The 288,358-nt window shown below is 42.4% G+C and overlaps 1 long non-coding RNA gene and 1 other non-coding gene across 2 annotated transcripts; both read left to right on the top strand.

The window, feature by feature from the left end:
- The first annotated feature begins 97,263 nt into the window (after positions 1-97,263).
- LOC126109380 (uncharacterized) lies at positions 97,264-221,484 on the top strand. The gene is made up of 2 exons (XR_007523682.1): positions 97,264-97,370; positions 219,872-221,484. It is a non-coding gene; the product is annotated as an uncharacterized LOC126109380 (long non-coding RNA).
- Trnat-ugu (transfer RNA threonine (anticodon UGU)) lies at positions 110,408-110,481 on the top strand. Its single transcript has one exon. It is a non-coding gene; the product is annotated as a tRNA-Thr (tRNA).
- Positions 221,485-288,358: the final 66,874 nt, after the last annotated feature.

Here is a 288,358-nt window from a genome sequence, read left to right as displayed (position 1 = left end):
ATATTTTTCACTCAAAAATAGAAATGTATGTCATTTGCCCCATTCTGCCCCGTGCACGCGGCAGAATGGGGTGGTAAGTACAAGTGATTACAAAAACGTATAAAATTATCGGAAATGCAGAAAATATTGGCTTTCTCGGTATTTATTTAGTTTAATGTGAATATTAATGTCAAACTACAGTTTTCATGTATTGTATCCCTTTCTTAAGGCTTTTTACAAAATTCACACACGAGGAGACACTCATAATCTTAGCTATCTATTCCTGCACAAGAATCGTGTGTCCATTTTTCGCATGTGGAACAAACGACCCAACCTTCAACTGATTTTGAATATAAACCACCACAATATAAACATTCACAGTCATAACTTTCCTCATAATCACTCTCGTTAGTATTGTGTTCTCTCTCCCTTTTCCATTTACTTTCAGGCACTTTCTTTCTTTTCTGAATTCTTAATTTTATTCTCTTTCGGAAATAGTTTTTTCTTTGCTCTTTCTTCTTTAGCAAAGTTCTTTTTCTATTTTTCCTAATAACGGCTTTTAACTCTTTTTTTGTACGGCGAATCAGTTAAAACAACGGTCTTCCCCGGCTTCAGTTTCGCTCTTTTCTTGCTTTCGTTAACTTTTCGCAAGGGCATCAGAATTTCAGGTGAAATATGAAATGAGGAGGTCGTGTTGTCAGTTGTCATCCAAGAGCACCCAAGATTAGAACAATTAGCTCCAATAACTTTGTCATTCTTAGGCTGCAGTTCATTGTTACAATTCGCTGAAAACTCGCCCGCTTGATTATCCAGCCCGTTGGCGTCGTCTTTTTTAGCTGGTGTGCTAGGCAAATCCAATAGTTCAGATATAATAACCTCTTTATCTGACGGCCTATCACGCCCGATGTCAGTTGTGTCTGCCGGGAGGAAATCTGCATCGGTGAATATGGATGGGTCTGTGGGCCATATTCCTGTAGCTTCGAAACCTTTAATACCGGTTTTCATTGTTGCACTTTAGACGAATGCTGAACCAAAAAGCGTTGACATTTGAAAGATAGTTACGACTTTCCCTGTGTGGCTTCGTAGCCATTTTCGAAGCTCATCACTATAATGAAGACATAAAGGCTTCATAAAACAAACATCAAGCGGCTGAAGTCTGTTAGAGCAATGTGGTGGTAAAGATAGCAACGAAACGCCACTCTCCCTCACGTAGTTCATAACGTCGGTGTTCGTGGTATGTACTGAGTGGCCATCTAAGGAGAACTGGGAAGTGCTTTGATGCCTTAGAAAATTCCACAAATTTTCGAAACCATGCAAAGAACGACTCTGTGGCCATCCATGCGGTGCTGCGGACCTCAGCGCAACCTCCTGCTGCCAGTCCTAACTCAAATTCTTTCTGCTTCTTCTTTCGTGGAAAAATAAGCGTAGGAGGCATGTAAGCTCCGCTTGCTGACGTACTAATGAGGCAGGTTGCAGTTTCGCCCCTTTCTGCAGATGTTAACGAACCTACTGGACATTTCCTCTTGCAAGCTGTGATCTTCGATTGGTTTTTACGATTAACCGAAACGCCTGTTTCATCACAGTTAGATATTTGAGAAGTTTGTCAGTTACATTTGTTAGCAACGAAAAAAACCTATCGACAGCTACCTTATTAAAACCCATGACTCTTGCACCAGATGTTGCTTCGGGTTTGCGAACAAACCCGCATTTGCTTCTTCATTGTTTCATTATGTAATAAACATTTCGTCTTGTTTTGCTCGAAATTTTCGAAAAAGTATCTGAGAAACGTGCAAAAATTGAAATTCAAAACTGTGCACCTGCCGAAATACGAGTGCGTATACTCATTTGAAACAATTTTCCTAAACCGCTTCTGATACGCTAGAGGTTACCGCACATTTAACAGCAATTGTAGTTGACCGTTTGCCTGTATCGTATAAAGTACGGCCAGTAAAATATTTTTGTAGGGAGGACACATCATCTCATCTTGAATGGAGGTTCATCTGTACGTGTAAAAGTAGCCACATGTGCCACAGGGAAGAGTGTTGGGAGCCTTACCTTTCATGTTGTATATAAACATTACAGATAATATAAGTAAGCTTACATATTTCGAATATGGTGCAGATATCGATATTGAGGTAAAAAAGTTCGTGGGAAGCGATATGCACATACAGGGGATAGGAAAAATAATGTGAACACCTATACTTACATCTACATGGATACTCTGCAAATCACATTTAAGTGCCTGGCAGATGGTTATTGAAACCACCTTCACAAGTCTCTATTATTTCAATCTCGTATAGCACCCGGAAAGAATGCTCACCTGTATCTTTCCGTACGAGCTCTGATTTCCCTTATTTTATCGTGGTGATCGTTCCTCCCCACGTAGGTCGGTGTCAACAAAATATTTTCGCATTCGGAGGAAAAAGTTGGTGATTGGAATTTCGTGAGAAGATTCCGTCGCAATGAAAAACGCTTTTCTTTTAATGATTTCCAGCCTAAATCCTGTATCATTTCTGTGACACTCTCTCCCATATTTCGCGATAATAGGAAACGTGGTGCCTTTCTTTGAACTTTTTCGATCTACTGCGTTAGTCCTATCTTTTAAGGGTCCCACATCTCCCAGCGGTATTCTAAAAGAGGACGGACAAGCGTAGTATAGACAGTCTCCTTTGTAGGTCTGTTATGTTTTCTAAGTGTCCTGCCAATAAAACGCAGTCTTTGGTTAGCCTTCCCCACAAAATTTTCTATGTGTTCCTTCCAATTAAGTTGTTAGTTATTGTAATACCTAGTTATTTAATTGAATTTACTGCAACTTCTCTGATAGTGATTCGTCTATTCTGCTTCATCAGGGATCTTGCGGGGTCAGTAACGACCCGATTTGCGGATATTGAGGTCGTACCTTAACTGGCTTCTGTCTTCATTGATTAGCGGCTACCTTTGAAATGGTTGTACCACTCCTTTAGCCGTGTAGTACCCATTACTTCGTCTACAAACACACGATGGTTTCAACTTGAGAATCGCCAAGCTTGAAGCCTAATGTGATGCAACGACGTCATTTTGCTCACATTAATCCAACGTGTACCACTTACAAGTGTTCCGAAGTAGTGGAGAAAATCAGGTATGCGTGCTATGTTTGCCTGAAAACATGAGCGCACGCACGCCCTTATAGCATTGTCGATTTCAACAATTAAAAAAGGTCGGATATTTTTTGAACAGCACTCGTATATAGGCCGTCGCTGGTGATGTCGAAAGAGCAAGATACCCCTAGCTACGCCAGTTGTATAGGTAGTTCTCAATGGAGCGGTCTATTGTCCGACGAATCTCCACAACAGCTCCGAACGGAATACCCCAAAGTTCGTCCTTCACGTTAGGAATCAAGCTGACCTCACGAGGGCACAAGTCCGGGGAGTGTGGTGAGTGGTGCAGCGCTTCCCATCCACATATACCGACCAAATCAGTCACGACTTGAACCAAGCGTGCCCGAGCACTGTCCTGCAAAATGAAGGGCGCGTCCTGCAGAAAGTGACGCCGCTTCTTTCTCTCAGTTGTTTTTCTTCTTTGTAACACAGTCTGTTTCGTTTTCGAGACTAAACCGCTTAACAGATATTGATCAAATTTGGCATGGAGATAGTTTGAACCCTAAGAAAGAACATAGCCCGCTGGAGAAAGCAAGAAATGTTTTTTTTTACATCAGTGAACGTAAACTGCATTAAAACTTACTTATTTTGGTGTATAACTTACGAATTCTATAATGTATAAGTACTTCAGTAGTCGCCGCGCGGGATAGTCTCCCAAACGAAATTACTCCCACGTCCGAGGTCTTTCAATATCACTTCTCCCATTCCGCTTGTAGTTCTGAATCTTTTGGGGAAGTCTGGGACTTAGCATTCTTACCAGTCTTCACGATATTTTTGAATTTTTTATTTTCTGTTGAAAATACTTAATTTTTCTCATTTTTGTCTAGTATCTTCATTCCTAATCATTTCTTGTTCTGCAGCCCATCGAATTTCTAAGGAACCTCGTCTCTGCTGTGTGTGTTTTTTTTTGTTTTAACCATGTTTTCGCTTTCATAGCATAACACAGGAACCGCGACCACTTTATAGAATATCGGGACAACCTCTTTTTGTACTTTATTATCCAATGTTCCGATAATGGTGCCACAGACAGCTTAGAATTTGTGTAATTTATTTTCAGTATGAGTAAAAATCTGATTTTACAGCGTACCCTAAATGAAGGATTAAGAAACCTGTTCTAAAGCAGGATTATCCAAAACTAGTTTTAATCTGACTGAATATTTTCCTCGAAGTGCACTTATTTTCGTTTTATTACTAGAAATTTTAAAGTTACATTTGTTGCATATTTCGTTCAGGTGGTATACAGATCTTTGGAGGTCATTTCATTCACTTGAATCATGTCATCTACAAACAGAAGCACAATCAGGTATTTCTCATTCGTTATCCCAATTCCTTTTGTCTTCTCGTAGTTCATGCTTTCATTTATGAAGAATGAAGTCAATGTAAATACTAAAAATGCTGTCATAATTTACTCATTTAAATGTATACCGAGCGAGCTGGCGCAGTGGTTAGTACACTGGATGATGATGATGATGATGATTGGTTTGTGTGGCGCTCAACTGCACGGTCATCAGCGCCTGTACAAAGCCCCAACCTTTACACAGTCCAGTTTTGCCACCTTCACGAATGATGATGAAATGATAAGGACAACACAGACACCTAGTTCCCGGGCGGAGAACGCAAACCAGCCGTGAATCAAACCCGGTATCCCATGATCCAGAGCAGCAACGCTAGCTTCTAGACGACGAGCTGTCAACTAGCACACTAGACTCGCATTCAGGAGGACGACGGTTTAAATCCGCGTCCGGCCATCCTGATATATGTTTTCCGTAATTTTTCTAAATCGCTCCAAGCAAATGCTGGAATGGTACCTTTGAAAGGGCACGGCGGACTACTTTTACCCTTCCTTGACGCAGTGCCAGCTCCTGCTCCGTCTCTAATGACCTCGACATCGGTGGCGCATTAAATACAATCCTCCATCCGTCCTTCATTTAAAGGCATAGGTTTAACGCAATAAGTCGGGCGTTAAAATTTAAAAACTGCCTACTCGTCTAAGGCAGCATAATTTCATGGCGCGCAAATTATCGAGACTATACTGACCGAGCATTTGTGAAAGTTTTGAAACTTTGCGAAACTTTTTTTCCCTCTGCCATCCCTGACAGAATGATGAAAGGAAAAAAGACTTTTATCACTTCTACATGTTCGCTCTTCATGCAGTAAGGTGTCAGCATCAGGCTTGATGTTTCACTTTATTATTTCTTTACTACTCACTCTATTCGCAACACATTTGTCAGACAGTATCCACATACATCGCCGAATGTACCTGAAAATTATAGCATTGTACAACACCTAGTTCAGTACATAAACATTGAGATGTTATCGAAAAACTAGCTTCTCTTAAAACAGAGCGTCTTCAACTGCAAAGGGCTATGCTTCTTCAGGTCAAGTATTTAACACGTTAACTGATACGGAATGTAAACGAACTTCTGAAAGTGGTTTACATATGGGACTTCCAGTCTTCAGATAGCAATTTGGAGGGGAGAAGGGGGTGGTGGCTACGCGGTCTATTTGGAACTTCAGTCTTTCCGCAAATGATGCAGTTGTCTGCAATGAAGTACTGCCTGAAAGAAGCCACGCCCTCATAAGATTTCAGTGTAATGCAAAGCATGACAACTCGGTTCAAATGTTCCCGAAATGTAAAATTGTTCGTTAACGAGTATAGCGTCAGCGAGTCAAATTCGCAATCGCTCAACCCACACGAATACCTGGGTGTAAAAATTTCCGGAGATTTGAAATGGAACCGTCACATAGTCGCAGTCTTAGGGAAAGACGGTGGCAGGCTGCTATTTATTGGTAGAATTCTAGGAAAATACAATCAGTGTACAAAAGAAATTGCTTAGAAATCACTCGTGCGACCCATCCCCCAATATTGCTCGAGATTCTTGGATCCTAATCAGGGGATACTGAATGTATACAGAGAAGGGCAGTACGAATGGACACAGGTTTTTCTTGACCCGTTGAAGAGTGTCACAGAGTTTCTGATCAAATTGAACTGGCAGGCACTTGGAAATTGACGTAAAATATCCCGAGAAAGTCTACTTACGTCAGTTTCCAAGCGGCTGCCAGTTCAATTTGATCAGAAACTCTGTAACACTCTCCAACGGTTCCAAAAAACCTGTGACCATTCGTACTGCCCTTCTCTGTATACATTCAGTATCCTCTGATTAGGATCCAAGAATCTCGAGCAATATTGGGGGATGGGTCGCACGAGTGATTTCTAAGCAATTTCTTTTGTTCACTGATTGTATTTTCCTAGAATTGTACCAATAAATTGCGGCCTGCCACCGTCTTCCCCTAAGACTGCGATTATGTGACGGTTCCATTTCAAATCTCCAGAAATTTCCGTAGGAATCCTTAACTGTTGAATATAGGCGAATGGTAGTCAATAGAGGGAATGACTGCGAATGCACGTTCGATTTGCGATGCAAACTAAGCCTAATAATATTCCCGGTGTGAGATGTAGTTGGCAGCTCTGTAAATGCTGACCGGTGAGTCGCTTAAAGCCCAGGCAAAGTTAATCTCGGAGGGACACATCACGCTCTCAACCGATTAAGCATATCCCCTAAGGGTGGTCTAGAGCCTGTGACTAGTGCATTGAATATAAATACGGAAAACTGCAACAACTCACATTTTGAAGTATTTTTAATTCCATTAACTAGTTTTGTAACCTTTTAAGACTCATTTTCAAATGTGGCACACAGAATTTCCGTCTTTATTTCGGTAGAGTGATGCCGGGTACTGGCTCTCTGACAGGGAGACAGAGAACTCTTTAATGTATCGCCATGAGCGACTGTTACATGGCGACATGTGTCGAAAAACCAATTCTTCCACTTACCGTGGCAATGTGGGCGGTATTGCAGTTAATATCCACCTGGCTACTGCCATTTTAATTGTGTATTGGCCACAGATAAATCGCCTTTCAAATTAAATATAAATACGAAATTTCTCGATCACCATAAGGTTTACTACTGATGTACATTACAAAGATGTTCAATTAAATGAATAGCATACTTTGCTCAGAAACAGTCTTTTGATTTTTGTGCATATAACACGAGGGCGTGCTGAGAAGTAGTGACTCCAAATGTTTTATTTGAAAACTCTTAAGCTTTCGAGTTAAAAAACGTTAGTAACATTCTACATTTTTATTCCACATATCTGTAGTCCTCTGCTGCTAGAGAGCTCCGATTTGTACCGTGTAACATAGCGGTGTGTGATGTAACTGTTGCGGTGCGTGAGAAACAGCTCAGGAAACTGAAAGCACGAACTGGAAGAGTTGGTCCGCACGTGGAACGCCCTCCTCTTCAGCATTACAACGCCGAACTACAGCCGAGCGCTGCGACGTCTGCAGCACTCCGATGCCGTTCGTTCACTGCCGTCGATTGACCTCCACACAGCCCCGACTTGGTCCCATCCGATTTTCATCTGTCTCCAAAACTTGAGGAACACATTCCAGGACTTTTATAGTTCGAAGCCGTGCAAGCAGAGGTGAGGTTGAGGCTCTGTTAGCATAGTCAAATATATTACTGTGACGGTATCGACAAAATCAACATTTTGGAAAATGAGACTACGTAATCCGATGACTACAGCTTCAGTGCGCTGCAGCTGGAATTTGTTAACTCAAGTAAATACTTGAGTGCATAAATTTGTAGTGGTATGAAATGGAACGATCACATAAGCACAGTTGTAGGTAAAGCGCGTGCGGTTCATTGGTACAATACTGCGGAATTGCAATCAGTACCAGACAGGACGAACAGGGGATATTGAACTTATACAGTGAAGGGCAGTAAATAATGCTCACAGGTTTGTTTGACCCATAGGGGAATGTCAGGAAGGTGTTCAAACAACTGAACTAACGGACAGCTGATGATAGACACGGAATATACCGTGGAAGAGCAAAATATCGCGAGGAGACCTACTTAGAAAACTTCTAGAACCGACGTTACATGATGAATGTAGGAGTATACTGAAACCGCCTACGTATCGTAACTGTAGGAAGCATGAAGACCAGATTAGACTAAGCACAGCACGCACAAATCTTCTAAGCAGTCACATTTCGCACGCTCCATACACCAGTGGAGTGGGAATAAGTTCTAATAACTGGTATAATGGCAAGTTACATCTGCCATGCAATTCACGGTCGTTTGTAGAGTACAAATTATAAGCTGCCTATTTTTTGTTTAAATTTGGATTACAAGAAAATGGGCGTCTTGCAAAATGTCCTAAATAAGTCTCCTCTTGTTCACCACCACCACCACCACCACCACCACCACCACCACCACAACGAGTTTTCTGCCCTAGGGCAGGTCTTCACATGTAGCTCTCGACGCAGTCCCATCATTTGATACCCTCTTGTTTTCTCACAACTATTTTCTGTCCTTACACTGTCAACCACTTCGTATGTTCTGCGTTTTCTTCTTCTTCCATTCACTATTCCCTCCATACCATTCATCAATAAACAATCTCTTCTCATTCAGTGTCCATGCCAATTGTGTTTCCTCATCCTGCTACCTTTAAAATTTCTCTCTGTTCTCCCACTCAACACCACCTAATTTCTCACTGTGTCTGCCTATTTTATCCCCTATCAACGCACCCACAATAAAGCCTCTTGTTATGAAACGTCTCGTTGGCAATTATACGTGATTTCACCTCCTTATTACTTCCAATGTCGTCCATAATAGCGCGTCGCAGTTATCTAAAAACACTAAATTGTTCTGTATCTTCCTGCCTAACATTATAGTTGTTCTTACTTTTCTTGCACTTACCACCGGACATTTTGCCTTTTTCTTATTATTTCTCATTCCAATTTACTCACGTCTCTTGTTTAATTCTTTTAACATTTCAGTCATACTTCTTTCGCCCTCTGCCAATAACACCACATGATCCGCGAGACTAATTCATTCTGTTCTCCTAACAAAAACCAGCTCCCCTCTATTTCGTTTCAAACGTTTTTGAATGACCTGTTACAAATATATTTACACACTAAAAAAAATAAACGTATCCCGGAGGAATTACCACAGTGCGATGGAAATAGATACATGTGATTTACCTGTACGGGCAAATGAATGATTACAATTGCAGAAAAACTGGATGATTAAATCAAGAGAAAGAGCTTCACAAATTGATAAGTCGATAACGTGTTGGTCCACCTCTGGCCTTTACGCGGGCAGTTATTCGGCTTGACATTGATTGATAAAGTTAGTGGATGACCTCCTGACGGATATCGTACCAAATTCAGATCAGTTGGTTCGTTACATCATCAAAATCGCTACCTGCTTTAAAGAACCCGCACATTGTGCTCCAAACGTTCAAAATTGGTGAGAGACATGGCAATCTTGCTGAGCAATGTATTGTCTGGCATGTTCAGAAACAAACACGTTGATACTATCTCCGTGTGTGGTGCGTAAATTGTCGGCAGGCACCTCACTCAGTGTCCCGCGCAGAGTTCAAGCCGCCATAGAGACAAAGGGTGGACACACTGCATATTGATGTGCACTAATAGGTGCCTGTACACTTACTGATAGGATAGTGTATTTCGAAATGTTAGCAGAGGCCAGAAGTTGGAGCATCTGGCTTTTCGCTTAAAGCTTACGTGGGGCGAGTCGTAGTATCTCTAGAAAGAGACACCTCTGGCAACACTAGTTGAAAGTGGCCTTCAAACTAGCCGTGCTGCGCTCTCTACCTCCGGTTATTCTCGTGGCCGTCAGAGCTGCCGTAGTCAAGACGACCCTGGGTAAACGCTGCGTACGTCTGCAGTGGGGCCCACGATCTGTCACGAATTATGGAATGTATTCGCAGATACCAATTGTAATACGACAACGGCTATACAATTTACTGGAAACGTATGCTACAACTATTTCAAACATGTAGGTAACGCTGTCACTTTGACAAGTGATTTGTTACACTGAAGAGCCAAGGAAATACCGTGTAGGGCGCCCGCGAGCACGCAGAAGTGCCTCAACACGCCGTGGCATGGACTCTACTAATGGCTGAAGTGGCGCAGGAGGGAACTGACATCATGAATCCTGCAGAGCTGCCCATAAATCCGTAAGAGTACGAGGGAGCAGAGATCTCTGATCATCACGTTGCAAGGCATCCCAGATATGCTCGATAAAGCTATACAATTTACTGGAAACGTACAGGATTTTTGGGGAGTTTGGTGGCCAGCGGAAGTGTTTAACCTCGGAAGAGTGTTCCTGCAGCCACTCTGTAGCAATTGTGGTTGTCTGGGGTGTCGCATTGTCCTGCTGGAATTTCCCACATCCGTCGGAATGCACAATGGACATGAGTGGATGCAGGTGATCAGACAGGATGCTTACACACGTGTCACCAGTCAGAGTTGTATCTAGACGTATCAGGGGACCCACATCACTCCAAATGCACACGCCATACAACGTCACAGAGCCTCCACCAGCTTCAACAGTCCCCAGCTGACATGCAGGGTCCATGGAGTCATGATGTTGTCTTCATACCCGTAAACGTCCATACTCACATTTTGAAGTGAGACTCGTCCAACCACGCAAATTGTTTCAAATCATCAACAGTCCAATATTCGTACCGATGGGCCCAAATGAGGCGTAAAGCTTCGTGCTGTGCTGTCAGCAAGGGTACATGAGTGGGCCTTCGGCTCTGAAAGCCCATATAGATGATGATTCGTTGAATGGTTCGCATGCTGACACTTGTTGATTGTCAAGCATTGAGATTTTCTGTAAATTGCGATGGGGTTGCACTTTCGCCACGCTGAACGATTCTCTTCAGTTCCCATTCTTGCAGGATCTTTTTCCGGCCGCAGCGATGTCGGAGATTTGTTGTTTTATTGGATTGCTGATATTCGCGGAGCCCTCGTGAAATGGTCGTACAGGAAAATCCCCACTTCATCGCTACCTCTGGGATCCTGTGTCCCATCGCTCTTGCGCCGAGTATAATACTACGTTCAAAATCTAACAACCGCGGCAGACACATGTCTTACACAGTCGTTGCTGGCGGCAGCACCATATTTTGCCTGTTTACATACCTCTGTGTTTCAATACGCATTATTATACTAGTTTATTTGGCATTTCAGTGTAGATGTGACCCCGTACATCTATTTTTCTGCAGTTTCAGTCGTTAATAACCAAACAACAAAAACAAATCGATCTTCAGAGACACTGTTTACACAGGAGGGCCTTTTCCAGTTCGAAATTAGAATGGTATTAATACCTTCAGCTGACGACGGGCGTTGAGATATATCAACGAAGACAGGTGAAAATGTCTGCCCCGACCAGAACTCGAACCAGGGATCTCCTGCTTACATGGCAGACGCTCTATCCATCTGAGCCACCGAGGGCACAGAGGATAGTGAGACTACAGGAACTATCTCGCGCACGCCTCCTGCGAGACACACATTCTCACCTTGTATGTCCACACACTACATTCGTAGTGTCCTTTCGGACATTTCCGAAGGAACAGACACCATATATATTTTCCAATTCGCGTGCGCTGCGTCTCCACGGGGCACCACAGTCGCACCTGCTGACGGTGAAGGCACCCTTTCTCGAAGACTTGCGCAATGGTAACGAAATGCGTGTGGGAAGGAGTCAGACGTTGTGGACAACGATCTTGATAAAGGCGACCAGCAGCTCTTCCAGCACTGTGAGCTTGGCCACACACAATACTCGTGTCGGTGTATTCGGCAAAAGTGTACTCAGCAATGTTGCTCTATCAGTCACAGACACAAGAACGAGACTCGAACCAGTTCAGAGAGGTAGGACAGCCGTCAAATGACATCATATGATACGACGTAAGTAACCCCCCTCCAGTGATGATTACCCTGTTGCATACCACAATAGCGAAGATATATTTATACGGCTGTAGCAGGGATATACGTTTCCATACATGGGTTCCAATTCAAAATATTGTCACTCATTTCCCTATAAGTTTTTAACGGGAATTTTGGAACATCCTGTATCTCTCCAGTAACTATACAGCTGTTTCCAGAATTAGTTCACTCTGCAGCTGAGTGTGCGCTGATATGAAACTTCTTGGCAGATTAAAACTGTGTGCGCGACCGAGACTCGAACTCGGGACCTTTGCCTTTCGGGGGCGAGTGCTCTACCATCTGAGGTACCTAAGAACGACTCACGACTCGTCCGCACAGCTTTACTTCTGCCAGTACCTCGTCTCCTACCTACAGCTGTTGTACCGCATTCGAAATATACGGATGTGTTTCAGGATTTCGGCGTTATGCAACTTCGCAGAAACATGGCTGAATTTTCCTGTATATTGTTATCATTAAAACGAAGCACCGTTTCTGTCTTCATATCAAAAAGTATTAGGTACTATTTTCAACATTTCAAGCACTATTAACGTTGTTAGGTGTAGGTAAAAATACTAGTATCATGCTGAAAATATCGGAGAGAAGCGATAGAATTCCTACAAACATCTACATCTACATGATTACTCTGCAATTCACATTTAAGCGCTTGGCAGAGGGTTCATCGAACCACAATCATACTATCTCTCTACCATGCCACTCCCGAACAGCGCGCGGGAAAAAAGAACACCTAAACCTTCCTGTTCGAGCTCTGATTTCTCTATTTTATTTTGATGATCATTCCTACCTATGTAGGTTGGGCTCAGCAAAATATTTTCGCATTCGGAAGAGAAAGTTGGTGACTGAAATTTCGTAAATAGATCTCGCCGCGACGAAAAACGTCTTTGCTTTAATGACTTCCATATCTGCCACACTCTCTCCCCTATTACGTGATAATACAAAACGAGCTGCCCTTTTTTGCACCCTTTCGATGTTCTCCGTCAATCCCACCTGGTAACGATCTCACACCGCGCAGGAATATTGGTGCGACATGCGCAATTTTCCAATCTGTAGGTACAGATCTATCGGTGAGTGAGCGGCTGTATATGATTGCTAAGTAGGGAGCTATTGTATCAGCGTAATCTGAAAGGAACCTAATCGGTATACAATCTGGACCTGCCCGTATCAAGCGATTCGAGTTGCTTCGCAACCCCTAAGGTATCTACTTCTAAGAGACTCATACTGGCAGCTGTTCGTGTTTCAAATTCTGGAATATTCCATTCGCCTTCCCTGGTGAAGGAATTTCGAAAAACTGCGTTCAATAACTCCACTTTAGCGGCACAGTCGTCTGTAACACTACCATCGGCACTGCGCAGCGAAGGTATTGACTGCGTCTTGCCGCTTGTGTGCTTTACAAACGACCAGAGTTTCTTCGGATTTTCTACCAAATTTCGAGACAATGTTTCGTTGTGGAACCCATTAAAGGCATCTCGCATTGAAGTCCGTGCAAAATTTCGCGCGTCTGTAAATTTTAGCCAATCTTCTGGATTTCGCGTTCTTCTGAACTTCGCATGCTTTTTCCGTTGCCTCTGCAACTGCGTTCGGACATGTTTTGTGTACCATGGGGGATCAGTTCCATCTCTTACCGATTTATGAGGTACGAATCTCACAATTGCTGTTACTACTATATCTTTGAATTTCAGCCACATCTCGTCTACATTTGCATAGTCAGTTCGGAAGGAATGGAGATTGTCTCTTAGGAAGGCTTCTAGTGACACTTTATCCGCTTTTTTAAATAAAATTATTTTGCGTTTGTTTCTGGCGGATTTGGAGGAAACGGTATTGAGCCTAGCTACAACGACCTTGTGGTCACTAATCCCTGTAACAGTCATGATGCTCTCTATTAGCTCTGGATTGTTTGTAGTTAAGAGGTAAAGTGTGTTTTCGAAACCATTTACAATTCGCGTGGGTTCGTGGACTAACTGCTCGAAATAATTTTCGGAGAAAGCATTTAGGACAATCTCGGAAGATGTTTTCTGCCTACCACCGGTTTTGAACAAGTATTTTTGCCAACATATCGAGGGATGGTTAAGTCCCCACTAACTATAACCGTATGAGTGGGGTATTTATTTGTTACGAGACTCAAATTTTCTCTGAACTGTTCAGAAACTATATCATCGGAGTCTGAGGGTCGGTAGAAGGAGCCAATTTTTAACTTAGTTCGGCTGTTAAGTATAACCTCCACCCATACCAATTCGCATGGAGTATCTACTTCGACTTCACTACAAGATAAAACCACTACTGACAGACACAAACACTCCATCACCAATTCTGCCTAATCTGCCTTTCCTGAACAGCGTCTGAGAATTCGTAAAAATTTCTGCAGAACTTATTTCAGGCTTTAGCCAGCTTTCTGTACCTATAACGATTTCAGCTTCTGTGCTTTCTATTATCGCTTGAAGAAAATCATTTTGGGTACTAGGCAATGTCATTATAAAACAGTGAAACAACTAAAATAACGACATTTCGACCATCGTTTGAACGATCCTCTTCAGAGCGAATATATGCCACGAAATTTCAAATCAGCAGCAGCAAAATGAAAGTTCAATTTGGAAACAATTTCTATTTCTTCTTTCTTATCTTCGATTAATTTCCCGAATTTCTCGTCCGTTTCGTATGTTGCTTTCTTTATACATTTCTAGAGCTTGCAATTTTACATAGTAACTCATGCCTGCCAACGTCATCTAACGAGGCTAAGGAGCATCAAAATACAGGCGCCAGCTCCGGCAAATGTATGTAAGTAGAGTGTGATGCCGTGATCTTGTATTAATTTGAGGTAAGGGCCCCGGTACCGGAAACGAATGAGTCGAAAGTTAAAAGGGAAAATCGTTATCATACCTCTGACAGTAGAATAGAAGTACTGATACTGTTGTTGCTAACTTTCAAAGGTGGTAGTATGGATCAAAGTAAGAAAAAATGTCCGGTAAACTTGGGCTACAAAATGCATACCTGAGGAGCTGTGAGCACTTGTTCAGTAGTGGAGATATGTTTTATGCTAGCGAAGATGAACAAGTCCTCACAGCTCTTAAGGTATGCATTTTACAGCCCATGTGTACTGGACATTGTTTTCTTCTTTCGGTCCATACTACAACCTCTGAAAGTTTCCTGCCCTACATCTTAGCTACAACACTACCGGTACATGTCGTCACACGTAACAGGAATGTCTTCTCTTCTAATTTTCCGTTATAGGGACATAACCTCAAATTGATACATTTGTCCATCTCCACCATCATAGAAAATTGCTAACATCTTCATTGGATCTCCCTGTATACACATACACTCCTGGAAATGGAAAAAAGAACACATTGACACCGGTGTGTCAGACCCACCATACTTGCTCCGGACACTGCGAGAGGGCTGTACGAGCAATGATCACACGCACGGCACAGCGGACACACCAGGAACCGCGGTGTTGGCCGTCGAATGGCGCTAGCTGCGCAGCATTTGTGCACCGCCGCCGTCAGTGTCAGCCAGTTTGCCGTGGCATACGGAGCTCCATCGCAGTCTTCAACACTGGTAGCATGCCGAGACAGCGTGGACGTGAACCGTATGTGCAGTTGACGGACTTTGAGCGAGGGCGTATAGTGGGCATGCGGGAGGCCGGGTGGACGTACCGCCGAATTGCTCAACACGTGGGGCGTGAGGTCTCCACAGTACATCGATGTTGTCGCCAGTGGTCGGCGGAAGGTGCACGTGCCCGTCGACCTGGGACCGGACCGCAGCGACGCACGGATGCACGCCAAGACCGTAGGATCCTACGCAGTGCCGTAGGGGACCGCACCGCCACTTCCCAGCAAATTAGGGACACTGTTGCTCCTGGGGTATCGGCGAGGACCATTCGCAACCGTCTCCATGAAGCTGGGCTACGGTCCCGCACACCGTTAGGCCGTCTTCCGCTCACGCCCCAACATCGTGCAGCCCGCCTCCAGTGGTGTCGCGACAGGCGTGAATGGAGGGACGAATGGAGACGTGTCGTCTTCAGCGATGAGAGTCGCTTCTGCCTTGGTGCCAAAAATGGTCGTATGCGTGTTTGGCGCCGTGCAGGTGAGCGCCACAATCAGGACTGCATACGACCGAGGCACACAGGGCCAACACCCGGCATCATGGTGTGGGGAGCGATCTCCTACACAGGCCGTACACCACTGGTGATCGTCGAGGGGACACTGAATAGTGCACGGTACATCCAAACCGTCATCGAACCCATCGTTCTACCATTCCTAGACCGGCAAGGGAACTTGCTGTTCCAACAGGACAATGCACGTCCGCATGTATCCCGTGCCACCCAACGTGCTCTAGAAGGTGTAAGTCAACTACCCTGGCCAGCAAGATCTCCGGATCTGTCCCCCATTGAGCATGTTTGGGACTGGATGAAGCGTCGTCTCACGCGGTCTGCGCGTCCAGCACGAACGCTGGTCCAACTGAGGCGCCAGGTGCAAAACGGCATGGCAAGCGGTTCCACAGGACTACATCCAGCATCTCTACGAGCGTCTCCATGGGAGAATAGCAGCCTGCACTGCTGCGAAAGGTGGATATACACTGTACTAGTGCCGACATTGTGCATGCTCTGTTGCCTGTGTCTATGTGCCTGTGGTTCTGTCAGTGTGATCATGTGATGTATCTGACCCCAGGAATGTGTCAATATAGTTTCCCCTTCCTGGGACAATGAATTCACGGTGTTCTTATTTCAATTTCCAGGAGTGTATTTTACAGACTCCAGCGCCTATAACTTTGATACTCTGTAGCGTCGATGGATGACGTTTCCAGACATCGATTCCTATGAAAAACTTCATCAGCTAGGTCCCCTTTACAGACACGATAAGTGTGTAGCATGATGTGTGAAACATTCTGTATGCAAAGTGAATAACATGGAAGAAGGGGCTAGAACACTTTCTCTCTCTCTCTCTCTCTCTCTCTCTCTCTCTCTCTCTTCTCAACTGTCAACTACCAGCTTCCTTTTATATCTTACAACTGCTGTCTGATTTCTGGCAGAACTCTAGTAACATGCCGCTCACTGTATTTTATCCCCGGCTGCATCTTAAATTCAAACTGTATATTCTGGTCAAAACTGTCAAAAGTTATTTTCTATATCTATCTATATTATAAATATAGGTTGAATTTCTTCAACTGATCTCTAGTGGCTAATGTGTTCTCTCAAAATGGATTTTCCTCTAGCTCGTCTTCTCTAGTGTATTCCATCCCTCTGTAGATATTTTGGATCAGTATTTTCAGCCAGGACGTATGAAAGTGATGGTTCGGTAGTATTCGCACTTATTACCATTTGCCTTATTTGGTATTGGTGTTATTTTTTTCGTTTAGTATGAAGATTTAGCAGTCACGTCAGCTAGCATAGATGTTGAGGAGTGAAGCAGCAAACGCCGACGGAGTTAGTCCTCACCGGTGCTGATAGAGCCCTCTGGTAGCGAAGCCCTGCACTACAGACAACTGAGTGTATGAGGGACTAGTAGTGACACCTAGCAGCGAAGTGATAACTGAGTGTGTGAGGGACTAGTAGCGACACCTAGCAGCAAAATGATGAACCGCAAAATGGCCGCGAAAATTGAGTGACTTAAATGTCTAGTTGCTGTTTATTTCTTCCTTTACACTATTATTACAAAACAGACTATGGCATCACTGCTCGGTTTGTATGTTACCGTATTTTTGTGTATTTCACACGTTACAAAATAATTCTGTTCTCGTAACATATAATGCAATCTACATCTCCAGCGACATTAATGTACGCAGCATGTTACATTCATCATTCCCTCTTTGTAATTTAGTATTACTAAAAGTTTTGTCCACACTTTTAAGCATTAAAAATGGATATGTGGCTCGGAATTTAATAGCAAAAGAAACAGCCATACTAGCAGACAGTGTATCTCTCTCTCATTACCAAAAATACGAAATTTAGGTTCAATTTCCTCTGCGCAATGAGGTGTCGGGGCTACTATTACATTAAATGGTACTAAAATAATCGCACGGTATTGTGGGTTAAAGAATTTTGAACAGCAAGGGGAACTGTAAGTAAGTTTCTTGCAATGCAACGTTAGACGTTGGTCATCCCTTTTTCTAATTTTACAGTTTCGCTCATTACTGATGGCAAAGGCCTTGCAGAGAAAGTAACATTCTTCATCTTCGGCTACGGCCTTTACAATCTCTTTCATTCAACTAGACTTAACCTGTAGAGGTAGTAATTAATTTTTTTTCTGATCCACAAGATACTTTTTGCAAAAGTAGAGGCAGAGAGGTTGTCATATAACTATTAATCGAAATATTATATGAAATATATGATTGTGTTAGTAAAATCGCCAAGAAATTCCTCTTATTAATGTTAAGTGTTATCTGTTCGATTCAGTATTCACCTCTAATAAAACCACGAGAAATATCGTTTTGCATACAAAAGAAAAGAGTTTATCTCAATGGTGAACTGTGTCGTATCAAACATCTCATTTTGATGCTAGAATAATCTGAGAAAAAAAGGCCTGTGTTCGTTTTTGAAAATGCAATTAGTGAAAACAATGTATTTTTAAAAGATAGTGTCAACTGTTACGAAACAATTTCTTATACAGAATTTATTTATCACATAGTCAATCATGATACTAAAAAGAACACATTGTTGGCTTGTGTGTTGCTATTGATATAATATTTTGCGTTTTCTTATGACTTTGAAATAATTACTGCTGTTTCAGCACTGATAATGTGTGAAATACAGAATGTAATATGTGAATCAGTATGATAAACTTTTTTTTAGAATATTGACTGTTAACTACAAGAAAATGGCAAATGTTTGGGTATTTACCTCAGCAGTATTCAGTACACGAAGGAAAACAAAATCTTTTATTTATTTTTTTTGTAAGGTTTTTATTTCATAGTTGCAATCCTACAAATATTAATGATACCATGCAGTTTCGTTTGATACTGAGATATAATAAGTACCTTAAAAAATTTCACTGTTAATTATTGGACAAATACTCCTATTAATTCTAAAATCAGCAGTAGCAATAATTCAAGCTTATGTTTTCTCAATTCTAAGAACTTTATATTCTAGAGAAGTATACTAAACCTATGTTAACAAGTCACTCAAATCACCCATTCCACTTAGTAGATTATAGACCTTGACCATTAACAGGAGCAATTGGAGCAATAGTTCTAGTTTCAGGATTAGCAAAATGATTCCACCTATTTAATATTAACTTATTTATATTCGGATTCGGAATTACCCTATTAACCATAATTCAATGATGACGAGATGTAGTACGAGAAGGGACATACCAAGGGCTACATACGGGATTTGTATCAATTGGATTACGATGAGGAATAATTTTATTTATTGCATCAGAAGTACTATACGATGTGACAAAGGAATAGAACAAAAGAAATTTCATTTAAACCAATAAACTGAGTAAAAATAGGCATCGAACTCATTTCGATAAAGATTTAACAATAAAAGAAATTATTGCACCTGACCAGGCATGGTTAAGCTTCTATCCTAACCATTATGACACGTAACCAGACTATGGAATAAGACTTCCTTAACGCTATGTAGCATCACGCAAAATTCCGAAATCTTTTCCGTCAGTTACTTGCAAACAGAGGCCCACCTGGATGCAGGGTCTGATAAGGGGAATCTTGAGATACACTACCACTTATTCGGTTTCAAAAAGTCGATCCCACCGCTGGGGACCTCTCCTTGTTAGTTTTACGAGTAACAAACGGCACATTATGAAAGAACAGTAATGTCGCAGTCCAATAGCGCCAACTAGCGGTGGCCCGTGCAAACTTGAAAGACGACTCTAGCAACGCAAAGAAAATTTTACTGTAGCAAGTAACCTGGCAACGCTACACACAAGTTTAGACAACTGAACAACAACGAAATAATAATAATAATAATAATAGGTTCGCAGGAGAGCTCCTGTAAAGTTTGGAAGGTAGGAGACGAGGTACTGGCAAAGCTGTGAGGACAGGGCGTGAGTCGTGCTTGGGTTGCTCAGATGGTAGGTCCCGAGTTCGAGTCTCGGTCCGGCACCCAGTTCTAATCTGCCAGGAAGTTTCAATAACAATAATAATAATAGGTCCAGTCACATTAATGTGACCAACTCCTATTTTTGAGGTCAACGTGTAATAACTCATAGACGCCAGGTGGTAGCATTAGTAGGTGATGAATGGGGGGGAGGTGAGAGGCTGGAAACAGTGGATTCGTTATCATAATGCGTAAATGGTGCGATTTATGTGACGTCCAACAGGGCATAAACGTTGGTTTTCTTCCCAAAGGTGGAAGCATTTCCACAACGGCAAAATCTGTAATCTTTCACATGCCACTGTATGTAAAGTAAACCGTGCGTGGCAAAATCTCGGTATTCTAATCCGGCTCCGAGGCAAGTGTGTTGGACTACGGGCAGTAGGGGACACAGGTGAGCGATAGCTGCAGATATGTGTGCTGGCGAATAGATGTGCAACTTTTGTGCAGCTGACTGCCCAGGCGAACCAAGGGCTGTCACCAATGATTCCTCAACAACGTATGGGCTTCCGCAGTAGGCACCTCGTTCCTGCACCCATGCTGACTGCTCTTCATTGGCGTTGAAAGCTTGCATTTGCACGCCGGTACCACAACTGAAAGTCCACTGAGTGCTACAGGTGGCCTCTCCATATTAATCACATTTTATGCTCCATCGGACAGATTTCCATTGGCGTGTAACGTCTGAAAGCAAACGCCCTGCAACCCTGAGGGAGCGTTATGGTGTGGGCAATGTTTTCGCGGCACTCCCTGGGCGATCTCGTTATTCTGAAAGGCACAATGGATCAACCCTAGAACGTACCTATCCTTGGAGACCATATCCACCCTTAGATGCACGTGTAACATAGCTCGCAGTGTATGTACGTGGTTCTGAAAGCTCTAGGATGACTGCCCTGACCGCCATATTTCCCGCCTTTAAACCCAATCCTCATATCATTGAGAGCTGAAGGCTGGATTAAACGCAGACTGAAAAATTTATTGGTTCAACTGGGATTCGATCCCGCGATTCTCGATTTGCAGCCACGCACTGTGCCGGTAGACAACCAGCTCCAAAAGTTACGATATGGTAATCGAACTGTATTGGCGGAGTACCTCGTCGTATTTTACGTCAAGTAAATGTGCTGTGGTGCAAGCCAAAGTAAATTCATGCTAAGGGCATCAATTTCTAATCCAGAAAATGTGCAGCCAGGGCAGTACTGTAAGTGGAAATCGGACATTAATGCTCTAAGTAAAAATCAAACTCTTCCATCTTTCGTAAGTTATACATCTAGAAAACAAACTAAAATTGTGAAAACATTTCATACAAGACTACTGACAAATTTTTATGACTAAAAATAAACGGGTTCGGTATTATACATGGGGTGGATGAAAAGAAGTGGCAGTTCGGTTGTAATTCATGCCAAACTTCATTGAGTAAAATTCACTTTATTACATTTCCGTCTCGCGTCTCGATCACTTTCCACACCCACATGAAAGATGTCATACACTGTCAGTGCATCCATCTGTGATGATGTCTCGCTAGGACCGCCATATGGTGTCTTATCATTTGCCGTAGCGCGTGCCACGAAATACTTCGTTCATTTGGGCGATCAGGTCATAATTGGGGGGACTCTACCGGATGAATACAGTGGATGTTCCAGTATGTTCCGCTGCCACATACGCAGAGCTCCTGCATAGGGCTCGTCGTTTGGCGTGGTGCATTGTCGTGAAAGTTGGTGGAATGCAGCGCCGGAAGGAAAGATTGTTGCGCGCTCGGACCACGTGCCCTTTCAGTCTTGACCCAAGCACAGTTTTCGTGTTTCCCAAACATACTATTAAGGCACTTGAGCTAGCCTCTCCAACTTTGAGATAGTACACACCGCAACTGACTCAAACACGAGCTATGCCGCTGACTTTACTACTTCAGCCCACCATCTATTAGCAACAGAAAGCGTGCGTACCAAATGACTCACATCCTTCATGTTACGGCATTGTGCTACTACTTTTTATCCATCACATGCAAAGATGCATGTGTGAGTACTTGTTATCTCCCATCTTGGTAGTGGCCTAATTATTGGGAGGTTTTGAAGTGTGTTATCTATACCAGGTGTATCAAAAACAATCATCCGATCTGGGCCGTCTATATTTCTGGAACTAAGAAACATATACAATGAATTTAGTTTTTTGAAGAACGGAAACTGAAAAAGATTTTCATTCTTTTCATTGGGGCTCAATATGCATCCTTGAGATGCACAGAATGTGTCAATGCGGTGTTCAAATTGTACCAACACTGCAGCAAGCATGTCTTGAGTTTCCACAGGTGCTGTTAAGCGATGTCTCAGTTCATTTATTGCTGTTGGTATCGTAGGTACATAAAGAGTCTGTTACAAAATCATACATATATAATCACATATAATCGGGTACGGTGACCTTGGAGGCCAGTAATCTACGGCTGAGTCATTTAGTCCAGTGTGACCAATCCATCGTTCAGTAATCGTTTGATTTAGAAATTCCCGCACTTCCAGATGCCACTGTCGCGGTGCCCCATCCCATTGGTAAATGAAGTCGTTGGAATCAAACTGTGGGAAAAGAAAGTTTTCAAGCATATCGAGATATATGCCTTTTCCCGTTAAACTGCACAAAACAAATTAAATTTAGGAGAATCTATTTTATGTTGTACAATTTCATGTGGTTGTGCCGTACCTCATATTGTCACATTATGACAGTTCACCTTTCCGTATAAATGGAATGTGGCCTCGCCACTAAACACTAACTGTAGGAGAAAACATATGAAACGTCCCCTTAGAACATTTATATAGGACTGTGCTTAAACTGCCACACAGTATTTTTAGCGCAACGCAATCTGACTATCAAAGATCCTTGCAAAAGAATGGCCCTGAGTAACATTAAACTATACCTTTCAGAAATCACTTACCTCACAAAAATGTTCATTACTCGAACTACTGCAATACAGCGAGCGCCACTACTGCCAGCTAAATAAAAGATTCAAACTACGGAAGGCACTAACTACTGATAGGGATAGTTAGCAAATGAAAGATATTAATAGAGAACAAACAATGTATTTACCTTAATAGTCATAATATATACAGCAGTTCATGACAAATTACAAAACTCCGCCATCCACCACTGCTGGCGGCTCACCTCCAACTGCGCAACGCTACGCGCTGTTCACATCCAGCTGCCGCTGCCAAACACTACAATGGCAGACAACAATGCAAACTAGCCACAGACTGCACACAGCACAGCCAGTGATTTTCATATAGAGCGCTACGTAACTTTGCCAATAAGAAAACATAAACAGCCTACTTACATAGCCCCCATGCTCCCCACAAAAATTTTTACAAATTGTTTTGGGCAGTGGCCAATACAGATTTGAAAATTTTTTTTCATAATTACAGTAAGAAAGATATAAAATGCACACACTTATTATTACAATATTGGTCAAAAGCTAAAATTTTCTCACAGTCCATAAAGACAGTCCCGATCATTCATCACAGTAAAACTGCCGTTTCTTTTCTCAAAGTCTGAGCAGTAAAAGACAATGCACACGGAAGTAGTGGATTTCCATGCAGTCTTGAAGAAGTAATGTTGTCCTTCCAACGGAAAGACAGTGCTGACTCTTGACATGCTGACAGGTAATGGGCCACAACAGAGCAAACCCACAGCAGAGTCAGTCGACGTTTTCAAGAATATTGGTAGGTAGGTCATCACAGAGCAGACCCACTATCGATTTATTTCGAGTTGTCGATTTATTTCGAGATGTTGATTTATTTCGAGATGTCGATTAATTTCGGGATGTCGATATATTTCGGGATGTCGATATATTTCGGGATGTCGATATATTTCGGATGTCGATATATTTCGGTATGTCGATATATTTCGGGATGTAGATATATTTCGAGATGTCGATTTATTTCGAATTGTCAATTTATTTCGAGATATCGATTTGTTTCGAGGTATTGTCGGAAACGATGCTGCTCCTTACAGATGACTGCACCCTGCAAGCTTGATAGCCAGAGGCAAAGCCACCACATCTCGGATGAGGCTCCCTGGCAGACATACCGAGTGCATATTGGCTATATTTCTGGCTCTGAACAATATTTCCCTACGGATCTCCCTAATGTGTCCAACACTAGTGGTCCCAATAACTAGTAAACCCCTCCCCCCATGTTCTCGCTCAGATGCCGTCGGAGGAGTGACTCACAGACGAATGGGAGAGGCCTGACAGCCAGCCTCCACACTGATGGTCCACATGCCTAACTAAGCAGTGTAGTTAGTCGTTCATGAGAAATGACGACTGTGCTACACATTGCCTGAATTTACACATCTTTCAACAGAACTTTGCCCACTTTGTCATAGCTCGATGTGAGGAATATCTTGGTCAAAATTTTGTTTTTGCTTTCCATAACAGTATGCTATTAATCACTTGACTTAAACCATATGCTAGTGCATTTGTGTGTCATCCTGATCCCAGGTTCTCACCATATATTTCATTCCCTTGAGAATCAGTTAGCAAATATGGCCAGCTGTCTGCCATCCTGAATGGACTCTTCCAAACTGTGACCAACAACCACCTACACTGACTCATGTGATGGAAGGGGGCATTTACACAACAATTTAAAATATTTCACTTTGCAAGCTTAAATTTCAATTGAAACAGGAACTTTCTGTGGCCATAAAATGATGTAGCCCTAAGTATGAGGCTATAATAGTTCGAAGCCGTGAAGCAGAGGTGAGGATGAGGCTCTGTTAGCATAGTCAAATATATTACTGTGACGGTATCGACAAAATCAACATTTTGCAAAATGAGAGTACGTAGTCCGATGACTACAGCTTCAGTGCGCTGCAGCTGGAATTTGTTAACTCAAGTAAATACTTGAGTGCATAAATTTGTAGTGGTATGAAATGGAACGATCAGATAAGCACATTTGTAGGTAAAGCACGTGCGGTTCATTGGTACAATACTGGGGAATTGCAATGAGTACCAGATAGGACGAACAGGGGTTATTGAACTTATACAGAGAAGGGCAGTAAAGAATGCTCACAGGTTTGTTTGGCCCATAGGAGAATGTCACGAAGGCGTTCAGAGACCTGAACTAACGGACAGTTGATGATAGACACAGACTATCCCGTGGAAGAGCAAAATATCGCGAGGAGACCTACTTAGAAAATTTCTAGAACCGACGTTACACGATGAATGTAGGAGTATACTGAAACCGCCTACGTATCGTAACTGTAGGAAGCGTGAAGACCAGATTAATCACATTTCGCACGCTCCATGCGTGTCAGTGGAGTGGGAATAAGTCCTGATAACTGGTATAATGGCAAGCTCCATCTGCCATGCTCTTCACGGTCGTTTGTAGAGTACAGATTATAAGCTGCCTATTTTTTTTTGTTTAAATTTGGATTACAAGAAAAAGGGCGTATTGCAAAATGTCTTAAATGAGTCTCCTTTTCGTCGTCGTCGTCGTCGTCATCGTCGCCACCACTACCACCACCACCACCACCACCACCACCACCACCACCATCACCACCACCATCATCATAATGAGTGTTCTGCCCTAGGGCAGGTCTTCACATGTACCTCTCCATGTAGTCCCATAATTTGTTACCCTCTTGTTTTCTCACAACTATTACACTGTCCACCACCTAGTATGTTCTGCGTGTTCTTCTTCTTTTTCTTCTTTTTCCATTCACTATTTCCTCCATACCATCAATAAACAATCTCTTCTCATTCAGTGTCCATGCCAATCGTGTTTCCTCATCCTGCTACCTTTAAAATTTCTCTCTGTTCTCCCACTCAACACCACCTTATTTCTCACTGTGCCTGCCTATTTTATCCCCTATCAACGCTTTCACATAAAAGCCTCCTGTTATGAAACGTCTCGTTGGCAATTGTTATACGTGTTTTCACCTCCTTATTACTTCCAATGTCGTCCATAATAGCGCGTCGCAGTTATCTAAAAACATTAAATTACTCTGTATCTTCCTGCCTAACATTATAGTTGTTCTTACATATCTTGCACTTACCACCGGACATTTTGCCTTTCTCTTATTGAAGTGTTTCTATAGGAAGCCGAAATGCACGCGTTTAATTACACGCTGACTGGCGTGAGGTCTGGAACAGTAAAGTAGTTGAGTCTAGTAAGAAAAGAACGTAGTTGATATAATAGTTAACTTTAATCCACAATTGTTGTACATCGATCTTGGCGGTACATGTTATAATCTCAACATCAAATGAGATGGCGCCTTGCTAGGTCGTAGCAAATGAAGTAGCTGAAGGCTATGCTAACTATCGTCTCGGCAAACGAGAGCGCAGTTGTCAGTGATCCACCTCTAGCTAAGTCGGTTGTACAACTGGGCGAGTGCTAGTACGTCTCTCTAGACCTGCCGTGTGGCGGCGCTCGGTCTGCAATTACTGACAGTGGCGACACACGGGTCCGACGTATACTACCGGACCGCAGCCGATTTAAAGGCTACCACCTAGCAAGTGTGGTGTCTGGCGGTGACACCACACTTATTATTTCTCATTCCAATTTACTCACGTCCCTTGTTTAATTCTTTTAACATTTCAGTCATACTTTTCTCGCTCTCTGCCAATAACACCATATGATCCACGAGTCTAATACATTCTGTTCTCCTAACAACAACCAGCTCCCTTCTATTTCGTTTCAAACGTTTTTGAATGACCTGCTACAAATATATTTACACACTAAGGAAAATAAACGTATCCCGGAGGAATTACCCCAGTGCGATGGAAATAGATACATGTGATGTACCTGTAGGGGCAAATGAATGATTACAGTTGCAGAAAAACTGGATGATTAATTCAAGAGAAAGAGCTTCACAAATTGATAAGTCGATAACGTGTTGGTCCACCTCTGGCCTTTACGCGGGCAGTTATTCGGCTTGACATTGATTGATAAAGTTAGTGGATGACCTCCTGACGGATATCGTACCAAATTCAGATCAGTTGGTTCGTTACATCATCAAAATCGCTACCTGCTTTAAAGAACCCGCACATTGTGCTCCAAACGTTCAAAATTTGTGAGAGATATGGCAATCTTGCTGAGCAATGTATTGCCTGGCATGTACAAAGACAAACACGTAGATACTACTTCCGTGTGTGGTGCGTAAATTGTCGGCAGGCACCTCACTCAGTGTCCCGCGCAGAGTTCAAGCCGCCATAGAGACAAAGGGTGGACACACTGCATATTGATGTGCACTAATAGGTGCCTGTACACTTACTGATAGGATAGTGTATTTCGAAATGTTAGCAGAGGCCAGAAGTTGGAGCATTTGGCTTTCCGCTTAAAGCTTACGTGGGGCTAGTCGTAGTATCTCTAGAAAGAGACACCTCTGGCAACACTAGTTGAAAGTGGCCTTCAAACTAGCCGTGCTGCGCTCTCTACCTCCGGTTATTCTCGTGGCCGTCAGAGCTGCCGTAGTCAAGACGACCCTGGGTAAACGCTGCAGACGTCTGCAGTGGGGCCCACGATCTGTCACGAATTATGGAATGTATTCGCAGATACCGATTGTAATACGACAACGACTATACAGTTTACTGGAAACGTGTGCTACAACTATTTCAAACATGTTGGTAACGCTGTCACTTTGACAAGTAATTTGTTACACTGAAGAGCCAAGGAAATACCGTGTAGGGCGCCCGCGAGCACGCAGAAGTGCCTCAACACGCCGTGGCATGGACTCTACTAATGGCTGAAGTCGCGCAGGAGGGAACTGACATCATGAATCCTGCAGAGCTGCCCATAAATCCGTAAGAGTACGAGGGAGCAGAGATCTCTGATCATCACGTTGCAAGGCATCCCAGATATGCTCGATAATGCTATACAATTTACTGGAAACGTACAGGATTTTTGGGGAGTTTGGTGGCCAGCGGAAGTGTTTAACCTCGGAAGAGTGTTCCTGCAGCCACTCTGTAGCAATTGTGGTTGTCTGGGGTGTCGCATTGTCCTGCTGGAATTACCCACATCCGTCGGAATGCACAATGGACATGAGTGGATGCAGGTGATCAGACAGGATGCTTACACACGTGTCACCAGTCAGAGTTGTATCTAGACGTATCAGGGGACCCACATCACTCCAAATGCACACGCCATACAACGTCACAGAGCCTCCACCAGCTTCAACAGTCCCCAGCTGACATGCAGGGTCCATGGAGTCATGATGTTGTCTTCATACCCGTACACGTCCATACTCTATATACATTTTGAAGTGAGACTCGTCCAACCAGGCAATATGTTTCCAGTCATCAACAGTCCAATGTTCGTACCGATGGGTCCACATGAGGCTTAAAGCTTCGTGCTGTGCTGTCAGCAAGGGTACATGAGTGGGCCTCCGCCTCTGAAAGCCCATATAGATGATGATTCGTTGAATGGTTCGCATGCTGACACTTGTTGATTGTCAAGCATTGAGATTTTCTGTAATTTGCGGAAGGGTTGCACTTTCGCCATGCTGAACGATTCTCTTAAGTTCCCATTCTTGCAGGATCTTTTTCCGGCCGCAGCGATGTCGGAGATTTGTTGTTTTATTGGATTGCTGATATTCGCGGAGCCCTCGTGAAATGGTCGTACAGGAAAATCCCCACTTCATCGCTACCTCTGGGATCCTGTGTCCCATCGCTCTTGCGCCGAGTATAATACTACGTTCAAAATCTAACAACCGCGGCAGACACATGTCTTACACAGTCGTTGCTGGCGGCAGCACCATATTTTGCCTGTTTACATACCTCTGTGTTTCAATACGCATTATTATACTAGTTTATTTGGCATTTCAGTGTAGATGTGACCCAGTACATCTATTGTTCTGCAGTTTCAGTCGTTAATAACCAAAAAACAAAAAAAATCGGTCTTCAGAGACACTGTTTATACAGGAGGGATTTTTCCAGTTCGAAATTAGAATGGTATTAATACCTTCAGCTGACGACGGGCGTTGAGATATATCAACGAAGACAGGTGAAAATGTCTGCCCCGACGGGGACTCGAACCCGGGATCTGCTTTCATGGCAGACGCTCTATCCATCTGAGCCACCGAGGGCACAGAGGATAGTGAGACTACAGGAACTATCTCGCGCACGCCTCCTGCGAGACACACATTCTCACCTTGTATGTCCACACACTACATTCGCAGTGTCCTTTCGGACATTTCCGAAGGAACAGACACCATATATATTTTCCAATTCGCGTGCGCTGCGTCTCCACGGGGCACCACAGTCGCACCTGCTGGCGGTGAAGGCACCCTTTCTCGAAGACGTTGCGCAATGGTAACGAAAAGCATGTGGGAAGGAGTCAGACGTTGTGGACAACGATCTTGATAAAGGCGACCAGCAGCTCTTCCAGCACTGTGAGCTTGGCCACACACAATACTCGTGTCGGTGTATTCGGCAAAAGTGTACTCAGCAATGTTGCTCTATCAGTCACAGACACAAGAACGAGACTCGAACCAGTTCAGAGAGGTAGGACAGCCGTCAAATGACATCATACGATACCACGTAAGTAACCCCCCTCCAGTGATGATTACCCTGTTGCATACCACAAAAGAGAAGATATATTTATACCCCTGTAGCAGGGATATACGTTTCCATATATGGGTTCCAATTCAAAATATCGTCACTCAATTCCCTATAAGTTTTTAACGGGAATTTTGGAACATCCTGTATCTCTCCAGTAACTATACAGCTGTTTCCAGAATTAGTTCACTCTGCAGCTGAGTGTGCGCTGATATGAAACTTCTTGGCAGATTAAAACTGTGTGCGCGACCGAGACTCGAACTCGGGACCTTTGCCTTTCGGGGGCGAGTGCTCTACCATCTGAGGTACCTAAGAACGACTCACGACTCGTCCGCACAGCTTTACTTCTGCCAGTACCTCGTCTCCTACCTACAGCTGTTGTACCGCATTCGAAATATACGGATGTGTTTCAGGATTTCGGCGTTATGCAACTTCGCAGAAACATGACTGAATTTTCCTGTATATTGTTATCATTAAAACGAAGCACCGTTTCTATCTTCACATCAAAAAGTATTAGGTACTATTTTCAACATTTCAAGCACTATTAACGTTGTTAGGTGTAGGAAAAAATACTAGTATCATGCTGAAAATATCGGAGAGAAGCGATAGAATTCCTACAAACATCTACATCTACATGATTACTCTGCAATTCACATTTAAGCGCTTGGCAGAGGGTTCATCGAACCACAATCATACTATCTCTCTACCATGCCACTCCCGAACAGCGCGCGGGAAAAACGTACACCTAAACCTTCCTGTTCGAGCTCTGATTTCTCTTATTTTATTTTGATGATCATTCCTACCTAAGTAGGTTGGGCTCAGCAAAATATTTTCGCATTCGGAAGAGAAAGTTGGTGACTGAAATTTCGTAAATAGATCTCACCGCGAAACGACTTTGCTTTAATGACTTTATAACACCCCTAACTGCTATACCATCACCTCGAAACTGGAGGCAATTTGCAAAACAATTATTTTGTTAGAGTAATAATGGTATAAAGCAACAGATCAGTGTTACCCTCTGAGAGGAATTTTGTTATGTTGACCGTGTTGTACCTAACGGAGGTGGCTTATCGGAAGTGAAAGTCAGAATTACGTAAATATTTGAACAGTAACAAACAAAATTTTGCCTAGCTATACTGTTTATAGAATAAGGAAAACTGTCGCCAGCCTAATTAGGCAAGAGAAAGATTAACGTTCTCGTTTAAGAAAGTAGGTATAAGTAACTATAACGGATCAACACAACCTATACTTTCTCACACGCGAGTGCAGTGAACTCTGACACATACATATGTTTACGATAAGATTGAAACTAACAGTTAGAGCAGCAGAAACTATTTGCAAAATTATAAGAGACACCGAAACACACTATTACTTTCAGGCTTTAAAGAAATTATGGTTTTTATAATTAGTGGTTTTCCCGTTACTTGTTACCTAGCATTAACATAATAGACAGACTGTGTATCTTGTTATACTATTAATATGCACTTCCAATATACAAGAGAGACAAACACTTAGCAATTATGAACATATAATTTTCTACTATTGCAGTTTCCCACTTTTACTACAGCGAAACACAATGTTGACAAAATTGCAAGAAACTGACTCACCTTTTAGAATTTACTGCAGACAGCAATGTGATCATTTACTTTATAAGCCTCAGTTTTAAGAACATTTAATTTTGAAGTTGGCAACAGCACTTTAATAAGCGGTTTTACTAGGAAAATAATTTTCAGCAATCAACATTAACTTTAACTCACTGTCTTGCCAAATTAACTTTAACTTCCTTTTTACTATATTCATGAGGCATTAACTAGCAAAATACTGGGCTTTAATGTTCTTTCAGTAGGGACACTCGGTGATCACTTTAGTTCAAATGGAGAGGAACCTGAGAGGTGTTATGATAAGGAAAAAATCAAGGTAGGTACATAAACTCAGATATAAATTACCTTATATTTGAGCACACTAACACTTCCATTAAGCTGATCCTTCACTGTACATCATTGTAGTATTCCGATGCAATGATTGCGCAATGTGGTGGCAACTGCATGTTGTTAGGTGGAATTGCAGGTAGAATTGCTGGACTCTGTCATTTCTTGGTGGCGATGATTGATACCAATCCCAGAATATTTCCAGCTATTTATCCATTCTTCCGAGGCATTTGAAAGCGGCAGGAAAAGCCACTCTCGGAACCAGCATAATATGCATCTTTTACATGGCAGTGCACCGACTCCTAGCTCGTCCCCGACTCGTAGCTTGTCCCCGACTGACTATCAGTTCCACCTTTTCTACACAGGCCAACCACAAGTTGCGCGCGCTACACAGTTCCGTTCCCGAGGGGAACCACTACACCTTTTACATACAAACTAACTAAGAACCCTAAGTGAGGATCAGCAGTTTACATAACAGCAACCAAATACATTAATTAAAACAGAACATTTTCACATATTGACATTTCTACCAAAAATTATTCACACAAAATTACAATCATATAGAGTAAGTTTTGTTCCCTCCAAAAGGGACAAAGCATTTAAACGGCAGGTATACTACATTGCATAGAATCAGACCATGACTCAAAGTTTTTACAAAGAAAGGAGTATACAATTTTTTGTTGTCGATTCAAACAAACACATTTACAGAAGCTCAATGATATAATATTAAATAAAACAAAAGCAAAATAAATCAGTACAGCGTTAGAGCTATGGTGTTACAACTTCCATCCCCACTCGCGTATCATATCTGCCACACTCTCTCCCCTATGACGTGATAATACAAAACGAGCTGCCCTTTTTTGCACCCTTTCCATGTCCTCCGTCAATCCCACCTGGTAAGGATCCTACACCGCGCAGCAATATTCTAACAGAGGATGAACGAGTGTGTTGTAAGCTGTCTCTTTAGTGGACTTGTTGCCTCTTCGAAGTGTCCTGCCAATGAAACGCAACCTTTGGCTCGCTTTCCCCACAATATTATCTATGAGGTCTTTCCAGCTGAAGTTATTAGTAATTTTAACACCCAGGTACTTAGTTGAACTGACAGCCTCGAGAATTGTAGTATTTATCGAGTAATCGAATTCTAACAGATTTCTTTTGGAACTCATGTGGATCACCTCACACTTTTCGTTATTTAGCGTCAACTGCCACCTGGCGCACCATACAGTAATCTTTTCTAAATCGTTTTGCAACTGATACTGGTCTTCGGATGACCATACTAGACGGTAAATTACAGCATCATCTGCGAACAACCTAAGAGAACTGCTCAGATTGTCACCCAGGTCATTTATATAGATCAGGAACACCAGAGGTCCCAGGACGCTTCCCTGGGGAACACCTGATATCACTTCAGTTTTACTCGATGATTTGCCGTCTATTACTACGAACTGCGACCTTCCTGACGGGAAATCACGAATCCAGTCGCACAACTTTGACGATACCCCATAGGCCCGCAGCTTGATTAGAAGTCACTTGTGAGGAACGGTGTCAAAAACTTTCCGGAAATCTAGAAATACGGAATCAACTTAAGATCCCTTGTCGATAGCGAATAAAGAGCTAGCGGCGTTGCACAAGAACGATGTTTTCTGAAACCATGCTGATTACGTATCAATAGATCGTTCCCTTCGAGGTGATTCATAATGTTTGAATACAGTATATGCTCCAAACCCTACTGCAAACCGACTTCAATGATATAGGTCTGTAGTTCGATGGATTACTCCTACTACCCTTCTTAAACACTGGTGCGACCTGCGCAATTTTCCAATCTGTAGGTACAGATCTATCGGTCAGTGAGCGGCAGTATATGATTGCTAAGTAGGGAGCTATTGTATCAGCGTAATCTGAAAGGAACCTAATCGGTATACAATCTGGACCTGCCCGTATCAAGCGATTCAAGTTGCTTCGCAACCTCTAAGGTATCTACTTCTAAGAAACTCATACTAGCAGCTGTTCATGTTTCAAATTCTGGAATATTCCATTCGCCTTCCCTGGTGAAGGAATTTCGGAAAACTGCGTTCAATAACTCCACTTTAGCGGCACAGTCGTCTGTAACACTACCATCGGCACTGCGCAGCGAAGGTATTGACTGCGTCTTGCCGCTTGTGTGCTTTACAAACGACCAGAGTTTCTTCGGATTTTCTACCAAATTTCGAGACAATGTTTCGTTGTGGAACCCATTAAAGGCATCTCGCATTGAAGTCCGTGCAAAATTTCGCGCGTCTGTAAATTTTAGCCAATCTTCTGGATTTCGCGTTCTTCTGAACTTCGCATGCTTTTTCCGTTGCCTCTGCAACAGCGTTCGGACATGTTTTGTGTACCATGGGGGATCAGTTCCATCTCTTACCAATTTATGAGGTATGAATCTCACAATTGCTGTTGCTACTACACTCCTGGAAATTGAAATAAGAACACCGTGAATTCATTGTCCCAGGAAGGGGAAACTTTATTGACACATTCCTGGGGTCAGATACATCACATGATCACACTGACAGAACCACAGGCACATAGACACAGGCAACAGAGCATGCACAATGTCGGCACTAGTACAGTGTATATCCACCTTTCGCAGCAATGCAGGCTGCTATTCTCCCATGGAGACGATCGTAGAGATGCTGGATGTAGTCCTGTGGAACGGCTTGCCATGCCATTTCCACCTGGCGCCTCAGTTGGACCAGCGTTCGTGCTGGACGTGCAGACCGCGTGAGACGACGCTTCATCCAGTCCCAAACATGCTCAATGGGGGACACATCCGGAGATCTTGCTGGCTAGGGTAGTTGACTTACACCTTCTAGAGCACGTTGGGTGGCACGGGATACATGCGGACGTGCATTGTCCTGTTGGAACAGCAAGTTCCCTTGCCGGTCTAGGAATGGTAGAACGATGGGTTCGATGACGGTTTGGATGTACCGTGCACTATTCAGTGTCCCCTCGACGATCACCAGTGGTGTACGGCCAGTGAAGGAGATCGCTCCCCACACCATGATGCCGGGTGTTGGCCCTGTGTGCCTCGGTCGTATGCAGTCCTGATTGTGGCGCTCACCTGCACGGCGCCAAACACGCATACGACCATCATTGGCACCAAGGCAGAAGCGACTCTCATCGCTGAAGACGACACGTCTCCATTCGTCCCTCCGTTCACGCCTGTCGCGACACCACTGGAGGCGGGCTGCACGATGTTGGGGCGTGAGCGGAAGACGGCCTAACGGTGTGCGGGACCGTAGCCCAGCTTCATGGAGACGGTTGCGAATGGTCCTCGCCGATACCCCAGGAGCAACAGTGTCCCTAATTTGCTGGGAAGTGGCGGTGCGGTCCCCTACGGCTCTGCGTAGGATCCTACGGTCTTGGCGCGCATCCGTGCGTCGCTGCGGTCCGGTCCCAGGTCGACGGGCACGTGCACCTTCCGCCGACCACTGGCGACAACATCGATGTACTGTGGAGACCTCACGCCCCACGTGTTGAGAAATTCGGCGGTAAGTCCACCCGGCCTCCCGCATGCCCACTATACGCCCTCGCTCAAAGTCCGTCAACTGCACATACGGTTCACGTCCACGCTGTCGCGGCATGCTACCAGTGTTAAAGACTGCGATGGAGCTCCGTATGCCACGGCAAACTGGCTGACACTGACGGCGGCGGTGCACAAATGCTGCGCAGCTAGCGCCATTCGACGGCCAACACCGCGGTTCCTGGTGTGTCCGCTGTGCCGTGCGTGTGATCATTGCTTGTACAGCCCTCTCGCAGTGTCCGGAGCAAGTATGGTGGGTCTGACACACCGGTGTCAATGTGTTCTTTTTTCCATTTCCAGGAGTGTATATCTTTGAATTTCAGCCACATCTCGTCTACATTTGCATAGTCAGTTCGGAAGGAATGGAGATTGTCTCTTAGGAAGGCTTCTAGTGACACTTTATCCGCTTTTTTAAATAAAATTATTTTGCGTTTGTTTCTGGCGGATTTGGAAGAAACGGTATTGAGCCTAGCTACAACGTCCTTGTGGTCACTAATCCCTGTATCAGTGATGATTCTATTAGCTCTGGATTGTTTGTAGTTAAGAGGTAAAGTGTGTTTTCGAAACCATTTACAATTCGCGTGGGTTCGTGGACTAACTGCTCGAAATAATTTTCGGAGAAAGCATTTAGGACAATCTCGGAAGATGTTTTCTGCCTACCACCGGTTTTGAACAAGTATTTTCGCCAACATATCGAGGGATGGTTGAAGTCCCCACCAACTATAACCGTATGAGTGGGGTATTTATTTGTTACGAGACTCAAATTTTCTCTGAACTGTTCAGAAACTATATCATCGGAGTCTGGGGGTCGGTAGAAGGAGCCAATTTTTAACTTAGTTCGGCTGTTAAGTATAACCTCCACCCATACCAATTCGCATGGAGTATCTACTTCGACTTCACTACAAGATAAACCACTACTGACAGACACAAACACTCCATCACCAATTCTGCCTAATCTGCCTTTCCTGAACAGCGTCTGAGAATTCGTAAAAATTTCTGCAGAACTTATTTCAGGCTTTAGCCAGCTTTCTGTACCTATAACGATTTCAGCTTCTGTGCTTTCTATTATCGCTTGAAGAAAATCATTTTGGGTACTAGGCAATGTCATTATAAAACAGTGAAACAACTAAAATAACGACATTTCGACCATCGTTTGAACGATCCTCTTCAGAGCGAATAAATGCCACGAAATTTCAAATCAGCAGCAGCAAAACGAAAGTTCGATTTGGAAACAATTTCTATTTCTTCTTTCTTATCTTCGATTAATTTCCCGAATTTCTCGTTCGTTTCGTATGTTGCTTTCTTCATACAAGGTGTTTCACATTTCTAGAGCTTGCAATTTTATCTAGTAACTCATGCCTGCCAACGTCTTCTAACGGGGCTAAGGAGCATCAAAATACAGGCGCCAGCTCCGGCTAATGTATGTAAGTAGAGTGTGATGCCGTGATCTTGTATTAATTTGAGGTAAGGGCCCCGGTACCGGAAACGAATGAGTCGAAAGTTAAAAGGGAAAATCGTTATCATACCTCTGACAGTAGAATAGAAGTACTGATACTGTTGTTGCTAACTTTCAAAGGTGGTAGTATGGGTCAAAGTAAGAAAAAATGTCCGGTAAACATGAGCTACAAAATGCATACCTGACGAGCTATGAGCACTTGTTCAATAGTGCAGATATATTTTAAGCTAGCGAAGATGAACAAGTCCTCACAGCTCTTAAGGTATGCATTTTACAGCACATGTGTACTGGACATTGTTTTCTTCTTTCGGTCCATACTACCACCTCTGAAAGTTTCCTGCCCTACATCTGGATGACGTTTCCAGACATCGATTCCTATGTAGAACTTCATCAGCTAGGTTCCCTCTACAGACTCGATAGTGTGTAGCACGAAGTATTCAAAGTGAATAACATGGGAGAATTGGCTAGAGCCCCCCCCCCCCCCCGCTCTCTCGCTCTCTCTCTCTCTCTCTCTCTCTCTCTCTCTCTCTCTCTCTCTCTCTCTCACTCTTTTTCTCTTTTTCTCTCTCTCTCTCTCTCTTTTTCTCTCTCTCTCTCTCTTTTTCTCTCTCTCTCTCTCTTTTTCTCTCTCTCTCTCCCTGTCCCTCCCCCCCCCCCCACACACACACACTCTTCTCAACTATCAGCTTTCCTTTATGTCTTTTAAGTCTTACAACTGCTGTCTGATTTCTGGCAGAACTCTAGGTAACATGCCGCTCACTGTATTTTATCCCTGGCTGCATCTTAAATTCAAACTGTATATTCTGGTCAAAACTGTCAAAAGTTATTTTCTACATCTATTGATGTTATAAATATAGGCTGAATTTCTACCACCGATCTCTAGCGGCTAGTGTGTTCTCTCAAAATCGATTTTCCTCTAGCTCGTCTTCTCTAATGTGTTCCATTCCTCTGTAGATATTTTGGATCAGTATTTGCAGTCAGGACGTATGAAAGTGATGGTTCGGTAGTATTCGCACTTATTACCATTTGCCTTATTTGGTATTGGTGTTATTTTTTTCGTTTAGTATGAAGATTTAGCAGTCACGTCAGCTAGCATAGATGTTGAGGAGTGAAGCAGCAAACGCCGACAGAGTTAGTCCTCACCGGTGCTGATAGAGCCCTCTGGTAGCGAAGCCCTGCACTACAGACAACTGAGTGTATGAGGAACTAGTAGTGACACCTAGCAGCGAAGTGATAACTGAATGTGTGAAGGACTAGTAGCGACACCTAGCAGCAAAATGATGAACCGCAAAATGGCCGCGAAAATTGAGTGACTTAAATGTCTAGTTGCTGTTTATTTCTTCCTTTACACTATTATTACAAAACAGACTATGGCATCACTGCTCGGTTTGTCTGTTACCGTATTTTTGTGTATTTCACACGTTACAATATAATTCTGTTCTCGTAACATATAATGCAACCTACATCTCCAGCGACATTAATCTACGCAGCATGATACATTCATCATTCCCTTTTTGTAATTTAGTATTATTAAAAGTTTTGTCCACACTTTTAAGCATTAAAAATGGATATGCGGCTCGGAATTTAATATCAAAAGAAACAGCCATACTAGCAGACAGTCTCTCTCTCTCTCTCTCTCTCTCTCTCTCTCTCTCTCTCTCTCTCTCTCTCTCATTACCAAATATACGACATTAGGTTCAATTTCCTCTGCGCAATGAGGTGTCGGGGCTACTGTTACATTAAATGGCACTAAAATAATCGCACGGTATTGTGGGTTAAGGAATTTTGAATAGCAAGGGGAACTGTAAGTAAGTTTCTTGCAATGCAACGTTAGTGATATAATAGTACAGCAATAATAGACGATTGTCATCCCTTTTTCTTATTTTACAGTTTCGCCCATTACTGATGGCAAAGTCCTTGCAGAGAACGTAACATTCTGCATCTTCGGCTACGGCCTTTACAATCTCTTTCATTCAACTAGACTTAACCTGTAGAGGTAGTAATTAATTTTTTTTTCTGATCCACATGATACTTTTTGCAAAAGTAGAGGCAGAGAGGTTGTCATATAACTATTAATCGAAATATTATATGAAATATAAGATCGTGTTAGTAAAATCGCCAAGAAATTCCTCTTATTAATGTTAAGTGTTATCTGTTCGATTCAACATTCACCTCTAATAAAACCACGAGAAATATCGTTTTTCATACAAAAGAAAAGAGTTTATCTCATTAGTGACCTGTGTCATATCAAACATCTCATTTTGATGCTAGAATAATTAGAGAAGAAAAGAAGACCTGGGTTCGTTTTTGAAAATTCATTTAGTGAAAACAATGTATTTTTAAAAGGTATTGTCAACTGTTACGAAACAATTTCTTATACAGAATTTATTTATCGCATAGTCAATCATGATACTAAAAAGGACACATTGTTGGCTTGTGTGTTGCTATTGATATAATATTTTGCATTTTCTTGTGACTTTGAAATAATTACTGCTGTTTCAGCACTGATAATGTGTGAAATAAAGTATGTAATATATGAATCAGTATGATAAACTGTTTTTTTGAATATTGACTGTTAACTGCAAGAAAATGGCAGATGTTTGGGTATTTACCTCAGCAGTATTCAGTACACGAAGGAAAACAAAATCTTTTATTTATTTTTTTTGTAAGATTTTTATTTCATAGTAGTAATCCTACAAATATTAATGATACCATGCAGTTTCGTTTGATACTGAGATATAATAAGTACCTTAAAATATATGTAGATGAAGTCTGGTGAAGAAAGTGTGTGAATTAAAATGTTTGCAGCAGCATAATCAGGTTTAGTTTGTAGTGTGGGAGTGAGCTCCACGTGGGATCGGAAGCACGGACCCCACGGGGGTACCCGGCATGCGCCACATGCCAGGGCAGAGGTGGAGGCTAGTGTTCGGAAATCTGAAAATTCCAGCGCCGGCCGGGGATAGAACCCCGGCCCGGCTGGGGCGAATAGCCCCAGCCGTGGCGCTGAAACGTTCCAGACCCCTTACCACTAGACCACCGAGGACCCCGACTGTTTCCTGCTCTGGAGTCCAGCTATTGGTTGTAGAGCACTTCCTGCTGTCCTCCGTGTTTACACCGAGGCAACAGTGGCATGGTATAACAGGAAGTGTTTACCTGCGTCCGCTGGATGTCCACTTAGTGTACGACTTATTTACCCGGCTGATGTTCGTGTCGCTATAATGTCCTTAGTTGCGTTACAATTATTTGCAGGGACCATGAATCTGCCTATGCTAGGCGGGTTTAGTTTGTAGTGTGGGAGTGAGCTCCACGTGGGATCCGAAGCTCTGTGATTCGATCGTGTTGTCAAGACCCATGTAAGAACTTCTATTTATCGAAGAAACCTCATGTGTTCGGTACATTCCATAAACGGAAGCGACTGTCATAACAGACAACCCTGTAAACATTTTGTAACGAAGTGTCAGGCGGTACGTAATATTCGATATCTGGAATTGTTTTATCGGTTATTAAGATAATTGTTTCACCCCTATACACTTCGAAAAATTCCCGTGTTTTCTCAATAAAGCATTAGCATACTACATAAATCCGTCGCGAAAATGACATCGAAGAAGTACAAGTGTTCGAGTGCCACAGAAAAGAAGTGGGTCCTTGAAGGTGTGAAACGGATAGCACAACAAAAATAAGATGTAACGTTTCGGGATTCCCTCATAGTCGCTGTAGAGACACTGCAGAAGCAGGAAGATCAGGTTGATGACGTCTCATGAGGAGCGAGGAATAAATTCACTCTCAAATAACAACTGTACGAGATGCCTCGCCGCCTCTTGAAGGATGTCATGGGCTTCTGCGGCCGTGGACTTGGCGACCCGTGAGTCACTGCGGTGTTTCTGACCACACACATTTTAGCTGCGGGTTCTCCGACCTTCATAGGAAGCCGCGACAGTGGGAAGGCTCTGCCTGTCGTTTTGTAATAAGAACGCCCCTCCACATTTTATCTAGGCTTAAGACTGTTTATGCACATAGAGCATAGCCGTGTTTTAAAAAGTATTTTTTTTTTTACCTTTTACATTCTGCAACACTACTTCCTGTCTTATTTTACGAACTTTTCGTAGGAATGTCGCAAATTTTAAACGTCTTAAATCCACCAAGTCATTATGTATTCTTAAAATATCTTTTAACTCTTTTTCAACACATGTGTATCTTTTACCTCTTTCACTGAAGAGGCTGACCAATGGATTTTTTTTTTTTTTTAATTTCAGGTATTGATTTTATTGCATTCTCCTTCAGCGTATTGATCAGAATTTGTAGGTTCAGATACCTTTGCTATGCCAAACTTCGACTGCATTCATGGTCCTGTGCATCGAATTGATGACGGTAGATAGCTGACCGAAATCACTTGGAAATAAATTCTCTGAACGCAGATAACTTTGATACAGTTGTGTTAGGTATCGAGGTATTACCTAACGCAACTGAAGCCAAGTTAAGAGTGAATTTATTTCGAAATAATTTCGGTCGACTCTCTGTCTTCACCAATTCCACATTTCAGATGGGGTACTGTGATTTTCCATCTACTGATTGACTATATAGTCTACGAATTCATGACCTTTTCGCCACTGGGCATTTGATACGCTGTTACCATCCATGCATCATCCAGGCAGTCCGGTGGAGGATGTGCTCTACAGCATACATGCGGCAAGACAATCGAACTACTTCCTCATCCTTGTATTTCTCCACTAATCCCAGTTCCTGTAAGTCTTCCAGAGGCATTGCTTGAACTGAAAATTACAACTGGAAATAGATGTCTCGGAAAACACTGTTTCCATAGCTTAATTTGCAGCCATTTGGAAGCGTAGCAATGCAGTTTTAAATGACAACCCAGTTATGACATTTCTCGATCCAGAAAAAAAATATTTCACAATTATTTCGACTTTCCTCTGGTAAAACAGCTATACTTCCGTGCTTCCGATATCAATATGCAATGGTGTACAGTTGCTTCAGTTGTTTAGAACAACTCTGAAATGTCCCTCCATAAGAAGAGATTTATTTTCATACATTTTCTCCCCTTCTTCGTAACTGATCACCAGGATTCATTAATTGACGGGAACAGATTTATTATCTGATTCTTGAGTTTCTCCCGGCGTATTTGATAATCAAAATATCCACGGGTGTGCTGCCGGTCTATAGTGTCCAACGGGCACAATATTTCGGCGATCATACATGTCGCCATCATCAGGTGAACTGACGGACTGAGCTCCTGTGAAGGTGCCGGCACGGTGATCCGTACGCTATGGCTGCTCGGAGGAAACTGGGTTCGGTCGCGGCGGCGGCTCGTGCACTGGTGGGGAGCGCCAAAGATGATCTCGGTTTGAGGAAGGCCGGCGTGTACCAGATTCCGTGTCAATGTGACAAGTCGTATATTGGTCAGACGATGCGTACCGTCGAGGATCGATGCCGTGAACACCAGAGGCACACTCGACTGATGTATCCTAGCAAGTCGGCGGTCGCTGAACATTGTTTGTCGGAAAATCACGCCATGGAGTATGACCGCACGAGGATTCTGGGACAGCGTTGTTAGAGAGGCCATCGAAATTCGCACCAATGACGACCTCATAAACCGTGACTGTGGCTATAACCTTAGCAAGGCTTGGGAACCAGCGATCGGGTTAATCAAGAGTAAATCGAGCAAACGTATAGTTGTGACGACCACGGCGGACAGAGCCATCACAACGACGTCATCTCAGACGCCGTCGCAATCTGTTCCACCGCGCGACCGTGGCGGAGGGAGCGCGCCGCCGGCGGAGGGTACTTAAATCGGCCGCCGCCGCGACCGAACCCAGTTCCCTCCGAGCAGCCATGGCGTACGGATCTCCGTGCCGGCACGTTCACAGGAGCTCAGTACGTCAGTTCACCTGATGATGGCGACATGTATGATCGCCGAAATATTGTGCCCGTTGGACACTATAGACCGGCAGCACACCCGTGGATATTTTAATTAGATTTATTATCAATTTTCAAAAAAACTTGGGTCACTTTCAAAATCTCTTCGCGCAGCTGAATCCCTGAACTAGTGCCACGCTTATGGGACATCCCAGTAGCTTCCCTTACACAGTGCAGTCTTTCTCATAATTCGGCATATTTGCGACGTAATCTAAACCTTTATCTCGCAAATCTTGAAATTGCTCTTTAAACCTTCGGAAAACAGGTACTGTCTCCTCTCCGTAGACTCTTTTCCAGCAGTTATGCATTCGTTTCTCAATCTCCACATCTGTTTCGTCAGGTTGGGCGAGAAACTTACTGTTCAGCAGTGATTCTACCATTTACAATTTCTAAACTGCCGCTGCTCCTATTTCGTTCGGACTTCATGCACAGGTTGTTCGTGTACTTACCACATTTTCGGTGCTCCTGGCACCTATTAGCACCCTTTCCCCTTTCTGTTTCCTTTTCCTTTCCTTTTTCCAACTACACGGACCAGTGACATTATCATCATCTCTGCCTGTGTCCGACGTCAATGTGCAATAACCACTCACAGACAGCAGGTGGCAGCACTAGCATTGTAGGATATGCGTAACGCGGAAACTCAACGATTTATGTGACATCCAAAAGGACGTGATCATTGCCTTTCGGGCCACGGGTGGATGCATTTTCGAAACGGCGAAGTTCGTAAAATGTTGGCTCGTTGCCATATTTAAAGCATTCCGCGCAAGGCACTGTCGAGAACCGACGCTGTGGCCGTTGTGGTGCCCCACGGGCCACAGACGACAGGAGTTAAAGAAGGTCGCAGGTGAATAACGTGCAACTGATGAGCAACTGACCACGCACGTGAACCGAGGGGCTACCGACAGTGTCTCCTCAAAGACCACTCAGCGAAAAATGCTGTGTATGGGTCACCACAGCAGACGCCTCGTCCATACACCTACGCTGACTGGTGTTCATCGGCGACGAAGGCTGGAATTTCCACGCCAGTTCTGCGACTGGGCGTCCACTGCACGGTGACAAGCGGGCTTTTCAAGTGACACACGTTGGCGTGTAGGGCGTGATTCACCTGAAAGTGAACACCCTGCAGCAGTCGACGGCAGGGTTAAGACAGGAGGAAGGATCGTTATGGTCTCAGAAACGTTATCGTGACACTCCCGACGTGATCTCGTCGTTCTGGAAGGCACAGTGGATGAGCAGAAATATCTGTCGGAACCGTTGCCACACCTACATCGAGTTTGTTTTCCCTCGGAATCTACCAGCAGAACAACTGAATGTGTGACACAGCTTGCAGTGTACGTGCGTGGTGCGAAAAGCACCAGGATGAGTTTGCTGTACTCCACCGACCACCAGGCTTAACGGAATCGAGAATATGTGGGACCACCTGGCTCAGGCTGTTCGTGTCCTGGGTCCTCAACCGACAAACGTAGCGCAGTTGACTGAGGGACCGGCGTCGGCATGGCTCAGTACCTCACTGCCTCCTGCACGTTTCTCAGTTGTCCGCGCTTCGCGTTAATTGTATCCTCCTACAGTGACTCAATGACGACACTCTCCCGTACACGACAGCATCATCAACAGCCGCAGATTGCTGTTCACTCTGCCTGTCACATCATTTATGTCTATACAGAATGACAGCTGTCTGTTACACTCCTGACGATACCCTTGTCTCTGATCAACGCTCGCCATCGAGAACGTACTGGTATCTGTTGTAGTCTTTGAGCCACTCACATATCTGGGAAACTACTCCGTATGCTCATACGAGGCCCTTCGTTAACAGTGTGCAGTGGAACACCGTGTCAAAGGCTTTTCTCAAATCTAGGAGGGTGCAATCTGCCTGGCACCCTTCATCCGTGGTTCGCAGTATATAATGTGCGAAAAGGGCAAGCTGGGTTTCACACCAGCTTTCTAAAACCGTGCTGATTTATGGACATAAGCTTTTCGGTATCTAGGAAATTTATTATAATGAGATTCAGAATACGTTCTAGAATTCTGCAGAAAATCGATGTCCAGGACACTGGTGTGTAATTATGCACATCCTTTCTTTTCCTCTTCTAGTACACGAGCGTCACCTGCGATTTTTTAACTGCCTTAAGTAGGACCCGTTACAAGTGTAATATTCAGAAGGCTAATATATATTGATCTCGTTATATACAGGTGCCACTTGCTCTTTTCCCAGTCGTTTGCGAAATACTGCTGGGCAAGAGATAGGCGATAAATGCGAATGAAGTAAATAAAACCGAAATTGTTTTAACCTCCTCGCTGTCGCTGAATCCTTTCAACGCGATGCGTCCTTGAGGGGTTCAGACAGGTAGCAATAAATGCTCTACAAATGAGGTTGACTTTGGAAGTTTTTCTTATGAGTTAATTACACTGCAGACAGCTTCCATTCTGCATAATATCAGCAATATGAAAATGAAAATTCACGGAAGTCAAATCTGGACTGTAGGGACGATGAAGTAGCGTCTCCCAATCCATTATGGTTTCGTTTTCCTTCCAGTGGTTTCTTGGATCAGCTGCGCTGTGTGTGGGCGAGCATTCTTGTGCAATAATATCACGTCTTTTCTTTGACATTGGCGACCCTTTCCTCTCATCACTGGCTGTACTTTGCTCATCAGTATGTGTGAGTGGTCAGCGCTGCATCCTGTACGCTGATCTTCCAAATAATCACCAAAATACGACAACTGTGGCATCCAAATGATGGTCATTATCACTTTCCTCGCTGATGCTCGAGTTTAGAATTTCTTTCGGACAGGTGAGCTGGTGTGCTTCCATTTCACGCTTTGTCTTTTCGAGTCGTGTTCGCCATTTTCAACGAAAGTTTCATCACACGTTAAAATCTCGGTCAGAAAAGGTTGACCTTCACATTAATAGCACTCTTTGTTTCCTTCTGTTGTTGTGTGAATTCTTTCGGGACCCACGTTGGACTTGTTTTGCTGTACTTGAGCATGTCACAGACAACGTTACGAACTGTGCCACTACCTATTGCAGCTATTTTGCTATTCAGTTCTACTGCATCACGTCGGCCATCAGGAGTAATGTCGTCAGGGCCGGCTTTAACCGAAGGAGGAGACACTTCAATTGACCGGCCACTGGGTTTTTCATTCGTCACTCAAGTTCGATTGTTTTTCAACTGTCCTACGTATTTATCGAAAATTTCCGTCGGTCGCACAGCTTCGACCATACTGAAAAATCGTTAGGGAAAATATTTTGGCCGTTTTCCACCTTCTGGAAAGGAAAACGCATCGCTGAACGTTGCTCAATTAATGTGGAAACTTTAACCGCACATGTCATTGTCACTTGCAACATTAAGGTTATAAATAAAACAGTTTTTTGTTTGTCAGCCGCTCTCAGCTCATCTCAGTCATGCCAACCTAAAGTCATGAAACTACAAAAATTCTCCTACAAACTATTCGACTTCATCAATTTGCCTTTGCAGGGGAAAGTAAGGAAGGAGTATGCACTTAGTATTTTATCGGTCATTTCTAGTTGATGAGAAAGTTAAAATAAACAAATGGCAAACCATTGCTCATTTATTTGAGAACAACATTTATCAGATACAGCTGAGTAACTTTTAACCCAAACCTTAAATGTCATTATATATATGACACTGCTCGTTCGTACTCGTAGCCGCATCGTCTTGTAAGAGTACGCACTAACACCAATAACAAGAAAATGCACCATGATCTTCATAAACTGTGCCACTGTTGGGAGCAGTTATCACACTTAATACAGTCTTCCGTGACATACTCCTTTTAGTCTTCATCACACCTTGGGCATGAAGTTGGAATAATAGAAAATTGTGAAGGTGATTCGATAAACCCTATGCCAGACACTTAGATGTGATTTGCATAATATCCATGTGGGTGTAGATCCCTCCTTGGATTGTGCCCTGGTTGTTGCTGAAGATGATGGCGCAGTTTAATCCAGATTAGCCGTAGAGATTCTACGTTGTTCGTTACTGATATTTTGTCCCTTGTTGGTTTAGTTTGTTTTTCTAACAATGCATTTTTGTACGTAGACTCAAACAGAATTTTGGATGTTTTTGCAGCTTGCTTTAGATGTTCGCAAACCTAAAATTGTGCACTTCACAAAACGAAAGAACATAGTATCCTACGACTACAACATCAATAACTCTCATTTTCGATCGGTCAACTTACACAAATACCTCGGTTTAACACATTGTAAAGATACAAAATGGAAGCAGGACTGGATAAAACTCAAGACGCGTTCATAGGATTTGTAGACCTGGAAAAGCGTTCGACAATGTAAAATGGTGCAAGATCGAAGACGGGTTATATATTCGTACAAGACCCAAGAGGAAATAAGAGTGGAAGACCAAGAACGAAGTGCACGGATTAAAAAGGGAGTAAGACTTTGTTATATTCATTAACCTATACTGTTCAATGTGTGCTTCAAAGAAGCAATCAAGAAAATAAGAGAGAGGTTCAAGATTCAGACTGAAATACGGGGTGAAAGGATATCAGTGACAAGGTTTGCTGATAATATTATCGTCCTCAGTGAAAGTGAATTACTACAGGATCTGATGAATGAAATATACGATATAATGAGTGTAGAATTTGGGGTGAGAGTATATCAAAGACAAAAGTGATGAGATGAAGCATAAACGGGAGCAGCGAGTATCTTAACATTGGTGATAACGAATTATGAAATGGAACCATCACATTGCCTCAGTCAAAGGTAAAGATGGTGGCTGATTGTTCTAGGCGCGCAGTCCGGAACCGCGCGACTGCTACGGTTGCAGGTTTGAATCCTGCCTCGGGCATGGATGTGTGTGATGTCCTTAGGTTAGTTAGGTTTAAGTAGTTCTAAGTTCTAGGGGACTGATGTCCACAGCTGCTAAGTCCCATAGTGCTCAGAGCCATTTGAACCATTTTTGGTGGCGGACTGTAATTCATTGTTAGAATTAAAGGGAAATATAATCAGTGCACAAATATTATATTTTTCGAACTATTGGTGTGACCCATACTCTAATATTGCTCCAGTGTGTGGGACCTGTCCCATATACGACTAGCAAGGGATGATGAACTGTTCATAAGAAAGTCAGCACGAATGGTTACAGGTTTGTTTGGCCCACAGGAGAATGTAACAGAGATGCTGAAGAAATTGACGGGTGCCTGAAGATACACGTAAGCTATCCCGAGAAAGCCTACTTGCAAAATGTCTGGAACATACCCTAAATTTTGAATATCCGAGATGTGTTCAAAAAAATTTCGGAACATTCGTAATTTCGCCCCAATGGCGTGTTAGGGCGAAATGCAGTTGACATCCCTGCACACGCGTGTGCCTAATGTGTAACTACGGAAAGTTTCATTGTTGTATGCCTGTTAGCTTATTGTTCAGTGCTGTATTGAGTAGAACGTTGTGTCGCACAGTTGGCGAACTTCGAGAGGGGATAGTTAGAGGAGCAATGCGCCTGAAATAAATTTTGCGTGAAACTCAAGAAATCCGCCGCTCGGGGTAGCCACGCAGTCTGAGGGGCCTTGCCACGGTTCGTGCGGCTGCCCCCCGCCCGAGGCTAGAGTCCTCCCTCGGGCATGGGTGTGTGTAAGTGGTGCAAGCCTAGGGACTGATGATGACCTCAGCAGTTTGGCTCCATAGGAACTTAAAAGCTAAACCAAGATCACTTTTACAGAGACACACCAAATGATGCAGGAAGCCTATGGTGATGAGTGCTTAAGCCGTACTCGGTGCTACGGATGGTTCACAGGGTTTAAAAAAGGGCGGACGGAAGTTAAAGACGACCCTCGTTCAGGACGTCCTTCGACTTCTGCCAACAACGCTTGTGTCAGGAACGTCAATGAAACTGTGCGTGCTGAACTAAGACTGACTGTCCGAGAGATTGCAGAAGAATGTAACATTGCAGTTGGATCGTGAAATCCTAATACAGCATCTTGGAATGTATCGTGTTGCCGCCAAGTTCGTGCCACGGCTCATGAGTCAAGAGCAGAAAGACCTCCGCCTCGCAATCTGAGAAGAGCTCTAGGATCACCAAAATGAGAACGAGATGCTCCTTAAGAAAATTACAACTGGTGATGAGACGTGGGTCTGCAGTTATGACGTTGAGAACAAGGTTCAGTCTTCACAATGGGTAGGGAAATGTTCTCAATGATCAAAAAATAAAAAGCTTGTCAGGTCAGCTTGGCCCTTGCAGACTTTTTTTATTTCCAAAGTTGAAAACCAAGTTGAGAGGACGAAGATTTGTAACGATAGACGCGCGGTCCAGCGAAAGGCGAACCAAGTCTGCTCCCGGAAGTGGAAACTGTGTTGGGAGCGGTGATTCAGTCGTGGGGCAGATCATATACAAATAAGTGAAGGTAAGCTTACAAAAGTTCATGAATTTTTTGAACAGACCTCGTAGACGAAAGGTAGTGAATACTGGCAAGCGGTCTGCAAATGTTCGTACGGTTGCGTTCGCTTTCATTCGCTGCTGTGGAAACTGGGCTTAATAATAATATTCCCGTTGTGAGATGTAATTGGCAACTCTGTAAACGCTGAGCTGTGCGCCGCTTACAGCCCAGGCAAAATTATTCTCGGAGGGACACATCATTATCTCCTTCGTGCCTGAAGTTGCTTCGGCCAAACTCCAACTCAATTGCCAGGCCGATAGTTCGTTATCCTACTCCTCTGCAAGTAACACTTCGTCTGAAACCATATGTACGGTAATGTAGGTTAAGACACTGCAGCCACTCATAATGGTGGGTCCACGTTTGCGAGTAACTGACGAGAAAATAAATTCTGAATTTTGTGTGACACTCGGTAGCATTAAGAAAGCTGAGTGACATTAGTTGGTTGTGAGGTGTAATGTAAAGGATAATAGCTTCACATGTTGTGTTCGGATACCAAGATTTAAAAGCCTGAAGTCTTCTATTGCAGAAGTAAGGAGCGCAACAATCAAGTGATTTATGAACAGTAAGTTCACACATTTTTGCTCGGTTGATTTTAAATGAGGTTGCAATGTGCAGGTCAAGCAAGTGCCGTACTGTGGAGAGGTCGAGCAAGAGGAGCGTTTTGTAACATGTGTTTATCCTTATTTTGGATAGTTTGCTTTCTTATCTGAGAAGTAGTTGTGGGTAGCACTTGAAATGCATCACGACTAACTAAATACCCTCCATCTCTCATGATTTTAAAAATAAAAGTGTTCCCAGAAAAGTTGTTCACTCTACAGTTTATTTATGTGCCAAAGTTAGTGATAATGTGGGGGAGGGGGAGGGAAGGCCACAGACGGCAGGGAGGGGGGGGGGGGGTAGGGCAGGGGCTACTGGCAAATGTCTGATTGCACTCAGGAGCAATGGTCTAAGAAAGGCTGGGAACCACTGTTCAAGTGCCTGTGAATGTGTACTGAACCCAAATGTGGAAAACTGCAACAATTCGCTTTTTGCATTTTTTTAATTCGAGTTAACTAGTTTTGGAGTCGTTTCAGGATCATCTTCAAATATGGCACACCGAATTCTCGTCTTTATTCCTTTAGAGTGAATCTGGGTACTGGCTCTCTGACAAGAAGACAGAGAACTCTTTATCTATCGCCATGAGTGGCAGTTACACGGCGACATGTATCGGGAAACAAAATCTCCTACTTACAGTGGCAGCGTGGGCGGTATTGCAGTTAATATCCATCTGGCAACTTGCGTTTTAGTTGTCTGTTGGCCACTGGTCAATCTCTTTTCATTTTAAATATAAATACGAATTGTCACTATACATCACCAGCATAACGTTTACTACAGATGTACATTACAAAGATCTTCACTTAAAAATACAGCATACTTTCCTCGGAAACAATTTCTTTGATTTTTGTGCGTATAACTCGACGGCGTGCTGAGAAGATAATGACTCGGTCTGTTTTATTTGATAAAGTCAGTAAAATTCTACATCTTTACTATGGATATCTGCTGCCCTCTGCTGCTAGAGGGCTCCGATTTTGGGTAACATAGCGGTGTGTGACGTGACTATGCTGGTGGGTGAGAAAGAGCTCACAAAACTAAAAGCACGAATTCGAGGACTTTTCCCGCACATGGAGAACACTCTCCTTAAGCACGATAGTGCCAAACTACACACGAGCGCTGCGGCGTCTGCAGCAATCCGACGTCCTTGGTTCACTGCCGTCGATCATCCTACACACAGTCTCGATTTTCGTCTTTGTGCAAAACTAAGAAAAACTTCGAGCACTACAATTGTTTCAAGAGGTGCAAGCAGAGGTAAGGTTGTGGCTCTGTTAACATAGTCAATATACTGTGACGGTATGAAGAAGATAGTATCTAGATGGGGAAATTGTGCTGGTTCCCAGGGTGAGTGAGTTGAGAAATAAATTTATAGACGTGAAGAATACAGATGTAAAATGTTAATGAAGTTTGTTTTATTTAAAAAGCGTTGCGAGTTTTCACATAAAACATCCGTCGACATTACTTTCCAGTACGTCCTCGTACAATGGATGTCTTAGAAAATACGTACATTGATCAAAATAAATGTTGACATGAATGTTGTTAACAGCACTAGGTTCAAAAAATTTTAACTGTATGGCAATTGCAGATTAATTTTATTTGCAGCTAGCGCGATTATACGAGTGGAGGAGTATTAGATTTAATGGTGAGCATTTATGTAATTTTTAAGCATTGCCTGTATTGTCATTCTTCCTCTCTAAGTGCCTCGTCCTCCAATAACACTGCCGATCGGTAGCATGATCTCTTGTCCGTCCATGGTTTTTCAGAACATTGATTCAGTGCTGAACCCAAACTGCTGGTTTGAGTTATTTAGCGAGGATAATCCTGTGCGTCGTGGACCACGTATGCCATTAATCTTTCAAAAAAAAAAAAAAATTGTTCAAATGGCTCTGAGCACTATGGGACTTAACATCTGAGGTCATCAGTTCCATAAAACTTAGAACTACTTAAACCTAACTAACCTAAGGACATCACACACACCCATGCCGAGGCAGGATTCAAACCTGTGACCGTAGCGGTCGCGTAGTTCCAGACTGAAGCGCATAGAACCACTCGTCCACACGGGCCGGCCATTAATGTTTCCTTGAATTATTAATTTCAACAGGTTTTATTTATTGTTGCGGAATTGCGCTACCAAAACAATCGAGTTTTGCTCTCTGAATGCTGTTGAGAACTTCAGCGTCTTCTTACCGCCATGTTTTTTACTATATCTGTCGATGGTATCCTTAATATTTTTCGATACGATCGCATTTCAAATGCCTAATACAGTCCATGACTCAGCTCCGTAGAGTAGGACACCGAACGTGTAACATCGAAGTAGTCGAGTGCGAATCCTAATGACTGGTCTGTAGGATCTCAGCAGTCGCCGCGGACTAAATGACTTGGTGCATTGGCTACAAGTTTCCTAGTAATTCTGGAGATTTTCCTTTGGACTAAGTACGAGGTCGTTCCTCGTTGCTTAGATCGTGCAGGTTTCTGTCCGTTTGTGTTACTATGGCTACACTACTAAATGTGTGTCCACCACCATATCAGTAGATATAACGAAACGGCGGCCCTCTTTCGTTATGTCTTACAAGAAGATTTCTCCAGCGGTAGAATCGACTTTTTGAAACCATGTATACGGTTATGTAAGCACCCAAGTATCACACACTGCAGCCATTCATCCTAGTGAGTCGACGTTTGCGAGGAACTGACGAGAAAAGAAATTCGAAATTTTGTGTGAGACTCGATAGCATGAAGAAAGCCGAATGACATAAGTTGGTTGTGAGGGTAATGGAAAGGATACTAGCTTCACATGCATGAGGTTGTGAGTTCGAATCTCACCAGAGAAAGAAATCTGTTTTAGATGTTTATCGAAGTGACATTGATAATCATTTTCATTCAGTTGATGTAAATATATTTTTTTTATTTTTCCTCCTCGGTCACGTGACTCAATAGTGATATGAACCTCTTAATTTGGTCTAATTTTTCTTCTTATCATCCCTTCTCCACTGGAAATATTTGTTGATGAACTTTTAATTATCTTCATGTATCAATTCCGATTTAATTTCTCCTATTTTTGTGACCCTTTATTTTCGTCTACGTTATTGTGTTCTTTGTATCGACTTCTCACTTTGCTTGAATTTTATTTTACTTATAAAACCTTCTCTCATTTAAATCTTCATCTACACTATTATTTCCATACTGCACAAGGAATTTAGGTTATGTTTTACATATTTGTATGTCGATTACCATGCAAGAAAAGGCACGTCTTGTAATGAAAAATACATTTTTCACACTAACGCACAGTCAATATAAATTGATTATTTCGTCTTTTGTTTTTTAATTAATATACCGGAGTTTTGAAATAATTGAATAGTCAGACAGACAGGTATAATAAAATACACATTCACAAAAATTCCGATTGGAAGAAGAATGATACAAAGAAAAATTGAACAAATGGAAAAGTTCATACGGTGCTTAAAACGATGTGACAAAGGAATAGAACGAAAGAAATTTCATTTAAACCAATAAATTGAGTAAAAATAGGCATCGAAGTCATTTCGATAAAGATTTAACAATAAAAGAAATTATTGCACCTGACCAGGCATGGTTAAGCTTCTATCCTAACCATTATGACACGTAACCAGACTATGGAATACGACTTCCTTAACGCTATGTAGCATCACGCAAATTTCCGAAATCTTTTGCGTCAGTTACTTGCAAACGGAGGCCCACCTGGATGCAGGGTCTGATACGGGGAATCTTGTGTTACACTACCGCTTATTTGGTTTCAAAAAGTCGATCCCACCGCTGAAGAGCTCTCTTTGTTAGTTTTAAGAATAACAAACGGCACTTCTTGAAAGAACAGTAATGTCGCAGTCCAATAGAAACAACTAGCGGTGGCCCGTGCAAACTTGAAAAACGAGTCTAGCAAAGGCAAAGAAAAGTTAACTGTAGCAAGTAACTTGGCAACGCTACACACACGTTTAGACAACTGAACAACAACGACATAATAATAATAATAATAAGTTCACAGGAGAGCTTCTGTAAAGTTTCGAAGGTAGGTGACGAGGTACTGGCAAAGCTGTGAGGACGGGGCGTGGGTCGTGCTTGGGTAGCTCAGATGGTAGGTCCCGAGTTCGAGTCTCGGTCCGGCACCTAGTTTTAATCTGCCAGGAAGTTTCAATAATAATAATAATAGGTCCAGTCATATTAATGTGACCAACTCCTGTTTCGTGTAAATACTCATAGACGCCAGGTGATAGCATTAGTATCTGATAGCATTAGTAGGTGATAGCATTAGAAGGTGATAGCATTAGTAGGGGGTGAATGAGAGGGGGGGGGAGGTGCGAGGCTGGAAACAGTGAAGTCGTTGTCATAAAGCCTAAAAGGGCCGATTTATGTGCCGTCCAACAGGGCATAATCGTTGGCTTTCTTCCCATGGGTAGAAGCATTTCCGAAACGGCAGAATCTGTAATCTTTTCAAATGCCACTGTATGTAAAGTAAACCGCGCGTGGCAAAATCTCGGTATTCAAGTCCGGCTCCGAGGCAAGTGTGTTGGACTACGGGCAGTAGGCGACACAGGTGAGCGATAGCTGCAGATATGTGTGCTGGCGAATAGACGTGCAACTTTTGTGCAGCTGACTGCCCAGGCGAACCAAGGGCTGTCACCAATGATTCCTGAACAACGTATGGGCTTCCGCAGTAGGCACCTGGTCCCTGCACCCATGCTGACTGCTCTTCATTGGCGTTGAAAGCTTGCATTTGCACGCCGGTACCACAACTGAAAGTCCACTGAGTGCTACAGGTGGCCTCTCCATATTAATCACATTTTATGCTCCATCGGACAGGTTTCCATTGGCGTGTAACGTCTGAAAGCAAACGCCCTGCAACCCTGAGGGAGCGTTATGGTGTGGGCAATGTTTTCGCGGCACTCCCTGGGCGATCTCGTTATTCTGAAAGGCACAATGGATCAACCCTAGAACGTACCTATCCTTGGAGACCAATCCACCCTTAGATGCACGTGTAACATAGCTCGCAGTGTATGTACGTGGTTCTGAAAGCTCTAGGATGAATGATACAAGACTACTGACAAATTTCTATGAGTAAAATTAAACGGGTATGGTAATATACATGGGGTGGATGAAAAGTACTGGCAGTTCGGTTATAATTCGTCCGAGACTTCATTGACTAAAATTCACTTTATTACATTTCCGTCTCGCGTCTCGATCACTTTCCACACCCACATGAAAGATGTCATACACTGTCAGTGCATCCATCTGTGATGATGTCTCGCTAGGACCGCCATAGGCTGTCTTATCATTTGCTGTAACGCGTGCCACGAAATACTTCGTTCATTTGGGCGATCAGGTCATATTTGGGGGGACTCTACAGGATGAATACGGTGATGTTGCAGTATGTCCCGCTGCCACATACGCGGAGCTCCTACACAGGGCTCGTCGTTTAGCGTCGTGCATTGTTGTGAAAGTTGGTGGAATGCAGCGCCGGAAGGAAAGATTGTTGCGCGCTCCGACCACGTGCCATTTCATTCTTGACCCGAGCACGTTTTTCGTGTTTCCCAAACATACTATTAAGGCACTTGAGCTAGCCTCTCCAACTTTGAGATAGTACACACCGCAAGTGACTCAGACACGACCTATGCCGCTGACTTTACTACTTCAGCCCACCATCTATCAGCAACAGAAAGCGTGCGTACGAAATGACTCACATCCTTCATGTTACGGCATTGTGTTGCTACTTTTTATCCAACACATGGAAAGACGCATGCGTGAGTACTTGTTATCTCCCATCTTGGTAGTGGCCTAATTATTGGGAGGTTTTGAAGTGCGTTATCTGTACCGGGTGTATCAAAAACAATCATCCGATCTGGGCCGTCTGTATTTCTGAAACTAAGAAACATATACATTGAATTTTGTTTTTAAATGAATTGAAACTGAAAAAGTTTTTTTTTCCATCGGTGTTCAATATGCATCCTTGAGATGCACAGAATGTGTCAATGCGGTGTTCAAATTGTAACTACACTGCAGCAAACATGTCTTGAGTTACAGTTTCCACAGGTGCTGTTATGCAATGTCCCAGTTCATTTATTGCTGTTGGTAACGTAGGTACATAAAGAGTCTGTTACAAAACCATACATATATAATCGCATATAGTCGGGTACGGTGACCTTGGAGTCCAGTAATCTAAGGCTGAGTCATTTAGTCCAGTGTGACCGATCCATCGTTCAGTAATCGTTTGATTTAGAAATTCCCGCGCTTCCAGATGCCACTGTCGCGGTGCCACATCCCATTGGTAAATGAAGTCGTTCGAATCAAACTGTGGGAAAAGAAAGTTTTCAAGCATATCGGGATATATGCTTCCTATAGCAGTGTTTCCGGCAAAGAATAATGAATCATACACCTTTTCCCGTTAAACTGCACAAAACACATTAAATTTAGGAGAATCTATTTTATGTTGTACAATTTCATGTGGTTGTGCCGTACCTCATATTGTCACATTATGACAGTTCACCTTTCCGTATAAATGGAATGTGGCCTCGCCACTAAACACTGACTGTGGGAGAAAACAGCCATCCTCCACCTTGCCGAGAGTGAAATTATGGAACTTCACACGATGTTATCAACCTCACGAAGAGCTCGCAGCAGCTGAATTTAATATTATTTGATGGTTAAACGTCGACGCAGAGACGCCAGACGGACATCGGGGGCGTGCTGAGCTGTCGAGCTGCACGGCGAACGGATTTCTGCGGACCCCTCGTGAAACTGTGGCGGATGCGTTCGACGCCTGTGTCAGGCACTCGGGGACGGCCCGGCGATTCGCCTTCCCGCAAACATTCTGTTTCTTTTAATCGTTGATGCCATCGTCTAATGCTCTGTGCTGTAGGAGGATTCGCACCGTACCTTGTACGAAAGTCACGCCGAACACTTGTTACTGCCCACACTGCGCAAAATGCAGAACACAAAACGCTCTCTGTCGTCACGACAGCAGTTTTACTAGGACTGAAATGGGCGGACAGTGATGCTGCCAAGCGGTGACCATGTAAAGCCCGAGGGTTTGCTCTTTCCAGCAGTACGCTATTCACGCACATATGTCGACTAACATAATAGTAACTTTTTTTTTTAATCGGTTGGTTCTTTTTGATACACCCCGTATATTTACACTCTAAACCGTACCACCAAGAAATTACCCCAGTATGAAGGAAATCGGTAGATGTGATGTACGTGTAGAGGCAAACAAATGATAACAATTGCAGGAAAATTGGGTGATTCATTCAGGAGAAAGTCATAACGCGTTGGTCCACCTCTGGCCCTTAAGCAACCAGCTATTCGGCTTGATCTTGATTGATAAAGTTGGTGGATGTCCTCCCGACGGATGTCGTACCATATTCAGTTCAGTTGATTCGTTACATCGTCAAAATCCCGACCTGGTTGCAAGATGCTGCCCATATTTCTCCAAAATTGGGGAGAGAGGCGGCGATCTTGCTCGACAGTGTATTGTCTGGTACGTACACACAGATGAAACTCTCACCATGTGTGGTGCGTAAAATATCGTCGACACTGAAAGCGTTCCCAGCAGGGTTTAACCCCTCGTAAAGACAAAAGTGGGCATACCGCATATTCAAGTCCACTACTAGGTGTCTGGATACTTTTGATCGGATAGTGTATTTCAGAATGTTAGCAGTGGCCAGAAGTTGGGATATTTGGCTTACCGCTTAAGGCTGGTGCGGGGCGCGTCAAGATACCTCTAAAAATAGACACATCGCAGCATTAGAGAAAAATGTCCAGCAAAGTAGCTGTGTTGCGCTCTCTACCTACAGTTGTTCTCGTGGGCGTCAGAACCGCCGTAGCCAAGACGCCCCCTGGGTTTTATACTGCGGACACCGTAGTCGCGCCTGATGAGCTCTCAGAAATTATGAAATGTATTCGCAAATTTCAATTATGGTGGGACAACAACTGTACAATATACCGTAAACATGCAGGATGTTCCGAAATCCCCGTTACAGACTTTTAGTGTAGAGGGGGACTGAGTACATAATAATCCTATTCTGAATTGGAACCCATCTCCTGTAGCGAACCGTTTCCTCGCCACAGCCATTTGAAAACATGTTGGCAGCGCGACCACTTGTACAAGTAAGTTGTTAGGTGTGACCCAGTACATCAATAGTTCCACAATTCCACTCATTAAAAGGAAACTTAATAAGTTTTCAGAAACACTGTTCTTTAGAATACGGCCTTTTCCAAATCGGGTGCGCTGCGTCTCTTTGAAGCACTACAGTCACCCCTGCTGACGGTGAACGCACCATTTTCTCAAAGTCGTTGCGCAGTTGTGGAGAAAAGCGTATGCCATGAAGTCGGACGCTGCGGAGAACGAGCTTCGCCATACAGAAGGATCATGTCGGTGTATTCGGCAGACGTGCACTCCGCAATGTTGCTCTAATACTGACAGACACGTGAGTGACGCACGAGCCATGTCAGAGTGGTGGGACAGACGGTAAATGACATCCGACGTAAGCACCTCCCCCCAACCCCTGCACCACCCACAATGGCTACCCTGTTGCATACCCACCTAGCAAGCATGTATTCAAACGGCTGTAGCACGGAAAGTATACGTTTCCGTACGTGGGTTCCAATTTAAAATATTGTCGCTTAGTTCCCTCTAAAACTGCTAGAATTTAGGAAAGTTCTGTATCTGTCCAGTAAACTGTACAGCTGGTATCGTACCACACTCGAAATATCCACATATGTTTCAGGATTTCGGTGTTATGGCTCTTTGCAGAAACATTACTGAGTTTTCCTGTATATTGTTATCATAAAAGCCAAGTACCGTTTCTGTCTCCATACCATAAAGCATAAGTACCATTTATATCATTTCAAGCACTATTTCAGTTGCTAAGTTTTAGGAAAAAATATTTGTATCATTCTCAAAATATCGGAGAGAAGCGATATAGTTCCTACAAAGAACTTGAAGAAAATCATTTTGGGTACTAGGCCATGTCGTTATAAAACACCGAAAAACGAAAATACCGACATTTCGACCATCTTGTCAGCGATCCTCTTCAGGGCGAATAAATGCCAGGAAATTTCAAATCAGTGCACACTCCACTGCAAAGTGAGAGTCCAATTAGGGATCAACTTTTATTTCTTCTTCTTCACCTTTGATTAATTTCCCGAATTCCTCGTCCTTTTTATATGTTGCTGTCTTTATACAAGGTGTTTCACAATTCATGTTACACATTTCTAGAGCTTGCAGTTTTACTTGGAAACTGATGCCTGAAACGTCACCCAAGGACGCCGTGGAGCATCAAAGGTACAGGCGCTACCTCCGGTAAATGTATGTATATACAGGATGATCCGTGATTGTGTTACAAACTTTCTAGGATTATGTAAACAGACAAATGTATCGATTTGAGGTAAGGGCCCCTGTACCAGTAACAAACGTGTCGAAAGTTGTAAGTGAAAATCGTTATCCTACCTCTGACAGTGGAGTACAAGTACTGGTACTGTTGTTGCTAGGACTGTAGGGTAGGCAACTTTCAGAGACGGCAGTATAGACCAAAACAAGAAAAAATGTGCAGTAAACATGGACTCTAAACTGCATGCTTCTGGAGCTATAAGCACTTGTTCAATAGTGGAGATGGGTTTCACGCTATCGAAGATGAACAAGTGCTCATGGTTCATGATGTATGCATTTTAGAGCCTATGTGTACTGCACATTGTTTTCTTCTTTCGTTCCATACCACCGCCTCTGAAAGTTTCCTGTCCTACATCTTATCCACAACGATACCGGTACATACTGTCAGAGATAACAGAAAGGTTTTCTGTTATAGTTTTCCGGTACAAGGACATAATCTCAAATTTATACCTTTATCCATCTGCATCATCTTAGAAAGTTTGTAACATCTTCGTGGGATCCCTCTATTTTTGTAGGCGCCGGTGCCTATAACTTGTAGCGTCGCTACATGACGTTTTCAAAAGTAGATTCCTATGTAAAACTTGATCAGTTAAGTCCCCTGTACAGCCCCGATTAGTGTGGAGCGTGACTTGTGAAACACCCTGTATATAGAATGAATAACATCAGGGAATGGACTAGAACGCTGTCTCACTCACTTCTCACGTATTTCCTTTCTTTTATGTCCTTCAACTCGTACAGCTGCTGTCTCATTTCTGGTGGAGTTCTAAGTAATGTTTCGCTCGCTGTATTTTTTTCCTGGTAGCATCTTAAATTCAAACTGAATATTCTTGTCAACATTGTCAAAAGATTTTTCTGTATATAAAGATGTTATAAATATGGGTTCGCCGGCCGAAGTGGCCGTGCGGTTAAAGGCGCTGCAGTCTGGAACCGCAAGACCGCTACGGTCGCAGGTTCGAATCCTGCCTCGGGCATGGCTGTTTGTGATGTCCTTAGGTTAGTTAGGTTTAACTAGTTCTAAGTTCTAGGGGACTAATGACCTCAGCAGTTGAGTCCCATAGTGCTCAGAGCCATTTGAGCCAATATGGGTTCTGTTCCCTCCAAATTGATTTTCCTCTAGATCAGCTTCTGTAAGGTGCTCCATTCCTCTGTAAATAGTTTGTATCAGTATTTTCAGCTAGGAGTTATCATAGTGGTGGTTTGGCAGTATTCGCGCTGACCACGATTTGCCTTATTTGGTTTTGGTGCTATTACGTCTCTCGTTTAGTGTGAGGATTTAGCGGTTATTTCAGCTGGCGTAGACCTTCAGGAGTGAAGCAGCAAATCCCGGCAGAGTGAGTCGCCGCGAGTTCCGGTACAGCCCTCTGGTAGCGAAGCCCTGCGCTATAGACGACTGACTGTGTGAGGGACTAGTAGCGACACCTAGCAGCGATGTGATGAATAGGAAAATAGTATTGCTAAAAGTTTTATCCACGCCTTCTAGCATTTGGAATGGAGATATGGCACGGAATTTATTAGCAAAAGAAAACAGCCATAGTAGCAGTCTCTCTCTTGCAATTCAACGTCAATGATACAATAGTACGACAATAATAGACCAACTGAATCTGTAGAGGTAGTAATATAATTTCTTTTCTGACCTGCAAGAAACTTTCATATAAAGCTGAGCCTGAGTGGTTGTCATGTAACTACCACCAGAAATATTATATGAAACATGTAGACCTGTCAGTAAAGTCGTCCAGAAATTCGTTTTTTAAATGTTAAATGTCATCGGTTTATTTTAGCATTCAGCTCACATAAAACCAGGAGAATTATCCTCTTTCATGCAAAGAAAGAGTTTATCTCATTAGTGACCTGTGTCCTATCATAATCTCACTTTGACACTTGAATAATTTGAAGAAAAAAAGTCTGTGTTTGTTTTGAAAATACAATTAGTGACAATATACATTTATATAAGGCACTGAGTGTGAACTGCTTCGAAACGATTTCTGTTACAGAATTTATTTATTATCATATAATCAATCAGGATACTAAAAAGAAAAGGCAGAGTGAGACACCTGAATTTTTTTTTCCGCTGTTCGATTGTGCGATGGTCTTGATATAATGTTTTGCATTTCTTTTGACATAGAAATAATTGATCCTGTTTTAGCACTGAGAATGTGCTAAGTAAATATGTTATAAATGTATCAGTATTGAAGTCAAACTTATTTTTCTAATTACTGATTGTTAACTACAAGAAAAACAGAAGCTGTTTTGGTATTTATCTTAGCAGCATTTAGCACAAAAACGAAAATAAAACGTATTAGTTTTTTTAGTAAGGATTTTATTTCATTGTTGTAATCCTACAAATGTTTATGATACTATGCAGTTTCTTTTGACAGTGAGATATATTATGTAGAATGTACCCTGAAAATATATGTAGATCTGGTCTGGTGAAGAAAGTGTGCGTATTAAAATTTAAAATAAGTGTTTGCAGCAGCATAATCAGGTTTAGTTTGTAGTGTGGGAGTGAGCTCCACGTGGGATCCGAAGCACGGACCCCACGGGGGTGCCCGGCATGCGCCACATGCCAGGGCAGAGGTGGAGGCTAGTGTTCGATAGTCTGAAAATTCCAGCGCCGGCCGGGGATAGAACCCCGGCCCGGCTGGGGCGAATAGCCCCAGCCGAGGCGCTGGAACGTTCCAGACCCCTTACCACTAGACCACCGGGGACCCCGGCCGTTTCTTGCTCTGAACTCGATCTGGTAGTCGTGTCACAGTACAGCACTGCCTGTTGTCGGCTGTGTTTACATCGGACGCTGAGTGGCGGACTCTGGCCGGCGACATTTGAACGCCGTGAGGGGGGAAGTGTTTACCTCCGATTGCTAGCTGTCCCGTTTTATTGCGTGGCTGTAGTTGCTTTACAGTTATCAGACATTTGAAATCAGCCTTTGCGAATGTATGCAGTCGACACTTGTTAATCGTTTGTTTCAACCTGTTCCCAAATGCCTCGAGAAAACCGAAGAAACTTCTTCACTAATCGAGGCGACTGTCATAGCAGAACGATCCGCAGACATTCTATAATTACAAGTCAACGCCTAGCTTACACCGGATAATTCTATTTGTTTCATCAGTTGTTCAGGTAATTATACCGTCATTGAGCACCTTGTGACAGGCATCTGTTTTTAACAATGCACGAAATACCACAGCATATTAATCAGTTGCAAATAAATGCCTGTGTGTGCAGTTCAGGTCTGCGCCGTAGATTTTTTGTGAAAACGTTGGGATAAAATCGTAAGATGTGTTTCATATTAATATGTAATTTAATTATCAATATCTTTAATACAGTGGTCACACGGTTACTCACAATTTTGGACCTTCAGTGGCCGGTGTACGATATAGCCTTTGACTACGTTATCGCGTCGCGCCGTTTCCTCCTTTTTTTTCCGACTCTGCGGGAGCTGTCGCATTCGCTCAGCGTTGCACTTTTTAGGCTTCTGGGAGGGCTTTTCTCGCGTTTTCTGTAATTTAGAGCATATTTACAAGTCCCATGAGACGAACTCCTCCTTTGTGTCATAGGTTTAAACTCAATATAGATTTTCGCTTATATTCCGGCGAATATTTTTATTTTCTATTCCGGCGCTCCCGAAGCTGTTCATCGCAATGACACCCAAATCAGTATCCTAGATTACAGCTACACCAGTTCATAACTTTACACAAAGATGATTTGTAAAAATGACGCGCATATGCCTACACTGGTAGGATGACAACACAGGCAATAAGCGACAACCACGTACAGACGGCGTGGACTTAACCTTTGTTTGCGCACTGTCGGTCTCGTAGTTATTAGTGATTCAAATCTGACGCCACTTTGTCACACAAGAAACTTCGAGCAAGAAGAAAGTAGACGTTTTCACGTTAGAATAACTTCCGGGAAGTTTTCTACTTTCGTAAAACAGAAACGAGTTTCCACGCTGTGGAATGCAACGAGAAGTAGCAGGTAACGAATTGTTTCGGGATTCCACCATCCATGCTGCAAACGATCATCGAGCGGAAAGATAATGTTGCTGATAAGTATCAAAAGGCGGGAGCAAGCAGACCGGGCGAGGCGAGTCCCCGCCTCTTGCTGAAAGCTTATGGAATTGCCTTACTCAATACAGGGTACAAAGGGTATTTGTCGGAGGTTATAGCTTAACGGAACGCTAAATCATTAACGGTTAGTCTGGGAACCGAAGTCTCAGATACAAATAAGGAGTGACACGCTAACTCCAAAGACATAAGGTAGTTTATAAGAAATTTAGTTCACAAAATGCATCCATTCGTAACAGTTTGTTCAGCATTGAAAAATGAATGAAGGTGAATTTATGTATTTCCGAACATTTGTGTGTGCCTTCCGTTTCAAATACAAAAGCAAATAACATGTAAGAAAACTGCTAATGCAATAGTAAAACAAAATCAAAATTTTATTTCGATTTTTGCTGATTTCATCTAGAATAAAGTCGAGTTAAATAGAATTAATTATTCGAACTTTTTCTTAGATCCTTTGAACTTCGAATTGTGCAAACTCGATTGTAACGGTCCCCTGACCTTCGAATTTTCTAGAGTCTGCAGTAATGTCTAAAAAGTAGAAACAAATCTTCTCGTGCTACTATCCACGTTGCAGTGGATGCTGATTTGGTTGTCCTTTTTAGTATATCAGTATGATTATAGAGTCCTAATCAACGTAAGCAACGCTGTTACGGTATAAACGTACGTTTATTTTTACGAAAGTTGCGTTAGAATGCGCTTCTGTCATGCATCCCCACTCCCTAAATCCGCCATCAGGCAAAAGAAAGTGAATACTCTTTCCTTTGTTTTTCACCCTTCATCGATGACAAGTGATGATGACTTGGCAGCAGAGACCTGTATAGCTTTAGTGAGTGCTCTCTGGCCGGCCTCCAACAACTGAATGCGATGTTCATTTTCATTATCTAGTAACTCGTATGTTTGAGCGATGATGTTTCGAATTCTGTCGGCAAACTGCTCGACAGATTCGTCTCGTCGCATTCGGAAACTGTGAAGCTGCTCTCTGTAAAATCTTATCGCGTTTTTACGTTTAAATCTCTGAACAACAACCGTTCTAAACTCATTGTAATCTTCTGTTTTCTCGCAAGTACACTCCGCGCTAAATAAATCTTGTGCTGCTCCTCGAATTCTTAATTTGACAACCACTAGCTTATCGGAATCTGACCACGATCCTAACAGGGCGGCACCTTCAAGTTTACGAAGAAATACCTTCACATCATTTTCGGGTTCCCCACTAAACACTGGTACTAACGGCAATAATGAAAAATTCTTTACTGTAGTTGTACCTGTACTGCACGAACTATCATTTGACAAGTCTTTCGCAATGTTACACTCGCTTCTTTCTGCTTTTAACTGCCGAATCTCTTCTTGCAGTTCATTAATAACAGGTTGTAGATCGACAACGTTACTCTGACTGGATTGCGACATTTCGTGTAATTTAACGCCAGTGAGTCAATCAAATGTAAAATAAAAATCCGTCACTGCCTTTGGTATTCTAGCCAAACTGGAATAGAGCAACCTGAATTCCAGCGTTGGGTGTCCCCGCGTAGTCGGAAAATGTTCGTGCTGCTGCTCTAAGTTCACGTTGTGCTGCACCTCTTCAGGACTGTGGATTTTTCCATAATTATCCCACTTCTGACTCCACTTCTATAAGGGTGTTGTTGCCCCGGATAATAATTAGACGAAATATTTGTAAGCTGTGGGTCCTCGAGGTACGGCAAAGACATGAACACGAGAAGTAAGTTTAAACAAAGGCTGATAATAAAACACGCTCGCTACGCGCACCCATTATCACTGTGTCTGACATCCTAATTATGGTCGTATCGAAAGGCTCCACTGTGAGCTAATGAAAGAGACACATTCGCGCCCGAGCTGGCGCTAGTTAGTTCGGCGCGCTGCGGCCAGAGGCTGACTTCCTGCGTCGCACTGCAGCTGGACACACGTGTACTGACCGAGCAAACTGTCAGCTGGCGAGCGCGTGTTAAGTACCGCACAGCAGCGTGCAACCCGTACACACTTACAATGTCGTGTTTGCAAAGATGGGCGTCGGGAGTGAAGTGGCGCATCGTGCAGCCTATTGCGCACAATTTGAGTCGTAACACGACGTCCTGAGGCTGCACGAAAAGCATTATTGAACACGGTGGCGTTGCTGTCAGAGTATTGACCGTCTAGGCACGGTTGAACTACAGACAACTCTACCCGTGTACCTCCTTCCTGGTGGAATGACTGGAACTGATCGGCTGTCGGACCCCATCCTTCTACTAGACGCTGCTCATGCGTGGCTGTTTACATCTTTGGGCGGGTTTAGTGACATCTCTGAACAATCAGAGAGACTGTGTCTCTGATACAATATCCGCAGTCAACGTCTATCTTCAGGAGTTCTGGTACATGAGGTGATGCAAAACTTTTTTTGATGTGTGTATGAACTTTAGCAGGAACGCGACCTACGGCGCCCCAAATCGTCACTGAACCCCTCCATGTTTCACTCTTTGGATGTAAAGTAGGCCGGAGGTTGGGAACAGTGTAAACGAGATTCATTCGACCCGAGGACTTTTTCCCCGTTACTTCATAGTTCAGCTTTTATGACCTATGTGCCTAGCCGGTCAGAGTGTCCCATCGGTTCTAGGCGCTACAGTCTGGAACCGCGCGACCGCTATGGTCGCAGATTCGAATCCTGCCTCGGGCATGGATGTGTGTGATGTCCTTAGGTTAGTTAGCTTCTGAGGTCATCAGTCCCCTAGAACGTAAACCTAAGTCCCATAGCGCTCAGAGCCATTTGAAACTATGTGCCACGATTTCCTTTTGCGCTTCATGGGTAAGTGGTTTTGGAATTCCATCCCGCCCTGTTATTCATTGTTTCTGGACCGCCCTTCGTGTTGTTTTGATGCTGATGGTGTTCGCAAGTGCGACATTCAGTTCTACAGTGGCTTTCGTGGCTATAGTCCTCTTATTTATCGTCATTATGCGAGATGCTTACAATAGTTCCCATAATGAAACTTCGTCTCGAAACCTCTCAGAAAAGCCAAAGAGATTCTCCTCGTATGTAAAGTATGCTAGCTGTAAGACAGAATCAGTGCCTTCTCTGCGCACTATCAATGGAAATACAATCGATGACAGTGCTGTTAAAGTAGGGTTACTAAACACATCCTTCCCAAATTCGTTCACCAAAGAAGACGAAGTAAATACTCCAGTATTCGAATCGAGAACAGCTGCCTATGTAAGTAACTTAACATCAGATATCCTCGGTTTAGCGAAGCAAATTGTGTTCCACTCACGTTCCTTTCAGAGTATGCTAATATAATAGTTCCATACTTACCAATCACATACAACCACTCTCTCGATGTAATGTCTGTACTCAAAGACTGGAAAGTTGCACAGGTCAGATCAATACTAAAGAAAGGCAGTAGGAGTAGTGCACTAAATTACAGGTCCTTGTATTAACGTCGATATGCAGCAGCATTTTCGAATGTGTATTGTGTTCGAACAACATGAATTACCTCCCAGAAAAGGGTCGATTGGCACATTGTCAACACGGATTTAGACATTTTTCTTATGAAACACAACCAGCTCTTCAACCACACCAAGTGCTGAGCACTATTGTAAAGGATTTCAAACTGATTCCGTAGTTCTAGATTTCCAAGTAGGCTTTTGACGCCGTACGTCACAAGCGGCTTGTAGTGAAATTGCGTGTTTATGGAATATCGTTTGTTATGCAACTGGATTCGCGATCTACTGTCAGAGACGTCACAGCTCATAGTAACTGACGGAAAATCATCGATCAAACAGAAGTGATTTCTGGCGTTCCCCAAGGTAAGTGTTATGGGCCCCCGGCTGTACCTTTTCCACATAAACGATTTAGGAGACAATCTGAGCAGCCGTCTTAGCTTGTTTGCACTCATGCTGTCGTTTATTACCTAGCAAAATCTTCAGAAAAACAAAAAAATTGGAGAACGATATAGAAAAATTATCTATGTGGTGCGAAAATTGGCAAATAATGAAAATTGCGAGGTCATGCACATGAGTGCTAAAAGGAATCCGTTAAACTTCGGTTATGCGATAAATCAATCAAATCTAAAGGCCTAAAATTCAACAAAATACCTAGGAAACACAATTTCGAACCAATTAAATTGGAAAGAACACATAGAAAATGTTGTGGGGAAGGCAAACCAAAGACTGCGTTTTATTGGCACAAAACTTAGAAGATGCAACAGGTGTAGTAGAGAGACTGCCTACAGTATGCTTGTCCGCCCTCTTTTGGAATACTGCTGCGCGGTTTGGAATCCTTACCGGACAGGATTAATGGAGTACGGGACTTAGGGCGGACGTCATTACAATAATGGCGTTCCTGGTTGCGGCGGGATGTTCTCACGAAATTTCATTCACCAACTTTCTTCTCCGAATGCGAAAATATTTTGTTGACGCCGACCTACGCAGGGAGAAACGATCAACATAATAGAATGAGGGAAATCAGAGCTCGCACGGACAGATACGGGTGTTCGTTCCTTCCGCGCGCTGTTTAGGACTGGAATTATAGACAATTATTGCGAAGGTAATTCGATGAACCCTCTGCCAGGCATTTCCGCTGGCATGGTTACAAAAGCACGCACCAACAGTTTGCCATCGTTCGAATTCAGTCAGCTACGTCATAATGCACTGTTGTGACCACGGCTAACACTTGCAACGAATTGGGGACATCGACCACGTACGGCACCTGTGCAAATACAACAGCGCAATCGGCATGCTTGGCTGGCATCCTTATTTATGTCCAAGCATGTATTTCTCATTGTCATATATAATTATAAACGAAAAAATAATTAACAATATTAGGTTCGCAGACGGCGCTTGTCGCCGCAAATGATCTACCTCCGCATCAACACATAATAGAAAATTCGTGGGGGTGATTTTGTTCCGTCATTGGAACTACATAAATGCGTGATTTTTTTCACCCGACGCGTTTCGCTTTATTGAGGTAAAGCATCAACAATGGTGGTGATTTTCGCTTACATCGGAAAATGCCGTATACTAGCACATCGTCCTTATTCTAAGTTAGATACTGATAATTTTGGTCTAATATTTAGTTGTTCTGCACCACTATGCATTTCTTATGTTTTCACAACAAACTTTTATGCATACCATTGTATTCTGTTTGTTTCTGTACTTCACAGTACAAAAACAAACAGAATACAGTGGGTGGTGTGCATAAAAATGTGTTGTGAAAACATAAAAAAATTCGTAGTGCTGCACAACAACTAAATATTAGACCAAAACTATCACTTTCTAACGCAGAAAAACGACAATTTGCTAGCAGATGGCATTTCGCGATGTAAGCGAGAAATCAAACGAAAATCATCAACAGTGATGAAGCTTTACCTCAATAAAGCGAAACGCGTCTGAAAGAAAATCACACATTTCTGTAGTTGCAACGACAGATGAAAAATATCCTCAAGAATTGTAAAGCAACTACGGACACTATGGCTATACAAATGAAGTACGTAATAGACAATGTCCACTGCAGGGACCAGTTTGACCTGTTTAACAACACTTTCAAGTTGTACCCTACGGACTATAAGACACACCTTAATATTTAAGCAATTTTAAGAAAAGAACATTTTTACAATTTTTATTATTAGATTGCAAATCTGGACAAAAAAAGGTTTGGTTTATGAAACCGAACTGACCTTTAAAATCCCTGAAAATAGTCATCTGAACTTACTTCTTCATCGTCATCGTTGTCGTCCTGACCATATATGAAATCGTTTTCAACTGCCATCGAGAGCATAACTTACGCCGCACTTCTAAAAGATTTAACAGTGATGCCTCCTGTCACTCTAGACCACGACTGTTTTATGCACCGACACACTTTATTTAATGTAGGCCGTTTTAAAGCTACCTTCGGCCTGAATTCATGTTAAGTTTCATCCATCATCCATTTGTCTCATCCTTCTCTCCTACCCTCTTTCAATGGTATAGTTATCGCGACATCAAGAGATAGCAATTGTGAAGTAAGTCCTCCCGCAATAACAGCAAACACTGTGTTTCTCTGTCTCAAAGTTTTTCAAATGACTGCTAAAGTGATCTAGCACAAGAAGACCACTCTTCTCTCACACACTCAGTCAGTCCACAATTTCATACCAGCCTCGTCCATCCAACCATTGTCATGTACGTGAACAGCATCAACACCTGGCAGTATTTCAGAAAGTTTTGGCATTGTTTTGGGCTCGAAAGTGGTCATTGGATTAAGTTTAGTACCGCATGGACAGCAGTGTAGTTCATTTTTTTCATGTCCACTTGTTTTAATACCTTTCATGGCAAAATTTCTGTTACTCGACACATCTAATGTCACAGGAGTTTTGTCTAATGTTGCCAGGTTTCCCGCGGCATCGAATATGTGGCCATTTTTAAGACTAGTGGGAATTTTAAATCAAACACTGGACATTTTTATATTCATTTCGAGTATAAGACGCACCTGAATTTTGGAGGCAGTTTTTCGAATAAAAATATGCGTCTTATAGTCCGTAAAATACGGTAGTCCTCTCTCAGAGAAGAATACAGGTGATCTCGTCAACAAATGTAAATTAGTTGTTCGGTGTTTCCTCCTAGAAGAATTTGGGCACTATGATGTATGAGCAATGTGCCTGTAAGAAAGGGATCAGATCTAGAATAAAGCAAGATAGATTGTTCGTTAGTATGAAAAAACTATTCGTAAGGTCGGATCTTGGTTAACAACTGAGAATGAAAACGATTCGCTGCCACGTGTTCTCCACATCTCTCTATGGATGCGAAACTTGGACCCTTGGCCAATGTCTAGAGAAAAAATTTAACGCTTTTGAAATGTATCTGTATCACTGCCCCTTACCTTGGCTGTTGAAAACCTGAGTCGAAGCAGAACCTATACTTTCGAATAAGTGATCGTTTATTTCCTCGCAAGGAATCAGCGATGTATTTTTATCGATGTAGCGCTCCAACAACGGGCTGTACTTCGACATTCCAGAGGCATTGTTTGCACAATTTTTGGATCTTCGTAATATGTACAGTACTGAGAAACAAAAACAGCATCCACTTTGAACGTGTTCAAAAATTTTGGAAAATCAAACCAGTTATATAAATCTTATTTCGTCTTAAAACAAGGCATATAAACTTTCATTCATAAAATTTAAGACGAGAGCCGAGGAGTATGATGAGAATTCGGCAGTGGATAGCATAGAGGTGTATCCATGGGCGTGATTAAGGATAAATATAGCGATTTACAGAATCCACGCACTCGGTGTAGTTCCTTAAGATAAGAGGTGTAAGAAAGTGGGAAAAGGATATAAGAGGCAATAAGTATAATGAGACGAAACAAGGTAGATTTACATACCCGTGACACATTGCTGATTACATGCGATGTCCCAAGCGAAAAAATTACGTCTGTTAGATGGATAGGTATGCAAGAGTTTTGAGGAGTCAAACTGGACCATAATTACTACCTGGATATTCATACTTTTTACTTTTCTTACAGTTCAGAACATTAGAGTCTGTATATTGAGCAATCTGTAACGGAAACAAAGGAGAATGAGGATCAGAAATCGGGGAGAAAACTTGAAGGTCTGATGTTGAGGTTACAATTCTGGCAGGCGGCAAAGGACTGGGAACAGCAGCTGAAAATCAAAAAAAGTAAAAGGAGGTCTATGGACGACGATAGTTTCCATTGGAGAAACCCTGCCGTAATGGCGTCAAAGGCGCATTGGCGGTATGTACACTCACATCACTGTACGTGAAATAACCATACGTCATTTCCCAAGTTGTTAGTTCCCTGACAAAAATTCGTGTTGCACTACACATTCTTATTTTTTACTCCATGCCGAGGATCTTCAGAACTCCAAGATTGATTGGTCTGTGAATTCATATACCAGAAACACGCAGGCATGCTTCACCTACCTAATAGCCGGTATGTGCACCTTTGGCACGGATAAAGGCGGCGACGCATCGTGTGCTGGAAGCAGTGAGGCCTTCGCAGGTCGCTGGAGGGAGCTGGCACCACACCTGACGCCCAAGTCACCAAATTCCAGGGAAGGACGCGATGAGCTCTGACGCCACGTTCAACCACATGTCAGATGTTTTCCATTGGGTTCAGATCTGGTTGGGTGTCAACACATCAAATGGAACTCGACACTGTTTTCCTCGAACTACTCCGCCATATTTCTGGCCTGTGACGTGGAGTGTTATCTTGTTGAAAAATGCCACTGCTGTTGGGAATCATGACCGTCACGAAGGGGTGTACGATGCTTCTTGGCCGTCATGGTGCCCTGCACGAGCTCTACTGGATCCGTGGATGCCCACGTGAATGTTCCCCAGAGCATAATGGAGCTTGTCTTCGTACAACAGTATGGGTGTCAAAGAGCTGTCCCCCTGGATGAGGAAGGATTCGTGCACTTCCATGGGCACGAAGAAAACGCTGTCGGGACTAATCAGACCGTGCAACGCTATGCCAATGCGTCCAGTGCCGATGGTCACGTGGGCATTTCAGTCGTAGTTGCCTATGTCATGGCGTTAACACTGGCAAATGCACGGGTCGTCGGCTGCGGAGGCCCATAGTTCGGTGTACTCTTTGTACCACATGTCACATGTTTTCGATTGGGTTCAGATCTGGTGGGGGGTCAACACATCAAATGGAACTCGACACTGTTTTCCTCGAATTACTCCGCCATATTTCTGGCCTGTGCCGTGGAGTGTTATCTTGTTGAAAAATGCCACTGCTGTTGGGGATCATGACCGTCACGAAGGGGTGTACGATGCTTCTTGGCCGTCATGGTGCCCTGCACGAGATCTACTGGATCCGTGGATGACCACGTGAATGTTCCCCAGAGCATAATGGAGCTTGTCTTCGTACCACAGTATGGGTGTCAAAGAGATGTCCCCCTGGATGAGGAAGGATTCGTGCACTTCCATTGGCACGAAGGAAACGCTATCGGGACTAATCAGACCGTGCAACGCTATGCCAATGCGTCCAGTGCCGATGGTCACGTGGGCAATTCAGTCGTAGTTGCCTATGTCATGGTGTTAACACTGGCAAATGCACGGGTCGTCGGCTGCGGAGGCCCATAGTTCGGTGTACTCTTTGTTCAGACGCACTTGTACCCTGACCAACATCAAAGTTTTAAAATGTTCCTTTTCAGAGGAAAATCCAGGAGAATTGCTCCAGCTTAATCCTCGTACCACTGAAAAGATGGATGAAGTAGTTATTAGCGCCTGCGGTGTTGAGAAACAGCTGAAGACGTTAAAATTGAACAAAACTGCATGGTCCGATGGAATGAGTGTCAGATTATATACTGAATGTACAGTGGTGTTAGAAGAAGGAGGTAACTGAAATCTATCGTAGATCCCTCGAACAAAAAACCACGCCCCGTTCTTGGAAAAAGGCACAGGTCACACCCCTCTACGAGAAGGATAGTAGAACTGATCCACAATGACGAATCTAGTCACATGACTGAGACGATATTCCATAAGCGCGCAATCTCACTGCAAGCCGCTTGTGAGGTACAGCGTCAAAAGCCTTCTGGAAACCTAGACATACGGAATTAGACAAAAGTCCCTTGCAGCAGTGCTCAGCACTTGTTGTGGTTGAACAGCTAGTTGTGTTTCACCGTGTTGACTGTGCCAATAGACCGTTTTCTTGGAAAAACAAAGTACGTTCCAAAATCGTGATGCATCTCAGTGCAAACCAGCATGGATTTCGAAAACATCGATCATGTGAAATCCAACTGCTCACATGACATACAGAAAGCTTTGGATCGATGCAATCAGGTAGATGCAGCATTTCTTGTTTTCCGAAAAGCATTTGACTCAGCACCACACCTAAACTTATTGTCAAAAGTTTGATCATATTTAGGGGGTGGGGGGATCGAGTGAAATTTGTGACTTGGCTTAGGATTTTTTGGTAGTGAGGACAGCATGTTATCTTGGATGTCATAGTCAGTCGTTGAAGTAAGTTAGGGTGTGTCCTAGGGAAATGTGTTGGGACCCTTGCTGTTCATTTTGTATGTTAATGACGTTGCAGACAATATCAATAGTAAAATCAGGCTTTTTGCACAAGATGCAGTTATCTATAATGAAGTAGTATCTGAGAGCAGGTGCATAAATATTCAGTCAGATGTTGAAAAGATTTCAAAGTGGTGCAAAGATTGTCAACTTGCTTTAAAGCTTCAGAAATCAAAGCTGCGCTCTCCACAAAACGAAAAAAGCGTAGTAACCTGTGACTATAACAACAGTGAGACACTGATGGAATCTGCCAATTCATACAAATGCCTGGGTGTAACACTTTGGGGCGATATGAAATTGAACGATCACAGAGACCCAGTCGTGGGCAGGGCAGGTATCCTACTGCGGAAGTGCAGTCTGTCTACAAAGGAGGTTGCTTATAAATTAGTACTACGACCTATTCTAGAATATTGCTTAAGTGTGTGGGACCTGTAACAGATGATACTGAACATACACAGAGAAGGACAGCACGAATGGTCACAGGTTTCTTCGATTCGTGGGAAAGCGTCATAGAGGTGTTGAAGAAATTGAACTGGCTGACTCTTCCAGGTAGGCATAAACTTGAAAGTTATCTGAATGAATAAAAATATAGCAACTGACGTTCTTTTTCTGATTGTAAGCTCTGAGCTGTAATAATAAATCAACTGTCGCAATGAGAAGGCAAAGCTGCATTGTAATAATAATTAATTGTCCTAATGAAAAAGGAGTCTTTCATATTGTAAACGTTAGTAATCTGACTGCAAGAATTTTAAACAGTATAAACTGTCTGAATAACTTTGACATGAAACCTAGAGTAATTGGGTTTGCAAAATGAATCACGAAAACTGTCTCTGAATAACATAAGTTGGCCCTGATTGAATAAATAAAAAAACCATAATTTTTCTCCTTACCTCTATTCTGCGCAAATCTGGATAACATATTGCAATACTGCTCTGTCTTGCGCGCCACTGTGCTAAAGCTGCAGATTACTGTTCCCACACAGAGACACTCGAAAGGTACAATGAGTTCTCCGTTAACTGAAGATGGAACTGTTTATCGAATATACCTGGTTGTATGATCCATTAAAAAGAATTGTAAGACAAAGATTGGTAAGAAAATGAAATATGCGCATAAATGACCACACTCAATTTTTTTTTTGTATCCTGTGAAACAGTGCTAAGGACATATTTTTGATTTAATGAACTTCTTAACATACAAACAATATTCCTTCCTATCTCGCAAATCTTGCAACTTTCAGTACAATAACTAACTTTGTTCGATGACGCAATTATAGTAAAAGAAAAAGTAACATCATTATTATCTCTACCTTGGACATACCATTACACTTGCTGCTTCACGTGTTGATTGAACAAATTGAAACATATTGTTGCCATTGCTTCCTCTTTGTAACACAACAATGTCTGCATCCTTAGTCAAACACTGCTTGACTGTGACTGCCTGACTCTACCAGAGCTTAACGCTGTCTGCTCCACTGCGCCCCCCGCAGCTCAGACTTCTGCGATACAGATACCAAAATTATACGTGACACCTATCAAACTATCCCGAGAAATCTTACTTACAGAGTTTTAAGAACTTGCTTTAAGTGCTGACTCCAGGAATATATTACTACCGCCCATGTTCCCCTCCCACAGAGATGGTGAAGACAGTACCTAAGGCACACACAGAGGCATTTAAACAGTCACTGTACAACTGCTCCTTCCGCAGAGAGAGTGGGAAATATCCCTAATAACTAGTACAATGGGTGTATCCTCTGCCATTCATCTCAGGGTGTTTGCTGAGTATAGATGTACTTGTGCTCGTACCTTCGTCATTACAACATGTGCTAGTTCGCATACCATGTTCGATAATTGTATCCGTCTTGAAATGTAAAAATAAAAATTTTATCAAATGTAAAAGTGTTTCATTTTCGATGTTCCACCCGCAAAGGCAGCAAGTAGTGTCTTTTGAGGCGGCCTAATAGCACTTTTGCCTTGTAAAAATATGCTCTCTAGCAGTGTTTGCTTACGTCCACTGCATACAGCGTACTGATGCTATTTACTTGTGCTCCTGTGTTGCAGTTCGCAAAGAGAACGAGGAGTACTTGAGCGCCATAGGCAGGGACGACTCAGGGATGTCCAGTGCGGGCCAAAACGCCACGTCTGGCCCCCCGCCGTTGCTGTTGGACAACCCGTGAGGTGAGTCACAGCAGTTGATACCGACATCTTTATTTATTCGTTCTCCATTTACAAAGGCATTCATCACACACTTTATTAACTAAAATATTCTGTGAAATCTATACTGAAATACAATATTCTTTATATATAATACTGTACAAAATCACAAATATTCTTGAGACAGGGGAGTCTATGTATGTCCTTCGTGAGACCATCGCAGCCATACCTTTCACACAAAACTCACACTCAGGACTGTCGCACAGGCCCAATTTGTTTTTCAGTTGCTTATACCTTGCCAACACACGTCGTGACACGGTCAAAGTTCGCCACAATTTCCTCAGGAGGTTGACTTCATCGATTTTTTTTTTTTAGTCCTCTACCAAGTATTTGTTCGTATGTCCACTTACAGTCCATAGTTCATAGAGTCGAAGCATTGCAGTTCTTCGTCGATCTTCCAAAGGTGACGAAGTTTGTTTGTGGATGCTAGGTCGGTGTATAAGGAGTTGTGGGTTGTCTAGGATTTTCTGTAAAATCTTGTGGCTGACTGTGATCACCTAATTTCATGGGTTCTATGTTTCTAGAACGGGGAGCCAGGCCAGATGGGGTGATCCTGACCGTTCCAGAGTCTATCGTACATTTGCACTTTTATGTGTGTACATCTCGACCACATTTGCGAACATTGAAACAAGATTGCCTTAAGAACTCAGGTCAAGGAAATTGGATCAGTGGTTCCACTGACTGCTTGTGTTTAGTCTGAGTTCATCATAACCTTCTACAAGAGCGTCCTCTCGTCTATGGCTGAAACACAAGCTTTCTTCTTCTTCTTCTTCTTCTTTTTTTTTGATCGGATTTTGAAATGTTGTTTCTCTCTTCTTTGTGACATTAGTCTCTTCCCTTTGTTCCACTCAATCATCCCCTCTCTCATGTCCCTGTTCTTTACTCCTCTTCCTATGTCCACTCTGTTTTATTGCTCTCACTCCCTTCTGTTTTTCCTCTTTCACTTATCAACGTTCTTCTCTCCTACCTCCAGTAACCTTTCTCTACAACTACCTCGTTTGTGCCAAACTCAGACGAGTCATGGGCCTCCACATAAATTTATCCAAGAGGGAGTAAAATTCCAAATTGACAATTTTGATAAGGCTAGTTCTTTTGAGTTTGCAAATGCGTCGTGCCCTCGTGCTCCCAAACACAAATTTTGACAGCAAAAATACAAAACTAGTTGTATCTTCCACAATTCATAATTATTCACTTAAAGGTACTAAGGTCGATCACTTTGATGCCTAAAAGATATGGATAGTTCAATAACATATACAGTTTTTTGACACATGAATATGAAAACTTCCTTTCATGTTCAGAACTCTGAAATAGTATCATCTTCACTTTATACACAGAGTACGCAAAAAGCTATAATTTTTTTTTACACTTGCTTAATGTTAGGCTAATTCAAAATAAAAATCTCAAATACAAAAATTCAGAACGACAAAAAAAGTCCTGTTGGTTAGTGGTTAGTAACGAACAAAAAAAAATGCTATTTTTAACTTCCACGAAGAGGATAAACAGAGAATAAATTTAAAAAAAAAAACACTTATTCAACCTTGATGACTTCTATGACAATTTGCTCGCTTACGAAACTTCACCTCTGACCACTTCAATGAATTTATTGCATTACTTCTATTTTTGATGTAGGATGACGTAACTACAGTTGAATAAAACATAGATTTCAAAATATGTTATTCGGGTTGGTTGGAAATTGGACTCCAGGGGCATCATTCAATGTGAGAAATCTCTCAAAACCTCCATCAAGTTGGCTGATGGAACCGACTATTACTGAAACCAAAGCAGCCCTCGTCCCATTATGGTGCAGTCACACCAACTGGGTGGTAGAACTCGCAGCTCTGTATTGCGTCCGAGCAAGTTTGAAAAGATTCCAAACCCTGGAGAGGACGTCTTTTCGATTTCACAATTTTCCCTCTCTCTTCTGCAGCAGAAAACGATATTGCCTCTTTTCAAATGTCTATCTGGCCCCTAAGATTAAGCATAAATGTACACACCTGCAATATAGCAAGGGTGTGTTCCGCCAAGAGCACAGTAGTAGGTCCGCTATGTGAAGATGAATGTATATCCAGCAAGCCATCATGGGTCTTTTTCGTTTACAGAAAAGCGGTAAGATACTATAGTGATTTCGTTGTGCAGAAAAAAATGGTCAAATGGCTCATAGCACTATGGGACTTGAGCTCAGATGTTATTAGTCCCCTAAACTTAGATCTACTTAAACGTAACTAACCTACGGACATCACACACATCCATGACCGAGGCAGGATTTAAACCTGCTATCGTAGCAGCCACGTGGTTCCGGACTGAAGCGCCTAGAACCTGTCGGCCACCGCGGCTGGCTCGTTGCGCAGCAGGGGGAGAAGGCATCCTTACGAGGATGCCTTTGGGTTTGGCAACAGGCACTTACACTGCTGCCATGATCATGTCGTCCTGGGAACTGGTCCTGGAATCACGGCGACAGTTAATCAGCAGTTCGCTAAGAGCTGTATCAGGAAGTGACAGGCAAGGATTGAGGATATGTTTCACTTAAGAACAGCGCTGAATTCGCCACTGTTAGGATGTAGACGAAGAACTCTGCATAACTTGTAAAATACCACCTTCCGCATAACCATTTCAAATTTTGGGAAACTCATTCACTAGTAGCCAATACAATGCCAGACACACACACACACACACACACACACACACACACACACACACACACTCACGAAACCCTATGGATTGAGAGGATATGTGGTTTTATTTCTGTGGTGGCAATGTAGATTCAAATTTATAAAGAATTTGGCATTATGAGCTATCTTATCAGTATGCCTTCCTCTGTCCTCGATGCACGATCTGATTCCACTAGAAAAGGTGTCACCATCGTGTTTTATCATCCCCCGAGGGATCCCAGGGATTAAAAGATTTTCGAGAATATTTTCATTTTAATAGTATAAATGTGACAAAGTCATGCAGGAAGCAGGCGACCAGTATTATTATTTTTATTTTAATAATGAACAGCCTCAGTTGCACCGCTTACCTAGACTTTACCCAGGTTTCAGACGGGATAACCCAACCTTCTGCAGAATAACAGTGTCTATTGTTTGTCCATAGTGGAGCTCCAGTACAGCACTCGTGGCTGCCGCATCGCGTGGGGCCGAGGCAGTGCCAGGTACCGTAAGTTTTACAGTCTGACGATAATTTATGAATTTGTAGTTTTAACTTGACGATGTCCACTATGGACAAACAGTAGATACTGTTATTCTGAAGAAGGTTGGGTTATCCCGACTGAAACATAGGTAAATTCTAGATAAACGGTGCAACTGAGGCCGTTCATTGTTAAAACTGATATTTATACAGTTGCTGACAGGGCCGCGAAATGTTGAAGGTATTTAAGTATTATTTATTATTAGAGTAATTAGTAGTTCTGCATTGAGGTGGACTGCGTCTATTCTGCGAATTTTTGCTTTACATGCAACTTTGAACCACATATGCACATGCAGTAATCGCAATACAGCCATTCTTTGCACGATATTTGACGTTTAGTATTGCGGCCCATTCAACATGAACGCAGAACTACTGATTATTGTAATTTCAAGTTCGATGTTGGATAACAATTTCCGTGTGATATAATTACAAATTATCAGTTTTCGGACTTTTCCTTTACGTGTACTATAAAACCTTGCTTCTTGCCAATTTTCATTAGTGTAGGTCAACAGAAAGTGCCCTCTAGGTCTGTATATTTTACACCGTGAAGGGAACACAACCTCAGTATGTGAAAAAAATTTCAACTTGATACATCTCCCCGTTCCTGAAGCAAAGGATCTGCAACATACAGACGAAAAACAAGGGTTCCCTTTTTTCCGATTGAGGAACGGAATAAAAAAAAGAGAAAGTATTATTAGTCTGAGAGCATATGCTAGCTCCAGTTATAAAAGCTTAAGTGGTATATTTAGACAAAAACATGGCACACTACACTTAAAATACAAAAAAGAAAGGCACCGAGATTCGAACTCGCGACTTCTACTATTCCTGCACGCTCATTATCGCTAGACTACTAAGCCCGACATTTGCTTTTTTATGCTTATGGGGGGTGGGGGGGGGGGGGAAGGAGGGAGGAGGATTTATTTTAATTGGTGTTGCTAATTACAGGGCAGTAAAACGCCCAACTCGCATCAGAAACTCAGTATATTGCTTTATTTGTATCACATATTCGAGCACAATTTCCATCTGTACTTGTGTAAACTTTTAACGCGCTAATCGCCATAGCTACGCTTACGTCTTTGGTCACGAGATATTTTTTTGTACGCCTACTGTCAAACTCTGTTTTACCTTTTGCGTCGGTAATCACATGCTGATTATCCAAGTAGCAGCCGACAGTTGATAAATGTTCTACTTTTTATCAGTGCGCCTTGTATTCACACAGACGACTGTGTACAGTTCTCAGAGATTATAGCATTAACTTCCAAGCCATCCACAAGGAATCAAGAGTGGCATTAGAGCCGCCCTGAAGTCTAGGCTGGTCTTCACGGTGGCACGAAATCTTGGTGCAAGCAGAAAATTTATAATTCTGAACTCAGGCGTAACGAGGTATCTCAGACTGAATGACCTCCCCCCTGCTAAGCAGCACGGATTCCGGAAACATCGATTACGTGCAACCCGACTCGAACGACAGTCTGAAAGCCACGGATCAAGGCAGACAGGGGAAAACGGTGTTTACTGATTTCCGAAACGCATTTCACTCACTAGCACAACTGTGCTTATTAAGTGAATTGGGTTTTGCATGATCTGTATTCTCGAAATACATGCTGGCTGGCGTTGAGGTCATTCTGTTCAAGACACCTCATTATGTTCGACATCAGAATATGTTCTAAGGTACTACAACAAATCGATAGCGAAAAATAAAACTGCACATAAACAAGCGAAAAAATGCCGTACGGTTTTACCGTGATGCCAAAGAGTCGCAGTTGTAACAGCTGAAATCATACAAATACATTGTTGCAACACTTAGTAGGTATAAGAAATGTCACGACCACAATAGGCTGAGTTGTAGGTAAAGCAGCAAAACAGTGCAGCTGATGATCGCCGTGAATTTCCGCCAGCAAGTGGGCAACCCCCTTGTAACTCAGGGCAGGCTGCCGTTTCTTGTGGTCGAACAGCCAACCCCTTACTGCATTCCACGATTACGCCCATGGCGAAGGCTGTGATACTGAGACGAGAAGAATTTAGTGCACGAAGGCTGAGGGCTTACACATCCACACTATGTCCGTTTAGGACTTAAGCTCACGTACTCTAAACACTTCCATAGTGGCAAATGATGAAAGGTTTTTGTTCCAGTTGTGTGCTGCAGCGTTGGCTCTTGCTATACCATGCCCAGTTGCATCTGCTTCGCAATGCCAGTTGACTGTGTTTTGCTTTGCAATGCATAACACACTCATCCAATCGCAGCTGCAACTTTTATTTATCATCATACCCATGAACCATGAACCACGGACCTTGCCGTTGGTCGGGAGGCTTGCATGCGTCAGCGATACAGATAGCCGTACCGTAGGTGCAACCACAATGTAGGGGTATCTGTTGAGAGGCCAGACAAACGTGTGGTTCCTGAAGAGGGGCAACAGCCTTTTCAGTCGTTGCAGGGGCCTTATAACACTAACCAAAACGGCCTTGCTGTGCTGGTACTGCGAACGGCTGAAAGCAAGGGGAAACTACGGCCGTAATTTTTACCGAGGGCATGCAGCTTTACTGTATGGTTAAATGATGATGGCGTCCTCTTGGGTAAAATAGTCCCCCATCCGATCTCCGAGCGGGGACTACTCAGGAGGACGTCGTTATCAGGAGAAAGAAAACTGACGTTCTACGGATCGGAGCGAGGAATGTCAGATCCCTTAATCGGGCACGTAGGTTAGAAAATTAAAAAAGGGAAATGGATAGGTTAAAGTTAGATATAGTGGGAATTAGCGAAGTTCGGTGGCAGGAGGAACAAGACTTTTGGTCAGGCGAATATAGGGTTATAAATACAAAATCAAATAGGGGTAATGCTGGATTAGGTTTAATAATGAATAAAAAAATAGGAGTGCGGTTAAGCTACTGCGAACAGCATAGTGAATGCATTATTGTAGCCAAGATAGACACGAAGCCCACGCCTACCACAGTAGTAAAAGTCTATATGCCAAGTAGCTCTGCAGATGACGAGGAAATTGAAGAAATGCATGATGAAATACAAGAAATTATTCATATAGTGAAGGGAGACGAAAATTTAATAGTCATGGGTGACTGGAATGCTGTAGTAGGAAAAGGGAGAGAAGGAAACGTAGTAGGTGAATATGGATTGGGGGGAAGAAATGAAAGAGGAAGCCGTCTGGTAGAATTTTGTGCAGAGCATAACTTAATCATAGCTAACACTTGGTTCAAGAATCATAAAAGAAGGTTGTATACATGGAGATACTGACAGGTTTCAGATAGATTATATAATGATAAGACAGAGATTTAGGAACAAGGTTTTAAATTGTACATTTCCAGGGGCAGATGTGGACTCTGACCACAATCTATTGGTTATGAACTGTAGATTAAAACTGAAGAAACTTTAAAAAGGTGGGAATTCAAGGGGATGGGATCTGGATAAACTGAAAGAACCAGAGGTTGTACAGAGTTTCAGGGAGAGCATAAGGGAACAATTGACAGGAATGGGGGAAAGTAATACAGTAGCAGAAGAATGGGTAGCTTTGAGGAATGAAATAGTGAAGGCAGCAGAGGATAAAGTAGGTAAAAAGATGAGGCCTGCTAGAAATCCTTGGGTAACAGAAGAAATATTGAACCTAATTGATGAAAAGAGAAAATATAAAAATACAGTAAATGAAGCAGGCACAAAGGTATACAAATGTCTCAAAAATGAGATCGACAGGAAGTGCAAAATGACTAAGCAGGGGTGGCTAGAGGACAAATGTAAGGATGTAGAGGCTTGTCTCACCAGGGGTAAGATAGATACTGCCTACAGGAAAATTAAAGAAATGGTTTAACAACTGAAAATGCTATATTCTCTTTTCTCTGTGAGGTTTTGGACGGATTAAATAAAAGGTTGCGAACGCTAGGTGTTTTCTTTGATTTAACGAAGGCTTTTGACTGTGTTGACCACAAAATATTACTGCAGAAGTTGGACCATTATGGAGTAAGGGGAGTAGCTTCCAATTGGTTCGCCTCCTACTTTAAGAACAGAAAGCAGAAGGTAATTCTCCGCAATATTGAGAGTGGTAGTGATGTTCAGCCCCATTGGGGCACTGTTACGTGGGGCGTTCCCCATGGGTCGGTGCTGGGGCCACTGCTGTTTCTTATTTATATAAATGATATGCCTTCTAGTATTACAGATGATTCAAAAATATTTCTGTTTGCTAATGACACCAGCTTGGTAGTGATGGATCTTGTGTGTAATATTGAAACAGAATCAAATAATGTAGTTCATGAAATAAGTTCGTGGCTTGTGGAAAATAATTTTATGCTAAATCACAGTAAGACTCAGTTTTTACAGTTTCTAACTCACAATTCAACACGTACCGATATTTTGATCAGACAGAATGGGCATACTGTAAGCGAGACGGAACAGTTCAAGTTCATAAGCGTTCGGATAGATAGTAAGTTGCTGTGGAAAGGCCATGTCCAGGATCTTGTTCAGAAACTAAATGCTGCTTTATTTACCATTAGAACAGTATCTGAAATAAGTGACACTTCAACACGAAAAGTAGTCTACTTCGCCTATTTTCATACGCTTATGTCGTATGGTATTATCTTTTTGGGTAATTCTTCTGATTCGAAAAGGGTATTTTTGGCTCAAAAACGGGCTGTTCGAGCTATATGTGGTGTAAGTTCGAGAACCTCTTGTTGACCCCTATCCAATAGTCTGGGAATTCTGACATTTCCCTCACAGTATATATTTTCTTTAATGTCGTTTGTTGTTAGCAATATTAGCCTATTCCCAAGAGTTAGCAGCTTTCACTCAGTTAATACTAGGCAGAAATCAAATCTGCATGTGGAATGCACTTTCTTGACTCTTGTGCAGAAAGGAGTGCAGCATTCTGCTGCATCCATTTTCAATAAGCTACCAGAAGAACTCAAAAATCTTAGCAGTAGCCCAAAATCTTTTAAGTCTGAACTGAAGAGTTCCCTCATGGCTCACTCCTTCTATTCTGTCGAGGAACTCCTGGAAGAGCTAAAAAATTAAGCAAAATCCAGTGTTACAGTGTTGATTTTCTTTATTTAAACTTACGACTTGTCGCCTGAATATGTTTTTTTTATATTTCATTTTATCTGTTTCTGCTATCGTGTTATAATTTCATGTATTGACTCGTTCCATGACCATGGACACTTCTCCTTAATTTGGTCCCACGGAACAATACATAAATAAAAGAGAACCACTTTTATGAGTATCAAGAGCTCAGATGGAAACCCAGTTCTAAGCAAAGAAGGGAAAGCTGGAAGGTGGAGGGAGTATATAGAGGGTCTATACAAGGGCGATGTACTTGAGGACAATATTGTGGAAATGGAAGAGGATGTAGATGAAGATGAAATGGGAGATATGATACTGCGTGAAGAGTTTGACAGAGCAGTGAAAGACCTGAGTCGAAACAAGGCCCCCAAAGTAGACAAAATTCCATTAGAACTACTGACAGCCTTGGGAGAGCCAGTCCTGACAAATCTCTACCATCTGGTGAGCAAGATATATGAGACAGGCGAAGTACCCTCAGACTTCAAGAAGAATATAATAATTCCAATTCCAAAGAAAGCAGGTGTTGACAGATGTGAAAATTACCGAACTATCAGTTTAATAAGTCACGGCTGCAAAATACTAACGCGAATTCTTTACAGACGAATCGAAAAACTAGTAGAAGCCGACCTAGGGGAAGATCAGTTTGGATTCCGTAGAAATATTGGAACACGTGAGGCAATACGGACCCTACGACTTATCTTAGAAGAAAGATTAAGGAAAGGCAAACGTACGTTTCTAGCATTTGTAGACTTAGAGAAAGCTTTTGACAGTGTTGACTGGAATACTGTCTTTCAAATTCTGAAGGTGGCAGGGTTAAAATACAGGGAGCGAAAGGCTATTTACAATTTGTACAGAAACCCGATGGCAGTTGTAAGAGTCGAGGGGTATGAAAGGGAAGCAGTGATTGGGAAGGGAGTGAGACAGGGTTGTTGCCTATCCCCGATGTTATTCAATCTGTATATTTAGCAAGCAGTAAAGAAAACAAAAGAAAAGTTCGGAGTAGGTATTAAAATCCATGGAGAAGAAATAAGAACTTTGAGGATCGCCAATGACATTGTAATTCTGTCAGAAACAGCAAAGGTCCTGGAAGAGCAGTTGAACGGAATGGATAGTGTCTCGAAAGGAGGATAAGAGATGAACATCAACAAAAGCAAAACGAGGATAATGGAATGTAGTCGAATTAAGTCGGTTGATGCTGAGGGAATTAGATTATTAAATGAGACAGTTAAAGTAGTAAAGGAGTTTTGCTACGAGGGCTATCCCCAAAGTTCATTAGGTTTTGGAATTAAAAAATAATAAAGTATTGGAAATTTTTTTATTATATAGAGATGAAAGCCACACTTAAATATTACTTTTCTACATAGTTGCCATTTAAATTAAGGCACTTACCGTAGCGATGGACGAGCTTGGAAATTCCTTCGTCGTAAAATTCGGCCGCCTGCGCCTTCAACCACGTGGTTACCTCTTCTTGAAGCTGTGCATCGTCATCAAAACGCTGCATAGCCAACCACTTCTTCATTGCTGGGAATAAGTGAAGCCGCTCGGTGCCACGTCGGGACTGTACGGCGGATGAGGAAACAACTCCCACTTAAAAGATTCGAGAACTTCACGAGTGGCATTTGCCATGTGGTCCCGGGCGTTGTCGTGAATCAGCAAGATCTTTGAGCCCAACTTTCCCATGCACTTGTTTTGTATTGCTCTTCTGAGGTTGTGCAGAGTTTGGCAATACCTTTGAGAGTTTATTGTAGTGCCTCTTTCTAGGAAATCCAAAAAAATCACATCTTTTCTGTCCCAAAAGAGATAACCACGTGGTTGAAGGCGCAGGCGGCCGAATTTTACGACGAATGAATTTCGAAGCTCGTCCATCGCTACGATAAGTGCCTTAATTTAAATGGCAACTTTGTAGAAAAGTAGTATTTAAGTGTGGCTTCCATCTGTATATAACTAAAAAAAATTTCCAATACTTTATTTATTTTTAATTCCAAAACGTAATGTACTTTGTGGATAGCCCTCGTATTTGGGGAGCAAAATAACTGATTATGTTCGAAGTAAAGAGGATATAAAATGTAGACTGGCAATGGCAAGGAAAGAATTTCTGAAGAAGAGAAATTTGTTAACATAGAGTATAGATTTAAGTGTCAGGAAGTCGTTTCTGAAAGTATTTGTACGGAGTGTAGCCTTGCATGGAAGTGAAACATGGACGATACATAGTTCGGACAAGAAGAGAATAAAAGCTTTTGAAATGTGGTGCTACAGAAGAATGCTGAAGATTAGATGGGTAGATCACATAACTAATGAGGAGGTATTGAATAGGATTGGGATGAAGAGAAATTTGTGGCACAACTTGTCTAGAAGAAGGGATTGGTTGGTAGGACATGTTATGAGGTATCAAGGGATCATCAATGTAGTATTGGAGGGCAGCATGGATGGTAAAAATCGTAGAGGGAGACCAAGAGATGAATACACTAAGCAGATTCAGAAGGATGTAGATTGCGGTAGTTACTGGGAGATGAAGAAGCTTGCACAGGATAGAGTAGCATGGAGAGCTGCATCAAACCAGTCTCCAGACTGAAGACCACAACAACATCCCAATGATCACATTTGTGCTGTATTCATATGAATCTATCTTATGTTTAATACAATATACAACAAATAACTGTTTTTATAACACAAGAAATTATGTGCTGGACAGACCTATTCCTTATGTTGTGGTTTCATTTGTCACATCATATATTTTTGTACAGCTGAGCAGAGCTATTCACTTATACTGTAGTGACATTTGTTAAGCATGTGGTTATTGAACTTCTTATGTGCTTGCCAGACATATTCATTGATGAAATTTCATTTGTCACATGAAATTAAATCCTTGTTTTGTTCTTGCCATCAACAAGCAAGTCTCCAAAGCAGCATAAAATGAAAAGAATTGCAGTAGGCAACTGATCAAGCCCAGATGGGGTCTGCCAGTCATTAATGCCATATGATCATTTCATTGAATCTCTTCCTGTATGTCTTACAATGGTGTGCACCGCACATTAACGTGTGTGAACAGTGTATTTTCAGAAGAAATGAATGTAGCAAACTAAATAAATCATAATTACATTATTACTCTGCAGTGAGCCACAGGAGACCAAGGGATCATTGTACCAAAATACTCATAAAACATCCTTGAACCACCACCTCAATTGCGTCAGTGGAGTTCATTTCACCCTCTATGTAGGAGAAAATGAAAAACCTCCATTAACAATCTCAGAGGAGCCTCATATCTGATAGTACACTGATAAGATATCATTCCAGTTGCTACTTTGGACTTCTGATCACTGTATGTTTCTGAGCAAAGGTCATAATGTTCAATCTGGACAAAAGCTTTTAAATTTTGAAAAAATATCCTTGTTTGTTTATAGCCCATCACATTTAGCATACTTGGCTATTGCTCCCTCTTTGGTACGTTTCCCTTTCTACTGCTCCAGGTGTAATGAAGTGATCATATGGACATTGATACCTAGGAGTCACTTGCTGGGTAAGTTGCAGGTCTTTCCTGTTGACCCCATGGTGGGTTACTTTCATGCTGGCGATGATGAATCAATGATAAGGACAACATATCACCCACTCCCTGAGCAGAGAGAGTGTCTGACATGGCTGGGAAATGAACCCAGGCTCGACTGCATGGCAGTCAGATGTGCTGACCACTCAGTGAAGTGGGTCGATAGATGCTACTCGAGGTTATTTGCCTCCTCTCCTCACATATCTTATAATGTGCCTTTTGCATGCTCTTTCGTCAATCCTCCTCAAATGGGATTATTCTCTCCCAACTAATATGCCAATACCGGCAGACAACAATGCCTGTTACCTCAATGCTAACCCATATTTAACCTGTTCTACATGCCTGTCCAGTTCTCAGCAACACACTCTTTGGACAAAATGTGACCTATCTTCATACACATGTTACGTGATGGTATATGTAAGAGAATAATGTGTCTATTGCGTCTTGTACAAGGTTTATCTGGAAAGTTTGGTGAATGGTCTCAGAAAATGTAGGGAACAAAAGTTACAAAGTAATCACCATTAGCTACAAAACACTTCTGACATTTGTTGTAAAGCTATTGGAAACTGTCTGCAAACAATTCCTGTGGAGTCACTGAACACACAGTTGTTATGTATTGTTGGAATACTGCACCATTATAGATGAGAGGTGGAGCCACCAGTACAATCCACAGATCAAACAACAGTGTTCATCATCTTCCCTGCCTCCCAAAAGAAGTTTGATAAGAAAACTCTGAGATTAGGACATATCAATCACAATTTTTGATGGAAAGGGCTTGATGCATGATGAATTTCTACCTGTGGGATGTTGGGAAGACAATGAACACCATATCACTTACTGCTGCATGCTCTCTGGATGGTACTGACAACATCTCCGGCAATGATGCAGACATCCAGCATTGTGTGCCCATGGTGCTTTAAGTGATTCCATAAGAAGTGTTGGCTGACCATTTCCTACAGCTTGACAACTGAAGTCAGACGTCTGTTGTAGGTAATGGTGATTACTCTGAAGGCCGGTAAAAGCATTTTGTTTATAACTCTTGTTTCTTACCGAGACAATTCACCAAATGTTCAGATGCATTTTGTACACTCTAAGACATAAGAAAGGCTCTACAAAGGAATTTTCTGAATGGGATGGAAACCAGTAGGAGTGATGTACAAGTACCAACAATCAAATCATTACGTTCTCAGAAAAGCTGGATTATTTATTCCACAGAAAGAGTTTCCAAATTGAGCAAGTCAATAACACATTGATCCACCTCCAGCTTTTATGCAAGCAATTATTCAGCTTGGTATTGATTGACAGAGTTCTCCTGAGGGATATTGTGGCAAATTCTGTCCAGTTGGTGTAGTATATTGTGAAAATCCCAAGCTAGTTGGAGGCTCCAGCCCATAATGCTCCAAGCATTCTCAGTTGGAGAGAAATTCGGTGACCTTGCTGGCCAAGGTAGAGTTTGGAAAGCATGAAAGAAGCACTAGAAATTCTCACCATGCACAGGCAGGCATTATATTGCTGAAATGTAAGCCAAGTCTGGTGGCGCAGTTCCTTTTTACCAGCACCTAACTGTCAACTGGTTGCAGCAGTTCGCCGGCAGGAAATCCGAGCTGAGACCTAACGGACTGCTACTCGCACTAGGCTGCACACAATTTAACTATTTTAAGAATCAGCAAAAGATCTTAATTTTGAATGAAATGTGGAAATAGTGGAAAACTTTAGTAAATTCTGAACATTGATAATGTAAACGTTCACTGCCAAGCCCGTGCTAATGTTAACATTGTCATGCACAAATCCTTTCATTTACGTTAGCAAGTAACATATTTCCTGAAATCTGAAGAGCTACTAAGCATGGATTGTTTTTAATAGTATGGCAAGCATTTCCATTTAAGATTATCAGTGTGCGCTGCACTCATGATTTTAGTCACCAATCTGCCACGTGGAATTACTGTGTTTTCTCATACACAAAGTTACTTAGAAAACTGAACTTTCTACAAAACACACCAGAATATATATGCCTACACTTTTGAAATGTGTAGCACAACTAAAACTGCCAAATTATAACTTCCTTTGCAGCTCATACTACATGTGACCATACCATTGAAAGGCAGGGCTCTGAATCCTTACACTGCTGTATGCATTCTATATATCCAAGAGAAAAGATACATGAAGAATACTATGGTACTTTCTGATTGGTCAGTTTTCTTTAAGGCTACTAGAAAAACATTATTCCCCCACGTTAGTCTGCACTTTTCATGACTAACAAATAACACACTTTCAAACTGTACTTTCCCAAAATAAATATGAAACATTCAGATACTTTCTTAATAATGTAAAGTATAAACTATTTTCATTTGCACTCGAATTGGCTTTCCTTTCACCATAAACTTACTTAACGTATTATGATACTAAACTCCCCACTGTACAGTGTACATCAGTAGAACAATGATCTACATATTTACTATAGACCTCATTCACATTGCTATAAGCTTATACAAAACTGTACCAACATAAACAAACAAAAGAGCCATCAAGAAATAAACAGAATAATTCCCTAAAACATTCTCTTGACCTGTTTCTTGAAAGTCAGTGTACTACTGGACTCTGGTGGATGAAAATTAGAACTACGTACTCGACTGAACTGTTTGACACCGTCTGTCACTGTACAGGTGTGAGTCACTCTCCCGATACACCGGGCCAGTATAAGGTGCCACTCCTCACAAGGATGGCTTGCTATGAAAGGCAACATAATGGTACTTAGAACATTGTTGTATGCTGTAAGAAAGCCACAGAAGAAAACCAAAAAGAGGTCCTTCTACAAAATACAAATGGAATCCCAGTCAGTCACTCCTGGTTATCAGGCAATAGTCAGATTGGTATCATGTCTTTGCTGGCCATTGGTCTCAGTTCAATCCACTCCCGTCACTGAAATTTCAGTCCAAAGAAGTTCCTGGAGATGACCCGATAATCAAGTGCAATCGTCTGCGGTGCCATTAGTTTTGTAGCAAGATCCCTTCAGTTTTCATCCACAGTGCTATGTCAACAATGTGCTACACCCCGTTTTATTGCCCTTCATTGCAGACGACATTGAGTTAACATTTCAGTCAGATATGCCTACCTGCATATGAGAAGAGCTTCTACTGCTTGTCTTTATGCTTTCCGAGACCTGCCATGCCCAATTGAGAATGTAGTGCTATGGGCAGGGCCCTCCAAACATATTGGGATTTCAATGCTCCAGTCCACAATTTAGACAGAATTTGGCATGATATCCCCCTGGAGCACATCCAACAACTGTATCAAACTGAATTACTGCTTGCATATGGGCTACAGGGTGTCAATGCATTAACGACCCCCTCAGTTTGTGATGCTCTTCCTGTTGAATAACTCATCCAAGTGTTCTGAAATTGTAATCATTTGTTTCTCTGCACATGAACAACACATCTACTCATTTCAACCCTTTGGATAATTCCTGTGTGATGCAACTTTCTTCTTTCCTTAGAGTGTACTTAAAAAATTGTGTAAACAGCCTTATAAGTTCACCATCTTAAAAGAGCACATGGCCCCTTTGAAATGCTGTAGATGGGGTGGAACTGATACCTGCCAGTTATCTGAGCCTTCACTGCTGACATAAGCCACATCATTGAAGAGGTGTGTATGTGCCAGTCGATTATAAGGAATCAGTGTAGTACAATGGATTGAAACCACAGATTAGAGCTGTTGTCTTTGGATGTGCCAATGAATTAAGTTGCCCAATTTGTTGGTGTGTCAGTGAAGACTATCCAGCTTGTCTACAAGGAATGTTGTGCCATAATAATAAAAGTGGCCACATTAAGATCCTAACTTGTAGTTAGTCATAGGGATGAACGTCTTAAGTTTCCATTGACAGTCAGTCTCAAACACAACAGGGATCACTGCAGACCCATGTCTACTAGTTTTCAGCCAAATACTGTGATGGCAAGTTGCATGCAATGGGTCCCTTGCAGAAGACTACTGAGGCATAAAAATGTACATGTTGTCAGTGGAGCAAATACCACATAAACTGGACAGTAGGTGACTTGAGATGTGTGGTGGTTTTGCCTCTTTCTGAGAACATATCAAGGGCTCTGACAGCACAATAAGGTTTTTAACCTGCGATGGGCAGAGGATATACAGAGTGTCTCAAAAGTTACAGCATCCAAACTAATTAGACCTAAGGTATTCACACCACGTTTGGCTTATGTGGCATAGTGTCTCAAAGATTTTATGCAGGTTAATCAATTTCAACATTGTGCCCACCACCACTGGTGCACACATTTCCAGTCTGTTATCAGGATCTATCCACATTCAGCACATTATGTCTGCATCACCTGTGGCAAGGGCAGAAATGATTTTGTTCATTAAATTTTTGATGTGGTTGACAGCTGCTTGGTAGACTCTGTCCTTGGTATATGCTGATAGAAACAAGCCCATCTTTCTAATGCCTGGTGGCCTAGAACACCAGGAAATAGGACCACCCCTGCCAATTCAGCATACCTCGTAACACCTGGTCCGCAACAGTTTGAGCCCAATGTGGCAGTGCACCATGTTACTGGAAAAAGACTGTGTCTGAGGAGTCAGCCAGTCATAGTAACAGCCTGAGCATATCAAAGTAACAGTTTTTTTTTGAGGAAAAAATGGTCCCAGAATACCATCAACCGCCCAACAACACAACATATTCACTATCATGTACCTCCTCCATCACAGTATGTGGAGTGGTAATTATCATTATCTTCTCACAAGATATGTATATACTGTGAATTGCCAACAAAACTGGCACAATCATGCATATTCAAATACAGGGATATGTGAACATACCGAATATGACACTGCAGTCGGCAATGCCTATATAAGACAACAAGTGTCTGGCACAGATGTTAGATTGGTTAGTGCTGCTACAATGGCATCTTATCAAGATTTACGTGAATTTGAATGTGGTGTTATAGTGGGCGTACGACCAATGGGACAAAGCATCTCCAAGGTAACAATGAAGTGGTTATTTTCCCGTATGAGCATACAGTGAATATCAGGAATCTGGTAAAACATCAGATCTCCGACATTGTTGCAGCCGAAAAAAGATCCTGCAAAAACAGGATCAACAACTGAAGAGAATCGTTCAAAGTGACAGAAGTGCAACCCTTCTGCAAATCTTTAAATGTTGGGCCATCAACAAGTGTCAGAGTGTGAACCATCATCGATATGAACTTTTGTAGCTGAAGGTCCACTTGTGTACCCTTGATGACTGCAGGACACAAAGCTTAATGATTCACCTGGGGCCATCAACACCGATATTGGACTGTTGATGACTGGAAACACATTGCGTGGACGAGTCTCATTTCAAACTGTGTCGCGCAGATGGACATGTACAGGCATGGAGACATCCTCTTGAATCCATGGACACTGCATGTCAGTAGCGGACAGTTGAAGCTGGTGGAGGCTCTGTAATGGCGTAAGAGGCGTGCAGTTGGAGTGATATGGCTAGGTATGACCCTGAAAGGTGACACATACATAAGCATCCTGTCCATTGGAGATTCCGATGGACTTGGGCAATTCCAGCAGGACAAAGATACACTTGGCATTTCCAGAATTGCTACAAAGTGGCTCCTGGAACACTCTTCTAAATTTAAACACTTCCACTGGCCACCAAACTCCCCAGATTTGAACATTGAGCATATCTGGGATGATTTGCAATGTGCTGCTCAGAAAAGATCCTCACATAGCCCTGCATCCAGCATTCACAGTGTCAATTCCTTCCATCACTACTTCAGACAATAGTCAAGCCCATGAGACACAATCGATTACTAAGCCAGTATCCAGCATGCACTGTACAACTGATGCGTGTTATGAATATCTTACATACTTTGCTCAGAGACAATTTTATTGTGTTTGTTTGCATATAATAAAAGTAATGTGTGGGTAAAAACTTTAATCAAAACTGAACATGAATGCCCAAAAATAGAGTGAAGTTCCAATATTTGCAGCTCTTGATATGTACATGAACTTTACTTTTAAAAACATGAGTAGAAGGCTTAGATATATCATGCAAGATTTATTTTCTGGTTGATTTTTTATCATGATATCAATGTAGGTAAGATGTAAAGAGAGATAGAGAGGGGGCAGGTTTTTTTTTTTAATAGTAAGCCTTCATAACTGTGAAGGCAAGATTTGTCATTGAGTAGGTAGACTGGTGCCGTATCTGTGTTGAAAGATATTTCAGTTCCTTCAGGAAAGTCAAATTTCTTGCCAGGTTCTTTTCTATACTGTTTGCCACAATTCTTGCCAAGTAACTCATTCTGCGAAGTTGGATTTGTTCTGTATGTTAATACAGAGTGCATCCCTGTGCTTCTACTAGTCTGTTAATTTCAGAAGTTTGGACGTATCTGACTTTTCATATTCTTGCTTAGTGCTTTCAGTATTGTGGATGATATTATTCTGTATTTTGTTGCTCGTGAAGAAGCTTATTTTTATGTCATACAACTTGAAGAGGTTGGCAATTTGGTATGAAATCTTCCTTAAGAATGGTCAGCTTATTACAAAGATGGTCTTCCTGTTTGTGGGTGGTTGTCCAGAAATTGGTTGGTTTAATTTATGTATTACAGCAGGGTTGTATTCATTACTGATTTTACAATTTTTGTTCCTTTATATATTTTACTTGTATCCATTGGGTTTTTAAGCATGTGATTAAACATTCTTCTCAAGAACACTTTTTTATATTGATCTGGATAGCAAGAAGAGTTATGGATGTTAACACTGGTAATTGTTGGCTTCCTGGAAATTTCAGCATTTTTATATAAAGTTTTGTTAATGTCATCAGGTGTTTCATGTCTACAGTGAAGTGCATTGAATTTTTGGTGTCATTTATTAATTTCTTCAACTAGATTTTCTATTTCCTTTGGTTGTTCTGTTGAAAAGAATGAGAGTGTTGCAATTTTCTGTATTTACACTGAATAAACAGTCGTAAACATCCACAGTGAATAAACTTAATCTAGGTCCCTACAGCTGTTGTGCTATAATCTAGTGTAAATTCCTGCAGATAAGAAAGGGATTTTGAACTTGTGTTCATATAGTTTCCATAAGCTGCACTCATATGCAGTACTTGTAGAAATGCTTCTGGTTGTTATTCATTACAGTGGTTCTACCTGACAGCAGTTTCTAGTGACTTATTAATGCATTATTGTCGTAATAGTAACTTTTGCCATACTTTGTGTGTTTCAGGACCTGCACAACCTGCCAAGCAGAACACTGCCGCCTCCCGACAGTTCTCTCAAAACCCGGTGATGTAAGCACGGGGATTAGAATGCTTTTGAGTCTCGCAGCCAGACCACTAACAAGGTTTTGCCTCCTGCTGAACACCAAACACACAGACAGTCTGGTTTTCTTTTTGTGAAAGTGAAAATTGAACCATTGCGGGTGCTACGATTGTCAGTTTCTATTAACATGACACAGACAGAGTGGCAGGTATTATAAAAAAAGAAAAGGAAAAGAGCTCCCATATCTTGGCTAACTGTTGTTTACTTCTTTGATTTGTTAAGCAATGCACTAATCACAGCAGAATGCCAAAGTTATAAATTGTACGAGGTGAAGTGAGATATTACACTTGAAATCATTACAGCCCACTATAAAGTAGTGATTGCTTCTCCCAAGTGATCAAAATGCGGTCCATAAAGAAACCTTCATTATTCCAGTAGGCAGTGGGTCATTGATGTTTAGTATGCTTGAGAGCTGTTCTTTGTTCACACAGTTAGTGATCAACACAGTGTTGCTCATGAAAAATGACATCTTAGGCGTGTATTGACCTAACGAAAACTCCTAGTTAGAGAGCAAAATATGTCTTTAAAGATAATTAATTCCAAATGCAGTCATTTGAACTTTTTACTCACTGAGGCAAGAATTCCTCTAAAGTTTGAGATGGATGTAGACACTCCTGTTAATTTTGTAATCAATGACAACTGGCTTTGGCCAAACTTATTACTACTCACTACCTGTTACGTGTTCTGATAATGAATTTACACATTTGTCTATCTGGCATGGCAGTTCACAATATTTTTCCCTTTCTTCTGTGGTGGTGGTGGTGGGGGGGGGGGGGAGGGGGGGTTGTTCTTTCGTGCCCCTAGTCAAGAAGACCAACTGTCATGGTCTTAAATAGTCCTTGATTGGCATACGTAATCCTTACTTTGTGCTATCAGTGTCACTAGATCTTTCAAAGGAACATAAACAATTCACTTCATTTTTCTGCCTCTTCTCAGCCTTGAGAACCCAGTTCCATGCACCACTAAGATTATATAGCCACTGGCCTGATTGAAGTGATTCTCACACATTCTAATTTCTCGTGCTTCTTTCGCAACAGAAACCCAGCATGTAGAACTACAGGGGTCAAGATTTTAATTTCTTAAATTTTGTTCTACCTTTGATGTTCCACACAGCAGTCGAAAAAGGTTTGGCTGGATTCACCAGTGTAGTAACATGGTGTACTACACATCACAGAGACCCTGAGGCAACCTGTCCATAATATTTTGTTTATCATTTTGGGCCCTAGGACAATGCCTATTTTGCTATTTGGAGAACCATGCAGAGGAAGGAGCACCATACGTAGTTTATCCCGATTGTTCAGTATCATTTCTCGATGTCCCAGCTTTATATCATTTGTTTTGGAATCCAAGTGGTTCTCATCACAAACAATTGCAGCTCTTTCTATCATTGTATTTAAAACACCTACCTTCTGAACTGGATGGTCCGAAACCCTGCACCCAGAGACAAACACGAGAGTGTGGTGGCTTGTGGTACACACCCTGGCCCATCTGATTTTCATTTTACCAAAACATCTAAGATTGGCAACCTTCCTTCTCTCACAGTTGACATGAAGTTGATCATGGCAAATGTTGAAACCTTGAGGCTTTGCTCAAATCTGAAGATATTGTCATGAGAAACTTTGTTCTCACTCAAAAGATTTCTTCACATCACACTATTTAAAAATATTGTTCAGCATATAAAAAGGAAACTTTGTTGCCATTGTGAAGGAACTATCCTGACACTAGTTCCAGGCTACCTGATGTGTGTCACACAAAAAGAAGTAACTATTAAAGTGTAGCGTACATACTCACCATGTGTCATAACATGAGAGAGAGCAAATTATAATATATATTTCCATAAACCTTCAAGATATTTTCATTCTGTAACAATATGTTGTCTTCTCAAGTAGAAATATTTAATTACCAGCTAAACACATATTGCTTACATGCCTGTAACAATATTCATACTAAAAAAACTTTAATCTAATTTCTTCCGCACATGTAAAGCCACTGGCTCAATGCTGCAGTGATTATAATTTATATGGCTCAGTAAAGCAGTTGCTGGTTAGTTCCCCATCTAAAAATTATTTAGTTCACACAACCTCCCAAATGTGCACACAGTATTCAAAGTTGAAATACATACTGAATTGCATGTTATTTATGTTCACTACCTGGCCTGTCTTTTATGTGAACTGTACATCAAAATAGAAACATTATACATTGGGCCTGCCATAACCTTGTAACACACATTTCTCCAGCCTCCCCCCGCTCCCCCCCCCCCCCCCCCCCCCGAACATGTTGTGCCTCTTTAATTTCACCTCTTATGGAAAATTGCTCCCTGACTTGTGTTTCCCCTTTGAAAACAACCAGTGGACAGTGCAAATACATAAGGCAGCTGGTAGGAGCCACACTTTCCCATGTAATAAATGAGTGTAAGAAACATTCTTCTGAAGCAGAAATGAGGTATTGGTTCTTGCTAACTTGTCACTACTCAAACAACATTTTCTTATAGTTGCTTTGGATAACAGCTCACATTTTTATAAGTTGTAATCTTACTTTCTTTCATAAATGTGTATTGAGGATTCCTGGTGTGACTGGGTGAAATAAAATAAAAGTCTCATTTCATTTACTTTCAGTTTTTTCTTTGCTTTCTACTAAACAACATGTTCTAAAAAACTTGTCTATTAAGCACTGCTTCATAAAATTCAGTCAGACATATGCTTCCAACATAAAGGAACTTGCAGACCATACAGAAGATCTGACAATTTAGTTTCATTTTGGAGTAGAACAACTGGTGTTGGCAGTAAAAATTTTTATAATTTTGATGTGGAGCAACCTAACTTACCTTCTATTGTTGTGACAGAAATACTAATAAAGAGTTAACATCTGTTATACTGTACTTGGTCCAAGCAAGTTTATTTCTACAGTGTCTGCTAGGATGCCATTGTTTATCAATGAACAATATAAACCACATAAAAGTAAATGAGAACAACAGGGTTTAGGAGCATACTTGGCACAACCATTGTAGTGGAAGTGCTTCTGCTGTGATTAACATTGTGTGAATGTTTCTAACTGGATGATAATAAGACCATGGTCAGTACTGGAACCTGCAAGATATTGGTAATTACTTGTACTTGGCGGTCGTTCCCTGAAAGTACCTTATCTTGCTCCTGCCCTTCTGCAATAATATAAAAACGAAATAGAGTGTCTTCCAGTGTAGAGCCTCTTGTAGAATGTTAACATTTTAAGGTAGTTACTAGAACATGTTTCAGTATTCATGTTGCAAAAGAAATTTTAGGAGCATCTGTCAATATTTTCAATTGTATAACTGTGTCGAAATGTACGTACGTGTCATTCAACAGTATTGAGTTTGTAAATATTTCAAGAGAGATGCTCTTTTCAATTTATTAAATGCCACGTCAGTAAAGGGGCAATCTATGGGATCAAATTGAGGCAAATGCTCTGAATACTTAAACGTTACTTCCAATTGGTCAGAGAAATGCCGTTCTGCATGGTACAGTTTTAATGTTGAAACTGATAAGGCCTACAGATGCACTATTGGTTATTTATACTAAACACAAGCCTTAGAACAAAATGAATAGCACTGAATCTAAACAAAATTTGAAAGAGGTTTTGTTTTAATGGCTAAGTGCTGGCACAGAATACATTGACTTGTTTACTAACAGAGTTTGTAACCTTCGAGTTTTGTATTGTCATCACAGATGATAAGAGCTAATAAAGTTATTGCCAATAACAATGAACATGAAGGAGTTAAAAGTCTGTCTTGTATCAATTGGCCAAAATTGAAAACTATAATTGGTTAATGTGAGAACAAGGGGACATAAATTGCTGTATCCACTGTGACAACATAATCTGGATCTTAGTGAAACAAACTCAAATGAATACAGATAATATTTAGTTATATTTATTAGCTATTCTAGTTCCCCTCAACAATGTAAAATTGCCTTTGGCTATGAGTTTTAGCATTATTGCAGCAAGAGAGAATGAATGTAAGGTATTTCAGTGTGTACAAATATGTTAATGAATTTTCATTTTCAACAAGCAGGACTTTCTGGTTGTAGTGTTGCTTGCTGTAGGCATACAATTTTAAATGTATTGGACCTAATTATTGTTTCTATTGTAAACATGACTAGTGTTAGTGTTCATATAAAAACAGTAGCACATATTATGTAGCTCTACTTGCTGAAGAGTTACTCAGGTCAGAATATTACAACCTATTTGTAGCCCACCTTATTGGTGAAATTACTGTAGATGTGAAGTTTCATTTGGAACAGAAGCGCACAATAAAGTTTTTTGAGACCAGCAGAACTGCTTTTCACCCATGTATGTATGTATGTATGTAGGTAGGTAGTTCTAACAATTTTTCGTCCAGTGAGTCTTCCACCTAGCCTATGGTTTCAACACTATGTAGCAATGACAGACTGCAGGTAGATAATAGACGACCGCCAAGTGACCATCGGAATACATCGATGTTTCTTAACCTATCTGTTTCTGTAAGTTGATCATAAAATTAACCTTTAAGTAATATTACGCATGTTGAGTAATAAAAATAATCAAGTATATAGCTGCACATTAAATAGTGTTCCATGGAACTGAAGTGCCAAATAATTAAAGAAGTAAAACAAAGACCACTGAATAAGACAGGACACAATGTTTCTTGTAACAGGTGTAGTGCATTGTTACTAAAGACATTTTCAGAGAAAATATATATAATGTATGGTCACAAATTATAATGCAGTGTTTGTTAATGTTGTAACGTGCCTACGAAACATTTATGGTTGAAATTTACTGTTTTTTTCTGTAAAAGATAGATGAATTAAAAAAAATGCTAATGTTCTTCTTAATTTTGTGGGTTCCTTTGTTCCCATTACCTATAAGAGAAATATTAACAGTGAGGCTGTTTTGTTTTTCTGTACAGCATGGAGTAATTACTTTGTAGCTTACCCCAGAAGTCTCATCACTAAATAATATCAGTTACATGAATATTATAATTGCACGGTTAAAAATGCTGTACTGCATGAAAGACATGGTAATTCTACAGAGGGGCAGTTCTACTACCTTTGAGCTGTGTACATTTTTAAGTTACAGGCGAGTATCGGCTTTATACTGTAAATGTCTTGGTAAGCTTTCCAGTGGAACAACCAGAAATCTGTGTGCAAATTAACACCATGTAAGCAGTGTAGTAATGGTGACAGCTCTTTTCATATACAGGGTGTATTAAAACAAAACAAAAAAACTACATACACACAATGTTTGAGTGTTTGGGAGAGAAAAATAATGTTTTTTATGTGATTTCCTCTAAATTTCTTTTTTATAGTGGGAGACGATGTTGGTGTATGAAGCACTGCAGAAGAACTTGTTACCAGTTCAGTTGAATGCACAGTCATTATTCACACTTGGTTGTTTTGAGCAAGCATATTCCAGTTGTGCCATAATGTAGACAGGCGATACTTTCAGAAATGCACATGTACTAATAGTCACACCATCTCTTGAGCATTACTAACATCAAAACTTTAACGGATCAATATCAGGAACATGGTGCACACCAGTCACATGTAATGAAGTGTATCTCTATCTCCTCTGACCCCACAAATTCTTAGTAAATGTAGTTTTTTTTACGCAATGTATACAATTTTTTTAGGAGCAGCTTCATTTCTAATGAACCAGCTTTAAGCCCAAGCAGGCCTGAGAGTAACAACCTCAGGATAAAAGCAAGTAGCTGTACAGGACAGAAGAGTTGGAGCTTGACTAAGGTAAGTCAGAAAGTACCTTTGTCCTTGAATCACATTACCTGTCATGACTAGAGAGAGATAAACAAACCAAAGATAGTTCAACTGTTAAATAACCCCCCTTGCTACCCACACAAACTGTTTAAACATAGTTTCCATCATAAGCAAAAATTTACATTAAAAGGTGATGGGCACTTCCATTGAAGTTCAAAGTATGAGGTGCATCCTGAAAGTAAGTACCAAATTATTCTACTGCCACTGCAGCACTTGTGTTGTAGGTTTACACATTTCTCTGGTTCGTTATCTTTCCACAGTTGACACTGGAGCTAAATTTTGTTGTATTTCTATTTGTTAGTGATCATTCAAAATGTTTAAGACAACCTCTGAGCACAGTGACTGTGAAGTGCACTCTGTTATGTTGTGTTTCAACACACAGAACATTAAGCCAGCTGAAATTCATCAACTTGTAGATACTTAAGGTGAGAAAGTGCATGAGACTGTTTGCTCAACTTTCATGGTGAACCATGTATTGGGCAGCCTTCTGTTGTCACTGAGGGTATGGGTGAGAAAATGAATTAGAAAGTTCATGAAAACAGATGGTTCACAATAAGAATGTATTTCAGAAACTGTTTTGCATGACTCAGTCATAAATTGCTTAAATTTTTGTGAATTGTGTTCCAAAAATGCCTACAAAATTATGTACCTTGGCAGGGTTTTGACATTTCAGCACTGAATACAGTGATGAGGAAGATCGTGACTGGTGATGAAACTTGGGTTTTCCATGACACTCCAAAATAAAAACAACACTCTATGGAGTGAAGGAACTCACAATCCGACAATACTCCTCCTCCCCCCCCCAAGCCCAAAAAAAAGAAAAAGAAAAAAAATCAGAATGAAGTTGTCAGTGCAAAAAAATCAGGTGAAATGGATTCTACGACCAACAAGGCATTCTGCTTGTTGAATTCCTTCTCAGAGGTGAAACCATGAAAGCGGTATAATACTGTAAAACACCGAGGGAACTCCATCACACTATTCAAAACAAAAGATGCGAAATTCTCATTTGGTGGCACTGAAAACCTTACTAAACAGTTCACTTGGGAACAGTTCGACCACCTGATCTCACATCTTCTGACTTCCACTTTTACTTCAACATCAAGAAGGATGAAGGTGCTTCAACACCAATGATGATGTAAGAAAGTGTGATCAGTATTGGACGTCTTCACTGGTGGTATCTTTCTATGAAGAGGGCATAGAAAAGGTGGCTTACTGCTATGACAAATGTCTTAACAATGCTGGCTGTTATGTAGGAAAAGAGTATTTCTTCAAAAAAACAAATTTTGGTCTGAAGAAATGTTTTCATTAGTCCTTTTCCCCACAATGGTACTTTCTTTTCTGGCATGCCTTGTATATTTTAATGTCTTTTGGCGTACCAATGTGGGTATAAAAGTTGACAGAGAACATCGCACATCCTCTTCTTTACTGCAGTCACATAATGGGGATACACAAAGCCAATATGAATCACCTGTTTTCTATCAGCAGCCATGTTTGACCATGAGTTGTGTTAAGAATGTTGTTGAATCTTCTGGATCATACACAGGGTTATTCAGCTGCCCCTACCATAAAGTTTTATGGAAGCTGCAACATCTTCAAGAACCACACCCATGATTTTAATCTTCTCTCCTCCCTACATGCACACTGTTAGTCCTACAAAAATAATGAACAGGACCTTTTTGTATGAAAATTAACTACATTAAATTTTGTACTGGAATAAGTTTTTGTTGGTAACCACAGTTATTGTGTTATTCAAGAAAAATGCATTTGGGCCTCTAGCAAAAATGTACGCCCCCCCCCCCCAAAAAAAAATGGCTTCATTAAAGTTCCCACAAAAAAGTTCCTGTTCATTTTATGATGAATCTACATTGGAGATTTAGTAATGCAAAACATTTCGATCTGAGAATACTTTACGAGATAGAACGGCATTGACCTTGCATGTCATTAGGGTAAAGTTAATTTGCCGCCATTAACATAATATTTATCCGCCATTAACGTAAAATTGATTTTTCAGCACACTGTAATAAAAGACTCACTTCAGATGAATGGACAATCAAAGAGAACTCAAACAGTTATTTTAATAGTATTTGTAGCTCCAATGCAGCATTTACCGTGGACAGTCCCTGAGTCTAGACTCAGTTTTTTGTAGGGTGTACTACTTTAAAAAAGCACTCCGTCTTCAGGCCACACGTGGCCAATCAGGACAATTCGACCGCCATGTCATCCTCAGCTGAGGGTGAGGAGGAGCTGGCTCTCCCACTCGTTGTGATAGTTTTCTTTGACCAGAGCCGCTACTGTTCGGTCGAGTTGTTCCTCAATTGGCATCACAAGGCTGAGTGCACCCCGAAAAATGGCAACAGCGCATGGCAGCCCAGATGGCCACCCATCCAAGTGCCGGCCACGCCGACAGTGCTAAACTTAAGTTACCTGACTGGAACCGGTGTATCCACTGCGGCAAGGCCGTTGCCCCTACTACTTTTACATGATATTTTTGATTGTAGATTAGCTCCAATGGCTCGAAAGAATGGTCGTTTACCATGTTATGCACATTTATATTTTCACTACAACGACACAGCTGGTCCAATTTCGACTACAGGTGATGGTAGCCATAATGACGGTGCCAAGCGTCAATTGTACATTAGTTGCACCCAAGTGTGTAGGCATCACAGCATTCATGATATTTAAATTTGTTACTTCTTTGCTACTATATTCGCAATAAATTTCGCAGACAGTATCTGCATATGACGCTGAATGTACCTACAAAACTATATCATTGTACGACACATGTTCCAGGTGATACGTCATAAAAACTCAGGAATAGGTCAGACGCTGCATAGTACGGACGTGGACGCACGGCTGTAAATAAATGCCTGGGCAACGCCAAGTTTTTCCGCTAGTCATCTATACAGATAAAAAATCACCAATATTGTCCACCAGCGTATTTTTTAAAAACCTTTATTTTGTCATCCATTTTTTCCTGTAAAAATCGTAAATACCGTGCACCAATGTGTTTTTAAAAATCGTCTCTTATTGTCATATCTTTTTATATATTTATGTATGTATTTATGATTGAATTTGTGTAACCTGTGGCTGCAAGTCCCCTCCCTTTATGGGGGATCGAAATAATGAACAACGGAAAAAAAGTGTGGGTCAATTTCTTCCTCATTTTTCGGAACTTCTGATAATAGTAAATGGTTGGCTTTTTGAGGGCGTGGTAGGTAGATACAAGAGATTAGTGTAGCGTTAGAATTTGGGTCAGATACAGTGCCAGGAGGTTCTGTTTTTATCTGCCTAGCTTCACAGTACTTCACCATCTGCTAAGTGATGCGTTTCAATGTAAATGGTTTGTTCTGTGCTAGGTCTACTCTTTACTGCACAATGCTGTTCCTTCGATGCTATTAAAACCAGGATGTTAACAAAATATATGCTCAGTGGCAGACGGGAGTCTGCAGAAGTATTTCCAGAGGAGGGGTGGGGGGAGGCGCGTCGAGGTTGGAGTGCATGATTCTGAAACTGGCACTTTGTGTACAAATCAGCTGGTCAGTTACGAGGTGCATCAAGCTACAAGACCCTAACTCTATAAGCGCTAGCCCGCACCTCGTGGTCGTGCGGTAGCGCTCTTGCTTCCCACGCCCGGGTTCCCGGGTTCGATTCCCGGCGGGGTTAGGGATTTTCTCTGCCTCGTGATGGCTGGGTGTTGTGTGCTGTCCTTAGTTTAGTTAGGTTTAAGTAGTTCTAAGTTCTAGGGGACTGATGACCATAGATGTTAAGTCCCATAGTGCTCAGAGCCTCTATAAGCGCTACAACTGGTCAAAGCTAAGGTTTAGCAGTATTGTGAAGAATTCTTATCAGGAAGAGTATGAGTATACTGTGACGAATAAAAACTCTTCACTCCAAATTCCAGGGAGGGTTGGGGGCGATGGATGAAAGTGCCCCTTTGCCTCTCCTCCCCTCCCCACCTCCTGCCCTCCCCCTCCCCCACCCCCTACTCGACCCTGTGGCTGGCCCGTTCATTTTGAGAACCTTAGAGCTGCAGTAACCGTTCTGAGAAACTGTTCTAGATGTCCTTGCGCGTCGCTCTTACAACTCCAAACACCAGTGGGAATGGCGGTTATCGCTGAAACAACTGGTTTTCGGCTCTTATCAGTTTCTCCAGCTTCACTTTAACCTAATTGTTAAAGCCTGTCACAAAACCAATTCTTGTAAAAACCTATTTTCAGTCTTTAATTTACATTATTTCCCCTAATAAACGTAGAAAACGAACAAAGATTAAAAAATTTTGACTTTCTCAGTTTCTTCATTAATGGAATCAAAACGTTAAATTAAATACTTTATGGACATGGTGTCTGTTCTTTCGGACATGTCCGAAAGAACAGACACCATTGATGGCCTGCAGCCGTCTAGAACGAAATTAGAATTATATTAATACCGTCAGCTGCTCACGGGCGTCGATATATATCAACGAGGACATGTGAAAATGTGTGCCCCGTCGGGGACTCGAAACCGGAATCTCCTGCTTACATGGCAGACGCTCTGTCCATATGAACCACCGAGGGCACAGACGATAGTGTGACTGCAGGGACTATCTGGCTCACGCCTCCCGCGAGAATGACATTCTCACCTTGTATGTCCAAACACTACATTCGTAGTGTCCCACCCCAACACACTCATTACTTGTGGAAGACATTCTTACCAAGTACCGTAAGAGTTCGGGGAATATGTGTGCATCTGCACAGAAGAAGAAGGTCATGACCGGTATTGCCAGAACTATATACTTATATGGATCGGTGTCTGTTCTTTCCGACATGTCTTCCACGAGTAATGAGTATGTTGGAGTGGGACACTACGAATGTAGTGTGTGGACATACAAGGTGAGAATGTGAGTCTCACGGGAGGCGTGCGCGAGATGGTCCCTGCAGACGAAGTATCCGCTGTGTCCTCGGTGGCTCAGATGGATAGAGCGTCTGTCATTTTAGCAGGAGATCCCGGGTTCGAGTCCCGGTTGGGGCACACATTTTCACCTGTCCACGTTGATATTTATCAACGTTCGTGAGCAACTGGTGGTATTAATATAATTCTAATTTCTTTAAATTAAATAGTCAAATAAAACTTTGTCCGTTGTTCGCTGCTTCTCTCGAAATATGGCGAGTGCTTCTATACTACAGAAAACTACCAGTATTCTCCTATTGATTTTAGTTTTTAGTAGCTCTGCTCAAAAATTATATTGTAAGCGATTATCACAGCACTATGTGCGCATTACGCATAGTCCAGCGATAAACGGTGAAAACTGCGGCTGGAGAACTCTCTTTTTCGTTTTAATTTCTCTGTTTTCAAGGGCTACAAGCAGATAACGGCATACTACGTAGACACAGGCAGCAGATCAGGCACTTTCTATTTTTATCCCGAACTATGAATGATTTGTTAAATTTTAACTTTTTTCCTTGTATGATGTCGCAAGTCGACCAAATCGACCATTGTGCTTCACTCATACCGCATATCGTAAAATACACCCAGACTTCCAGATGGTGCCATTCTGTATTACAATTGACGTTCGACAACAGCGAGAAACTGTGTCAAGTCTCGCGCACTGCTTGTATAACAGGCACAATATTGTCTCAGCAATGCTGGACCAATCCATTTGTCGCTCGTTTCTGTCAGCAGTGTTATTAAAGTGGCATAGATCACTTTTCCCATTTTTCTGTAATAACGCAGTATTTCAAAGCTATGGAAATCTTAGGAATAAAAATTACTCGTTTTTTTAAAAAAAGGTTTATTTGAAAACTAAAAATTTTACGACTGCTGTGGCTAATTGATATATCTGTTTTTTACGTGGTTATCAGGAAAAAATAAAAAGATACTTGTTATAACCGAGAGCAAACAAATACCGAAAGACACCGGTTATTCAGAACTAAAATACCGATATCGTTTTAACTGATCGGTTTTTCTATCTCTAAACTGCAGTGTCGCCATAGAAATGTGTGTCGTTACATCATTGTCGATAGCAACTTCGAGACATGTGAGTGTTTATGCGCAATATTTGCAAATGGAAACACGAAGAGGTAATAAGCACCTGAGCGATAGAATTTATTTCACGGTCAGAAAAGTCGAGTGACAGACAATACTTAATCACTCTAATAGAAATTATATGGAAATCTGTGTAAAGGAAAATTTCCAGTACTTTCGTGGATTCCAAAACTGAAGCAAATTCCGGGACATCAAGGTAACATAGTCTTATACGGATAGTATTCCACGACTAACGTAATTGACCCACATACTGTACTAGTATACGGATAATATTACACAACTAACGTAATTCACCTGAAACTAGGTACCAAGATGTAGTCGTAAACGGTTAGTATTACACGACTTACGTAATTCAGCTGAAGTTAATTACAAGCATGTTACTGCAGTATTCACTACTGTACATTTCCCCTTTCACCTGAAATTATTTACAAACATGCAGTCGTAAGTAGATGTGTTCACGACTAACGTAATTCACCTCAAATAATTTACAAACATGTTACTATAACATTCGCTACTACTCATTACGCTAATTCACCTTCAGCCACTAAGTGCAAGCGCAGATCACAGTTATGATACGTGCACCATCCAAAAATTTATCAAGGTAGTAACTCAACACAAATTACAAACGTCATTGTGTGCAAAATAAATAGCATACCTCATCAGAAGAACATGACGGGTTTGAATCATTCCCACCGCAAACGATTAAAAATTCAGGCTCGCACACAAGACCACTTGAAAACTAACCAGAAAATCAGCTTAGTTGTAGCTTCGGTGGCTATCGCCTTTTCTACATTTTCCCCCTAAACTAGATAATTATGAAACGTAAGCAACTACTCTAAAATATCTGCGGCAACGGCCTTGCCGCGGTGGTTACACCGGTTCCCGTGAGATCACCTAAGTTAAGCGGGCGTGGTCGGCACTTGGAAGGGTGACCATCCAGGTCGCCATGCGCTGTTGTCATTTTTCGGGGTGCTCTCAGCCTCGTGATGACAATTGAGGAGCTACTCGACAGAATAGTAGCGGCTTCGGTCAAAAATACCATCATTACGACCGGGAGAGCAGTGTGCTGACCCCACGCCCCTCCTGTTCGCATCCTCCACGGATGATGACACGGCGGTCGGATAGTCCCGTCCCAGTAGGCCACTCGTGGCCTGAAGACGGAGTGCTTACAAAGCAACTACTCTCTAGTGCATGGCCATACTACTGAGACCTTGATGATTGGTATCAACAGCAGTTGGCAGTACACAAGGTTGGCTTACGCCTACTGGCGAATTTTGTGATCTGTCGTAAGCCTGCGTAAACACGTAGGGCCTTCCGTCTTAAGTGCAAGGATATCCATTTTGTTTTCTGCCGCGCGACTTAAGTGGAATATTTCGTTATTTCTGAAATTTTATAGAAATATATATCGTTGTATGTCCTCTCCATCGGTACTGAATTTACTGTAAAATTATTTGCTCACTTTTCGAAACTTCCGTTCATGGTAAATCGATACTATTTGAAGCTGTGGTAGACACGAGTCTAGTGTGCTTCACCTTCAGCACCTTCTGCTTCAGTCTCGGTTCCTATGTCGCTGATTTCACAACGAACAGTTCGTTGTCTACTGAGTATACTGTCTATTGCACGACACTATCCCTCCCACGCTGCTAAATTTAGGTCGTCGGCAAAATATGAGTACAGTGGAACAACGGCGTCAGCTGAAATTTCCCCAGGAGGTGGTGGGGGCACTGGTTGGGGTGGGGGTGTGTGTGGAGGTCTATTACTATGAAATTCACCCAGTCCAGACCGCCAAGGAAAAGAAACCTTGAGATTTGGAAAGGGTGTTGATCTTATACAGCTTATACTGCATATTTCGAAATTCCATCTCTAAGGGGGAGAAACAGGAAATGAAAGGATTTGTGAAACATGTAGCTATTAAGGTAATTTTGAAGCTAGACATACGAAAATTTGTATCTGGTTTCTAGGTCAGAGATAAAGAAATATGTGTTCCAGTATTATTGGAAATTTAACCTCTGTGAGGTGAAATAGTGGGTGAACGTTTTATTTTGAGATCAATAATTATGGAAGAACTATGAAAGTATTTTTAAGGCTACACCTACGAAAACTGGTATTTGACTTCAAGGTTACTAATAAGAATATACGTGTTTCATTGTTTTTGGAAGTTCAACCCTTAAGGGGATGAAATAGAGTGAGCTGGTGCGTTTCTGGCGCCAGTTTCCATCGATCGTCATTTTGATCTTCGAGTCGCGGTGCAAAGGACACTGATCCCTAACCGACTGTAGTAGTTCTCTGCGCGGCCCCACACCGCGCTTACACTGGACACAGTTACCAACAAATCGCCTGACATAGCGATATAGGTTGGGCCAAAACATGTGTTCCCGAACTCGGTTCAAGGTCTTGTGGAATCCCAAATGACCCCCGACCGCCGAATCATGAGTACCATGTTAACTCGTTCCTGTGGAATACAGACCTTCACTTCACCACGGTTGTCTCCCCCTTTACACAAGAGGCCCCGACAAAGGTAACAGCCAGTAACGACATCGCCATCCGCCAACTGCTGCCGAATCGGTCCCCACCTAGGATCCTCAGCCTGTTTGCCAGCTAAGTCGCAGAAGAAACCGGGTGTCTCGGAGAGACGTAAATTCACCCCAAGATCCGGCTCCACGTGGCCCTTGCCTTCCCCAGACTCTGCCGCGAACATACGGCTGAGAGCGTCGGCCACTGATATGTCGAACCCGGAGATAAATCTTCTCATCTTAACTTCGGCATGATTTTTAGCGAACTTATTAATCAAAGTTTAAGGGCTGTCACTGGCCCAGTAACTCACGGAGGCTCATTTGTTCAGTTCAGTTGTATTGCTCATCTGTTCTCCAGATAAGGTTGTGTAGTTTATGTCTCAGAATATTGTCTGCCGTTGATGTGTGTTGTGTTAGAGATAACTGGCAGCGGTCAACGCTAGCATGCTAGGAGCAGAGCACCACGGGGGCAGAGAGATATTTAAGGCCATGTCCTCTCCTTTACATCTCGGGTTGTGTTGTCACTTTTGCGTGATTCCATCTTTCCGGTGGAGGATTATAGCATCCGAAATTCAGTTGCATTCCAAAGTTGAGTATATTTCTATGTCATTCCCTGCCTCGTGGATCTCTCGTATTGATTTGAATCTTTGGTCCGCTCGCGTCTATCGCTAATTCACACGAAATATTGAAGCAACCTCATTTTAGGGGTATTGTCATATGGTCATGTTCTAGTTGTAACCATTCTAAGAATATTGTTGATTAATCAACTGAGTAAGCAAATTTGAAGATCGGTTTGGTCAAAATTAAAGCACCTCCTTAATTGTTTTAGTCATTTGTATATAGTTTTGTTTAGGAAAGTTGGCTAGCCAGACGTTAAAAAATCTGTGTTCTTAGGCTTAGTCTGTTTCTCGGCTGATTGGAAGTAATGAGAGTTCTGCTGCGAATTCTATGGGCATTTGCACTATTTAAGTAAAGCTTTACCTAAGTATATTTACCCAGTCATATTCAAATTTCAAGTTTTACGGGTCTTGTTCCGCTTAAAGAAATTTATTTATTATTTGTCCAACTGATCTGGCCTTGTAAGGTAGTCTCCTGTATTATTGTGATTGTGATTTTATAATGCTTTTGATTGTAATAAAATGTGTGACAATTACAACGGATTACTATTGTGATTTTGGTGTGTCACTACCATAACCCATTTCATAGAGGATGAAATGTTTCATGTAGTAATCAATTATGAAAGCATTTTTAAAGCTAAATATATGAAACCTGAATTTGGCTTTTCGGTTGAAGTAAAAAAAATACATGTCTCACTGTTTTTGATACATTCAACCAGTAAGGGGGTGGAATATAGGATGAAAAGTTTTATGAAAGTAGTTCAGTGTGAAAGAATTTTTAAAGCTAAATCTTTGAAAATTGTGTTATTGAAGAATACGTGTTTCACTGTTTTTGGAACTACAACCCCCAAGGAGGTGCAATGGGGGCACACGTATTCACTGACTCATCGCCTTGCAGCCCAACCTGCAATGTATACGAACTTGAAATTTGATGAAGGTGTAAATCTTACGCTGTAAGCATCATTTAAGAATAGATTGTTCGAGAGTGCTCAGAGCCATTTGACCCAACACCTGTCGGCAGCCGAGGGTTTCAATTAACTATCATTTATTCTAGAGAAGCTGCAAGGTCGTCAGTGGCGCCTGTTCTTTCGAGAACAGTTACTATCTTCATATATATAGTTAAAGGCTACCCAGCCACTGACCGTCTGTGCGAATGGGCACAGGTTGCCCGAACTCATACGGGAATCGCCACCTCAGTGTGCGCTAGAAATGAGTGGGTGGGCAAATACCTATTAGGTACATTACGTATGTAGATTGTGGACAGTTGGAAATGTGGGTCTCACGGGAAGCGCGCAAGGGATAAGTCCCTGCAGTCGTGCTATTCATTTGTGTCCTCGGTGGCTTAGATGGATAGAGCGTCTGCCGTGTGAGCAGGAGATCCCGGGTTCGAGTCCCGGTCGGGGCACACATTTTCAGCTGTCCCCATCCAGGTATATCAACAACACCTGTCGGCAGCTGAGAGTTTCAATTAATTACCAATTGTGAAGGTGATTCGATGAACCCTTTGCCAGGCACTTAAATGTGATTTCCAGGGTATACATATCGATGTAGATGAAAACTCGTCCCGTGGCGCACGTGCACAAAATAATTCATACTGCAGAATGCATGCAAACATACTCGCCGAAAATACTGACGAATGACGAGTGCAGGCTGCCGAGTGCTGCATATCCAGATTATTAGACAGATCGGCTTTTCCTGCCAAGAAGAACAGGGAATTGCTATCTAGGAACAATTCGAGCTAGAAGAAGGGTTGGTAAGTACTCCCTGAATTGCAGACTAAACGTAAATAACGAAAATACATTTTAGGTGAAAAAATTGGTCAAAACATAACCCTTGGTCCTCCATATTGGATTAGCCGTTTTGAATATTGAAAATCTAACTTCAGATTCGTGTTGATCGACGTTCAGAATACACTCCTGGAAACTGAAATAATCACACCGTGAATTCATTGTCCCAGGAAGGGGAAACTTTATTGACACATTCCTGGGGTCAGATACATCACATGATCACACTGACAGAACCACAGGCACATAGACACAGGCAACAGAGCATGCACAATGTCGGCACTAGTACAGTGTATATCCACCTTTCGCAGCAATGCAGGCTGCTATTCTCCCATGGAGACGATCGTAGAGATGCTGGATGTAGTCCTGTGGAACGGCTTGCCATGCCATTTCCACCTGGCGCCTCAGTTGGACCAGCGTTCGTGCTGGACGTGCAGACCGCGTGAGACGACGCTTCATCCAGTCCCAAACATGCTCAATGGGGGACAGATCCGGAGATCTTGCTGGCCAGGGTAGTTGACTTACACCTTCTAGAGCACGTTGGGTGGCACGGGATACATGCGGACGTGCATTGTCCTGTTGGAACAGCAAGTTGCCTTGCCGGTCTAGGAATGGTAGAACGATGGGTTCGATGACGGTTTGGATGTACCGTGCACTATTCAGTGTCCCCTCGACGATCACCAGTGGTGTACGGCCAGTGTAGGAGATCGCTCCCCACACCATGATGCCGGGTGTTGGCCCTGTGTGCCTCGGTCGTATGCAGTCCTGATTGTGGCGCTCACCTGCACGGCGCCAAACACGCATACGACCATCATTGGCACCAAGGCAGAAGCGACTCTCATCGCTGAAGACGACACGTCTCCATTCGTCCCTCCATTCACGCCTGTCGCGACACCACTGGAGGCGGGCTGCACGATGTTGGGGCGTGAGCGGAAGACGGCCTAACGGTGTGCGGGACCGTAGCCCAGCTTCATGGAGACGGTTGCGAATGGTCCTCGCCGATACCCCAGGAGCAACAGTGTCCCTAATTTGCTGGGAAGTGGCGGTGCGGTCCCCTACGGCACTGCGTAGGATCCTACGGTCTTGGCGTGCATCCGTGCGTCGCTGCGGTCCGGTCCCAGGTCGACGGGCACGTGCACCTTCCGCCGACCACTGGCGACAACATCGATGTACTGTGGAGACCTCACGCCCCACGTGTTGAGCAATTCGGCGGTACGTCCACCCGGCCTCCCGCATGCCCACTATACGCCCTCGCTCAAAGTCCGTCAACTGCACATACGGTTCACGTCCAAGCTGTCGCGGCATGCTACCAGTGTTAAAGACTGCGATGGAGCTCCGTATGCCACGGCAAACTGGCTGACACTGACGGCGGCGGTGCACAAATGCTGCGCAGCTAGCGCCATTCGACGGCCAACACCGCGGTTCCTGGTGTGTCCGTTGTGCCGTGCGTGTGATCATTGCTTGTACAGCCCTCTCGCAGTGTCCGGAGCAAGTATGGTGGGTCTGACACACCGGTGTCAATGTGTTCTTTTTTCCATTTCCAGGAGTGTATATATATAACACTTAGTTCATGCAAATTGAAGTAATAATACAACTAAAAGTTTTCCCTAAACCTTAAACTTTTTTTTTCGAGAAACGATTTTCTCTGAACGGCATGCAGCATAAACTAAAAATGGTTCAATCGCTTAACTTCTACATATCACCCCGAAAAGTACACACTTTTCTTAGGAGCTTATACCTATAATATATCACATTTGTTAATATTAACCAATTTTTGTTAAGGCATAAGGAGTGAAACAAACCCCCAAAGTTCGAATTAGGACCGTATCGTTAAATTTAAGGTTGTTTCATTGTGGTTAGTTATGAGCTCCCATAAATTTTATGTAATATCGACTGATGTTACCCATTTTTAATTTCAGAGAAGTATGAGCTCCCATTAATTTAATGTGGTATCAACTGATGTTATCCATTTTAGATTTCAGGTAACATCTGAGAGGCCACACTGCACGCAGTCTGCGTACTATAGACTTGTAGGGCCTTGATCAAATCATGATTACCGCACCATTTTTTTTTACTGAAACTCTAAAATAAATCTCATAGTATGATCACTCGTAATTCCCAAACAGATCCTTCGAATGTATTTTCATTGCCTCAAATAAATTTCCAAATGTACCATTTTTTGCTCATTTGAATGAGAGCCTGGCCGTAACGACGGAATATAGTCACGAGATTTTTTTTTCGGAGACGATGTACGTTCGCGAGAAGAATTTCGTTCTGCGGGTGTCGATGTACATTCGACAGATATTACTGTGTGTGTGCTACTCAGTCGAGCCATTTGAGTGTACATCTTTGCATAGTTTTCCTTTTACGATGTAAATAGTGCCCAGTTCAGTTGGTAACTGACCAGTGAGTGGTTCTGAAGATGTGGGTTGTGCGGTGCGTTGGGTCTGCTATGACAACAACAGACTGGCGTGGTGCGATGGCAGAAGCACACACTAAGGGAGCTAGCTGTTGGGACGCCAGCGAACAATTTATGCCAAGTAAGACGAAGAGGACTATTCTAAAATTATGAGCCGTCTCAAAAGTGTTTATCATTAGTAAATCTTGTAGTTGAGGCTGACAATCAATCTATAATAACTGACAGTTTTGCCTAGAGAGAGATACAGGAAATCCGCCCCCCCCCCCTTCCTCAATGAATTTTGATTGTGATGACAGGCCGATGGGTAGTGTAGCACGAGATCTAAGTTAGGTTGGAAGGAGGTAATTTGATTGAGAGTTGTTTATGCCAACGATTATGAATGCCGAGTAAACGTTGTGCTTGCAGATTGCCCTGTAGCGTAGCCTAGTGTTTCCGTCCGCGCCATATTTAAAACACTTTCTCTAGCTGTGTACAGAAGTTGCACAACAGCCACGAAAACTACGTGTCTGCTGGGGGGGGAGGGGGTAGAGTCTACTATGTAACTTTCATTACAAATTTTAGTAACCGCCGAAACTAGGCGAAATAGAAGCGTAATTTTAACTATATTTCCGTTTGTGGGAAAGTAGTGGTTCTCCTCTTTCGGCAGCAACTCTAATATGTAGGCGACTTATTAATTTTTTTTGTTACTCGGAATCATGATCTCAATAGACGCAAAGCTTTTTTTTTACGTTACTTGATTCGTGGTCTATAGTAAACAATGCAACGTATTGGTCAATTCTTTGAAGTGTGACGTGTGTCTGCAATGTTCGTAAGGCCAAGTTTGTATATATTCGGTGTCTGTTCTTTTGGGCATATACTGTATAATTAAGGCGAGGAGGATAATGTACAAGGAGCACGACATTAGCAGTCTGTGGAGAAATTGAGAATTTGGATCTGACGAACGGCATGCTCGGGCAGTTCGTACAATTAGGTTGCCCACTGCGTAATTCGGACACAGTGATCATGGCCTCTCCCTAGTAACCAGGGGACTCGGGTGCTAATCCTAGTGTGGCACAAATTTTCAACAGTGCCCATTGACTATTAAGTCAGTGCCCATTGTCAGCTAATGTCATTGTTTCGGTCTTAAATCGTTTTTGGTTCACGAAACGTCGTTTAGCTCTTTTCATGGATAACAGCTTTGGAAAGCGTACAGGCTGTACAGGTTATATTGATAATCGCTCGTCGTTAGTCCAAGGCAACTATAGCGATTTTGGAAATACGGAAGCGTCCGATCCAACCCGTCGGCTTTGACCCATGACGTCACAAATATGGCGGAAACGACCATAAACGACAATTCCAATATGGCGGATATAAAAACGTTGCATACGTATCACAAAGACGAAAACACATAGAAAAACAACACACACAAAGGTTTCACAAGAACAATCTGCTAACATTGATAGCAAACAAAGATAATAATAAACAAGTGGTACTCAAGGCCAGGCAGGGGGGGGGGCTGCGGCCCCCCCTGACCCCCCCCCCCCGCCAAAAAAAAACTCCCAACCTAACCTCGTATTCAGGGCTACGCTACAGATCAATGTGTAGATCAATCGAAAGATAAAAAAAGAAACAAATAAAAAAAAGAAAAAAACAATATTGATTCATTAGACATAACGAGTAGCGACAAAACATATAGATCATAAAGATTGAACAATCTAATGGCAAACTGATAAAAGTCTGATAGACGACGTTAAAACAAAAAGTACAGTAAAAAGGTAAACTATATATTACAGGCCCTAAAACTCCTACTAAGGTAACGTCAACGAGGCAACATCTACAAACACGCCACACTCACAAACCAAACTCCGCGCCGTAATGACGTCACCCACCACAACACCCTTACGTCACGGGTCAAAGCCGACGCGTGAGATCGGATGTTTCTGTTGACCCGCGATTTTTAAACACAGTTGTAGTGTGTATTTAGCCTACATACGTATTTGGGTCCTGTTTTTCTTTACCAAGAACTTCTTCGTAGGTAATTTCCCTATAGTGATTTTTTGTTTATTTATAGACTGAAGACTTGGATGAAATACTACACACATATCCGAAGTTTCTTCTGATGCTGCAGATACTGTTTTACCCGTACTAGGTGCACAAACTCATTTAATACTGAAGAACACAATTTGTCTCCACATTTAGCAATTTTTCATAACATAGCTTCGATATATTTTTCTGTAATACTTGTTTATATTTAATCTTAAAACACACTAACTCTTCCACCAATTATTCGATATGTGGTTTCATCCCTTTCGTAGCCTAGAGTTCCTAAACGGTCGATAATAATAATAATTTCCATTCTCACTTTTAATTTCTGTTGAATCTGCAGTTTATGGTTTTTGCAAACCTGTCTCACGTTCTCAATTTTATTATTTTTATTTTTCTAGTTTTGTGAGTGGTAGCCAAATTTTCTTTGAATTCAGTTTTTAATTCTGAAATAGTAACAGTTAAAGGTCAAGTGAAGATTGCGATCTATTTGAGGAGAGTGGTTGGGAGATTTTTCATATTAGACGTACACAGGTCATGGAGATCCTTATCTTTATAAAATTACTTCGAGTGCGATGTAGCCCATTCTCTTCTCATGATCTCGGCCGTATCGTAGCGCATTGTCTCGGTTAGGTTGGAGATTTTGGTGGAGAGTTGCCGAAGTCAACGAAAGCGATTACGAAGTAAAGACTGTGCTAACAGAACGATCTGTAGCGTATTCCAAAACGTTCTTTGGGCCCTTTTAAAATCTCTTTTAATTAAAAAAATTTAAAGCTGCAAGATACAAACACAAAAACTATTACGTAATAGAGGAATCCCAGACTACTGTGGTGTACTTTGTGTACGTATACTAATTTACTGTATGTGAATATATATATGTTTTACTCATTTGCCGGATTTCAGTTTTCCGCGTTTTGCGGCGAAAAACCTTTTCCTGTGAAGGGCCCATTAGCTTGTCGGTTATATTCGTGACCATCTCGAAGGTCAGTAATTTTATGTTAGTCAGTCCACCGGCGTCATTGTTAACATCTAATATAGTTTTAAGTATTAGGAAGTCTATTATTAAGGTAATTCACGAGTAGGTCTAATGATGAATAAAAAAATAGGAATGCCGGTAAGCTACTACAAACAGCATAGTGAACGCATTATTGTGGCCAAGAAAGACACGAAGCCCACGCCTACCACAGTAGTACAAGTTTATATGCCAACTAGCTCCGCAGATGACGAAGATATTGATGAAATGTGTGATGAGATAAAAGAAATTATTCAGATAGTGAAGGGAGACAATTTAATAGTCATAGGTGACTGGAATTCGATAATAGGAAAAGGAAGAGAAGGAAATGTAGTAGGTGAATATGGAATGGGGTTAAGAAATGAAAGAGCCGCCTGGTAGAATTTTGTACAGAGCATAACTTCATCATAGCTAACACTTGGTTCAAGAGTCATGAAAGGAGGTTGTATACGTGGAAGAGACCTGGAGATACTGCAATATTTCAGATAGATTATATAATGGTAGGACAGACATTTAGGAACCAGGTTTTAAATTGTAAGACATTTCCAATGGCAGATATGGACTCTGACCACAATCTATTGGTTATGAACTGTAGATTAAAACTGAAGAAATGCAAAACGGTGGGAATTTAAAGATAGGGCACATGGATTAACTGACAGAACTAGAGGTTTTAGAGAGTTTCAGGGAGAGCATTAGGAAACGATTGACAGGAATGGGGGAAAGAAATACAGTAGTATACGAATGGGTAGCTTTGAAGCACGAAATAGTGAAGGCAGTAGAGGATCAAGTAGGTAAAAAGACGTGGGCTAGTAGAAATCCTTGGGTAACAGAAGATATATTGAATTTAATTGATGAAAGGAGAAAATACAAAAATGCATTACATGAAGCAGGCAGAAAGAAATACAAACGTCTCAAAAATGAGATCGACAGGAAGTGCAAAATGGCTAAGCAGGGACGGCTAGAGGACAAATGTAAGGATGTAGAGGCGCATATCACTAGGGGTAAGATAGATACTGCCTAAAGGAAAATTAAAGAGACCTTTGGAGAAAAGAGAACCACTTGTATGCATATCAAGAGCTCAGATGGAAAGCCAGTTCTAAGCAAAGAAGGGAAAGCAGAAAGGTGGAAGGAGTATATAGAGGGTCTATACAAGGGCGATGTACTTAGGGACAATATTACGGAAATGGAAGAGGATGTAGATGTTGAAATGGGAGATACGATAATGCGTGAAGTGTCTGACAGAGCCCTGGAAGACCTAAGACGAAACAAGGCCCCGGGAGTAGACAACATTCCATGATAACTACTGACAGCCTTGGGAGAGTCAGCGTGGCAAAACTCTGCCAACTGGTGAGCAAGATGTATGAGACAGGCGAAATACCGTCAGACTTCAAGAAGAATATAATAATTCCAATCTCAAAGAAAGCAGGTGTTGACAGATGTGAAAATTACCAGTTTAATAAGCCACGGCAGCAATATACTAACACGAATTCTGTACAAACGAATGGAAAAACTGGTAGAAGCCAACTTCGGGGAAGACCAGTTTGGATTCCATAGAAATACTGGAACGCGTGAGGCAATGCTGACCCTACGACTTATCGTAGAAGATAGATTAAGGAAGTTCAAACCTACGTTTCGAGCATTTGTTGACTTACAGAAAGCTTTTGACAATGTTGACTGGAATACTGGAATACTGGAATACTGTTTCAAATCCTGAAGGTGGCAGGGGTAAAATACAGGGAGCGAAAGGCTATTCACAATTTGTACAGAAACCAGATGGCAGTTATAAGAGCCGAGGGGCATGAAAGGGTAGCAGTGGTTGGGAAGGGAGTGAGACAGGGTTGTAGCCTGTCCCAGATGTTATTCAATCCTTATATTGAGCAAACAGTAAAGGAAACAAAAGAAAAATTCGGAGTAGGTATTAAAATCCAAGGAGAAGAAATTAAAACCATGAGTTTCGGCGATGACGTTGTAATTCTGTCACAGACAGCAAAGGACTTGGAAGAGCAGTTGAACGGAATGGACAGTGTCTTGAAAGGGGGGTATAAGATGAACATCAACAAAAGCAAAACTAGGTTAAAGGAATGTAGTGGAATTAAGTCGGGTGATGCTGAAGGAATTAGATTAGGAAATGAGACACTTAAAGTAGTAAAGGAGTTTTGCTATTTGGGGAGCGAAATAACTGATGATGGTCGGGTATGGACGTGAATCATGGACGATAAACAGTTTGGACAAGAAGAGAATAGAAGCTTTAGAAATGTGGTGCTACAAAAGAATGCTGAAGATTAGATGGGTAGATCACATAACTAACTAATGACGAGGTATTGAATAGAATTGGGGAGAAGAGAAATTTGTGGCACAACTCTACTACAAGAAGTGTTCAGTTGGTAGGACACGTTCTGAGGCATCAAGGGATCACCAATGTAGTATTGGAGGGCAATGTGGAGGGTAAAAATCGAAGAGGGAAACCAAGAGATGAATACGGTAAGCAGATTCAGAAGGATGTACATTGCAGTGTGTATTGGGAGATAAAACTTGCACATGATTTAGTAGCATGGAGAGCTGCATCAAACCAGTCTCTATACTGAAGACCACACCAACAACAATATGAAGGTATTTGTCTGATGTGTAACCTTCAACAGAAGTTGGACAGACAAGAGGGTTAGGTTGGATTATATGTACTTTCCGTTACAATTGATCCATAATGAGGAGATACTCAATGGGAAACTAATATGCTAATTTACCTTCCACAGTTTGCAAGTGGACTGATCATAAACGTGGAATGCGGAATGAAAATTTAGACATACTTTTGATTGTACTCGCATTATTTGACCCCCCGCCCCTTCTATCTCTCTCACTCACACTCAATCGCGCGCGGTAGTTCTACTAAAAAATTCAGTTCACAAATGGTGTCGGAGGAGATGGTTAGCACTAAATCCTTTAGGCTCCTCTTAAACTGAAATTTGTCAGTAGTAAAGCTTTTTACGGCTGCTGGCAAGTTATTGAAAAATTCGTTTTCCTGAATGATGGACACTTTCGTGCACCAAAGTAATTAACTTCCTAATTTTTATGGAGATTATTCACGTTTCTAGTAATGACTTCATGAAATGAACTGTTGATTTGAAAATATTCATTTGTTTTTAAAGACAGATTTCACGGGGAGAACGTATCTTCTATCTCCACCATGTTAAATTGATCTATTTCCACGTCCATTTTCTCAAGCTGTGTTATATTAACGGTAAAACACAAAACAATTCTTACATGCATTTCCACTATTTTCCAACAAGCTGACTATTTTTCTGGAATAATATATTAATAGTGTAATTTTGGAAAAAATTAGAAAGACACGTTTTGGGGGCAAATTTCAGAAATAAAAAGACCACAGTGTTCTTTATAATACAGCTAGGAAGCATTAAAAAATATTACTTCATGCCCTCGAGTAAGACAACTGATCGTTAGAATTCCATGGTTCTGGGATAAGTGGTTTGAGAGGAAAGGTATATTTAGTTAGAAAAGTTGCGGAAAATTTAAAGTTGTATTGCACTTAACGGCATACATGCACTCATTTAAATTCATAGTTTCTTTCACTGCATGTGTCATAGATTTCTCTGCCGTTTATTTGCAAGCAGCGCATTGTAAAAGTTTTTTTTTAATTTTTTAGATGGATCGTAAAGCTTTTTGTTCCTTTCCAATAGTACATATGCCGTACAAAAACATAACATTTGTTTAATGATATTTACTATTTTATTTCTTACAAGTCGTCTAGAACTTCTCTCGAAAACTTTGTGGGTAGATCTTGGCATTTGTTTTGTTCAGAAACGAAAAACAACCATGATACGTTATTACTGCAGCAAACAACTGACTACGAGACAAGAAAAAATGTATTCAATAGGTGAAAGCTCAAAGCAGCGGGAAAAAAGGTCCCTTGGCTTATCAGATCAAAGAAGAGCTGTCACAGAGAAACAAGTAAGCATGTCTTACATAGCAAGCTGCCATTTAAACCGACATTTAGGACCTTCAAATAAGGATTTGGACTAAAATGCTTTTATATTCGCACTAAGTGTAAATCTAACTGGTACAATCACCAATAAAAAAAAATTATTTTCATTGTTTTCGAGGTACCTTCTGCCCTTCGGAATAAATATATTGCGAATCAGTAGTTAATATGCCTAGTTCTCCAAACAAGAGACGACTATAAACTTTCGAAATGTGGTGGTGTAGAAGAATGCTAAAAAAGTTTATATCGAATAGCTGATAGGGAGATACGAAAACAGATTAGGGAGCAGAGAGATTGATGGCACAACTTGACAGAAAGTAGCGATCGTGGGCAAAGGGCGTATATCGATTCCACCCGTCCGCTTTGATCCATGACGTTTAGCATGACGGTCATTAGTTTGCGTTTCGAAGGATACCATTGGCCTTATTAAATGTTAACTGTGATTGCCTTCGTTTCTAGAGCAATTTATAATGATTTTTTTCGTAATATATCGTGATGAACGATGGGAGGAACCCGAGAGCACAGTTTAAATTGTCGTTAAAGAAACGAGTAGAAATTGTATTTTTATCTTTCTTATCCGACACGTTGGGGAACCCAGGGTAGAATGGGGTACAAAGTTGAAAACTTTAGTTAAATGTAAAAAATTGATAAATAAGAGAGTTACCACTTTTTATATGTACACCTTATGATGTATTAATCACAAAAATACAAGAACATTGCTATAAAATAAAACAACAATATTTTTCACTCAAAAACAGAAATGTATGTCATTTGCCCCATTCTGCCCTGTGCGCGTGGCAGAATGGGGTGGTAAGTACAAGTGATTACAAAACCGTATAAAATTATCGGAAATGCAGAAAATATTGGCTTGCTCGGTATTTATTTAGTTTAAAGTGCATATTAATGTCAAACTACAGTTTTCATGTATTGTATCCTTTTCTTAAGGCTGTTTACAAATTTCACACACGAGGAGACACTCATCATCTTCACTATCTATTCCTGCACAAGAATCGTGTGTCCATTTTTTGCACGTGGAACAAGCGACCAAAGCTTCAACTGATTTTGGATAAAACCCACCACAATATAAACATTCACAGTCAGAACTTTCCTCATAATCACTCTTGTTAGTATTGTATTCTCTCTCCTTTTTTCCATTTATCTTCAGGCCCTTTCTTTCTTTTTTGAATTCTTAATTATATTCTCTTTCGGAAATAGTTTTTTCTTTGCTCTTTCTTCTTTAGCAGAGTTATTTTTCTATTTTTCCTAATAACGGCTTTTAACTCTTTTTTTGTACGGCGACTCAGTTAAAACAACGGTCTTCCCCATCTTCAGTTTCGCTCTTTTCTTGCTTTCGTTAACTTTTCGCAAGGGCATCAGAATTTCAGGTGAAATATGAAATGAGGAGGTCGTGTTGTCAGTTGTCATCCAAGAGCACCCAAGATTAGAACAATTAGCCCCAATAACTTTGTCATTCTTAGGCGGCAGTTCATTGTTACAATTCGCTGAAACCTCGCCCGCTTGATTATCGAGCCCGTTGGCGTCGTCTTTTTAGCTGGTGTGCTAGGTGGAGGCAATTACAATTGTTCAGATATAATAACCTCTTTATCTGACGGCCTATCACGTCCGATGTCAGTTGTGTCTGCCGGGAGGAAATCTGCATCGGTGAATATGGATGGGTCCGTGGGCCATATTCTAGTAGCTTCGAAACCTTTAATAGCGGTTTTCATAGTTGCACTTTAGACGAAAGCTGAAGCAAAAAGCGTTGAAATTTGAAAGATAGTTACGAATTTCCCTGCGTGGCTTCGTAGCCATTTTCGAAGCTGATCACTATAACGAAGGCTTAAAGGCTTCATAAAACAAACATCAAGCGGCTGAAGTCTGTTAAAGCAATGTGGTGGTAAAGCTAGCAACGAAACGCCACTCTCCCTCGCCTAGTCCATAACGTCAGTGTTCGTGGTATATACTGAGTGGCCATCTAAGGAGAACTGGGAAGTGCTTTGATGCCTTAGAAAATTCTACAAATTTTCGAAACCATACAAAGAACGACTCTGTGGCCATCCATGCGGTGCTGTGGACCTCAGCGCAACCTCCTGCTGCCAGTCCTAACTCGAATTCTTTCTGCTTCTTCTTTCGTGGAAAAATAAGCGTAGGAGGCATGTAAGCTCCGCTTGCTGATGTACTAATGAGGCAGGTTGCAGTTTCGCCCCTTTCTGCAGATGTTAACGAACCTACTTGACATTTCCTCTTGCAAGCTGTGATCTTCGATTGTTTTTTACGATTAACCGAAACGCCTGTTTCATCACAGTTAGATTTTTGAGAAGTCATTAGTTTGTGTTTGTCAGTTACATTTGTTAGCAACGAAAAAAACCTATCGATAGCTACCTTATTAAAACCCATGACTCTTGCACCAGATGTTGCTTCGGGTTTGCGAACAAACCCGCATTTGCTTCTTCATTGTTTCATGATGTAATAAACATTTCGTCTTGTATTGCTCGAAATTTTCGAAAAAGTATCTGGGAAACGTGCAAAATTTGAAATGCAAAACTGTGCACCTGCCGAAATACGAGTGCGTATACTCATTTCAAACAATTTTCCTAAACCGCTTCTGATACGCTAGAGGTTACCGCACAGTTAACAGCAATTGTAGTTGACCGTTTGCCTGTATCGTATAAAGTACGGCCAGTAAAATATTTTTGTAGGGAGGACACATCATCTCATCTTGAATGGAGGTTCATCTGTACGTGTAAAAGTAGCCACGTGTGCCACAGGGAAATGTGTTGGGAGCCTTACCTTTCATGTTGTATATTAACATTACAGATAATATAAGTACGCTTACATATTTCGAATATGGTGCAGATATCGATATTGAGGTAAAAAAGTTCGTGGGAAGCGATATGCACATACAGGGGATAGGAAAAATAATGTGAACACCTATACTTACATCTACATGGATACTCTGCAAATCACATTTAAGTGCCTGGCAGATGGTTATTGAAACCACCTTCACAAGTCTCTATTATTTCAATCTCGTATAGCACCCGGAAAGAATGCTCACCTGTATCTTTCCGTACGAGCTCTGATTTCCCTTATTTTATCGTGGTGATCGTTCCTCCCCACGTAGGTCGGTGTCAACAAAATATTTTCGCATTCGGAGGAAAAAGTTGGTGATTGGAATTTCGTGAGAAGATTACGTCGCAACGTAAAACGCTTTTCTTTTAATGATGTCCAGCCCAAATCCTGTATCATTTCTGTGACACTCTCTCCCATATTTCGCGATAATAGGAAACGTGGTGCCTTTCTTTGAACTTTTTCGATCTAATGCGTTAGTCCTATCTTGTAAGGGTCCCACATCTCCCAGCGGTATTCTAAAAGAGGACGGACAAGCGTAGTATAGACAGTCTCCTTTGTAGGTCTGTTATGTTTTCTAAGTGTCCTGCCAATAAAACGCAGTCTTTGGTTAGCCTTCCCCACAAAATTTTCTGTGTGTTCCTTCCAATTAAGTTGTTAGTTATTGTAATACCTAGTTATTTAGTTGAATTTACTGCAACTTCTCTGATAGTGATTCGTCTATTCTGCTTCATCAGGGATCTTGCGGGGTCAGTAACGACCCGATTTGCGGATATTGAAGTCGTACCTTAACTGGCTTCTGTCTTCATTGATTAGCGGCTACCTTTGAAATGGTTGTACCACTCCTTTAGCCGTGTAGTACCCATTACTTCGTCTACAAACACACGATGGTTTCAACTTGAGAATCGCCAAGCTTGAAGCCTAATGTGATGCCACGACGTAATTTTGCTCACATTACTAAATCCAACGTGTACCACTTACAAGTGTTCCGAAGTAGTGGAGAAAATCAGGTATGTGTGCTATGTATGCCTGAAAACATGAGCGCACGCACGCCCTGATAGCATTGTCGATTTCAACAATTAAAAAAGGTCGGATATTTTTTGAACAGCACTCGTATATAGGCCGTCGCTAGTGATGTCGAAAGAGCAAGATACCCCTAGCTACGCCAGTTGTATAGGTAGTTCTCAATGGAGCGGTCTATTGTCCGACGAATCTCCATAACAGCTCCGAACGGAATACCCCAAAGTCCGTCCTTCACGTTAGGAATCAAGCTGACCTCACGAGGGCACAAGTCCGGGGAGTGTGGTGAGTGGTGCAGCGCTTCCCATCCACATATACCGACCAAATCAGTCACGACTTGAACCAAGCGTGCCCGAGCACTGTCCTGCAAAATGAAGGGCGCGTCCTGCAGAAAGTGACGCCGCTTCTTTCTCTCAGTTGTTTTTCTTCTTTGTAACACAGTCTGTTTCGTTTTCGAGACTAAACCGCTTAACAGATATTGATCAAATTTGCCATGGAGATAGTTTGAACCCTAAGAAAGAACATAGCCGACTTTAGAAAGCAAGAAATGTTTTTTTTTACATCAGTGAACGTAAACTACATTAAAACTTACTTATTTTGGTGTATAACTTACGAATTCTATAATGTATAAGTACTTCAGTAGTCGCCGCGCGGGATAGTCTCCCAAACGAAATTACTCCCACGTCCGAGGTCTTTCAATATCACTTCTCCCATTCCGCTTGTAGTTCTGAATCTTTTGGGGAAGTCTGGGACTTAGCATTCTTACCAGTCTTCACGATATTTTTGAATTTTTTAGTTTCTGTTGAAAATACTTAATTTTTCTCATTTTTCTCTAGTATCTTCATTCCTAATCATTTCTTGTTCTGCAGCCCATCGAATTTCTAAGGAACCTCGTCTCTGCTGTGTGTGTTTTTTTGTTTTAACCATGTTTTCGCTTTCATAGCATAACACAGGAACATTCTTACCAGTCTTCACGATATTTTTGATTTTTTTAGTTTCTGTTGAAAATACTTAATTTTTCTCATTTTTCTCTAGTATCTTCATTCCTAATCATTTCTTGTTCTGCAGCCCATCGAATTTCTAAGGAACATCGTCTCTGTTGTGTGTGTGTTTTTTTTTTTTGTTTTAACCATGTTTTCGCTTTCATAGCATAACACAGGAACCGCGACCACTTTATAGAATATCGGGACAACCTCTTTTTGTACTTTATTACCCAATGTTCCGATAATGGTGCCACAGACAGCTTAGAATTTGTGTAATTTATTTTCAGTATGAGTAAAAATCTGATCTTACAGCGTACCCTAAATGAAGGATTAAGAGACCTGTTCTAAAGCAGGATTATCCAAAACTAGTTTTAATCTGACTGAATATTTTCCTCGAAGTGCACGTATTTTCGTTTTATTACTAGAAATTTTAAAGTTGTATTCGTTGCATATTTCGTTCAGGTGGTATATACATCTTTGGACGTCATTTCATTCACTTGAATCATGTCATCTACAAACAGAAGCCACAATGAGGTATTTCTCATTCGTTATCCCAATTCCTTTTGTCTTCTCGTAGTTCATGCTTTCATTTATGAAGAATGAAGTCAATGTAAATACTAAAAATGCTGTCTTAATTTACTCATTTAAATGTATAGCGAGCGAGCTGGCACAGTGGTTAGTGCACTGGATGATGATGATGATGGTGATTGGTTTGTGGGGCGCTCAACTGCACGTTTATCAGCGCCTGTACAAAGCCCCAACCTTTACACAGTCCAGTTTTGCCACCTTCACGAATGATGATGAAATGATAAGGACAACACAGACACCTAGTTCCCGGGCGGAGAACGCAAACCAGCCGTGAATCAAACCCGGAATACCATGATCGAGAGCAGCAACGCTAGCTTCTAGACGACGAGCTGTCAACTAGTACACTAGACTCGCATTCAGGTGGACGACGGTTTAAATCCGCGTCCGGCCATCCTGATATATGTTTTCCGTAATTTTTCTGAATCGCTCCAAGCAAATGCTGGAATGGTATCTTTGAAAGGGCACGGCGGACTACTTTTACCCTTCCTTGACGCAGTGCCAGCTCCTGCTCCGTCTCTAATGACCTCGACATCGGTGGCGCATTAAATACAATCCTCCATCCGTCCTTCATTTAAAGGCATAGGTTTAACGCAATAAGTCGGGCGTTAAAATTTAAAAACTGCCTACTCGTCTAAGGCAGCATAATTTCATGGCGCGCAAATTATCGAGACTATACTGACCGAGCATTTGTGAATGGCAGCACCTGGCGACTTACAACAAAATTCCCACTTAATTTTGAAACTTTGCGAAACTTTTTTTCCCTCTGCCATCCCTGACAGAATGATGAAAGGAAAAAAGACTTTTATCACTTCTACATGTTCGCTCTTCATGCAGTAAGGTGTCAGCATCAGGCTTGATGTTTCACTTTATTACTTCTTTACTACTCACTCTATTCGCAACACATTTGTCAGACAGTATCCACATACATCGCCGAATGTACCTGAAAATTATAGCATTGTAGAACACCTAGTTCAGGACATAAATATTGAGATGTTATCGAAAAACTAGCTTCTCTTAAAACAGAGCGTCTTCAACTGCAAAGGGTTATGCTTCTTCAGGTCAAGTTTTTAACACGTTAACTGGTACTGAAAGTAAAGGAAACTCTGAAGGTGGTTTACATATGGGACTTCCAGTCTTCAGATAGCAATTTGGAGGGGAGAAGGGGGTGGTGTTTACGCGGTCAATTTGAAACTTCAGACTTTCCGCAAATGATGCAGTTGTCTGCAATGAAGTACTGCCTGAAAGAAGCCACGCCCTCATAAGATTTCAGTGTAATGCAAAGCATGACAACTCGGTTCAAATGTTCCCGAAATGTAAAATTGTTCGTTAACGAGTATAGCGTCAGCGAGTCAAATTCGCAATCGCTCAACCCACACGAATACCTGGGTGTAAAAATTTCTGGAGATTTGAAATGGAACCGTCACATAGTCGCAGTCTTAGGGAAAGACCGTGGCAGGCTGCTATTTATTGGTAGAATTGTAGGAAAATAGAATCAGTGTACAAAAGAAATTGCTTAGAAATCACTCGTGCGACCCATCCCCCAATATTGCTCGATATTCTTGGATAATAATCAGATACGACTGCCAGGCGATACTGAATGTATACAGAGAAGGGCAGCACGAATGGTCACAGGTTTATTTGACCCGTTGGAGAGTGTCACAGAGTTTCTGATGAAATTGAACTGGCAGGCACTTGGAAACAAACGTATAATATCCAGAGAAAGTCTACTTGGAATATTTCCGGAGGAATCCTTAAATATTGAATATAGGCGAGTGGTGGTCAATAGAGGGAATGACTGCGAATGCTTGTTCGATTTGCGATGCAAACTAATCTTGATAATATTCCCGGTGTGAGATGTAGTTGGCAGCTCTGTAAATGCTGACCTGTGAGTCGCTTAAAGCCCAGGCAAAGTTAATCTCGGAGGGACACATCACGCTCTCAACCGATTAAGCATATCCCCTAAGGATCTTCTAGAGCCTGTGACTAGTGCATTGAATATAAATACGGAAAACTGCAACAACTCACTTTTTGAAATATTTTTAATTCCATTAAATAGTTTTGTAACCTTTTCAGACTCATCTTCAAATGTGGCACACAGAATTTCCGTCTTTACTTCGGTAGAGTTATGCCGGGTACTGGCTCTCTGACAGGGAGACAGAGAACTCTTTAATGTATCGCCATGAGCGACAGTTACATGGCGACATGTGTCGGAAAACCAATTATTCCACTTACCGTGGCAATGTGGGTGGTATTGCAGTTAATATCCACCTGGCAACTGCCGTTGTCATTGTGTATTGGCCACAGATTAATCGCCTTTCAATGTAAATATAAATACGATATTTCACCATCACCATAAGGTTTACTACTGATGTACATTACAAAGATGTTCAATTAAAAGAATAGCATACTTTGCTCGGAAACAGTGTTTTGATTTTTGTGCATATAACACGAGGGCGTGCTGAGAAGTAATGATTCCAAATGTTTTATTTGAAAACTCTAAGCTTTCCAGTTAAAAAACGTTAGTAACATTCTACATCTTTATTCCACATATCTGCAGTCCTCAGCTGCTAGAGGGCTCCGATTTGTACCGTGTAACATAGCGGTGTGTGATGTAACTGTGTCGGTGCTTGAGAAACAGCTCAGAAAACTGAAAGCCGAACTGGAAGAGTTGGTCCGCACGTGGAACGCCCTCCTCTTTAGCATTACAACGCCGAACAACAGCCGAGCGCTGCGACGTCTGCAGCACTCCGATGCCGTTCGTTCACTGCCGTCGATTCACCTCCACACAGCCCCGACTTGGTCCCATCCGATTTTCATCTGCTTACCGAAGCCGTGCAAGCAGATGTGAGGTTGAGGCTCTGTTAGCACAGTCAAATATTCTACTGTGACGGTATCAACAAAATCAACATTTCACAAAATGAGACTACGTAGTCTGATGACTACAGCTTCATTGCGCTGCAATTTGTTAACTCATGTAAATACTTGAGTGTATAAATTTGTAGGGGTATGAAATGGAACGATCACATAAGCACATTTGTAGGTAAAGCGCGTGCGGTTCATTGGTACAATACTGGGGAATTGCAATCAGTACCAGATAGGACGATCAGGGCATATTGAACTTAAACAGAAAAGGGCAGTAAAGAATGCTCACAGGTTTGTTTGACACATAGAATGTCACGAAGGTGTTCAGAGAACTGAACTAACGGACAGTTGATGATAGACACAGACCATCCCGTGGAAGAGCAAAGTATCGCGAGGAGACCAACTTAGAAAGTTTCTAGAACCGACGTTACATGATGAATGTAGGAATGTACTGAAACCGCCTACGTATCGTAACTGTAGGTAGCGTGGAGACCAGATTAGACTAAGCACAGCACGCACAGAGGCTTTTAAGCGTCACATTTCGCACGCTCCATACACCAGTGGAGTGGGAATAAGTCCTGATAACTGGTATAATGGCAAGTTCCATCTGCCATGCACTTCACGGTCGTTTGTAGAGTACAAATTATAAGCTGCCTATTTTTTGTTTAAATTTGGATTACAAGAAAATGGGCGTCTTTGAAAATGTCCTAAATAAGTCTCCTCTTCTTCACCACCACCACCACCACCACCACCACCATTATCATAATGAGTGTTGTGCCCTAGGACAGGTCTTCACATGTGCCTGTACATGCCGTCCCATCATTTGTTTCCCTCTTGTTTTCTCACAACTATTTTCTGTACTTACGCAGTCCACCACCTAGTATGTTCTGCGTCTTCTTCTTCTTTTTCTTCTTCTTCCATTCACTATTCCCTCCATACCATCCATCAATAAACAATCTCTTCTCATTCAGTGTCAATGCCAATTGTGTTTCCTCATCCTGCTACCTTTAAAATTTCTCTCTGTTCTCCCACTCAACACCACCTAATTTCTCACTGTGCCTGCCTATTTTATCCCCAATCAACGCACCCACATGAAAGCCTCCTGATATGAAATGTCTCGTTGGTAATTGCTATACGTGTTTTCACCTCCTTATTACTTCCAATGTCGTCCATAATAGCGCGTCGCAGTTATCTAATTGGTTCAAATGGCTCTGAGCACTGTGGGACGTAACATCTGTGGTCATCAGCCCCTAGAACCTAGAACTACCTAAACCTAACTAAACTAAGGACATCACACACATCCATGCCCGAGGCAGGATTCGAACCTGCGACCGTAGCGGTCACGCAGTTCCAGACTGAAGCGCCTAGAACTGCATGGCCACTAAGGCCGGCAGTTACCTAAAAACACTAAATTGTTCTCTATCTTCCTGCCTAACATTATAGTTGTTCTTAGTTTTCTTGCACTTACCACCGGACACTTTGCCTTTTTCTTATTGTTTCTCATTCCAATTTACTCATGTCTCTTGTTTAATTCTTTTAACATTTCAGTCATACTTCTTTCGCCCTCTGCCAATAACACCACATGATCCGCGAGACTAATTCATTCTGTTCTCCTAACAACAATCCGGTCCCCTCTATTTCGTTTCAAACGTTTTTGAATGACCTGCTCCAAATATATTTACACACTAAGGAAAATAAACGTATCCCGCAGGAATTACCCCAGTGCGATGGATTCCGATACACGTGATGTACGTGTAGGAGCAAATGAATGATTACAGTTGCAGAAAAACTGGATGATTAATTCAAGAGAAAGAGCTTCACCAGTTGATAAGTCGATAACGTGTTGGTCCATCTGGCCTTTACGCGGGCAGTTATTCGGTTTCACATTGACTGAAAAAGTTAGTGGATGACCTCCTGACTGATATCGTACCAAATGCAGATCAGTTGGTTCGTTACATCTTCAAAATCGCGACCTGGTTTAAAGAACCTGCCCATTGTGCTCCAAACGTTCAAAATTGGTGAGAGACATGGCAATCTTGCTGAGGACTGTATTGTCTGGCATGTTCAAAAACAAACACGTTGATACTATCTCCGTGTGTGGTGCGTAAATTGTTGGCAGGCACCTCACTTAGTGTCCCGAGCAGAGTTCAAGCCGCCATAGAGACAAAGGGTGGACACACTGCATATTAATGTCCACTAATAGGTGTCTGTACACTTACTGATAGGATAGTGTATTTCGAAATGTTAGCAGAGGCCAGAAGTTGGAGCATTTGGCTTTCCACGTAAAGCTTACGTGGGGCGAGTCGTCGTATCTCTAGAAAGAGACAACCCTGGCAACACTAGTTGAAAGTGTCCTTCAAACTAGCCGTGCTGCGCTCTCTACCTCCGGTTATTCTCGTGGCCGTCAGAGCTGCCGCAGCCAAGACGACCCTGGGTAAACGCTGCGGACGTCTGCAGTCGCGCCTCACGATCTGTCACGAATTATGGAATGTATTCGCAGATACCAATTGTCATACGACAACGGCTGTACAATTTACTGCAAACGTACAGGATGTTCCGAAATTCCCGTCACTAACCGCTAGAACTTGTAGAGGGGACTGAGTACATAATACTCGTATTTTAAATTGTAACCCGTCTCCGGAGACGTACCATACACTAGAACCATTTTAAAACATGTTGGTAACGGTGTCACTTTGACAAGTAATTTGTTACACTGAAGAGCCATAGAAATATCGTTTATGGCCACCACGAGCACGCAGAAGTGCATCAACACGCCGTGGCATGGACTCTACTAATGGCTGAAGTCGCGCAGGAGGAAACTGACATCATGAATCCTGCAGAGCTGCCCATAAATCCGTAAGAGTACGAGGGAGTAGAGATCTCCTCTGATCCACTCGTTGTAAGGCATCCCAGATATTCTCGATAATGCTATACAATTTATTGGAATCGTACAGGATGTTTGGGGAGTTTGGTGGCCAGCGGAAGTGTTTAACCTCGGAAGAGTGTTCCTGCAGCCACTCTGTAGCAATTGTGGTTGTCTGGGGTGTCGCATTGTCCTGCTGGAATTACCCACATCCGTCGGAATTCACAATGGACATGAGTGGATGCAGGTGATCAGACAGGATGCTTACGCCCGTGTCACCAGTCAGAGTTGTATCTAGACGTATCAGGGGTCCCACATCACTCCAAATGCACACGCCATACAACGTCACAGAGCCTCCACCAGCTTCAACAGTCCCCAGCTGACGTGCGGGGTCCATGGAGTCATGATGTTGTCTTCATACCCGTACATGTCCATACTCTATATACATTTTGAAGTGAGACTCGTCCAACCAGGCAATATGTTTCCAGTCATCAACAGTCCAATGTTCGTACCGATGGGCCCAAATGAGGCGTAAAGCATTTTACAGCTCATGTGTACTGGACATTGTTTTCTTCTTTCGGTCCATACTACCACCTCGGAAAGTTTCCTGCCCTACATCTTAGCTACTTCTTTCGGTCCATACTACCACCTCTGAAAGTTTCCTGCCCTACATCTTAGCTACAACACTACCGGTACATACTGTCAGATGTAACAGGAATGTCTTCTCTTCTAATTTTCCGTTATAGGGACATAACCTCAAATTGGTAATATCTTCATTGGATCTCCGTGTATACACACATTTTACAGACTCCAGCGCCTGTAACAAATACGAGGGCTATCCACAAAGTACATTACGTTTTGGAATTAAAAATAAATAAAATATTGAAAGTTTTTTTATTATATGCAGATGAAAGCCATACTTAAATACTACTTTTCTACATAGTTGCCATTTAAATTAAGGCACTTATCGTAGCGATGGACGAGCTTGGAAATTCCTTCGTCGTAAAATTCGGCCGCCTGCGCCTTCAACCACGGGGTTACCTCCTTTGGGACAGAAAAGGTGTGATTGTTGTGGATTTCCTGGAAAGAGGCACTACAATAAACTCTCAAAGGTATTGCCAAACTCTGCACTACCTCAGAAGAGCAATACAAAACAAGCGCAGGGGAAAGTTGGGCTCAAATATCTTGCAGATACACGACAACGCCCGGGCCCACACCGCAAATGCCACTCGTGAAGTTCTCGAATCTTTCAAGTGGGAGTTGTTTCCTCATCCGCCGTACAGTCCCGACCTGGCACCGAGCGACTTCCACTTACTCCCAGCAATGAAAAAGTGGTTGGCTATGCAGCGTTTTGATGACGACGCACAGCTTCAAGAAGAGGTAACCACGTGGTTGAAGGCGCAGGCGGCCGAATTTTACGACGAAGGAATTTCCAAGCTCGTCCATCGCTACGATAAGTGCCTTAATTTAAATGGCAACTATGTAGAAACGTAGTATTAAAGTATGGCTTTCATCTGTATATCATACAAAAAATTTCCAATACTTAATTTATTTTTAATTTCAATACGTAGTGTACTTTGTGGATAGCCCTCGTATACTCTGTTTCCAGACATCGAGTCCTATGTAAAACTTCATCACCTAGGTACCCTCTACAGACTCGATACGTGTGCAGCATGACGTGTGAATCATTTTGTATGCAGAGTGAATAACATGGGAGAATTGCCTAGAACCACCCCCCCACACACACTTTCTCTCTCTCTCTCTCTCTCTCACTCACTCTCTCTCACTCACTTCTCAACTATCAACTACCAGCTTGCTTTTAAGTCTTACACCTGCTGTCTGATTATTTTCCTCTAGCTCGTCTTCTCTAATGTGTTCCATTGCTCTGTAAATATTTTGGATCAGTATTTTCAGCCAGGACGTATGAAAGTGATGGTTCGCTAGTATTCTCACTTATCACTATTTGCCTTATTTGGTATTGGTGTTATTTTTTTCGTTTAGTATGAAGATTTAGCAGTCACGTCAGTTAGCATAGATGTTGAGGAGTGAAGCAGCGAACGCCGACAGAGTGAGTTCTCGCCGGTGTTGATAGAGCCTTCTGGTAGCGAAGCCCTGCACTATAGACAACTGAGGGACTAGTAGCGACACCTAGCAGCGACGTGATAACTGACTGTGTGAGGGAGTATTAGCGACACCTAGCAGCGAAGTGATAACTGAGTTTGTGAGGGACTAGTAGCGACGCCTAGCAGCGAACTGATAACTGAGTGTGTGAGGGACTAGTAGTAACACCTAGCAGTGAGGTGATGAACCGCAAAATGGCCGCGAAAATTGAGTGACTTAAATGTCTAGTTGCTGTTTATTTCTTCCTTCTGTTCTCGTAACATATAATGCAAACTACATCTCCAGCGACATTAATGTACACAGCATGTTACATTCATCATTCCCTCTTTGTAACTTAGTATTACTAAAAGTTTTGTCTACACTTTTAAGCATTAAAAATGGATATGTGGCTCGGAATTTAATAGCAAAAGAAACAGCCATACTAACAGACAGTCTCTCTCTCTCTCCCCCCTCTCTCTCTCTCTCTCTCTCTCATTACCAAAAATACGAAATTTAGGTTCAATTTCCTCTGCGCAATGAGGTGTCGGGGCTACTGTTACATTAAATGGTACCAAAATAATCGCACGGTATTGTGGGTTAAAGAATTTTGAACAGCAAGGGGAACTGTAAGTAAGTTTCTTGCAATGCAACGTTAGTGATATAATAGTACAGCAATAATAGACGGTTGTCATCCCTTTTTCTTATTTTACAATTTCACTCATCACTGATGGCAAACGCCTTGCAGAGAAGGTAACATTCTGCATCTGCGGCTACGGCCTTTACCATCTCTTTCATTCAACTAGACTTAACCTGTAGAGGTAGTAATTAATTTCTTTTCCGATCCACAAGATACTTTTACAAAAAGTAGAGGCAGAGAGGTTGTCATATAACTAATAATCGAAATATTATATGAAATATATGGACGTGTTAGTAAAATCGCCAAGAAATTCCTCTTATTAATGTTAAGTGTTATCTGTTTGATTCAGCATTCAGCTCACATAAAACCACGAGAAATATCGTTTTTCATACAAAAAAAAAAGAGTTTAGCTCATTAGTGACCTGTGTCATATCAAACATCCCATTTTGACACTAGAATAATTTGAGAAAAAAAGAAGACCTGGGTTCGTTTTTGAAAATTAATTTAGTGAAAACAATGTATTTTTGAAAGGTATTGTCAACTGTTACGAAACAATTTCTTATACAGAATTTATTTATCACATAGTCAATCATGATACTAAAAAGGACACATTGTTGGCTTGTGTGTTGCTATTGATATAATATTTTGCATTTTCTTGTGACTTTGAAATAATTACTGCTGTTTCAGCACTGATAATGTGTGAAATAAAGTATGTAATATATGAATCAGTATGATAAACTTTTTTTTTTGAATATTGACTGTTAACTGCAAGAAAATGGCAGATGTTTGGGTATTTACCTCCGCAGTATTCAGTACACGAATGAAAACAAAATCTTTTATTTATTTTTTATGTAAGGTTTTTATTTCATAGTTGTAATCCTACAAATATTAATGATACCATGCAGTTTCGTTTGATACTGAGATATAATAAGTACCTTAAAATATATGTAGATGAAGTCTGGTGAAGAAAGTGTGTGAATTAAAATGTTTGCAGCAGCATAATCAGGCTTAGTTTGTAGTGAGGGAGTGAGCACGTGGGATCCGAAGCACGGACCCCACGGGGGTACCCGGCATGCGCCACATGCCAGGGCAGAGGTGGAGGCTAGTGTTCGGAAATCTGAAAATTCCAGCGCCGGCCGGGGATAGAACCCCGGCCCGGCTGGGGCGAATAGCCCCAGCCGAGGCGCTAGAACGTTCCAGTCCCCTTACCACTAGACCACCGAGGACCCCGACTGTTTCCTGCTCTGGAGTCCAGCTAGTGGTCGTAGAGCACGTCCTGCTGTCCTCCGTGTTTACACCGAGGCAGCAGTAGCATGGTATAACAGGAAGTGTTTACCTGCGTCCGCTGGATGTCCACTTAGCGTACGACTTATTTACCTAGCTGAAGTTCGAGTCGCTATAATGTCCTTAGTTGCATTATAATTAAACTTCCTGGCAGATTAAAACTGTGTGCCCGACCGAGACTCGAACTCGGGACCTTTGCCTTTCGCGTGCAAGTGCTCTATCATATCAGCGCACACTCCGCTGCAGAGTGAAAATCTCATTCTGGAAACATCCTCCAGGCTGCGGCTAAGCCATGTCTCCGCTATATCCTTTCTTTCAGGAGTGCTAGTTCTGCAAGGTTCGCAGAAGAGCTTCTGTAAAGTTTGGAAGGTAGGAGACGAGATACTGGCAGAAGTGAAGCTGTGAGACCGGGCGTGAGTCGTGCTTCGGTAGCTCAGTTGGTAGAGCACTTGCCCGCGAAAGGCAAAGGTCCCGAGTTCGAGTCTCGGTCGGGCACACAGTTTTAATCTGCCAGGAAGTTTCATATCAGCGCACACTCCGCTGCAGAGTGAAAATCTCATTCTGCATTATAATTATTAGCGGGGACCGAAAATAGGCCTATGCAGTTACACGCAGTCGAGTCTCATTATTTGAACCTCTGTAATTCGGTCGTGTTGTCAAGAACCTTGTAAGAACTTCTATTTATCGAAGAAACCGCATGTGTTCGGTACATTCCATAAACGGAAGCGACTGTCGTAACAGACAGCCCCGTAAACATTTTGTAACGAAGTGTCAGCCGGTACGTAATACTTGATATCTGGAATTGTTTTATCGGTTATTAAGATAATCGTTTCACCGCTATACACTTCGAAAAATTCCCGTTTTTTCTCAATAAAGCATAAGCACAGTACATAAATCCGTCGCGAAAATGACATCGAAGAAGTACAAGTGTTCGAGTACCAGAGAAAACAAGTGGGTCCTTGAAGGTGTGGAACGGAGAGCAGAACAAAAATAAGATGTAACGTTTCGGGATTCCCTCATACTCGCAGTAGACAATCCAGAAGCAGGAAGATCAGTTTGATGACGTTTCATGAGGAGCGAGGAATATATTCACTCTCAAATAACTACTGTACGAGATGCCTCGCCGCCTCTTGAAGGGTGTCATGGGATTCTGCGGCTGTGTGACTTGGCGACCCGTGAGTCAACGCGTTGTTTCTGACCACATACATTTTAGCTGCGGGTTCTCCGACCTGCAAAGGAAGCCGCGACCATGGGGAGGCTCTGCCTGTGGTTTTTGTAATAAGAACGCCCCTTCACATTTTATCTAGGCTGAAGACTGTCTATAGTGCATAGCCGTGTTTTAAAAAATATTATTTTTTTTACCTTTTCCATTCTACAACATTACTTCCTGTCTTATTTTACGAACTTTTCGTAGGAATGTCGTAAATTTTAAACGTCTTAAATCCACCGAGTCATTATGTGTTCTAAAAATATCTTTTAACTCTTTTTCAACACATACGTATCTTTTACCTCTTTCAATGAAGAGGCTGACCAATGGATCTTTTTTTTTTTTAGTTTCAGGTATTGATTTTATTGCATTCTCCTTCAGCGTATTGATCAGAATTTGTAGGTTCAGATACCTTGGCTATGCCAAACTTGGACAGCATTCATGGTCCTGTGCATCGAATTGATGACGGTAGATAGCTGACCGAAATCACTTGGAAATAAATTCTCTGAACGCAGATAACTTTGATACAGTTGTTTTAGGTATCGAGGTATTACCTAACGCAACTGAAGCCAAGTTAAGAGTGAATTTATTTCGAAATAATTTCGGTCGACTGTCTGTCTTCACCAATTCCACATTTCAGATGGTGTACTAGGATTTTCCATCTATTGACTGACTATATAGTCTACGAATTCATGATATTTTCGCCACTGGGCATTTGCTACGTTGTTACCATCCATGCATCATCAAGGCAGTCCGGTGAAAGATGTGCTTTACAGCATACATGCGGCAAGACAATCGAACTACTTCCTCATCCCTGTATTTCTCCACTAATCCCAGTTCTTGTATGTCTTCCAGAGACATTGCTTGAAATGAAAATTACAACTGGAAATAGATGTCACGGAGAACACTGTTTCCATAGCTTAATTTGCAGCCATTTCGAAGTCTAGCACTGCAGTTTTAAATGACAACCCAGTTATGACATTTCTCGGTTCAGAAAAAAATATTTCACAATTATTTTGACTTTCCTCTGGTAAAAAAGCTAGTCTTCCGTGCTTCCGATATCAACATGCAATGGTGTACAGTTGCTGCAGTTTTTTATAACAACTCTGAAATATCCCTCATAAGAAGAGATTTATTTTCACACATTTTCTCCCCTTCTTCGTAACTGATCACCTGGATTGATTTGTCGGGAAAAGATTTATTATCTATTTTGAAAAAAAACTTCAGTCACCTTCAAAATCTCTTCGCGCAGCTGAATCCCTGAATTAGTGCCATGGTTATGGGAGATCCCAGTAGCTTGCCTTACACAGTGCAGTCTTTCTCATAATTCGTCATACTTGCGACGCAATCTAAACCTTTATCTCGCAAATCTTGAAATTGCTCTTTAAACCTTCGGAAAACAGGCACTGTCTCCTCTCCGCAGACTCTTTTCCAGCAGTTATGCATTCGTTTCTCAATCTCCACATCTGTTTAGTCAGGTTGGGCGAGGAACTTACTGTTCAGCCGTGATTCTACCATTTACAATTTTTAAACCGCCGCTGCTCCTATTTCGTTCGGAGCTAATGCACAGGCAATTCGTATACATTTTCGGTGCTCCTGGTACCGGTTACCTTCCTTTCCCCTTTCTGTTTCCTTTTCCTTTCCTTTTTCCAACTACACGGACCAGTGACATTATCATCATCACTGCCTGTGTCCGACGTCAATGTGCAATAACCACTCACAGACAGCAGGTGGCAGCACTAGCATTGTAGGATATGCGTAACGCGGAAACTCAACGATTTATGTGACATCCAAAAGGACGTGATCATTGCCTTTCGGGCCACGGGTGGATGCATTTTCGAAACGGCGAAGTTCGTAAAATGTTGGCTCGTTGCCATATTTAAAGCATTCCGCGCAAGGCACTGTCGAGAACCGACGCTGTGGCCGTTGTGGTGCCCCACGGGCCACAGACGACAGGAGTTAAAGAAGGTCGCAGGTGAATAACGTGCAACTGTTGGGCAACTGACCACGCACGTGAACCGAGGGGCTACCGACAGTGTCTCCTCAAAGACCACTCAGCGAAAAATGCTGTGTATGGGTCACCACAGCAGACGCCTCGTCCATACACCTATGCTGACTGGTGTTCATCGGCGACGAAGGCTGGAATTTCCACGCCAGTTCTGCGACTGGGCGTCCACTGCACGGTGACAAGCGGGCTTTTCAAGTGACAGTTAGACGTTGGCGTGTAGGGCGTGATTCACCTGAATGTGAACACCCTGCCGCAGTCGACGGCAGGGTTAAGACAGGAGGAAGGTTCGTTATGGTCTCAGAAACGTTATCGTGACACTCCCGACGTGATCTCGTCGTTCTGGAAGGCACAGTGGATGAGCAGAAATATCTGTCGGAACCGTTGCCACACCTACATCGAGTTTGTTTTCCCTCGGAATCCACCAGCAGAACAACTGAATGTGTGACACAGCTTGCAGTGTACGTGCGTGGTGTGAAAAGCACCAGGATGAGTTTGCTGTACTCCACCGACCACCAGGCTTAACGGAATCGAGAATATGTGGGACCACCTGGCTCAGGCTGTTCGTGTCCTGGGTCCTCAACCGACAACGTAGCGCAGCTGACTGAGGGACCGGCGTCGGCATGGCTCAGTACCTCACTGCCTCCTGCACGTTTCTCAGTTGTCCGCGCTTCGCGTTAATTGTATCCTCCTACAGTGACTCAATGACGACACTCTCCCGTACACGACAGCATCATCAACAGCCGCAGATTGCTGTTCACTCTGCCTGTCACATCATTTATGTCTATACAGAATGACAGCTGTCTGTTACACTCCTGACGATACCCTTGTCTCTGATCAACGCTCGCCATCGAGAACGTACTGGTATCTGTTGTAGTCTTTGAGCCACTCACATATCTGGGAAACTACTCCGTATGCTCATACGAGGCCCTTCGTTAACAGTGTGCAGTGGAACACCGTGTCAAAGGCTTTTCTCAAATCTAGGAGAGTGCAATCTGCCTGGCACCCTTCATCCGTGGTTCGCAGTATATAATGTGCGAAAAGGTCAAGCTGGGTTTCACACCAGCTTTCTAAAACCGTGCTGATTTATGGACATAAGCTTTTCGGTATCTAGGAAATTTATTTTAATGAGATTCAGAATACGTTCTAGAATTCTGAAGAAAATCGATGTCAAGGACACTGGTGTGTAATTATGCACATCCTTTCTTTTCCTCTTCTAGTACACGAGTGTCACCTGCGATTTTTTAACTGCCTTAAGTAGGACCCGTTACAGGTGTAATATTCAGAAGGCTAATATATATTGATCTCGTTATATACAGGTGCCACTTGCTCTTTTCCCAGTCGTTTGCGAAATACTGCTGGGCAAGAGATAGGCGATAAATGCGAATGAAGTAAATAAAACGGAAATTGTTTTAACCTCCTCGCTGTCGCTGAATCCTTTCAACGCGATGCGTCCTTGAGGGGTTCAGACAGGTAGCAATAAATGCTCTACAAATGAGGTTGACTTTGGAAGTTTTTCTTATGAGTTAATTACACTGCAGACAGCTTCCATTCTGCATAATATCAGCAATATGAAAATGAAAATTCACGGAAGTCAAATCTGGACTGTAGGGACGATGAAGTAGCGTCTCCCAATCCATTATGGTTTCGTTTTCCTTCCAGTGGTTTCTTGGATCAGCTGCGCTGTGTGTGGGCGAGCATTCTTGTGCAATAATATCACGTCTTTTCTTTGACATTGGCGACCCTTTCCTCTCATCACTGGCTTTACTTTGCTCATCAGTATGTGTGAGTGGTCAGCGCTGCATCCTGTACGCTGATCTTCCAAATAATCACCAAAATACGACAACTGTGGCATCCAAATGATGGTCATTATCACTTTCCTCGCTGATGCTCGAGTTTAGAATTTCTTTCGGACAGGTGAGCTGGTGTGCTTCCATTTCACGCTTTGTCTTTTCGAGTCGTGTTCGCCATTTTCAACGAAAGTTTAATCACACGTTAAAATCTCGGTCAGAAAAGGTTGACCTTCACATTAATAGCACTCTTTGTTTTCTTGTGTTGTTGTGTGAATTCTTGCGGGACCCACGTTGGACTTGTTTCGCTGTACTTGAGCATGTCACTGACAACGTTACGAACTGTGCCACTACCTATTGCAGCTATTTTGCTATTCAGTTCTGCTGCAACACGTCGGGCATCAGGAGTAATGTCGTCAGGGCCGGCTTTAACCGAAGGAGGAGACACTTCAATTGGCCGGCCACGGCGTTTTTCATTCGTCACTCAAGTTCGATTGTTTTTCAACTGTCCTACGTATTTATCGAAAATTTCCGTCGTTCGCACAGCTTCGACCATACTGAAAAATCGTTAGGGAAAATATTTTGGCCGTTTTCCACCTTCTGGATAGGAAAACGCATCGCTGAACGTTGCTCAATTAATGTGGAAACTTTAACCGGACACGTCATTGTCACTTGCAACATTAAGGTTATAAATAAAACAGTTTTTTGTTTGTGAGCCGCTCTCAGCTCATCTCAGTCATGCCAACCTAAAGTCATGAAACTACAAAAATTTTTCCTACAAACTATTCGACTTCATCAATTTGCCTTTGCAGGGGAAAGTAAGGAAGGAGTATGCACTTAGTATTTTATCGGTCATTTCTAGTTGATGAGAAAGTTAAAATAAACAAATGGCAAACCATTGCTCATTTATTTGAGAACAACATTTATCAGATACAGCTGAGTAACTTTTAACCGAAACCTTAAATGTCATTATATATATGACACTGCTCGTTCGTACTCGTAGCCGCATCGTCTTGTAAGAGTACGCACTAACACCAATAACAAGAAAATGCACCATGATCTTCATAAACTGTGCCATTGTTGGGAGCAGTTATCACACTTAATACAGTCTTCCGTGACATACTCCTTTTAGTCTTCATCACACCTTGGGCATGAAGTTGGAATAATAGAAAATTGTGAAGGTGATTCGATAAACCCTATGCCAGACACTTAGATGTGATTTGCAGAATATCCATGTGGGTGTAGATCCCTCCTTGGATTGTGCCCTGGTTGTTGCTGAAGATGATGGCGCAGTTTAATCCAGATTAGCCGCAGAGATTCTACGTTGTTCGTTACTGATATTTTGTCCCTTCTTGGTTTAGTTTGTTTTTCTAACAATGCATTTTTGTACGTAGACTCAAACTGAATTTCGGATGTTTTTGCAGCTTGCTTTAGATGTTCGCAATCCTAAAATTGTGCACTTCACAAAACGAAAGAACATAGTATCCTACGACTACAACATCAATAACTCTCATTTTCGATCGGTCAACTTACACAAATACCTCGCTTTAACACATTGTAAAGATACAAAATGGAAGCAGGACTGGATAAAACTCAAGACGCGTTCATAGGATTTGTAGACCTGGAAAAGCGTTCGACAATGTAAAATGGTGCAAGATCGAAGACGGGTAATATATTCGTACAAGACCCAAGAGGAAATAAGAGTGGAAGACCAAGAACGAAGTGCACGGATTAAAAAGGGAGTAAGACATTGTTATATTCATTAACCTATACTGTTCAATGTGTGCTTCAAAGAAGCAATGAAGAAAATAAGAGAGAGGTTCAAGATTCAGACTGAAATACGGGGTGAAAGGATATCAGTGACAAGGTTTGCTGATAATATTATCGTCCTCAGTGAAAGTGAATTACTACAGGATCTGATGAATGAAATATACGATATAATGAGTGTAGAATTTGCGGTGAGAGTAAATCAAAGACAAAAGTGATGAGATGAAGCATAAACGGGAGCAGCGAGTATCTTAACATTGGTGATAACGAATTATGAAATGGAACCATCACATTGCCTCAGTCAAAGGTAAAGATGGTGGCTGATTGTTCTAGGCGCGCAGTCCGGAACCGCGCGACTGCTACGGTCGCAGGTTCGAATCCTGCCTCCGGCATGGATGTGTGTGATGTCCTTAGGTTAGTTAGGTTTAAGTAGTTCTAAGTTCTAGGGGACTGATGTCCACAGCTGTTAAGTCCCATAGTGCTCAGAGCCATTTCAACCATTTTTGGTGGCGGACTGTAATTCATTGTTAGAATTAAAGGGAAATATAATCAGTGCACAAAGATTATATTTTTCGAACTATTGGTGTGACCCATACTCTAATATTGCTCCAGTGTGTGGGACCTGTCCCATATACGACTAGCAAGGGATGTTGAACTGTTCATAAGAAAGTCAGCACTAATGGTTACAGGTTTGTTTGGCCCACAGGAGAATGTAACAGAGATGCTGAAGAAATTGACGGGTGCCTGAAGATACACGTAAGCTATCCCGAGAAAGCCTACTTGCAAAATTTCTGGAACATACCCTAAATTTTGAATATCCGAGATGTGTTTAAAAAAATTTCGGAACATTCGTAATTTCGCCCCAATGGCGTGTTAGGGCGAAATGCAGTTGACATCCCTGCACACGCGTGTGCCTAATGTGTAACTGCGGAAAGTTTCATTGTTGTATGTCTGCTAGCTTATTGTTCAGTGCTGTATTGAGTAGAACGTAGTGTCGCACAGTTGGCGAACTTCGAGAGGGGATAGTTAGAGGAGCAATGCGCCTGAAATAAATTTTGCGTGAAACTCAAGAAATCCGCCGCTCGGGGTAGCCGCGCAGTCTGAGGGGCCTTGCCACGGTTCGTGCGGCTGCCCCCCGCCCGAGGCTAGAGTCCTCCCTCGGGCATGGGTGTGTGTAAGTGGTGCAAGCCTAGGGACTGATGATGACCTCAGCAGTTTGGCTCCATAGGAACTTAAAAGCTAAACCAAGATCACTTTTACAGAGACACACCAAATGATGCAAGTTGCTCATTTATGGCATGCGCATTGGTCGGCACTTCCCCGTAATAAATTGCGGGAAGTGAAAGCCCTTCCTTGCGCTTGGACCTCTTCCTCCCGAACGCGTCGTCGGGAGGAGGTAATTTTAGCTAGACTCCGGATAGGGCACTGTCGTTTTAGCCATCGACATCTTTTAAGCGGCGATCCTCCCCCACTCTGTCCCCACTGCTCTCAGCTGTGGACGGTAAGACACCTTTTAATTGAATGCCCCTATTTTAATCCGTTACGCTCCCGTCTACAGCTATCGCCTGATTTATCGTCGATTTTAGCAGATGACACGCGCTCAGCCGACCGCGTTCTCCAGTTTATTAGTGACAGTGAAATGACGTCAGTCATTTGAAGCTTTTTTTTGGGGACAACCACCCCCTTTCTGTAGCAGATTTTTAAGCATTCTTCTACTTTTAGTTTCTTCGATTTTCTGACTTTGTTCCCATTGCTGCTGGTTTTCAATTTCGGTTTTTTACTGTCTTAAGTCACGGGCTGGGCGCTAATGACCATAGAAGTTTTGCGTCCTAAAACCACAAACCAAAAAAAAAAAAACACCAAATGATGCAGGAAGCCTATGGTGATGAGTGCTTAAGCCGTACTCGGTGCTACGGATGGTTCACAGGGTTTAAAAAAGGGCGGACGAAAGTTAAAGACGACCCTCGTTCAGGACGTCCTTCGACTTCTGCCAACAACGCTTGTGTCAGGAACGTCAATGAAACTGTGCGTGCTGAACTAAGACTGACTGTCCGAGAGATTGCAGAAGAATGTAACATTGCAGTTGGATCGTGAAATCCTAATACAGCCTCTTGGAATGTATCGTGTTGCCGCCAAGTTCGTGCCACGGCTCATGAGTCAAGAGCAGAATGACCTCCGCCTCGCAATCTGAGAAGAGCTCTAGGATCACCAAAATGAGAACGAGATGCTCCTTAAGAAAATTACAACTGGTGATGAGACGTGGGTCTGCAGTTATGACGTTGAGAACAAGGTTCAGTCTTCACAATGGGTAGGGAAATGTTCTCAATGATCAAAAAATAAAAAGCTTGTCAGGTCAGCTTGGCCCTTGCAGACTTTTTTTATTTCCAAAGTTGAAAACCAAGTTGAGAGGACGAAGATTTGTAACGATAGACGCGCGGTCCAGCGAAAGGCGAACCAAGTCTGCTCCCGGAAGTGGAAACTGTGTTGGGAGCGGTGTTTCAGTCGTGGGGCAGATCATATACAAATAAGTGAAGGTAAGCTTAGAAAAGTTCATGAATTTTTTGAACAGACCTCGTAGACGAAAGGTAGTGAATACTGGCAAGCGGTCTGCAAATGTTCGTACGGTTGCGTTCGCTTTCATTCGCTGCTGTGGAAACTGGGCTTAATAATAATATTCCCGTTGTGAGATGTAATTGGCAACTCTGTAAACGCTGAGCTGTGCGCCGCTTACAGCCCAGGCAAAATTATTCTCGGAGGGACACATCATTATCTCCTTCGTGCCTGAAGTTGCTTCGGCCAAACTCCAACTCAATTGCCAGGCCGATAGTTCGTTATCCTACTCCTCTGCAAGTAACACTTCGTCTGAAACCATATGTACGGTAATGTAGGTTAAGACACTGCAGCCACTCATAATGGTGGGTCCACGTTTGCGAGTAACTGACGAGAAAATAAATTCTGAATTTTGTGTGACACTCGGTAGCATTAAGAAAGCTGAGTGACATTAGTTGGTTGTGAGGTGTAATGTAAAGGATAATAGCTTCACATGTTGTGTTCGGATACCAAGATTTAAAAGCCTGAAGTCTTCTATTGCAGAAGTAAGGAGCGCAACAATCAAGTGATTTATGAACAGTAAGTTCACACATTTTTGCTCGGTTGATTTTAAATGAGGTTGCAATGTGCAGGTCAAGCAAGTGCCGTACTGTAGAGAGGTCGAGCAAGAGGAGCGTTTTGTAACATGTGTTTATCCTTATTTTGGATAGTTTGCTTTCTTATCTGAGAAGTAGTTGTGGGTAGCACTTGAAATGCATCACGACTAACTAAATACCCTCCATCTCTCATGATTTTAAAAATAAAAGTGTTCCCAGAAAAGTTGTTCACTCTACAGTTTATTTATGTGCCAAAGTTAGTGATAATGTGGGGGAGGGGGAGGGAAGGCCACAGACGGCAGGGAGGGGGGGGGGGTAGGGCAGGGGCTACTGGCAAATGTCTGATTGCACTCAGGAGCAATGGTCTAAGAAAGGCTGGGAACCACTGTTCAAGTGCCTGTGAATGTGTACTGAACCCAAATGTGGAAAACTGCAACAATTCGCTTTTTGCATTTTTTTAATTCGAGTTAACTAGTTTTGGAGTCGTTTCAGGATCATCTTCAAATATGGCACACCGAATTCTCGTCTTTATTCCTTTAGAGTGAATCTGGGTACTGGCTCTCTGACAAGAAGACAGAGAACTCTTTATCTATCGCCATGAGTGGCAGTTACACGGCGACATGTATCGGGAAACAAAACCTCCTACTTAGTGGCAGCGTGGGCGGTATTGCAGTTAATATCCATCTGGCAACTTGCGTTTTAGTTGTCTGTTGGCCACTGGTCAATCTCTTTTCATTTTAAATATAAATACGAATTGTCACTATACATCACCAGCATAACGTTTACTACAGATGTACATTACAAAGATCTTCACTTAAAAATACAGCATACTTTCCTCGGAAACAATTTCTTTGATTTTTGTGCGTATAACTCGACGGCGTGCTGAGAAGATAATGACTCGGTCTGTTTTATTTGATAAAGTCAGTAAAATTCTACATCTTTACTATGGATATCTGCTGCCCCCTGCTGCTAGAGGGCTCCGATTTTGCGTAACATAGCGGTGTGTGACGTGACTATGCTGGTGGGTGAGAAAGAGCTCACAAAACTAAAAGCACGAATTCGAGGACTTTGCCCGCACATGGAGAACACTCTCCTTAAGCACGATAGTGCCAAACTACACACGAGCGCTGCGGCGTCTGCAGCAATCCGACGTCCTTGGTTCACTGCCGTCGATCATCCTACACACAGTCTCGATTTTCGTCTTTGTGCAAAACTAAGAAAAACTTCGAGCACTACAATTGTTTCAAGCGGTGCAAGCAGAGGTAAGGTTGTGGCTCTGTTAACATAGTCAATATACTGTGACGGTATGAAGAAGATAGTATCTAGATGGGGAAATTGTGCTGGTTCCCAGGGTGAGTAAGTTGAGAAATAAATTTATAGACGTGAAGAATACAGATGTAGAATGTTAATGAAGTTTGTTTTATTTAAAAAGCGTTGCGAGTTTTCACATAAAAGATCCGTCGACATTACTTTCCAGTACGTCCTCGTACAATGGATGTCTGAGAAAATACGTACATTGATCAAAATAAATGTTGACATGAATGCTGTTAACAGCACTAGGTTCAAAAAATTTTAACTGTATGGCAATTGCAGATTAATTTTATTTGCAGCTAGCGCGATTATACGAGTGGAGGAGTATTAGATTTAATGGTGAGCATTTATGTAATTTTTAAGCATTGCCTGTATTGTCATTCTTCCTCTCTAAGTGCCTCGTCCTCCAATAACACTGCCGATCGGTAGCATGATCTCTTGTCCGTCCATGGTTTTTCAGAACATTGATTCAGTGCTGAACCCAAACTGCTGGTTTGAGTTATTTAGCGAGGATAATCGTGTGCGTCGTGGATCACGTATGCCATTAATCTTTCAAAAAAAAAAAAATGGTTCAAATGGCTCTGAGCACTATGGGACTTAACATCTGAGGTCATCATTTCCATAAAACTTAGAACTACTTAAACCTAACTAACCTAAGGACATCACACACACCCATGCCGAGGCAGGATTCAAACCTGTGACCGTAGCGGTCGCGTAGTTCCAGACTGAAGCGCATAGAACCGCTCGTCCACACGGGCCGGCCATTAATGTTTCCTTGAATTATTAATTTCAACAGGTTTTATTTATTGTTGCGGAATTGCGCTACTGAATGCTGTTGAGAATTTCTGCGTCTTCTTACCGCCATATATTTTACTATATCTGTCGATGGTATCCTTAATATTTTTCGATACGATCGCATTTCAAATGCCTAATACAGTCCATGACTCAGCTCCGTAGAGTAGGACACCGAACGTGTAACATCGAAGTAGTCGAGTGCGAATCCTAATGACTGGTCTGTAGGTTCTCAGCAGTCGCCGCGGACTAAATGACTTGGTGCATTGACTACAAGTTTCCTAGTAATTCTGGAGATTTTCCTTTGGACTAAGTACGAGGTCGTTCCTCGTTGCTTAGATCGTGCAGGTTTCTGTCCGTTTGTGTTACTATGGCTACACTACTAAATGTGTGTCCACCACCATATCAGTAGATATAACGAAACGGCGGCCCTCTTTCGTTATGTCTTACAAGGAGATTTCTCCAGCGGTAGAATCGACTTTTTGAAACCATGTATACGGTTATGTAAGTTAAGCACCCAAGTATCACACACTGCAGCCATTCATCCTGGTGAGTCGACGTTTGCGAGGAACTGACGAGAAAAGAAATTCGAAATTTTGTGTGAGACTCGATAGCATGAAGAAAGCCGAATGACATAAGTTGGTTGTGAGGGTAATGGAAAGGATACTAGCTTCACATGCATGAGGTTGTGGGTTCGAATCTCACCAGAGAAAGAAATCTGTTTTAGATGTTTATCGAAGTGACATTGATAATCATTTTCATTCAGTTGATGTAAATATATTTTTTTTCATTTTTCCTCCTCGGTCACGTGACTCAATAGTGATATGAACCTCTTCATTTGGTCTAATTTTTCTTCTTATCATCCCTTCTCCACTGGAAATATTTGTTGATGAACTTTTAATTATCTTCATGTATCAATTCCGATTTAATTTCTCCTATTTTTGTGACCCTTTATTTTCGTCTACGTTATTGTGTTCTTTGTATCGACTTCTCACTTTGCTTGAATTTTATTTTACTTATAAAACCTTCTCTCATTTAAATCTTCATCTACACTATTATTTCCATACTGCACAAGGAATTTAGGTTATGTTTTACATATTTGTATGTCGATTACCATGCAAGAAAAGGCACGTCTTGTAATGAAAAATACATTTTTCACACTAATGCACAGTCAATATAAATAGATTATTTCGTCTTTTGTTTTTTAATTAATATACCGGAGTTTTGAAATAATTGAATAGTCAAACAGACAGGTATAATAAAATACACATTCACAAAAATTCCGATTGGAAGAAGAATGATACAAAGAAAAATTGAACAAATGGAAAAGTTCATACGGTGCTTAAAACGATGTGACAAAGGAATAGAACGAAAGAAATTTCATTTAAACCAATAAATTGAGTAAAAATAGGCATCGAAGTCATTTCGATAAAGATTTAACAATAAAAGAAATTATTGCAGCTGACCAGGCATGGTTAAGCTTCTATCCTAACCATTATGACACGTAACCAGACTATGGAATACGACTTCCTTAACGCTATGTAGCATCACGCAAATTTCCGAAATCTTTTGCGTCAGTTACTTGCAAACGGAGGCCCACCTGGATGCAGGGTCTGATACGGGGAATCTTGTGTTACACTACCGCTTATTTGGTTTCAAAAAGTCGATCCCACCGCTGAAGAGCTCTCTTTGTTAGTTTTAAGAATAACAAACGGGACTTCTTGAAAGAACAGTAATGTCGCAGTCCAATAGAAACAACTAGCGGTGGCCCGTGCAAACTTGAAAAACGAGTCTAGCAAAGGCAAAGAAAAGTTAACTGTAGCAAGTAACTTGGCAACGCTACACACACGTTTAGACAACTGAACAACAACGACATAATAATAATAATAAGTTCACAGGAGAGCTTCTGTAAAGTTTCGAAGGTAGGTGACGAGGTACTGGCAAAGCTGTGAGGACGGGGCGTGGGTCGTGCTTGGGTAGCTCAGATGGTAGGTCCCGAGTTCGAGTCTCGGTCCGGCACCTAGTTTTAATCTGCCAGGAAGTTTCAATAATAATAATAATAGGTCCAGTCATATTAATGTGACCAACTCCTGTTTCGTGTAAATACTCATAGACGCCAGGTGATAGCATTAGTATCTGATAGCATTAGTAGGTGATAGCATTAGAAGGTGATAGCATTAGTAGGGGGTGAATGGGAGGGGGGGGAGGTGCGAGGCTGGAAACAGTGAAGTCGTTGTCATAAAGCCTAAAAGGGCCGATTTATGTGCCGTCCAACAGGGCATAATCGTTGGCTTTCTTCCCATGGGTAGAAGCATTTCCGAAACGGCAGAATCTGTAATCTTTTCAAATGCCACTGTATGTAAAGTAAACCGTGCGTGGCAAAATCTCGGTGTTCAAGTCCGGCTCCGAGGCAAGTGTGTTGGACTACGGGCAGTAGGGGACACAGGTGAGCGATAGCTGCAGATATGTGTGCTGGCGAATAGATGTGCAACTTTTGTGCAGCTGACTGCCCAGGCGAACCAAGGGCTGTCACCAATGATTCCTCAACAACGTATGGGCTTCCGCAGTAGGCACCTGGTTCCTGCACCCATGCTGACTGCTCTTCATTGGCGTTGAAAGCTTGCATTTGCACGCCGGTACCACAACTGAAAGTCCACTGAGTGCTACAGGTGGCCTCTCCATATTAATCACATTTTATGCTCCATCGGACAGATTTCCATTGGCGTGTAACGTCTGAAAGCAAACGCCCTGCAACCCTGAGGGAGCGTTATGGTGTGAGCAATGTTTTCGCGGCACTCCCTGGGCGATCTCGTTATTCTGAAAGGCACAATGGATCAACCCTAGAACGTACCTATCCTTGGAGACCATATCCACCCTTAGATGCACGTGTAACATAGCTCGCAGTGTATGTACGTGGTTCTGAAAGCTCTAGGATGAATGATACAAGACTACTGACAAATTTTTATGAGTAAATTTAAACGGGTATGGTAATATACATGGGGTGAATGAAAAGTACTGGCAGTTCGGTTATAATTCGTGCGAGACTTCATTGACTAAAATTCACTTTATTACATTTCCGTCTCGCGTCTCGATCACTTTCCACACCCACATGAAAGATGTCATACACTGTCAGTGCATCCATCTGTGATGATGTCTCGCTAGGACCGCCATAGGCTGTCTTATCATTTGCTGTAACGCGTGCCACGAAATACTTCGTTCATTTGGGCGATCAGGTCATATTTGGGGGGACTCTACAGGATGAATACGGTGATGTTGCAGTATGTCCCGCTGCCACATACGCGGAGCTCCTACACAGGGCTCGTCGTTTAGCGTCGTGCATTGTTGTGAAAGTTGGTGGAATGCAGCGCCGGAAGGAAAGATTGTTGCGCGCTCCGACCACGTGCCATTTCATTCTTGACCCGAGCACGTTTTTCGTGTTTCCCAAACATACTATTAAGGCACTTGAGCTAGCCTCTCCAACTTTGAGATAGTACACACCGCAAGTGACTCAGACACGACCTATGCCGCTGACTTTACTACTTCAGCCCACCATCTATCAGCAACAGAAAGCGTGCGTACCAAATGACTCACATCCTTCATGTTACGGCATTGTGTTGCTACTTTTTATCCAACACATGGAAAGACGCATGCGTGAGTACTTGTTATCTCCCATCTTGGTAGTGGCCTAATTATTGGGAGGTTTTGAAGTGCGTTATCTGTACCGGGTGTATCAAAAACAATCATCCGATCTGGGCCGTCTGTATTTCTGAAACTAAGAAACATATACATTGAATTTTGTTTTTAAATGAATTGAAACTGAAAAAGTTTTTTTTTCCATCGGTGTTCAATATGCATCCTTGAGATGCACAGAATGTGTCAATGCGGTGTTCAAATTGTAACTACACTGCAGCAAACATGTCTTGAGTTACAGTTTCCACAGGTGCTGTTATGCAATGTCCCAGTTCATTTATTGCTGTTGGTAACGTAGGTACATAAAGAGTCTGTTACAAAACCATACATATATAATCGCATATAGTCGGGTACGGTGACCTTGGAGTCCAGTAATCTAAGGCTGAGTCATTTAGTCCAGTGTGACCGATCCATCGTTCAGTAATCGTTTGATTTAGAAATTCCCGCGCTTCCAGATGCCACTGTCGCGGTGCCACATCCCATTGGTAAATGAAGTCGTTCGAATCAAACTGTGGGAAAAGAAAGTTTTCAAGCATATCGGGATATATGCTTCCTATAGCAGTGTTTCCGGCAAAGAATAATGAATCATACACCTTTTCCCGTTAAACTGCACAAAACACATTAAATTTAGGAGAATCTATTTTATGTTGTACAATTTCATGTGGTTGTGCCGTACCTCATATTGTCACATTATGACAGTTCACCTTTCCGTATAAATGGAATGTGGCCTCGCCACTAAACACTGACTGTGGGAGAAAACAGCCATCCTCCACCTTGCCGAGAGTGAAATTATGGAACTTCACACGATGTTATCAACCTCACGAAGAGCTCGCAGCAGCTGAATTTAATATTATTTGATGGTTAAACGTCGACGCAGAGACGCCAGACGGACATCGGGGGCGTGCTGAGCTGTCGAGCTGCACGGCGAACGGATTTCTGCGGACCCCTCGTGAAACTGTGGCGGATGCGTTCGACGCCTGTGTCAGGCACTCGGGGACGGCCCGGCGATTCGCCTTCCCGCAAACATTCTGTTTCTTTTAATCGTTGATGCCATCGTCTAATGCTCTGTGCTGTAGGAGGATTCGCACCGTACCTTGTACGAAAGTCACGCCGAACACTTGTTACTGCCCACACTGCGCAAAATGCAGAACACAAAACGCTCTCTGTCGTCACGACAGCAGTTTTACTAGGACTGAAATGGGCGGACAGTGATGCTGCCAAGCGGTGACCATGTAAAGCCCGAGGGTTTGCTCTTTCCAGCAGTACGCTATTCACGCACATATGTCGACTAACATAATAGTAACTTTTTTTTTTTTTAATCGGTTGGTTCTTTTTGATACACCCCGTATATTTACACTCTAAACCGTACCACCAAGAAATTACCCCAGTATGAAGGAAATCGGTAGATGTGATGTACGTGTAGAGGCAAACAAATGATAACAATTGCAGGAAAATTGGGTGATTCATTCAGGAGAAAGTCATAACGCGTTGGTCCACCTCTGGCCCTTAAGCAACCAGCTATTCGGCTTGATCTTGATTGATAAAGTTGGTGGATGTCCTCCCGACGGATGTCGTACCATATTCAGTTCAGTTGATTCGTTACATCGTCAAAATCCCGACCTGGTTGCAAGATGCTGCCCATATTTCTCCAAAATTGGGGAGAGAGGCGGCGATCTTGCTCGCCAGTGTATTGTCTGGTACGTACACACAGATGAAACTCTCACCATGTGTGGTGCGTAAAATATCGTCGACACTGAAAGCGTTCCCAGCAGGGTTTAACCCCTCGTAAAGACAAAAGTGGGCATACCGCATATTCAAGTCCACTACTAGGTGTCTGGATACTTTTGATCGGATAGTGTATTTCAGAATGTTAGCAGTGGCCAGAAGTTGGGATATTTGGCTTACCGCTTAAGGCTGGTGCGGGGCGCGTCAAGATACCTCTAAAAATAGACACATCGCAGCATTAGAGAAAAATGTCCAGCAAAGTAGCTGTGTTGCGCTCTCTACCTACAGTTGTTCTCGTGGGCGTCAGAACCGCCGTAGCCAAGACGCCCCCTGGGTTTTATACTGCGGACACCGTAGTCGCGCCTGATGAGCTCTCAGAAATTATGAAATGTATTCGCAAATTTCAATTATGGTGGGACAACAACTGTACAATATACCGTAAACATGCAGGATGTTCCGAAATCCCCGTTACAGACTTTTAGTGTAGAGGGGGACTGATTACATAATAATCCTATTCTGAATTGGAACCCATCTCCTGTAGCGAACCGTTTCCTCGCCACAGCCATTTGAAAACATGTTGGCAGCGCGACCACTTGTACAAGTAAGTTGTTAGGTGTGACCCAGTACATCAATAGTTCCACAATTCCACTCATTAAAAGGAAACTTAATAAGTTTTCAGAAACACTGTTCTTTACAATACGGCCTTTTCCAAATCGGGTGCGCTGCGTCTCTTTGAAGCACTACAGTCACCCCTGCTGACGGTGAACGCACCATTTTTTCAAAGTCGTTGCGCAGTTGTGGAGAAAAGCGTATGCCATGAAGTCGGACGCTGCGGAGAACGAGCTTCGCCATACAGAAGGATCATGTCGGTGTATTCGGCAGACGTGCACTCCGCAATGTTGCTCTAATACTGACAGACACGTGAGTGACGCACGAGCCATTTCAGAGTGGTGGGACAGACGGTAAATGACATCCGACGTAAGCACCTCCCCCCAACCCCTGCACCACCCACAATGGCTACCCTGTTGCATACCCACCTAGCAAGCATGTATTCAAACGGCTGTAGCACGGAAAGTATACGTTTCCGTACGTGGGTTCCAATTTAAAATATTGTCGCTTAGTTCCCTCTAAAAGTGCTAGAATTTCGGAAAGTTCTGTATCTGTCCAGTAAACTGTACAGCTGGTATCGTACCACACTCGAAATATCCACATATGTTTCAGGATTTCGGTGTTATGGGTCTTTGCAGAAACATTACTGAGTTTTCCTGTATATTGTTATCATAAAAGCCAAGTACCGTTTCTGTCTCCATACCATAAAGCATAAGTACCATTTATATCATTTCAAGCACTATTTCAGTTGCTAAGTTTTAGGAAAAAATATTTGTATCATTCTCAAAATATCGGAGAGAAGCGATATAGTTCCTACAAAGAACTTGAAGAAAATCATTTTGGGTACTAGGCCATGTCGTTATAAAACACCGAAAAACGAAAATACCGACATTTCGACCATCTTGTCAGCGATCCTCTTCAGGGCGAATAAATGCCAGGAAATTTCAAATCAGTGCACACTCCACTGCAAAGTGAGAGTCCAATTAGGGATCAACTTTTATTTCTTCTTCTTCACCTTTGATTAATTTCCCGAATTCCTCGTCCTTTTTATATGTTGCTGTCTTTATACAAGGTGTTTCACAATTCATGTTACACATTTCTAGAGCTTGCAGTTTTACTTGGAAACTGATGCCTGAAACGTCACCCAAGGACGCCGTGGAGCATCAAAGGTACAGGCGCTACCTCCGGTAAATGTATGTATATACAGGATGATCCGTGATTGTGTTACAAACTTTCTAGGATTATGTAAACAGACAAATGTATCGATTTGAGGTAAGGGCCCCTGTACCAGTAACAAACGTGTCGAAAGTTGTAAGTGAAAATCGTTATCCTACCTCTGACAGTGGAGTACAAGTACTGGTACTGTTGTTGCTAGGATTGTAGGGTAGGCAACTTTCAGAGACGGCAGTATAGACCAAAATAAGAAAAAATGTGCAGTAAACATGGACTCTAAACTGCATGCTTCTGGAGCTATAAGCACTTGTTCAATAGTGGAGATGGGTTTCACGCTATCGAAGATGAACAAGTGCTCATGGTTCATGATGTATGCATTTTAGAGCCTATGTGTACTGCACATTGTTTTCTTCTTTCGTTCCATACCACCGCCTCTGAAAGTTTCCTGTCCTACATCTTATCCACAACGATACCGGTACATACTGTCAGAGATAACAGAAAGGTTTTCTGTTATAGTTTTCCGGTACAAGGACATAATCTCAAATTTATACCTTTATCCATCTGCATCATCTTAGAAAGTTTGTAACATCTTCGTGGGATCCCTCTATTTTTGTAGGCGCCGGTGCCTATAACTTGTAGCGTCGCTAGATGACGTTTTCAAAAGTAGATTCCTATGTAAAAGTTGATCAGTTAAGTCCCCTGTACAGCCCCGATTAGTGTGGAGCGTGACTTGTGAAACACCCTGTATATAGAATGAATAACATCAGGGAATGGACTAGAACGCTGTCTCACTCACTTCTCACGTATTTCCTTTCTTTTATGTCCTTCAACTCGTACAGCTGCTGTCTCATTTCTGGTGGAGTTCTAAGTAATGTTTCGCTCGCTGTATTTTTTTCCTGGTAGCATCTTAAATTCAAACTGAATATTCTTGTCAACATTGTCAAAAGATTTTTCTGTATATAAAGATGTTATAAATATGGGTTCGCCGGCCGAAGTGGCCGTGCGGTTAAAGGCGCTGCAGTCTGGAACCGCAAGACCGCTACGGTCGCAGGTTCGAATCCTGCCTCAGGCATGGATGTTTGTGATGTCCTTAGGTTAGTTAGGTTTAACTAGTTCTAAGTTCTAGGGGACTAATGACCTCAGCAGTTGAGTCCCATAATGCTCAGAGCCATTTGAGCCAATATGGGTTCTGTTCCCTCCAAATTGATTTTCCTCTAGATCAGCTTCTGTAAGGTGCTCCATTCCTCTGTAAATAGTTTGTATCAGTATTTTCAGCTAGGAGTTATCATAGTGGTGGTTTGGCAGTATTCGCACTGACCACGATTTGCCTTATTTGGTTTTGGTGCTATTACGTCTCTCGTTTAGTGTGAGGATTTAGCGGTTATTTCAGCTGGCGTAGACCTTCAGGAGTGAAGCAGCAAATCCCGGTAGAGTGAGTCGCCGCGAGTTCCGGTACAGCCCTCTGGTACCGAAGCCCTGCGCTATAGACGACTGACTGTGTGAGGGACTAGTAGCGACACCTAGCAGCGATGTGATGAATAGGAAAATAGTATTGCTAAAAGTTTTATCCACGCCTTCTAGCATTTGGAATGGAGATATGGCACGGAATTTATTAGCAAAAGAAAACAGCCATAGTAGCAGTCTCTCTCTTGCAATTCAACGTCAATGATACAATAGTACGACAATAATAGACCAACTGAATCTGTAGAGGTAGTAATATAATTTCTTTTCTGACCTGCAAGAAACTTTCATATAAAGCTGAGCCTGAGTGGTTGTCATGTAACTACCACCAGAAATATTATATGAAACATGTAGACCTGTCAGTAAAGTCGTCCAGAAATTCGTTTTTTAAATGTTAAATGTCATCGGTTTATTTTAGCATTCAGCTCACATAAAACCAGGAGAATTATCCTCTTTCATGCAAAGAAAGAGTTTATCTCATTAGTGACCTGTGTCCTATCATAATCTCACTTTGACACTTGAATAATTTGAAGAAAAAAAAGTCTGTGTTTGTTTTGAAAATACAATTAGTGACAATATACATTTATATAAGGCATTGAGTGTGAACTGCTACGAAACGATTTCTGTTACAGAATTTATTTATTATCATATAATCAATCAGGATACTAAAAAGAAAAGGCAGAGTGAGACACATGAATTTTTTTTTTTCCGCTGTTCGATTGTGCGATGGTCTTGATATAATGTTTTGCATTTCTTTTGACATAGAAATAATTGATCCTGTTTTAGCACTGAGAATGTGCTAAGTAAATATGTTATAAATGTATCAGTATTGAAGTCAAACTTATTTTTCTAATTACTGATTGTTAACTACAAGAAAAACAGAAGCTGTTTTGGTATTTATCTTAGCAGCATTTAGCACAAAAACGAAAATAAAACGTATTAGTTTTTTTAGTAAGGATTTTATTTCATTGTTGTAATCCTACAAATGTTCATGATACTATGCAGTTTCTTTTGACAGTGAGATATATTATGTAGAATGTACCCTGAAAATATATGTAGATCTGGTCTGGTGAAGAAAGTGTGCGTATTAAAATTTAAAATAAGTGTTTGCAGCAGCATAATCAGGTTTAGTTTGTAGTGTGGGAGTGAGCTCCACGTGGGATCCGAAGCACGGACCCCACGGGGGTGCCCGGCATGCGCCACATGCCAGGGCAGAGGTGGAGGCTAGTGTTCGATAGTCTGAAAATTCCAGCGCCGGCCGGGGATAGAACCCCGGCCCGGCTGGGGCGAATAGCCCCAGCCGAGGCGCTGGAACGTTCCAGACCCCTTACCACTAGACCACCGGGGACCCCGGCCGTTTCCTGCTCTGAACTCGATCTGGTAGTCGTGTCACAGTACAGCACTGCCTGTTGTCGGCTGTGTTTACATCGGACGCTGAGTGGCGGACTCTGGCCGGCGACATTTGAACGCCGTGAGGGGGGAAGTGTTTACCTCCGATTGCTAGCTGTCCCGTTTTATTGCGTGGCTGTAGTTGCTTTACAGTTATCAGACATTTGAAATCAGCCTTTGCGAATGTATGCAGTCGACACTTGTTAATCGTTTGTTTCAACCTGTTCCCAAATGCCTCGAGAAAACCGAAGAAACTTCTTCACTAATCGAGGCGACTGTCATAGCAGAACGATCCGCAGACATTCTATAATTACAAGTCAACGCCTAGCTTACACCGGATAATTCTATTTGTTTCATCAGTTGTTCAGGTAATTATACCGTCATTGAGCACCTTGTGACAGGCATCTGTTTTTAACAATGCACGAAATACCACAGCATATTAATCAGTTGCAAATAAATGCCTGTGTGTGCAGTTCAGGTCTGCGCCGTAGATTTTTTGTGAAAACGTTGGGATAAAATCGTAACATGTGTTTGATATTAATATGTAATTTAATTATCAATATCTTTAATACAGTGGTCACACGGTTACTCACAATTTTGGACCTTCAGTGGCCGGTGTACGATATAGCCTTTGACTACGTTATCGCGTCGCGCCGTTTCCTCCTTTTTTTCCGACTCTGCGGGAGCTGTCGCATTCGCTCAGCGTTGCACTTTTTAGGCTTCTGGGAGGGCTTTTCTCGCGTTTTCTGTAATTTAGAGCATATTTACAAGTCCCGTGAGAGGAACTACTCCTTTGTGTCATAGGTTTAAACTCAATATAGATTTTCGCTTATATTCCGGCGAATATTTTTATTTTCTATTCCGGCGCTCCCGAAGCTGTTCATCGCAATGACACCCAAATCAGTATCCTAGATTACAGCTACACAAAGATGATTTGTAACAATGACGCGCATATGCCTACACTGGTAGGATGACAACACGGGCAATAAGCGACAACCACGTACAGACGGCGCGGACTTAACCTTTGTTTGCGCACTGTCGGTCTCGTAGTTATTAATGATTCAAATCTGACGCCACTTTGTCACACAAGAAACTTCGACCAAGAAGAAAGTAGACGTTTTCACGTTAGAATAACTTCCGGGAAGTTTTCTACTTTCGTAAAACAGAAACGAGTTTCGACGCTGTGGAATGCAACGAGAAGTAGCAGGTAACGAATTGTTTCGGGATTCCACCATCCATGCTGCAAACGATCATCGAGCGGAAAGATAATGTCGCTGATAAGTATCAAAAGGCGGGAGCAAGCAGACCGGGCGAGGCGAGTCCCCGCCTCTTGCTGAAAGCTTATGGAATTGCCTTACTCAATACAGGGTACAAAGGGTATTTGTCGGAGGTTATAGCTTAACGGAACGCTAAATCATTAACGGTTAGTCTGGGAACAGAAGTCTCAGATACAAATAAGGAGTGACACGCTAACTCCAAAGACATAAGGTAGTTTATAAGAAATTTAGTTCACAAAATGCATCCATTCGTAACAGTTTGTTCAGCATTGAAAAATGAATGAAGGTGAATTTATGTATTTCCGAACATTTGTGTGTGCCTTCCGTTTCAAATACAAAAGCAAATAACATGTAAGAAAACTGGTAATGCAATAGTAAAACAAAATCAAAATTTTATTTCGATTTTTGCTGATTTCATCTAGAATAAAGTCGAGTTAAATAGAATTAATTATTCGAACTTTCTCTTAGATCCTTTGAACTTCGAATTGTGCAAACTCGATTGTAACGGTCCCCTGACCTTCGAATTTTCTAGAGTCTGCAGTAATGTCTAAACAGTAGAAACAAATCTTCTCGTGCTACTATCCACGTTGCAGTGGATGCTGATTTGGTTGTCCTTTTTAGTATATCAGTATGATTATAGAGTCCTAATCAACGTAAGCAACGCTGTTACGGTATAAACGTACGTTTATTTTTACCAAAGTTGCGTTAGAATGCGCTTCTGTCATGCATCCCCACTCCCTAAATCCGCCATCAGGCAAAAGAAAGTGAATACTCTTTCCTTTGTTTTTCACCCTTCATCGATGACAAGTGATGATGACTTGGCAGCAGAGACCTGTATAGCTTTAGTGAGTGCTCTCTGGCCGGCCTCCAACAACTGAATGCGATGTTCATTTTCATTATCTAGTAACTCGTATGTTTGAGCGATGATATTTCGAATTCTGTCGGCAAACTGCTCGACAGATTCGTCTCGTCGCATCCGGAAACTGTGAAGCTGCTCTCTGTAAACTCTTATCGCGTTTTTACGTTTAAATCTCTGAACAACAACCGTTCTAAACTCATTGTAATCTTCTGTTTTCTCGCAAGTACACTCCGCGCTAAATAAATCTTGTGCTGCTCCTCGAATTCTTAATTTGACAACCACTAGCTTATCGGAATCTGACCGCGATCCTAACAGGGCGGCACCTTCAAGTTTACGAAGAAATACCTTCACATCATTTTCGGGTTCCCCACTAAACACTGGTACTAACGGCAATAATGAAAAATTCTTTACTGTAGTTTTACCTGTACTGCACGAACTATCATTTGACAAGTCTTTCGCAATGTTACACTCGCTTCTTTCTGCTTTTAACTGCCGAATCTCTTCTTGCAGTTCATTAATAACAGGTTGTAGATCGACAACATTACTCTGACTGGATTGCGACATTTCGTGTAATTTAACTCCAGTGAGTCAATCAAATGTAAAATAAAAATCCGTTACTGCCTTTGGTATTCTAGCCAAACTGGAATAGAGCAACCTGAATTCCAGCGTTGGGTGTCCCCGCGTAGTCGGAAAATGTTCGTGCTGCTGCTCTAAGTTCACGTTGTGCTGCACCTCTTCAGGACTGTGGATTTTTCCATAATTATCCCACTTCTGACTCCACTTCTATAAGGGTGTTGTTGCCCCGGATAATAATTAGACGAAATATTTGTAAGCTGTGGGTCCTCGAGGTACGGCAAATACGCGAACACGAGAAGTAAGTTTAAACAAAGGCTGATAATAAAACACGCTAGCTACGCGCACCCATTATCACTGTGTCTGACATCCTAATTATGGTCGTATCGAAAGGCTCCACTGTGAGCTAATGAAAGAGACACATTCGCGCCCGAGCTGGCGCTAGTTAGTTCGGCGCGCTGCGGCCAGAGGCTGACTTCCTGCGTCGCACTGCAGCTGGACACACGCGTACTGACCGAGCAAACTGTCAGCTGGCGAGCGCGTGTTAAGTACCGCACAGCAGCGTGCAACCCGTACACACTTACAATGTCGTGTTTGCAAAGATGGGCGTCGGGAGTGAAGTGGCGCATCGTGCAGCCTATTGCGCACAATTTGAGTCGTAACACGACGTCCTGAGGCTGCACGAAAAGCATTATTCAACACGGTGGCGTTGCTGTCAGAGTAGTCACCGTCTAGGCACGGTTGAACTACAGACAACTCTACCCGTGTACCTCCTTCCTGGTGGAATGACTGAAACTGATCGGCCGTCGGACCCCATCCTTCTACTAGACGCTGCTCATGCGTGGCTGTTTACATCTTTGGGCGGGTTTAGTGACATCTCTGAACAATCAGAGAGACTGTGTCTCTGATACAATATCCGCAGTCAACGTCTATCTTCAGGAGTTCTGGTACATGAGGTGATGCAAAACTTTTTTTGATGTGTGTATGAACTTTAGCAGAAACGCGACCTACGGCGCCCCAAATCGTCACTGAAACCCTCCATGTTTCACTCTTTGGATGTAAAGTAGGCCGGAGGTTGGGAACAGTGTAAACGAGATTCATTCGACCCGAGGACTTTTTCCCCGTTACTTCATAGTTCAGCTTTTATGACCTATGTGCCTAGCCGGTCAGAGTGTCCCATCGGTTCTAGGCGCTACAGTCTGGAACCGCGCGACCGCTATGGTCGCAGGTTCGAATCCTGCCTCGGGCATGGATGTGTGTGATGTCCTTAGGTTAGTTAGCTTCTGAGGTCATCAGTCCCCTAGAACGTAAACCTAAGTCCCATAGCGCTCAGAGCCATTTGAAACTATGTGCCACGATTTCCTTTTGCGCTTCATGGGTAAGTGGTTTTGGAATTCCATCCCGCCCTGTTATTCATTGTTTCTGGACCGCCCTTCGTGTTGTTTTGATGCTGATGGTGTTCGCAAGTGCGACATTCAGTTCTACAGTGGCTTTCGTGGCTATAGTCCTCTTATTTATCGTCATTATGCGAGATGCTTACAATAGTTCCCATAATGAAACTTCGTCTCGAAACCTCTCAGAAAAGCCAAAGAGATTCTCCTCGTATGTAAAGTATGCTAGCTGTAAGACAGAATCAGTGCCTTCTCTGCGCACTATCAATGGAAATACAATCGATGACAGTGCTGTTAAAGTAGGGTTACTAAACACATCCTTCCCAAATTCGTTCACCAAAGAAGACGAAGTAAATACTCCAGTATTCGAATCGAGAACAGCTGCCTATGTAAGTTACTTAACATCAGATATCCTCGGTTTAGCGAAGCAAATTGTGTTCCACTCACGTTCCTTTCAGAGTATGCTAATATAATAGTTCCATACTTACCAATCACATACAACCACTCTCTCGATGTAATGTCTGTACTCAAAGACTGGAAAGTTGCACAGGTCAGATCAATACTAAAGAAAGGCAGTAGGAGTAGTGCACTAAATTACAGGTCCTTGTATTAACGTCGATATGCAGCAGCATTTTCGAATGTGTATTGTGTTCGAACAACATGAATTACCTCCCAGAAAAGGGTCGATTGGCACATTGTCAACACGGATTTAGACATTTTTCTTATGAAACACAACCAGCTCTTCAACCACACGAAGTGCTGAGCACTATTGTAAAGGATTTCAAACTGATTCCGTAGTTCTAGATTTCCAAGTAGGCTTTTGACGCCGTACGTCACAAGCGGCTTGTAGTGAAATTGCGTGTTTATGGAATATCGTTTGTTATGCAACTGGATTCGCGATCTACTGTCAGAGACGTCACAGCTCATAGTAACTGACGGAAAATCATCGATCAAACAGAAGTGATTTCTGGCGTTCCCCAAGGTAAGTGTTATGGGCCCCCGGCTGTACCTTTTCCACATAAACGATTTAGGAGACAATCTGAGCAGCCGTCTTAGCTTGTTTGCACTCATGCTGTCGTTTATTACCTAGCAAAATCTTCAGAAAAACAAAAAAATTGGAGAACGATATAGAAAAATTATCTATGTGGTGCGAAAATTGGCAAATAATGAAAATTGCGAGGTCATGCACATGAGTGCTAAAAGGAATCCGTTAAACTTCGGTTATGCAATAAATCAATCAAATCTAAAGGCCTAAAATTCAACAAAATACCTAGGAAACACAATTTCGAACCAATTAAATTGGAAAGAACACATAGAAAATGTTGTGGGGAAGGCAAACCAAAGACTGCGTTTTATTGGCACAAAACTTAGAAGATGCAACAGGTGTAGTAGAGAGACTGCCTACAGTATGCTTGTCCGCCCTCTTTTGGAATACTGCTGCGCGGTTTGGAATCCTTACCGGACAGGATTAATGGAGTACGGGACTTAGGGCGGACGTCATTACAATAATGGCGTTCCTGGTTGCGGCGGGATGTTCTCACGAAATTTCATTCACCAACTTTCTTCTCCGAATGCGAAAATATTTTGTTGACGCCGACCTACGCAGGGAGAAACGATCAACATAATAGAATGAGGGAAATCAGAGCTCGCACGGACAGATACGAGTGTTCGTTCCTTCCGCGTTGTTTAGGACTGGAATTATAGACAATTATTGCGAAGGTAATTCGATGAACCCTCTGCCAGGCATTTCCGCTGGCATGGTTACAAAAGCACGCACCAACAGTTTGCCATCGTTCGAATTCAGTCAGCTACGTCATAATGCACTGTTGTGACCACGGCTAACACTTGCAACGAATTGGGGACATCGACCACGTACGGCACCTGTGCAAATACAACAGCGCAATCGGCATGCTTGGCTGGCATCCTTATTTATGTCCAAGCATGTATTTCTCATTGTCATATATAATTATAAACGAAAAAATAATTAACAATATTAGGTTCGCAGACGGCGCTTGTCGCCGCAAATGATCTACCTCCGCATCAACACATAATAGAAAATTCGTGGGGGTGATTTTGTTCCGTCATTGGAACTACATAAATGCGTGATTTTTTTCACCCGACGCGTTTCGCTTTATTGAGGTAAAGCATCAACAATGGTGGTGATTTTCGCTTACATCGGAAAATGCCGTATACTAGCACATCGTCCTTATTCTAAGTTAGATACTGATAATTTTGGTCTAATATTTAGTTGTTCTGCACCACTATGCATTTCTTATGTTTTCACAACAAACTTTTATGCATACCATTGTATTCTGTTTGTTTCTGTACTTCACAGTACAAAAACAAACAGAATACAGTGGGTGGTGTGCATAAAAATGTGTTGTGAAAACATAAAAAAATTCGTAGTGCTGCACAACAACTAAATATTAGACCAAAACTATCACTTTCTAACGCAGAAAAACGACAATTTGCTAGCAGATGGCATTTCGCGATGTAAGCGAGAAATCAAACGAAAATCATCAACAGTGATGAAGCTTTACCTCAATAAAGCGAAACGCGTCTGAAAGAAAATCACACATTTCTGTAGTTGCAATGACAGATGAAAAATATCCTCAAGAATTGTAAAGCAACTACGGACACTATGGCTATACAAATGAAGTACGTAATAGACAATGTCCACTGCAGGGACCAGTTTGACCTGTTTAACAACACTTTCAAGTTGTACCCTACGGACTATAAGACACACCTTAATATTTAAGCAATTTTAAGAAAAGAACATTTTTACAATTTTTATTATTAGATTGCAAATCTGGACAAAAAAAGGTTTGGTTTATGAAACCGAACTGACCTTTAAAATCCCTGAAAATAGTCATCTGAACTTACTTCTTCATCGTCATCGTTGTCGTCCTGACCATATATGAAATCGTTTTCAACTGCCATCGAGAGCATAACTTACGCCGCACTTCTAAAAGATTTAACAGTGATGCCTCCTGTCACTCTAGACCACGACTGTTTTATGCACCGACACACTTTATTTAATGTAGGCCGTTTTAAAGCTACCTTCGGCCTGAATTCATGTTAGGTTTCATCCATCATCCATTTGTCTCATCCTTCTCTCCTACCCTCTTTCAATGGTATAGTTATCGCGACATCAAGAGATAGCAATTGTGAAGTAAGTCCTCCCGCAATAACAGCAAACACTGTGTTTTTCTGTCTCAAAGTTTTTCAAATGACTGCTAAAGTGATCTAGCACAAGAAGACCACTCTTCTCTCACACACTCAGTCAGTCCACAATTTCATACCAGCCTCGTCCATCCAACCATTGTCATGTACGTGAACAGCATCAACACCTGGCAGTATTTCAGAAAGTTTTGGCATTGTTTTGGGCTCGAAAGTGGTCATTGGATTAAGTTTAGTACCGCATGGACAGCAGTGTAGTTCATTTTTTTCATGTCCACTTGTTTTAATACCTTTCATGGCAAAATTTCTGTTACTCGACACATCTAATGTCACAGGAGTTTTGTCTAATGTTGCCAGGTTTCCCGCGGCATCGAATATGTGGCCATTTTTAAGACTGGTGGGAATTTTAAATCAAACACTGGACATTTTTATATTCATTTCGAGTATAAGACGCACCTGAATTTTGGAGGCAGTTTTTCGAATAAAAATATGCGTCTTATAGTCCGTAAAATACGGTAGTCCTCTCTCAGAGAAGAATACAGGTGATCTCGTCAACAAATGTAAATTAGTTGTTCGGTGTTTCCTCCTAGAAGAATTTGGGCACTATGATGTATGAGCAATGTGCCTGTAAGAAAGGGATCAGATCTAGAATAAAGCAAGATAGATTGTTCGTTAGTATGAAAAAACTATTCGTAAGGTCGGATCTTGGTTAACAACTGAGAATGAAAACGATTCGCTGCCACGTGTTCTCCACATCTCTCTATGGATGCGAAACTTGGACCCTTGGCCAATGTCTAGAGAAAAAATTTAACGCTTTTGAAATGTATCTGTATCACTGCCCCTTACCTTGGCTGTTGAAAACCTGAGTCGAAGCAGAACCTATACTTTCGAATAAGTGATCGTTTATTTCCTCGCAAGGAATCAGCGATGTATTTTTATCGATGTAGCGCTCCAACAACGGGCTGTACTTCGACATTCCAGAGGCATTGTTTGCACAATTTTTGGATCTTCGTAATATGTACAGTACTGAGAAACAAAAACAGCATCCACTTTGAACGTGTTCAAAAATTTTGGAAAATCAAACCAGTTATATAAATCTTATTTCGTCTTAAAACAAGGCATATAAACTTTCATTCATAAAATTTAAGACGAGAGCCGAGGAGTATGATGAGAATTCGGCAGTGGATAGCATAGAGGTGTATCCATGGGCGTGATTAAGGATAAATATAGCGATTTACAGAATCCACGCACTCGGTGTAGTTCCTTAAGATAAGAGGTGTAAGAAAGTGGGAAAAGGATATAAGAGGCAATAAGTATAATGAGACGAAACAAGGTAGATTTACATACCCGTGACACATTGATGATTACATGCGATGTCCCAAGCGAAAAAATTACGTCTGTTAGATGGATAGGTATGCAAGAGTTTTGAGGAGTCAAACTGGACCATAATTACTACCTGGATATTCATACTTTTTACTTTTCTTACAGTTCAGAACATTAGAGTCTGTATATTGAGCAATCTGTAACGGAAACAAAGGAGAATGAGGATCAGAAATCGGGGAGAAAATTTGAAGGTCTGATGTTGAGGTTACAATTCTGGCAGGCGGCAAAGGACTGGGAACAGCAGCTGAAAATCAAAAAAAGTAAAAGGAGGTCTATGGACGACGATAGTTTCCATTGGAGAAACCCTGCCGTAATGGCGTCAAAGGCGCATTGGCGGTATGTACACTCACATCACTGTACGTGAAATAACCATACGTCATTTCCCAAGTTGTTAGTTCCCTGACAAAAATTCGTGTTGCACTACACATTCTTATTTTTTACTCCATGCCGAGGATCTTCAGAACTCCAAGATTGATTGGTCTGTGAATTCATATACCAGAAACACGCAGGCATGCTTCACCTACCTAATAGCCGGTATGTCCACCTTTGGCACGGATAAAGGCGGCGACGCATCGTGTGCTGGAAGCAGTGAGGCCTTCGCAGGTCGCTGCAGGGAGCTGGCACCACACCTGACGCCCAAGTCACCAAATTCCAGGGAAGGACGCGATGAGCTCTGACGCCACGTTCAACCACATGTCAGATGTTTTCGATTGGGTTCAGATCTGGTTGGGGGTCAACACATCAAATGGAACTCGACACTGTTTTCCTCGAACTACTCCGCCATATTTCTGGCCTGTGACGTGGAGTGTTATCTTGTTGGAAAATGCCACTGCTGTTGGGAATCATGACCGTCACGAAGGGGTGTACGATGCTTCTTGGCCGTCATGGTGCCCTGCACGAGCTCTACTGGATCCGTGGATGCCCACGTGAATGTTCCCCAGAGCATAATGGAGCTTGTCTTCGTACCACAGTATGGGTGTCAAAGAGCTGTCCCCCTGGATGAGGAAGGATTCGTGCACTTCCATTGGCACGAAGAAAACGCTATCGGGACTAATCAGACCGTGCAACGCTATGCCAATGCGTCCAGTGCCGATGGTCACGTGGGCATTTCAGTCGTAGTTGCCTATGTCATGGTGTTAACACTGGCAAATGCACGGGTCGTCGGCTGCGGAGGCCCATCAAAGTTTTAAAATGTTCCTTTTCAGAGGAAAATCCAGGAGAATTGCTCCAGCTTAATCCTCGTACCACTGAAAAGATGGATGAAGTAGTTATTAGCGCCTGCGGTGTTGAGAAACAGCTGAAATTGTTAAAATTGAACAAAGCTGCATGGCCCGATGGAATGACTGTCAGATTCTATACTGAATGTACAGTGGTGTTAGAAGAAGGAGGTAACTGCAATCTATCGTAGATCCCTCGAACAAAAAACCGTGCCCCGTTCTTGGAAAAAGGCACAGGTCACACCCCTCTACGAGAAGGGCAGTAGAAGTGATCCACAATGACGAATCTAGTCACATGACTGAGACGATATTCCATAAGCGCGCAATCTCACTGCAAGCCGCTTGTGAGGTACGGCGTCAAAAGTCTTCTGGAAATCTAGACATACGGAATTAGACAAAAGTCCCTTGCAGTAGTGCTCAGCACTTGTTGTGGTTGAACAGCTAGTTGTGTTTCACCGTGTGCCAATAGACCGTTTTCTTGGAGAAACAAAATACGTTCCAAAATCGTGATGCATCTCAGTGCAAACCAGCATGGATTTCGAAAAGATCGATCATGTGAAATCCAACTGCTCACATGACATACAGAAAGCTTTGGATCGATGCAATCAGGTAGATGCAGCATTTCTTGATTTCCGAAAAGCATTTGACTCAGCACCACACCTAAACTTATTGTCCAAAGTTTGATCATATTTAGGGGGTGGGGGGGATCGAGTGAAATTTGTGACTGGGCTTAGGATTTTTTGGTACTGAGGACAGCATGTTATCTTGGATGTCATAGTCAGTCGTTGAAGTAAGTTAGGGTGTGTCCTAGGGAAATGTGTTGGGACCCTTGCTGTTCATTTTGTATGTTAATGACGTTGCAGACAATATCAATAGTAAAATCAGGCTTTTTGCACAAGATGCAGTTATCTATAATGAAGTAGTATCTGAGAGCAGGTGCATAAATATTCAGTCAGATGTTGAAAAGATTTCAAAGTGGTGCAAAGATTGTCAACTTGCTTTAAGCTTCAGAAATCAAAGCTGCGTTCTCCACAAAACGAAAAAAGCGTAGTAACCTGTGACTATAACAACAGTGAGACACTGATGGAATCTGCCAATTCATACAAATGCCTGGGTGTAACACTTTGGGGCGATATGAAATTGAACGATCACAGAGACCCAGTCGTGGGCAGGGCAGGTATCCTACTGCGGAAGTGCAGTCTGTCTACAAAGGAGGTTGCTTATAAATTAGTACTACGACCTATTCTAGAATATTGCTTAAGTGTGTGGGACCTGTAACAGATGATACTGAACATACACAGAGAAGGACAGCACGAATGGTCACAGGTTTCTTCGATTCGTGGGAAAGCGTCATAGAGGTGTTGAAGAAATTGAAGTGGCTGACTCTTCCAGGTAGGCATAAACTTGAAAGTTATCTGAATGAATTAAAATATAGCAACTGACGTACTGTTTCTGATTGTAAGCTCTGAGCTGTAATAATAAATCAACTGTCGCAATGAGAAGGCAAAGCTGCATTGTAATAATAATTAATTGTCCTAATGAAAAGGGAGTCTTTCATATTGTAAACGTTAGTAATCTGACTGCAAGAATTTTTAACAGTATAAACTGTCTGAATAACTTTGACATGAAACCTAGAGTAATTGGGTTTGCAAAATGAATCACGAAAACTGTCTCTGAATAACATAAGTTGGCCCTGATTGAATAAATAAAAAAACCATAATTTTTCTCCTTACCTCTATTCTGCGCAAATCTGGATAACGTATTGCAATACTGCTCTGTCTTGCACGCCACTGTGCTAAAGCTGCAGATTACTGTTCCCACACAGACACTCGAAAGGTACAATGAGTTCTCCGTTAACTGAAGATGGAACTGTTTATCGAATATACCTGGTTGTATGATCCATTAAAAAGAATTGTAAGACAAAGTTTGGTAAGAAAATGAAATATGCGCATAAATGACCACACTCAAATTTTTTTTGTATCCTGTGAAACAGTGCTAAGGACATATTTTTGATTTAATGACCTTCTTAACATACAAACAATATTCCTTCCTATCTCGCAAATCTTGCAACTTTCAATACAATAACTAACTTTGTTCGATGACGCAATTATAGTAAAAGAAAAAGTGACATCATTATTATCTCTACCTTGGACATACCATTACACTTGCTGCTTCACGTGTTGATTGAACAAATTGAAACATATTGTTGCCATTGCTTCCTCTTTGTAACACAACAATGTCTGCATCCTTACTCAAACACTGCCTGACTGTGACTGCCTGACTCTACCAGAGCTTAACGCTGTCTGCTCCACTGCGCCCTCCCGCAGCTCAGACTTCTGCGATGCAGATACCAAAATTATACGTGACACCTATCAAACTCTCCCGAGAAATCTTACTTACAGAGTTTCAAGAACTTGCTTTAAGTGCTGACTCCAGGAATATATTACTACCACCCATGTGCCCCTGCCACAGAGATGGTGAAGACAGTACCTAAGGCACACACAGATGCATTTAAACAGTCACTGTACATCTGCTCCTTCCGCAGAGAGAGTGGGAAATATCCCTAATAACTAGTACAATGGGACGTATCCTCTGCCATGCACCTCAGGGTGTTTGCTGAGTATAGATGTACTTGTGCTCGTACCTTCGTCATTACAACATGTGCTAGTTCGCATACCATGTTCGATAATTGTATCCGTCTTGAAATGTAAAAATATAAATTTTATCAAATGTAAAAGTGTTTCATTTTCGATGTTCCACCCGCAAAGGCAGGGGGTAGTGTCTTTTGAGGCGGCCTAATAGCACTTTTGCCTTGTAAAAATATGCTCTCTAGCAGTGTTTGCTTACGTCCACTACATACAGCGTACTGATGCTATTTACTTGTGCTCCTGTGTTGCAGTTCGCAAAGAGAACGAGGAGTACTTGAGCGCCATAGGCAGGGACGACTCAGGGATGTCAAGTGCGGGCCAAAACGCCACGTCTGGCCCCCCGCCGTTGCTGTTGGACAACCCGTGAGGTGAGTCACAGCAGTTGATACCGACATCTTTATTTATTCGTTCTCCATTTACAAAGGCATTCATCACACACTTTATCAACTAAAATATTCTGTGAAATCTATACTGAGATACAATATTCTTTATATATAATACTGTACAAAATCACAAATATTCTTGAGACAGGGGAGTCTATGTATGTCCTTCGTGAGACCATCGCAGCCATACCTTTCACACAAAACTCACACTCAGGACTGTCGCACAGGCCCAATTTGTTTTTCAGTTGCTTATACCTTGCCAACACACGTCGTGACACGGTCAAAGTTCGCCACAATTTCCTCAGGAGGTTGACTTCATCGATTTTTTTTTTTTTTAGTCCTCTACCAGGTATTTGTTCGTATGTCCACTTACAGTCCATAGTTCATAGAGTCGAAGCATTGCAGTTCTTCGTCGATCTTCCAAAGGTGACGAAGTTTGTTTGTGGATGCTAGGTCGGTGTATAAGGAGTTGTGGGTTGTCTAGGATTTTCTGTAAAATCTTGTGGCTGACTGTGATCACCTAATTTCATGGGTTCTATGTTTCTAGAACGGGGAGCCAGGCCAGATGGGGTGGTCCTGACCGTTCCAGAGTCTATCGTACATTTGCACTTTTATGTGTGTACATCTCGACCACATTTGCGAACATTGAAACAAGATTGCCTTAAGAACTCAGGTCAAGGAAATCGGATCAGTGGTTCCACTGACTGCTTGTGTTTAGTCTGAGTTCATCATAACCTTCTACAAGAGCGTCCTCTCGTCTATGGCTGAAACACAAGCTTTCTTCTTCTTCTTTTTTGATCGGATTTTGAAATGTTGTTTCTCTCTTTTTTGTGACATTAGACTCTTCCCTTTGTTCCACTCAATCATCCCCTCTCTCATGTCCCTGTTCTTTACTCCTCTTCCTATGTCCACTCTGTTTTATTGCTCTCACTCCCTTCTGTTTTTCCTCTTTCACCTATCAACGTTCTTCTCTCCTACCTCCAGTAACCTTTCTCTACAACTACCTCGTTTGTGCCAAACTCAGACGAGTCATGGGCCTCCACATAAATTTATCCAAGAGGGAGTAAAATTCCAAATTGACAATTTTGATAAGGCTAGTTCTTTTGAGTTTGCAAATGCGTCGTGCCCTCGTGCCCCCAAACACAAATTTTGACAGCAAAAATACAAAACTAGTTGTATCTTCCACAATTCATAATTATTCACTTAAAGGTACTAAGGTCGATCACTTTGATACCTAAAAGATATGGATAGTTCAATAACATATACAGTTCTTTGACACATGAATATGAAAACTTCCTTTCATGTTCAGCAGTCTGAAATAGTATCATCTTGACTTTATACACAGAGTACGCAAAAAGCTATAATTTTTTTTTACACTTGCTTAATGTTAGGCTAATTCAAAATAAAAATCTCAAATACAAAAATTCAGAACGACAAAAAAAGTCCTGTTGGTTAGTGGTTAGTAACGAACAAAAAAAATGCTATTTTTAACTTCCACGAAGAGGATAAACAGAGAATAAATTAAAAAAAAAACACTTATTCAGCCTTGATGACTTCTATGACAATTTGCTCGCTTACTAAACTTCACCTCTGACAACTTCAATGAATGTATTGCATTACTTCTATTTTTAATGTAGGATGACGTAACTACAGTTGAATAAAACATGGATTTCAAAATATGTTATTCGGGTTGGTTGGAAATTGGACTCCAGGGGCATCATTCAATGTGAGAAATCTCTCAAAACCTCCATCAAGTTGGCTGATGGAACCGACTATTACTGAAACCAAAGCAGCCCTCGTCCCATTATGGTGCAGTCACACCAACTGGGTGGTAGAACTCGCAGCTCTGTATTGCGTCCGATAAAGTTTGAAAAGATTCCAAACCCTGGAGAGGACGTCTTTTCGATTTCACAATTTTCCCTCTCTCTTCTGCAGCAGAAAACGATATTGCCTCTTTTCAAATGTCTATCTGGCTCCTAAGATTAAGCATAAATGTACACACCTGCAATATAGCAAGGGTGTGTTCCGCCAAGAGCACAGTAGTAGGTCCGCTAAGTGAAGATGAATGTATATCCAGCAAGCCATCATGGGCCTTCTTCGTTCACAGAAAAGCGGTAAGATACTATAGTGATTTCGTTGTGCAGAAAAAAATGGTCAAATGGCTCATAGCACTATGGGACTTGAGCTCAGATGTTATTAGTCCCCTAAACTTAGAACTACTTAAACGTAACTAACCTACGGACATCACACACATCCATGACCGAGGCAGGATTCAAACCTGCTATCGTAGCAGCCACGTGGTTCCGGACTGAAGCGCCTAGAACCTCTCGGCCACCGCGGCTGGCTCGTTGCGCAGCAGGGGGAGAAGGCATCCTTACGAGGATCTGGGTTTGGCAACAGGCACTTACACTGCTGCCATGATCATGTCGTCCTGGGAACTGGTCCTGGAATCACGGCGACAGTTAATCAGCAGTTCGCTAAGAGCTGTATCAGGAAGTGACAGGCAAGGATTGAGGACATGTTTCACTTAAGAACAGCGCTGAAATCGCCACTGTTAGGATGTAGACGAAGAACTCTGCATAACTTGTAAAATACCACCTTCCGCATAACCATTTCAAATTTTGGGAAACTCATTCACTAATAGCTAATACATAGCCAGACACACACACACACACGAAACCCTATGGATTGAGAGGATATGCGGTTTTATTTCTGTGGTGACAATATAGAATCAAATTTACAAAGAATTTGGCATTATGAGCTATCTTATCAGTATGCCTTCCTCTGTCCTCGATGCACGATCTGATTCCACTAGAAAAGGTGTCACCATCGTGTTTTATCATCCCCCGAGGCAAGCTGGGTAACAATTGTTGTAGTTGGTACTCGATATTCTGTGTACTGGCACCGGGACGGTCTTGACGTCCGACTCACCAGGTGATCATTCAAAAAGATCTGTCACCTCTGCTGTGGTTAGTATTTTTATTAACCATTTCTAACTTTCAGAGAAGCGTCATGAATGGCGAATTTCGAGTAAACCCTACACATTTCTCATTTTGCCAAGTTAAAATTCTGTTCTTTTGCCAAAACGCAGCTCAGTTTGCACAGTCTCACCTCACTAAATGTAGAGGGAGTTGCAACAGGATTCTCCAACAGTTAAGTTTATTAAGTGAGGAACTGAGGAAAATATGGTCAGTAGCCTAGGGGTAGCGTCTTTGATTCATAATCAAAACGTCTTCGGTCCCGGGTTCGATCCCCGCCAATGCCTAAATTTTGATAAATAATCAGCATTGGCTCCCGAAGACTTCCGGCATAAGAAGTCAGCCTCATTCTGCCAACGGCCTTGTCAAAGAGGGCGAGGAGCGGATAGAGGTTCAGACCTCTTGTCCTATGGGTGGGAAATTGCCCCTAAAGGTGGAAGAATCAGCAATGATCAACGACATGAGGATGCAGAAGGCAATGGAAACTACTGCATTAAAGACACGTAACGTGTATCCACAGGACATGTGGCCTGTAATTGAAGAAGTGTCATGATGATATCTCCTTTGGCAAAAGATTCCGGAATAGTCCCCCATTCGGATCTCCGGGAGGGGACTGCCTAGGGGGAGGTTACCATGAGAAAAAGATTGAATAATCTACGAAAGGATAACGTTCTACGAGTCGGGGCGTGGAATGTCAGAAGCTTGAACGTGGTAGGGAAACTAGAAAATCTGAAAAGGGAAATGCAAAAGCTCAATCTAGATATAGTAGGGGTCAGTGAAGTGAAGTGGAAGGAAGACAAGGATTTCTGGTCAGATGAGTATCGGGTAACATCAACAGCAGCAGAAAATGGTATAACAGGTGTAGGATTCGTTATGAATAGGAAGGTAGGGCAGAGGGTGTGTTACTGTGAACAGTTCAGTGACCGGGTTGTTCTAATCAGAATCGACAGCAGACCAACACCGACAACGATAGTTCAGGTATACATGCCGACGTCGCAAGCTGAAGATGAACAGATAGAGAAAGCGTATGAGGATATTGAAAGGGTAATGCAGTATGTAAAGGGGGACGAAAATCTAATAGTCATGGGCGACTGGAATGCAGTTGTAGGGGAAGGAGTAGAAGAAAAGGTTACAGGAGAATATGGGCTTGGGACAAGGAATGAAAGAGGAGAAAGACTAATGGAGTTCTGTAACAAGTTTCAGCTAGTAATAGCGAATACCCTGTTCAAGAATCACAAGAGGAGGAGGTATACTTGGAAAAGGCCGGGAGATACGGGAAGATTTCAATTAGATTACATCATGGTCAGACAGAGATTCCGAAATCAGATACTGGATTGTAAGGCGTACCCAGGAGCAGATATAGACTCAGACCACAATATAGTAGTGATGAAGAGTTGACCGAAGTTAAAGACATTAGTCAGGAAGAATCAATACGCAAAGAAGTGGAATACGGAAGTACTAAGGAATGACGAGATACGTTTGAAGTTCTCTAACGCTATAGATGCTGCAATAAGGAATAGCGCAGTAGGCAGTACAGCTGAAGAGGAATGGACATCTCTAAAAAGGGCCATCACAGAAGTTGGGAAGGAAAACATAGGTACGAAGAAGATAGCTGCGAAGAAACCATGGGTAACAGAAGAAATACTTCAGTTGATTGATGAAAGGAGGAAGTACAAACATTGAAAGGTGGCTACACTGAGCCACAGCGCCAGAAATAGCGCCAGAGAGTATTGTTCCGTCGCCTCCACTGGCAGTGATTATTGAGACGTAGCGGCAAGCAGTTCTTGCCGAGAAGTTGTGGTGGACACTGCTTGTAGCTGAAGTCAGAGTGAGATGCGGTAGTGGAGAGCGTTGTTCCATGTTTATGCAGTTATTTGATGGGAGAGATAGCAGATGTTGTTCCAATGGAGATATTGTAATGATCTGAGTGCTTTTCGTCAATATAAATTAAGGTAACTAACTACTGTTCTTTATTTTCTTATTATTTGTGTGTCCTGAATAATGCTTCATTACAGGTTCAGTCAACAAAGCATCTGGCGTGTGTTCTTGTATTAGAGTGTAATTCTGGTTTTCTTGCGCAATTATAGTATTTCTAATTTTCTTTTATCACGTCAGTATAATTGGTATTTAAAAATTCTTGTCTTGTTGAAGAAGAACCGTGCCAGATGTGCGTTGAGTCATACTACCACATACAGAACAGCTACACTTGTGTTTGTTGTTTCGTAGGTTTTATAGTTGCTGGGGACTTAATTAATTAATTGTATTAACTGAAATTTTCTTTTCATTCTTTGTTGTTGTTTCATGCAGTCAGATTGCGTACTAAAACTAGTCAGGGCCAGCCGTTTACGAAACAGCGTAATCGGACATACAGCGACAGAAAATTAAAAAGTATTTGCATTGCATTCTTATATCTTTATTTTAATTAAGCCCCCATGCACGAGGCGACGACTATTCATCATTTTTGCCTTTTTCATCGATCGCGTAATCATTTACAAAACATACAAAACTCGTCACTATATGAAAATTACACACAATGACTCTTTATCTTCAACAATTTCATTCACACGAAATGTTTCCCTCAAACACGATAACGAACAATTGAAATAATTGCACTAGATTGTCAACGCGTATACAAGACAACAAAATTAAATTATGAAATACCATTAGAAGAATGACAATTACCAAATCTACACATGCAATCTAGACTACAATTACTAAACTACAAATTACTACAACAATACTACTGTCTACTATTTTTACAATCAGAAGAATTCCAAGGGACGATCCGAAGCAGCGGTCGCCACGTGCATTGAAAGCCTCCATGAGGGTGAAGATTTGTCCGATGTGATAGAAGAAGAAACAGGAGTCGAGTTAGAAGAGATAGGGGATACAGTATTAGAATCGGAATTTAAAAGGCATATAAGGCAGAAGGGATAGATAACATTCCATCAGAATTTCTAAAATCATTGGGGGAAGTGGCAACAAAACGACTATTCACGTTGGTGTGTAGAATATATGAGTCTGGCGATATACCATCTGACTTTCGGCAAAGCATCATCCACACAATTCCGAAGGCGGCAAAAGCTGACAAGTGCGAGAATTAACGCACAATCAGCTTAACAGCTCATGCATCGAAGCTGCTTACAAGAATAATATGCAGAAGAATGGAAAAGAAAATTGAGAATGCGCTAGGTGACGATCAGTTTGGCTTTAGGAAAAGTAAAGGGACGAGAGAGGCAATTCTGACGTTACGGCTAATAATGGAAGCAAGGCTAAAGAAAAATCAAGACACTTTCATAGGATTTGTCGACCTGGAAAAAGCGTTCGACAATATAAAATGGTGCAAGCAAGGGGTAAGCTATAGGGAGAGACGGGTCATATACAATATGTACAACAATCAAGAGGGAATAATAAGAGTGGACGATCAAGAACGAAGTGCTCGTATTAAGAAGGGTGTAAGACAAGGCTGTAGCCTTTCGCCCCTACTCTTCAATCTGTACATCGAGGAAGCAATGATGGAAATAAAAGAAAGGTTCAGGAGTGGAATTAAAATACAAGGTGAAAGGATATCAATGATACGATTCGACGATGACATTGCTATCCTGAGTGAAAGTGAAGAAGAATTAAATGATCTGCTGAAACGAATGAACAGTCTAATGAGTACACAGTATGGTTTGAGAGTAAATCGGAGAAAGGCGAAGGTAATGAGAAGTAGTAGAAATGAGAACAGCGAGAAACTTAACATCAGGATTGATGGTCACGAAGTCAATGAAGTTAAGGAATTGGAATACGTCAAGCGAATAATTGAGGCCGTAGGTTGCAAGTGATACTCTGAGATGAAGAGGTTAGCACAGGAAAGGAATTTGTGGCGGGCCGCATCAAACCAGTCAGTAGACTGATGACAAAAAAAAAGGCCTATGGAAAAGCACATCCACGGTACAAATGGCTTCACTTACGTTGTTCCAAAATCCATAGCATTTTTCCTTTCACCAGTTATCGATACACCCTTAAAAACTACGTTCTTTCATCGAAAAAGTCTGTAGTCAGTTGGATAACATAGTAGGTAATAAAGTTTTGCATAACAACCATACAGTAAAATACTTTCCCCATTACATGCTATCATTTGCCGATATCTCAAAAATATATGATAAATGTTGTGTATATCTCACTGCGGCCGCCTCGCGCGACATCGAGACCTCCAACCAAATATAAAGAAAAATTCAATACGTCAGCCAAATTTCATAAACAGTAACATATTGTGTAATATCCACCAGACGCAAAATCATACCGACCCCAATTTTTCACTGCATAATTTTTAGTTATAGAGTGTGATCTTCTTTTCTATGTGCTGAGCGATTATCCTTACGGTGAGTTTCTGACTACTCTCAGAGTATTTGCTCAAGTTATCTGTTGCATGGGTGATCACCGCGGTCTCATTTCATCGACGTGGTGTCTGTGACACGAGAATGGCTGGCCACACGAATGGACTTCCGTGACGGCCCAAAACTGCAGGCCATTTCTGTGGGTATCTCTAACGGATCGGGCTTGCCAATGCAAAACCCATAGTTTCCTACTAATGTGCGGGCTCTGTCCTCAGACTTGGTCTGTGCGTGTGGCGTACTACCATGGACCGAGGACTGTGGTGCACCTCCTCGGCCACAGGCGATGTATTTCTGGAATCGTGACTGTCTCACCGCAAGTGCATTGTACAGTGCGGCGTTTGATACAAATTTTATTTATTCTAGTATATTTCGGCACTTCGAAAGTACACTACTGGCCATTAAAACTGCTAAACCAAGAAGAAATGCAGATGATACACGGGTATTCATTGAACTGTATATTATACTAGAACTGACATGTGATTACACTTTCACGCAATTTGGGTGCATAGATCCTGAGAAATCAGTACCCAGAACAACCACTTCTGGCCATAAGAACGGCCTTGATACGCCTGGGCATTGAGTCAAACAGAGCTTGGATGGCGTGTACAGGTACAACTGCCCATGTAGCTTCAACACGATACCACAGTTCATCAAGACTAGTCACTGGCGTATTGTGACGAGCCAGTTGCTCGGCCACCATTGACCACAGGTTTTCAGTTGGTGAGAGATCTGGAGAAAGTGCTGGCCAGGGCAGCAGTCGAACATTTTCTGTATCCAGAATGGCCGTACAGGACCTGCAACATGCGGTCGTGCATTATCCTGCTGAAATGTAGGGTAGAGCCACGGGTCGTAACACAACTGAAATGTAACGTCCACTTTTCAAAGTGCCGTCAATGCGAACAAGAGGTGACCGAGACGTGTAACCAATGGCACCCCATACCATCACGCCGGGTGATATGCCAGTATGGCGATGACGAATACACGCTTCCAATGTGCGTTCACCGCGATGTCTCCAAACACGGATGCGACCATCATGCTGTAAACAGAACCTGGATTCATCCGAAAAAAAATGACGTTTTGCCATTCGTGCACCCAGGTTGGTCGTTGAGTACACCATCGCAGGCGCTACTGCCTGTGGTGCAGCGTCAAGGGTAACCGCAGCCATGGTCTCCGAGCCGATAGTCCATGCTGCTGCAAACGTCGTCGAACTGTTCGTCCTGATGGTTGTTGTCTTGCAAACGTCCCCATCTGTTGACTCAGCAATCGAGACGTGACTGCACGATCCGTTACAGCCATGCGGATTATATGCCTGTCATCTTGACTGCTAGTGATACGAGGCCGTTGGAATCCAGCACGGCTTTCCGTATTACCCTCCTGAACCCACCGATTCCATATTCTCCTAACAGTCATTGGATCTCGACCAACGCGAGCAGCAATGTCGCTATACGATAAACCGCAATCGCGATAGGCTACAATCCGACCTTTGCCAAAGTCTGAAACATGATGGTACGCATTTATCCTCCTTACAAGAGGCATCACAACAACGTTTTACCACTCAATGTCGATCAAATGCTGTTTGTGAATGAGATATCGGTTGGAAACTTCCCTGATGTCAGCACGTCGTAGGTGTCGCCACCGGCACCAGCCTTCTGTGAATGAATGCTCTGAAAAGCTAATCATTTGCATATCAAAGCATCTTCTTCCTGTCGGTTAAATTTCGCGTCTGTAGCACGCCATCTTCGTCGTGTAACAATTTTAATGGCGAGTAGTGTAGTTTATATATTTGAAAGTATGGGCGATAAGGAAACAAAATTGTGGCAATCGCTGGCAGTTTGTACACTTTGAAGTCATGTATTTCTCGAAAGAAAAAAAAATCTCACAATTCCTGTAGATAATAGGCATAACGCAGTGGGTAATAACCGACAATTACGAACATAGTAGAAGCAACATTTTATTTGCAGTCACCTACAGTGTTGGTTGACACACCTCTTCCCCACCTTCTACATTTCTTTCAAGAGGCCAACTTTTTTCTGAGGTTATTTTAAATACCTTCACTATTTTCAGGAATGTGTCTCGCAACTCCAAGAAAATGCATGTTTTTGTCACCAAATGGGTTTCGCTTTATGAAAATAAAATCAGTGATCTTAATGAAACATATCTACCATTGGGCATCCTTTCACCATCTACAAGCAGTTCATTACACAACATTTTGATGTTAGTACTTAAGATTTTTGATCACACGTTTAGAAATACAGAAGTCATTACATTTTTTTTTTTGTTTAGGTCTGCACTTAGTTTTGATACCTCAAAATTTGTCAGGGAAAAATGCTAAAACTTATCTGGAAAAAAGGGAATTTCAACTTGGTGGCAACCCTGTAATAGGTTTCAATTTTCAGTCTCATTGCAGCATTGTTATTTAAGATAAGGTACAAGAATTTAATGGGTTTGAATCATTGCATGTCAGTCATCCATGAACTGCCAAATCTTACACGTCATTAAGACACATTTTCGAAAGGAAAAAAGGTACATTCCATAACATAAAAGAAAACGAAAAAATGGACTCGCTCTGTGAGGATGTTATACAAACTTAATTATGTATGTAGACAGTTCATACGTTCCGGGAATAGAGAATCTCGACTATTTTCACCTGTTATCGACATTGATCCTGGCAAGATACCGATCCCAGGGATTAAAAGATTTTCGAGAATGTTTTCATTTTAATAGTATAAATGTGACAAAGTCATGCAGGAAGCAGGCGACCAGTATTATTATTTTTATTTTAATAATGAACAGCCTCAGTTGCACCGCTTACCTAGACTTTACGCAGGTTTCAGACGGGATAACCCAACCTTCTTCAGAATAACAGTGTCTACTGTTCGTCCATAGTGGAGTTCCAGTACAGCACTCGTGGCTGCCGCATCGCTGTCGCGAAGTGGGGCCGAGGCAGTGCCAGATAAGTTTTACAGTCTGACGATAATTTATGAATTTGTAGTTTTAACTTAACGATGTCCACTATGGACAAACAGTAGATAATGTTATTCTGAAGAAGGTTGGGTTATCCCGACTGAAACGTAGGTAAATTCTAGATAAACGGTGCAACTGAGGCCGTTCATTATTAAAACTGATATTTATACAGTTGCTAACAGGGCCGCGAAATGTTGAAGGTATTTAAGTATTATTTATTATTAGAGTAATTAGTAGTTCTGCATTGAGGTTGACTGCGTCTATTCTGCGAATTTTTGCTTTACATGCAACTTTGAACCACATATGCACATGCAGTAATCGCATCTGGATATCAGATGACGGCTAAATTCCGAAACGCAATACAGCCATTCTTTGCACGATATTTGACGTTTAGTATTGCGGCCCATTCAACATGAACGCAGAACTACTGATTATTGTAATTTCAAGTTCGATGTTGGATAACCATTTCCGTGTGATATAATTACAAATTATCAGTTTTCGGACTTTTCCTTTACGTGTACTATAAAACCTTGCTTCTTGCCAATTTTCATTAGTGTAGGTCAACAGAAAGTGCCCTCTAGGTCTGTATATTTTACACCGTGAAGGGAACACAACCTCAGTATGTGAAAAAAATTTCAACTTGATACATCTCCCCGTTCCTGAAGCATAGGATCTGCAACAGACAGACGAAAAACAAGGGTTCCCTTTTTTCCGATTGAGGAACGGAATCGAAGAAAGAGAAAGTATTATTAGTTTGAGAGCATATGGTAGCTCCAGTTATAAAAGCTTAAGTGGTATATTTAGAGAAAAACATGGCACACTACTCTTAAAAATACATAAAAGAAAGGCACCGAGATTCGAACACGCGACTTCTACTATTCCTGCACGCTCATTATCGCTAGACTACTAAGCCCGACATTTGCTTTTTTATGCTTATGGGGGGTGGGGGTGGGGGGGGAGGGAGGGAGGAGGATTTATTTTAATTGGTGTTGCTAATTACAGGGCAGTGAAACGCCCAACTCGCATCAGAAACTCAGTATATTGCTTTATTTGTATCACATATTCGAGCACAAATTTCCATCTGTACTTGTGTAAACTTTTAACGCGCTAATCGCCATAGCTACGCTTACGTCTTTGGTCACGAGATATTTTTTTGTACGCCTACTGTCAAACTCTGTTTTACCTTTTGCGTCGGTAATCACATGCTGATTATCCAAGTAGCAGCCGACAGTTAATAAATGTTGTACTTTTTATCAGTGCGCCTTGTATTCACACATACGACTGTGTACAGTTCTCAGAGATTATAGCATTAACTTCCAAGCCATCCACAAGGAATCAAGAGTGGCATTAGAGCCGCCCTGAAGTCTAGGCTGGTCTTCACGGTGGCACGAAATCTTGGTGCAAGCAGAAAATTTATAATTCTGAACTCAGGCGTAACGAGGTATCTCAGACTGAAGGACCTCCCCCCTGCTAAGCAGCACGGATTCCGAAAACATCGATTACGTGCAACCCGACTCGAACGACAGTCTGAAAGCCACGGATCAAGGCAGACAGGGGAAAACGGTGTTTACTGATTTCCGAAACGCATTTCACTCACTAGCACAACTGTGCTTATTAAGTGAATTGGGTTTTGCATGATCTGTATTCTCGAAATACATGCCGGCTGGCGTTGAGGTCATTCTGTTCAAGACACCTCATTATGTTTGGCATCAGAATATGTTCTAAGGTACTACAACAAATCGATAGCGAAAAATAAAACTGCACATAAACAAGCGAAAAATGCCGTACCGTTTTACCGTGATGCCAAAGAGTCGCAGTTGTAGCCGCTGAAATCATACAAATACATTGTTGCAACACTTAGTAGGTATAAGAAATGTCACGACCACAATAGGCTGAGTTGTAGGTAAAGCAGCAAAACAGTGCAGCTGATGATCGCCGTGAATTTCCGCCAGCAAGTGGGCAACCCCCTTGTAACTCAGGGCAGGCTGCCGTTTCTTGTGCTCGAACAGCCAACCCCTTACTGCATTCCACGATTACGCCCATGGCGAAGGCTGTGATACTGAGACGAGAAAAATTTAGTGCACGAAGGCTGAGGGCTTACACATCCACACTATGTTCGTTTAGGACTTAAGCTCACGTGCTCTAAACACTTCCATAATGGCAAATGATGAAAGGTTTTTGTTCCAGTTGTGTGCTGCAGCGTTGGCTCTTGCTATACCATGCCCAGTTGCATCTGCTTCGCAATGCCAGTTGACTGTGTTTTGCTTTGCAATGCATAACACACTCATCCAATCGCAGCTGCAACTTTTATTTATCATCATACCCATGAACCATGAACCACGGACCTTGCCGTTGGTCGGGAGGCTTGCATGCGTCAGCGATACAGATAGCCGTACCGTAGGTGCAACCACAATGTAGGGGTATCTGTTGAGAGGCCAGACAAACGTGTGGTTCCTGAAGAGGGGCAACAGCCTTTTCAGTCGTTGCAGGGGCCTTATAACACTAACCAAAACGGCCTTGCTGTGCTGGTACTGCGAACGGCTGAAAGCAAGGGGAAACTACGGCCGTAATTTTTACCGAGGGCGTGCAGCTTTACTGTATGGTTAAATGATGATGGCGTCCTCTTGGGTAAAATAGTCCCCCATCCGATCTCCGAGCGGGGACTACTCAGGAGGACGTCGTTATCAGGAGAAAGAAAACTGACGTTCTACGGATCGGAGCGAGGAATGTCAGTTCCCTTAATCGGGCAGGTAGGTTAGAAAATTAAAAAAGTGAAATGGATAGGTTAATGTTAGATATAGTGGGAATTAGCGAAGTTCGGTGGCAGGAGGAACAAGACTTTTGGTCAGGCGAATATAGGGTTATAAATACAAAATCAAATAGGGGTAATGCTGGATTAGGTTTAATAATGAATAAAAAAATAGGAGTGCGGGTAAGCTACTACAAACAGCATAGTGAATGCATTATTGTAGCCAAGATGGACACGAAGCCCACGCCTACCACAGTAGTAAAAGTCTATATGCCAACTAGCTCTGCAGATGACGAAGAAATTGAAGAAATGTATGATGAAATAAAAGAAATTATTCATATAGTGAAGGGAGACGAAAATTTAATAGTCATGGGTGACTGGAATTCTGTAGTAGGAAAAGGGAGAGAAGGAAACGTAGTAGGTGAATATGGATTGGGGGGAAGAAATGAAAGAGGAAGCCGTCTGGTAGAATTTTGTGCAGAGCATAACTTAATCATAGCTAACACTTGGTTCAAGAATCATAAAAGAAGGTTGTATACATGGAGATACTGACAGGTTTCAGATAGATTATATAATGATAAGACAGAGATTTAGGAACAAGGTTTTAAATTGTACGACATTTCCAGGGGCAGATGTGGACCACAATCTATTGGTTATGAACTGTAGATTAAAACTGAAGAAACTTCAAAAAGGTGGGAATTCAAGGGGATGGGATCTGGATAAACTGAAAGAACCAGAGGTTGTACAGAGTTTCAGGGAGAGCATAAGGGAACAAGTGACAGGAATGGGGGAAAGTAATACAGTAGCGGAAGAATGGGTAGCTTTGAGGAATGAAATAGTGAAGGCAGCAGAGGATAAAGTAGGTAAAAAGATGAGGCCTGCTAGAAATCCTTGGGTAACAGAAGAAATATTGAACCTAATTGATGAAAAGAGAAAATATAAAAATACAGTAAATGAAGCAGGCACAAAGGTATACAAATGTCTCAAAAATGAGATCGACAGGAAGTGCAAAATGACTAAGCAGGGGTGGCTAGAGAACAAATGTAAGGATGTAGAGGCTTGTCTCACCAGGGGTAAGATAGATACTGCCTACAGGAAAATTAAAGAAATGGTTTAACAACTGAAAATGCTATATTCTCTTTTCTCTGTGAGGTTTTGGACGGATTAAATAAAAGGTTGCGAACGCTAGGTGTTTTCTTTGATTTAACGAAGGCTTTTGACTGTGTTGACCACAAAATATTACTGCAGAAGTTGGACCATTATGGAGTAAGGGGAGTAGCTTCCAGTTGATTCGCCTCCTACTTTAAGAACAGAAAGCAGAAGGTAATTCTCCGCAATATTGAGAGTGGTAGTGATGTTCAGCCCCATTGGGGCAATGTTACGTGGGGCGTTCCCCATGGGTCGGTGCTGGGGCCACTGCTGTTTCTTATTTATATAAATGATATGCCTTCTAGTATTACAGATGATTCAAAAATATTTCTGTTTGCTAATGACACCAGCTTGGTAGTGATGGATCTTGTGTGTAATATTGAAACAGAATCAAATAATGTAGTTCATAAAATAAGTTCGTGGCTTGTGGAAAATAATTTGATGCTAAATCACAGTAAGACTCAGTTTTTACAGTTTCTAACTCACAATTCAACACGTACCGATATTTTGATCAGACAGAATGGGCATACTGTAAGCGAGACGGAACAGTTCAAGTTCGTAAGCGTTCGGATAGATAGTAAGCTGTTGTGGAAAGCCCATGTTCAGGATCTTGTTCAGAAACTAAATGCTGCTTTATTTACCATTAGAACAGTATCTGAAATAAGTGACACTTCAACACGAAAAGTAGTCTACTTCGCCTATTTTCATACGCATATGTCGTATGGTATTATTTTTTTGGGTAATTCTTCTGATTCGAAAAGCGTATTTTTGGCTCAAAAACGGGCTGTTCGAGCTATATGTGGTGTAAGTTCGAGAACCTCTTGTTGACCCCTATTCAATAGTCTGGGAATTCTGACATTTCCCTCACAGTATATATTTTCTTTAATGTCGTTTGTTGTTAGCAATATTAGCCTATTGCCAAGAGTTAGCAGCTTTCACTCAGTTAATACTAGGCAGAAATCAAATCTGCATGTGGAATGCACTTTCTTGACTCTTGTGCAGAAAGGAGTGCAGCATTCTGCTGCATCCATTTTCAATAAGCTACCAGAAGAACTCAAAAATCTTAGCAGTAGCCCAAAATCTTTTAAGTCTGAACTGAAGAGTTCCCTTATGGCTCACTCCTTCTATTCTGTCGAGGAACTCCTGGAAGTGCTAAAAAATTAAGCAAAATCCAGTGTTACAGTGTTGATTTTCTTTATTTAAACTTACGACTTGTCGCCTGAATATGTTTTTTTATATTTCATTTTATCTGTTTCTGCTGTCGTGTTATAATTTCATGTATTGACTCGTTCCATGACCATGGACACTTCTCCTTAATTTGGTCCCACGGAACAATACATAAATAAAAGAGAACCACTTTTATGAGTATCAAGAGCTCAGATGGAAATCCAGTTCTAAGCAAAGAAGGGAAAGCTGGAAGGTGGAGGGAGTATATAGAGGGTCTATACAAGGGCGATGTACTTGAGGACAATATTGTGGAAATGGAAGAGGATGTAGATGAAGATGAAATGGGAGATATGATACTGCGTGAAGAGTTTGACAGAGCAGTGAAAGACCTGAGTCGAAACAAGGCTCCCAAAGTAGACAAAATTCCATTAGTACTACTGACAGCCTTGGGAGAGCCAGTCCTGACAAATCTCTACCATCTGGTGAGCAAGATATATGAGACAGGCGAAGTACCCTCAGACTTCAAGAAGAATATAATAATTCCAATCCCAAAGAAAGCAGGTGTTGACAGATGTGAAAATTACCGAACTATCAGTTTAATAAGTCACAGCTGCAAGATACTAACGCGAATTCTTTACAGACGAATGGAAAAACTAGTAGAAGCCGAGCTCGGGGAAGATCAGTTTGGATTCCGTAGAAATATTGGAACACGTGAGGCAATACTGACCCTACGACTTATATTAGAATAAAGATTAAGGAAAGGCAAACCTACGTTTCTAGCATTTGTAGACTTAGAGAAAGCTTTTGACAGTGTTGACTGGAATACTGTCTTTCAAATTCTGAAGGTGGCAGGGTTAAAATACAGGGAGCGAAAGGCTATTTACAATTTGTACAGAAACCCGATGGCAGTTGTAAGAGTCGAGGGGTATGAAAGGGAAGCAGTGGTTGGGAAGGGAGTGAGACAGGGTTGTAGCCTATCCCCGATGTTATTCAATCTGTATATTTATCAAGCAGTAAAGGAAACAAAAGAAAAGTTCGGAGTAGGTATTAAAATCCATGGAGAAGAAATAAGAACTTTGAGGATCGCCAATGACATTGTAATTCTGTCAGAGACAGCAAAGGTCCTGGAAGAGCAGTTGAACGGAATGGATAGTGTCTCGAAAGGAGGATAAGAGATGAACATCAACAAAAGCAAAACGAGGATAATGGAATGTAGTCGATTTAAGTCGGGTGATGCTGAGGGAATTAGATTATTAAATGAGACAGTTAAAGTAGTAAAGGAGTTTTGCTACGAGGGCTATCCCCAAAGTTCATTAGGTTTTGGAATTAAAAAATAATAAAGTATTGGAAATTTTTTTATTATATAGAGATGAAAGCCACACTTAAATATTACTTTTCTACATAGTTGCCATTTAAATTAAGGCACTTATCGTAGCGATGGACGAGCTTGGAAATTCCTTCGTCGTAAAATTCGGCCGCCTGCGCCTTCAACCACGTGGTTACCTCTTCTTGAAGCTGTGCATCGTCATCAAAACGCTGCATAGCCAACCACTTCTTCATTGCTGGGAATAAGTGAAGCCGCTCGGTGCCAGGTCGGGACTGTACGGCGGATGAGGAAACAACTCCCACTTAAAAGATTCGAGAACTTCACGAGTGGCATTTGCCATGTGGTCCCGGGCGTTGTCGTGAATCAGCAAGATCTTTGAGCCCAACTTTCCCATGCACTTGTTTTGTATTGCTCTTCTGAGGTTGTGCAGAGTTTGGCAATACCTTTGAGAGTTTATTGTAGTGCCTCTTTCCAGGAAATCAAAAAAAATCACATCTTTTCTGTCCCAAAAGAGATAACCACGTGGTTGAAGACGCAGGCGGCCGAATTTTACGACGAATGAATTTCCAAGCTCGTCCATCGCTACGATAAGTGCCTTAATTTAAATGGCAACTTTGTAAAAAAGTAGTATTTAAGTGTGGCTTCCATCTGTATATAATAAAAAAAATTTCCAATACTTTATTTATTTTTAATTCCAAAACGTAATGTACTTTGTGGATAGCCCTCGTATTTGGGGAGCAAAATAACTGATTATGTTCGAAGTAAAGAGGATATAAAATGTAGACTGGCAATGGCAAGGAAAGAATTTCTGAAGAAGAGAAATTTGTTAACATAGAGTATAGATTTAAGTGTCAGGAAGTCGTTTCTGAAAGTATTTGTACGGAGTGTAGCCTTGTATGGAAGTGAAAAATGGACGATACATAATTTGGACAAGAAGAGAATAGAAGCTTTTCAAATGTGGTGCTACAGAAGAATGCTGAAGATTATATGGGTAGATCACATAACTAATGAGGAGGTATTGAATAGGATTGGGATGAAGAGAAATTTCTGGCGCAACTTGTCTAGAAGAAGGGATCGGTTGGTAGGACATGTTATGAGGTATCAAGGGATCATCAATGTAGTATTGGAGGGCAGCATGGATGGTAAAAATCGTAGAGGGAGACCAAGAGATGAATACACTAAGCAGATTCAGAAGGATGTAGATTGCGGTAGTTACTGGAAGATGAAGAAGCTTGCACAGGATAGAGTAGCATGGAGAGCTGCATCAAACCAGTCTCCAGACTGAAGACCACAACAACATCCCAATGATCACATTTGTGCTGTATTCATATGAATCTATCTTATGTTTAATACAATATACAACAAATAACTGTTTTTATAACACAAGAAATTATGTGCTGGACAGACCTATTCCTTATGTTGTGGTTTCATTTGTCACATCATATATTTTTGTACAGTTGAGCAGAGCTATTCACTTATACTGTAGTGACATTTGTTAAGCATGTGGTTATTGAACTTCTTATGTGCTTGCCAGACATATTCATTGATGAAATGTCATTTGTCACATGAAATTAAATCCTTGTTTTGTTCTTGCCATCAACAAGCAAGTCTCCAAAGCAGCATAAAATGAAAAGAATTGCAGTAGGCAACTGATCAAGCCCAGATGGGGTCTGCCAGTCATTAATGCCATATGATCATTTCATTGAATCTCTTCCTGTATGTCTTACAATGGTGTGCACCGCACATTAACGTGTGTGAACAGTGTATTTTCAGAAGAAATGAATGTAGCAAACTAAATACATCATAATTACATTATTACTCCGCAGTGAGCCACAGGAGACCAAGGGATCATTGTACCAAAATACTCATAAAACATCCTTGAACCACCACCTGAATTGCGTCAGTGGAGTTCATTTCACCCTCTATGTAGGAGAAAATGAAAAACCTCCATTAACAATCTCAGAGGAGCCTCATATCTGATAGTACACTGATAAGATATCATTCCAGTTGCTACTTTGGACTTCTGATCACTGTATGTTTCTGAGCAAAGCTCATAATGTTCAGACTTTGGTGACCAATCTGGACAAAAGCTTTTAAATTTTGAAAAAATATCCTTGTTTGTTTATAGCCCATCACATTTAGCATACTTGGCTATTGCTCCCTCTTTGGTACGTTTCCCTTTCTACTGCTCCAGGTGTAATGAAGTGATCATATGGACATTGATACCTAGGAGTCACTTGCTGGGTAAGTTGCAGGTCTTTTCTGTTGACCCCATGGTGGGTTACTTTCATGCTGGCGATGATGAATCAATGATAAGGACAACATATCACCCACTCCCTGAGCAGAGAGAGTGTCTGACATGGCTGGGAAATGAACCCAGGCTCGACTGCATGGCAGTCAGATGTGCTGACCACTCAGTGAAGTGGGTCGATAGATGCTACTCGAGGTTATTTGCCTCCCCTCCTCACATATCTTATAATGTGCCTTTTACATGCTCTTTCGTCAATCCTCCTCAAATGGGATTATTCTCTCCCAACTAATATGCCAATACCAGCAGACAACAATGCCTGTTACCTCAACGCTAACCCATATTTAACCTGTTCTACATGCCTGTCCAGTTCTCAGCAACACATTCTTTGGACAAAATGTGACCTATCTTCATACACATGTTACGTGATGGTATATGTAAGAGAATAATGTGTCTATTGCGTCTTGTACAAGGTTTATCTGGAAAGTTTGGTGAATGGTCTCAGAAAATGTAGGGAACATAAGTTACAAAGTAACCACCATTAGCTACAAAACACTTCTGACATTTGTTGTAAAGCTATTGGAAACTGTCTGCAAACAATTCCTGTGGAGTCACTGAACACACAGTTGTTATGTATTGTTGGAATACTGCACCATTATAGATGAGAGGTGGAGCCACCAGTACAATCCACAGATCAAGCAACAGTGTTCATCATCTTCCCTGCCTCCCAAAACAAGTTTGATAAGAAAACTCTGAGATTAGGACATATCAATCACAATTTTTGATGGAAAGGGCTTGATCCATGATGAATTTCTACCTGTGGGATGTTGGGAAAACAATGAACACCATATCACTTACTGCTGCATGCTCTCTGGATAGTACTGACAACATCAGTTATCGTCTCCGGCAATGATGCAGACATCCAGCATTGTGTGCCCATGGTGCTTTAAGTGATTCCACAAGAAGTGTTGGCTGACCATTTCCTACAGCTTGACAACTGAAGTCAGACGACTGTTGTAGGTAATGGTGATTACTCCGAAGGCCGGTAAAAGCATTTTGTTTATAACTCTTGTTTCTTACCGAGACAATTCACCAAATGTTCAGATGCATTTTGTACACTCTAAGACATAAGAAAGGCTCTACAAAGGAATTTTCTGAATGGGACGGAAACCAGTAGGAGTGATGTACAAGTACCAACAATCAAATCATTACGTTCTCAGAAAAACTGGATTATTTATTCCACAGAAAGAGTTTCACAAATTGAGCAAGTCAATAACACATTGATCCACCTCCAGCTTTTATGCAAGCAATTATTCAGCTTGGTATTGATTGACAGAGTTCTCCTGAGGGATATTGTGGCAAATTCTGTCCAGTTGGTGTAGTATATTGTGAAAATCCTAAGCTAGTTGGAGGCTCCAGCCCATAATGCTCCAAACATTCTCAGTTAGAGAGAAATTCGGTGACCTTGCTGGCCAAGGTAGAGTTTGGAAAGCATGAAAGAAGCACTAGAAATTCTCACCATGCACAGGCAGGCATTATATTGCTGAAATGTAAGCCAAGTTTGGTGGCGCAGTTCCTTTTTACCAGCACCTAACTGTCAACTGGTTGCAGCAGTTCGCCGGCAGGAAATCCGAGCTGAGACCTAACGTACTGCTACTCGCACTAGGCTGCACACAATTTAACTATTTTAAGAATCAGCAAAAGATCTTAATTTTGAATGAAATGTGGAAATACTGGAAAACTTTAGTGAATTCTGAGCACTGATAATGTAGACATTCACTGCCAAGCCCGTGCTAATGTTAACATTGTCATGCACAGATCCTTTCATTTACGTTAGCAAGTAACATATTTCCTGAAATCTGAAGAGCTACTAAGCATGGATTGTTCTTAATAGTATGGCAAGCATTTCCATTTAAGATTATCAGTGTGCGATGCACTCACGATTTTAGTCACCAATCTGCCACGTGGAATTACTGTGTTTTCTCATACACAGAGTTACTTAGAAAACTGAACTTTCTACAAAACACACCAGAATATATATGCCTACACTTTTGAAATGTGTAGCACAACTAAAACTGCCAAATTATAACTTCCTTTGCAGCTCATACTACATGTGACCATACCATTGAAAGGCAGGGCTCTGAATCCTTACACTGCTGTAAGCATTCTATATATCCAAGAGAAAAGATACATGAAGAATACTATGGTACTTTCTGATTGGTCAGTTTTCTTTAAGGCTACTAGAAAAACATTATTCCCCCACGTTAGTCTGCACTTTTCATGACTAACAAATAACACACTTTCAAACTGTACTTTCCCAAAATAAATATGAAACATTCAGATACTTTGTTAATAATGTAAAGTATAAACTATTTTCATTTGCACTCGAATTGGCTTTCCTTTCACCATAAACTTACTTAACGTATTATGATACTAAACTCCCCACTGTACAGTGTACATCAGTAGAACAATGATCTACATATTTACTATAGACCTCATTCACATTGCTATAAGCTTATACAAAACTGTACCAACATAAACAAACAAAAGAGCCATCAAGAAATAAACAGAATAATTCCCTAAAACATTCTCTTGACCTGTTTCTTGAAAGTCTGTGTACTACTGGACTCTGGTGGATGAAAATTAGAACTACGTACTCGACTGAACTGTTTGACACCGTCTGTCACTGTACAGGTGTGAGTCACTCTCCCGATACACCGGGGCAATATAAGGTGCCACTCCTCACAAGGATGGCTTGCTATGAAAGGCAACATAATGGTACTTAGAACATTGTTGTATGCTGTAAGAAAGCCACAGATGAAAACCAAAAAGAGGTCCTTCTACAAAATACAAATGGAATCCCAGTCAGTCACTCCTGGTTATCAGGCAATAGTCAGATTGGTATCATGTCTTTGCTGGCCATTGGTCTCAGTTCAATCCACTCCCGTCATTGAAATTTCAGTCCAAAGAAGTTCCTGGAGATGACCCGATAATCAAGTGCAATCGTCTGCGGTGCCATTAGTTTTGTAGCAAGATCCCTTCAGTTTTCATCCACAGTGCTATGTCAACAATGTGCTACACCCCGTTTTATTGCCCTTCATTGCAGACGACATTGAGTTAACATTTCAGTCAGATATGCCTACCTGCATATGAGAAGAGCTTCTACTGCTTGTCTTTATGCTTTCCGAGACCTGCCATGCCCAATTGAGAATGTAGTGCTACGGGCAGGGCCCTGCAAACATATTGGGATTTCAATGCTCCAGTCCACAATTTAGACAGAATTTGGCATGATATCCCCCTGGAGCACATCCAACAACTGTATCAAACTGAATTACTGCTTGCATATGGGCTACAGTGTGTCAATGCATTAATGACTCCCTCAGTTTGTGATGCTCTTCCTGTTGAATAACTCATCCAAGTGTTCTGAAATTGTAATCATTTGTTTCTCTGCACATGAACAGCACATCTACTCATTTCAACCCTTTGGATAATTCCTGTGTGATGCAACTTTCTTCTTTCCTTAGAGTGTACTTAAAAAATTGTGTAAACAGCCTTATAAGTTCACCATCTTAAAAGAGCACATGGCCCCTTTGAAATGCTGTAGATGGAGTGGAACTGATACCTGCCAGTTATCTGAGCCTTCACTGCTGACATATGCCACATCATTGAAGAGGTGTGTATGTGCCAGTCGATTATAAGGAATCAATGTAGTACAATGGATTGAAACCACAGATTAGAGCTATTGTCTTTGGATGTGCCAACGAAGTAAGTTGCCCAATTTGTTGGTGCATCAGTGAAGACTATCCAGCTTGTCTACAAGGAATGTTGTGCCATAATAATAAAAGTGGCCACATTAAGATCCTAACTTGTAGTTAGTCATAGAGATGAACGTCTTAAGTTTCCATTGACAGTCAGTCTCAAACACAACAGGGATCACTGCAGACCCATGTCTACTAGTTTTCAGCTAAATACTGTGATGGCAAGTTGCATGCAATGGGTCCCTTGCAGAAGACTACTGAGGCATAAAAATGTACATGTTGTCAGTGGAGCAAATACCACATAAACTGGACAGTAGGTGACTTGAGATGTGTGGTGGTTTTGCCTCTTTCTGAGAACATATCAAGGGCTCTGACAGCACAATAAGGTTTTTAACCTGCAATGGGCAGAGGATATACAGAGTGTCTCAAAAGTTACAGCATCCAAACTAATTAGACCTAACGTATTCACACCATGTTTGGCTTATGTGGCATAGTGTCTCAAAGATTTTATGCAGGTTAATCAATTTCAACATTGTGCCCACCACCACTGGTGCACACATTTCCAGTCTGTTATCAGGATCTATCCACATTCAGCACATTATGTCTGCATCACCTGTGGCAAGGGCAGAAATGATTTTGTTCATTAAATTTTTGATGTGGTTGACAGCTGCTTGGTAGACTCTGTCCTTGGTATATGCTGATAGAAACAAGCCCATCTTTCTAATGCCTGGTGGCCTAGAACACCAGGGAATAGGACCACCCCTGCCAATTCAGCATACCTCGTAACACCTGGTCCGCAACAGTTTGAGCCCAATGTGGCAGTGCACCATATTACTGGAAAAAGACTGTGTCTGAGGAGTCAGCCAGTCATAGTAACAGCCTGAGCATATCAAAGTAACGGTTTTTTTTTTTTTGAGGAAAAAATGGTCCCAGAATACCATCAACCGCCCAACAACACAACACATTCACTATCATGTACCTCTTCCATCACAGTATGTGGAGTGGTAATATATCATTATCTTCTCACAGGATATGTATATACTGTGAATTGCCAACAAAACTGGCACAATCATGCATATTCAAATACAGGGATATGTAAACGTACCGAATATGGCACTGCAGTCGGCAATGCCTATATAAGACAACAAGTGTCTGGCACAGATGTTAGATTGGTTAGTGCTGCTACAATGGCATCTTATCAAGATTTACGTGAATTTGAATGTGGTGTTATAGTGGGTGTACGAGCAATGGGACAAAGCATCTCCAAGGTAACAATGAAGTGGTTATTTTCCCGTATGAGCATACAGTGAATATCAGGAATCTGGTAAAACATCAGATCTCCGACATTGTTGCAGCCGAAAAAAGATCCTGCAAAAACAGGATCAACAACTGAAGAGAATTGTTCAAAGTGACAGAAGTGCAACCCTTCTGCAAATCTTTAAATGTTGGGCCATCAACAAGTGTCAGAGTGTGAACCATCATCGATATGAACTTTTGTAGCTGAAGGTCCACTTGTGTACCCTTGATGACTGCAGGACACAAAGCTAAATGATTCACCTGGGGCCATCAACACCGATATTGGACTGTTGATGACTGGAAACACATTGCCTGGACGAGTCCCATTTCAAACTGTGTCGCGCAGATGGACATGTACAGGCATGGAGACATCCTCTTGAATCCATGGACACTGCATGTCAGTAGGGGACAGTTGAAGCTGGTGGAGGCTCTGTAATGGCGTAAGAGGCGAGCAGTTGGAGTGATATGGCTAGGTATGACCCTGAAAGGTGACACATACATAAGCATCCTGTCCATTGGAGATTCCGATGGACTTGGGCAATTCCAGCAGGACAATGATACACTTGGCATTTCCAGAATTGCTACAAAGTGGCTCCTGGAACACTCTTATAAATTTAAACACTTCCACTGGCCACCAAACTCCCCAGATTTGAACATTGAGCATATCTGGGATGATTTGCAATGTGCTGCTCAGAAAAGATCCTCACATAGCCCTGCATCCAGCATTCACAGTGTCAATTCCTTCCATCACTACTTCAGACAATAGTCAAGCCCATGAGACACAATCGATTACTAAGCCAGTATCCAGCATGCACTGTACAACTGATGCGTGTTATGAATATCTTACATACTTTGCTCAGAGACAATTTTATTGTGTTTGTTTGCATATAATAAAAGTAATGTGTGGGTAAAAATTTTAATCAAAACTGAACATGAATGCCCAAAAATAGAGTGAAGTTCCAATATTTGCAGCTCTTGATATGTACACTCTTTGACATAAAACTCGACCGGCGGCCGGCCGCTTCAGAGGCTAAATCCGCGCCAATCGCGACATAGGACAAAAAAACTGGCCAACTCGCTAATTTTCTAAGTCCGGTTATCTGCACAATCTGGCAACACTGTAGACTGCGGCACTTCCTGGAGGAAAACTTGTCCCAAGATAGAGAGACTCTAGGCTGATTACGCCTGTGGTCTAGCGGTAGCGTGCGTTGTTTCTGTTCATAATGTCAGTGGATCGAGAGCAGCTGGCATAAAATATTTTTATAGCCTCTTCTGTCTGAATGCTGAAGACGTGAATGTAATGGTAGCGCAGATTCAATCTATTTCGCTTTGTGACACACCGATATCAAAATTTTATCTAGTAACGATTTTGCGGCAGATTTCCTGCAGACTGTCCTCCTCTGAACGCCGTATGGGGCAAAGCTCCGGGATCCATTTGCTGGCTACTGGCAGCGGCCGTGGCGACAGCAGCGGCGCTGCACTCCCCCGTTCTTTATCGAAAGCGCCTGCTACCGCTCATCGCTTTTGATGATTTAAAACGCTTTATTATTAAATGTTGCTCCACAGAAAATTTCTACAATTTCCATTCACGCTCAAAAGCAACGGAGACAGACGCCCTGATTAGTAGGCGGGTAATCGGCAAGAGCTGAGTATGGCCCGAAATTAATTTTATAGACTGGGACGAAATTAAACCACCTCACTACATTCGATGAATTTATAAATGCTTCATACCTCGTTTCTTTTCCTTTCAAACTTAATTATTTGTGCAACTTTTGGTCAATGTTTGGATGTTTTCGTCAAGCCAGAGTGAGCGTCTGTGGTGTAAAGTGTATTACAGTTCTTGTTTCATTCCTTATGGTAAGTCTATGCGATAAACTGTGTGAATACCTTGCAATGCATGCTCTGTAGCAGTGCAGGCACACTGCACATTTGGAGTTCCGTGTATGGGTTCATGAAGTATTTATTGTTGATCGGAAGTGATAGTTAAGGTCATCAGATTTAAACCAGAAAAATTTGTCGTTTTGAAGGTTTCAGAGAACGGAAAGGAATTGCTAACGCCGGTGTTAGAAAACGTCTACAGTTAAATGCTATGGCAAAAATTTAGAAGATGGGAACTGTATTAATGAACATGTGCACTTCATAAACAACCTTCCGACATGTTAGACCTATATGACGAACAAAGCTCAAATTTATATCGTTGACAGTCGGTTTGAATCTTTTCAGGACCTATTTTACAGTGAAGCACCTTGGAATTTGCAAAGCAGAAATCCATGATATTAACTTAATTTACTAAGTCGAAATCGGACGAAGATTGATGTTTAAAGGCATTCTTCAGATTTCGCATAAGAAATTTTTACTAGCAGTTTGCAACTCCATTAATTAAAACGGAAAATAAAAAGTTGTAGTCAGCGGCTTCTACCGTGATTCGAACTTATAGTACAAGCACTGCAACGCACAAGGGAACCTCTGAGCTAACGACACACTGGCGGCCAGAGGAGGACTATAGTCACTGCGATGTTGCCTGCGCCTCAAAACGCAACCTTAAACACACAAACAGAGGAGGTGGAGATTACTGTTTTAACGTCCCGTCGACAACGATGTCATTAGAGACGGAGCACAAGCTCGGATTAGGGAAGGATGGGGAAGGAAATCGGCCGTGCCCTTCCTAAGGAACCATCCCGGCATTTGCCTGAAGCGATTTAGGGAAATCATTGAAAACCTAAATCAGGATGGCCGGGCGCGGGATTGCACCGTCGTCCTCCCGAATGCACACACAAACAGGTGTTACTTATGTGAAGAACGCCGTTCTTGGAGTCCAGAAATTAAATATACTTTCTAATTGTGTCATCTTGCAGTGGATTATATCGTACGAGTCTTCGATGTCGAAAACGAATGTCAAGTGAATTTAGCGAGATAACGCCGACCTACACCCGGAAGTAAATGCACTATCAGAGTGTTGACAAATACTTGCTACGACGATGCCATTTCTCGGCTCTCTAACGAGGCAGCTCTTCAGCGAAATGTTTGCCGTGATTCTCCGATACGGTTCTTCAGAGTGGTGACGCGCGCTCACGTTTGGTTTTTATGCGGCGTTCTCCCCTGATGGTTTCTGACGTCGCCTTGTGGGCTATGTATACATATGAGACATTCAATTATCATTAATCCAGAATGATACAAGTTTCAGCTTCCGGCGTGGAAGAAGGCTGTTGACGCCGACATTATATCATTTCAACGTAGGGAAAGCAAAACGGATCATTCAATGTTTCTCATTCAACATAAAGCATGTGAGATAAATTTCCGTAACGTTCATAATCATCTAAAAATAGAAACGAAGTAAAAATACACCGGAAGCTTATTCGAATTGAATATAATGTAAGATACCAAACGCTTTGCACCTCGATGTCGAATTTGTCCACTTGCAATCGTTTGCAGCATGCACATAGAATGTCATGATTACCACGAGAATGAAGAAATATGTTGGTAAGGATGGAAGCAAGAAGAGACGCAGTCAACAAATATTCTATTCCTCATGGCATTCATTTCATTTGACACGTAAGAAGAGGTAAAGCGGGAATTTACTTTCGTTAACACGAAAGATATGCCGCACATATTGATAACGAGGAAGTCTGCGTCTTCATACGTTTCCTCCTTGAAATCTGTATGCTCTATTATATACTAAGTAGCCCGATCATTGTTTCAGTAATGTTACCCTCTTGTTTGACCCCGTAACGATGAACAGATTCCAAATGCATGTCTCTGCGTGAAAGTAGCTGTTCGAACCCTTCCTGGGTTGTTTTTTGTGTTTTATTGCTTGGAATTCCTGAAGCAGACCACTGTGCCTTCGCCCCTCGTGGGTTAGGTCTCAAAACTAAACCGCTTTGTATCCAATGGCATAATTTATTCATACAGCATCAGCATAAGGCTCTTGCGAGTGAGAGAATGACAATAACAATCGTAACAAGAACAAGCAAATAATGAATGATGTTTATTCCAACGCAGAACGAGAATGACTTTAAATATAAAAATCTATATCTATATCCATATCTATTGATCTTTGAGTTGGCACAATGCAAATATATTCTTAGCATTTAGTTCTGGATGTTTGCAGAGAAAAGGAAAAGTGGTTACTTCTCGCTAGTGTAATATAATGTGAACCAGCAACTACCCTTTCCTTAGAACACAACTCAAGCAGGTCCTCAAGTAGGCACTGCTGCATTCTGTTCCCTGACATTGCTCTGATGACGGTTAATGCTGATAGTTCCGATTATGAAATACAAAACGTATTGCAGGTTAGTTCCTAGGATAGTAACATTAAATTTGCGTTGTAGACGGCACATGAACGTGACGACTATCCATATTACTCATCAATATAAAAAGACAATATTTTGGGAATTTAGCAGGATTACTCAAAATGAATTCTGAAATTGGGTGACTGACCGCACAGGTGCTAAACGTCGTCAAGAGTATACGATGTCCTAATCGCATTAGGAATATGAAGATCGTCTTCGACAGCTCGCAACTTTCACATAGCTATCCCCACCCTACTCCAGACAGCTCTCGGTGGAGTTGCACTACGTTGCCGATGTTATGGAAGGCCTTCAAACCGACAACAGACCACATATTGAAAAATACAAGCGAATTCTCTTGCAGCGTAAGCTTATTGTAACTAATCTAAAAATTATTGGAGAGGAACATAGTCCTATTCAAAAAAAGTAAAATGTTACACACTGTTGACGTCAAACGGACATTATCTATGTCCTGTCTTGTGTCCTACTCATCTATAATATCAAGTGTACTATGAAAATGATTATATATAATGGATTATAAGGTAATGCAATGATACCAGATGGTGGGGGCCGGACGATGTGGCCGTGCGGTTCTAGGCGCTTCAGTCTGGAACCGCGTGACCGCTACGGTCGCAGGTTCGAATCCTGCCTCGGGCATGGATGTGTGTGATGTCCTTAGGTTAGTTAGGTTTAAGTAGTTCTAAGTTCTAGGGGACTGATGACCATAGAAGTTAAGTCCCATAGTGCTCAGAGCCATTTGAATCATTTGAACTATTTAACACAAAAAGACATTAAAAATTTAAGTTATTCACGAGCAGTTAGTTGAGAATATGTATGAACATTAAATGACACGACGAACCGTCTTGTTCTGCATATGGATTCAAACCCAGCTCATGCAGACTAAGCAAAGATTTCGTGACTGTCGGAAACTAACAGTCATTCCTGATTAGGCATACAGAGAGTGATATACCTCGATTTTAGACAGTATCAGTTAGCAAATATCAATTGCATAACGCAAACATTTTTAACAGACGCGAATTCCTACCCAGCATCTATTGTCCCTGTTAACGAACTACGAGAGATGTTAAATATTGCTTCTTCACAAGTAACTTACTTGAAATGCCGTGAGGTAAAGCTGTGTGTTGGACACGGATTCGAACCCGGAACCTAATCGGATTGCTATCGAAGCACAGTCACATGTGACATATCGGAATTTCGCGGCAGTAACTAGATGTTTTAACTGAAATGACGAGACGAAACATTAATTTTTTCCTTCCCAGGACTCCAACCCGGCACCTATCGCTGTTTTATTCTAGAGAAAACTAACGTTAAATATGGGTTTGTTGCACCAGCAGTGACATGTGAGCATGTTTGAACTGAAATATTATGACGAAGAGTTCAGCGCTCACTGGGAATAGAGCCCCACACATATCGTTGTTGACTACACACAAAGAGACGTCAGCTACCGAATTTTTCTCCGCCAGCTGCTCAGAATAGCATCTTGAACTTACAGTCATCTCGCAAATAGTTCTGTGTCTCACTGGGAGTTAAAAACGTCGGATATCGTTAGTGTTGACGGCGAATGAAAATACATTAAAAATCAAAATTATTATCCACCAGCAGATAGGTGTTCTCATGCTAGAGCTTGATAATACATAATTAAATCTTTAGAGCCGGGCCAGGATTCGATCCCATTCACGCATAATATGTGAAGGTGTTGAGGAATCTGCAGTTTTGAACAAACAACAAATTGTAGCCGAGCTGTATTGCCACGAAGGGATCAAATTCCGCGTTAAGGGCGGTCTGAGTTGCATTCCCAGTTCAGAAGCAATTTTATCGACATACAGAAGCTCAAATAAAAGATGGAATAAGTGTCCTGTGACCATACATAGCGTTTGTGTCGTCACTTGAAATAAATAACTAGTATAAGAAAGGTTACTGGTGATAGAGTTTCTACATGTCGCCACTCCAGACTTTATTGTGGTTCAACCTACCGTCTACTTGGTAAAGAAGGAATATCATCTTTAATGTGAATTTTCAGGCCACGCAGCCATTATATCTCCTTCACTTGGTGTAGCCAGGAGAGAATGGAATCTGTCTCTCCCTATCTAAAATCATTGACAGAAGTGGGAATCGAACCCAGAGCATAGGTATAACAACCTACCATCCGTCCAACAGACCACTAAATCCTCTTCTCTGCGAGTCATTTTTCTATCGTAACGCAGTTGCGCCACACTGTATGAGAATTCTGACACACAGGCTCCCTGTAGTAATTTGCAGCATGTTCAGTAAATTCATTTACTTGGTTGACCGAATCACCATGAACTAGCTGCCTCGGCTACCCAGTGCATACATTCGACTATTTTGTAATCACAGAAATAAAATCACGTTACTGCCACCTACACACAGCTGCCAACATTGTAGGATGCAGAAGTTTAAATAGGAAGTGTTCCTTTCCACTTGAGCTATTCTATTGCGCTATCTGTTACTAGAAAACGTCGTTCAGTCCAAAAGAAAAGCTGTAACTGTTTGTCTCTCAGAAGTCAAGACCTGGCCATATGCATAATCTCACAGTGCTGTGGAATCCAAAAGTTCTGGAGGAATAGTTGCCGAGCTCTGGAGCTGTTGTAGCTACGTGTCAGCTTGTAGTATAGATAAGATGTCGCGAGTTGGAATACATTCAGTGCTACATTTTTTAAAACGCAATTCTGCTCTCTGCTGAAGTTATCAATCTAATGGAACTTTGAACATAATTCCCTTCACTTCTCAACCCAAAGTAGTCGCATGTGGAAAAAGGACTAACTACTGTGACATTTTGTTCTATTCAGGTTTAATAGACAGCAGGCAGCAGAAATCATCTCGAAGATGTGCAGGGAGAGCGCATCGTGCCATAATATGTCAGAAAAGTATTTTCTACATTAGCCGTCGTGTGGTAGTGATATTTTATTCTTCTTCAAACTTTGATTGACAGCTTTAACTCAGAACAAATTTTCTACATGCATGTAATCAATAAACTGCATGTGCATTGTCAGACTGTCATAGGTAACATCAGAGAATTCGCATATATCGTTGATAGATAAGATTTCTCTCTCATGTTTACTATTGTTTTAACAACACTAAAGGAAACCTTACGAAAATTGTGCACTTATTATAAGAAATGAAATAAAACTAACCATGATAACCTTACGACGAAAGTATCTGTACACAAGCATGCCTCTATCGACACGAATTAGTAAAATACTACTCACTTAGATTTTGATTGGGTCTGTGTTTAATTGGTATACTGTGTCATACTCAAGAGGTATGCAAATGTGGCATTTCATAAATATAGTTACGTATTCCTAGAAACCCAAAATTCGCTTGTCAGCAGCGGAAAGAGGCGTTACCTGTTGTGCAGCATTGTGTTTTTCAACATTGCACTATGAGCTGAAAGCATTTTCTTGCGATTTCCTTATTGATGTTTGATCTGACTGCTTGTAGCTCTTTCACAGAAGGGATAAAAACGTTTCAGTCAGTGAGACTGGAACTGCGAATCATAACAGACGCTGTTTCACAGGTCTGCACGTTACCACAGAGCTGGCGAGGAGGTAGGGGTCTCAGCTTCCTATTACGACGGCAATAGTAACTAGAACTCGTAAACCGCTATTTAAAGGTCGAGATTAGTTGCGATTTCCACCTGCAACGACTTTCCTGGGCTGAAAACCGTAAATTTTCAATCTTTTGTTACCCTTCAAGCTATAATAACTCAGATTATTCAATGGAAATGACAGGTAAAATCAAGTGAACTTTGAGGCTTAATTCCGTGCACACCAGGAAGTAACTCGTCGATCACAGAGTTGCCAAACATACGTTGCCTTGTTGCCAAATCTCAGTTACAGTACCAGCAGGAAGAAGACGAACCGATGTGATCCTACAGCGGTCTGGGAAGTGACCATAGCTGGTGTCTCCAAGTCGCGGCTGCTACGGCCTGGAATACGTAATGCGTCTGATTCGCTTTCTGTAACTAGGTTTAGGGACTGGAGCGTAGTTACTAATAATACTCAGAACTGACTGCAAACTGAGCATCATAAGTCAGTAACTCTCATTGTTGTTTTTATATTTCTTTCGTAAGTGCACTCAAAACTAAGAAAGTCATTCACAGGCGTTTTCGTGCCTCGCCGATAGTCGAGCACAACATACAAATAAAAATAAAAAAGAATGTGTGTGTGTGTGTGTGTGTGTGTGTGTGTGTGTGAGAGAGAGAGAGAGAGAGAGAGAGACTGAGAGAAATAAAAAGCAATGAGAGAGAGTGTAAAAAATTGTTGTAAAGAAATTGAATCATGGTATTTAAAGAAATCTTTCATTAAAATGACACGTTCCATATCATTACGAAATGTCGTATTCATGATCTATGGAACAAGAGTTAATCTAATGTAATCTAATCTAATCTAATCACATCATATTGATGATTAGCCATGAAGAGTCATGAATTACCGAAAGTTTTGCCAATACCAGTAACCAAATCTAAACTTGAAAATAAAAGACGACAATTTTTGTAATAAACCGTGACTCCTATCAAGATCCTTTCATCCCTGTTATCTAAGCACGAAAGATGTCCAATATACCTCCATTCTGAAGTAACAAAGTGTGCATGCATTTAAAGATGAAGTGCATGATGTGAAGTTCTGTGACAGAGATACGAACCCAACACGTAATCCGATTGTTAACTAAGAAAAATCAAATGTTACGTATCGGTTTTTCTTACGAGCCGCTAGGTGTCTGAATCTAAAATAAGGATACAAACTTTTGTGCTTAAGCGACAATCGAACTGCACACCTACCGTGCATCCACGAATATAGCTTAAGTATCAGTTGCTTACTCACGAACAGTAAGATGTGTGCGTGTTTGACCAGAAATAACGACACCTGTTGCGATTGTTGGCAACACATGAACAGACATTGAAATTGTGCGTTAATTTTCACTAGCAGGTGGGTGTGCACTTGATAAAGCTAGAAATGAAATTATGAATATTTTTGTACTGGATCAGGTTTCAGACCCACATACTTACCTTTGGAGGAGACCTAGAGAAGATTGCAGTCTTGGGAAAAGGAACGAAATGACTGAACTCTACTGTTCCGAGAGATTCAGATCCTCGAAAGAGGAGATACGAATTCGAATCACAGTCCAGCACCAAATTTTTAAACGTCTCTAGTTCAATCAAGTACAAGTAAAATAAGAGCCCTGTCCCTTTAAATGGCTATCGGTTCATCAAATAAAATAACATTTTCTAATGTAAGTAAGCTTACTGGCGACTGTATTTCTTTTTACCATGACTTCCGCTGTGTCATTTCCCAATGTAAACCGGCTCCGCCCAGTTGGTAATGAAGGAGCGTGATGTTTAATGCGGATTCTGGATTATAACGTCTTTCTCTTGAGGTTACCAGAGGTAAAATAAATCTGTTTGTGCCTCTTAAAAGTAAATTCCTGAACCCACGCATTGCACCTGTGATAGCTCGTTCCACCAGACCATTGTGGCCACATTACCCAGCCCCAGGAGTGTGCTGTAACGGATGATGTGCTTAGCTTACAAAATTAGTCACGGTGGAAAGAATGCGAGTCTATTAAATGGTCAAATAGAAGCAAGCTTCTGACGCAGAGATTATGCTATTCTCATGTCAGCAGGATGTAAAGACTCTTCTAGGCATCACAGGCTGGATGTGAAGCCATTTTGAATTTTCACAAATTCAGCAAATTTCTTAGATCGAGAAAATCCACTGTGAAGTGTGAAGTTGCCGGATAATTCGATTATTACTGTTATTATTAATATCATTTTATTCATACCGCTGATGGAACACGAGCGTAGTCTTGAGGTAAAACGCGAGACCAGCTAATATGACGTCTGGCGACCGAAAGCACATATCGACAACATTTTTATCGCCCCTTTCCTCTCGGTGCTGAAGCTATGAGTGTAATTCAAGCGAATCTACAATATCATATTAGTTGGTCTTGCGTTTAACCTCAAGACTACGGTTGTAGTCAAGAGTAATGTACTAAGACTGGAGTCAAGACTTCCTCTGGGAAGTGCCGCAGTCTACATGTTGCTAGATCGAGCATGTTGCCAGACATAGAATTCTGAGAGGAGCATGACTGTATTGTCCACCTTACGTGAACGACTCGGCGGTCAATTTTTTGGTCTGAGACTGTATCTACACCACATATTGCACGCTTAAGACCCAGAAGAATTAAAAAAAAAGTAGTTTATGAGAGCAACGTTAACCATAGCGTTCGAAATATTCATAGTATTGTATACGTGTGTGTAAACGCCTTCCAATGACCACTCAAGAAAGACAAGGATACACAGTCTAGCTTCAATATTATAAATACGCCTCAGTTTGTGGATGAACTCAGAATTAGGTTGATAATAATTTTGAAAATATAGCAGCACTGTACCCATTGGTGTTAAACTCGTTTTCAACCAATGATTTCCACAGCTACAGGGATACTACTTGTGATACCTCTTAGACAAAATACTTAAGCAGTGTTATCAGACGAAAAGATCAACCTGACACAAACTGTGGAAAGTTTGTTTTACAACCTTCGTACCTGGATATTCAGCTTTTTCCTATTTGAGATATCTGTGAACGTTGCTGCTTAAGACGATTTAAGCAGAAACTAAATTCCCTCAGCTTCGACAATGTTCTTAAGAAATCGTCTTATCGGCACTAAAACGTGGTTTGTGAATTGTTTACCGGCCGTACTCTTCCGTATTTTGCCGGTTGGAAGGCGAAAGCTTACTGACAAATTTCACACAGAAATTACTGTTACAGTGTACTTATGGAGCCAAATGAGTCAATTGCGTATTTTCCGGTGAGAAAGAGCACTGGCAAACAGTCTTCGCTACATTAGGTTATTTAAAGTGGTGACTCTGAGCTAGAATTTATGGACAGCGACTAAGTGTAAGGTCAACGTTTCGGATGCGAGTTTTGCGACTGTGAAATACTTTTATACATTATACAAGCGAATATTAAATTTGCACTAATATTGCGAAAATTTTGTACTTGGACAGCTTAGAATGAAAATACTTCTGTTTATTGCAAAGGAAAACAATAGATTTTCTAAAACACTGTCTGTCATACACTACTTGAAACAGGTCATGTCGACCAAATCATGTGGAAGAACTAACAGCAACGTATATCGGAAGGCAGTAAGATCTCTTGCCTTTTGGTTTGTCAGTACTCGATAGCCATTTCTAGGCGAAAGTAAATGAAGAAAGGCAGTGCGTTTTTGTTACCAAGTAACGTCTTCGTCAATTACTTTAGATTTAATGTAATCTACGAGTAATTGCTGGTGTTTGATATTAACATGAAAAGGATTCCGTCGACAGGGAAAGATCCTGTTCTTGGGAAACTACTTCTATAGTGACAAAAAGGCACTAAATGATGTTCAAGCACTTGTGTGACAGCAGCAGTATGAATAAAATGATATTAATAATAACAGTAATAATCGAATTATCCGGCAACTTCACACTTCACAGTGGATTTTCTCGAACTAAGAAATTTGCTGAATTTGTGAAAAATCAAAACGGCTTCACATCCAGCCTATAATGCCTAGAAGAGTCTTTACATCCTGCTGACATGAGAATAGCATAATCTCTGCGTCAGAAGCTTGCTTCTACTTGACCATTTAATAGACTCGCATTCTTTCCACCGTGACTAATTTTGTAAGCTAAGCACATCATCCGTTACAGCACACTCCTGGGGCTGGGTAATGTGGCCACAATGGTCTGGTGGAACGAGCTATCACAGGTGCAATGCGTGGGTTCAGGAATTTACTTTTAAGAGGCACAAACAGATTTATTTTACCTCTGGTAACCTCAAGAGAAAGACGTTATAATCCAGAATCCGCATTAAACATCACGCTCCTTCATTACCAACTGGGCGGAGCCGGTTTACATTGGGAAATGACACAGCGGAAGTCATGGTAAAAAGAAATACAGTCGCCAGTAAGCTTACTTACATTAGAAAATGTTATTTTATTTGATGAACCGATAGCCATTTAAAGGGACAGGGCTCTTATTTTACTTGTACTTGATTGAACTAGAGACGTTTAAAAATTTGGTGCTGGACTGTGATTCGAATTCGTATCTCCTCTTTCGAGGATCTGAATCTCTCGGAACAGTAGAGTTCAGTCATTTCGTTCCTTTTCCCAAGACTGCAATCTTCTCTAGGTCTCCTCCAAAGGTAAGTATGTGGGTCTGAAACCTGATCCAGTACAAAAATATTCATAATTTCATTTCTAGCTTTATCAAGTGCACACCCACCTGCTAGTGAAAATTAACGCACAATTTCAATGTCTGTTCATGTGTTGCCAACAATCGCAACAGGTGTCGTTATTTCTGGTCAAACACGCACACATCTTACTGTTCGTGAGTAAGCAACTGATACTTAAGCTATATTCGTGGATGCACGGTAGGTGTGCAGTTCGATTGTCGCTTAAGCACAAAAGTTTGTATCCTTATTTTAGATTCAGACACCTAGCGGCTCGTAAGAAAAACCGATACGTAACATTTGATTTTTCTTAGTTAACAATCGGATTACGTGTTGGGTTCGTATCTCCGTCACAGAACTTCACATCATGCACTTCATCTTTAAATGCATGCACACTTTGTTACTTCAGAATGGAGGTATATCAGACATCTTTCGTGCTTAGATAACAGGGATGAAAGGATCTTGATAGGAGTCACGGTTTATTACAAAAATTGTCGTCTTTTATTTTCAAGTTTAGATTTGGTTACTGGTATTGGCAAAACTTTCGGTAATTCATGACTCTTCATGGCTAATCATCAATATGATGTGATTAGATTAGATTAGATTACATTAGATTAACTCTTGTTCCATAGATCATGAATACGACATTTCGTAATGATGTGGAACGTGTCATTTTAATGAAAGATTTCTTTAAATACCATGATTCAATTTCTTTACAACAATTTTTTACACTCTCTCTCATTGCTTTTTATTTCTCTCAGTCTCTCTCTCTCTCTCTCTCTCTCTCTCTCTCTCACACACACACACACACACACACACATTCTTTTTTATTTTTATTTGTATGTTGTGCTCGACTATCGGCGAGGCACGAAAACGCCTGTGAATGACTTTCTTAGTTTTGAGTGCACTTACGAAAGAAATATAAAAACAACAATGAGAGTTACTGACTTATGATGCTCAGTTTGCAGTCAGTTCTGAGTATTATTAGTAACTACGCTCCAGTCCCTAAACCTAGTTACAGAAAGCGAATCAGACGCATTACGTATTCCAGGCCGTAGCAGCCGCGACTTGGAGACACCAGCTATGGTCACTTCCCAGACCGCTGTAGGATCACATCGGTTCGTCTTCTTCCTGCTGGTACTGTAACTGAGATTTGGCAACAAGGCAACGTATGTTTGGCAACTCTGTGATCGACGAGTTACTTCCTGGTGTGCACGGAATTAAGCCTCAAAGTTCACTTGATTTTACCTGTCATTTCCATTGAATAATCTGAGTTATTATAGCTTGAAGGGTAACAAAAGATTGAAAATTTACGGTTTTCAGCCCAGGAAAGTCGTTGCAGGTGGAAATCGCAACTAATCTCGACCTTTAAATAGCGGTTTACGAGTTCTAGTTACTATTGCCGTCGTAATAGGAAGCTGAGACCCCTACCTCCTCGCCAGCTCTGTGGTAACGTGCAGACCTGTGAAACAGCGTCTGTTATGATTCGCAGTTCCAGTCTCACTGACTGAAACGTTTTTATCCCTTCTGTGAAAGAGCTACAAGCAGTCAGATCAAACATCAATAAGGAAATCGCAAGAAAATGCTTTCAGCTCATAGTGCAATGTTGAAAAACACAATGCTGCACAACAGGTAACGCCTCTTTCCGCTGCTGACAAGCGAATTTTGGGTTTCTAGGAATACGTAACTATATTTATGAAATGCCACATTTGCATACCTCTTGAGTATGACACAGTATACCAATTAAACACAGACCCAATCAAAATCTAAGTGAGTAGTATTTTACTAATTCGTGTCGATAGAGGCATGCTTGTGTACAGATACTTTCGTCGTAAGGTTATCATGGTTAGTTTTATTTCATTTCTTATAATAAGTGCACAATTTTCGTAAGGTTTCCTTTAGTGTTGTTAAAACAATAGTAAACATGAGAGAGAAATCTTATCTATCAACGATATATGCGAATTCTCTGATGTTACCTATGACAGTCTGACAATGCACATGCAGTTTATTGATTACATGCATGTAGAAAATTTGTTCTGAGTTAAAGCTGTCAATCAAAGTTTGAAGAAGAATAAAATATCACTACCACACGACGGCTAATGTAGAAAATACTTTTCTGACATATTATGGCACGATGCGCTCTCCCTGCACATCTTCGAGATGATTTCTGCTGCCTGCTGTCTATTAAACCTGAATAGAACAAAATGTCACAGTAGTTAGTCCTTTTTCCACATGCGACTACTTTGGGTTGAGAAGTGAAGGGAATTATGTTCAAAGTTCCATTAGATTGATAACTTCAGCAGAGAGCAGAATTGCGTTTTAAAAAATGTAGCACTGAATGTATTCCAACTCGCGACATCTTATCTATACTACAAGCTGACACGTAGCTACAACAGCTCCAGAGCTCGGCAACTATTCCTCCAGAACTTTTGGATTCCACAGCACTGTGAGATTATGCATATGGCCAGGTCTTGACTTCTGAGTGACAAACAGTTACAGCTTTTCTTTTGGACTGAACGACGTTTTCTAGTAACAGATAGCGCAATAGAATAGCTCAAGTGGAAAGGAACACTTCCTATTTAAACTTCTGCATCCTACAATGTTGGCAGCTGTGTGTAGGTGGCAGTAACGTGATTTTATTTCTGTGATTACAAAATAGTCGAATGTATGCACTGGGTAGCCGAGGCAGCTAGTTCATGGTGATTCGGTCAACCAAGTAAATGAATTTACTGAACATGCTGCAAATTACTACAGGGAGCCTGTGTGTCAGAATTCTCATACAGTGTGGCGCAACTGCGTTACGATAGAAAAATGACTCGCAGAGAAGAGGATTTAGTGGTCTGTTGGACGGATGGTAGGTTGTTATACCTATGCTCTGGGTTCGATTCCCACTTCTGTCAATGATTTTAGATAGGGAGAGACAGATTCCATTCTCTCCTGGCTACACCAAGTGAAGGAGATATAATGGCTGCGTGGCCTGAAAATTCACATTAAAGATGATATTCCTTCTTTACCAAGTAGACGGTAGGTTGAACCACAATAAAGTCTGGAGTGGCGACATGTAGAAACTCTATCACCAGTAACCTTTCTTATACTAGTTATTTATTTCAAGTGACGACACAAACGCTATGTATGGTCACAGGACACTTATTCCATCTTTTATTTGAGCTTCTGTATGTCGATAAAATTGCTTCTGAACTGGGAATGCAACTCAGACCGCCCTTAACGCGGAATTTGATCCCTTCGTGGCAATACAGCTCGGCTACAATTTGTTGTTTGTTCAAAACTGCAGATTCCTCAACACCTTCACATATTATGCGTGAATGGGATCGAATCCTGGCCCGGCTCTAAAGATTTAATTATGTATTATCAAGCTCTAGCATGAGAACACCTATCTGCTGGTGGATAATAATTTTGATTTTTAATGTATTTTCATTCGCCGTCAACACTAACGATATCCGACGTTTTTAACTCCCAGTGAGACACAGAACTATTTGCGAGATGACTGTAAGTTCAAGATGCTATTCTGAGCAGCTGGCGGAGAAAAATTCGGTAGCTGACGTCTCTTTGTGTGTAGTCAACAACGATATGTGTGGGGCTCTATTCCCAGTGAGCGCTGAACTCTTCGTCATAATATTTCAGTTCAAACATGCTCACATGTCACTGCTGGTGCAACAAACCCATATTTAACGTTAGTTTTCTCTAGAATAAAACAGCGATAGGTGCCGGGTTGGAGTCCTGGGAAGGAAAAAATTAATGTTTCGTCTCGTCATTTCAGTTAAAACATCTAGTTACTGCCGCGAAATTCCGATATGTCACATGTGACTGTGCTTCGATAGCAATCCGATTAGGTTCCGGGTTCGAATCCGTGTCCAACACACAGCTTTACCTCACGGCATTTCAAGTAAGTTACTTGTGAAGAAGCAATATTTAACATCTCTCGTAGTTCGTTAACAGGGACAATAGATGCTGGGTAGGAATTCGCGTCTGTTAAAAATGTTTGCGTTATGCAATTGATATTTGCTAACTGATACTGTCTAAAATCGAGGTATATCACTCTCTGTATGCCTAATCAGGAATGACTGTTAGTTTCCGACAGTCACGAAATCTTTGCTTAGTCTGCATGAGCTGGGTTTGAATCCATATGCAGAACAAGACGGTTCGTCGTGTCATTTAATGTTCATACATATTCTCAACTAACTGCTCGTGAATAACTTAAATTTTTAATGTCTTTTTGTGTTAAATAGTTCAAATGATTCAAATGGCTCTGAGCACTATGGGACTTAACTTCTATGGTCATCAGTCCCCTAGAACTTAGAACTACTTAAACCTAACTAACCTAAGGACATCACACACATCCATGCCCGAGGCAGGATTCGAACCTGCGACCGTAGCGGTCACGCGGTTCCAGACTGAAGCGCCTAGAACCGCACGGCCACATCGTCCGGCCCCCACCATCTGGTATCATTGCATTACCTTATAATCCATTATATATAATCATTTTCATAGTACACTTGATATTATAGATGAGTAGGACACAAGACAGGACATAGATAATGTCCGTTTGACGTCAACAGTGTGTAACATTTTACTTTTTTTGAATAGGACTATGTTCCTCTCCAATAATTTTTAGATTAGTTACAATAAGCTTACGCTGCAAGAGAATTCGCTTGTATTTTTCAATATGTGGTCTGTTGTCGGTTTGAAGGCCTTCCATAACATCGGCAACGTAGTGCAACTCCACCGAGAGCTGTCTGGAGTAGGGTGGGGATAGCTATGTGAAAGTTGCGAGCTGTCGAAGACGATCTTCATATTCCTAATGCGATTAGGACATCGTATACTCTTGACGACGTTTAGCACCTGTGCGGTCAGTCACCCAATTTCAGAATTCATTTTGAGTAATCCTGCTAAATTCCCAAAATATTGTCTTTTTATATTGATGAGTAATATGGATAGTCGTCACGTTCATGTGCCGTCTACAACGCAAATTTAATGTTACTATCCTAGGAACTAACCTGCAATACGTTTTGTATTTCATAATCGGAACTATCAGCATTAACCGTCATCAGAGCAATGTCAGGGAACAGAATGCAGCAGTGCCTACTTGAGGACCTGCTTGAGTTGTGTTCTAAGGAAAGGGTAGTTGCTGGTTCACATTATATTACACTAGCGAGAAGTAACCACTTTTCCTTTTCTCTGCAAACATCCAGAACTAAATGCTAAGAATATATTTGCATTGTGCCAACTCAAAGATCAATAGATATGGATATAGATATAGATTTTTATATTTAAAGTCATTCTCGTTCTGCGTTGGAATAAACATCATTCATTATTTGCTTGTTCTTGTTACGATTGTTATTGTCATTCTCTCACTCGCAAGAGCCTTATGCTGATGCTGTATGAATAAATTATGCCATTGGATACAAAGCGGTTTAGTTTTGAGACCTAACCCACGAGGGGCGAAGGCACAGTGGTCTGCTTCAGGAATTCCAAGCAATAAAACACAAAAAACAACCCAGGAAGGGTTCGAACAGCTACTTTCACGCAGAGACATGCATTTGGAATCTGTTCATCGTTACGGGGTCAAACAAGAGGGTAACATTACTGAAACAATGATCGGGCTACTTAGTATATAATAGAGCATACAGATTTCAAGGAGGAAACGTATGAAGACGCAGACTTCCTCGTTATCAATATGTGCGGCATATCTTTCGTGTTAACGAAAGTAAATTCCCGCTTTACCTCTTCTTACGTGTCAAATGAAATGAATGCCATGAGGAATAGAATATTTGTTGACTGCGTCTCTTCTTGCTTCCATCCTTACCAACATATTTCTTCATTCTCGTGGTAATCATGACATTCTATGTGCATGCTGCAAACGATTGCAAGTGGACAAATTCGACATCGAGGTGCAAAGCGTTTGGTATCTTACATTATATTCAATTCGAATAAGCTTCCGGTGTATTTTTACTTCGTTTCTATTTTTAGATGATTATGAACGTTACGGAAATTTATCTCACATGCTTTATGTTGAATGAGAAACATTGAATGATCCGTTTTGCTTTCCCTACGTTGAAATGATATAATGTCGGCGTCAACAGCCTTCTTCCACGCCGGAAGCTGAAACTTGTATCATTCTGGATTAATGATAATTGAATGTCTCATATGTATACATAGCCCACAAGGCGACGTCAGAAACCATCAGGGGAGAACGCCGCATAAAAACCAAACGTGAGCGCGCGTCACCACTCTGAAGAACCGTATCGGAGAATCACGGCAAACATTTCGCTGAAGAGCTGCCTCGTTAGAGAGCCGAGAAATGGCATCGTCGTAGCAAGTATTTGTCAACACTCTGATAGTGCATTTACTTCCGGGTGTAGGTCGGCGTTATCTCGCTAAATTCACTTGACATTCGTTTTCGACATCGAAGACTCGTACGATATAATCCACTGCAAGATGACACAATTAGAAAGTATATTTAATTTCTGGACTCCAAGAACGGCGTTCTTCACATAAGTAACACCTGTTTGTGTGTGCATTCGGGAGGACGACGGTGCAATCCCGCGCCCGGCCATCCTGATTTAGGTTTTCAATGATTTCCCTAAATCGCTTCAGGCAAATGCCGGGATGGTTCCTTAGGAAGGGCACGGCCGATTTCCTTCCCCATCCTTCCCTAATCCGAGCTTGTGCTCCGTCTCTAATGACATCGTTGTCGACGGGACGTTAAAACAGTAATCTCCACCTCCTCTGTTTGTGTGTTTAAGGTTGCGTTTTGAGGCGCAGGCAACATCGCAGTGACTATAGTCCTCCTCTGGCCGCCAGTGTGTCGTTAGCTCAGAGGTTCCCTTGTGCGTTGCAGTGCTTGTACTATAAGTTCGAATCACGGTAGAAGCCGCTGACTACAACTTTTTATTTTCCGTTTTAATTAATGGAGTTGCAAACTGCTAGTAAAAATTTCTTATGCGAAATCTGAAGAATGCCTTTAAACATCAATCTTCGTCCGATTTCGACTTAGTAAATTAAGTTAATATCATGGATTTCTGCTTTGCAAATTCCAAGGTGCTTCACTGTAAAATAGGTCCTGAAAAGATTCAAACCGACTGTCAACGATATAAATTTGAGCTTTGTTCGTCATATAGGTCTAACATGTCGGAAGGTTGTTTATGAAGTGCACATGTTCATTAATACAGTTCCCATCTTCTAAATTTTTGCCATAGCATTTAACTGTAGACGTTTTCTAACACCGGCGTTAGCAATTCCTTTCCGTTCTCTGAAACCTTCAAAACGACAAATTTTTCTGGTTTAAATCTGATGACCTTAACTATCACTTCCGATCAACAATAAATACTTCATGAACCCATACACGGAACTCCAAATGTGCAGTGTGCCTGCACTGCTACAGAGCATGCATTGCAAGGTATTCACACAGTTTATCGCATAGACTTACCATAAGGAATGAAACAAGAACTGTAATACACTTTACACCACAGACGCTCACTCTGGCTTGACGAAAACATCCAAACATTGACCAAAAGTTGCACAAATAATTAAGTTTGAAAGGAAAAGAAACGAGGTATGAAGCATTTATAAATTCATCGAATGTAGTGAGGTGGTTTAATTTCGTCCCAGTCTATAAAATTAATTTCGGGCCATACTCAGCTCTTGCCGATTACCCGCCTACTAATCAGGGCGTCTGTCTCCGTTGCTTTTGAGCGTGAATGGAAATTGTAGAAATTTTCTGTGGAGCAACATTTAATAATAAAGCGTTTTAAATCATCAAAAGCGATGAGCGGTAGCAGGCGCTTTCGATAAAGAACGGGGGAGTGCAGCGCCGCTGCTGTCGCCACGGCCGCTGCCAGTAGCCAGCAAATGGATCCCGGAGCTTTGCCCCATACGGCGTTCAGAGGAGGACAGTCTGCAGGAAATCTGCCGCAAAATCGTTACTAGATAAAATTTTGATATCGGTGTGTCACAAAGCGAAATAGATTGAATCTGCGCTACCATTACATTCACGTCTTCAGCATTCAGACAGAAGAGGCTATAAAAATATTTTATGCCAGCTGCTCTCGATCCACTGACATTATGAACAGAAACAACGCACGCTACCGCTAGACCACAGGCGTAATCAGCCTAGAGTCTCTCTATCTTGGGACAAGTTTTCCTCCAGGAAGTGCCGCAGTCTACAGTGTTGCCAGATTGTGCAGATAACCGGACTTAGAAAATTAGCGAGTTGGCCAGTTTTTTTGTCCTATGTCGCGATTGGCGCGGATTTAGCCTCTGAAGCGGCCGGCCGCCGGTCGAGTTTTATGTCAAAGAGTGTACATGAACTTTACTTTTAAAAACATGAGTAGAAGGCTTAGATATATCATGCAAGATTTATTTTCTGGTAGATTTTTTATCATGATATCAATGTAGGTAAGATGTAAAGAGAGATAGAGAGGGGGCAGGTTTTTTTTTCATAACTGTGAAGGCAAGATTTGTCATTGAGTAGGTAGACTGGTGCCGTATCTGTGTTGAAAGATATTTCAGTTCCTTCAGGAAAGTCAAATTTCTTGCCAGGTTCTTTTCTATACTGTTTGCCACAATTCTTGCCAAGTAACTCATTCTGCGAAGTTGGATTTGTTCTGTATGTTAATACAGAGTGCATCCCTGTGCTTCTACTAGTCTGTTAATTTCAGAAGTTTGGACGTATCTGACTTTTCATATTCTTACTTAGTGCTTTCAGTATTGTGGATGATATTATTCTGTATTTTGTTGCTCGTGAAGAAGCTTATTGTTATGTCGTACAACTTGAAGAGGTTGGCAATTTGGTATGAAATCTTCCTTAAGGATGGTCAGCTTATTACAAAGATGGTCTTCCTGTTTGTGGGTGGTTGTCCAGAAATTGGTTGGTTTAATTTATGTATTACAGCAGGGTTGTATTCATTACTGATTTTACAATTTTTGTTTCTTTATATCTTTTACTTGTATCCATTGGGTTTTTAAGCATGTGATTAAACATTCTCCTGAAGAACACTTTTTTTTATTGATCTGGATAGCAAGAAGAGTTATGGATGTTAACACTGGTAATTGTTGGCTTCCTGGAAATTTCAGCATTTTTATATAAAGTTTTGTTAATGTCATCAGGTGTTTCATTTCTACAGTGAAGTGCATTGAATTTTGTGGTGTCATTTATTAATTTCTTCAGCTAGATTTTCTATTTCCTTTGGTTGTTCTGTTGAAAAGAATGAAATGAGAGTGTTGCAATTTTCTGTATTTACACTGAATAAACAGTCGTAAACATCCACAGTGAATAAACTTAATCTAGGTCCCTACAGCTGTTGTGCTATAATCTAGTGTAAATTCCTGCAGATAAGAAAGGGATTTTGAACTTGTGTTCATATAGTTTCCATAAGCTGCACTCATATGCAGTACTTGTAGAAATGCTTCTGGTTGTTATTCATTACAGTGGTTCTACCTGACAGCAGTTTCTAGTGACTTATTAATGCATTATTGTCCCAATAGTAATTTTTGCCATACTTTGTGTGTTTCAGGACCTGCACAACCTGCCAAGCAGAACACTGCCGCCTCCTGACAGTTCTCTCAAAACCCGGTGATGTAAGCACGGGGATTAGAATGCTTTTGAGTCTCGCAGCCAGACCACTAACAAGGTTTTGCCTCCTGCTGAACACCAAACACACAGACAGTCTGGTTTTCTTTTTGTGAAAGTGAAAATTGAACCATTGCGGGTGCTACGATTGTCAGTTTCTATTAACATGACATAGACAGAGTGGCAGGTATTATAAAAAAAGAAAAGGAAAAGAGCTCCCATATCTTGGCTAACTGTTGTTTACTTCTTTGATTTGTTAAGCAATGCACTAATCACAGCAGAATGCCAAAGTTATAAATTGTACGAGGTGAAGTGAGATATTACACTTGAAATCATTACAGCCCACTATAAAGTAGTGATTGCTTCTCCCAAGTGATCAAAATGCGGTCCATAAAGAAACCTTCATTATTCCAGTAGGCAGTGGGTCATTGATGTTTAGTATGCTTGAGAGCTGTTCTTTGTTCACACAGTTAGTGATCAACACAGTGTTGCTCATGAAAAATAACATCTTAGGCGTGTATTGACCTAACGAAAACTCCTAGTTAGAGAGCAAAATGTGTCTTTAAAGATAATTAATTCCAAATGCAGTCATTTGAACTTTTTACTCACTGAGGCAAGAATTCCTCTAAAGTTTGAGATGGATGTAGACACTCCTGTTAATTTTGTAATCAATGACAACTGGCTTTGGCCAAACTTATTACTACTCACTACCTGTTACGTGTTCTGATAATGAATTTACACATTTGTCTATCTGGCATGGCAGTTCACAATATTTTTCCCTTTCTTCTGTGGTGGTGGTGGTGGTGGTGGGGGAGGGGGGGGGGGTTTGTTCTTTCGTGCCCCTAGTCAAGAAGACCAACTGTCATGGTCTTAAATAGTCCTTGATTGGCATACGTAATCCTTACTTTGTGCTATCAGTGTCACTAGATCTTTCAAAGGAACATAAACAGTTCACTTCATTTTTCTGCCTCTTCTCAGCCTTGAGAACCCAGTTCCATGCACCACTAAGATTATATAGCCACTGGCCTGATTGAAGTGATTCTCACACATTCTAATTTCTCGTGCTTCTTTCGCAACAGAAACCCAGCATGTAGAAGTACAGGGGTCAAGATTTTAATTTCTTAAATTTTGTTCTACCTTTGGTGTTCCACATAGCAGTCGAAAAAGGTTTGGCTGGATTCACCAGTGTAGTAACATGGTGTACTACACATCACAGAGACCCTGAGGCAACCTGTCCATAATATTTTGTTTATCATTTTGGGCCCTAGGACAATGCCTATTTTGCTATTTGGAGAACCATGCAGAGGAAGGAGCACCATACGTAGTTTATCCCGATTGTTCAGTATCATTTCTCGATGTCCCAGCTTTATATCACTTGTTTTGGAATCCAAGTGGTTCTCATCACAAACAATTGCAGCTCTTTCTATCATTGTATTTAAAACACCTACCTTCTGAACTGGATGGTCCGAAACCCTGCACCCTGAGACAAACACGAGAGTGTGGTGGCTTGTGGTACACACCTTGGCCCATCTGATTTTCATTTTACCAAAACATCTAAGATTGGCAACCTTCCTTCTCTCACAGTTGACATGAAGTTGATCATGGCAAATGTTGAAACCTTGAGGCTTTGCTCAAATCTGAAGATATTGTCATGAGAAACTTTGTTCTCACTCAAAAGATTTCTTCACATCACACTATTTAAAAATATTGTTCAGCATATAAAAAGGAAACTTTGTTGCCATTGTGAAGGAACTATCCTGACACTAGTTCCAGGCTACCTGATGTGTGTCACACAAAAAGAAGTAACTATTAAAGTGTAGCGTACATACTCACCATGTGTCATAACATGAGAGAGAGCAAATTATAATATATATTTCCATAAACCTTCAAGATACTTTCATTCTGTAACAATATGTTGTCTTCTCAAGTAGAAATATTTAATTTCCAGCTAAATACATATTGCTTACATGCCTGTAACAATATTCATACTAAAAAAACTTTAATCTAATTTATTCCGCACATGTAAAGCCACTGGCTCAATGCTGCAGTGATTATAATTTATATGGCTCAGTAAAGCAGTTGCTGGTTAGTTCCCCATCTAAAAATTATTTAGTTCACACAACCTCCCAAATGTGCACACAGTATTCAAAGTTGAAATACATACTGAATTGCATGTTATTTATGTTCACTACCTGGCCTGTCTTTTATGTGAACTGTACATCAAAATAGAAACATTATACATTGGGCCTGCCATAACCTTGTAACACACATTTCTCCAGCCTCCCCCCGAACATGTTGTGCCTCTTTAATTTCACCTCTTATGGAAAATTGCTCCCTGACTTGTGTTTCCCCTTTGAAAACAACCAGTGGACAGTGCAAATACATAAGGCAGCTGGTAGGAGCCACACTTTCCCATGTAATAAATGAGTGTAAGAAACTTGGCTTCTTGTTAGATACATTCTTCTGAAGCAGAAATGGGGTATTGGTTCTTGCTAACTTGTCACTACTCAAACAACATTTTCTTATAGTTGCTTTGGATAACAGCTCACATTTTTATAAGTTGTAATCTTACTTTCTTTCATAAATGTGTATTGAGGATTCCTGGTGTGACTGGGTGAAATAAAATAAAAGTCTCATTTCATTTACTTTTAGTTTTTTCTTTGCTTTCTACTAAACAACATGTTCTAAAAAACTTGTCTATTAAGCACTGCTTCATAAAATTCAGTCAGACATATGCTTCCAACATAAAGGAACTTGCAGACCACACAGAAGATCTGACAATTTAGTTTCATTTTGGAGTAGAACAACTGGTGTTGGCAGTAAAAATTTTTATAATTTTGATGTGGAGCAACCTTACTTACCTTCTATTGTTGTGACAGAAATACTAATAAAGAGTTAACATCTGTTATACTGTACTTGGTCCAAGCAAGTTTATTTCTACAGTGTCTGCTAGGATGCCATTGTTTATCAATGAACAATATAAACCACATAAAAGTAAATGAGAACAACAGGGTTTAGGAGCATACTTGGCACAACCATTGTAGTGGAAGTGCTTCTGCTGTGATTAACATTGTGTGAATGTTTCTAACTGGATGATAATAAGACCACGGTGAGTACTGGAACCTGCAAGATATTGGTAATTACTTGTACTTGGCGGTCGTTCCCTGAAAGTACCTTATCTTGCTCCTGCCCTTCTGCAATAATATAAAAACGAAATAGTGTGTCTTCCAGTGTAGAGCCTCTTGTAGAATGTTAACATTTTAAGGTAGTTCCTAGAACATGTTTCAGTATTCAGGTTGCAAAAGAAATTTTAGGAGCATCTGTCAATATTTTCAATTGTATAACTGTGTCGAAATGTATGTACGTGTCATTCAACAGTATTGAGTTTGTAAATATTTCAAGAGAGATGCTCTTTTCAATTTATTAAATGCCACGTCAGTAAAGTGGCAATCTATGGGATCAAATTGAGGCAAATGCTCTGAATACTTAAACGTTACTTCCAATTGGTCAGAGAAATGCCGTTCTGCATGGTACAGTTTTAATGTTGAAACTGATAAGGCCTACAGATGCACTATTGGTTATTTATACTAAACACAAGCCTTAGAACAAAATGAATAGCACTGAATGTAAACAAAATTTGAAAGAGGTTTTGTTTTAATGACTAAGTGCTGGCACAGAATACATTGACTTGTTTACTAACAGAGTTTGTAACCTTCGAGTTTTGTATTGTCATCACAGATGATAAGAGCTAATAAAGTTATTGCCAATAACAATGAACATGAAGGAGTTAAAAGTCTGTCTTGTATCAATTGGCCAAAATTGAAAACTATAATTGGTTAATGTGAGAACAAGGGGACATAAGTTGCTGTATCCACTGTGACAACATAATCTGGATCTTAGTGAAACAAACTCAAATGAATACAGATAATATTTAGTTATATTTATTAGCTATTCTAGTTCCCCTCAACAATGTAAAATTGCCTTTGGCTATGAGTTTTAGCATTATTGCAGCAAGAGAGAATGAATGTAAGGTATTTCAGTGTGTACAAATATGTTGATGAATTTTCATTTTCAACAAGCAGGACTTTCTGGTTGTAGTGTTGCTTGCTGTAGGCATACAATTTTAAATGTATTGGACCTAATTATTGTTTCTATTGTAAACATGACTAGTGTTAGTGTTCATATAAAAACAGTAGCACATATTATGTAGCTCTACTTGCTGAAGAGTTACTCAGGTCAGAATATTACAACCTATTTGTAGCCCACCTTATTGGTGAAATTACTGTAGATGTGAAGTTTCATTTAAGTTGTCATTTGGAACAGAAGCGCACAATAAAGTTTTTTGAGACCAGCAGAACTGCTTTTCACCCATGTATGTATGTAGGTAGGTAGTTCTAACAATTTTTCGTCCAGTGAGTCTTCCACCTAGCCTATGGTTTCAACACTATGTAGCAGTGACAGACTGCAGGTAGATAATAGACGACCGCCAAGTGACCATCGGAATACATCGATGTTTCTTAACCTATCTGTTTCTGTAAGTTGATCATAAAATTAACCTTTAAGTAATATTACGCATGTTGAGTAATAAAAATAATCAAGTATATAGCTGCACATTAAATAGTGTTCCATGGAACTGAAGTGCCAAATAATTAAAGAAGTAAAACAAAGACCACTGAATAAGACAGGACACAATGTTTCTTGTAACAGGTGTAGTGCATTGTTACTAAAGACATTTTCAGAGAAAATATATATAATGTATGGTCACAAATTATAATGCAGTGTTTGTTAATGTTGTAACGTGCCTACGAAACGTTTATGGTTGAAATTTACTGTTTTTTTCTGTAAAAGATAGATGAATTAAAAAAAAATGCTAATCTTCTTAATTTTGTGGGTTCCTTTGTTCCCATTACCTATAAGAGAAATATTAACAGTGAGGCTGTTTTGTTTTTCTGTACAGCATGGAGTAATTACTTTGTAGCTTACCCCAGAAGTCTCATCACTAAATAATATCAGTTACATGAATATTATAATTGTACGGTTAAAAATGCTGTACTGCATGAAAGACATGGTAATTCTACAGAGTTGCAGTTCTACTACCTTTGAGCTGTGTACATTTTTAAGTTACAGGCGAGTATCGGCTTTATACTGTAAATGTCTTGGTAAACTTTCCAGTGGAACAACCAGAAATCTGTGTGCAAATTAACACCATGTAAGCAGTGTAGGTAATGGTGACAGCTCTTTTCATATACAGGGTGTATTAAAACAAAACAAAAAAAAACTACATACACACAATGTTTGAGTGTTTGGGAGAGAAAAATAATGTTTTTTATGTGATTTCCTCTAAATTTCTTTTTTATAGTGGGAGACGATGTTGGTGTATGAAGCACTGCAGAAGAACCTGTTACCAGTTCATTATTCACACTTGGTTGTTTTGAGCAAGCATATTCCAGTTGTGTCATAATGTAGACAGGCAATACTTTCAGAAATGCCCATGTACCAATAGTCACACCATCTCTTGAGCATTACTAACATCAAAACTTTAACGGATCGATATCAGGAACATGGTGCACACCAGTCACATGTAATGAAGTGTATCTCTATCTCCTCTGACCCCACAAATTCTTAGTAAATGTAGTTTTTTTTACGCAATGTATACAATTTTTTTAGGAGCAGCTTCATTTCTAATGAACCAGCTTTAAGCCCAAGCAGGCCTGAGAGTAACAACCTCAGGATAAAAGCAAGTAGCTGTACAGGACAGAAGAGTTGGAGCTTGACTAAGGTAAGTCAGAAAGTACCTTTGTCCTTGAATCACATTACCTGTCATGACTAGAGAGAGATAAACAAACCAAAGATAGTTCAACTGTTAAATAACCCCCCTTGCTACCCACACAAACTGTTTAAACATAGTTTCCATCATAAGCAAAAATTTACATTAAAAGGTGATGGGCACTTCCATTGAAGTTCAAAGTATGAGGTGCATCCTGAAAGTAAGTACCAAATTATTCTACTGCCACTGCAGCACTTGTGTTGTAGGTTTACACATTTCTCTGGTTCGTTATCTTTCCACAGTTGACACTGGAGCTAAATTTTGTTGTATTTCTATTTGTTAGTGATCATTCAAAATGTTTAAGACAACCTCTGAGCACAGTGACTGTGAAGTGCACTCTGTTATGTTGTGTTTCAACACACAGAACATTAAGCCAGCTGAAATTCATCAACTTGTAGATACTTAAGGTGAGAAAGTGCATGAGACTGTTTGCTCAACTTTCATGGTGAACCATGTATTGGGCAGCCTTCTGTTGTCACTGAGGGTATGGGTGAGAAAATGAATTAGAAAATTCATGAAAACAGATGGTTCACAATAAGAATGTATTTCAGAAACTGTTTTGCATGACTCAGTCATAAATTGCTTAAATTTTTGTGAATTGTGTTCCAAAAATGCCTACAAAATTATGTACCTTGGCAGGGTTTTGACATTTCAGCACTGAATACAGTGATGAGGAAGATCGTGACTGGTGATGAAACTTGGGTTTTCCATGACACTCCAAAATAAAAACAACACTCTATGGAGTGAAGGAACTCACAATCCAACAATACTCCTCCTCCCCCCCCCCCCCCCAAGCCCAAAAAAAAGAAAAAGAAAAAAAAATCAGAATGAAGTTGTCAGTGCAAAAAATCAGGTGAAATGGATTCTACGACCAACAAGGCATTCTGCTTGTTGAATTCCTTCTCAGAGGTGAAACCATGAAAGCGGTATAATACTGTAAAACACCGAGGGAACTCCATCACACTATTCAAAACAAAAGATGCGAAATTCTCATTTGGTGGCACTGAAAACCTTACTAAACAGTTCACTTGGGAACAGTTCGACCACCTGATCTCACATCTTCTGACTACCACTTTTACTTCATCATCAAGAAGGATGAAGGTGCTTCAACACCAATGATGATGTAATAAAGTGTGATCAGTATTGGACGTCTTCACTGGTGGTATCTTCCTATGAAGAGGGCATAGAAAAGGTGGCTTACTGCTATGACAAATGTCTTAACAATGGTGGCTGTTATGTAGGAAAAGAGTATTTCTTCAAAAAAACAAATTTTGGTCTGAAGAAATGTTTTCATTAGTCCTTTTCCCCACAATGGTACTTTCTTTTCTGGCATGCCTTGTATATTTTAATGTCTTTTGGCTTACCAATGTGGGTATAAAAGTTGACAGAGAACATCCCACATCCTCTTCTTTACTGCAGTCACATAATGGGGATACACAAAGCCAATATGAATCACCTGTTTTCTATCAGCAGCCATGTTTGACCATGAGTTGTGTTAAGAATGTTGTTGAATCTTCTGGATCATACACAGGGTTATTCAGCTGCCCCTACCATAAAGTTTTATGGAAGCTGCAACATCTTCAAGAACCACACCCATGATTTTAATCTTCTCTCTTCCCTACATGCACACTGTTAGTCCTACAAAAACAATGAACAGGACCTTTTTGTATGAAAATTAACTACATTAAATTTTGTACTGGAATAAGTTTTTGTTGGTGACCACAGTTATTGTGTTATTCAAGAAAAATGCATTTGGGCCTCTAGCAAAAATGTACGCCCCCCCCCCCCCCAAAATGGCTTCATTAAATTTCCCACAAAAAAGTTCCTGTTCATTTTATGATGAATCTACATTGGAGATTTAGTAATGCAAAACATTTCAATCTGAGAATACTTTACGTGATAGAATAGCAATGACCTTGCATGTCATTAGGGTAAAGTTAATTTGCCGCCATTAACATAATATTTATCCGCCATTAACGTAAAATTGATTTTTCAGCACACTGTAATAAAAGACTCACTTCAGATGAATGGACAATCAAAGAGAACTCAAACAGTTATTTTAATAGTATTTGTAGCTCCAATGCAGCATTTACTGTGGGCAGTCCCTGAGTCTAGACTGTCAGTTTTTTGTAGGGTGTACTACTTTAAAAAAGCACTCCGTCTTCAGGCCACACGTGGCCAATTAGGACAATTTGACCGCCATGTCATCCTCAGCTGAGGGTGAGGAGGAGCTGGCTCTCCCACTCGTTGTGATAGTTTTCTTTGACCAGAGCCGCTACTGTTCGGTCGAGTAGTTCCTCAATTGGCATCACAAGGCTGAGTGCACCCCGAAAAATGGCAACAGCGCATGGCAGCCCAGATGGCCACCCATCCAAGTGCCGGCCACGCCGACAGTGCTAAACTTAAGTTATCTGACTGGAACCGGTGTATCCACTGCGGCAAGGCCGTTGCCCCTACTACTTTTACATGATATTTTTGATTGTAGATTAGCTCCAATGGCTCGAAAGAATGGTCGTTTACCATGTTATGCACATTTATATTTTCACTACAACGACACAGCTGGTCCAATTTCGACTACAGGTGATGGTAGCCATAATGACGGTGCCAAGCGTCAATTGTACATTAGTTGCACCCAAGTGTGTAGGCATCACAGCATTCATGACATTTAAATTTGTTACTTCTTTGCTACTATATTCGCAATAAATTTCGCAGACAGTATCTGCATATGACGCTGAATGTACCTACAAAACTATATCATTATACGACACATGTTCCAGGAGATACGCCATAAAAACTCAGGAATAGGTCAGACACTGCATAGTACGGACGTGGACGCACGGCTGTAAATAAATGCCTGGGCAACGCCAAGTTTTTCCGCTAGTCATCTATACAGATAAAAAATCACCAATATTGTCCACCAGCGTATTTTTTAAAAACCTTTATTTTGTCATCCATTTTTTCCTGTAAAAATCGTAAATACCGTGCACCAATGTGTTTTTAAAAACCGTCTCTTATTGTCATCTCTTTTTATGTATTTATGTATGTATTTATGATTGAACTTGTGTAACCTGTGGCTGCAAGTCCCCTCCCTTTATGGGGGAATCGAAATAATGAACAACGGAAAAAAAGTGTGGGTCAATTTCTTCCTCATTTTTCGGAACTTCTGATAATAGTAAATGGTTGGCTTTTTGAGGGCGTGGTAGGTAGATACAAGAGATTAGTGTAGCGTTAGAATTTGGGTCAGATACAGTGCCAGGAGGTTGTGTTTCTATCTGCCTAGCTTCAGAGTACTTCACCATCTACTAAGTGATGCGTTTCAATGTAAATGGTTTGTTCTGTGCTAGGTCTACTCTTTACTGCACAATGCTGTTCCTTCGATGCTATTAAAACCAGGATGTTAACAAAATATATGCTCAGTGGCAGACGGGAGTCTGCAGAAGTATTTCCAGAGGAGGGGTGGGGGGAGGCGCGTCGAGATTGGAGTGCATGATTCTGAAACTGGCACTTTGTGTACAAATCAGCTGGTCAGTTACGAGGTGCATCAAGCTACAAGACCCTAACTCTATAAGCGCTACAACTGGTCAAAGCTAAGGTATAGCAGTATTGTGAAGAATTCTTATCTGGAAGAGTATGAGTATACTGTGACCAATAAAAACTCTTCACTCCAAATTCCAGGGAGGGTTGGGGGCGATGGATGAAAGTGCTCCTTTGCCTCTCCTCCCCTCCCCACCTCCTGCCCTCCCCCTCCCCCACCCCCTACTGGACCCTGTGGCTGGCCCGTTCATTTTGAGAACCTTAGAGCTGCAGTAACCGTTCTGAGAAACTGTTCTAGATGTCCTTGCGCGTCGCTCTTACAACTCCAAACACCAGTGGGAATGGCGGTTATCGCTGATACAACTGGTTTTCGCCTCTTATCAGTTTCTCCAGCTTCACTTTAACCTAATTGTTAAAGCCTGTCACAAAACCAATTCTTGTAAAAACCTATTTTCAGTCTTTAATTTACATTATTTCCCCTAATAAACGTAGAAATCGAACAAAGATTAAAAAATTTTGACTTTCAGTTTCTTCATTAATGGAATCAAAACGTTAAATTAAATGCTTTATGGGCATGGTGTCTGTTCTTTCGGACATGTCCGAAAGAACAGACACCATTGATGGCCTGCAGCCGTCTAGAACGAAATTAGAATTACACTCCTGGAAATGGAAAAAAGAACACATTGACACCAGTGTGTCAGACCCACCATACTTGCTCCGGACACTGCGAGAGGGCTGTACAAGCAATGATCACACGCACGGCACAGCGGACACACCAGGAACCGCGGTGTTGGCCGTCGAATGGCGCTAGCTGCGCAGCATTTGTGCACCGCCGCCGTCAGTGTCAGCCAGTTTGCCGTGGCATACGGAGCTCCATCGCAGTCTTTAACATACACGAAAATGGACTGAACGTCATCAACGAGGAAGGACACCATCCTACATTCACAGGGCATGACGGCTCCTCATCCAACATAGACATCACCCTTGCAAATAACGCCGCGACTACCTACATACTAGACTGGACGGTACACGACCACATTACCACGAGTGACCATAATGTTATCACGCTAACTCTACAGAAGACAGCAAACAACAACACTGCAACACAACCCAGAAGACTGCTCTTTCATAGGACAGATTGGGACACAGTAAGACACAAGATACAGGAACAATCACTGCAGAACATCAGAGGCAGTGTTGACTACAGAGCACACAAGTTAACAGAAATCATTACACACATACAAAACACCTGTATCCCCACATCACGCAAAACAAAACAGCAGACCAGCCCTTGGACAGCACACCTAACACAACTCAAGCAGGACACCAGACGTAGACGTAGACTCTACCAAAGGGCAATCTCAGACAGAGAAAGACAAGTAAGACTACATGAATACCGGCTTGCCAAGGACAGATACAAACAAGAACTAAATAAGACTAGAAAAGACCAATGGAATGACTACGTAGCAAGACAAACACAACTTAACATATGGGGGGAACCTTACAAGATCGTGACCGAAAAAATCAAGAGCCCACTGGTTCTGGGAACGCTACGACAGGATGACGGGGTGATGACTAAAGGATGGAGAGGCACAGCGGAGTACCTGCTAGGCAAACTCCTTCCTGACGACATCGCCACCACAGACACACCTGAACAAGCAGCACTGAGACGAGAACTCACCACAGCCTACACCACACCAACCGTCACCTGTCCGTTTGTGCAGGAAGAGGTGGCGATAGCGATCTCAGAACTTAAAAATAAGAAAGCGCCTGGACCAGATGGTATCCACTCTGAGGTACTAAAACAGATAGCACCGCAGATCACCCCATACCTCACAACGCTGCTGAACGACGCATTAAGGCTAGGCCGTGTGCCTGCAGTGTGGAAAGCCTCTAGGGCGGTCATCATCAAAAAAGCACCAGACAAAGACCCCTCAGAACCCAAATCATATAGACCCATATGCCTCATCAATACACTCGCTAAAACACAAGAAAAACTCCTTTGCAAAAGACTACAAACACATCGCACACTTCGGGGACTGACACCACACCAATATGGCTTTCGGGAAGGAAAGTCTATTGACGATGCAATCAACAGAGCACTTCAAATTGTACACAACACACCTACAAAGTACACACTAGCCATTATGATTGACATCTCGGGTGCATTTGATAATCTATGGTGGCCGGTCCTCTTCAAGAGGCTCAGACACCTGCAGGTACCGGAATCCCTGTACAACAGTCTTGTAGACTACTGCAGGGACAGAACAGTCGCTTGGCACATGGACGACAAGAAAGTAATCAAACGCATTACCAAAGGTTGTCCACAAGGATCGATCTGCGGCCCCATCTTCTGGGACATAATGTTAGAACCGCTCCTAGAATTACTTGAGGAGCACAATGCGACAGATGGAGTTGTCGCTTACGCTGACGACCTGCTTGTTGTAGTGTCAGCAAACAACCGTGCCAAGCTAGAAGACAGAGCCAATGATACACTCAAAACAATTACACAATGGTGCACAGACAACAAGCTCAAGGTAGCAGAAAATAAAACAACTTACACACTACTAAAGGGCATCCTGCACAGGAACCCAGCAGTCAAAATCGGGGACACAAACATTAAAAGATCAAAAGTAACACGCTACCTTGGAGTCTACATAGACGAACGGTTGAACTTCCACGAACACATACGAATATCCACGGACAAAGCAGAAAAAATACTGCACAAACTGGCAAGGCTAAACTCGGAACAATACAGACTACCACTGTCAGTCATACGAACATATCATTGCGCTCTCTTCGAGTCGGTACTATGTTTTGCTGCCAGCACGTGGGCCCATAGACTCAGCCTATCCACTAACAGAACCGCCATACGGCGGGGGCAAAGAAGCATTCTGCTTCGACTAACAGGGGCCTTCAACACAACCTCAGTCGACGCACTTTGCGTCGTGATGGGAATCTTCCCAATAGACGTAACCATAAGATACCGTGCGGCAAAGTACTGGCTAGTAAGATGGGGAAACTAGACCAGGTTCGGCAGATCACTGGTGTACCATATGCTACATCACGTCAACTCAAAGCATGGCGAGTGGATACCTGGCAGAGCGAGTGGGCTAACAGCGATAAGGGCCGACGAGTCTATAGCTTTTTCCCTGACATCAAAGAACGATTAAGACTGAAGCATATCGATCCTAGCCGCGGTATGGTACATTTTCTGACAGGCCACGGCCCTTATCCCAGACACCTGAGCCGCATGAGTCTGCAGCGGACTACCAGATGCACATGTGGGGAAGAAGGCTCCCCAGAACACACTGTCCTATTCTGTGGGCAACGCACAAACATTAGACACACACTACACATTACCCGGCAGAATACCCAAGATGAAATATACACCTTTCTACGAGACCCAGACCTATGTGACAAACTTAATACACTAACTGACGAAATATCCAGGTCCCTGTATACCGAATATCTAAACAGTAGACCATTCAGAAGGCAAGGCCGGGGACGCAGACCACAGAGTGCCCATGAGATGGATAGCAGTACAAACACCTTGGGCGAAGACACAGATGTTGAGATAAGCCATGTCGACGACCCATTGTGGCAACCTGCGTATGAGTAGTCTAGGTACCTGAACAACATCCAACACTAAAGAACACACATGCACACAAAATCACAAATGAGTAATAGTCAAAATCCAGGCACTTACCCCAGGGACCTACGCAACCTGGCGAGAGGCAACACCCAGCCTGGATGGAAGGATCTTAATTGTGGTTCCCCTTAGCTGTGCCCAACCCGACGGATACACAATGTAGATCGGGGAAAACCACCGTCCAGGCTGAGTTGCCATATAGCCGGGAGGTGCCAATCATTCATCAAGCGAGATCTTGTCTGACAAGCACACATACACACCCACAACCACACATAATGACACACACACAGACCTAAACAAATTCAATAAATCACTCCATCACATCTAGACTAGTTATTATTTAATTTTGCACTATGTAAGTAGTAAAAAGCTAATTAAGTTTACAAGTACATATGTGAACTGTGAGTGGCGGCCAGCGTCTTGAAGGTCATTCCAAGACCCTGACCGCAACCCACACATAGGTGGTGGTAATTTCTCTATCCTTTTCTTTCCTATCTTTCTGTTTACTCCTTCTTAAATTCAAAATGAAATTGTTTCCCATTTCCGTATTATTTATATTATTTGTAATGTATCTAAAAGCTGCACAACGAACAAAAAAGAACAAATAACGTAAAAGCCCGCCTCCACGTGGCAAGACTTGGGCAACAGTGTGAGTGGGATCGGGAACAGGGGAGGTAACTCACATAACCACTCCTGGGCCCGAGCCCAGTCACAGTGGCTAAGAGGCTTAATACGACCCACCATAAGCAATTAGAAGGTGGGTCAATAAATAAAGAGCAGCAAGTGTAAAAAAAAAAAATAAAAAAAAAAGTGCATCAGAGTCTCATACTGAGCCCCCAAGGAAGAGCCAAAAGACAGACTCCCCGAAACGTTACTCTCGTCAATATAAATCGGCATTGCGAATTTTGTATTGAAACCGGATGCGATTTCTGCGTTTCATCGTCAATGTGATGGTCGAAGTGTAACAGTAAATCTGCCGTGGTGCATCGGAGTCCAACACTGGGCCCCCAGGGAAGAGCCAAAGTAAATACTCTTCGAAACGGTACTCCTTTAGACAGAAATCGGCATTGTGAATTTTGTATTGATCCGGATGCAATTTCTGTGTTTCATCGGCAATGTCATGGTCGAAGGATAACAGTAAACCTGCTGTGGTGCATCGGAGTCTCACACTGATCCCCCAGGGAAGAGCCGAAAAACAGCTCCCCGAGACGTTACTCTCGTCAATATAAATCGGCATTGCGAATTTTGTATTGAAACCGGATGCTATTTCTTTGTTTCATCGTCAATGTGATGGTCGATGGGTAACAGTAAACCTGCCGTGTTGCATCGGAGTGTAACACTGAGCCCCCAGGGAAGAGCCAAAAAACGGACTCCCCGAAACGTTACTCTCGTCAATATAAATCGACATTGCGAATTTTGTATTGAAACCGGATGCTTTTTCTTTGTTTCATCGTCAATGTGATGGTCGAAGGGTAACAGTAAACATGCCGTGGTGCATCGGAGTCTAACACTGAGCCCCCAGGGAAGAGCCAAAAAAAGAATCCCCGAAACGTTAATCTCGTCAATATAAATCGACATTGCGAATTTTGTATAGAAACCGGATGCTATATCTGTATGTCATCGTCAATGTGATGGTCGATGGGTAACAGTAAAACTGTGGTGTTGCATCGGAGTGTAACACTGAGCCCCCAGGGAAGAGCCAAAAAACAGACTCTCCGAAACGTTACTCTCGTCAATATAAATCAGCATTGCAATTTTGTATTGAAACCGGATGCAATTTCTGTGTTTCATCGTCAATGCGATGGTCGAAGGGTAACAATAAACCTGCTGTGGAGCATCGGAGTCCAACACTGAGCCCCCAGGGAAGAACAAAAGAACAGAATCCCCGAAACGTTACTCAAGTCAATATAAATCGGAATTGCGAATTTTGTATTGTTCCGAATGCAATTTCTGTGTTTCATCGTCAATGTCATGGTCGAAGGGTAATAGTAAACCTGCTGTGGTGCATCGGAGTCTCACACTGAGCCCCCAGGGAAAAGCCAAAAAACAGACTCCCCGAAACGTTACTCAAGTCAATATAAATCGGAATTGCGAATTTTGTATTGATCCGAATGCAATTTCTGTGTTTCATCGTCAATGTCATGGTCGAAGGGTAATAGTAAACCTGTTGTGGTGCATCGGAGTATCACACTGAGCCGCCAGGGAATAGCCAAAGAAGAGACTCCCCGAAACGTTACTCTCGTCAATATAAATAGGCATTGCATATTTTGTTTTGAAACCGGATGCAATTTCTGTGTTTCATCGTCAATGTAATGGTCGAAGTGTAACAGTAAACCTGCTGTGGTGCATCGGAGTCTAATACTGGGCCCCCAGGGAAGAGCCAAAAAACAGACTCCCCGAAACGTTACTCTCGCCAATATAAATCGGCATTGCGAATTTTGTATTGAAACCAGATGCAATTTATGTGATTCATCGTCAATGTGATTGTCGAAGGGTAACAGTAAACCTATTGTGGTGCATCGGAGTCTAACACTGAGCCCCAGGGAAGAGCCAAAAAACAGACTCCCCGAAACTTTACTCTCGTCAATATTAATCGGCATTACGGATTTTGTATTGAAAGCGGATGCAATTTCTGTGTTTCATCGTCAATGTGATGGTCGGAGGGTAACAGTAAACCTGCTGATGTGCATCGGAGTCTCACACTGAGCCTCCAGGAAAGAGCCGAAGAACAGACTAGCTGAAACGTTACTCTCGTCAATATAAATCGACATTGCGAATTTTGTATTGAAACTGCATGCAATTTCTGTGTTTCATCGTCAATGTGATGGTCGAAAGGTAGCAATAAACCTGCTGTTGTGCATCGGAGTCTCACCCTGAGCCCCCAGGGAATAGCCGAAAAACAGACTCCCCGAAACGTTACTTTTGTCAATATAAATAGGCATTGCGAATTTTGTACTGAAACCGGAAGCAATTTCTGTGTTTCATCGTCAATGTGATGGTAGAAGGGTAACAGTAAACCTGCTGAGGTGCATCGGGGTCTCACACTGAGCCCCCAGTTAAAAGCCGAAGAACAAACTCCCCGAAACGATACTCTCGTCAATATAAATCGGCATTGCGAGTTTTGTATTGAAACAGGATGCAATTTCTGTGTTTCGTCGTCAATGTTATGGTCGAAGGGTAACAGTAAACCTGTTGTGGTGCATCGGAGTCTCACACTGAGCCCCCAGGGAAGAGCCAAATAACAGATTCCGAAAGACGTTACTCTCGTCAATATAAATCGGCATTGCGAATGTTGTATTGAAACCGGATGCAATTTCTGTGTTTCATCGTCAATGTCATGGTCGAAGGGTAACAGTAATCCCGCCGTGTTGCATCGGAATCTGGCACTGAGCCCCCAGGGAGAGCCAAAAAACAGACTCCCCGAAACGTTACTCTCGTCAATATAAATCGGCGTTACGAATTTTTTATTGAAACCGGATGCAATATCTGTGTTTCATCGTCAATGAGATGGTCGAAGGGTAACAGTAAACCTGCTGTGGTGCATCCGAGTCTAACACTGGGCCCCCAGGGAAGAGCCAAAGTACATACTCTTCGAAACCATACTCCTATGGACAGAAATCGGCATTGTGAATTTTGTATTGATCCGAATGCAATTTCTGTGTTTCATCGACAATGACATAGTCGAAGGGTAACAGTAATCTTGCCGTGTTGCATCGGAATCTGACACTGAGCCCCCAGGGAGGAGCCAAACAACAGACTCCCCGAATCGTTACTCTCGTCAATATAAATCGGCATTGCGCATTTTGTATTGAAACCGGATGCAATTTCTGTCTTTCATCGTCAATGTGATGGTCGAAGGGTAACAGTAAACCTGCTGTGGTGCATCGGAGTCTCACACTGAGCCCCCAGTTAAAAGCCGAAGAACAAACTCCCCAAAACGATACTCTCGTCAATATAAATCGGCATTGCGAGTTTTGTATTGAAACCGGATGCAATTTCTGTGTTTCTTCGTCAATGTGATGGTCGGAGGGTAACAGTAAACCTCCTGTGGTGCATCGGAGTCTCACATTGAGCCCCCAGGGATGAGCCAAAAAACAGTTTCCAAGAAACCTTACTCTCGTCAATATAAATCGGCATTGCGAATTTTGTATTGAAACCGGATGCAATTTCTGTCTTTCATCGTCAATGTGATGGTCGAAGGGTAACAGTAAACCTGCTGTGGTGCATCGGAGTCTCACACTGAGCCCACAGTTAAAAGCCGAAGAACAAACTCCCCAAAACGATACTCTCGTCAATATAAATCGGCATTGCGAGTTTTGTATTGAAACCGGATGCAAATTCTGTGTTTCTTCGTCAATGTTATGGTCGAAGGGTAACAGTAAACCTGTTGTGGTGCATCGGAGTCTCACACTGAGCCCCCAGGGAAGAGCCAAATAACAGACTCCCCGAGACGTTACTCTCGTCAATACAAATCGGCATTGCGAATGTTGTATTGAAACCGGATGCAATTTCTGTGTTTCATCGTCAATGTCATGGTCGAAGGGTAACAGTAAACCTGCCGTGGTGCATCGGAGTCTAACACTGAGCCCCAGGGAAGAGCCAAAAAACAGACTCCCCGAAACTTTACTCTCATCAATATTAATCGGCATTACGAATTTTGTATTGAAAGCGGATGCAATTTATGAGTATCATCGTCAATGTGATGGTCGAAGGGTAACAGTAAACCTACCGTGGTGCATCGGAGTCTAACACTGAGCCCCAGGGAAGAGCCGAAGAACAGAGTAGCTGAAACGTTACTCTCGTCAATATAAATCGACATTGCGAATTTTGTATTGAAACTGCATGCAATTTCTGTGTTTCATCGTCAATGTGATAGTCGAAAGGTAGCAGTAAACTTGCTGTGGCGCATCGGAGTCTCACACTGAGACCCCAGGGAATAGCCGAAAAACAGACTCCCCGAAACGTTACTTTCGTCAATATAAATCGGCATTGCGAATTTTGTTTTGAAACCGGATGCAATTTCTGTGTTTCCTCGTCAATGTGATGGTCGAAGAATAACTGTAAACCTGCTGTGGTGCATCGGAGTCTCACACTGAGCCCCCAGTTAAAAGCCGAAGAACAAACTCCCCGAAACGATACTCTCGTCAATATAAATCGGCATTGCGAGTTTTGTATTGAAACCGGATGCTATTTCTGTGTTTCTTCGTCAATTGTATGGTCGAAGGGTAACAGTAAACCTGTTGTGGTGCATCAGAGTCTCACACTGAGACCCAGGAAAGAGCCGAAGAACAGACTAGCTGAAACGTTACTCTCGTCAATATAAATCGACATTGCGAATGTTGTATTGAAACCGGATGGAATTTCTGTCTTTCATCGTCAATGTGATGGTCGAAGGGTAACAGTAAACCTGCTGATGTGCATCGGAGTCTCACACTGAGACCCAGGAAAGAGCCGAAGAGCAGACTAGCTGAAACGTTACTCTCGTCAATATAAATCGGCATTGCGAATTTTGTATTGAAACCGGATGCAATTTCTGTCTTTCATCGTCAATGTGATGGTCGAAGGGTGACAGTAAACCTGCTGATGTGGATCGGAGTCTCACACTGAGCCCCCAGGAAAGAGAACAGACTAGCTGAAACGTTACTCTCGTCGATATAAATCAGCATTGCGAATGTTGTATTGAAACCGGATGCAATTTCAGTGTTTCATCGTCAATGTCATGGTCGAAGGGTAACAGTAATCCCGCCGTGTTGCATCGGAATCTGACACTGAGCCCCCAGGGAAGAGCCAAAAAACAGACTCCCCGAAACGTTACTCTCGTCAATATAAATCGGCGTTACGAATTTTGTATTGAAAGCGGATGCAATATCTGTGTTTCATCGTCAATGTGATGGTCGAAGGGAAACAGTAAACCTGCTGTGGTGCATCGGAGTCTAACACTGGGCCCCCAGGGAAGAGCCAAAGTACATACTCTTCGAAACCGTACTCCTATGGACAGAAATCGGCATTGTGAATTTTGTATTGATCCGAATGCATTTTCTGTTTTTCATCGTCAATGACATGGTCGAAGGGTAACAGTAAACCTGCTGTGGTGTATCGGAGTCCCACACAGAGCCCCCAAGGAAGAGCCAAAAAACAGACTCCCCGAAACGTTACTCTCGTCAATATAAATCAGCACTGCGAATTTTGTATTGAAACCGGATGCAATTTCTGTGTTTCAACGTCAATGTGATGGTCGAAGGTAACAGTAAACCTGCTGTGGTGCATCGGATTCTCACACTGAGCCCCAGGGAAGAGTCGAAAAACAGTCGCCCCGAAACGTTACTCTCGTCAATATAAATCGGCATTGCGAATTCTGTATTACAACCGGATGCCATTTCTGTGTTTCATCGTCTATGTGATGGTCGAAGGGTAACTGTAAACCTGCTGTGGTGCATCGGAGTCTCCCACTGAGCCCCCAGGGAAGAGCCGAAAAATAGACTCCCCGAAACGTTACTCTCGTCAATATAACTCGGCATTGCGAATTTTGTATTGAAACCACATGCAATTTCTGTATTTCATCGTCAATGTGATGGTCGAACGGTATCAGAGAACCTGCTGTGGTGCATCGGAGTCTCACACTATGCCCCCAGGGTAGAGCCATAAAACAGTCTCCAAGAAACGTTACTCTCGTCAATATAAATCGGCATTGCGAATTTTGTATTGAAAACGGATGCAATTTCTGTCTTTCATCGTCAATGTGATGGTCGAAGGGTAACATTAATCCTGCCGTGGTGAATCGGAGTGTAACACTGAACCACCAGGGAAGAGCCAAAGAACAGGCACCCTGAAACGTTATTCTTGTCAATATAAATCGGCATTGCGAATTCTGTATTGTAACTGCATGCAATTTCTGTGTTTCATCGTCAATGTGATGGTCGAAGGGTAACAGTAAACCTGTTGTGGTGCATCGGAGTCTCACACTGAGCTCCCAGGGAAGAGCCAAATAACAGACTCCCCGAGACGTTACTCTCGTAAATATAAATCGGCATTGCGAATTTTGTATTACAACCGGATGCCATTTCTGTGTTTCATCGTCTATGTGATGGTCGAAGGGTAACTGTAAACCTGCTGTGGTGCATCGGAGTCTCCCACTGAGCCCCCAGGGAAGAGCCGGAAAATAGACTCCCCGAAGCGTTACTCTCGTCAATATAACTCGGCATTGCGAATTTTGTATTGAAACCACATGCAATTTCTGTATTTCATCGTCAATGTGATGGTCGAACGGTATCAGAGAACCTGCTGTGGTGCATCGGAGTCTCACACTATGCCCCCAGGGTAGAGCCATAAAACAGTCTCCAAGAAACGTTACTCTCGTCAATATGAATCGGCATTGCGAATTTTGTATTGAAAACGGATGCAATTTCTGTCTTTCATCGTCAATGTGATGGTCGAAGGGTAACATTAATCCTGCCGTGGTGAATCGGAGTGTAACACTGAACCACCAGGGAAGAGCCAAAGAACAGGCACCCTGAAACGTTATTCTCGTCAATATAAATCGGCATTGCGAATTTTGTATTGATACCGGATGCAATTTCTGTGTTTCATCGTCAATGTGATGGTCGAAGGGTAACAGTAAACCTGCCGTGTTGCATCGGAGTCTCACACTGAGCCCCCAGGGAAGAACCGAAAAACAGTCTCCCCGAAACTTTACTCTCGCCAACATAAGTCGGCATTGCGAATTTTGTATTGAAACTTTATGCATTTTTGTGTTTAATCGTCAATGAGATGGTCGAAGGGTAACAGTAAACCTGCTGTGGTGCATCGGAGCCTCACACTGAGCCCCCAGGGAAGAGCCGAAAAGAGACTCCCCGAAACGTTACTCTCGTCAATATAAATCGGCATAGCGAATTTTGTATTGGAAACGGATGCAATTTCTCTGTTTCATCGTCAATGTGATGGTCGAAGGGTAACAGTAAACCTGCTGTGGTGCATCGCAGTCTCACACTGAGCCCCAAGGGAAGAGCACAAACACAGTCTCCCCGAAACGTTACTCTCGTCAATATAAATCGGCATTGCGAATTTTGTATATAAACCGGATGCAATTTCTGTGTTTCGTCGTCAATGTAATGGTCGAAGGGTAACAGTAAACCTGCTGTGGTGCATCGGAGTCTCACACTGAGCCCCCAGGGAAGAGCCGAAAAACAGACTCCCCGAAACGTTACTCTCATCAATATAAATCGGCATTGCGAATTTTATATTGAATCCGGATGCAATTTCTGTGTTTCTTCGTCAATGTTATCGTCGGAGATTAACAGTAAACCTGCTGTGGTACATCGGATTCTCACACTTAGCCCCCAGGGAAGAACCAAAAAACAGACTCAACGAAACGTTACTCTCGTCAATATAAATCGGCATTTCGAATTTTGTATTGAAACCGGATGCAATTTCTGTGTTTCATCGTCAACGTGATGATCGAAGGGTAACAGTAAACCTGCTGTTGTGCATAGGAATCTCACACTGAGCCTCCAGGGAAGAGCCGAAGAACAGACTTAGCGAAACGTTACTATCGTCGATATAAATCGGCATTGCGAATTTTGTATTGAAACCCCATGCAATTTCTGTGTTTCATCGTCAATGTGATGGTCGAAGGGTAACAGTAAACCAGCCGTGGTGCATCGGAGTCTAACACTGAGCCCCAGGGAAGAGCCAAAAAACACACTCCCCGAAACTTTACTCTCGTCAATATTAATCGGCATTGCGAATTTTGTATTGAAAGCGGATGCAATTTATGTGTTTCATCGTCAATGTGATGGTCGAAGGGTAACAGTAAACCTGCTGATGTGCATCGGAGTCTCACACTGAGCCCCCAGGAAAGATCCGAAGAACAGACTAGCTGAAACGTTACTCTCGTCAATATAAATCGACATTGTGAATTTTGTATTGTAACTGCATGCAATTTCTGTGTTTCATCGTCAATGTGATGGTCGAAAGGTAGCAGTAAACCTGATGTGGTGCATCGGAGTCTCACACTGAGCCCCCAGGGAATAGCCGAAAAACAGACTCCCCGAAACGTTACTTTCGTCAATATAAATCGGCATTGCGAATTTTGTATTGAAACCGGATGCAATTTCTGTGTTTCATCGTCAATGTGATGGTCGAAGTGTAACAGTAAACCTGCTGTGGTGCATCGGAGACTCACACTGAGCCCCCAGTTAAAAGCCGAAGAACAAACTCCCCGAAACGATACTCTCGTCAATATAAATCGGCATTGCGAGTTTTGTATTGAAACCGGATGCAATTTCTGTGTTTCTTCGCCAATGTGATGGTCGAAGGGTAACAGTAAACCTGCTGTGGTGCATCGGAGTCTCACATTGAGCCCCCAGGGATGAGCCAAAAAACAGACTCCCCGAAACGTTACTCTCGTCAATATAAATCGGCGTTACGAATTTTGTATTGAAACCGGATGCAATTTCTGTGTTTCATCGTCAATGTCATGGCCGAAGGGTAACAGTAATCTTGCCGTGTTGCATCGGAATCTGACACTGAGCCCCCAGGGATGAGCCAAAAAACAGACTCCCCGAAACGTTACTCTCGTCAATATAAATCGGCGTTACGAATTTTGTATTGAAACCGGATGCAATATCTGTGTATCATCGTCAATGTGATGGTCGAAGGGTAACAGTAAACCTACCGTGGGGCATCGGAGTCTAACACTGAGCCCCAGGGAAGAGCCGAAGAACAGAGTAGCTGAAACGTTACTCTCGTCAATATAAATCGACATTGCGAATTTTGTATTGAAACTGCATGCAATTTCTGTGTTTCATCGTCAATGTGATAGTCGAAAGGTAGCAGTAAACTTGCTGTGGCGCATCGGAGTCTCACACTGAGACCCCAGGGAATAGCCGAAAAACAGACTCCCCGAAACGTTACTTTCGTCAATATAAATCGGCATTGCGAATTTTGTTTTGAAACCGGATGCAATTTCTGTGTTTCCTCGTCAATGTGATGGTCGAAGAATAACTGTAAACCTGCTGTGGTGCATCGGAGTCTCACACTGAGCCCCCAGTTAAAAGCCGAAGAACAAACTCCCCGAAACGATACTCTCGTCAATATAAATCGGCATTGCGAGTTTTGTATTGAAACCGGATGCTATTTCTGTGTTTCTTCGTCAATTGTATGGTCGAAGGGTAACAGTAAACCTGTTGTGGTGCATCAGAGTCTCACACTGAGACCCAGGAAAGAGCCGAAGAACAGACTAGCTGAAACGTTACTCTCGTCAATATAAATCGACATTGCGAATGTTGTATTGAAACCGGATGCAATTTCTGTCTTTCATCGTCAATGTGATGGTCGAAGGGTAACAGTAAACCTGCTGTGGTGCATCGGAGTCTCACACTGAGACCCAGGAAAGAGCCGAAGAACAGACTAGCTGAAACGTTACTCTCGTCAATATAAATCGACATTGCGAATTTTGTATTGAAACTGCATGCAATTTCTGTGTTTCATCGTCAATGTGATGGTCGAAGGGTAACAGTAAACCTGCTGATGTGCATCGGAGTCTCACACTGAGACCCAGGAAAGAGCCGAAGAGCAGACTAGCTGAAACGTTACTCTCGTCAATATAAATCGGCATTGCGAATTTTGTATTGAAACCGGATGCAATTTCTGTCTTTCATCGTCAATGTGATGGTCGAAGGGTGACAGTAAACCTGCTGATGTGGATCGGAGTCTCACACTGAGCCCCCAGGAAAGAGCCTAAGAACAGACTAGCTGAAACGTTACTCTCGTCGATATAAATCAGCATTGCGAATGTTGTATTGAAACCGGATGCAATTTCAGTGTTTCATCGTCAATGTCATGGTCGAAGGGTAACAGTAATCCCGCCGTGTTGCATCGGAATCTGACACTGGGCCCCCAGGGAAGAGCCAAAGTACATACTCTTCGAAACCGTACTCCTATGGACAGAAATCGGCATTGTGAATTTTGTATTGATCCGAATGCATTTTCTGTTTTTCATCGTCAATGACATGGTCGAAGGGTAACAGTAAACCTGCTGTGGTGTATCGGAGTCCCACACAGAGCCCCCAAGGAAGAGCCAAAAAACAGACTCCCTGAAACGTTACTCTCGTCAATATAAATCGGCATTGCGAATTTTGTATTGAAAACGGATGCAATTTCTGTGTTTCAACGTCAATGTGATGGTCGAAGGTAACAGTAAACCTGCTGTGGTGCATCGGATTCTCACACTGAGCCCCAGGGAAGAGTCGAAAAGCAGTCGCCCCGAAACGTTACTCTCGTCAATATAAATCGGCATTGCGAATTCTGTATTACAACCGGATGCCATTTCTGTGTTTCATCGTCTATGTGATGGTCGAAGGGTAACTGTAAACCTGCTGTGGTGCATCGGAGTCTCCCACTGAGCCCCCAGGGAAGAGCCGAAAAATAGACTCCCCGAAACGTTACTCTCGTCAATATAACTCGGCATTGCGAATTTTGTATTGAAACCACATGCAATTTCTGTATTTCATCGTCAATGTGATGGTCGAACGGTATCAGAGAACCTGCTGTGGTGCATCGGAGTCTCACACTATGCCCCCAGGGTAGAGCCATAAAACAGTCTCCAAGAAACGTTACTCTCGTCAATATAAATCGGCATTGCGAATTTTGTATTGAAAACGGATGCAATTTCTGTCTTTCATCGTCAATGTGATGGTCGAAGGGTAACATTAATCCTGCCGTGGTGAATCGGAGTGTAACACTAAACCACCAGGGAAGAGCCAAAGAACAGGCACCCTGAAACGTTATTCTTGTCAATATAAATCGGCATTGCGAATTTTGTATTGTAACTGCATGCAATTTCTGTGTTTCATCGTCAATGTGATGGTCGAAGGGTAACAGTAAACCTGTTGTGGTGCATCGGAGTCACACACTGAGCTCCCAGGGAAGAGCCAAATAACAGACTCCCCGAGACGTTACTCTCGTCAATATAAATCGGCATTGCGAATTTTGTATTACAACCGGATGCCATTTCTGTGTTTCATCGTCTATGTGATGGTCGAAGGGTAACTGTAAACCTGCTGTGGTGCACCGGAGTCTCCCACTGAGCCCCCAGGGAAGAGCCGAAAAATAGACTCCCCGAAGCGTTACTCTCGTCAATATAACTGGGCATTGCGAATTTTGTATTGAAACCACATGCAATTTCTGTATTTCATCGTCAATGTGATGGTCGAACGGTATCAGAGAACCTGCTGTGGTGCATCGGAGTCTCACACTATGCCCCCAGGGTAGAGCCATAAAACAGTCTCCAAGAAACGTTACTCTCGTCAATATAAATCGGCATTGCGAATTTTGTATTGAAAACGGATGCAATTTCTGTCTTTCATCGTCAATGTGATGGTCGAAGGGTAACATTAATCCTGCCGTGGTGAATCGGAGTGTAACACTGAACCACCAGGGAAGAGCCAAAGAACAGGCACCCTGAAACGTTATTCTCGTCAATATAAATCGGCATTGCGAATTTTGTATTGATACCGGATGCAATTTCTGTGTTTCATCGTCAATGTGATGGTCGAAGGGTAACAGTAAACCTGCCGTGTTGCATCGGAGTCTCACACTGAGCCCCCAGGGAAGAACCGAAAAACAGTCTCCCCGAAACTTTACTCTCGCCAACATAAGTCGGCATTGCGAATTTTGTATTGAAACTTTATGCATTTTTGTGTTTAATCGTCAATGAGATGGTCGAAGGGTAACAGTAAACCTGCTGTGGTGCATCGGAGTCTCACACTGAGCCCCCAGGGAAGAGCCGAAAAACAGACTCCCCGAAACGTTACTCTCATCAATATAAATCGGCATTGCGAATTTTATATTGAAACCGGATGCAATTTCTGTGTTTCTTCGTCAATGTTATGGTCGGAGATTAACAGTAAACCTGCTGTGGTACATCGGATTCTCACACTTAGCCCCCAGGGAAGAACCAAAAAACAGACTCAACGAAACGTTACTCTCGTCAATATAAATCGGCATTTCGAATTTTGTATTGAAACCGGATGCAATTTCTGTGTTTCATCGTCAACGTGATGATCGAAGGGTAACAGTAAACCTGCTGTTGTGCATAGGAATCTCACACTGAGCCTCCAGGGAAGAGCCGAAGAACAGACTTAGCGAAACGTTACTATCGTCGATATAAATCGGCATTGCGAATTTTGTATTGAAACCCCATGCAATTTCTGTGTTTCATCGTCAATGTGATGGTCGAAGGGTAACAGTAAACCAGCCGTGGTGCATCGGAGTCTAACACTGAGCCCCAGGGAAGAGCCAAAAAACACACTCCCCGAAACTTTACTCTCGTCAATATTAATCGGCATTGCGAATTTTGTATTGAAAGCGGATGCAATTTATGTGTTTCATCGTCAATGTGATGGTCGAAGGGTAACAGTAAACCTGCTGATGTGCATCGGAGTCTCACACTGAGCCCCCAGGAAAGATCCGAAGAACAGACTAGCTGAAACGTTACTCTCGTCAATATAAATAGACATTGTGAATTTTGTATTGTAACTGCATGCAATTTCTGTGTTTCATCGTCAATGTGATGGTCGAAAGGTAGCAGTAAACCTGATGTGGTGCATCGGAGTCTCACACTGAGCCCCCAGGGAATAGCCGAAAAACAGACTCCCCGAAACGTTACTTTCGTCAATATAAATCGGCATTGCGAATTTTGTATTGAAACCGGATGCAATTTCTGTGTTTCATCGTCAATGTGATGGTCGAAGTGTAACAGTAAACCTGCTGTGGTGCATCGGAGACTCACACTGAGCCCCCAGTTAAAAGCCGAAGAACAAACTCCCCGAAACGATACTCTCGTCAATATAAATCGGCATTGAGAGTTTTGTATTGAAACCGGATGCAATTTCTGTGTTTCTTCGTCAATGTTATGGTCGAAGGGTAACAGTAAACCTGTTGTGGTGCATCGGAGTCTCAAACTGAGCCCCCAGGGAAGAGCCAAATAACAGACTCCCCGAGACGTTACTCTCGTCAATATAAATCGGCATTGCGAATGTTGTATTGAAACCGGATGCAATTTCTGTGTTTCATCGTCAATGTGATGGTCGAAGGGTAACAGTAAACCTGCTGTGGTGCATCGGAGTCTCACATTGAGCCCCCAGGAAAGAGCCAAAAAACAGTCTCCCCGAAACGTTACTCTCGTCAATATAAATCGGCATTGCGAATTTTATATTGAAACCGGATGCAATTTCTGTCTTTCATCGTCAATGTGATGGTCGAAGGGTAACAGTAAACCTACTGTGGTGCATCGTAGTCTCACACTGAGCCTTCAGGGAATAGCCGACAAACAGACTCCCCGAAACGTTACTTACGTCAATATAAATCGGCATTGCGAATTTTGTATTGAAACCGGATGCAATTTCTGTGTTTCATCGTCAATGTGATGGTCGAAGGGTAACAATAAACCTGCTGTGGTCCAATGGAGTCTCACACTGAGCCCCCAGGTAAAAGCCGAAGAACAAACTCCTCGAAACGTTACTCTCGCCAATACAAATCGGCATTGCGAATTTTGTATTGAAACCGGATGCAATTTATGTCTTTCATCGTCAATGTGTTGGTCGAAGGGTAACAGTAAAACTGCTGATGTGCATCGGAGTCTCACACTGAGCCCCCAGGAAAGATCCGAAGAACAGACTAGCTGAAACGTTACTCTCGTCAATATAAATCGACATTGCGAATTTTGTATTGAAACTGAATGCAATTTCTGTGTTTCATCGTCACTGTGATGGTCGAGGGGTAACAGTAAACCTGCTGTGGTGCATCGGAGTCTCACACTGAGCCCCCAGTTAATAGCCGAAGAACAAACTCCACGAAACGATACTCTCGTCAATATAAATCGGCATTGCGAGTTTTGTATTGAAACCGGATGCAATTTCTGTGTTTCTTCGTCAATGCTATGGTCGAAGGGTAACAGTAAACCTGTTGTGGTGCATCGGAGTCTCACACTGAGCCCCCAGGGAAGAGCCAAATAACAGACTCCCCTAGACGTTACTCTCGTCAATATAATTCGGCATTGCGAATGTTGTACTGAAACCGGATGCAATTTCTGTGTTTCATCGTAAATGTCATGGTCGAGGGGTAACAGTAATCCCGCCGTGTTGCATCAGAATCTGACACTGAGCCCCCAGGGAGAGCCAAAAAACAGACTCCCCGAAACGTTACTCTCGTCAATATAAATCAGCACTGCGAATTTTGTATTGAAACCGGATGCAATTTCTGTGTTTCAACGTCAATGTGATGGTCGAAGGGTTACAGTAAACCTGCTGTGGTGCATCGGATTCTCGCACTGAGCCCCAGGAAAGAGTCGAAAAACAGTCCCCCCGAAACGTTACTCTCGTCAATATAAATCGGCATTGAGAATTTTGTATTACAACCGGATGTCATTTCTGTGTTTCAACGTCTATGTGATGGTCGAAGGGTAACTGTAAACCTGCTGTGGTGCATCGGAGTCTCCCACTGAGCCCCCAGGGAATAGCCGAAAAACAGGCTCCCCGAAACGTCACTTTCGTCAATATAAATCAGCATTGCGAATTTTGTATTGAAACCGGATGCAATTTCTGTGTTTCATCGTCAATGTGATGGTCGAAGGGTAACAGTAAACCTTCTGTGGTGCATCGGAGACTCACACTGACCCCCAGTTAAAAGCCGAAGAACAAACTCCCCGAAACGATACTCTCGTCAATATAAATCGGCATTGCGAATTTTGTATTGAAACCGGATGCAATTTCTGTGTTTCATCGTCAATGTGATGGTCGAAGGGTAACAGTAAACCTTCTGTGGTGCATCGGAGACTCACACTGACCCCCAGTTAAAAGCCGAAGAACAAACTCCCCAGCCGGCCGGAGTGGCCGAGCGGTTAAAGGCGCTACAATCTGGAACCGCACGACCGCTGCGGTCGCAGGTTCGAATCCTGCCTCGGGCATGGATGTGTGTGATGTCCTTAGGTTAGTTAGGTTTAAGTAGTTCTAAGTTGTAGGGGACTTATGACCACAGCAGTTGAGTCCCATAGTGCTCAGAGCCAGCCAACAAACTCCCCGAAACGATACTCTCGTCAATATAAATCGGCATTGCGAGTTTTGTATTGAAACCGGATGCAATTTCTGTGTTTCTTCGTCAATGTTATGGTCGAAGGGTAACAGTAAACCTGTTGTGGTGCATCGGAGTCTCACACTGCGCCCCCAGGGAAGTGCCAAATTACAGACTCCCCTAGACGTTACTCTCGTCAATATAAATCGGCATTGCGAATGTTGTATTGAAACCGGATGCAACTTCTGTGTTTCATCGTCAATGTCATGGTCGAAGGGTAACAGTAATCCCGCCGTGTTGCATCGGAATCTGACACTGAGCCCCCAGGGAGAGCCAAAAAACAGACTCCCCGAAAGGTTACTCTCGTCAATATAAATCAGCACTGCGAATTTTGTATTGAAACCGGATGCAATTTCTGTGTTTCAACGTCAATGTGATGGTCGAAGGGTTACAGTAAACCTGCTGTGGTGCATCGGATTCTCGCACTGAGCCCCAGGAAAGAGTCGAAATACAGTCCCCCCGAAACGTAACTCTCGTCAATATAAATCGGCATTGAGAATTTTGTATTACAACCGGATGTCATTTCTGGTTTCAACGTCTATGTGATGGTCGAAGGGTAACTGTAAACCTGCTGTGGTGCATCGGAGTCTCCCACTGAGCCCCCAGGGAATAGCCGAAAAACAGGCTCCCCGAAACGTTACTTTCGTCAATATAAATCAGCATTGCGAATTTTGTATTGAAACCGGATGCAATTTCTGTGTTTCATCGTCAATGTGATGGTCGAAGGGTAACAGTAAACCTTCTGTGGTGCATCGGAGACTCACACTGACCCCCAGTTAAAAGCCGAAGAACAAACTCCCCGAAACGATACTCTCGTCAATATAAATCGGCATTGCGAATTTTGTATTGAAACCGGATGCAATTTCTGTGTGTCATCGTCAATGTGATGGTCGAAGGGTAACAGTAAACCTGCTGTGGTGCATCGGAGTTTCACATTGAGCCCCCAGGAAAGAGCCAAAAAACAGACTCCCCGAAACGTTACTCTCGTCAAAATAAATCGGCATTGCGAATTTTGTATTGAAACCGGATGCAATTTCTGTCTTTCATCGTCAATGTGATGGTCGAAGGGTAACAGTAAACCTGCTGTGGTGCATCGTGGTCTCACACTGAGCCTTCAGGGAATAGCCGACAAACAGACTTCCCGAAACGTTACTTACGTCATTATAAATCGGCATTGCGAATTTTGTATTGAAACCGGATGCAATTTCTGTGTTTCATCGTCAATGTGATGGTCGAAGGGTAACAATAAACCTGCTGTGGTGCATCGGAGTCTCACACTGAGCCCCCAGGTAAAAGCCGAAGAACAAACTCCCCGAAACGATACTCTCGTCAATATAAATCGGCATTGCGAGTTTTGTATTGAATCCGGATGCAATTTCTGTGTTTCTTCGTCAATGTTATTGTCGAAGGGTAACAGTAAACCTGTTGTGGTGCATCGGAGTCTGACACTGAGCCCCCAGGGAAGAGCAAATAACAGACTCCCCTAGACGTTACTCTCGTCAATATAAATCGGCATTGCGAATGTTGTATTGAAACCGGATGCAATTTCTGTCTTTCATCGTCAATGTGATGGTCGAAGGGTAACAGTGAACCTGCTGTGGTGCATCGTAGTCTCACACTGAGCCTTCAGGGAATAGCCGACAAACAGTCTCCCCGAAACGTTACTTACGTCAATATAAATCGGCATTGCGAATTTTGTATTGAAACCGAATGCAATTTCTGTGTTTCATCGTCAATGTGATGGTCGAAGGGTAACAATAAACCTGCTGTGGTGCATCGGAGTCTCACACTGAGCCCCCAGGTAAAAGCCGAAGAACAAACTCCTCGAAACGTTACTCTCGCCAATACAAATCGGCATTGCGAATTTTGTATTGAAACCGGATGCAATTTATGTCTTTCATCGTCAATGTGTTGGTCGAAGGGTAACAGTAAAACTGCTGATGTGCATCGGAGTCTCACACTGAGCCCCCAGGAAAGATCCGAAGAACAGACTAGCTGAAACGTTACTCTCGTCAATATAAATCAACATTGCGAATTTTGTATTGAAACTGAATGAAATTTCTGTGTTTCATCGTCACTGTGATGGTCGAGGGGTAACAGTAAACCTGCTGTGGTGCATCGGAGTCTCACACTGAGCCCCCAGTTAATAGCCGAAGAACAAACTCCCCGAAACGATACTCTCGTCAATATAAATCGGCATTGCGAGTTTTGTATTGAAACCGGATGCATTTTCTGTGTTTCTTCGTCAATGCTATGGTCGAAGGGTAACAGTAAACCTGTTGTGGTGCATCGGAGTCTCACACTGAGCCCCCAGGGAAGAGCCAAATAACAGACTCCCCTAGACGTTACTCTCGTCAATATAAATCGGCATTGCGAATGTTGTATTGAAACCGGATGCAATTTCTGTGTTTCATCGTAAATGTCATGGTCGAGGGGTAACAGTAATCCCGCCGTGTTGCATCAGAATCTGACACTGAGCCCCCAGGGAGAGCCAAAAAACAGACTCCCCGAAACGTTACTCTCGTCAATATAAATCGACATTGCGAATTTTGTATTGTAACTGCATGCAATTTCTGTGTTTCATCGTCAATGTGATGGTCGAAAGGTAGCAGTAAACCTGCTGTGGTGCATCGGAGTCTCACACTGAGCCCCCAGGGAATAGCCGAAAAACAGGCTACCCGAAACGTTACTTTCGTCAATATAAATCGGCATTGCGAATTTTGTATTAAAACCGGATGCAATTTCTGTGTTTCATCGTCAATGTGATGGTCGAAGGGTAGCAGTAAACCTGCTGTGGTGCATCGGGGACTCACACTGACCCCCAGTTAAAAGCCGAAGGACAAACTCCCCGAAACGATACTCTCGTCAATATAAATGGGCATTGCGAGTTTTGTATTGAAACCGGATGCAATTTCTGTGTTTCTTCGTCAATGCTATGGTCGAAGGGTAACAGTAAACCTGTTGTGGTGCATCGGAGTCTCACACTGAGCCCCCAGGTAAAAGCCGAAGAACAAACTCCTCGAAACGTTACTCTCGCCAATACAAATCGGCATTGCGAATTTTGTATTGAAACCGGATGCAATTTATGTCTTTCATCGTCAATGTGTTGGTCGAAGGGTAACAGTAAAACTGCTGATGTGCATCGGAGTCTCACACTGAGCCCCCAGGAAAGATCCGAAGAACAGACTAGCTGAAACGTTACTCTCGTCAATATAAATCAACATTGCGAATTTTGTATTGAAACTGAATGAAATTTCTGTGTTTCATCGTCACTGTGATGGTCGAGGGGTAACAGTAAACCTGCTGTGGTGCATCGGAGTCTCACACTGAGCCTCCAGTTAATAGCCGAAGAACAAACTCCCCGAAACGATACTCTCGTCAATATAAATCGGCATTGCGAGTTTTGTATTGAAACCGGATGCATTTTCTGTGTTTCTTCGTCAATGCTATGGTCAAAGGGTAACAGTAAACCTGTTGTGGTGCATCGGAGTCTCACACTGAGCCCCCAGGGAAGAGCCAAATAACAGACTCCCCTAGACGTTACTCTCGTCAATATAAATCGGCATTGCGAATGTTGTATTGAAACCGGATGCAATTTCTGTGTTTCATCGTAAATGTCATGGTCGAGGGGTAACAGTAATCCCGCCGTGTTGCATCAGAATCTGACACTGAGCCCCCAGGGAGAGCAAAAAAACAGACTCCCCGAAACGTTACTCTCGTCAATATAAATCGACATTGCGAATTTTGTATTGTAACTGCATGCAATTTCTGTGTTTCATCGTCAATGTGATGGTCGAAAGGTAGCAGTAAACCTGCTGTGGTGCATCGGAGTCTCACACTGAGCCCCCAGGGAATAGCCGAAAAACAGGCTACCCGAAACGTTACTCTCGTCAATATAAATCGGCATTGCGAATTTTGTATTGTAACCGGATGCAATTTCTATGTGTCATCGTCAATGTGATGGTCGAAGGGTAACAGTAAACCTGCTGTGGTGCATCGGAGTCTCACATTGAGCCCCCAGGAAAGAGCCAAAAAACAGACTCCCCGAAACGTTACTCTCGTCAATATAAATCGACATTGCGAATTTTGTATTGAAACTGAATGCAATTTCTGTGTGTCATCGTCAATGTGATGGTCGAAGGGTTACAGTAAACCTGCTGTGGTGCATCGGATTCTCGCACTGAGCCCCAGGAAAGAGTCGAAATACAGTCCCCCCGAAACGTTACTCTCGTCAATATAAATCGGCATTGAGAATTTTGTATTACAACCGGATGTCATTTCTGTGTTTCAACGTCTATGTGATGGTCGAAGGGTAACTGTAAACCTGCTGTGGTGCATCGGAGTCTCCCACTGAGCCCCCAGGGAATAGCCGAAAAACAGGCTCCCCGAAACGTTACTTTCGTCAATATAAATCAGCATTGCGAATTTTGTATTGAAACCGGATGCAATTTCTGTGTTTCATCGTCAATGTGATGGTCGAAGGGTAACAGTAAACCTTCTGTGGTGCATCGGAGACTCACACTGACCCCCAGTTAAAAGCCGAAGAACAAACTCCCCAAAACGATACTCTCGTCAACATAAATCGGCATTGCGAGTTTTGTATTGAAACCGGATGCAATTTCTGTGTTTCTTCGTCAATGTTATGGTCGAAGGGTAACAGTAAACCTGTTGTGGTGCATCGTAGTCTCAAACTGAGCCCCCAGGGAAGAGCCAAATAACAGACTCCCCGAGACGTTACTCTCGTCAATATAAATCGGTATTGCGAATGTTGTATTGTAACCGGATGCAATTTCTGTGTGTCATCGTCAATGTGATGGTCGAAGGGTAACAGTAAACCTGCTGTGGTGCATCGGAGTTTCACATTGAGCCCCCAGGAAAGAGCCAAAAAACAGACTCCCCGAAACGTTACTCTCGTCAAAATAAATCGGCATTGCGAATTTTGTATTGAAACCGGATGCAATTTCTGTCTTTCATCGTCAATGTGATGGTCGAAGGGTAACAGTAAACCTGCTGTGGTGCATCGTAGTCTCACACTGAGCCTTCAGGGAATAGCCGACAAACAGACTTCCCGAAACGTTACTTACGTCATTATAAATCGGCATTGCGAATTTTGTATTGAAACCGGATGCAATTTCTGTGTTTCATCGTCAATCTGATGGTCGAAGGGTAACAATAAACCTGCTGTGGTGCATCGGAGTCTCACACTGAGCCCCCAGGTAAAAGCCGAAGAACAAACTCCCCGAAACGATACTCTCGTCAATACAAATCGGCATTGCGAGTTTTGTATTGAATCCGGATGCAATTTCTGTGTTTCTTCGTCAATGTTATGGTCGAAGGGTAACAGTAAACCTGTTGTGGTGCATCGGAGTCTCACACTGAGCCCCCAGGGAAGAGCCAAATAACAGACTCCCCTAGACGGTACTCTCGTCAATATAAATCGGCATTGCGAATGTTGTATTGAAACCGGATGCAACTTCTGTGTTTCATCGTCAATGTCATGGTCGAAGGGTAACAGTAATCCCGCCGTGTTGCATCGGAATCTGACACTGAGCCCCCAGGGAGAGCCAAAAAACAGACTCCCCGAAACGTTACTCTCGTCAATATAAATCAGCACTGCGAATTTTGTATTGAAACCGGATGCAATTTCTGTGTTTCAACGTCAATGTGATGGTCGAAGGGTTACAGTAAACCTGCTGTGGTGCTACGGATTCTCGCACTGAGCCCTAGGAAAGACTCGAAAACAGTCCCCCCGAAACGTTACTCTCGTCAATATAAATAGGCATTGAGAATTTTGTATTACAACCGGATGTCATTTCTGTGTTTCAACGTCTATGTGATGGTCGAAGGGTAACTGTAAACCTGCTGTGGTGCATCGGAGTCTCCCACTGAGCACCCAGGGAAGAGACGAAAAACAGACTCCCCGAAACGTTACTCTCGACAATATAAATCGGCATTGCTAATTTTGTATTGAAACCGGATGCAATTTCTGCCTTTCATCGTCAATGTGATGGTCGAAGGGTAACAGTAAACCTGCTGATGTGCATCGGAGTCTCACACTGAGCCCCCAGGAAAGATCCGAAGAACAGACTAGCTGAAACGTTACTCTCGTCAATATAAATCGACATTGCGAATTTTGTATTCTAACTGCATGCAATTTCTATGTTTCATCGTCAATGTGATCTTCGAAAGGTAGCAGTAAACCTGCTGTGGTGCATCGTAGTCTCACACTGAGCCTTCAGGGAATAGCCGACAAACAGACTTCCCGAAACGTTACTTACGTCATTATAAATCGGCATTGCGAATTTTGTATTGAAACCGGATGCAATTTCTGTGTTTCATCGTCAATGTGATGGTCGAAGGGTAACAATAAACCTGCTGTGGTGCATCGGAGTCTCACACTGAGCCCCCAGGTAAAAGCCGAAGAACAAACTCCCCGAAACGATACTCTCGTCAATATAAATCGGCATTGCGAGTTTTTTATTGAAACCGGATGCAATTTCTGTGTTTCTTCGTCAATGTGATGGTCGAAGGGTAACAGTAAACCTGCTGTGGTGCATCGGAGTCTCACATTGAGCCCCCAGGGAAGAGCCAAAGAAAAGACTAGCTGAAACGTTACTCTCGTCAATATATATCGACATTGCGAATTTTGTATTGAAACTGAATGCAATTTCTGTGTTTCATCGTCACTGTGATGGTCGAGGGGAAACAGTAAATCTGCTGTGGTGCATCGGAGTCTCACACTGAGCCTCCAGGGATTAGCCGAAAAACAGACTCCCGAAACGTTACTTTCGTCAATATAAATCGGCATTGCGAATTTTGTATTGAAACCGGATGCAATTTCTGTGTTTCATCGTCAATGTGATGGTCGAAGGGTAACAGTAAACCTGCTGTGGTGCATCGGAGTCTCACACTGAGCCCCCAGTTAAAAGCCGAAGAACAAACTCCCCGAAACGATACTCTCGTCAATATAAATCGGCATTGCGAGTTTTGTATTGAAACCGGATGCAATTTCTGTGTTTCTTCGTCAATGTTATAGTCGAAGGGTAACAGTAAACCTGTTGTGGTGCATCGTAGTCTCAAACTGAGCCCCCAGGGAAGAGCCAAATAACAGACTCCCCGAGACGTTACTCTCGTCAATATAAATCGGCATTGCGAATGTTGTATTGTAACCAGATGCAATTTCTGTGTGTCATCGTCAATGTGATGGTCGAAGGGTAACAGTAAACCTGCTGTGGTGCATCGTAGTCTCACACTGAGCCTTCAGGGAATAGCCGACAAACAGACTTCCCGAAACGTTACTTACGTCATTATAAATCGGCATTGCGAATTTTGTATTGAAACCGGATACAATTTCTGTGTTTCATCGTCAATGTGATGGTCGAAGGGTAACAATAAACCTGCTGTGGTGCATCGGAGTCTCACACTGAGCCCCCAGGTAAAAGCCGAAGAACAAACTCCCCGAAACGATACTCTCGTCAATATAAATCGGCATTGCGAGTTTTTTATTGAAACCGGATGCAATTTCTGTGTTTCTTCGTCAATGTGATGGTCGAAGGGTAACAGTAAAGCTGCTGTGGTGCATCGGAGTCTCACACTGAGACCCCAGGAAAGAGCCAAAGAACAGACTAGCTGAAACGTTACTCTCGTCAATATATATCGACATTGCGAATTTTGTATTGAAACTGAATGCAATTTCTGTGTTTCATCGTCACTGTGATGGTCGAGGGGTAACAGTAAATCTGCTGTGGTGCATCGGAGTCTCACACTGAGCCTCCAGGGAATAGCCGAAAAACAGACTCCCGAAACGTTACTTTCGTCAATATAAATCGGCATTGCGAATTTTGTATTGAAACCGGATGCAATTTCTGTGTTTCATCGTCAATGTGATGGTCGAAGGGTAACAGTAAACCTGCTGTGGTGCATCGGAGTCTCACACTGAGCCCCCAGTTAAAAGCCGAAGAACAAACTCCCCGAAACGATACTCTCGTCAATATAAATCGGCATTGCGAGTTTTGTATTGAAACCGGATGCAATTTCTGTGTTTCTTCGTCAATGTTATGGTCGAAGGGTAACAGTAAACCTGTTGTGGTGCATCGGAGTCTCACACTGAGCCCCCAGGGAAGAGCCAAATAACAAACTCCCCTAGACGTTACTCTCGTCAATATAAATCGGCATTGCGAATGTTGTATTGAAACCGGATGCAATTTCTGTGTTTCATCGTCAATGTCATGGTCGAAGGGTAACAGTAATCCCGCCGTGTTGCGTCGGAATCTGACACTGAGCCCCCAGGGAGAGTCAAAAAACAGTCCCCCCGAAACGTTACTCTCGTCAATATAAATCGGCATTGAGAATTTTGTATTATTACCGGATGCCATTTCTGTGTTTCAACGTCTATGTGATGGTCGAAGGGTAACTGTAAACCTGCTGTGGTGCATCGGAGTCTCCCACTGAGCACCCAGGGAAGAGACGAAAAACAGACTCCCCGAAACGTTACTCTCGAAGATATAAATCGGCATTGCTAATTTTGTATTGAAACCGGATGCAATTTCTGTCTTTCATCGTCAACGTGATGGTCGAAGGGTAACAGTAAACCTGCTGTGGTGCATCGGAATCTCACACTGAGCCTCCAGGGAAGAGCCGAAGATCAGACTTAGCGAAACGTTACTCTCGTCGATATAAATCGGCATTGCGAATTTTGTATTGAAACCGGATGCAATTTCTATGTTTCATCGTCAATGTTATGGTCGAAGGGTAACAGTAAACCTCCCGTGGTGCATCGGAGTCTAACACTGAGCACCAGGGAAGAGCCAAAAACAGACTCCGCGAAACTTTACTCTCGTCAATATTAATCGGCATTACGAATTTTGTATTGAAAGCGGATGCAATTTATGTGTTTCATCGTCAATGTGATGGTCGAAGGGTAACAGTAAACCTGCTGATGTGCATCGGAGTCTTACACTGAGCCCCCAGGAAAGAGCCGAAGAACAGACTAGCTGAAACGTTACTCTCGTCGATGTAAATCGACATTGCGAATTTTGAATTTAAGCTGGATGCAATTTCTGTGTCTCATCGTCAATGTGATGGTCGAAGGGTAACAGTAAACCTGCTGTGGTGCATCGGAGTCTCACACTGAGCCCCCAGTTAAAAGCCGAAGAACAAACTCCCCCAAAACGATACTCTCGTCAATATAAATCGGCATTGCGAGTTTTGTATTGAATCCGGATGCAAATTCTGTGTTTCTTCGTCAATGTTATGGTCGAAGGGTAACAGTAAACCTGTTGTGGTGCATCGGAGTCTCACACTGAGCCCCCAGGGAAGAGCCAAATAACAGACTCCCCGAGACGTTACTCTCGTCAATATAAATCGGCATTGCGAATGTTGTATTGAAACCGGATGCAATTTCTGTGTTTCATCGTCAATGTCATGGTCCATGGGTAACAGTAATCCCGCGGTGTTGCATCGGAATCTGACACTGAGCCCCCAGGGAAGAGCCAAAGAACAGACTCCCCGAACGTTACTCTCTTCATTATAAATCGGCGTTACGAATTTTGTATTGAAACCGGATGCAATATCTGTGTTTCATCGTCAATGTGATGGTCGAAGGGTAACAGTAAATCTGCTGTGGTGCATTTGAGTCTAACACTGGGCACCCAGGGAAGAGCCAAAGTACATACTCTTCGAAACCGTACTCCTATGGACAGAAATCGGCATTGTGAATTTTGTACTGATCCGAATGCAATTTCTGTTTTTCATCGTCAATGATATGGTCGAAGGGTAACAGTAAACCAGCTGTGGTTTATCGGAGTCTCACACTGAGCCCCCAGGGAAGAGCCAAAGAACAGTCACCCCGAAACGTTACTCTCGTCAATATAAATCAGCACTGCGAATTTTGTGTTGAAACCGGATGCAATTTCTGTGTTTCAACGTCAATGTGATGGTCGAAGGGTAACAGTAAACCTGCTGTGGTGGATCGGAGTCTCACACTTAGCCCCAAGGGAAGAGCCCAAAAACAGACTCCCCGAAACGTTACTCTCGTCAATATAAATCTGCATTGCGAATTTTGTATTGAAACCGGATGCAATTTCTGTGTTACTTCGTTAATGTGATGGTCTAAGGGTAACAGTAAACCTGCTGTGGTGCATCGGAGTCTCACACTGAGCCCCCAGGGAAGAGACGAAAAATACACTCCCCGAAACGTTACTCTCGTCAATATATATCGGCATTGCGAATTTTCTATTGAAACCGGATGCAATTTCTGTCTTTCATCGTCAATGTGATGGTCGAAGGGTAACAGTAAACCTGCTGTGGTGCATCGGAGTCTCACACTTAGCCCCAAAGGAAGAGCCCAAAAACAGACTCCACGAAACGTTACTCTCGTCAATATAAATCGGCATTGCGAATTTTGTATATAAACCGGATGCAATTTCTGCGTTTCGTCGTCAATGTGATGGTCTAAGGGTAACAGTAAACCTGCTGTGGTGCATCGGAGTCTCACACTGAGCCCCAAGGGAAGAGCCGAAAAAGAGACTCCCCAAAATGTTACTCTCGTCAATGTAAATCGGCATTGCGAATTTTGTATTGAAACCGGATGCAATTCCTGTGTTTCATTGTCAATGTGATGGTCGAAGGGTAACAGTAAACCTGCTGTGGTGCATCGGAGTCCCACACTGAGCCCTCATGGAAGAGCAGAAATACAGACTCCCCGAAACGTTACTCTCGTCAATATAAATCGGCATTGCAAATTTTGTATTGAAACCGGATGCAATTTCTGTGATTCATCGTTAATGTGATGGTCGAAGGGTAACAGTAAAGCTGCCGTGGTGCATCGGAGTCTAACACTGAGCCCCCAGGGAACAGCCAAAAAACAGACTCCCCGAAACGTTACACTCCTCAACTCAAATAGGCATTGCGAATTTTGTATTGAAACCAGATGCAATTTCTGTGTTTCATCGTCAATGCGATGGTCGAAGTGTAACAGTAAACCTGCTGTGGTGCATCGGAGTCTCACACTGAGCCCCCAGGGAAGAGCCGAAAAAGAGACTCCCCAAAACGTTACTCTCGTCAATGTAAATCGGCATTGCGAATTTTGTATTGAAACCGGATGCAATTTCTGTGTTTCATCGTCAATGTGATGGTCGAAGGGTAACAGTAAACCTGCTGTGGTGCATCGGAGTCCCACACTGAGCCCTCATGGAAGAGCAGAAGTACAGACTCCCCGAAACGTTACTCTCGTCAATATAAATCGGCATTGCGAATTTTGTATTGAAACCGGATGCAATTTCTGTGTTTCATCGTCAATGCGATGGTCGAAGGGTAACAGTAAACCTGCCGTGTTGCATCGGAGTCTAAAACTGAGCCCTTAGGGAAGAACAAAAGAACAGAAACCCTGAATCGTTACTCTCGTCAATATAAATCGGAATTGCGAATTTTGTATTGATCGGAATGCAATTTCTGTGTTTCATCGTCAATGTCATGGTCGACGGGTAATAGTAAACCTGCTGTGGTGCATCGGAGTCTCACACTGAGCCCCCAGGGAAAAGCCAAAAAACAGACTCCCCGAAACGTTGCTCTCGCCAATATAAATCGGCATTGCGAATTTTGTATTGAAACCGGATGCAATTTCTGTGTTTCATCGTCAATGTGATGGTCGGAGTGTAACAGTAAACCAGCTGTGTGCATCGCAGTCTCACACTGAACCCCAAGGGAAGAGCCGAAAAACAGACTCCCCGAAAGGCTACTCTCGTCAATATAAATCGGCATGCGAATTTTATATTGAAACCGGATGCAATTTCTGTGTTCCATCGTCATTGTGATGGTCGAAGGGTAACAGTAAACCCTTCTGTGGTGTATCGGAGTCCAACACTGGGCCCCCAGGGAAGAGCCAAAAAACAGACTCCCCGAAACGTTACTCTCGCCAATATAAATCGGCATTGCGAATTTTGTATTGAAACCGGATGCAATTTCTTTGTTTCATCGTCAATGTGATGGTCGAAGGGTAACAGTGAACCTGCTGTGGTACATCGGGGTCTCCCATAAGCCCCTAGGGATGAGCCAAAAAACAGACCCAACAAATCTTACTCTCGTCAATATAAATCGGCATTGCGAATTTTGTATTGAAACCGGATGCAATTTCTGTTTTTCATCGTCAATGTGATGGTCGATGGGTAACAGAAAAACCTGCTGTGGTGCATCGGAGTCTCACACTGAGCCCCCAGGGAAGAGCCGAAAAAGAGACTCCCCAAAACGTTACTCTCGTCAATGTAAATCGGCATTGCGAATTTTGATTTGAAAACGGATGCAATTAATGTGTTTCAACGTCAATGTGATGGTCGAAGGGTAACAGTAAACCTGCTGTGGTGCATCGGAGTCTAACACTGGGCTCCCACGGAAGAGCCAAAAGTACATATTCTTCGCAACGGAACTCCTGTGGACGTAAATCGACATTGTGAATTTTATATTGATCCGGGTGCAATTTCAGTGTTTCAACGTCAATGTGATGGTCGAAGGGTAACAGTAAAGCTGCTGTGGTGCATCGGAGTCTCACACTGAGCCCTCATGGAAGAGCAGAAGTACACACTCACCGAAACGTTACTCTCGTCAATATTAATCGGCATTGTGAATTTTGTATTGAAACCGGATGCAATTTCTGTGATTCATCGTTAATGTGATGGTCGAAGGGTAACAGTAAAGCTGACGTGGTGCATCGGAGTCTAACACTGAGCCCCCAGGGAACAGCCAAAAAACAGACTCCCCGAAACGTTACACTCCTCAATTCAAATAGGCATTGCGAATTTTGTATTGAAACCAGATGCAATTTCTGTGTTTCATCGTCAATGAGATGGTCGAAGTGTAACAGTAAACCTGCTGTGGTGCATCGGAGTCTCACACTGAGCCCCCAGGGAAAAGCCGAAAAAGAGACTCCCCAAAACGTTACTCTCGTCAATGTCAATCGGCATTGCGAATTTTGTATTGAAACCGGATGCAATTTCTGTGTTTCAACGTCAATGTGATGGTCGAAGGGTAACAGTAAACCAGCTGTGGTGGATCGGAGTCTCACACTTAGCCCTAAGGGAAGAGCCCAAAAACAGACTCCCCGAAACGTTACTCTCGTCAATATAAATCTGCATTGCGAATTTTGTATTGAAACCGGATGCAATTTCTGTGTTACTTCGTTAATGTGATGATCTAAGGGTAACAGTAAACCTGCTGTGGTGCATCGGAGTCTCACACTGAGCCCCCAGGGAAGAGACGAAAAATACACTCCCCGAAACGTTACTCTCGTCAATATATATCGGCATTGGGAATTTTCTATTGAAACCGGATGCAATTTCTGTCTTTCATCGTCAATGTGATGGTCGAAGGGTAATACTAAACCTGCTGTGGTGCATCGGAGTCCCACAGTTAGCCCCAAAGGAAGAGCCCAAAAACAGACTCCACGAAACGTTACTCTCGTCAATATAAATCGGCATTGCGAATTTTGTATATAAACCGGATGCAATTTCTGTGTTTCGTCGTCAATGTGATGGTCTAAGGGTAACAGTAAACCTGCTGTGGTGCATCGGGGTCTCACACTGAGCCCCCAGGGAAGAGCCGAAAAAGAGACTCCCCAAAACGTTACTCTCGTCAATGTAAATCGGCATTGCGAATTTTGTATTGAAACCGGATGCAATTTCTGTGATTCATCGTTAATGAGATGGTCGAAGGGTAACAGTAAACCTGCCGTGTTGCATCGGAGTCTAACACTGAGCCCCAAGGGAAGAACAAAAGAACAGAAACCCTGAAACGTTACTCTCGTCAATATAAACCGGAATTGCGAAATTTGTATTGATCCGAATGCAATTTCTGTGTTTCATCGTCAATGTCATGGTCGAAGGGTAATACTAAACCTGCTGTGGTGCATCGGAGTCTCACACTGAGCCCCCAGGGAAGAGCCAAAAAAACAGACTCCCCGAAACGTTACTCTCGCCAATATAAATCGGCATTGCGAATTTTGTATTGAAACCGGATGCAATTTCTGTGATTCATCGTCAATGTGATTGTCGAAGGGAAACAGTAAACCTGCTGTGGTGCATCGGAGCCTCACACTGAGCCCCCAGGGAAGAGCAGAAAACAGACTCCCCGAAACGTTACTCTCGTAAATATAAATCGGCATTGCGAATTTTGTATTGAAACCGGATGCAATTTCTGTGTTTCATCGTCAATGTGATGGTCGAAGGGTAACAGTAAACCTGCTGTGTTGCATCGGGGTCTCACACTGAGCCCCTAGGGAAGATCCAAAAAACAGACCCAACAAATCTTAATCAAGTCAATATAATTCGGCATTCCGAATTTTGTATTGAAACCGGATGCAATTTCTGTGTTTCATCGTCAATGTCATGGTCGAAGGGTAACAGGAAACCTGCCGTGGTGCATTGGAGTCTAACACTGAGCCCCCAGGGAAGAGCCAAAGACAGACTCTCCGAAACGTTACTCTCGTCAATATAAATCGGCATTGCGAATTTTGTATTGAAACCGGATACAATTTCTTTGTTTCATCGTCAATGTGATGGTCGAAGGGTAACAGTAAAGCTGCTGTGGTGCATCGGAGTCTCACGCTGAGCCCCCAGGGAAGAGCTGAAAAAGAGACTCCCCAAAACGTTACTCTCGTCAATGTAAATCGGCATTGCGAATTTAGTATTGAAACCGGATGGAATTTCTGTGTTTCATCGTCAATGTGATTGTCGAAGGGTAACAGTAAACCTGCTGTGGTGCATGGGTGTCTAACACTGGGCCCCCACGGAAGAGATAAAGTACATACTCTTCGAAACGGTACTCCTATGGACGTAATTCGGCATTGGTAATTTTGTATTGATCCGGATGCAATTTCTGTGTTTCATCGTCAATGTGATGGTCGAAGGGTAACAGTAAACCTGCTGTGGAGCATCGGAGTCTCACACTGAGCCCTCATGGAAGAGCAGAAGTACAGACTCCCCGAAACGTTACTCTCGTCAATATAAATCGGCATTGCGAATTTTGTATTGAAACCGGATGCAATTTCTGTGTTTCATCGTCAATGCGATGGTCGAAGGGTAACAGTAAACCTGCCGTGTTGCATCGGAGTCTAAAACTGAGCCCTTAGGGAAGAACAAAAGAACAGAAACACTGAATCGTTACTCTCGTCAATATAAATCGGAATTGCGAATTTTGTATTGATCGGAATGCAATTTCTGTGTTTCATTGTCAATGTCATGGTCGACGGGTAATAGTAAACCTGCTGTGGTGCATTGGAGTCTCACACTGAGCCCCCAGGGAAAAGCCTAAAAACAGACTCCCCGAAACGTTACTCTCGCCAATATAAATCGGCATTGCGAATTTTGTATTGAAACCGGATGCAATATCTGTGTTTCATCGTCAATGTGATGGTCGGAGTGTAACAGTAAACCAGCTGTGTGCATCGCAGTCTCACACTGAACCCCCAGGGAAGAGCCGAAAAACAGACTCCCCGAAAGGCTACTCTCGTCAATATAAATCGGCATGCGAATTTTATATTGAAACCGGATGCAATTTCTGTGTTCCATCGTCATTGTGATGGTCGAAGGGTAACAGTAAACCCTTCTGTGGTGTATCGGAGTCCAACACTGGGCCCCCAGGGAAGAGCCAAAAAACAGACTCCCCGAAACGTTACTCTCGCCAATATAAATCGGCATTGCGAATTTTGTATTGAAACCGGATGCAATTTCTTTGTTTCATCGTCAATGTGATGGTCGAAGGGTAACAGTGAACCTGCTGTGGTACATCGGGGTCTCACACTAAGCCCCTAGGGATGAGCCAAAAGACAGACCCAACAAATCTTACTCTCGTCAATATAAATCGGCAATGCGAATTTTGTATTGAAACCGGATGCAATTTCTGTGTTTCATCGTCAATGTGATGGTCGATGGGTAACAGAAAAACCTGCTGTGGTGCATCGGAGTCTCACACTGAACCCCAGTGGGGGGAGCACAAACAAAGTCTACCCGAAACATTACTCTCGTCAATATAAATCGGCATTGCGAATTTTGTATTGAAACCGGATGCAATTTCTTTGTTTCATCGTCAATGTGATGGTCGAAGGGTAACAGTAAACCTGCTGTGGTGGATCGGAGTCTCACACTTAGCCCCCAGGGAACAGCGGAAAAACAGACTCTCCGAAACGTTACTCTCGTCAATATAAATCGGCATTGCAAATTTTCTATTGAAACCGGATGCTATTTCTGTGTTTCATCGTTAATGTGATGGTAGAAGGGTAACAGTAAAGCTGCCGTGGTGCATCGGAGTCTAACACTGAGCCCCCAGGGAACAGCCAAAAAACAGGCTCTCCGAAACGTTACTCTCGTCAATATAAAGCGGCATTGCGAATTTTGTATTGAAACCGGATGCAATTTCTGCGTTTCGTCGTCAATGTGATGGTCAAAGGGTAATAGTAAACCTGCTGTGGTGCATCGGAGTCTCACACTGAGCCCCCAGGGAAGAGCCAAAAAACAGACTCCCCGACACGTTACACTCGTCAATATAAAGCGGAATTGCGAATTTTGTTTTGATCCGAATGCAATTTCTGTGTTTCATCGTCAATGTGATGGTCGAAGGGTAACAGTAAACCTGCTGTGGTGCATCGGAGTCTAACACTGGGCTCCCACGGAAGAGCCAAAGTACATACTCTTCGAAACGGAACTCCTGTGGACGTAAATCGGCATTGTGAATTTTATATTGATCCGGATGCAATTTCAGTGTTTCAACGTCAATGTGATGGTCGAAGGGTAACAGTAAAGCTGCTGTGGTGCATCGGAGTCTCACACTGAGCCCTCATGGAAGAGCAGAAGTACACACTCCCCGAAACGTTACTCTCGTCAATATTAATCGGCATTGCGAATTTTGTATTGAAACCGGATGCAATTTCTGTGTTTCATCGTCAATGCGATGGTCGAAGGGTAACAGTAAACCTGCTGTGGTGCATCGGAGTGTCACACTGAGCCCCCAGGGAAGAGCCGAAAAACAGTCTCCCCGAAACTTTACTCTCGCCAATATAAATCGGCGTTGCGAATGTTGTATTGAAACCTTGTGCATTTTTGTGTTTCACCGTCAATGAGATGGTCGAAGGGTAACAGTAAACCTGCCGTGTTGCATCGGAGTCTAACACTGAGCCCCCAGGGAAGAACAAAAGAACAGAAACCCTGAAACGTTACTCTCGTCATTATAAATCGGAATTGCGAATTTTGTATTGATCCGAATGCAATTTCTGTGTTTCATGGTAATGTCATGGTCTAAGGGTAATAGTAAACCTGCTGTGGTGCATCGGAGTCTCACACTGAGCCTCCAGGGAAATACCAAAGAACAGACTCCCCGAAACCTTACTCTCGCCAATATAAATCGGAATTGCGAATTTTGTATTGAAACCGGATGCAATTTCTGTGTTTCATCGTCAATGTGATGGTCGAAGGGTAACAGTAAACCTGCTGTGGTGCATCGGTGTCTAACACTGGGCCCCCACGGGAGAGGCAAAGTACATTCTTTTCAAACCGTTACTCCTATGGACGTAAATCGGCATTGGTAATTTTGTATAGATCTGGATGCAATTTCTGTGTTTCATCGTCAATGTGATGGTCGAAGGGTAACAGTAAACCTGCTGTGGTGCATCGGAGTCGCACGCTGAGCCCCAAGGGAAGAGCCGAAAAAGAGACTCCCCAAAACGTTACTCTCATCAATGTAAATCGGCATTGTGAATTTTGTATTGATCCAGATGCAATTTCTGTGTTTCAGCGTCAATGCGATGGTCGAAGGGTAACAGTAAACCTGCTGTGGTGCAACGATGTCTCACACTGAGCCCCAAGGGAAGAGCCCAAAAACAGACTCCACGAAACGTTACTCTCGTCAATATCAATCGGCATTGCGAGTTTTGTATATAAACCGGATGCAATTTCTGTGTTTCGTCGTCAATGTTATGGCCTAAGGGTAACAGTGAACCTGCTGTGGTGTATCGGAGTCTCACACTGAGCCCCCAGGGAACAGCCGAAAAAAAAACCCTCCGAAACGTTACTCTCGTCAATATAAATCGGCATTGCAAATTTTGTATTGAAACCGGATTCAATTTCTGTGTTTCATCGTCAATGTGATGGTCGAAGGGTAACAGTAAACCTGCTGTGGTGCATCGGAGTCTCACGCTGATCCCCCAGGGAAGAGCCAAAAAACAGACTCCCCGAAACGTTTCACTCCTCAATTCAAATAAGCATTGCGAATTTTGTATTGAAACCAGATGCAATTTCTGTGTTTCATCGTCAATGAGATGGTCGAAGTGTAGCAGTAAACCTGCTGTGGGGCATCAGAGTCTTACACTGAGCCCCCAGGGAAGAGCCGAAAAAGAGACTCCCCAAAATGTTACTCTCGTCAATGTAAATCGGCATTGCGAATTTTGTATTGAAACCGGATTCAATTTCTTTGTTTCATCGTCAATGTGATGGTCGAAGGGTAACAGTAAACCTGCTGTGGTGCATCGGAGTCTCACGCTGATCCCCCAGGGAAGAGCCGAAGAAGAGACTCCCCAAAACGTTACTCTCGTCAATGTAAATCGGCATTGCGAATTTTGTATTGAAACCGGATGGAATTTCTGTGTTTCATCGTCAATGTGATGGTCGAAGGGTAACAGGAAACCTGCCGTGGTGCATCGGAGTCTAACACTGAGCCCCCAGGGAACAGCCAAAGAACGGGCTCTCCGAAACGTTACTCTCGTCAATATAAATCGGCATTGCGAATTTTGTATTGAAACCGGATGCAATTTCTTTGTTTCATCGTCAATGTCATGGTCGAAGGGTTACAGTAAACCTGCTGTGGTGCATCGGAGTCTCACACTGAGCCCCCAGGGAAGAGCCGAAAAAGAGACTCCCCAAAACGTTACTCTCGTCAATGTAAATCGGCATTGCGAATTTTGTATTGAAACCGGATGGAATTTCTGTGTTTCATCGTCAATGTGATGGTCGAAGGATAACAGTAAACCTGCTGTGGTGCATCGGTGTCTAAAACTGGGCCTCCACGGAAGAGACAAAGTACATACTCTTCAAAACGGTACTCCTATGGACGTAAATCGCCATTGTGAATTTTGTATTGCCCCAGATGCAATTTCTGTGTTTCATCGTCAATGTGATGGTCGAAGGGTAACAGTAAACCTACTGTGGTACATCGGAGTCTCACACTGAGCCCTCATGGAATAGCCGAAGTACAGACTCCCCGAAACGTTACTCTCGTCAATATAAATCGGCATTGCGAATTTTGTATTGAAACCGGATGGAATTTCTGTGTTTCATCGTCAATGTGATGGTCGAAGGGTAACAGTAAACCTGCTGTGGTGCATCGGAGTGCTCACACTGAGCCCCCAGGGAATAGCCGAAATACACACTCTCCGAAACGTTACTCTCGTCAATATAAATCGGCATTGCAAATTTTCTATTGAAACCGGATGCAATTTCTGTGTTTCATCGTTAATGTGATGGTAGAAGGGTAACAGTAAAGCTGCCGTGGTGCATCGTAGTCTAACACTGAGCCCCCAGGGAACAGCCAAAGAACAGGCTCTCCGAAACGTTACTCTCGTCAATATAAATCGGCATTGCGAATTTTGTATTCAAACCGGATGCAATTTCTGTGTTTCATCGTCAATGTGATGGTCGAAGGGTAACAGTAAAGCTGCCGTGGTGCATCGGAGTCTCACACTGAGCCCCCAGGGAAGAGCCAAAAAACAGACTCCCCGAAAAGTTTCACTCCTCAATTCAAATAGGCATTGCGAATTTTGTATTGAAACCTGATGCAATTTCTGTGTTTCATCGTCAATGTCATGGTCGAAGGGTAACAGTAAACCTGCTGTGGTGCATCGGAGTCTAACACTGGGCTCCCACGGAAGAGCCAAAGTACATACTCTTCGAAACGGTACTCCTGTGGACGTAAATCGGCATTGTGAATTTTGTATTGATCCGGATGCAATTTCTGTGTTTCATCGTCAATGTGATGGTCGAAGGGTAACAGTAAACCTGCTGTGGTGCATCGGAGACTCACACTGAGCCCCCAGGGAAGAGCCGAAAAACAGACTCACCGAAACGTTACTCTCGGAAATATATATCGGCAGTGCGAATTTTTTATTGAAACCGGATGCAATTTCTGTGTTTCATCGTCAATGTGATGGTCGAAGGGTAACAGTAAACCTGCTGTGGTGCATCGGAGCCTCACACTAAGCCCCCAGGGAAGAGCCGAAAAACAGACTCCCAGAAACGTTACTCTCGTAAATAGAAATCGGCATTGCGAATTTTGTATTGAAACCGGAAGCAAATTCTGTGTTTCATCGTCAATGTGATGGTCGAAGGGTAACAGTAAATCCGCTGTGGTGCATCGGCGTCTCACACTGAGCCCCTAGGGAAGAGCAAAAAACAGACCCAACAAATCTTAATCTCGTCAATATATATCGGCATTGCGAATTTTTTATTGAAACCGGATGCAATTTCTGTGTTTCATCGTCAATGTGATGGTCGAAGGGTAACAGGAAACCTGCCGTCTTGCATCGGAGTCTAACACTGAGCCCCCAGGGAAGAACAAAAGAACAGAATCCCTGAAACGTTACTCTCGCCATTATAAATCGGAATTGCGAATTTTGTATTGATCCGAATGCAATTTCTGTGTTTCATCCTCAATGTGATGGTCGAAGGGTAACAGTAAACCTGCTGTGGTGCATCGGAGCTTCACACTAAGCCCCCAGGGAAGAGCCGAAAAACAGACTCCCAGAAACGTTACTCTCGTAAATATAAATCGGCATTGCGAATTTTGTATTGAAACCGGATGCAAATTCTGTGTTTCATCGTCAATGTGATGGTCGAAGGGTAACAGTAAACCCGCTGTGGTGCATCGGGGTCTCACACTGAGCCCCTAGGGAAGAGCAAGAAACAGACCCAAAAAATTTTAATCTCGTCAATATAAATCGGCATTGCGAATTTTGTATTGAAACCGGATGCAATTTCTGTGTTTCATCGTCAATGTGATGGTCGAAGGGTACCAGGAAACCTGCCGTGTTGCATCGGAGTGTAACACTGAGCCCCCAGGGAAGAACAAAAGAACAGAATCCCCGAAACGTTACTCTCGTCAATATAAATCGGAATTGCGAATTTTGTATTGATCCGAATGCAATTTCTGTGTTTCATCGTCAATTTCGTGGTCGAAGGGTAACAGTAAACCTGCTGTGGTGCATCGGAGCCTCACACTAAGCCCCCAGGGAAGAGCCAAAAAACAGACTCCCCGAAACGTTACTCTCGTAAATATAAATCGGCATTGCGAATTTTGTATTGAAACCGGATGCAAATTCTGTGTTTCATCGTCAATGTGATGGTCGAAGGGTAACAGTAAACCCGCTGTGGTGCATCGGGGACTCACACTGAGCCCCTAGGGAAGAGCAATAAACTGACCCAACAAATCTTAATCTCGTCAATATAAATCGGCATTGCGAATTTGGTATTGAAACCGGATGCAATTTCTGTGTTTCATCGTCAATGTGATGGTCGAAGGGTAACAGGAAACCTGCCGTGGTGCATCGGAGTCTAACACTGAGCCCTCGTGGAAGAGCAGAAGTACAGACTCCCCGAAACGTTACTCTTGTCAATATAAATCGGCATTGCGAATTTTGTGTTGAAACCGGATGCAATTTCTGTGTTTCATCTTCAATGCGATGGTCGAAGGGTAACAGTAAACCTGCTGTGGTGCATCGGAGCTTCACACTAAGCCCCCAGGAAAGAGCCGAAAGACAGTCTCCCCGAAACTTTATACTCGCCAATATAAATCGGCATTGCGAATTTTGTATTGAAACCTTGTTAATTTTTGTGTTTCATCGTCAATGAGATGGTCGAAGGGTAACAGTAAACCTGCCGTGTTGCATCGGAGTCTAACACTGAGCCCCCAGGGAAGAACAGAAGAACAGAAACCCTGAAACGTTACTCTCGTCATTATAAATCGGAATTGCGAATTTTGTATTGATCCGAATGCAATTTCTGTGTTTCATCGTCAATGTCATGGTCGAAGGGTAATAGTAAACCTGCTGTGGTGCATCGGAGTCTAACACTGAGCCCTCAGGGAAAAGCCAAAAAACAGACTCCCCGAAACGTTACCCTCGCCAATATAAATCGGCATTGCGAATTTTGTATTGAAACCGGATGCAATTTCTGTGATTCATCGTCAATGTGATTGTCGAAGGGTAACAGTAAACCTGCTGTGGTGCATCTAAGCCTCACACTGAGCCCCCAGGGAAGAGCCGAAAGACAGACTCCCCGAAACGTTACTCTCGTAAATATATATCGGCATTGCGAATTTTTTATTGAAACCGGATGCAATTTCTGTGTTTTATCGTCAATGTGATGGTCGAAGGGTAACTGTATACCTGCTGTGGTGCAGTGGGGTCTCACACTGAGCCCCTAGGGAAGAGCCAAATAACAGACCCAACAAATCTTAATCTCGCCAATATAAGTCGGCATTGCGAATTTTGTATTGATCCGGATGCAATTTCTGTGTTTCATCGTCAATGTGATGGTCGAAGGGTAACAGGAAACCTCCCGTGGTGCATCGGAGTCTAACACTGAGCCCCCAGGGAAGAGCCAAAGAACGGACTCTCCGAAACGTTACTCTCGTCAATATAAATCGGCATTGCGAATTTTGTATTGAAACCGGATGCAATTTCTTTGTTTCATCGTCAATGTGATGGTCGAAGGGTAACAGTAAACCTGCTGTGGTGCATCGGAGTCTCACGCTGAGCCCCCAGGGAAGAGCCGAAGAAGAGACTCCCCAAAACGTTACTCTCGTCAATGTAAATCGGCATTGCGAATTTTGTATTGAAACCGGATGGAATTTCTGTGTTTCATCGTCAATTTGATGGTCGAAGGGTAACAGAAAACCTGCTGTGGTGCATCGGTGTCTAACACTGGGCCCCCACGGATGAGCCAAAGTACATACTCTTCAAAACGGTACTCCAATGGACGTAAATCGGCATTGTGAATTTTGTATTGATCCAGATGCAATTTCTGTGTTTCATCTTCAATGCGATGGTCGAAGGGTAACAGTAAACCTGCTGTGGTGCATCGGAGTCTCACACTGAGCCCCCAGGGAAGAGCCGAAAAACAGTCTCCCCGAAACTTTATACTCGCCAATATAAATCGGCATTGCGAATTTTGTATTGAAACCTTGTTAATTTTTGTGTTTCATCGTCAATGAGATGGTCGAAGGGTAACAGTAAACCTGCCGTGTTGCATCGGAGTCTAACACTGAGCCCCCAGGGAAGAACAGAAGAACAGAAACCCTGAAACGTGACTCTCGTCATTATAAATCGGAATTGCGAATTTTGTATTGATCCGAATGCAATTTCTGTGTTTCATCGTCAATGTCATGGTCGAAGGGTAATAGTAAACCTGCTGTGGTGCATCGGAGTCTAACACTGAGCCCCCAGGGAAGAGCCAAAGAACGGACTCTACGAAACGTTACTCTCGTCAATATAAATCGGCATTGCGAATTTTGTATTGAAACCGGATGCAATTTCTTTGTTTCATCGTCAATGTGATGGTCGAAGGGTAACAGTAAACCTGCTGTGGTGCATCGGAGACTCACGCTGTGCCCCCAGGGAAAAGCCGAAGAAGAGACTCCCCAAAACGTTACTCTCGTCAATGTAAATCGGCATTGCGAATTTTGTATTGAAACCGGATGCAATTTCTGTGTTTCATCGTCAATGTGATGGTCGAAGGGTAACAGTGAACCTGCTTTGGTGCATCGGAGTCTCACACTGAGCCCCAAGGGAAGAGCCCAAAAATAGATTCCACGAAACGTTATTCTCGTCAATATAAATCGGCATTAGGAATTTTGTATATAAACCGGATGCAATTTCTGTGTTTCGTCGTCAATGTTATGGTTTAAGGGTAACAGTAAACCTGCTGTGGTGCATCGGAGTCTCACACTGAGCCCCCAGGGAAGAGCCGAAAAACAGACTCACCGAAACGTTACTCTCGTAAATATATATAGGCATTGCGAATTTTTTATTGAAACCGGATGCAAATTCTGTGTTTCATCGTCAATGTGATGGTCGAAGGGTAACAGTAAACCTTCTGTGGTGCATCGGAGCCTCACACTAAGCCCCCAGGGAAGAGCCGAAAAACAGACTCCCCGAAACGTTACTCTCGCCAATATAAATCGGCATTGCGATTTTTGTATTGAAACCGGATGCAATTTCAGTGATTCATCGTCAATGTGATTGTCGAAGGGTAACAGTAAACCTGCTGTGGTGCATCGGAGCCTCACACTAAGCCCCCAGGGAAGAGCCGAAAAACAGACTCCCCGAAACGTTACTCTCGTAAATATATATAGGCATTGCGAATTTTTTATTGAAACCGGATGCAAATTCTGTGTTTCATCGTCAATGTGATGGTCGAAGGGTAACAGTAAACCTGCTGTGGTGCATCGGGGTCTCACACTGAGCCCCTAGGGAAGAGCGAAAAACAGACCCAACAAATCTTAATCTCGTCAATATAAATCGGCATTGCGAATTTTGTATTGAAACCGGATGCAATTTCTGTGTTTCATCGTCAATGTGATGGTCGATGGGTAACAGTAAACCTGCTGTGGTGCATCGGAGTCTCACACTGAGCCCCAAGGGAAGAACCCAAAAAGAGTCTCCCCGAAACGTTACTCTTGTCAATATGAATCGGTATTGCGAATTTTGTATTGAAACCGGATGCAATTTCTGTGTTTCATCGTCAATGTGATGGTCGAAGGGTAACAGTAAACCTGCTTTGGTGCATCGCAGTCTCACACTGAGCCCCCAGACAACAGCCGAAAAACAGACTCAACGAAACGTTACTCTCGTCAATATAAATCGGCATTGCAAATTTTCTATTGAAACCGGATGCAATATCTGTGTTTCATCGTTAATGTGATGGTCGAAGGGTAAGAGTAAAGCTGCCGTGGTGCATCAGGAGTCTAACACTGAGCCCCCAGGGAACAGCCAAAGAACAGCCTCTCCGAAACGTTACTCTCGTCAATATAAATCGGCATTGCGAATTTTGTATTGAAACCTTATGCATTTTTGTGATTCATCGTCAATGAGATGGTCGAAGGGTAACAGTAAACCTGCTGTGTTGCATAGGAGTCTCACACTGAGCCCTCATGGAAGAGCAGAAGTACAGACTCCCCGAAACGGTACTCTCGTCAATATAAATCGGCATTGCGAATTTTTTATTGAAACCGGATGAAATTTCTGTGTTTCATCGTCAATGCGATGGTCGAAGGGTAACAGTAAACCTGCTGTGGTGCATCGGAGTCTCACACTGAGCACCCAGGTAAGAGCCGGAAAACAGTCTCCCCGAAACTTTACTCTCGCCAATATAAATCGGCATTGCGAATTTTGTATTGAAACCTTATGCATTTTTGTGTTTCATCGTCAATGAGATGGTCGAAGGGTAACAGTAAACCTGCCGTGTTGCATCGGAGTCTAACACTGAGCCCCCAGGGAATAACAAAGGAACAGAATCCCCGAAACGTCACTCTCGTCAATATAAATCGGAATTGCGAATTTTGAATTGATCCGAATGCAATTTCTGTGTTTCATCGTCAATGTCATGGTCGAAGGGTAGTAGTAAACCTGCTGTTGTGCATCGGGGTGTCACACTGAGAACCTAGGGAAGAGCCTAAAAACAGACTACCCGAAACGTTACTCTCGTAAATATAAATCGGCATTGCGAATTTTGTATTGAAACCGGATGCAATTTCTGTGTTTCATCGTCAATGTGATGGTCGAAGGGAAACAGTGAACCTGCTGTTCTTCCATGAGGGCTCAGTGTGAGACTCCGATGCACTACAGCAGGTTTACTGTTACCCTTCGACCATCACATTGACGATGAAACACAGAAATTGCATCCGGATCAATACAAAGTTCATAATGCCGATTTACGTCCATAGGAGTACCGTTTTGGTGAGTATATACTTTGGCTCTTCCGTGGGGGCCAAGTGTTAGACACCGATGCACCACAGCAGGTTTACTGTTACCCTTCGACCATCACATTGACGATGAAACACTGAAATTCCATCCGGTTTCAATACAAAATTCGTAATGCCGACTTACATTGACGAGAGTAACGTTTTGGGGAGTCTCTTTTTCGGCTCTTCCCTGGAGGCTCAGCGTGAGACTCCGATGCACCACAGCAGGTTTACTGTTACCCTTCGACCATCACATTGACGATGAAACAAAGAAATTGCATCCGGTTTCAATACAAAATTCGCAAGGCCGATTTATATTGACGAAAGTAACGTTTCGGAGAGTCTGTTCTTTGGCTCTTCCCTGGGGGCTCAGTGTTAGACTCCGGTGCACCAAAGCAGGTTTACTGTTACCCTTCGACCATCACATTGACGATGAAACACAGAAATTGCATCCGGGTTCAATACAAAATTCGCAATGCCGATTTATATTGACGAGAGTAAGATTTGTTGGGTCTGTTTTTTGGCTCTTCCCTAGAGGCTCAGTGTGAGACCCCGATGCACCACATGAGGTTTACTGTTACCCTTCGACAATCACATTGAAGATGAAACACAGAAATTGCATCCGGTTTCAATACAAAAATTCGCAATGCCGATTTATATTTACGAGAGTAACGGTTCGGGGATTCTTTTTTTCATCGCGTCCCTGGGGGCTCAGTGTGAGACTCCGATGCAACACAGCAGGTTTACTGTTACCCTTCGACAATCACATTGAAGATGAATCACAGAAATTGCATCCGGTTTCAATACCAAATTCGCAATGCCGATTTATATTGACGAGAGTAACGTTTCGGGGATTCTGATCCTTTGTTATTCCCTGGGGGCTCAGTGTTAGACTCCGATGCAACACGGCAGGTTTACTGTTACCCTTCGACCATCTCATTGACGATGAAACACAAAAATGCATAAGGTTTCAATACAAAATTCGCAATGCCGATTTATATTGGCGAGAGTAAAGTTTCGGGGAGACTGTTTTCCCCAGAGAACAGCCGAAAAACAGACCCCACGAAACGTTACTCTCGTCAATATAAATCGGCATTGCAAATTTTCTATTGAAACCGGATGCAATTTCTATGTTTCGTCGTTAATGTGATGGTCGAGGGGTAACAGTAAAGCTGCCGTGGTGCATCGGAGTCTAACACTGAGCCCCCAGGGAACAGCCAAAGAACAGGCTCTCCGAAACGTTACTCTCGTCAATATAAATCGGCATTGCGAATTTTGTACTGAAACCGGATGCAATTTCTGTGATTCATCGTCAATGTGATGGTCGAAGGGTAACAGGAAACCAGCCGTGGTGCATCGGAGTCTAAGACTGGGCCCCCACGGAAGAGCCAAAGTACATACTCTTCAAAACGGTACTCCTATGGACGTAAATCGGCATTATGAAATTTGTATTGATCCGGATGCAATTTCTGTGTTTCATCGTCAATGTGATGGTCGAAGGGTAACAGTAAACCTGCTGTGGTGCATCAGAATCTCACACTGAGCACTCATGGAAGAACCGAAGTACAGACTCCCCGAAACGGTACTCTCGTCAATATAAATCGGCATTGCGAATTTTTTATTGAAACCGGATGAAATTTCTGTGTTTCATCGTCAATGCGATGGTCGAAGGGTAACAGTAAACCTGCTGTGGTGCATCGGAGTCTCACACTGAGCACCCAGGTAAGAGCCGGAAAACAGTCTCCCCGAAACTTTACTCTCGCCAATATAAATCGGCATTGCGAATTTTGTATTGAAACCTTATGCATTTTTGTGTTTCATCGTCAATGAGATGGTCGAAGGGTAACAGTAAACCTGCCGTGTTGCATCGGAGTCTAACACTGAGCCCCCAGGGAATAACAAAGGAACAGAATCCCCGAAACGTCACTCTCGTCAATATAAATCGGAATTGCGAATTTTGAATTGATCCGAATGCAATTTCTGTGTTTCATCGTCAATGTCATGGTCGAGGGGTAACAGTAAAGCTGCCGTGGTGCATCGGAGTCTCACACTGAGCCCCCAGGGAAGAGCCGAAAAACAGACTCCCCGAAAGGCTACTCTCGTCAATATAAATCGGCATGCGAATTTTATATTGAAACCGGATGCAATTTCTGTGTTCCATTGTCAATGTGATGGTCGAAGGGTAACAGTAAACCTGCTGTGGTGCAACGTTGTCTCACACTGAGCCCCCAGGGAAGAACAAAAGAACAGAATCCCCGAAACGTTACTCTCGTCAATATAAATCAGAATTGCGAATTTTGTATTGATCCGAATGCAATTTCTGTGTTTCATCGTCAATGTCATTGTCGAAGGGTAATAGTAAACCTGCTGTGGTGCATCGGAGTCTCACACTGAGCCCCCAGGGAAGAGCCAAAAAACTGGCTCCCCGAAACGTTACTCTCGTAAATATATATCGGCATTGCGAATTTTTTATTGAAACCGGATGCAATTTCTGTGTTTTATCGTCAATGTGATGGTCGAAGGGTAACTGTATACCTGCTGTGGTGCAGTGGGGTCTCACACTGAGCCCCTAGGGAAGAGCCAAATAACAGACCCAACAAATATTAATCTCGCCAATATAAGTCGGCATTGCGAATTTTGTATTGATCCGGATGCAATTTCTGTGTTTCATCGTCAATGTGATGGTCGAAGGGTAACAGGAAACCTCCCGTGGTGCATCGGAGTCTAACACTGAGCCCCCAGGGAAGAGCCAAAGAACAGGCTCTCCGAAACGTTACTCTCGTCAATATAAATCGGCATTGCGAATTTTGTATTGAAACCGGATGCAATTTCTTTGTTTCATCGTCAATGTGATGGTCGAAGGGTAACAGTAAACCTGCTGTGGTGCATCGGTGTCTAACACTGGGCCCCCACGGATGAGCCAAAGTACATACTCTTCAAAACGGTACTCCAATGGACGTAAATCGGCATTGTGAATTTTGTTTTGATCCAGATGCAATTTCTGTGGTTCATCGTCAATGTGATGGTCGAAGGGTAACAGTAAACCTACTGTGGTGCATCGGAGCCTCACACTGAGCCCTCATGGAATAGCCGAAGTAGAGACTCCCCGAAACGTTACTCTCGTCAATATAAATCGGCATTGCGAATTTTGTATTGAAACCGGATGCAATTTCTGTGTTTCATCGTCAATGTGATGGTCGAAGGGTAACAGTGAACCTGCTTTGGTGCATCGGAGTCTCACACTGAGCCCCAAGGGAAGAGCCCAAAAATAGATTCCACGAAACATTATTCTCGTCAATATAAATCGGCATTAGGAATTTTGTATATAAACCGGATGCAATTTCTGTGTTTCGTCGTCAATGTTATGGTTTAAGGGTAACAGTAAACCTGCTGTGGTGCATCGGAGTCTCACACTGAGCCCCCAGGGAAGAGCCGAAAAACAGACTCACCGAAACGTTACTCTCGTAAATATATATAGGCATTGCGAATTTTTTATTGAAACCGGATGCAAATTCTGTGTTTCATCGTCAATGTGATGGTCGAAGGGTAACAGTAAACCTTCTGTGGTGCATCGGAGCCTCACACTAAGCCCCCAGGGAAGAGCCGAAAAACAGACTCCCCGAAACGTTACTCTCGCCAATATAAATCGGCATTGCGATTTTTGTATTGAAACCGGATGCAATTTCAGTGATTCATCGTCAATGTGATTGTCGAAGGGTAACAGTAAACCTGCTGTGGTGCATCGGAGCCTCACACTAAGCCCCCAGGAAAGAGCCGAAAAACAGACTCCCCGAAACGTTACTCTCGTAAATATAAATCGGCATTGCGATTTTTGTAGTGAAACCGGATGCAATTTCTGTGTTTCATCGTCAATGTGATGGTCGAAGGGTAACAGTAAACCTGCTGTGGTGCATCGGGGTCTCACACTGAGCCCCTAGGGAAGAGCGAAAAACAGACCCAACAAATCTTAATCTCGTCAATATAAATCGGCATTGCGAATTTTGTATTGAAACCGGATGCAATTTCTGTGTTTCATCGTCAATGTGATGGTCGATGGGTAACAGTAAACCTGCTGTGGTGCATCGGAGTCTCACACTGAGCCCCAAGGGAAGAACCCAAAAAGAGTCTCCCCGAAACGTTACTCTTGTCAATATGAATCGGTATTGCGAATTTTGTATTGAAACCGGATGCAATTTCTGTGTTTCATCGTCAATGTGATGGTCGAAGGGTAACAGTAAACCTGCTTTGGTGCATCGCAGTCTCACACTGAGCCCCCAGACAACAGCCGAAAAACAGACTCTCCGAAACGTTACTCTCGTCAATATAAATCGGCATTGCAAATTTTCTATTGAAACCGGATGCAATATCTGTGTTTCATCGTTAATGTGATGGTCGAAGGGTATGAGTAAAGCTGCCGTGGTGCATCAGGAGTCTAACACTGAGCCCCCAGGGAACAGCCAAAGAACAGCCTCTCCGAAACGTTACTCTCGTCAATATAAATCGGCATTGCGAATTTTGTATTGAAACCTTATGCATTTTTGTGATTCATCGTCAATGAGATGGTCGAAGGGTAACAGTAAACCTGCTGTGGTGCATAGGAGTCTCACACTGAGCCCTCATGGAAGAGCAGAAATACAGACTCCCCGAAACAGTACTCTCGTCAATATAAATCGGCATTGCGAATTTTTTATTGAAACCGGATGCAATTTCTGTGTTTCATCGTCAATGCGATGGTCGAAGGGTAACAGTAAACCTGCTGTGGTGCATCGGAGTCTCACACTGAGCACCCAGGTAAGAGCCGGAAAACAGTCTCCCCGAAACTTTACTCTCGCCAATATAAATCGGCATTGCGAATTTTGTATTGAAACCTTATGCATTTTTGTGTTTCATCGTCAATGAGATGGTCGAAGGGTAACAGTAAACCTGCCGTGTTGCATCGGAGTCTAACACTGAGCCCCCAGGGAATAACAAAGGAACAGAATCCCCGAAACGTCACTCTCGTCAATATAAATCGGAATTGCGAATTTTGTATTGAAACCGGATGCAATTTCTGTGTTTCATCGTCAATGAGATGGTCGAAGGGAAACAGTAAACCTGCTGTTCTTCCATGAGGGCTCAGTGTGAGACTCCGATGCACTACAGCAGGTTTACTGTTACCCTTCGACCATCACATTGACGATGAAACACAGAAATTGCATCCGGATCAATACAAAGTTCATAATGCCGATTTACGTCCATAGGAGTACCGTTTTGGTGAGTATATACTTTGGCTCTTCCGTGGGGGCCAAGTGTTAGACACCGATGCACCACAGCAGGTTTACTGTTACCCTTCGACCATCACATTGACGATGAAACACTGAAATTCCATCCGGTTTCAATACAAAATTCGTAATGCCGACTTACATTGACGAGAGTAACGTTTTGGGGAGTCTCTTTTTCGGCTCTTCCCTGGAGGCTCAGCGTGAGACTCCGATGCACCACAGCAGGTTTACTGTTACCCTTCGACCATCACATTGACGATGAAACAAAGAAATTGCATCCGGTTTCAATACAAAATTCGCAAGGCCGATTTATATTGACGAGAGTAACGTTTCGGAGAGTCTGTTCTTTGGCTCTTCCCTGGGGGCTCAGTGCTAGACTCCGGTGCACCAAAGCAGGTTTACTGTTACACTTCGACCATCACATTGACGATGAAACACAGAAATTGCATCCGGGTTCAATACAAAATTCGCAATGCCGATTTATATTGACGAGAGTAAGATTTGTTGGGTCTGTTTTTTGGCTCTTCCCTAGAGGCTCAGTGTGAGACCCCGATGCACCACATGAGGTTTACTGTTACCCTTCGACAATCACATTGAAGATGAAACACAGAAATTGCATCCGGTTTCAATACAAAATTCGCAATGCCGATTTATATTGGCGAGAGTAACGTTTCGGGGAGACATTTTTTCGGCGCTTCCCTGTGGGCTCAGTGTGAGACACCGATGCACCACAGCAGGTTTACTGTTACCCTTCGACAATCACATTGAAGATGAATCACAGAAATTGCATCCGGTTTCAATACCAAATTCGCAATGCCGATTTATATTGACGAGAGTAACGTTTCGGGGATTCTGTTCCTTTGTTATTCCCTGGGGGCTCAGTGTTAGACTCCGATGCAACACGGCAGGTTTACTGTTACCCTTCGACCATCTCATTGACGATGAAACACAAAAATGCATAAGGTTTCAATACAAAATTCGCAATGCCGATTTATATTGGCGAGAGTAAAGTTTCGGGGAGACTGTTTTCCCCAGAGAACAGCCGAAAAACAGACTCCACGAAACGTTACTCTCGTCAATATAAATCGGCATTGCAAATTTTCTATTGAAACCGGATGCAATTTCTGTGTTTCGTCGTTAATGTGATGGTCGAGGGGTAACAGTAAAGCTGCCGTGGTGCATCGGAGTCTAACACTGAGCCCCCAGGGAACAGCCAAAGAACAGGCTCTCCGAAACGTTACTCTCGTCAATATAAATCGGCATTGCGTATTTTGTACTGAAACCGGATGCAATTTCTGTGATTCATCGTCAATGTGATGGTCGAAGGGTAACAGGAAACCAGCCGTGGTGCATCGGAGTCTAAGACTGGGCCCCCACGGAAGAGCCAAAGTACATACTCTTCAAAACGGTACTCCTATGGACGTAAATCGGCATTATGAAATTTGTATTGATCCGGATGCAATTTCTGTGTTTCATCGTCAATGTGATGGTCGAAGGGTAACAGTAAACCTGCTGTGGTGTATCAGAATCTCACACTGAGCACTCATGGAAGAACCAAAGTACAGACTCCCCGAAACGTTACTCTCGTCAATATGAATCGGCATTGCGAATTTTTGTATTGAAACCGGACGCAATTTCTGTGTTTCATCCTCAATGCGATGGTCGAAGTATAACAGTAAACCTGCTGTGGTGCATCGGAGTCTCACACTGAGCCCCCAGGGAAGAGCCGAAAAACAGACTCCCCGAAAGGCTACTCTCGTCAATATAAATCGGCATGCGAATTTTATATTGAAACCGGATGCAATTTCTGTGTTCCATTGTCAATGTGATGGTCGAAGGGTAACAGTAAACCTGCTGTGGTGCAACGTTGTCTCACACTGAGCCCCCAGGGAAGAACAAAAGAACAGAATCCCCGAAACGTTACTCTCGTCAATATAAATCAGAATTGCGAATTTTGTATTGATCCGAATGCAATTTCTGTGTTTCATCGTCAATGTCATTGTCGAAGGGTAATAGTAAACCTGCTGTGGTGCATCGGAGTCTCATACTGAGCCCCCAGGGAAGAGCCAAAAAACTGGCTCCCCGAAACGTTACTCTCGTCAATATAAATCGGCATTGCGAATTTTGTATTGAAACCGGCTGCAATTTCTGTGTTTCATCGTCAATGTGATGGTCGAAGGGTAACAGTAAACTTGCTATGGTGCATCGGAGTCTAACACTGGGCCCCCAGGAAAGAGCAGAAGTACAGACTCCCCGAAACGTTACTCTCGCCAATATAAATCGGCATTGCGAATTTTGTATTGAAACCAGATGCAATTTCTGTGTTTCATCGTCAATGTGATGGTCGAAGGGTAACAGTAAACCTGCTGTGGTGCATCGGAATCTCACACTGAGCCCTCATGGAAGAACCGAAGTACAGTCTCCCCGAAACGTTACTCTCGTAAATATAAATCGGCAATGCGAATTTTGTATTGAAACCGGATGCAATTTCTGTGTTTCATCGTCAATGTGATGGTTGAAGTGTAACAGTAAACCTGCTGTGGTGCATCGGGGTCTCACACTGAGCCCCTAGGGAAGAGCCAAAAAACAGACCAACAAATCTTACTCTCGTCAATATAAATCGGCATTGCGAATTTTGTATTGAAACCGGATGCAATTTCTGTGTTTCATCGTCAATGTGATGGACGATGGGTAACAGTAAACCTTCTGTGCTGCATCGGAGTCTCACACTGAGTCCCCAGGGAAAAACCAAAAACAGACTCCCCGAAACGTTACTCTCGTCAATATAAATCGGCATTCCGAATTTTGTATTGAAACCGGATGCAATTTTTGTGTTTCATCGTCAATGTGATGGTAGAAGGGTAACAGGAAACCTGCTGTGGTGCATCGGAGTCTCTCACTCAGCCCCCAGGAAGAGCCGAAAAACAGACTCCCCGAAACGTTACTCTCGTCAATATAAATCGTCATTGCGAATTTGTATTGAAACCGGATGCAATTTCTGTGTTCCATCGTCAATGTGATGGTCGAAGATTAACAGTAAACCTGCTGTGGTCCATCGGAATCTCACACTGAGCCCCCAGGAAAGAGCCAAAAAACAGACTCACCGAAACGTTACTCTCGTCAATATAAATCGGCATTGCCAATTTTGTATTGAAACCGGATGCAATTTCTGTGTTTCATCGTCAATGTGATGGTCGAAGGGTAACAGTAAACCTGCTGTGGTGCATCGGGGTCTCACAGTGAGCCCCCAGGGAAGAGCCACAGAACAGGCTCCCCGAAACGTTACTCTCGTCAATATAAATCGGCATTGCGAATTATGTATTAAAATCGGATGCAATTTCTGTTTTTCATCGTCTATGTGATGGTCGAAGGGTAACAGTAACCATGCTGTGGTGCATCGGGGTCTCACACTAAGCCCGAAGGGAAGAGCCAAAAAACAGGCTCCCCGAAACTTTACTCTCGTCAATATAAATCGGCATTGCGAATTTTGTATTGAAACCGGATGCAATTTCTGTGTTTCATCGTCAATGTGATGGTCGAAGGGTAAAAGTAAACCTGCTGTGGTGCATCGGAGTCTCACACTGAGCCCCCAGGAAGGAGCCAAAAAACAGACTCCCCGAAACGTTACTCTCGTCAATATAAATCGGCATTGCGAAATTTGTATTGAAACCGGATGCATTTTCTGTGTTTCATCGTCGATGTGGTGGTCGAAGTTTAACAGTAAACCTGCCGTGGTGCATCAGAGTCTTTCACTGAGCCCCCAGGGAAGAGCCAAAAAAAAGCCTACCTGAAACGTTACTCTCGTCAATATAAATCGACATTGCGAATTTGATATTGAAACCGGATGCAATTTCTGTGTTTCATCGTCAATGTGATGGTCGAAGAGTAACAGTAAACCTGCTGTGGTACATCGGAGTCTCACACTGAGCCCCCAGGGAAGAGTCAAAGAACAGACACACCGAAACGTTACTCTCGTCAATATAAATCGGCATTGCGAAATTTGTATTGAAACCGGATGGAATTTCTGTGTTTCATCGTCAATGTGATGGTCCAAGGATAACAGTAAAACTGTTGTGGTGTTTTGGAGTCTAACACTGCGCCCCCAGTGAAGAGCCAAACTACATACTCTTCGAAACGGTACTCCTATTGACAGATATCGGCATTGCGAATTTTGTTTTGAAATCGGATGCAATTTCTGTGTTTCATCGTCAATGTGATGGTCGAAGGGTAACAGTATACCAGCTGTGGTGCATCGGAGTCTAACACTGGGCCCCCAGGGAAGAGCCAAACTACATACTCTTCGAAACGGTACACCTGTGGACAGAAAGCGGCATTGCGAATTTTGTATTGAAACCGGATGCAATTACTGTGTTTCATCGTCAATGTGATGGTCGAAGGGAAAACAGTAAACCTGCTGTGGTGATTCGGAGTCCCACACTGAGCCCCCAGGGAAGAGCCAAACAACCGACTCCCCGAAACGTTACTCTCGTCAGTATAATTCGGCATTGCGAATTTTGCATTGAAACCGGAAGCAATTTCTGTGTTTCATCGTCAATTTGATGGTCGAAGGGTAACAGTAAACCTGCTGTGTTGCATCGGAGTCTAACACTGGGCCCCCAGAGAAGAGCCAAACAATATACTCTTCGAAACGTTACTCCTGTGGACAGAAATCGGCATTGGGAATTTGGTATTGAAACCGGATGCAATTTCTGTGTTTCATCGTCAATGTGATGCTCGAAGGGTAACAGTAAACCTGCAGTGTTGCATGAGAGTCTCACACTGAGCCCCCAGGGAAGAGCCAAAAAACAGTCTCCCTGAATCGTTACTCTCATCAATATAAATCGGCATTGCGAATTTTGTATTGAAACCGGATGCAATTTCGGTGTTTCATCGTCAATGTGATGGTCGAAAGGTATCAGTAAACCTGCTGTGGAGCATCGGAGTCAAACACTGGGCCCCCAGGGATGAGACAAACTACATACTCTTCGAAACGGTACTCCTGTGGACGGAAATCGGCATTGCGAATTTTGTATTGAAACCGGATGCAATTTCTGTGTTTCATCGTCAATGTGATGGTCGAAGAGTAACAGTACACCTGCTGGGGTGCATCGGAGACTCACACTGAGCCCCCAGGGAAGAGCCAAAAAACAGGCTCCCCGAAACTTTACTCTCGTCAATATTAATCGGCATTGCGAATTTTGTATTGAAACCGGATGCAATTTCTGTGTTTCATCGTCAATGTGATCGTCAAAGGGTAAAAGTAAACCTGCTGTGGTGCATCGGAGTCTCACACTGAGCCCCCAGGGAACAGCCAGAATACAGGCTCCCTGAAACGTTACTCGCGTCAATATAAATCGTTATTGCGAATTTTCTATTGCATCCGGATCCAATTTCTGTGTCTCATCGTCAATGTGATGGTCGAAGGGTAACAGTAAACCTGCTGTGGTGATTCGGAGTCCCACACTGAGCCCCCAGGGAAGAGCCAAACAACCGACTCCCCGAAACGTTACTCTCGTCAGTATAAATCGGCATTGCGAATTTTGCATTGAAACCGGAAGCAATTTCTGTGTTTCATCGTCAATTTGATGGTCGAAGGGTAACAGTAAACCTGCTGTGTTGCATCGGAGTCTAACACAGGGCCCCCAGAGAAGAGCCAAACAACATACTCTTCGAAACGTTACTCCTGTGGACAGAAATCGGCATTGGGAATTTGGTATTGAAACCGGATGCAATTTCTGTGTTTCATCGTCAATGTGATGCTCGAAGGGTAACAGTAAACCTGCAGTGTTGCATGAGAGTCTCACACTGAGCCCCCAGGGAAGAGCCAAAAAACAGTCTCCCTGAATCGTTACTCTCATCAATATAAATCGGCATTGCGAATTTTGTATTGAAACCGGATGCAATTTCGGTGTTTCATCGTCAATGTGATGGTCGAAAGGTATCAGTAAACCTGCTGTGGAGCATCGGAGTCAAACACTGGGCCCCCAGGGATGAGACAAACTACATACTCTTCGAAACGGTACTCCTGTGGACGGAAATCGGCATTGCGAATTTTGTATTGAAACCGGATGCAATTTCTGTGTTTCATCGTCAATGTGATGGTCGAAGAGTAACAGTACACCTGCTGGGGTGCATCGGAGACTCACACTGAGCCCCCAGGGAAGAGCCAAAAAACAGGCTCCCCGAAACTTTACTCTCGTCAATATTAATCGGCATTGCGAATTTTGTATTGAAACCGGATGCAATTTCTGTGTTTCATCGTCAATGTGATCGTCAAAGGGTAAAAGTAAACCTGCTGTGGTGCATCGGAGTCTCACACTGAGCCCCCAGGGAACAGCCAGAATACAGGCTCCCTGAAACGTTACTCGCGTCAATATAAATCGTTATTGCGAATTTTCTATTGCATCCGGATCCAATTTCTGTGTCTCATCGTCAATGTGATGGTCGAAGGGTAACAGTAAACCTGCTGTGGTGATTCGGAGTCCCACACTGAGCCCCCAGGGAAGAGCCAAACAACCGACTCCCCGAAACGTTACTCTCGTCAGTATAAATCGGCATTGCGAATTTTGCATTGAAACCGGAAGCAATTTCTGTGTTTCATCGTCAATTTGATGGTCGAAGGGTAACAGTAAACCTGCAGTGTTGCATGAGAGTCTCACACTGAGCCCCCAGGGAAGAGCCAAAAAACAGTCTCCCTGTATCGTTACTCTCGTCAATACAAATCGGCATTTCGAATTTTGTGTCGAAACCGGATGCAATTTCTGTGTTTCATCGTCAATGTGATGGTCGAAGGGTAACAGTAAACATACTGTGGTGCATCTGAGTCTCACACTGAGCCCCCACGGTGGAGCCAAAAAACTGACTCCCCGGAACGTTACTCTCGTCAATATAAATCGGCATTGCAAATTTTGTATTGAAACCGGATGCAATTTCTGTGTTTCATCGTCAATGTGATGGTCGAAGGGTAACAGTAAACCTGCTGTGGTGCATCGGAGTCTAAAACTGTGCCCCCAGGGAGGAGCCAAACTACATACTCTTCGAAACGGTACTCCTGTGGACAGAAATCGGCATTGCGAATTTTGTATTGAAACCGGATGCAATTTATGTGTTTCATCTTCAATGTGATGGTCGGAGGGTACTAGTAAACCTGCTGTGGTGCATCGGAGTCTAGCACTGGGCCCCCAGGGATGAGACAAATTACATACACTTCGAAACGGTACTCCTGTGGACAGAAATCGGCATTGCGAATTTGGTATTGAAACCGGATGCAATTTCTGTGTTTCATCGTCAATGTGATGCTCAAAGAGTAACAGTACACCCGCTGTGGTGCATCGGGGACTCACACTGAGCCCCCAGGGAAGAGCCAAAAGACAGACTCCCCGAAATGTCACTCTCGTCAATATAAATCGGCATTGCGAATTATGTGTTGAAACCGGATGAAATTTCTGTGTTTCATCGTCAATGTGATGGTCGAAGGGTAACAGTGAACTTGCTGTGGTGCATCGGAGTCTAACACTGTGCCCCTAGGGAAGAGCCAAACTACATACTCTTCGAAAAGTTACTCCTGTGGACAGAAATCGGCATTACGAATTTTGTATTGAAACCGGATGCAATTTCTATGTTTCATCGTAAATGTGATGGTCGAAGGGTAACAGTAACCTGCTGTGGTGCATCGGAGTCTTACACTGAGCCCCCAGGGAAGAGCCAAAAAACAGACTCCCCGAAACGTTACTCTCGTCAATATAAGTCGGCATTGCGAATTTTGTATTGAAACCGGATGCAATTTCTGTCTTTCATCGTCATTGTGATGGTCGAAGAGTAACAGTAAACCTGCGGTGGTCCATCGGAATCTCACACTGAGCCCCCAGGAAAGAGCCAAAAAACAGACTCCCCGAAACGTTACTCTCGTCAATATAAATCGGCATTGCCAATTTTGTATTGAAACCGGATGCAATTTCTGTGTTTCATCGTCAACGTGATGGTCGAAGGATAACAGTAAAACTGTTGTGGTGTTTTGGAGTCTAACATTGCGCCCCCAGGGAAGAGCCAAACTTCATACTCTTCGAAACGGTACTCCTATGGACAGATATCGGCATTGCGAATTTTGTTTTGAAATCGGATGCAATTTCTGTGTTTCATCGTCAATGTGATGGTCGAAGGGTAACAGTATACCAGCTGTGGTGCATCGGAGTCTAACACTGGGCCCCCAGGGAAGAGCCAAACTACATACTCTTCGAATCGGTACTCCTGTGGACAGAAAGCGGCATTGCGAATTTCGTATTGAAACCGGATGCAATTACTGTGTTTCATCGTCAATCTGATGGTCGAAGGGAAAACAGTAAACCTGCTGTGGTGCATCGGGGTCTCACACTGAGCCCCCAGGGAAGAGCCAAAAAACAGACTCCCCGAAACGTTACTCTCGTCAATAAAATTCGGCATTGCGAATTATTTATTAAAATCGGATGAAATTTCTGTTTTTCGTCGTCAATGTGATGGTCGAAGGGTAACAGTAAACCTGCTGTGGTGCATCGGGGTCTCACACTAAGCCCCCAGGGAAGAGCCAAAAAACAGGTTCCCCGAAACTTTACTCTCGTCAATATAAATCGGCATTGCGAATTTTGTGTTGAAGCCGGATGCAATTTCTGTCTTTCATCGTCAATTTGATGGTCGAAGGGTAACAGTAAACCTGCTGTGGTGCATCGGAGCATAACTCTGGGCCCCCAGGGAAGAGCCATACTAGATACTCTTCGAAACGGTTCTCCTATGGACAGAAATCGGCATTTCGAATTTTGTATTGAAACCGGATGCAATATCTGTGTTTCATCGTCAATGTGATGGTCTAAGGGTAACAGTAAACCTGTTGTGTTGCATCGGAGTCTAACACTGGGCCTCCAGAGAAGAGCCAAACAACATACTCTTCGAAACGGTACTCCTGTGGACAGAAAAGGGCATTGCGAATTTCGTATTGAAACCGGATGCAATTTCTGTGTTTCATCGTCAATGTGATGCTCGAAGGGTAACAGTAAACCTGCAGTGTTGCATCAGAGTCTCACACTGAGCCCCCAGGGAAGAGCCAAAAAACAGTCTCCCTGAATCGTTACTCTCGTCAATATAAATCGGCATTGCGAATTTTGTATTGAAACCGGATGCAATTTCTGTGGTTCATCGTCAATCTGATGGTCGAAGGGTAACAGTAAACCTGCTGTGGTGATTCGGAAGCTCACACTGAGCCCCCAGGGAAGAGCCAAAAAACAGACTCCCCGAAACTTTACTCTCGTCAATATAAATCGGCATTGCGAATTTTGTATTGAAACCGGATGCAGTTTCTGTGTTTCATCGTCAATGTGATGGTCGAAGAGTAACAGTAAACCTGCTGTGGCGCGTCGGAGTCTAACACTGGGCCCCCAGGGATGAGACAAACCACATACTCTTCGAAACGGTACTCCTGTGGACGGAAATCGGCATTGCGAATTTTGTATTGAAACCGGATGCAATTTCTGTGTTTCATCGTCAATGTGATGGTCGAAGAGTAACAGTAAACCTGCTGTGGTACATCGGAGTCTCACACTGAGCACCCAGGGAAGAGCCAAAAAAAAGACTCCCTGAAACGTTACTCTCGTCAATATAAATCGACATTACGAATTTGGTATTGAAACCGGATGCAATTTCTGTGGTTCATCGTCAATCTGATGGTCGAAGAGTAACAGTAAACCTGCTGTGGTGATTCGGAAGCTCACACTGAGCCCCCAGGGAAGAGCCAAAAAACAGACTCCCAAAAACGTTACTCTCGTCAATATAAGTCGGCATTGCGAATTTTGTATTGAAACCGGATGCAATTTCTGTCTTTCATCGTCAATGTGATGGTCAAAAAGTAACAGTAAATCTGCTGTGGTCCATCGGAATCTCACACTGAGCCCCCAGGAAAGAGTCAAAGAACAGACACACCGAAACGTTACTCTCGTCACTATAATTCGGCATTGCGAAATTTTTATTGAAACCGGATGCAATTTCTGTGTTTCATCGTCAATGTGATGGCCGAATGGTAACAGGAAACCTGCTGTGGTACACCAGAGTCTCACACTGAGCCCCCAGGGAAGAGCCAAAGAACAGACTCCCCAAACCTTACTCTCGTCAATATAATTCGGCATTGCGAAATTTGTATTGAAACCGGATGCAATTTCTGTGTTTCATCGTCAATGTGATGGTCGAAGGGTAAAAGTAAACCTGCTGTGGTGCATCGGAGTCTCACACTGAGCCCCCAGGGAAGAGCCAGAAAACAGGCTCCCTGAAACGTTACTCGCGTCAATATAAATCGGTATTGCGAATTTTCTATTGAATCCGGATCCAATTTCTGTGTTTCATCGTCAATGCGATGGTCGAAGGGTAACAGTAAACCTGCTGTGGTGATTCGGAGTCTCACACTGAGCCCCCAGGGAAGAGCCAAAAAACCGACTCCCCGAAACGTTACTCTCGTCAGTATAAATCGGCATTGCGAATTTTGCATTGAAACCGGAAGCAATTTCGGTGTTTCATCGTCAATGTGATGGTCGAAGGGTAACAGTAACCTGCTGTGGTGCATCGGAGTCTAACACTGGGCCCCCAGGGAAGAGCCAAACAACATACTCTTCGAAACGGTACTCCCGTGGACAGAAATCGGCATTGCGAATTTGGTATTGAAACCGGATGCAATTTCTGTGTTTCATCGTCAATGTGATGCTCGAAGGGTAACAGTAAGCCTGCAGTGTTGCATCAGAGTCTCACACTGAGCCCCCAGGGAAGAGCCAAAAAACAGTCTCCCTGAATCGTTACTCTCGTCAATATAAATCGTCATTGCGAATTTTGTATTGAAACCGGATGCAATGTCTGTGTTTATCGTCAATGTGATGGCCGAAGGGTAACAGTAAGCCTGCAGTGTTGCATCAGAGTCTCACACTGAGCCCCCAGGGAAGAGCCAAAGAACAGACACCCCGAAACGTTACTCTCGTCAATATAAATCGGCATTGCGAAATTTGTATTGAAACCGGATGCAGTTACTGTGTTTCATCGTCTATCTGATGGTCGAAGAGTAACAGTAAACCTGCTGTGGTGCATCGGAGTCTAACTCTGGGCCCCCAGGGATGAGACACACTACATACTCTTCGAAACGGTGTTCCTGTGGACGGAAATCGGCATTGCGGATTTTGTATTGAAACCGGATGCAATTTCTGTGTTTCATCGTCAATGTGATGGTCGAAGAGTAACAGTAAACCTGCGGTGGTCCATCGGAATCTCACACTGAGCCCCCAGGGAAGAACCAAAAAACAGACTCCCCGAAACGTTACACTCGTCAATATAAATCGGCATTGCCAATTTTGTATTGAA

The sequence above is a fragment of the Schistocerca cancellata genome, chromosome 12 (assembly GCF_023864275.1).
Source record: "Schistocerca cancellata isolate TAMUIC-IGC-003103 chromosome 12, iqSchCanc2.1, whole genome shotgun sequence".
Taxonomy (NCBI): domain Eukaryota; kingdom Metazoa; phylum Arthropoda; class Insecta; order Orthoptera; family Acrididae; genus Schistocerca; species Schistocerca cancellata.
Note: the sequence above shows the minus strand (reverse complement) of the source record. Positions and strands in the feature narration are given on the sequence as shown.